Here is a 288358-nt window from a genome sequence, read left to right as displayed (position 1 = left end):
CAGATCTCAGAGTTCAAGATCAGTCTAAACAGAAAGTTCTAAGACAGCCAAGCATAGATAATGAAGGAAATCATCCCCCAAAAAGCTAGTAAAGAAGTGTTTGAAAAGGGGAGCCATGTTCCAGGCCCAGAAAACTGCAGATTTTAGCAGATTGGTCATACAGTTCCGGCTTTAGAGTCAAGAATACAAGGGCTATGAAATCTACCTTTCTGACTAGGGAATACCAGAAAGGGCAGGCATATGGCAGGGATGTGAATGGAGGCACAGTGGAGCTTTTTTGTGAATCTATGAAAGGCCATTGTGTAGAACTGTGAAAGGGAAACCTGGATTTCCTTGGAGACTCCAAGAGGTTAGAGATGCTAGAGATGTGGGATACTTGCCAAGGAAAGCTAACAGGGAATGATACCAGTCCAACAGATAAAAGTTGTTACATCAACAATGCTGAAAGGAGTTGGAGATCTGAAGAAATTCAGAGTTTGGAGTTTGTCCAGGGGGTTTTTGGTCTTGCTTTTGTCCAGTATTTTCTCACTATGCTCCCTTCTATGGGGCAATGGGCTATGTACAGACATCCTGGACTCCAGTCGAGCTGAGGTCTTGAACCCCTGTAGGACCCGGTGGTGGTAATTTTCACCTACATGGGACAGAAGACATTCCCTCATGTCTCTCGGACCCCTGGCTCCTGTCAAAGTTACCACCCTCACAGCCCCCATAAGAGAAGCATGTGACTAGCAGTCATGTTGTCAATGTCCCAAGCTTCTGGCCTTCAGGCTAGACTCCTTCCCATGCTTACCTAGCAACAGCAAGATAACAAGCCCACTATAAGAGGGACTGTTTGGCCCCTCCTTGCTCTCTAAGCTCTCTCTTTCTCTCTAAGCTTTTACCTCTCTTTCTCCAAGCCTTCATCTTTCTTAATCTCTAGCTCCTTTTTTCTCTTCCCCTTCCCCATTCTCCTCCCTTTTCCCCTGCCTTTCTACAATAAAGCTCTAAAACCATAGACTGTCTCTGTTCATCAAAGCCTGGACTGAAGACACTCGCCTGTATGGGAACCACCCAGCGCCCCCCTCCTCTTTCCCCCTGACCACTCTTCCCATGTCTCCGGGACCTAGTGTCACTCTGGGGCCTCTATTCTGTTCTCAGCTCCTCTGCCATATCCAGTGTGGTATGCCAGAGACTGAAAAGCTGGTACCAGGTGTTGCCCCTTGTCTACCCAATGCCGTGTGGGGTCAGTGGCTTCACACAACCAGATGCCCACCCAGGGCCACGTGGAAAGGGTCCGGCAGTCCTCCAGAGTCTGCCTGCCCAGAGCTCCAGAACTCTGGCTGGTCGCGGGCACTCTCCTATACCCATGGCCCCACACCCTTGCACATGGTTTGTAATAGTATGTATATCCTGTGCCATTATATTTGGAAGTATGTGATCTATTTTTGATTTTGATATTATAGTGAATGACAACATAAAGATTGCATAACTGTCAGAAGACACTTTGAACTTTGGACTTCTAAACAGTCTTCAATCTGTGATAGACTATGGAGACTTTGAAGTTCGACTAAATACATTTAGTATTATGTTATGGCTATAAGCCTATGGAGTCTAGGGAGTGGAATGTGGTGGTTTAAATAGATATGGATCCCATAGAATCTTGTGTTTGAATGCTTAGTCCATAGGTACTAGCACTATTAGAAGGTATAGATTTAACTGGAGTAGGTGTGACCTTGTTGAAAGAAGTATGTCACTATCAAGGCATGGCTTGAGGTCTTCTATGCTCAAGCAATGCCCAGTGTGGCACACAGTCTCCTGCTGCCTGCTGATCAATATGTAGAACTCTTAGCTCCTGCAGCATCTTGTCTAGCTGGATGTTGCCATGTTTCCTGCCATGATAAAAATTGATCCAAATTCTGAAGATATAAACCAGCACCGATTAACTGTTTTCCTTTATAAGAGTTGTCCTGGCCGTGGTGTTTCTTCACAACAGTAAAACCCTAACAAAGACAGTTGCATCAACAGGATTTGTAGATATGTCTTTATTTCTGAAGACACCATACAATTTATAGGACTCAATCCTTGGAAGAATCTGGCTAGATATGACTTAGAAACCTCCTCAGTGAGGACTAGACCATATAATACTTGGAGGTTCTATGCAAGCTGACAACAGAGGAAAACAATCAATAGTCCTACCCAATTGTGATACCAACAAACTACAGTAAAGACCAGAATGGCAAGACAGCCCAAGAAGTGAAAGAATGGCACTTACTCATTGGAGGTAACCAACAGCTGTTTAATTTAGCAGATCTCAACTTTACTAATGTTATGAACATTTAATACAGTTCCTCATGCTGTGGGGACCCCATCTAAAAACTAACTTTTTACTATTTGATAATTTTAATGTTTGCTACCTTTATGAATCAAAATGTAAATATTTGATATTTAGGATAGCCTTAGTAGACCCCTGTGAAAGGGTTGTTTGAGCTTGGCAGTGGTGGCACACACCTTTAATCCCAGCACTTGGCAGAGGCAGAGGCAGAGGCAGATGGATTTCTGAGTTCGAGGTCAGCCTCATCTACAGAGTGAATTCCAGGACAGCCAGAGCTATACAGAGAAACCCTGTCTCAAAAAAGAAAAAAGAGAAAAAGAAAAAAAAGAAGGTTGTTTGACCCCAACTGACTTTGGTTGAAAACTGCTAGTCTCATTGAACAATAAGGCATGCTCCATAGGAAGAAAATCTTGCCTGGTGCTTAGGTGAAAACTCTGCTGTTTTGGAAGACTATCCATATGGACAAAAGCTTTTTCCATCCTACTAATCCGAAGTGATGAGATGTTCTTTGTGACCTCTGGGTACTAGACTGAGTACCCACACTGAGCTGGAATATTTCTACTTACTGTCAGTACTTTGTGGTTTGAATAGTTAGTGCAGGACACATCCAGTGTAAAGAAACTGCAACATCAGAACCTTTTGTCTGATTTACCTGGTTGAGAAGTGGGTGTGTTCAGGTAACCCAGTCAAAAGATCAGAATAAGCCCAGATTATGTAGATCACAAGATAAATATAGTCAAAGATACTGGGATGCAGGCATGATCTGCATGAGGGAACTGTGGAATCTAATGAGAGAGACAACCAACAGGTACTCCTGGATCCAAACCATTGTCCCAGACTCCTGGTGACTAGGGAGAGTATGGGCACTGTTGGAATCTGACCTGTTAGAGCTAACAGAGAAGAACAGTTTATTAGATGTATTAATCTCCTAGCTCATAAAATTGGTCAGTGCACTGCACAGTCACATGGGCATTTCCGTTTGAGTCTCAGCACGGAAAGCACAGATGCATAAGTGCCCAGGCCATCAACCAACTGTACTGGTAGACTTATGAGAATTCACATTATTGTCAAGGTCCCGAAGGGAAGGACAGAGGGCCTATGTCTTCCTGATGACTCCTGTCCTCGGGGATTAAGTCCAGTTAATTCTCACCTGCTGGCAAACAGTAACAGACATTGCTGATCTGGACAGCTGTCCTGTCCCAATGTCATATCCTTGTTCATACTTAAGACTATCTTAGACACTGCAACATTCATTCCCCTAGTGTGCTATAACTTGGAAACTGAGACATAGGAAAGATAGTGACCACATCAGGCTCACACAGGGCACATGTGACAGTTGTGAAGCACTAGCTATTGGTCTCTAGACAGGTACTCATTGTCTCCTGAGGCCTCCCCAGGTGTCTGTGAGGCAGGGAGGAGCTGATGGTAATCTTGGTCATCAGCAGCTTGAGGGAACATCTTGTGCAGGAAGTGAAAAAAAGACAATGAGATTTGACTCTAAAACTAAGCCATCCATCTCTGGGGAATTCTGTAGAACTCCAGAACTCCATAACCCATATACTGGACAGGAAATCATGTGTTTTCTGGTGTGCTGCTGCCACTCCTCCCGGAACACAATGGTCAAGGCTTTTTATCTTCACCATCCCCTCAGTATATTTTACATCTACCAGAGGGCTTGCTCTCTCTGCTCAGGGAGTCGCTGAATTCAAACAACTCTAGCATCTGTCTCTCATCTTACCATGTTATACTTTATAAAGAAATAATACTTGCAGAGATTGGCCCCATATCACTAATCAGAGGTCCCACAGGGAGCCATCTTCTCTCTATTATGTGCACAACACTGCTACCCAAGACTAACATCACAGGTGACAATTCTAACCCCAGGAGGTTGAGCACAGTAGCCATAAAGCATGAAACTGAGACTGAGAATACAGCCTTCTTATGAGGGATAAATAGTAAAAACATCTCAAAAGGTGACAGACTGAAGCCATGAGAAGGCAACTGGAATATCAGTTTACTCAATGTCTTGCCCTACACAGGCCCCTATGAGAAAGAAACCTGAGTCCTATCTGATATAACCCATTCAACCTGATCATGGGACCTAAGCCATTGTGGGTAGCACCATCCCTAGGTCGATGGCCCTTGATTGTATAAAGAGCTAGTTAAATACAAGCCAGCTAGGGAGATAGCCAGTGAATGAGCCAGCAAGCAACATGTTTGCTGCCTTGATTTCCTCTAATGCTAAAACATTACTCAGATACAGAAGAGAAATGAACCCTGAACTCTCTCCTAAGTGGCTTTTGCTCATTTTTTTCAATCACAACAAAACAAAGAAGTATACAACAGTGTATAGGGAAAAGCAGAGGACACATCTATTTGAATGAATAGTTTCTGTACTCAAGAACAAATCTATGCAGAACCTTGCAAAAAGAAGAATGGATTTAAACACCAGAGATGGGCCAGAAAGTAAATGTGCATTTACTACTACGTTAGTGTCTTATCCTTTGGGTATAAAGATATATGTCCTAGTACTGGCCTCTGATAAATTTATGTCACTTTTCTACTGGGAGTAAATAAATCCCACCTTGCCAAAGCACAGAGAACGAAGAGCAGACTGGATGCTAAGCTGGGTCTTTGTGTCTCTATAGCTGTCTGTCTTTGGTGCTGACTAACCCAAGGCCAGGACATAGAAGGTATCTACCCTGGAATGAGCTGTTGTTCTCTGAGGGCATGGGGATGTTGCTCAACCCTGTTTCTCAATGTGTTGCTTGAAGGAGAAACATAAAGGAAGTTGAGAGGGATGTGGGGCAGGACTCAGACTGGAAGGGATAGAGCAGTGCCTTGGACACAGAACCCACCACACACAACCTTTTATATTCTGGAAGTGATCCTGCCTGAGAGGACACTCAGCTTACAAGGAGAAAGGACAACAGAGCCTACTGCTGTGTAGCTCTTGTCCTCAGAAGCAAGACGTCACAGTGAAAATAGAGATGAAGGTGTCCTCTGTGCTTCACTGCCAGGGATGTGCCCCAAGTCAGGGGTTTCTGCTCACAAGTAAGGGTGGCCATTCTTGCTGTGGGGGTGGAGAGGAACTCAGATGTATGCTGGAGTCTCCTAAGAAGGACAGAAGCCCAAAATGAGACTCAAGGATGCTGTTTGTTTTCATGACACAAAAGGTACAGTGAGGGACAGAGGCTCAGCAGGCAGAAGCTCTCAGTTGAAAGGAGGTGCTGAAAATAGAAGAAAAACCTCAAATGTTCCATATCCACAGTCAATTACATTGGCTTTCTGAAGACTACTGTTCCCAATCATGACAGGGTTACTCTCCAAATAGACATCAAACAGGGCTGGGACAGTGAGAGGGCTCAGTTTGTGGAGACATGCAAAGTGAATTCAATCTTCAGCTCCCACATGGGAGATGGAAAGATGAAACTTTTGCTGGCTCTTTACCCTCATCACAGATATTGTGGCATGTACAGGCACATGCTGACACTGGAGACATGTACCTCTACACAAATTTCCAACAAACACCTTCACACAGGCACACTAAGACACCTCCCTTCAAAAATAGACATATATACTACATAAGAAAATGTAAAAGTATTTAAATTTCACTTGAGTATAATTACTGTCATTAGCTCCAAACCTGGGAACTATGTAGATAAACCAGGGAGACACACATAGTTCCGTTCTTGCTTCCTTCCTGCTTTCCACTTTCTTTACTTTATCCACTGATGTTTGAGTCTTTTCCAGAAACTGTAGTATCAAAAAAATCCTTGTCCTTAAAAGACCCTGGTTTTAGTAAAACAAAAGTTAGAATATCTGGAAGATGATGTAAGGGTTTGACTTTTGCACAAAAGGAACAGAGAACAAAATTCAGAAAGTAAGGACCCCCCTAGGAGAGAAAGTCAGAGAGGCATCCTCCCACAAAATATGTTAATACTAAGTGGGGAGACAAATGAGCAGAGAATTCCATAGAGTTGAAAACACAGTGTGAGACTCTGACATAACGGAACTCATGTCACTCACCTCCAATAAGAAGGGTTGATACATCCCTCTGCAACACCTAAGCCAGGTGATGATCACACCTGCTCAATACTAATGGTTTCTCTCTCTTTCCCATTTAGCTTTCCTTTTAACCTACTGGCACCTGTCTACCTCTTCCCAAGTCACCATTGAATTAGTGCCACCCCAAGTGGTTGAAGGAGAAGATGTCCTATTCCTTGTCCACAAAATGCCAGAAAATCTTATGTCCTTAGGCTGGTTCAAAGGGAAGACAGTTATAAATTGTGGAATTTTAATTTATGCAACAAACACAAAAGTAACTGTGATGGGGCCCAGGTACAGTTCTAGAGAGTCCTTGTACAGAAATGGGTCCCTGTTGATCCACAATGTCACCCAAAAGGATATAGGATTCTACACCCTATGAACCTTAAATAGCCATGGAGATACTATGTCAACATCCACATTCCTCCACGTGAACCGTAAGTGATTCTTTGTGAATTCTGGATATTGGGTGGTCGTCATCCACTGACATACACAGAAGTGTCCAGCCTGGCCTATGCCTACCTCTACTCTACATTGTATCCCATATTGGTGTTTGAGCATTTACTTCAGGACACAACAGCAATAGATCAGAATCTTTCATTTGACTTGAGCTTGAAGTAAAATGGACACATGCTGGATAACTCAGCCAAAAATATCAATTGCTGTCTAGACTGTTGTGTTCTTAAGAAGAATATGTCCTTGAGAAAGACCTTGAGGGAATCAGAGTTGGGCATGATTGAGGAAAAGTGGGATCCTCACAGTGAGCTGAGAACCAGTAAGACCTATCTCAAGACTACTGTCCCAAACTCAACTTCTAATGGCTCTGAGAAGCATTTTACAAAGGTTGAGTTTTGATTTCCTGTTAGCAGAGAACAGTTGTTTTGAGTAGTCAGTGTCTTCTGCTTTGCCTTTCACAAGGCTTTTGCACTGCCATGAGAGCCACCATTAGGCTAGTACAACTGGGCATCTCTAGTGACTCAGCAGGGAGAGCAGAGCTGAATAGGTATCATCAACTAACTGTCCTGATAGGCTTATGAGACTTGAAGGTAAGTCTGTGTCTCTAAAAAGGGGGACAGAATACACAGGTACTTCTGAGAAGTGTTTGTCCTCAGGGATCCAACTCAGAGAATTCTCTCCTGCAGGCTAATTGAACAAACTTCTGTTTATGGAACAGTTACCCAAACATGAGGTACAGTTTCCTCAGTTCTCACCAGGGGACAGCATAATGACACTCAGTCAACAGTCAAGGTATTTTCCTGAACCAGAAATTTACCTAGTAGCTGAGTTCCGTCCAATTTTCTATCAGCATGGAGTTCTCAGACCTACTGTCTGTTTAATTTATCTGCTACACTGACAAAGAATCAAACTCAAATTGGGTGGGGTGGGTGTGGGGAGGATACAGCATTGTCCTTTGATGTGTTTTCCAATTAAAATATATGATAACCAAGGAGAATCCATTGAACAGAGGTCCAAGACATCTCAGAAAGTTCAGGGAGCTCATGGGCAGATCTACTACACAGTTCAGCAAGTAGAGGGATTGGAGGAATTCTCTTGATATCTTGCACAGGATAAAAAAAAGCTTAACCTTTTTCCAAGAGTCAGGTGATCTCCACCTGAAGAACATCCTAAGCCTTTGTCCTGGGACATAACCCTGACTAGTGACTCCAGTGAGAATAGGTGTGTCCTCTTACCCACACTGATTCAGGTGGTCCTTTTGGAGCCTACGGACATCCCTGTCAATGTCCATCTTTCAAGCACATTGAGAACACAAAACAGACTGAGTGCATAGCTGAGTTGCTGTTACACAGTTGTGCAAAATTTCCCTTTTGGGTGCTAACTGACTAGAGCCAGGACATAGCAGTGATAAACTTCAGGGTCATCTATTATCTCAAGTCACAGGGATGGTCATCAATCTTGGTGCTAACTCTGTGTTCTGGATAACTGAAACAAAAGAAGGGGGAGCGACATATCAGTGTTTTTATAGAGCAATATCCTCAGGCCATATGAGGGTGTTGCTCTATAACACTCTCAGGGATGATCTTGCCTCAGAAGAGGCTCAGCTCAAAGAGTGGAAGCACAAGACAACTGGGGAGTGGTGCTGGAGCAGACATGCCACAGAAGGACAGATCAAGCCACAGAGTCAGGGGGGCACCCTTTTATGCTGTGCAAAGGGTGAACACCTGTCAGGGGCTCATGCCCACAGGTGAGGAAACCACACTTCATAAAGTATGAGAGGAGAAGACTCATCTACTCTCTGGAGTCTCCTAAGAGGCCTGTGGACCTTAGTGGAGTCTCAGGGTGTAGAGGGGAGAGGAAAACATAGAGGTTAGAGGATCAGAAGCAGCAGGAGGGTCTTGATGAATGAGAAGAAGTAAGTTGATGGAAAGATTGTTTTACCCAAAGTTAATCAGCATGAAGACTGATGTGCTCAGCTCTTACATCCCAAATAAAAAACCCAGGTGGTGTTGATTAGTGACATGATTGAATAAATATATGCATTTGCTTCATATTCTGATAAGCTGAGATCAATGAATAGAAGTCTCTGAACTCCACATAAGTAGTATATTCTGCACCCACCTACCCACACTGAACTAGTCCTTATATATTTTCAAAGTAACACACAAATATAATTTGTAAGTAAGTGTAAAAAACTCAAAGCAAGTGGAATGATCCATTACTGTGTCCCCAAACCTAGGATTTTCTTAGGAAAATCCATTGGCATACCAAGTCTTGCAACATGGTTCATTTGTTCATTCTCCACATTTGTCTGAGTTTTTTTCTAAATAGCATTTTTTCATTATTAAAAAAATCATGGTGCACATTATGCCCAGTCCCAGTAGACAGAAAGACAGATCAGTAAAGAAAGTAAAGGTGACATAAGGTGTTGACTGGAACTACAAGACAAACACAACAACAACAAGCAGCAACAACAAGCAGAGAGTCAAGATTCATGGTCTGTAGGGGAAGAAACTAGGAGGCATAACCCAAACAGCAAACAGCATTGAATGGTGAGCCAGGGCCATGTTGATACCTGAAGAGAGCACAACAAACAATGAAAAATAAAAATGCAGGCACACAAAGTTGAATAGGAAGAGAGACACCTAGGGTGAGTAATGTACACACCTGCTCAGGACAGAGTCTCATTATACCAAAATACAAAGGTCCCAATTAATCAAATCTGTCTCTTCACTTCTAGGCTTCCTTTGGAACTGTGGGCACCTTGTTGCCTCTGGTCAACCCAGTATTGAAACATTGCCACCTATTGTTCCTGATGGGAAAGATGTTTTTGTACAGGTTCGCAATCTCCCAGAGAATATTCTAGGCTTTGCATGGTTCAGAGGAATGACCCAGGTCAGGAAACATCTGATTGCCCGATACATAATTGTAGTGGCTATTCCTGGTTGTCAACTTGACAATATTTGGAATGAACTACAATCCGGAATTGGAAGGCTCACCAGTGACCCTTATCTGGAGGCTTGGAGATCCTTATCTGGATCTTGGTTTGAAGATCTTGAGCCATAGTGGCTATGGATTCCAGAAGATTGAATCTCCGAGTTTAAGGAACACACCCTTAATCTGGGCTACGCCTTTCATCTGGGATTAAAGGTGTGGTGGAACACACCTTTAATCTGGGCTCCACCTTCTGCTGGAGACAATATAAGGACATTGGAAGAAGGGAGTCTAGCTCGAGCCCTTGCTCCTTCGCCTGCTTGCTGCGTGAGACTGAGTAACTGCTAGATCCTTGGACTTCCATTCACAGCTGCGACTGAACCATTGTTGGGAATTGGGCTGCCGACTGTAAGTCATCAATAAATTCCTTTACTATTTAGAAATTATCCATAAGTTCTGTGACTCTAGAGAACCCTGACTAATACAGAAGTTGGTACCAGGAGTGGTTCTAGAGTAACAGAAGTACAAGGATGAATCTTTTAAAATTCTGGAATTGGCTTGTTGATCCACCAGCACTTTCAACTATTGAAACCTCTACAGATTCTCTCCCTCCTGGGAGCTCAGAGAATTTTGAAGACCCATGGTTGAAACTATATTCCGAACTTAAAGAAGCTAATGCCCTTGATTTTCTTAATGAATTAGGTGATTCAGTGCACAAAGCTTTCTACAAGATGGGGAAAAAATCGAAAAATGATTTTACTGGCTGGCTGCTCTTAGTATCTGTGGAAAAAATGATGAATGAAAGGAAGGAGTTGTGTGATAAAATCGAAAGGCTCCAGACACAAGTAAACGATCTAAAAGTTGCTAAGTGTGTCCTTGAGGAGAATCTTCTCTCTTGTAGCAATAGAGCTCAAGTTGCAGAAAATCAAACGGAAACTCTCATTGTAAGATTGGCTGAACTACAGCGAAAATTCAAGTCTCAGCCTCAGAGTGTGTCGACAGTTAAAGTAAGGGCTCTAATTGGCAAAGAATGGGATCCTACAACATGGGATGGGGATGTGTGGGAAGACCATGTTGAAGCTGAGAATTTTGAATCCTCAGATTCTCAAGGGTTTGCCCCACCTGAGGAAGTAGTACCCTCAGCCCCACCTCTTGAAATAATGCCTTCCCCACATGAGGAAATTAATTTTGCAGAGTCTGCTCACGGCCCACCAATAGTTTCTTCTAGACCTGTAACCAGACTCAAAGCAAAACAGGCTCCTAGAGGGGAGGTAGAAAGTGTAGTCCATGAGGAAATTCGCTACACTACTAAGGAGCTTAATGAGTTTGCTAATTCATTCAAGCAGAAACCTGGTGAATATGTGTGGGAATGGATTTTAAGGGTGTGGGATAAGGGTGGAAGGAACATAAAACTAGAGCAGGCTGAGTTTATTGACATGGGTCCTCTGAGTAGAGATTCTAGGTTTAATACGGAAGCTCGCATAGTTAAAAAAGGTGTCAAAAGTTTGTTTGAATGGTTGGCTGAGGTGTTTATCAAAAGATGGCCTACTGGAAATGACTTGGAGATGCCTGATATTCCGTGGCTTAGTGTTGATGAAGGGATTTTAAGACTTAGGGAAATTGCAATGCTAGAGTGGATATATTGTGTAAAGCATAATTGTCCACAATGGGAAGGTCCAGAAGATATGCCTTTCACTAGCTCTATAAGACGCAAATTGGTGAGAGGGGCACCAGCACATTTGAAGGGTTTTGTTCTTTCCCTTTTCCTTGTGCCAGATCTTAGCATTGGAGATGCTTCTGCTCAATTAGATGAATTAAATTCACTGGGTTTAGTTGGATTCCGAGGTAACAAGGGCCAGGTGGCAGCATTGAATCGCCCGAGACAAGGTGATTCTAGTTATTATAATGGACAGCGTAGACAAAAGAATGTTTATAATAACATACCCAGTAATAGTCAGCACAGGAGAGGTGAAATTTATAATGGCATGACTCGGTTGGACCTTTGGTACTGGCTAACCAATCATGGTGTTTCCAGGAATGAAATACATAGGAAGCCTACTGCATATTTGTTTGATCTGTATAAGCAGAAAAATTCTCAAACAAATGAAAGAAAGGCTACATTAGATCGTGGTAAACAGCCAAATGAAAGAAAGGCTACATTAGATCGTGGTAAACAGCAATCTCGGCCAGTGAATCAATTTCCAGACTTGAGACAGTTTGCAGATCCAGAACCCCTTGAATGAAGGGGTGGCCAGGTTCCGCTGAGGAAGGATCTTGATAAGACACCCAAAGGTTTTGCTGTTACCCTTTCTCCAATTCTTCCCCAGAGGGACCTACGGCCTTTTACAAGGGTAACTGTACACTGGGGAAAAGGAAATAATCAGACTTTTCGGGGTCTGCTGGATACTGGTTCTGAATTGACACTGATCCCAGGGGATCCCAAGAAACATTGTGGCCCTCCAGTTAAAGTAGGGGCTTATGGAGGGCAGGTGATTAATGGAGTTTTGACTGATGTCCGACTCACAGTAGGTCCAATAGGTCCCCGGACACATCCTGTGGTGATTTCCCCAGTTCCAGAATGTATAATTGGGATAGATATACTCAGAAATTGGCAGAATTCTCATATTGGTTCCCTGAACTGTAGAGTGAGGGCTATTATGGTTGGAAAGGCCAAATGGAAGCCTTTAGAGTTGCCTCTGCCAAAGAAAATAGTGAATCAAAAACAGTATCGTATTCCTGGAGGAATTGCAGAAATTACTGCCACTATCAAGGACTTGAAAGATGCAGGGGTGGTGGTTCCCACCACATCTCCGTTTAACTCTCCTATCTGGCCAGTGCAGAAAACAGATGGATCATGGAGAATGACAGTTGATTATCGAAAACTAAATCAGGTGGTAACTCCAATTGCAGCTGCTGTACCAGATATAGTTTCGTTACTTGAGCAAATTAACACATCTCCTGGCACCTGGTATGCGGCTATTGATCTGGCAAATGCCTTCTTCTCAGTACCTGTCCATAAGGACCACCAGAAGCAATTTGCTTTCAGTTGGCAAGGCCAACAGTATACCTTCACAGTTTTGCCTCAAGGATATATTAACTCTCCTGCCCTGTGTCATAATTTAGTTAGAAGGGATCTTGATCGTTTGGATCTTCCACAAAATATCACATTGGTGCACTATATTGATGACATTATGCTGATTGGATCAAGTGAGCAGGAAGTAGCAACCACTTTGGACTCATTGGTAACACATATGCGTATCAGAGGATGGGAAATAAATCCAACCAAAATTCAAGGACCATCTACCTCAGTGAAATTCTTAGGAGTCCAGTGGTGTGGGGCATGCAGAGATATTCCTTCTAAGGTGAAAGATAAGTTATTGCACCTGGCCCCTCCTACAACCAAGAAAGAAGCACAACGTTTAGTGGGTCTATTTGGATTCTGGAGACAACACATCCCTCACTTGGGTGTGTTACTTAGGCCTATTTACCAAGTGACTCGGAAAGCTGCTAGCTTTGTGTGGGGCCTGGAACAGGAGAAGGCCCTTCAACAGGTCCAGGCTGCTGTGCAGGCTGCTCTACCACTTGGACCATATGACCCAGCAGACCCGATGGTACTTGAGGTGTCTGTGGCTGATAGAGATGCTGTTTGGAGCCTCTGGCAGGCCCCTATAGGTGAATCACAGAAAAGACCTTTGGGATTTTGGAGCAAAGCTCTACCATCATCTGCAGACAACTATTCTCCCTTTGAAAAACAGCTCTTGGCCTGCTATTGGGCCTTAGTGGAAACTGAACGTCTGACAATAGGACACCAAGTCACTATGCGACCTGAACTACCCATCATGAGCTGGGTACTATCAGACCCTGCAAGTCATAAAGTGGGACGTGCACAGCAGCAGTCTATTATCAAATGGAAGTGGTATATACGTGATCGGGCCAGAGCAGGTCCTGAAGGCACAAGCAAGTTACATGAAGAAGTTGCTCAAATGCCTATGGTTTCTACTCCTGTTACAATGCCATCTGCTGCCAAGCATGCACCTATAGCCTCATGGGGTGTTCCCTATGATCAACTGACCGAAGAGGAGAAGACTAGAGCCTGGTTTACTGATGGCTCTGCACGTTATGCAGGCACCACCCAGAAGTGGACAGCTGCAGCATTACAACCCCTTTCTGGGACAACCTTGAAAGACACAGGTGAAGGGAAATCTTCACAGTGGGCAGAACTTCGGGCAGTACACATGGTATTACAGTTTGTTTGCAAGAAGAAATGGCCAGATGTACGATTATACACTGACTCATGGGCTGTAGCCAATGGATTGGCTGGATGGTCAGGGACTTGGAAAGATCACAATTGGAAAATTGGTGAGAAAGACATCTGGGGAAGAAGTATGTGGATAGATCTCTCCAAATGGGCAAAGGATGTGAAGATATTTGTGTCCCATGTAAATGCTCACCAAAAGGTGACTTCAGCTGAGGAGGAGTTCAATAATCAAGTGGATAAGATGACCCGTTCTGTGGACAATCAGCCTCTCTCCCCAGCCATCCCTGTCATTGCTCAATGGGCACATGAACAAAGTGGCCATGGTGGTCGAGATGGAGGTTATGCTTGGGCTCAGCAACATGGGCTTCCACTCACCAAGGCTGACCTGGCTACAGCTGCTGCTGATTGCCAGATCTGCCAACAGCAGAAACCAACACTGAGCCCCAGATATGGCACCATTCCTCGAGGTGACCAGCCAGCAACCTGGTGGCAGGTTGACTACATTGGACCACTTCCTTCGTGGAAAGGACAGCGTTTTGTTCTTACTGGAGTAGATACTTATTCTGGTTATGGATTTGCCTTTCCTGCACGTAATGCCTCTGCTAAAACCACCATTCACGGACTGACAGAATGCCTCATCTATCGTCATGGTATTCCACACAGTATTGCTTCTGACCAAGGAACTCATTTCACAGCCAGAGAAGTACGACAGTGGGCTCACGATCATGGAATTCACTGGTCTTACCACATTCCCCATCATCCTGAAGCAGCTGGGCTGATAGAAAGATGGAATGGCCTTTTGAAGACGCAGTTACAGCGCCAATTAGGTGGTAACAGCTTGGAAGGCTGGGGCAGAGTTCTTCAGAAGGCAGTATATGCTTTGAATCAGCGCTCGATATATGGTACAGTTTCACCCATAGCCAGGATTCATGGGTCCAGGAATCAAGGGGTGGAAAACGGAATAGTTCCACTTACTATCACTCCTAGTGACCCTCTAGGAAAATTTTTGCTTCCTGTCCCCATAACTCTAGGTTCTGCTGGCTTAGAAGTTTTGGCTCCAGAGAGGGGAGTGCTCCTACCAGGAGCTACAACAAACATTTCATTGAACTGGAAGCTCAGACTTCCCCCTGGTCATTTTGGGCTTCTAATGCCCTTAAACCAACAGGCTAAAAAAGGAATAACAGTGTTAGGAGGGGTGATAGATCCAGATTACCATGGGGAAATTGGATTACCTCTTCACAATGGTGGTAAGCAAGATTATGTCTGGAGTGTAGGAGATCCCTTAGGGCGTCTCTTAGTACTACCATGTCCTGTGATTAAAGTCAATGGGAAACTACAACAGCCTAATCCAAGCAGGATGACAAAGGATGCAGACCCATCAGGAATGAAGGTATGGGTCAATCCTCCAGGAAAAGAGCCAAGACCTGCTGAGGTGCTGGCTGAAGGAGAAGGAAATACAGAGTGGGTAGTAGAGGAAGGTAGTTATAAATACCAATTAAGGCCACGTAACCAGTTGCAGAAACGAGGATTATAAAGTAATATGAATGCCCATTGTAAATTTACTAATGCGTTAGCGATTGTACGAGGGATAGTTATATCATGTTAGGCATATTTACAACCTTGTTATTGTTTCATGTGAACATGAGATATTATTTGTGTCAAGTTGACAAGGGGTGGATTGTAGTGGCTATTCCTGGTTGTCAACTTGACAATATTTGGAATGAACTACAATCCGGAATTGGAAGGCTCACCAGTGACCCTTATCTGGAGGCTTGGAGATCCTTATCTGGATCTTGGTTTGAAGATCTTGAGCCATAGTGGCTATGGATTCCAGAAGATTGAATCTCCGAGTTTAAGGAACACACCCTTAATCTGGGCTACGCCTTTCATCTGGGATTAAAGGTGTGGTGGAACACACCTTTAATCTGGGCTCCACCTTCTGCTGGAGACAATATAAGGACATTGGAAGAAGGGAGTCTAGCTCGAGCCCTTGCTCCTTCGCCTGCTTGCTGCGTGAGACTGAGTAACTGCTAGATCCTTGGACTTCCATTCACAGCTGCGACTGAACCATTGTTGGGAATTGGGCTGCCGACTGTAAGTCATCAATAAATTCCTTTACTATTTAGAAATTATCCATAAGTTCTGTGACTCTAGAGAACCCTGACTAATACAATAATAGATGAAAAAATGAAAAGTTTTTCATTTGGGCCTGCATACAGTGGTAGAGAGAGACTGTATACTGATGGATCCCTGCTGATCAAAAATGTCACTCAGAAGGATGCTGGATTGTACACCTTAGCAATTCTGGGTACAGATATGAAGAGTGAAGAAGGACATGTAGAAATCCAGGTGGAGAGTAAGTGATTTCCTATAATGCTTTCCTGTAATCATTCATTATTATGTGGGGCTTAGATTACAGGACTGTCATGCCTACCCTACACCTCCCTCCTCTCTATACCATGTCCCCATGTGAAGGTTTGAGCACTTAGTGCCAGACAAACATGGAGAGACAAATGGCCATAGATCACACTCCATCTTCTGACTCCACCTGCATCAAGAGACACCTTGATGCTAGCTCAGCCTAAGATGTTAGGTTCTGCCCAATCTCCTGGGGCTCTAAACTAGGAAATGCAAACACTGTCATCTTTCAAAGGATGGACTAAAGCAACCCAGGGGAACATATTTACAGTCCTCCATTCTTCTTCTCAAAGCTGATAGGGAACAATGGTTTTTGGTCGGTTGGTTGCTTGGTTGCTTGGTTGCTTGGTTGCTTGGTTTGGTTTGGTTTTTTATTTTGTTTGTTTGGTTGGTTGGTTTTTGGTGTCCATTTCAAATTGAGATATTGATTACCCCCAAATTGAGATTATCATAAATACAATCCAGTAACTGGTGCAGAGACCATGGAAGAGTACTGTTTATCTGCTTGATTATTTTGGCTTGTTCAACCTGCCCTCTTATATCACCTAGGACCCCTACCCCATGGATGGAACTGTTTGTAGTGGTACAGACACTCCCATATCAATCTGCAATTTAAAAAATATACTACCAACTTGCCCATGGTCCAATACATTGGTAGTGTTTTCAACTGAAGCCTTGTCTTTCAAAAGGACTCTACATGTGCCAATTGATATAAACCATTCAAACTAATCCTACAGCCTCTTCCAAGATCTTAGCTTACCCTGAATATCAGATTGCTCCTGGCCCTTACACAACTCCACTCCTGTGGGCTGCCAGGAAGAGCAGCAAGAACACCTAAAAGGTGAAATCAGGAATTAACTAGAAACACAAGAGAAACTAAGAAAATGAAACAAACAAACAGAAAGTGAAAATTCAAGACCTATAGCCATCAGAAGAGGCATCACCTCACACCCTAGCACGTATAAGTCTGTGTAGTGCCTGACTGTGCAGCAAGGAAGAAGCCGTGTACACATCCAAGGCGCACCTCCATGCAGAGGGAACAATTTTAAGGGGCTCTTAGGGAATGTAGGAAATTGTGTTGCTCACCTTGTTTAAGTGGGATAGATACGCCCTCACCTGCCTCTCTAAGCTAAGTTAATGATCCATCTGCTCAGGATGGAGGCAATTAGATTTACACCAAGAACAGTGAGCTACATGTGATGGCTTTTTTCTCCCTTCCAGGTCTTGTTTTTCAGTGCTGCAACTCTCTGACTTCTGCCAAATTCATTGTTGAGTCTGTGCCAAGGTATGCTGTTGAAGGGGGAAGTATTCTCCTTGTTCATTATCTACCAGAAGAGCTGAGATCCTTCTCCTGGTACTACTCAATATATACGGTCCCAGCCTTTAAAATTGTAGACTACCATGTAATAAGGAAAATCACCACCTGGAGTGATGCATACAGAGGAAGAGGAATGTTGTACGCTCCAGGATGTCACTGAGGAAGATGCAAGAATGTACACATTAGAAATTTTAAATACAAATAACAAGGTTAAAAGAGCACACGTGCAGTTTTATGTAAACAGTAAGTGACTCTAAACGACCTCTGGCTTCTGGGTATGAATTATCCTACTTCATATGCTGGACTGTCAGGGTTGGATTATGCCTGTTCTCCCTCCTGCTGCATTGTCTCCATACTGGGGTTTAGGCACTTACAGTAGGACTCATGCTGGGTAGACTAACTGGAGTCAATTAGAATCCCTTACAGGTATCTACCTCCACAGAGAACATGTGTGGGATAACTTAGCATGAGGGCATCAGCCTCAGAGCAGACTCTTGGTGTTCTCACCATGCACATGGCCCCAATAGAGACCTTGGGGGAGTCTGCCAGGCACTGGATGAGGGAGCTTTGGGGTCTTCACAGAGAGCACTAGGAGGCCCCCTGCTCCAAAATTTTGCCTCTGGCTGGACTCTAGGTAACACTGGGGAGCTTTTTTCTCAATGATTGGTTTTGACAAAGAATATGGTTTTACTGACAGTCCAAGTTCCATAGGGTGTGGGACCAATTGTGACTCCTATGACAGTTGCAGTTTTGTAGGTCACCTGTACATTCCTTCTCCTGAGTCTCAGTGGACAGGTGCCAGGACAAAAGCCAACTGTTCTGATGGACTTAAGAGACTTACAGGAATTTCTGGGTCCCCAAGGGAGGGAGATAGGTGACAGTTCTTCAGGTAGCTCATTGTCCTCATGGGTCCAGCATGAAGAATTTTCTTCCTCCATTAAATAGTAATATGTACTGCCAATTTGAGCAGCTCCTTTATCCTAAGATCAGCCCATTGCTCATACCTAATCTTAGCTCCAGGCACAGTATTGATCATTTATCATGTGCTATGTTATATGGAAACTGAGACATAGAAAACACAATGGGTGAATTAGGGGCACACAAGCCATGGGTGCCTGCTAAAAAGCACAAGATACTTCTATGGTCACAGCTCTAACTCTCCCCCTTGGAAACTTTTTAAAGTATTCAGTAAAGTGGGGCTAGTGGAGCTCTCTGACTGATTATTGTCATTTGGTCCCCTTCTGTTTTTTCACAGAGATGGTGACAGACCCCTTCATTCGAATCACCAACAGCACAGTCGATGCACACAGATCTGTGACCTTCTCCTGTGTTTCACCTGACATTGGACTCTCCTTTCGTTGGTTCTTTAATAACCACAATCTGCAGCCTACAGATAGGATAAAGCTGTCTCCATCAAAGTGTGGAGTCAGAATTGATGATGTCAGATTTGAGGATGTTGGAGTGTACCATTGTTTGGTCATGAACCGAGCTGGTATAGGAGTGGCCAGTCTTCCAGTCAGATGGCCTTGATGAATGAGCACCCCCTCCTCTCATCCTACAATAAAATGGCAGCATTTCTTTATTGATGTGATAAAACATGGAAGAAACGTATGTGGTGAAAATGATCAGTTACTACTCAGGTACAGCCTGCATGGTGAGACATGCTTGTGATCCTGGGATACATATGTGTATAAGAATGAGGCAGGATTTAAAGTTAGACTATCTCCAAAGGAAAACAAAGACATCAATATAGTAAACAGAAACACAAAGGCATCAACAGCACAAGCTGCGGATCAAATATATAGCCAATCCTCAGAATCCATGGAAACTAATTTCAGGAGCACCTGAACTTTTGGGTGCTTTGTATCTGCTTTGAAAATCATACAGTGCTTGAATAGAGATAAATGCATCCTTTATATGCTACCTTGACTTCCTGATTGGGCCTCAGTGGGAAAGAATATGCCTAGTCCCACTGGGAATAGATGCCCCAGGGTGGAGTGGTACCCAAAGGGGGAGGCTCCCCTTCTATGAGGAGAAGGGCAGGGGCAATTGAGGGAGAGTTTGTAAGGGTAGCACTGGGAGGAGCAGGGGGCTGTAATTGGGATGTTAAGTGAAATTTTTAAAAGAAAAAAAAGACTCCTACTGATCACAAACAGGCTTGTGTTCAATATGGGCCAATTGTCTCTTTTCCCTTGTCTCTCCTTTATTCTATTTCTTCAGATGGTTTCATTCCTTCTGGCTGAAGGATCTTAGCAAAGGCTTGTCTTACTGGGGTGAATATTTACTCTGGAAGACTATTTACTCAAAAAGATGTCAACACGAAACTATTAGAAATCAACAAAATAATGTGCCCATGAGTTGTGAAATGTTAGTATTTCCTTATTAATCAATACTGGCTTGACTACAGTGAATTTTTGTCATCTGCATCGGCCTGATGTCTGAGTTTTGTAGATCTAAATGGACCCCATAACATAGGACTTTGTCTTAGTCACGGCTACTATTCCTGCACAAACATCATGACCAAGAAACAAGTTGGGGAGGAAAGGGTTTATTCCAATTATATTTCCACATTGCTGTGCATCACCAAAGGATTTCAGGACTGGAACTCAAGCAGGTCAGGAAGCAGGAGCTGATACAGAGGCCATGAAGGGATGTTTCTTATGGGCCTGCTTCCCCTGGATTCCTCAGCTTGTTTTCTTGTAGAACCCAAGACTACCAGCCCAGGGATGGCACTGCCCCCTTGATCACTAACTGAGAAAATGTCTTACAGCTGAATCTCATGGAGGCATTTCCTCAACTGAGTCTTCTTTCTCTGTGATAACTCCAGCTTGTGTCAAGTTGGCACACAAAACCAACCAGTATGGACTTAAAAGCTTTTTAATAAGATACTGAAGCACATTTCTATACATTCATATACAGGAACATATATTGCAAGAAATTTAGTGTCAATTTAAGAGTCATCCAGGAAATGTTGGTTTTAAGACATGAAGAGATCATTAAGCAGGCTAGAGTCTAGAATACAAGCTATGTATGCTTTTAAGGGTAGAGCCAAAGGAGTAGCCTGAACCCCAAAAGTTTATAAATGAAACCCATATATGGAGCTATACATTGTTTGCACTACTAGAGTTTGGTTTTGTCTTGGCCAGATTATGGTTGTGCCCTGGCTCATCCCTATTGGGGGGAAAAAGGTATTTTACTTTTAATATTGTAGAAGCACATAGTTGGGAGACTTTAAACTTTTTTAAGAGGAAATTTCAGAGTTTTTATTAAAGCCTTTAAATAAAAATACTAAATAATTTTAATGGTCCACTTTTACATTTATATTTATGAAGCTATGGAACATTCTAAATTTATATAAGATTGTACTCATCCAGCGGCCATGGATGAACCTGAAAGTGGGCTGGAAATGAAAAAGGAACAGGGTGTGAGAGAAGAGCCAAGACAAAGATTCTGATCCGGGCTCAAAGTTCAATATTGAGCTCTGTATGTATATAGGGAGAGCACACAGACCCATCCTTTATTTCAGCTGCATTATGTTGCTTTGTTTCAGCTGGATTATGTTGCAAAGCAGCTAAAAATTGCAGGTGTGGCAAGGCAGAATACTCCACCTAGGTCAGCAGAAAACCACATAGGTCATTAAGGTCCAACTGTGGTAAACACTTAAGGTCTATTTAGCCTGCTCAAGGCTAGGGGAAGTGCACATAAGATATTCATTATAAAGACTCTATTGCTATGTAACCTTAAAAACTAAATGGAAAGCTAAAAATCATGGCCACAGTTATGGACATAAAACATTAAATACCAGAAACTGTGGTGTTCCTTTTTTTAATTAATAACTTTATTTATTCAATTTACATCCTAATATCAGACCCACTCTACTCCCAGTGCCCCCTGACAACTCTTCCTCCCAACTTCCTGTTCCTTCTGCTCTGAGAAGCAGGAGTCCCATTGACATCTATCGACATCTATCCACCACACATCAGTCATTGCAGGGCTAAGCACATCCTCTCTCACTGAGGACAGGCAAGGTGGACCAGATGAGGTACAGGATCCACAGGCAGGCAATAAATTCAGGGACAGCCCCTGCTCCAGTTGGAGGGAGAATAAGATGACGACCAAGATGTGCATCTACTACACATGTGTGAGAAGCCTATGTCCAATCCATGGTCACTCTTTGGTAGGTGGCTCAGTCCCTGGGACAGTTGACACTGTTGTTCCTCCTCTGAAGTCTCTGTCCACTTTCACTCTCTTAATCCTTCCCCTGACTCTTCCATAAAACTTTCCCTGTGCCATCTAATGTTTGACTATGTGTCTCTGCATCTTTTTCCATTGGTTGCTTGGTGGAGCCTCTCAGAGGACAGTTATGTTAGGATCCTCTCTGCAAACACAACAGAGTATCATTAATAGTTCTTGCCCATGGAATGGGTCTCAATTTGGGGCAGTCACTGGCTGGCCATTCTCTCCATCTCTACTTTATCTTTGTCCCTGCACATCTTGTAGGTAGGGCCATTTTAGCTCCAAGGTATGGAGGGTGGGTTGTTGTCCTGTAGCTTTAGAAAATGGCCACTTTAGGATCATATGCCCCACTGCTAAGGGTCTCAGCTAGAGTCATCCCCATAGCCATCCTGGGGACTCTTCTGTCCTAGGTATCTGGCACTTCCGTGAGGAACCCCCATCCCCCGCTTATGCTACCACCAATTTCTCTCTCTTCCCCTCTGCTCTGCCTACTATTGATCTGCCATCTCATACTCTATTCTCCTCCCCTCTCCCACCCAGTTCACTCCCTCCATCCACCTCCAATATCTATTTAATTTCTCCTGAGAAAGATTCAACCATTCTCCGTTGGAGCCTCCTTCGTATTTGGGTTCTTAGAGTCTCTAGATTGTAGCATGATAATCCAGTACTTTAGAGCTAATATCCATTTTTGAATATATACCATACATGCATTTTGGGGTCTGCATTACCTCACTCGGGATGGTATTTTCTCAATACATCCATTTGCCTGCAAAATTAATGGTGTCCTTGTATTTAATACCTGAGTAGTATTCCATTGTGTAAATGAACCACATTTTCTTTATCTATTCTTCAATTGAAAGACTTCTAAGTTATTTCTAGTTTCTGGCCATTATAAATAAAACTGCTATGAGCATAGTTGAGCAAGTACCTTTATGATATGGTGGAACATCTTTGGGGTATTTACACAAGATTGGTATAGATTGGTCATGAGGTAGAACTATTCCCAGTTGTCTGAAAAAAAAATAAACACCAAATTTATTCACAAAATGGTTGTATACGTTTTCACTGACAGCAGCAATGGAGGAGTTTCTCTTGCTCCACATCTTCACTGGCATGTGGTATCTCTTGATTTTTTTTTAAATCTTAGCCATTCTAGCAAATATAAAATGTAATCAGAGTTGTTTGATTTATGTTTTCCCAATGGCAAAAGACATTGAATATTTTTAAGTGCTTCTTAGAAATCATACTGCATGCTAGAAAAGCCTTTGACAAAAACCGACACCCCTTCATGTTACAAGTCTTGAAGAGATAAAGAATATACTGTGCATACCTAAAGACAAAAAGGCAATATACAACAATACAATAGCCAGTAACAAACTAAATGGAGAGAAACTTCAAGTGATCCCACTAAAACCAGGAGCAAAACAAACCTCTCTACTCTGTCTCCATCTCTTCAGTACAGTGATTGAAGTTTTAGACAGAACAATAAGTCAACTAAAAGAAATAAAGGGTAAACAAACTGGAAAGAATGTAATCAAAGTATCACTATTTGCAGATGATATGATAGTATTCATAAGTTACCCCACAATTTATACCAGGGAACTCCTACAGCTGCTAAACGCCTTCAGTAATATGGCTGGATACAAAACTAACTCAAAGAAATCAGTAGTCCTACTTTATACTAAAAATAAATGGTCTGAGAAATAAGTGACGAGAATAAAACATGCTTTTTAAAAGTATATTTATTTATAATTAGATATTTTCTTTATTTACATTTCAAATGTTATCGCTTTTCCTAGTTTCCCCTATGAAAATCCTCTATCTTCTGGCCCCCTCTTGCTGCTCCCCAGCCCACACACTCCCCCTTCCTGGCCCTGGCATTCCCCTATACTGGGGCATAGAACTTTCACAGGACCAAGAGCCTCTCTTCCCATTGATGGTCGACTAGGCCTTCCTCTGCTACATAAGAACCTAGTGCCATGAGTCCCACCATGTGTTTTTTTTTGATTGGTGGTTTAGTCCCAGGGAGCTCTGGGAGTACTGGTTAGTTCATATTGTTGTTCCTCCTATGTGGCTGCAAACCCCTTTAGCTCCTGGGGTACTTTCTCTAGCTCCTTCTTTGAGGACACTGTGCTCTTTCCAACGGATGGCTGTGCGCATCCACTTCTGTATTTGTCAGGCACTGACAGAGCCTTTAAGGAGACAGCTATATCAGGCTCCTGTAAGCAAGCTCTTGTTGGCATCCACAATAGTGTTGGGTTGTGGTGGTTGTATATGGGACGAATCCCCAGGTGGGGCAGTCTCTAAATGGTCATTCCTTCAGTCTCTGCTCCACACTTTGTCTCTGTAACTCCTTCCATGGATATTTTGTTTCCACTTCTAAGAAGGATGGAAGTATCAACCCTTTGGTATTCCTTATTAAGTTTCATGTGTTTTACAAATTGTATCTTGGGTATTCTGAGCTTCTGGGCTACTATCTACATATCAGTGAGTGCATATCATGTGTGTTCTTTTGTGATTGAGTTACCTCACTTGGGATGTTATCCTGCACATCCATCCATTTGGCTAAGAATTTCATAAATTCATTGTTTTTAATAGCTGAGTAGTACTCCATTGTGTAAATGTACCACATTTTCTGTATCCATTCCTCTGTTGAGGGACATCTGAGTTCTTCCAGCTTAGCTATTATAAATAAGGCTACTATGAACATAATGGAGCATGTGTCCTTATTAAAAGTTGGAACATCAACTGAGTATATGTCCAGGAGTGGTATTGCTGGATCAGATGGTAGTACTATGTCTAAGGTTGTGAGAACCACCAAACTGATTTCCAGAGTGGTTGTATGAGCTTGCAATCCCACCAGCAATGGAGAAATGTTTCTCTTTCTCCACATCCTCTCCAGCATCTGTTATCACCTGACTTTTTCATCTTAGCAATTCTGACTGATGTGAGGTGGAATTACAAGGTTATTTTAATTTGCATTTTCCTGATGATTAAGGATGTTAAACATTTTTTAGGTGCTTCTCAGCCATTCAATATTCCTCAGTTGAGAATTCTTTGTTTAGCTCTGTACCACATTTTTAATGATGTTATTTGGTTTTCTGAAGTATGACTTCTTGAGTTATTTGTATATTTAGATGTTAGTCCCCTATAGGGTTTAGAATTGGTAAAGATCTTTTCCAAATTGGATGGTTGCTGTTTTGTCTTATTGAGAGTGTCCTTTGCCTTACAGAAGCTTTGCAATTTTATTAGGTTACATTTGTCGATTCTTGATCTTACAGCACAAGCCATTGCTGTTCTATTCAGGAATATTTCCCCTGTGCCCATATGTTCTAGGTTTTCCATACTTTCTCATCTATAAGTTTCAGTGTCTCTGGTTTTATGTATACTTCCTTGAACTACTTAGACTTGAGCTTTGTACAAGGAGATAAGAATGGATCAATTCACATTCTTCTACATGATAACCACCAGTTGAGGCTACACCATTTGTTGAAAATACTATCTTTTTCCACTGGATGATTTTACCTTCTGTGTCAAAGATCAAGTGACAATAGGTGTGTGGGTTCATTTCTGGGTCTTCATTTTTTTTCCACTGATCTACCTGTCTGTTACTGTACCAATACCATACACTTTTTATTACAATTGCTCTGTAGGACAGCTTTAGGTCAGAGATGGTGATTCCACCAGAGGTTCTTTTATTGTTGAGAATAGTTTTTGCTATCCTAGGTTTTTTGTTATTCCAGATGAATTTGCAAATTGTTCTTTCTAACTCTGTAAAGAATTGAGTTGGAATTTTGATGGGGATTGCATTGAATCTGTAGATTGCTTTCGGCAGGATAGCCATTTTCACTATATTGATCCTGCCAATCCATGAGCATGGGAGATCTTTCCATCTTCTGAGATCTTCAATATTTTTCTTCAAAGACTTGAAGTTCTTATCATGCAGCTCTATCATTGTGGTGCAATGTGTGTCTTGAGCTTTACTAAAGATTTTTTTTGGTTTTTTTTTTAATGAATGTGGATGTTCTTGCATTTGGAGCATAGTTGTTCAAAATTGAGAGTTCATCTTGGTAGATTTTAACTTGATGAGTATGAAGTGTCTCACTTTGTCTTTTTTGATAACTTTAGGTTGAAAGTCAATTTTATTCTATATTAGAATGGCTACTCCAGCTTATTTCTTCTGACCATTTGCTTGGAAAATTGTTTTCCAGCCTTTTACTCTGAGGTAGTGTCTGTCTTTGTCCCTGAGTTGAATTTTCTGTTTGCAACAAAATGATGGGTCCTGTTTATATAGCCAGTCTGTTAGTCTATGTCTTTTTACTGGGGAATTTAGTCCATTGATATTAAGAGATATTAACAAAAATCATTCTGTAACTGCTGCCTGTAATTTTTGTTGTTAGAGTTGGAATTATGTTTGTGTGCTTGTCTTCTTTTGGGTTTCTTGAAAGACAAACTTTCTTGCTTTTTCTAGGGCATAGTTTCTCTCCTTGTGTTGGAGTTTTCCCTTTATTATCCTCTGAATGGCGGAAGATTTGGAAAGATATTTGTGTACATTTGGTTTTGTCATAGAATACTTTATTTTCTCCATCTATGGTAATTGAGATTTTTGCTGCGTATAGTAGCCTGGGCTGGCATTTGTGTTCTCTTGGGGTCTGTATAACATCTGTCTAGGATCTTCTGGCAGGGAAGGTGCACAGAGGACTGATGATCAGTTCCACCTCCTGGCTGCAGATATAGGCCCATAAGACCCTTTCCCAGAAGCTCTGTTGCTTCTGCACCCTGTGCTTTCCTGAGTGGACTTGCCTTATAGAGACACCAGAGTGAAAATGGTGATCTCATCTGAGTCCCAGGGTCAGAGCACTCCCTGGAGGTAAGCTCTCCTCTGGCATGGAAGGTGCACAGAGGACTCAAAATAACACTCTTTCCATAAGCCAGGAATAATATAAAATATATTGGTATAACTCTAACCAAGCACATGAAATACATGTATGACAAGAATTTCAACCTCTGAAGAAAGAAATTAAAGAATATATAAGAAAATGCTCATGAATAGGTAGGATTGAAAGAGTGAAATTACCCATCTTATCAAAAACAATCTACAGATTCAATGCATTCCTGATCAAAATTCCAACACAATACTTTATAGATCTAGAAAGAAAATTTTAAACTCCATATGGAAAACAAAAAAACCCAGGATAGTCAAAACAATCCTGAACAATAAAAGAACTTATAGAGGAATCACCATCCCTGATCTCAAGTTGTAATACAGAACAACTTGGTAGTGATAAAAACTGAATGGTATTGACATAAATACAGACAGGTAGATCAAAGCAATTGACTTAAAGACCTACAAATAAACCCACATACCCATGGAACACTTGATATAAAAAAAATAGAATAAACAATGCAATGGAAATGGACAGGATTTTCATTTTAGTGTTATTTATTGGATATTTTATTTATTTACATTTCAAATGTTAACCCCTTTTCCTATTTCCCCTCCAGAAATCCCCTATGCCATCCCTCCTTCCCCTACTTCTATGAGAGTGCTCCCCACCAATCCACCCACTCCCACATCCCCACCCTGGCATTTCCCTACTCTGGGGCATAATGCCTTCACTGGACTAAGGGCCTCTCCTGCCATTCATGTAAGACAAAGACATCCTCTGCTCCATATACAAATAAAGCCATGGGTCCCTCCATCTGTTCTCTTTGGTTGGTGGTTTAGTTCCTTAAAGCTATGGGGGGGGGTCTGGTTGGTTGATATTGTTTTTTTTCTTATTGGGTTGAAACCCCTTCATCTCCTTCAGTCCTTCCTCTACCTCTTCCATTGGGGACACTGGATCAGTCCAATAGGTGGCAGCGAACATTCGCATCTGTCTTGGTCAGGCTCTGTTCTGGCAGAGCCCCTCAGGAAACAGATAGATTAGGCTCCTGCCTGCAAGCATGACTTGGCATCAGCAATAGTGTCTGGATTTGGTATATGGGATACATCCCCAGGTGGGACTGTCTCTGGATGGCCTTTCCTTCAGTTTCTTCTCCACGTTTTGTCTCTGTATTACCTTTAGACAGGAGCAATTCTGAGTTAAAAATTTGGAGATGAGTGGGTGGCTCCATTCCCCCATCCAGGGCCTTGATTAACCTCTGGATAAGTTCTCCATCCCGTTTCTTGTGTATTTCAGCTAATCTCATTCCAATTCGGTCCTGGGAGCCTTTTGCTTTGCATCTAGGACAGGCTGGTGGATATCCCCACTTCCTCATCCTCCATAGCTCCACACCTCAATTCAAATTCGTAATCCTCTGAGGAACCCCCAGACTGACTTCCAAAGTGGTTGTACAAGCTTGCAATCCCACCATCAGTGGAGGAGTGTTCCTCTTTTTCCACATCCTCGACAGCATCTGCTGTCACCTGAATTTTTGAACTTAGCCATTCTGAATGATGTGATGTGGAATCTCAATGTTGTTTTAATTTGCATTTCCCTGATGTTTAAGGATGTTGAACATTTTTTCAGGTGCTTCTCAGCCATTTTGTATTCCTCAGTTGAGAATTCTTTGTTTAGCTCTGGACTCCATTTTTAATGGAGTTATTTGAATTTCTGGAGTCCAGCTTCTTGAGCTCTTTGTATATATTGGATATTAGTCCCCTATCAGACTTAGGTTGGTAAAAATCCTTTCCCACTCTGTTGGTGACCTTTCTGTCTTATTGACAGTGTCTTTTGCCTTACAGAAGCTTTGCAGTTTTATGAGGTCCCATTTGTCAATTCTTGGTCTTAAAGCAAAAGCCATTGCTGTTCTGTTTAGGAATTTTTCCCCTGTGCCCATATCCTCAAGGCTTTTCTCTACTTTATCCTCTATTAATTTCAAGTGTCTCTGGCCTTATGTGGAGGTTTCTCAGAAAATTGGACATATTACTACTGGAAGATCCAGCAATACTTCTCCTGGGCATATACCGAGAAGAAGTTCCAACTGATAATAACACATGCTCCACTATGTTCATAGCAGCCTTCTTTATAATAGCCAGAAGCTGGAATGAACCCAGATGTCCCTCAACAGAAGAATGGATACAGAAAATGTGGTACATTTAAAAAATGGAGTACTACTCAGCTATTAAAAACAATGGATTTATGAAATTCTTGGGCAAATGGATGTATCTGGAGAATATCATCCTTACTGAGGTAACCCAATCACAAAAGAACTCACATGATATGCACTCACTGATATGTGGATATTAGCCAGAAACATAGAACACCCAAGATACAATTTGCAAAACACAAGAAAATCAAGAAGAGGGAAGACCAATGGGTAGATACTTCATTCCTCCTTAGAATAGGGAACAAAATACCCATGAAAGGAGTTACAGAGACAACGTTTGTAGGTAAGACAAAAGGATGGACTATACAGAGACCACCCCACCCAGGGATCCATCCCATAATCAGCCACCAGACTCAGACACGATTGCATATACCAGAAAGATTTTGCTGAAGGGACCCTGTCATAGCTGTCTCGTATGAGGCTATGCCAGTGCCTGGCAAATACAGAAGTGGATGCTCACAGTCATCTATAAGATTGAACACAGAACCCCCAATGGAGAAGCTAGAGAAAGCACCCAAGGAGCTGAAGGGGACTGTAATCCTATAGGTGTAACAACAGTATGAACTAACCAGTACCCCCAGAGCTCGTATCTCTAGCTGCATATGTAGCAGAAGATGGCCTAGTTGGCCATCACTGGGAAGAGAGGCTCCTTGGTATTGCAAACTTTATATGCCCCAGTTCAGGGGAGTGCCAGGTCCAAGAAGCAGGAGTGGGTGGGTAGGGGAGCAGGGCAGAGGGAGGATATAGGGAACTTTTGGGATAGCATTTGAAATGTATATTAAGAAAATATCTAATAAAAAGAAAGAGAACAAATTCCTGATCCTCTGCTTATCATCCCCATACCCTCCCATACCTGATCCTGCCCACCTTAAACCTCTCCCCTGCCTATATTCCTTCCAAGTCCCTACGACCCTCTAGCTACTGTGAGAATTTTGTTCCCTTTTCTAAGAACTGGAGCATCCACATTTTGGTCCTTCTTCTTCTTCAGCTTCACATGGTCTGTGAATTTTATCTTGAGTATTCTGAACTGTGGGGTGAATATCCACTTATAAGTGAATGCATACCATGTGCATCCTATTGTAACTTGATTACCTCACTGAAGATGATATTTTCTAGTTCCATCCATTTGCCTAAGGTTTCACGAAGTCATTGCTTTTAACACCTGAGTAGTAATCTACTATGTAAATATACCACATTTTCTGTATCCATTCCTCTATCGAGGGACATCTAGGTTTTCCAGCTTCTGGTTATTATAAATAAGGCTGCTATGAACATAGTGGAGCATGTTTCCTTGTGACATGTTGGAGCATCTTTTGAGTATATTCCCAGGAATGGTATGCCTGGGTCCTCAGGTAGTGCTATAACCAGTTTTCAATGGAACCGCCAGACTTATTTCCACAATGGTTGTACCACCTTGCAATCCCACCAGCAATGGGGGAGTATTGCTCTTTCTCCACATACATCCCAGAGTCTTCTGTCACCTGAGTTTTTGATCTTAGACATTCTGACTGGTATGAGGTGGGATCTCAGGGTTATTTTGATGTGCATTTTCTGGATGACTAAGGGTGTTGAACATTTCTTTAGATGCTTCTCAACCATTCCATATTCCCCAGTTGAGAATTCTTTGTTTAGTTCTATAAACAAAGAGGATGATATTTTCTAGTTCCATCTAGATGTCCCTCAGTAGAGGAATGGATACAGAAATTTTGGTATATTTACATAGTAGATTACTACTCAGGTGTTAAAAACAATGACTTCATGACACCTTAGGCAAATGGATGGAACTAGAAAATATCATCCTCGTTGTTTATAGAACTAAACAAAGGTCCTTGACCCACTTGGACTTGAGCTTTTTACAAGGAGATAAAAATGGATTAATTTGCATTCTTCTACATGCCAACTGCCAGTTGAGCCAGCACCACTTGTTGAAAATGCTTTTTTCCAATGGATGGTTTTAGCTTCTTTTGACAAAGATCAAATGACCATATGTGTAGGGGTTAATTTTTGGTCTTCAATTCTATTCTGTTGATCTCCCTGCCTGTCTCTGTATCAATACCATGTAGTTTTTATCACTATTGCCCTATAATACAGCATGAGGTCAGGGATAGTGATTCCCCCAGAAGTTATTTTATTGTTGAGAATAGTTATCTCTATCTTGGGTTTTATATATATATATTTTTTAATTAGGTATTTTCATCATTTACATTTCCAATGCTATCCCAAAAGTCGCCCATATCCTCCCCCCCAACCCCCTACCCACCCACTCCCACTTTTTGACCCTGGAATTCCCCTGTACTGGGGCATATAAAGTTTGCATATCCAATGGGCCTCTCTTTCCAGTGATGGCCGACTAGGCCATCTTTTGATACATATGCAGCTAGAGTCAAGAACTTAGGGATACTGGTTAGTTCATAATGTTGTTCCACCTATAGGGTTGCAGATCCCTTTAGCTCCTTGGGTACTTTCTCTAGCTCCTACATAGGGGGCCCTGTGATCCATCCAATAGCTGACTGTGAGCATCCATTTATGTGTTTGCTAGGCCCCAGCAAAAACATGTGCATTTGTGAGGTGCAATGTGTGCTTTGAGCTTTACTAAAGTTTCTTTAATGAATGTGGCTGCCCTTGCATTTGGAACAGATATATTCAGAATTGAGAGTTCCTCTTGGAGGATTTTACCTTTGATGAGTATGAAGTGTCCCTCCTTGTCTTTTTTGATAACTTTGGGTTGGAAGTTGATTTTATTCAATATTAGAATGGCTACTCCAGCTTGTTTCTTCAGACCATTTGCTTGGAAAATTGTTTTCCAGCCTTTCACTCTGAGGTAGTGTCTGTCTTTTTCCCTGAGATGGGTTTCCTGTAAGCAGCAGAATGTTGGGTCCTGTTTGTGTAGCCAGTCTGTTAGTCTATGTCTTCTAATTGGGGAATTGAGTCCATTGATATTAAGAGATATTAAGGAAAAGTAATTGTTGCTTCCTTTTATTTTTGTTGTTAGAGTTGGCATTCTGTTCTTGTGGCTGTCTTCTTTTGGTTTCTTGAGGGATTACTTTCTTGCTTTTTCTAGGGCGTGATTTCCATCCTTGTATTGGTTTTTTTCTGTTATTATCCTTTGAAGGGCTGGATTCGTGGAAAGATGATGTGTGTATCTTGGGTTTTTTGTTATTCCTAATGAATTTGCAAATTACTCTTTTTAATTCTGTGAAGAATTGAGTTCGAATTTTGATGTGTATTGCATTGAATCTGTAGATTGCTTTCAGCAAGAGAGCCATTTTTACTATATTAATCCTGCCGAGCAATCATCATGGGAGCTCTTTCCATCTTCTGAGATCTTCTTCAATTTCTTTCTTCAGAGACTTGAAGTTCTTATCATACAGATCTTTTACATGCTTCGTTGTGGTCACACCAAGATACATTATATTTTTTGTGACAATTGTGAAGGGTGTTTTCCCCTAATTTCTTTCCCAGCCTGTTTATCCTTTGAGTAGAGGAAGGCTACTGATTTGTTTGAGTTAATTTTGGATCCAGCCACTTTGGTAAAATTGTATTAGCAGATTTAGTAGTTCTCTGGTGGAATTTTGGGGTCACTTATGCATAGTATCATATCATCTGCAAATAGTGATATTTTGACTCTTCATTTACAATTTGACCTCCATTTGTTGTCTCATAGCTCTAGCTAGGACTTTGAATACTATATTAAATAGGTAGGGAGAGAATTGACAACCTTGTCTAGTCTCTGCTTTTAGTGGGATTGCTTTAAGTTTCTCTCCTTTTTGTTTGATGTTAAATACTAGTTTGTTGTATATTGCTTTTTTATATGTTTAGATTAGGGCCTTGAATTCTTGATGTTTCCAAGACTTTTATCCTAAAGGACAGGTTGAATTTTGTTCAATGCTTTTTCAACCTTTATTTTTGCCATCTACTCCTCTTGGATGTATATGCTTCTTTTTATGCTTCTTTTTATTCTAGAGCTTTTGCTGTGCTCTCAAGCTGCTAGTGCATGCTATTTCCAGTTTCTTTTTGGAGGCACTCAGAGCTATGAGTTTTCCTCTTAGGACTACTTTCATTGTATCCCACAAATTTAGGTATTATGTGCCTTCATTTTCATTAAATTATAAAAAGTCTCTAATTTATTTCTTTATTTCTTCCTTGACCAAGTTATCATTGAGTAGAATGTTGTTCAGCTACCAGATGTATGTGGGTTTTTTGATGTTTTTGTTGTTATTGAAGAACAGCCTTAGTCAGTGGTATTTGATAGAATGCATGGTATTATTTTAATCTTCTTGTGCCTGTTGAGGCCTGTTTTTTGACTGATTATATGGTCAGTTTTGGAGAAGGTACCATGAGGTCACCATAAGGTGCTGAAAAGAAGATAGATTCTTTTGTTTTAGGATGAAATTTTCTGTAGATATCTGTTAAATCCATTTGGTTCATAACTTCTGTTAGTTTCACCGGGTCTCTGTTTAGTTTCTGTTAATATGATCTGTCCATTGATGAGAGTGGGGTGTTGAAGTTTCCCACTATTTTCGTGTGAGGTGCTGTGGGGCATTGGGCTATACACAGATGGCCTGGCTTCCACTTGAGGCTAAATCTTGAAACCTGGGACCCAGTGGTGATAATTCACCTACATGTGATGGAAAGAGTTTTCTCATGTCTCCTGGAACTCTGTCTCCTGTCAAAGTTACTGCCTCCTCAGGCCCCCAAGAGAAACATGGTTTTTAGTCTTGTAGGCAATGTCCTAAGCTTCTGACCTTCAGGCTAAACTCCTCCCCAGTTACCTAGAAACAGTAAGATAAAGCAGCCCACTATAAGAGGGGCTGTTTGGCCCCTCCCCCCTCTCTCTCTCTCTCTCTCTCTCTCTCTCTCTCTCTCTCTCTCTCTCTCTCTCTCTCACACACACACACACACAAACCTTTTCTCTTTCCCCCTGCCTTTCTATAACAAAGCTCTAAAATCATAGACTGTCTCTGTTCATCAAGGACCACTGCTCTTACTCTTGCCTGTGTGGGAGCCTTTCTCCCTAAGCCCTCACTCCCATAACCCCAGGACCCCTGGTTTCAGGGGCTGCCCCTTATGCACCCCCAATCGAGTGGGGTCAGTGGCTTAGATGCCCATGCAGAGCCAAATGGAAAGCATGTGGAAGCCCTCCCATGTCTGCCTGCCTAGAGCATAGGAGAAACTCTGGCTGGAGTTGGGCTATCTACCCTTCCCCCTCCTTCCCCTACCCCTTTTAGTTCCCACAAGGTACAGTGTGTAATTTGAGATTTTGTAATGTTTCTTTTATGAATGTGGGTGCCACCACATTTGGTGCATAGATGATCAGAATTGAGAGTTCATCTTGGTAGATTTTTTCCTTTGACTCATATGAAGTGTCCATCCTTATCTTTTTTGATAATTTTATGTTGAATGTCAATTTTATTCAAAATTAAAATGGCTACTCCAGCTTGGGAAAATTGTGTTCTAGCCCTTTACTATGAGGTAGTTTCTGTCTTTGTCACTGACATGCATTTCCAGTATGAAGCAAAATGCTGGGTCCTGTTTATGTATCCAGTCTTTTAGTCTATGTCTTTTTATTGGGGAATTGGTTCCATTGATGTTAAGAAACATTAAGGAAGAGTGATTGTTGCTTACTGTTATTTTTGTTGTTAAAAGGTGAAATTCTGTTTCTTTGTCTGTCTTCTTTTGTGTTTGTTGAAAGAAGGTTACTTTCTTGCTTTTTTTCTAGGGCATAGTTTCCCTAGTTGTATCAGAGTTTTCCATTTATTATCCTTTTTAGGGTAGGATTTGTGGAAAGATATTTTGTACATTTGGTTTTGTCATGGAATATACTGTTTTCTCCATCTAGAGCAATTGAGAATTTTGCTGGGTGTAGTAGTCTGGACTGCCATTTGTGTTCTCTTAGGGTCTGTATGACATCTGCCCAGGATCTTCTGGCTTTTAGAGTCTCTGATGAGAAGACTGGTGTAATTGATAGGTCTGCCTTTGATTGCTACTTGACCTTTTGCCCCTTACTGCTTTTAATATTCCTTCTTTGTTTAGTGCATTTGGTGTTTTGATTATTATGGGATGGGAGGAATTTCTTTTCTGGTCAAGTCTACTTGGAGTTTTGTAGGCTTCTTGTATGTTCATGGGCATCTCTTTCTTTAGGTTAGGGAAGTTTTCTTCTATAATTTTGTTGAAGACATTTACTGCCTTTAAGTTGGGAATCTTTACTCTGTTCTAAATCTTCTATTCTTACGTTTGGCTTTCTTTTTTTCTTTTTTCTTTCTTTTTTTTTTGTTTTGTTTTGTTTTTGAGAACATATATTTTAGCAAAAAAAAAATAGTTTTTAAGATAGGGTCTCCTGTAGCTAATGCTGGTCTCTATTTTGGTATGTAGTCAAGAATGACCTTGAATTCCTGATCCTCCTGCATCTATATCCCAAGTGATGGACCAGAGGCAAGCATGAGCACATTGGTCAGCAAATGCTGTTATTCCCAACAGCACCTGTTAACACTCAGTTAGAAAGTGGTATTCATCCTATTAGGTCACAGGAATGTAACAAACAAACAAACAAACAAACAAACAATTCATACAATCAGTAACGGTGGTACTCCCAAGACTTAGGAAAGCAAAGGGAAGCCTTGAGGGGTTTGGTGGAGGGAACCCTCTCACATTTTCTTGAGTAAGGGTTGGAGATATCTGTAATGTCAAGACAAACTAACTCCACTCTGCTGAGTGATAAAAGACAGAAAAGGTCATTTGGAAATGGGACCCAAGGGACAAGATTAGCAGAGCCATGATCTATAAGCAGCAGAAGTCTTAGATGGCAGCCATTCCACTGCCTTGGGAGACCTGAACACAGGGCTATGAGATGACCTCACTGTACAGTTCTCGAACGAGGACTTGGTTGACCATAAAGACCATTCAGTACTTTCTAAACATTCTTTAACTACTTCAGAAGACAACAGCAATGCATACACAGTAAGATAGTCATAGAAATGTTCACATTCACGGGGAAACACAACCTTGGATGAAATAAGAATTAAGCTGTCTTTTAAGGAACTGGTTAGAACCTCCTTAAGGAGCATTACAATTCCTATTTTATACCAGCCCCGGGTCAGAATTCCTATGGTGCATCAGTTTTGATGGAAGGTCATAAACCACTCAACAATTGCTGTCTCAGAGTTCCCTGTCTAGTTGCCTATATTTTTAACATATTATCCAAATCATAAAAACAAATAAAACACTGTAACTTCACCCAAGGAATAGAATGGCTACACAGACCCTTCTGGTAGAATGCAAGTTCAAGTTCTCTGCTTCATGGCAAGGTAGGGAACAAGGGATACTTCTGCCCCAGTTCAACACACAGAATAATTTGGTTTGAGATTTTAAGACATAAGGCATTTTTAACATCTCCTGTAAGATGTTAACCAGAGAAACACAGTCGCCATGCCATTGGGGTGTACTCAGATCACCTCTGGGTTTCTTCTCACTGCTTCTGTGTGGCTACTGGAGTGTGACAAAGTTTCCACATTTCTCTTCCAGGTCTTTCTACGTGTTGTGCTTCTTCTGAGTCAGCAAATGGTTTCTCCCAACAGTCCTAAGGTTTACAAATTCAGTAAGTGATTCTGAAACACTTACTGACCATCCTTAGTGCAAGAAGGAACGAGAAGAGGAAACACTATGGACCGACCTCAGAGCACTTGGCTTGTGCCTACTTCAGTCAAAATACTGCTGAGCTGACTGGCACTGGAATCAAGGGAACATGGATGTTGAGAGCTCAGCTACTGTTTAAGAGGCTTTGCCCAGAAACATCATAATGGTTTCAGTTTTTCTCCAAAGACTACATCCACTTCCCACCATCAGTGTCTTGAGAGCCTTGGAATTAAAAAGGAATAGTCACATGACTTCCTGACAGTTAGAATCCATCCAGTTCTGACTAGTCAAATTTGACTTGGGTGTTCAGACTGTTTCTTCCTCTCAGAGTGGGAGATGGAAGGGAATCAACCACCCTGTTTCTGCTGTCAACACTGCACCAGGGCTTTCAGCGCATTTCCCAAGATGTTCTGCTTGCCTCTACTTTCTTCACTATTTATCAGTCATAATGAGCTGACAACTCCTTTCTACACTTCAACTAAGCTGTACAGCAAGGTCTGCAAGGGTAGATCCAATGTTTCTACATTTATTTACAAATATCATTCAAATGGACTCTAATTGAATCTACAGGTTTAAATCCATTGGCTAAAAACATATTACATATTATAAACATGGCAATATTTAATATAGTATCTATTCTGAAATATTTTCATGTTCATGATCACATTTGTTATACCTAAAATTGAATGAATACACTTTAAATAACTATTAGCAATGGCTGCTCACTTTATGGTTGAGGACTGGGGGCTAGGGCTACATTTTATTATCTCAGAAAAATCTTCAAGGTAAAATTAAAGCTTATATTTGATTGTCTCAGCATATCCTTTTTTGTATCTGGATTTAAAATGAAGACTGACACAGGAAATAGCTAGGGCCCCTTCTAATTTACAATATTTTTAAAAATCAGTTTAAGATTCTGAGAGAAAGTGTCTGTTGTGAATTTAAAAAATAAATAAATAAATAAAACAAAACAAACAAAACAAACAAAAACCACCTTTCAAAATAAACTTAATGAAAGAAGTGTTTGAGAAGGTTGGCTGGAGATTCATTGGCCATCAGTCTTCTTAGACTGCAGCTGTCGCTTCCAGGCCTCATTCAAATAAACTAGTCATTTGTAATTGAGGAGGAGGAGGAGAAGGAAGTTCAGCACATATGTGGTGATGTAGATGATGCAAAACTCCTTCAGCACAAAGTACAGAATGTAGGCCAGGTACAAAGATATCACAGACACAATGGAAGAGGTCGTGAGGCCCAGAGCTGCATCTGCACTGGCTGTCATGCCAAGTAATAACTGTAGTATATAAAATATAAGTCCAAAGACACTGTTTGGCTGGTTTAATACACTATCTTTTCCAAAAATGGAACCCCAAAGACGAAATACTCGACCCCATCTGGAGGCTAGGGCGGCGGAGCACTTCACCCAGGGTCCCAGGTCTCAGAGGGCCAGGTAAGCTCCGGTTCCCTCTCCTTCTCTTGCTCCACACGATAGGAGTAGATGGAGAGCAGGATTCTGGTGGTGGTGGCGCACACTGTATACCGGGCCACCCGTTGCCACAACCAAGGCACCTGCACAGACACTGTCAGCAGGACTTGCGCGTGTCAGAGACCATCCCGTGAGAAAGTGAGCCCTTCACAATCTCCCTAACAGGCCAAATGGCCTCGTGCTAAGAGCTGGTTATCACCCCCTTCCTCCTTATTCCCTTCCTGGCACCTGAGGCTGTAAAAGCTGAATTATAGTCCTCTCTTCCCTATCTTTTCCTGAGTTCCCATGACATCCAAGGACATGAGTTACACCTGAGCCCAGCTTGACACCCAAGGCTGTCAAGGAGGATCCATGTTCCGGAGATAAGATGCAAAGTTCCCGCTGCCTGGCGCCTGACTTTGGACTCCATGTCAGCAGATGCCCACTTCTTTGTTCTTTGTATAATTCTCCCTTGACCCCTCCTCTATTCCCCATGATGTATGCTTTAAAAAGAAGGCACCTCAGCATAATAAAGGAGACCTTGATAGGTACAATCTTCTTGGTCTCCTATTTCTCTTTCTTTTCCTCCCATCTCCTTCCAGGTTTGTGGTCCCCCTTGCACCCACAAATAACTAAATCCTGCGGGATGGGATAAGTGGCAACCGACGTGAGGGCGAGGTCCGGATCGTAATCCTATCGGTGGAGGTTCCAGAGAAGTTTGTCACTTCCCCAAGAATTTAGAAGTAGTGAAGGACCCCTTCCACTGCTCACGGAAGAGCGAAAAGTCCTTGGTGAGTTGAGTCATCTCCACTTCAGGTTATGGGAAATAAGCTATCTAAAGAGGTAGTCATCATCAAAGGTTTAAAGATAGCTCTCAGGGAAAGAGGAGTACTAGTTAAAAAGAAAGGCTAGATAGACTTTTTATTTTCATAGTCCAGGTATATCCATGGTTTATTATAGATGAAGCAGAGATACATTATAAAAAATGGTGAAAGGTAGGTAGAGATTTAAATGATAAACTAGCTAATGAGGGTCCCTATGCAGTCCGTACAACCATCTTTTCTTATTGAGGAGTAACTATCAGAAGCAGCCACTGTGCCTCCTCTCCCTTCTCTGGCAGAATTCCCAGAAGAAAGAGATAAAGAATTAGAGTCTGAACATGAGAGAGAGAAAATAAGTTTCAGAAAAGCGGTTATCCCCTGTTTGGGATCTTTTAGCAAAAAAGAGAGAAAATGAAGATAAGCTATTTCAGAGCTCTCTTAGGGACAGAAGGAAAACGGGAGACTTCCTTCTTCCTCTCTGTCTCCTATGGAGATATTCTTAGCTCTGGTTAGGATATCTGAGTCCCTTTGAGACATCAAGTTCTATTCCCTCTGTCTATTGTCTGTTTTAGGTGCACCAAATTGTCCATATGTCTGTCTATTTATGTTTGTTTTTTGTTTTGTTGTTTGAATGATTGTTGTTCTGTGTTTCATGCTGAAAAAAAAATGGTTAAAACTTTATGTGCTGGCTGTCCATCCTTTGATTTAGTTTAACTTGTTTAAAAAGCAATCTCAGTTTGCACAGCAGAAACTGGTAAGTTATGTGACACTGTGACTGGGAGTCAAAGTACAGCTGAAAAATCCCTGCTGGGAGCCAATTGCAAAGGGAGCTCTTAAAGGGACAGGCAGCATTTTGCTTGTAAAAGAAAGCCTAAATTTGGGGACTCGGGGTTAGAGTCATTCTAAACGACATGCAGCATGAATAAACCCAGGAAAACAGGTCTTTAAAGATACTTCAAAATAGGGATAATCTTTGGGCCAGGACTCTGACAGAGTGCTCAGAGTGAGAAAAAGTTTGCATTTAGGTTGAAGCTGAGCTCAGAGGGGAGCAGCCTCAGCAAAGCTTGTGTGGCACTTCTTTTGTTTCACAAACCATGACTAGGGAAATCCCTGGGACTTCAGCTCTCCCTCCCTTTCTTTTAGCTGAAAGAGCCTTGTTACAGACCTAGCCAGATGTTTTTCTAAATAAAGTTTAAATTCAAAGTTTATAAAAGGTCAATCAGGCTGTAGAATTTAGCAAGACATTGCGATTTGACTTGCCTACTTTATATAAAGTTATAGTGTACAGAGTTTGCTTATATGTATAAGTGTCTGTTCCTTGTTCTAAACAGCCCTTCTATGAGAGAAAGTATACGTGAATTGAATCACATGCTTATTCTTTCGTGTTTTCTCCTGCTTCAACAAAGATAATTAAATTGTGTGCTGTAGATGGTGTTTTAAAATTTTGAACAATCAAACTTTAAGTTGTGTATTAATAGTCAATATTATATCTCAGAGCTTGCAATTGCTTAAAATTGTTCACTCCTCAGAGGCTACTAATTCTCTAGCTTACCATTGCTTATGCAACTTATAAAAAAATACTGTTCCTTAAAGAAAACTGTTTTTGGACAGTTAAGAAATTGTCCTGGGTTGCCTGGAAAAGACCCCCAAGATTTGCTTTTGTGTTATAGAGGTTTACATAAAGCTTTAACTGATAAAAATTAGAGATAGCTCCTAAAAAGATACAAACTCAGGATCCTTATAATTATTTGGGTTTTAGACTTACTGATCAAGCTGCTTTTCTCTAGAAGATAGTTATTCGCAGAGAAAACTTAAGGACTTTCTCTTATTTCTGATTAATAAATATATAAATTATACACATGTGACTATAACTTTTTTCTTTTTTTAATTAATATTTTTACTACATATTTTCCTCAATTACATTTCCAATGCAATCCCAAAAGTCCCCCATGCCCTCCCCCACCCCACTTCCCTACCCACTCATTCCCATTTTTTTTTTTTTGGCCCTGGCGTTCCCCTGTACTGGGGCATATACAGTTTGCGTGTCCAGTGGGCCTCTCTTTCCAGTGATGGCCGACTAAGCCATCTTTTGATACATATGCAGCTAGAGTCAAGAGCTCAGGGGTACTGGTTAGTTCATAATGTTGTTCCACCTATAGGGTTGCAGATCCCTTTAGCTCCTTGGGTACTTTCTCTAGCTCCTCCATTGGGAGTCCTGTGATCCATCCAATAGCTGACTGTGAGCATCCACTTCTGTGTTTGCTAGGCCCCGGCATAGTCTCACAAAAGACAGCTACATCTGGGTCCTTTCGATAAAATCTTGCTAGTGTATGCAATGGTGTCAGCGTTTGGAAGCTGATTATGGGGTGGATGCCTGGATATGGCAGTCTCTAGATGGTCCATCCTTTCGTCTCAGCTCCAAACTTTGTCTCTGTAACTCCTTCCATGGGTGTTTTGTTCCCAATTCTAAGGAGGGGCATAGTGTCCACATTTCAGTCTTCATTCTTCTTGAGTTTCATGTGTTTAGCAAATTGTATCTTATGTCTAGGGTGAAGTAGCTGGATATAAAATTAACTCAAACAAGTCAATGGCCTTTCTCTACACAAAGGATAAACAGGCTGAGAAAGAAACTAGGGAAACAACACCCTTCTCAATAGTCACAAATAATATAAAATATCTTGGCGTGACTCTAACTAATGAAGTGAAAGATCTGTATGATAAAAACTTCAAGTCTCTGAAGGAAGAAATTAAAGAAGATCTCAGAAGATGGAAAGATCTCCCATGCTCATGGATTGGCAGGATCAACATTGTAAAAATGGCTATCTTGCCAAAAGCAACCTACAGATTCAATGCAATCCCCATCAAAATTCCAACTCAATTCTTCAACGAATTAGAAAGGGTAATCTGCAAATTCATCTGGAATAACAAAAAACCTAGAATAGCAAAAATTCTTCTCAAGGATAAAAGAACCTCAGGTGGAATCACCATGCCTGACCTAAAGCTTTACTACAGAGCAATTGTGATAAAAACTGCATGGTACTGGTATACTGACAGACAAGTAGACCAATGGAATAGAATTGAAGACCCAGAAATGAACCCACACACCTATGGTCACTTGATCTTCTACAAGGGAGCTAAAGCCATCCAGTGGAAGAAAGACAGCATTTTCAACAAATGGTGCTGGCACAACTGGTTGTTATCATGTAAAAGAATGTGAATCAATCCATACCTTTCTCTTTGTACTAAGGTCAAATCTAAGTGGATCAAGGAACTTCACATAAAACCAGAGACACTGAAACTTATAGAGCAGAAAGTGGGGAAAAGCTTTGAAGATATGGGCACAGGGGAAAAATTACTGAATAGAACAGCAATGGCTTGTGCTGTAAGATCGAGAATTGACAAATGGGACCTCATGAAACACCAAAGCTTCTGCAAGGCAAAAGACACTGTCAATAAGACAAAAAGACCACCAACAGATTGGGAAAGGATCTTTACCTATCCTAAATCAGATAGGGGACTAATATCCAACATATATAAAGAACTCAAGAAGGTGGACTTCAGAAAATCAAATAACCCCATTAAAAAATGAGGCTCAGAACTGAACAAAGAATTCTCACCTGAGGAATACCGAATGGCAGAGAAGCACCTGAAAAAAATGTTCAACATCCTTAATCATCAGGGAAATGCAAATCAAAACAACCCTGAGATTCCACCTCACACCAGTCAGAATGGCTAAGATCAAAAATTCAGGTTACAGCAGATGCTGGCAAGGATGTGGAGAAAGAGGAACACTCCTCCATTGTTGGTGGGATTGAAGGCTTGTACAACCACTCTGGAAATCAGTCTGGCAGTTCCTCAGAAAATTGGACATAGTTGTACCGGAGGATCCAGCAATACCTCTCCTGGGCATATATCCAGAAGATGTCCCAACTGGTAAGAAGGACACATGCTCCACTATGTTCATAGCAGCCTTATTTATAATAGCCAGAAGCTGGAAAGAACCCAGATGCCCCTCAACAGAGCAATGGATACAGAAAATGTGGTACATTTACACAATGGAGTACTACTCAACTATTAAAAAGAATGAATTTATGAAATTCCTAGGCAACTGGATGGACCTGGAGGGCATCATCCTGAGTGAGGTAACACATTCACAAAGGAACTCACACAATATGTACTCACTGATAAGTGAATATTAGCCCAAAACCTAGGATACCCAAGATATAAGATACAATTGACTATAATAACTTTTCAAGCATTCTAGTTACAATCGCTCTTCAAGAGAAACAATTGAAAGTGTAATTAGTCACTGTTCATGTTATATTAAAACCGACTATAACAGTCCAGTATTTAAGTGGTTTTGTCAACAATTTCATAATTATCAAAGACAAGATATTATAAAACTTTTAAAACTTTATCTTCTTAAAAAAATTATACCCCCGTGCACATTATTTAAATCATACTTTTATTTTTAAGAACTTTGAAATTTAGATGTCAAAGAACTTAATAAATGCCTCATAGTACCTTAAAACTAGACATAATTATGTCTAAGAGAGACGAAAAAGATCCACTCGTTGACTCATGGCATGATCCTGAACAGAAGGTTATTATGGGGAAAAGGGGGAGGTGTTTCTGTTTTTTCCACAGAATGCTACAAAATCATGCTAGCTTCCAGAATGATTCGTGTGACAGACTGATCTGTGAGTTCATGAGTGCCCTGGCAGTGATGACAAGAAAGCTGTGTTGAGAGCACAGAGAAAGAGAAATCAGAGAGAGCAGCCACTTGCAAACAAGATAAAGAAACTTCCTATCTTCGCCATGAGCTACAGCAAGGAGAGCCAACCTGGTGTCAATTTGAGGACAACTATAAATGAGGACTCATGAGGCAGAGAGACTGCTACAGTGTATTTAACAAGATTTCATCAGAGACACTGTTTTTTGGCCATTCAGGCCAACTCCCCTATAGCTGTAAAAGCTTTTGTACCTTACCTATATGCTCTATTGTTAGATAATTTTAAGAGTTAAGATCACCAATCTTGACAAGTCTTTTCATATTCATTGTAATTGTTGTCAATTAACTAATTGTGTAGATCCTAATTTAGATAAAGAATCTACTGTTATGATTTTGTTAAAGAGACCTGCTTGTATTTTGCTGCCTGTTAGAATTAGGAAATGATCCTTAATTTAAAAAATCCAGGAATGCAAACTTAGAGAAGGTCAAATGAGCAATTTTAAGATTTACTGCTTTAGTCCCGATTTTAACTTCAATATCTACCACTGCTTTAGATCAACAGCTGTATACTGGTCATTTTGTTAATGATATGCATAAGAATATTAGCAACTTATTGTAGATAAAAAATTGGAGGCAAAGGTTAATGTCTTAGAAGTAATGGTCTCAACAATAAGACAGGATATAACAAATATTAAGGCTACAAAGACAGAAATTTCAGGTATTATAAAAATGTTGTTTTTATTCTGACAAGACTGGCTTAGTTCAAGATAGCATAGACAAAGTTAGAGCTAGTTTAGAAGAGAGAAAACATAACAGAGTGAAACAAGAATATTGGTATAAAAATTGTTTTTCTACTTCTCCTTGGGTCACCACCTTACTTCCCAGCCTTTAGAGGCCTTTCATGGCTATTTTACTGCTTTTGTCTTTTGGCCCCTGAGCCTTTAGAAAATTAACCAGTTTTGTTAAGTCACAGATTGAAGCTGCTTTAAGTAAGCCGGTTACAGTCCACTACCATCAGCTGGATATCCAGTATTCAGACGAAGAAGATCCTCCTCCAACCGAGGCAGAAACAATGACTCGTCTCCAATTTTCTACCCTTGCTGCTAATGCAGAGTCCCCTTGGTTCCTCAGGCTTTGGAGACAATGGGGACGAAAAAGGGTGACCTCCAGCTTCTAGTATAGCCACAAATTGTGGTGTTACAATTGGCATAAGTCTTATAGAGGCCTTACTGAGTCTGAGGTTGACCATTCTCCTACGGGAGCTGCACAGAACTCAGAACTGTGCATGCTGGTTTGTGATAAATGTGAATCCGGTATGGGCCCAGCATGGGTGTAAACTAAGTATTGCAGGGGAAGGTCCATATAGACCATTTCTGAGTTCCCTGAGAGACAAACTCAGTTTAGATGGAGGTTGGTATCTAGTTTCAGCTACAAGTAAAGAATTTTTCTAAGGCTCTGCCTCCCCTCCCCAAAAGATACCAAGAACCACAAGTGTGGGTCTATGACAGCACCCACGGGAGGAATCGGGTCAATGTCCCCCCAAGCCATGGTAATGCCTGCTCATCCAAAGATGAGAAGATTATTTGATCACCTCAGTTAAGTGTTGTAGCCTCCCCTCCCCCAACCTTAGGGTTCCACTGTATACACCTGGATGGAGCTTGCTGGCTCAATCGTTCTGCCACGCCCACTGCTGGAACCTGCCGCCTTGCTGTTCGGAGCCATACACGCGGTCACCCTGCTATTGGTCCCCGGGACTATTTGGCGGGAATCGCTCCCCCCCCCCTCTCCTTCATAACTGCGTGCTGATATAGTAAAATTGAGCCTTGATCAGAATGCCTGTCTTAGCTGCATTTCTTTCTCTCATCGCCTAGCCCCTCTTCTATTCCAGGTTTCCAAAATGCCTTTCCAGGCTAGAACCCAGGCTGTGATCTGCTGGCCGGATACAACAAAGTGTGTCCTTATTAAATTTAATTCAGAAGGGGGAGATGTCAGAGACCATCCCGTGAGAAAGTGAGCCCTCCACAATCTCCCTAACAGGCCAAATGGCCTCGTGCTAAGAGCTGGTTATCACTCCATTCCTCCTTATTCCCTTCCTGGCACCTGAGGCTGTAAAAGCTGAATTATAGTCCCCTCTTCCCTATCTCTTCCTGAGTTCCCATGACATCCAAGGACAAGAGTTACGCCTGAGACCAGCTTGACACCCAAGGCTGTCAAGGAGGATCGATGTTCCGGAGATAAGATGCAAAGTTCCCGCTGCCTGGCGCCTGACTTCGGCCCCCATGTCAGCAGATGCCCACTTCTTTGTTCTTTGTATAATTCTCCCTCAACCCCTCCCCTATTCCCTGTGATGTATGCTTTAAAAAGAAGGCACCTCAGCATAATAAACGAGACCTTGATAGGTACCATCTTCTTGGTCTCCTATTTCTCTTTCTTTTCCTCCCATCTCCTTCAAGGTTTGCGGTCCCCCTCGCACCCAAGAATAACTGAATCCCACAGGACGGGATAGGCAAGGCCATCTTCCCCCCTCTGCCACCAGGACCTCCTCTCTTTGTCTCCACCTCAGATGCCCGCTCCAGCCACAACCACTACCACATTTGGCTTTCTTATGTCCTGGATTTCCTGGATGTTTTAGGTTAGAAGCTTTTTGCATTTTGCATTTTCTTTGACTGCTGTGTCAATGTTCTCTATGGTATCTTCTGCACCTAGGATTCTCTTTTCTATTTCTTCTATTGTGTTTGTGATGCTTGCATCTATAACTCTTGATCTCTTTCCTATGTTTTCTATCTCCAGAGTTGTCTCGATTTGTGATTTCTTTATTCTTTATATTTCCATTTTTACATTCTGGATGGTTTTGTTCAATTCCTTCACCTGTTTGGTTGTATTTTCCTGTAATTCTTTAAGGGGCTTTTATGTTTCTCTTTAAAGGCTTCTACCTGTTTAACTGTGTTCTCTTATATTTCTTTAAGGGAGTTATATGTGTCCTTCTTAAAGTCCTCTGTCATCCTCATGAGATGTGATTTTTAAATCACAGTCTTGCTTTTCTGGTGTTCTTAAAGAGGAAACAGAAAAATCCCTTAAATAATTACAGGGAAACACAACCAAACGGGTAATGGAACTGAACAAAACCATCCAAGATGTAAAAATAAAGGTAGAAACAATAAAGAAAACCCAAAGGGAGATAACACTGAAGATAGAAATTCTAGGAAAGAAATCGGGAGTCACAGATGCAAGCATCACCAACAGAATACAAGAGATGGAAGAGAGAATCTCAGATGCAGAAGATTCCAAACAGAACATGGACACAAGAATCAAAGAAAACGCAAAATCAAAAAGATCCAGCTAAGATGAAAGGATGGACCATCCACAGACTGCACCACCTGGAGGTCCATCCCATAATCAGCTACCAAATGCAGACACTATTGCATATGCCAGCAAGATTTTGCTAAAAGGACCCTGATATAGCTGTCTTCTGGGAGACTTTACCAGTGCCTGGCAAATACAGAAGTGGATGCTCACAGTCATCTATAGGATAGAACACAGGGCCTCCCAAGTAGGAACTAGAGAAAATACCCAAGAGCTGAAGGGGTCTGCAACCCTATAGGTGGAACAACAATATGAACTAATCAGTAACCCCAGAACTCATGTCTCTAGCTGCATATGTAGCAGAAGATGGCCTAGCTGGCCATCATTGGGAAGAGAGACTCCTTGGTCTAGTAAACTTTATATGCCCCAAAACAGCTGAAAACCAGGGCCAAGAACTGGGAGGGAGTGGGTAGGGGAGCAGGGCAGGGGGGAGGGTATAGAGGATCTTTGGGATAGCATTGAAATGTAAATGAAGAAAATATCTAATAAAAAATAAAATAAAATAAAATAAAATAAAATAAAAGATACTAACACAAAATATCCAGGAAATCCAGGACACAATGGGAAAACCAAGCCTACAAATAATAGGAGTAGATGAAAATAAGAATTTTAAACTTAAAGGGAAAGTAAACATCTTCAACAAAATTATAGAAGAAAAACTTCCCTAACCTAAAGAAAGAGATGCCCATGAACATACAAGAAGCCTACAGAACTCCAAATAGACAGTAACAGAAAAGAAATTCTTCCTGACACATAATAATCAGAACAACAAATGCACTGAATAAAGATAGAATATTAGAAGCAATAAGGTTAAAAGGTCAAGTAACATGTAAAAGCAGGCCTATTAGAATTACACCAGACTTCTCACCAGAGACTATGAAAGCCAGAAGATCCTGAACACATGTTATGCAGACCCTAGGAGAACACAAATTCCAGCCCAGGCTGATATACCCAGCAAAACTCTCAATTACCATAGATGAAGAAACCAAGGTATTCCATGGCAAAGCCAAATTCACACAATATCTTTCCAGGAATTCAGACCTTCAAAGGATAATAAAGGGAAAACTCCACACAAGGACAGAAATTACACCCTAGAAAAAGCAAGAAAGTAATCCTTCAACAAACCTAAAAGAAGACAGGCACAAGAATAGAACCCCAACTCTAACAACGAAATAATGGAAGCAATAATTACTTTTCCTTAGTATCTTTCAATATCAGTAGACTTAAATACCCAATAAAAAAACATAGACTAACAGACTGGCTACACAAACAGGACCCAACATTTTGCTACATACCAGAAACCCAGCTCAGGGACAAAGACAGACACTACCTCAAAGTGAAAGGCTGGAAATCAATTTCCAGTGTAAATGGTATGAAAAACAAGCTGGAGTAGCCATTCTAATATTGAAGAAAATTGACTTCCAAAGTTTTCAAAAAAGACAAGGAGGGGCACTTCATAATCATCAAAGGTAAAATTTTCCAAGATGAACTCTCAATTCTGAATATCTATGCTCCAAATGCAAGGGCAGCCACATTCATTAAGGAAACTTTAGTGAAGCTCAAAGAACACTTTGCACCTCACACAATAATAGTGGGAGACTTCAACACCCCATTCTCATCATTGGACAGATCATGGAAACAGAAACCAAACAGAGACACAGTGAAACTAACAGAAGTTATTAAAGAAATGGATTTAACAGATATCTACAGAACATTTTATCCTAAAACAAAAGGATATACCTTCTTCTTAGCACCTCATGGTACCTTCTCCAAAACTGACCATACAATTGGTCAAAAAACAGGCCTCAAAAGATACAAAAATATTGAAATTATCCGATGCATCCTATCAGATCAACATGGACTAAGGTTGATCTTAAATAACACAAATAATAGAAAGCCAACATTCACATGAAAGTTGAATAACACTCTACTCAGTGATACCTAGGTCAAAGAAGAAACAAAGAAATTAAAGACTTTTAGAGATTAATGAAAATGAAGCCACAACATACCCAAACTTATGGGACACAATGAAAGCATCCTGAGAATAAAACTCATATTTTTGAGTGCTCCCAAAAAGAACCTAGACAGAGCATAGACTAGCAGCTTGACAGCACACCTAAAAGGAAGAAAATTCACCCAAGGGGAGTAGATGACAGTAAACAGTCAAACTCGGGGCTGAAATCAAACAAGTGAAAACAAAAAGAACTATTCAAAGAATCAACCACACTGGGAGCTGGTTCATTGAGAATACCAACAAGATAGATGAACCCTTAGCCAAACTAACTTGAGGGCACAGGAACAGTATTCTATTTAATAATATCAGAAATGAAAAGGAAGACAGAGCAACATAACATGAAGAAATCCAAAACATCATCAGATCCTACTACAAAAGGCTATACTCAACAAAACTAGAAAACCTGGATGAAATGGACAATTTTCTAGACAGATACCAGGTACCAAAATTAAATCAGGATCAAATTAATGGTCTAAACAGTCCCATTTCCCCTAAAGGAATAGAAGCAGTCATTAATAGTCTCCCAACTAAAAAGAGCCCAGGACCAGATGGGTTTAGTGCAGAGTTCTATCAGACCTTCAAAGGAGACCTAATTCCAACTCTTCTCAAACTATTCCACAAAAGAGAAACATAATGTACTCTACGCAATTCATTCTATGAAGCCACAATTACTCTGATATGTAAACCACACGAAGATCCAACAAAGAAAGAGAACTTCAGACCAACTTATGAATATCAATGCAAAAATATTCAATAAAATCATTGCAAACTGAATCCAAGAAAACATCAAAATGATCATCCATCATAATCAAGTAGGCTTCATCCCAGGGATGCAGGGATGGTTTAATATACTGAAATCCAGCAACATAATCCACTATGTAAACAAACTCAAAGACAAAAACCACATGATCATATCGTTAGATGCTTAGATAGCATTTGACAAACATCCAATACCCCTTGATGATAAAAGTCTGGAAAAGTTCAGGAATTCAAGGCCCATACCGAAACATAATAAAAGCAATATACAACAAACCAGTAGCCAACATCAAAGTAAATGGAGAAAAGCTGGAAGCAATCCCACTAAAATCAGGGTCTAGACAAGGCTGCCCACTTTCTCCTTATCTATTCAATATAGTACTTGAAGGCCTAGCCAGAGCAATTCGACAACAAAAGGAAATCAAGTTGATACAAATTGGAAAGGAAGAGGTTAAAAAACCACTATTTGCAGATGATATGATAGTATACATAAGTGACCCTAAAAATTCCACCAGAGGACTCCTAAACCTGACAAACAGTTTCATTGCAGTAGCTGGATATAAAAGTAACTCAAACAAATGAGTGGCCTTTCTCTAAACAAAGGTTAAACAGGGTGAGAAAGAAATTAGGGAAACAACATCCTTTACAATAGTTACAAATAATATAAAATACCTTGATGTGACTCTAACTAAGGAAGTGAAAGATCTGTATGATAGAACTTCAAGTCTCTGAAGAAAGAAATCAAAGATCTCAGAAGATGGAAAGATCTCCCATGCTCATGGATTGGCAGGATCAAATGGCTATCTTGCTGAAAGCAATCTACAGATTCAATGCAATGCCCATCAATATTCCAACTCAATTCTTCCCTGAGTTAGAAAGGGAAATTTGCAAATTCATCTGGATCTGCAACCCTATAGGTAGAACAACATTATAAACTAAATATATATATATATATATATATATGGAGAGAGAGAGAGAGAGAGAGAGAGAGAGAGAGAGAGAGAGAGAGAGAGAGAGAACTTCAAGCCTCTGAAGAAAGATATTGAAGATCTCAGAAGATGGAAAGATCTCCCATGCTCATGGATTGGCAGGATCAATATAGTGAAAATGGCTATCCTGCCAAAAGCAATCTACAGATTCAATGCAATCCACATCAAAATTTCAACTCAATTCATCACAGAGTTAGAAAGAAAAATTTGCAAATTCATCTGGAATAACAAAATACCTAGGACAGCAAAAACTATTCTCAACAATAAAAGAACCTCTGGGGCAATCACCATGCCTGAACTCAAGCTTTACTACAGAGCAATTGTGATAAAAACTGCATGTTACAAGAACAGCAAGAAACAGGTAGATCTATGGAATAGAATTGAAGATCCAGAAAAGAACCCATACATGTATGGGCACTTGATCTTTGACAAGAGAGTCAAAACCATCCAGTGGAAAAAAAGACAGCATTGTGTTGGCACAACTGGCAGTTACCATGTAGAAGAATGTGAATTGATCCATTCTTATCTCCTTGCACAAAGCTCAAGTCTAAGTGGATCAAACATCTACACATAAAACCAGAGACACTGAAATTTATAGAGGAGAAAGTGAGGAAAAGCCTCGAAGATATGGGCACAGGGAAAAATTCCTGAACATAACAGCAACGGCTTATGCTGTAAGATCAAAAATAGATATATGGGACCTATAAAATCTCAAAGCTTCTGTAAGGCAAAAGACACTGTCAATAAGATAAAAAGGCCACCAAAAGAGTAGGAAAGGATTTTTACCAATCCTAATTCTGATAGAGGACTAATATCAAATATATAAAAAGAACTCAAGAAGCTGCACTCCAGAAATTCAAATAACCCCAACAAAAATGGGGTACAGGGCTAAACAAAGAATTGTCAACTGAGCAATATCAAATGGGTGAGAAGTACGTAAATAAATGTTCAACATCCTTAATCATCAGGGAAATGCAAATCAAAACAACCCTGAGATTCCACCTCACACTAGTCAGAATGGCTAACATCAAAAATTTAGGTGACAACAAATACTGGCAAGCATGTGGAGAAAGAGGGACATTCCTCCATTGTTGGTGGGATTGCAAGCTGGTACAACCACTCTGTAAATCAGTCTGGTGGTTCCTCAGAAAACTGGACATAGTACTATCAGAAGATCCAGAAACAGCTCTCCTTGGCATATACCCAGAAGATGTTCCAACTAGTAATAAGGACACATGCTCCACTATGTTCATAGCAGCCCTATTTGTAATAGCCAGAAGCTGGAAAGAATCCAGATGTCCCTCAACAGAAGAATGGATACAGAAAATGTGGTACATTTACACAATGGAGTACTACTCAGCTATTAAAAGCAATGGATTTATGAAATTCATGGACAAATGGGTGTATCTGGAGAATATCATTCTTAGTGAGGTAACCCAATCACAAAAGAACTCATTAGATATGGACTCACTGATAAGTGGATATTAGCCCAGAAACATAGAACACCCAAGATACAATTTGCAAAACACAAGAAAATCAAGAAGAGGGAAGACCAATGGGAGGATTCTTCATTCCTCCTTAGAATAGGGAACAAAATACAAACAAAAGGAGTTACAGAGACAAATTTGGAGCTAAGATAAAAGGATGGACTATCCAGAGACTACCCCACCCGGGGATACATCCCATAGTCAACCACCAAACCCAGACACTATTGTATATGCCAGAAAGATTTTGATGAAGAGACCCTGTTATAGCTGTCTTGTATGAGGCTATGCCAGTGCCTGGCAAATACATAAATGGATGCTCACAGTCATCAATAAGATGGAAAACAGGGTCCCCAATGGAGAAACTAGAGAAAGCATCCAAGGAGCTGAAAGGGTCTGCAACCCTATAGGTGGAACAACAATATGAACTAACCAGTACCCCCAGAGCTCGTATCTCTAGCTGCATATGTAGTAGAAGATGGCCTAGTTGGCCACCACTGGGAAGAGAGGCTCCTTGGTATTGCAAACTTTATATGCCCCAGTACAGGGTAATGCCAGGGCCAAGAAGCTGGAGTGGGTGGGTAGGGGAGCAAGGAGGAGGGAGGGTATAGGGAACTTTCAGGATAGCATTTGAAATGTATATAAAAAATATCTAGTAGAAAGAAAGAAAGAAAGAGAGAGAGAGAGAGAGAGAGAGAGAGAGAGAGAGAGAGAGAGAGAGAAGGAAGGAAGGAAGGAAGGAAGGAAGGAAGGAAGGAAGGAAGGAAGGAAGGAAGGAAGGAAGGAAGAAAAAATGGGGGAAAAAGAAATACACTTTACAATGATTCTCAATTTAACTTGAGTCAGATGCATAATAAGCTTACAGGAATATGGTTATATAATAATTTAAGTATTGATTATTAATGTTTACTTGATAAAATATTAACAATTCAAAGTTCAAATATAGATAAATTACCCTTCTCCATTGCTGCACAAAACCTGGCAAAGTCTTTGGTCATTGTTTTTCTGTCTCTAACAGGACTTCTAAACTGGGGTACAAAAGAATGTCTCTTTAAAATGTTGCTAGCTATACTGGAAAGCATAATAGACTTGAGACTGATTTGCTACTTGGTGTCTACTTTAAAGACTGACTTGCATACCCTGAAATTAAAAATATAAGAGGACAAACTTCAAGGAACCATGGAACTGGACTGGTCTAGCTGTCTTGAGAGGCATGCATCATTTGCTTTTCAGATTAGAGTCCACATCTCCTGGGACACTATATACCATTCAGTTCCTGAGAAACCGAGGCATTCCCTCAGGCAGTGAAGCATCCAGGCCACCTTGTGTTTCTCTATATTATCTTAGAAGTCAGCAAAGCATATAGTTTGACAGGGGAATTGGTCTTAGATATTAATCTTGTATACCCTGTATAGACTGTAGGTGTCAGTCTGTCCTGTCAACTACAATTGTATCAATCCTGGCAATCAACATTATGCTCTGTTTCAGATAAGGCTATTAAAAGTCTAATGGCTCTCAATAAAATTGGTAGAGTCTCATTCTTAATGTGGCCCCTCCAAACAGAACCTGATTAAATCCTTGGCCATCCATAACAGGTAACCTTGACCCAGTAAGTAGGCAGGGGCACTTACAGTATATGGGACAGGCAGGTTTGAACCAGAACCATTGCTTTGTCCTGACCTCTAATACCTTGTCATACATAGATCAGGACTATGCAGAGATGTTTCCTGAAATGCAAGTTACTAGTTTCTTTCTGCTGTTTTCGTCCTACTTTTATAAAATATTGGTTGCATGTATAACCACAAGGAATCCTGATGCCCACAAAACTCAGAAGAATATATTAGACCCCCTGGAACTAGAATAAAAGGCCCTGTGTTAGATGTAGAAGCTACTGAGGGGGTGGGGATAAAGCAAAGCCCTGTCCTTGACCTTCCAGGATGAATGACAGCAGAAAATGAGAGAACACATAATTTCCTGTCTAATATGAGAGCTGGGAAACCTAGAATTTCGCAAAATTCTACAGAGGTAGGTTGCTTAGTTCTAGAGTTAAATCTATTTGTTTGCCCTTACTGGACCAGACATATATTCAAGTTGCTGATAACCAAGATTAACTTCCCAGAAAATCATCTCCTCTATACTCCCCAGACACCTGAGGAGGCATCCAGGGTAGAAACACTGGATACTTGACTGCAGACAGATAACTTGCACTTAACAACAGCCTATGTGTGTGAGCCTGATGAGGCCACTCTGTTTTCTGTCTCAGTTTCCTGATAATATTACACATAGAGAATAAATTGTTGTAGTATCTGTAAGGCAGCCTTAAATATAAACAAGGACCTGATGCTGGGTCAGGACAGCTGTCCAGATCATCATCATCTGTTATTATTTGCCTATAGGACAGAATTTACTGGTCTTAATCCCCGAGGACACGGAATCATCCAGAAGACCTATGTCATCTATTACTTTTCATGGGGACCCTGACATTTTTTTATGAAGTCTCTTAAGTCTATCAGAACAGTTGGATGATGGCCTGAGTAGAGCTGCACTTTCCATGCTGAGAGTCAACGCACCATCTGGTTCCATGAGCTAGGATATTCAGACAGCCAATAAATCATTCTGCTCTGTTATATCTAACATGTCAGATTTCAACCCTGCCCACATTCTCCCAGGTTTCCTGAGTCAGGAGTCTGGAACAATGATCTGGAGCCAATGCATCCTTGTGGCTCCCACTCTAACAAGATAACATAGTTCCCTCAGCCAGACATAGTTTCCCTGAGTCCTGCTCTGAGAAAGATCTGTATGACAAGAACTTCAAGTCTCTGAAGAAAGAAATGGAAGATCTCAGAAGACAAAAAGATCTCCCCTGCTCATGGATGTGCAGAACTAATGTACTTAAAATGGCCATCTTGCTGAAAATAATCCACAAGATTCAGTGCAATCCCCATCAAAATTCCACTATTGTATTGGTACACTGACAGGCATGCAGCTCAATAGAACAGAAGCAAAGACCCAGAAATGAACCCACCCAATTATGGTCACTTGATCTTTGACAAAGAAGCTAAAACCATCCAATGGAAAAAAGGCAGCATTTTCAACAAATGGTGCTAGCTCAAGTGCAGGTTAGCATGTAGAATAGTGCAAATCAATCCATTCTTATCTCCTTGTACAAAACTCTAGTCGAAGTGGATCAAATACCTCCACATAAAACCAGATACACTGAAACTTATAGAGGAGAAAGTGGGGTAGAGCCTCAAACATATGGGCACAGGGGAAAAAATTCCTGAACAGAACACCAATGGCTTGTGCTGTCAGATCAAGAATAGATAAATGGGACCTCATAAAATTCAAAGCTTCTCTCAGGAAAAGGACACTGTTAATAAGACATAAAGGCAACCAACAGATTGGGAAAAAATCGTTACCAATCCTACATCTGATAGAGAGCTAATATCCAATATATACAACGTTCTCAAGAAGTTAGACTCAACAGAACCAGATAACCATATTAAAGATGGGGTACAGAGCTAAACAAAGAATTCTCAACTGAGGAATACCAAATGGATGAGAAGCACCTAAAGAAATGTTCAACATCCATAATCATCAGGGAAATAAATGCAAATCAAAATAACCTGCGATTCTGCCTCACACCAGTCAGAATGGCTAAGATCAAAATTCAGGTGACAGCAGATGCTGGCAAGGATGTGGAGAAAGAGGAACACTCCTCCATTGTTGATGGGATTGCAAGCTTGTACAACCACTCTGGAAATCAGTCTGGCGGTTCCTCAGAAAATTGGACATAATACTACCGGAGGATCCCGCAATACCTCTCCTGGGCATATATCCAGAAGATGTCCCAACCGGTAAGAAGGACACATGCTCCACTATGTTCATAGCAGCCTTATTTATAATAAGATGGAAAGAACCCAGATTCCCCTCAACAGAGGAATGGAAACAGAAAATGTGGTACATTTACACAATGGAGTACTACTCAGCTATTAAAAACGATGGATTTATGAAATTCTTAGGCAAATATCTGGAGGATATCATCCTGAGTGAAGTGATCGAGTCACAAAAGAACACACATTGTATGCGCTCACTGATAAGTGGATATTAGCCCCAAAACTCAGAATACCCAAGATACAATTCTCAGACCACATGAAGCTCAAGAAGAAGGAAGACCAAAGTGTGGGTGCTTCGGTCCTTCTAGAAGGGGTAATCAAATACCCATGGGAAGAGATAGAGACACATTGTGGAGCAGATAGTTAAAGGCCATCCAGAGACTAGTGATCTCTCTCATATACAGTTACAAAACTGCAGCCTACCCCAGCCTGAAGCAGGCTGGTACAGACCATGCCACCACTGGGGTGGGGCCACCTGCAGTGCAGCTTTCAGACTTGGCTGGCTTCTTCTGACTGGCTTCTTTTGAAGTGACAACTGCCCTGAGATTCTCCCACCTGCCAAGAGGCTGAACCTGTTTTCCTGAGAGATTCCTGAATATGGGGCCAGCCTGGTGACCAAGTGCTAATGAAATGGCTCCAGGCACCAAGTGTGGAGCTGGCAGACTAGTGCTAACAACTTGGTAACAGTACATCAAGAAGCCTGGCATGGCAGCAGATGGGCTTCCCCCCTTTATAAGTGGAGACTGCTAATAAACATTGAGCCTTGAACAGGGAATCATTTTGGCTCCTTTATCTTCCTCGCCATCTAAGTCTCTTTCAGCCCCAGCCTGCCTCCCAGGTGTCCCCGGTCCTTGTAAGCCATGGGCCAGCATACAACAGATTGGCGCCACGAACCAGGGACCTTAGGGACGGTGGGAAAACACTGAGGGAATCGCTGTCTTGTGTGGAGCTCTACGAGAAAGACAGAATCAGAGGATCATATTGGTCATGGTGAGCAACAGGTATTTATGCTAGCGCTGGCTTTAAACTTCATTTTTTAAAAGTGTTGCTGGAGCTGCAGTAGGATACCGGCTAAGTTTGGAATAGTGCTAACCCAGCACTGGGTCTACTTAGGTTTAGCAGCGAAATATAAGACTAGAAAATTCCAGACAGGTGGTTGTCCGCAGCTTCCAAGGTCTGCTTTAGGCGAGAGGAGTAGGGTTTCAAGAACAATTGTTAGAAAATTTTTTAGATAAGATAGATTCTTGTTGCCCATGGTTCAGGAAAGAAAGAACTTTAAATAACAGAACCTGGGAGAGAGGTGGAGAAGCTTTGAAATACACCTAGGCAGATAATTTCACCTTTTGCCTCTGGGCACTCGTAAAAGATGCTAATTGAAAAGGAGATCTCGCAGGGGTCAGGCAGAGCTTGAAGAATCTCAGGAAGAGCGCCTGAGAGAGGATTTTCTCAGAAAAGGGCCCTCTCAACCCTAAATTAGAAAGATATAGAGACTCTGATGATAAGCTAACTTCAGATAAGGAAGATCTCTCAGAAAGAGGAGCCGCCAAATATTTTGATGAGGATTGGCCTCCTCCCAAGTCTCCTGCTCCATCTATGGCCTCACTATAGGAGATGCTACTCAAATGGACACGCAACTAAGTAAATTAGAGTTTGAAATTAAATTGCAGAAATTGACTACTGAGCTTCGGGAGCTAAAAAGGATGTCAGATACAGAGAAGAGCAACGCTTCTGAAATGTACCAAGTGCCACTAGAAAGAGCTGTGAGTCAGGCTCAGGGGATGGGACAGGATACGTCTGATGTGCTAGCCTTTTCTGTAGTTGAGATAATGGACCAGCAAAATAATAGAATCAGACAATACCAGACTTTGGATTTCAAGGTGATAGAGTTAAAAACAGCTGTTGCTCCCTTAATACAAGCATTATTGGATACTTTCATGGAGTCGAACTTAACCCCCTAAGATTGGAAGACTCTATGTAAGGCCACTCTATCAGGAGGAGATTTCTTACTCTGGGAATCTGAATGGTGAGAAACCAGTAAGAAAACTGCTGCTTTAAATGCTCAGACAGGTAATCCTGACTGGGATGCTAACATGCTTTTAGGAGAAGGTCAATATGAATGCAATGCTAATCAGGTTGGTTTTTCAGGTGGAGTGTACTTGCAGGTGGCCATGGCTGCCAGCCTCGCTTGGAAACAGTTGCCAGCTCAAGGGAATCCTGATGGAAGTTTAGCCAGCATTTGGCAGGGACCTGATGAGCTTTATCAGAACTTTGTGGATATGTTATTTATAGCGGCTAGTAGGATTCTTGGAAATTCTGACACGAGAAGTCCTTTCATTTTTCAATTGGCTCATGAGAATGCTAGGGCAATGTGTCGCGCCGTTATCCAACCACACAAAGGACAGATGGATCTAGTCGGGTGTGTCCATCTTTGTGCAGAGATTGGGCATTCAGGCAATCAGGATTTGGCTTTCGCCGCCACTTTGCAAGGAACCACCATACAAGCAATGCTTTCACAGAAACGCAGGAATAATGCATGTTTTAAGTGTGGAAGTTTTAAAAGTGATTGTCCTAAGAATAAAGGTGCCGAGAGTAGGCAAGCCGGCCGTGTTCCAGGAGTTTGTCCTCGGTGCTGGAAGGGCAACCATTGGGCCAGAGTGTGTGACGACCTTATGGGTGATCCGTTGCCGGGAAACGAGAGGAGGGGCCAGACCCAGGCCCCGAAATACCCACGGCAAACAGTTTATGGGGTCATGAAACAGTTGCCCAGCCAAAGAAATCTGTTTCTGAACTTGTCAGGAGAACCCCAGGAAATGCAGAATTGGACCTCTGTTCCACTACCCACACAGTATTAAGCCCAGAAATGGGAATTCAAACTCTGTCTACGGGAGTTTTTGGACCTCTACCTGCAGAAACTTGTAGATTTCTTTTAGGACAAAGTGGTTCTATTGTAAAAGGTCTGCAGATTTATCCAGGTGCTATAGATAATAACTATGAGGGAGAAATTAAAATCATGGCTGCTTCCCCTCGTGGCGTTACAATTGTACCCGCCCACCAGAGAATTGCTCAACTTGTTTTAACTCTTTTACATCCGCTACCGTCCAGATTTGTTAAGAATGAGAGAGGACAGGGTGGCTCTGACTCCTCTGGTGTGCATTGGGTTCGATATATTACTAATCAGAGACCTAACCGTAAATTGACATTTGATGGAAAAAGCTTTGAAGGATTCATAGATACTAGAGCTGATTTAACAATTATTAGAGGACAAGATTGGCCTTCAGCTTGGCCTTTGACTGATATGCTTACTCACCTTCAAGGAATTGGTTATGCCAATAGCCCAAAACAAAGATCCAATTTGCTAACCTTGGAAAGATGAGGAAGGCAATTCAGGACAAATTCGTCCATATGTTATGTCAAATTTGCCTGTTACCGTATGGGGAAGAGATCTCTTGTCACAGATGGGCGTTATAATGTGCAGTACTAATGAGGTGGCGACCAAGCAGATGCTCAAGAATTTTTGCCTGGACATGGGCTGGGAAAGAAAGGATGAGGTATTAAGACTTTTGAAGGTCCTAAACCTCACTCTAATGCAAGAGGTTTGGGGTATTTTCAGTAATGGCCACTATCTAGCCTGCATCCCATGGGAATAAAATTCAATGGCTTAATGATATTCCAGTGTGGGTTGATCAGTGGTCTTTACCTAAAGAGAAAATAGAAGCCGCCTCTTCGCTAGTGCAGGAGCAATTAGAGGTAGGACATTTAGTAGAATGTCAGTCTCCTTGGAATACTCCTATTTTTGTTATTAAGAAAAGATCTGGCAAATGGAGATTGTTACAAGATCTAAGAAAGGTTAACGCGACCATGAAATCTATGGGTCTGACTGGATGCATGTAGACAAGCACAAGACAACCTAAGTGTTCGTAGACTTTGTTCTCTGTTGTAATACCAAAGTAAACTGAGCAGTCAGTCTCTGGTCCTGTGTAATTACATAGCTGCACCATGGTGGAACAAAGTTATGCACAGGTAACATTGAGATTGACTGGGGCACATTGTTTTGCCTTCACTTCGTTCCACGTTCTATACTCATAGGATTCTGAGTCAGTCCTTATGACACTGAGTAAGCAGTCTGTTGCTCTCAGACAGTCTCAGACTGTCACCTTCTGAGTGGCTCTGGATATTTATCCCCTATGTAGTAAGCTATATCCTGAGTCTTGGGTTCATTTGTCAATGCTACCAAGTCCCAAGGATTCACTGGACTGGAGTTGCTTGTAGTTGTGTGTACCAGTGCTATGTAGGCAACAGAGAGATGATTGCCCTTTGTGTTCCTCCTACACTTGCTTACTCTTTCTAGTAATGTTTGCCTCTCACCTCCATGCCAACCAGAATCCAAAGAAAATGTATAAGGAGATGAATCACAGGCATGATCTAAGAGATGGACACCATAAAGCCAAACCAGTCTCACATGGCATGTTTTTGGTGGAAGGGTTATACAGAGACTTTCTCTGGGTGAGGTTGGAGGGAAAAGAAAGCAGGGAGATGAGGCACTAGTTTTTCCTAAGGGGATATAGCACATTGCATAGGGAGAATATTCAACTCATAGGAAGAATGAAAATGTTTCACACCTTCTCAGCTACTGATGAAGTATACTGTTGCAAAGTCCCTGGGTCAGGTGGTGGAGATGCCTGGTTACTAACACTCCTCCCTTTTTTTTTTATTATAAAAGATGAGGAACCATTTTGGTCTGCACATTCACCTGGGGCAAAATGGCAAGCTTGCCCCTCTCCCACAACTCACAGCCAGTCTGTCTCGCAGGAGATCAGCTGTAACCAGGGATACTGGTGGAACCCCTGCCCCAATACACACAGCAAGGATCCTCAAAGAGCCCAGCAGATGTAGGATCTATCCTGCTCTGCTTGAGCCCCATAGTTCTTCCAATCTGTACCTCCAACTCCAACTGGGGCAGATCCTCCCCCGGGAAGCCAAAGCCTGCCTGTCTCCCAAGAGGTTAGCCCTAACTAGGGACACAGGAGGCTGCTCTAACCAGAGAAACAGGAGACCCACACTAACCAGAGACAAGACTGCCTGACTCCCAGGAAGTCTGCTCTAAACCAGGTCACAGAGACTTACCTGCCTCCAAGGAGGCAGGCTCCAATCAGAGACACTCAGGCTAGTTAGCACCAGAGAGAACCAGATCAACATCTGGTTGCAAGAACAAGTGCAAGTGCAAGAACATAAGCAACAGAACACAATGTAATTGGGAACCCAGTTCTCTCACCACAGCAAGCCCTGGACACCCTAACATATCTGAAAAGAAAGATTCTGACCTAAAATACCATCTCATGAAGATGATAAAAGCTTTAAGGAGGACATAAAAAACTCCCTTAAGGAAATACATGAAAACACAATCAAACAGGTGAAGGAATTGAACAAAAATGGTCCAAGACCTAAAAATGGAAATAGAAACAATAAAGAAAACCCAAATGAAGGCAAACTTGCAGTGAAAAACCTAGGAAAGAAATCAGAAGCTACAGATGAAAGCATCACCAATAGAATACAAGAGATAGAAGAGAGAATCTCAGGTGTAGAAGGTAACATAGAAAATATTAACATGTTAAAGAAAATGCAAAGTGCATATATGGGCACAGGGAGAAAATTCCTGAACAGAGCACTAATTGCATGTGATGTAAGATAAAGAATTGAGAAAGAGCACCTCATAAAATTGGAAAGCTTCTGTAAGGCAAAGGACACTGTAGATAAGACACGAAGGCAACCAACAGATTGGGAAATGATCTTTACCAGTCGTAATTCCCATAGAGGGCTAATACCCAATGTACACAAAGAACTTAGGAAGTTAGAAACAGAGAACTAAATAACCCTATTAAAATTGGGATAGAAAGCTAAAGAAAGAATTCTCAAATGAGGAATACCAAATGGCTGAGAAGGAACTAAAAAAATGTTCAATATCCTTAGTCATCAGGGAAATGGAAATAAAAACAACCCTGAGATTCCACCTCACATCAATCAGAATGGCTAAGGTCAAAGACTCAGGTGACAGCAGAAGATGCCAAGGTTGTGGAGAAAGAGAACACTCCTTCATTGTTGGTGGGATTGCAAGCTGGTACAACCACTCTGGAAATCATTTTGGTGGTTCCTCAGACAACTGGACTTAGTACTACTGGAGGATCCAGCAATACCACTCCTGGGCATATACCCAGAAGATGTTTCAACATGTAATGAGGACACATGTTCTGCTACGTTCATAACAGCCTTATTTATAAGAGCCAGAAGCTGGAAAGAACCCAGATGTCCCTCAACAGAAGAGTTGATACAGAAAATGTGGTACATTTACACAATGGAGTACTACTCAGCTATTAAAAACAATGAATTTATGAAATTCCTAGGCAAATGGATGGATCTGGAGGATATCATCCTGAGTGAAGTAACCCAATCACAATAGAACAAACATGATATGCACTCACTGATAAGTGGATATTAGCCTAAAGTATCTTCTAAATCATTAATGTTTATATTATTCTTTTAAATTGTTTTTGCAGATAATAGTCTTCTCCCTTGGGTCTAGGGTGTGTTTTCTTTGGTTTTAACCTAAACAACACATTGCATTTACTTACACATCCATGAAATTTCATTTCTCCTTCTACCTTTCTCTCAGTTCTAGATAATTGACCACATATCACTAGGATTGCACTATAACATATGCTGATACCCACCATTTTAATATAATTTGATATTTCAAAACAGAAAAAATATAAAATAATCAACAACTAATGCTAGAAAAAATTCACAATTTGAAAGCAATTAACTTTTCACATATATCAAAAAATAGTCAAAATGCTAACTGGAAGGGAAAGTCTTCTCTAGATAATTTTTTGTTTTGATATCTTGGCCTTTAAATTTATTTAAAACTTTTTGGTGCTTTGAAATTATCTCCCATGCAATGAGGCCACAAACTCTGTGGCTTCCTGCATTTTGACAATGTTACCCACTTTACTTCTTTCAAATCCTTCAAACTGTACCTCTTAAACAGGTCCCAACAGAGCACAACCTGATGTAATAGGTCATGTGCTGCTTTGCAAACAATAAGTCTAGAGTCTGCTTGACACAGCAATTTCCATACAATAATTCTGCCACTTGAAACAATGACCTCGGTTGTGTTCTTCCCAGCTGTTGTATCCATACTTATTATGCCTAGCCATAAATCATTTATCTACTAAACAAACCTTTTAGCAATAACTTTGAAATGGAGAGAGGATGGTTAAACACACACCTTACCCTGCATCTCTACTCAGACAATCACTACTCATTATAGAGGCAGAAAAACTAGTAAGTTTATGCTAAGAAGCCTCACTGTTCTTAAAATTCTCTACTGTACATCTAGGGAAAGCTGGCACAAAAGTTAAATTTAATACTTTTGTTTACTAGAATTAAAACATTGTTCTAAAAATAACCTTAACTTCTCATAAGTTTCACTTGTCATTATAAATTCTAACTTGTTTTATTATCTCAAAGGTAAAGTCCTCCAAGAGGAACTCTCAATTCTCAATATCTATGCTCCAAATGCAGGGGCAGTCACATTCATTAAAGAAACTTTAGTAAAGCTCAAAGCACAAATTGCACCTCACACAATAATAGTGGGAGACTTCAACATCCCAATCTCATCATTTGACAAATCCTGGAAACAGAAACTAAACAGAGACACATTGAAACTAATAGAAGTTATGAAAGAAATGGACTTAACAGATATCTACAGAACATTTTATCCTAAAACAAAAGGATATACATTCTTTTCAGCGCCTCATGGTACTTTCTCCAAAATTTACCATATAATTTGTCACAAAACAGGCCTCAAAAGATACAAAAATATTGAAATTATCCCATACATCCATTCAGATCACCATGGACTAAGGCTGATCTTCAATAGCAACATAAATAATAGAAAGCCAACATTCATGTGGAAGCTGAATAACACTCTACTCAATGATACATTGGTCAGGGAAAAAATTAAGAAAGAGATTAAATATGTTTAAGAGTTTAATGAAAATGAAGCCACAACATACCCAAACTTATGGGACACAATGAAAGCAGTCCTAAGAGGAAAACTCATAGCAGTGAGGGCTGCCAAAAAGAAACTAGACAGAGCATACACGAGCAGCTTGATAGCACACCTAAAAGCTCTAGACTAAAAAGAAGCAAATTCACCCAAGAGGAGTAGATGGCAGGAAATAATCAAACTCAGGGCTGAAATCAACCAATTGGAAACAAAAAGAACTATTCAAAGAATCAACCAAACCATGAGCTGGTTCTTTAAGAAAACCCACAAGAAGATAAACCCTTAGCCAGACTAACAAGATGGCACAGGGACAGGATCCTAATTAAGAAAATCAGAAGTGAAAAGGGAAACAAAACAATAGAACCTGAGGAAATCCAAAATATCATCAATCCTACTACAAAAGGCTTTACTCAACCTTATTGTGAAACCTGGATGAAATGGACAACTTCATAAACAGATATCAGGTACCAAAGTTAAATCAGGATCAGATCAATAATCTAAAAAGTCCCATATCCCGTAAAGAAATAGAAGCATTCATTAATAGTCCCCCAACCAAAAAAAAAAAAAAAAAAAGGCCAGGACTATATGGGTTTAGTGCAGAGTTCTATCAAACCTACTAAGAAGACCTAATTTTAATTCTCCTCAAATTATTTCACAAAATAAAAACAGAAAGTACTCTACACAATTCTTTCTACAAAGCCACAATTACTCTAAACCACATAAAAAAAAAACAACAAAGAAAGAGAACTGAGAAAGCATTTGACGAAATCCAACAGCCCTACATGATAAAAGTCTTGGAAAGATCAGGGATTCAAGGCCCATACCTAACCATAATAAAAGCAATATACAGCAAACCAGTAACCAACATCAAACTGAATGGAGAGAAACTTGAAGCAATCCCACTAAAATAAGGGACTAGACAAACTGCCCACTTTCTCCCTGCCTATTCAATATAGCAATTGAATTCCTAGCCAGAGCAAATAGACAACAAAAGATCAAGGGGATACCTATGGGAAAGGAAGAAGTAAAATACCACTATTTGCATATGATATGATAGTATATAGAAGTGACCCTAAAAATTCCACCAGAGAACTCCTAAACCTGATAAACAGCTTCAGTGCAGTTGGTGGATATAAAATTAAGTCAAACAAATCAATGGTCTTTCTCTATACAAAGGATAAATGGACTGAGAAAGATATTAGGAAACAACACCCTTCACAATAGTCACAAATAATATTAAATACCTTGGCTTGACTCTAACTAAGGAAGTGAAAGATCTGCATGATAAGAACTTCAAGTCTCTGAATAAAGAAATCAAAGAAGACCTTAAAAGATGGAAAGACATCCCATGCTCATGGATTGGAAGGATTAATATAGTCAAAATTGCTATTCTGACAAAAGCAATCTACAGAATCAATGCAATCCCCATCTAAATTCCAACTCAATTCTTTACAGAGTTAGAAAGGGAAATTTGCAAATTCATCTAGAATAACAAAAAATCCAGGATATCAAAAACTTTTTTCAACAATAAAAGAACCTCTGTGGGAATCACCTTCCCTGACTTCAAACTGTACTACAGAGCAATTGTAATAAGCAATTGTATGATACTGGTACAGCAACAGACAGGTAGATCAATGGAATAGAACTGAAGACCCAGTAATGAATCCCCACACCTATGGTCACTTGATCTTTGACAAGGGAGCTAGAACAATCCAGTGGAAAAAAGACAGCATTTTCAACAAATGGTGCTAGCAAACTTGGCGGTTACCATGTAGAAGAATGTGCATCGATCCATTCTCATCTACTTGTAAAAAGTTCAAGTCCTTGTGGATCAAGGACCTCCAATAAAACCTGAGACACTGAAACTTATAGAGGAGAAAGTGGGGAAGAGCCTGTAATGTATGGGCACAGGGAAAAAATTCCTGAACAGAACACCAATTACATGTGATGTGAGATAAAGAATTGAGAAAGAGGACTTCATAAAATTGCAAAGTTTCTGTAAGGCAAAGGACACTGTAGATAAGACACTAAGGCAACCAAGAGATTGGGAAATGATCTTTACCAGTCCTAAATCCCAGAGAGTGCTAATATCCAGTGTATACAAAGAACTTAAGAAGTTTGAAACAGAGAACAAAATAACCCTATTTAAAAATGGGGTACAGAGCTAAAGAAAGAATTATCAACTGAGGAATACCAAATGGCCTAGAAGCACCTATAAAAATGTTCAACATCCTTAGTCATCAGGGAAATGCAAATCAAAAAACCCTGAGATTCTACCTCACACCAGTCAGAATGTTTAAGATCAAAGACTCAGGTGACAGCAGAAGATGACAAGGATGTGGAGAAAGAGAACACTCCTTCATTGTTGGTGGGATTGCAAGCTTGTACCACCACTCTGGAAATCATTTTGGTGGTTCCTCAGACAAGTGGACATAGGACTACTGGAGTATCCAGCAATACCACTTCTTGGCATGTACCCAGAAGATACTTTAACATGTAATAAGGACACATGTTCCACTATGTTCACAGCAGCCTTATTTATAATAGCCAGAAGCTCTAAAGAACCCAGATGCCCCTTAACAGAAGAATGGATACAGAAAATGTGATACATTTATGCAATGGAATACTACTCAACTATTAAAAACAATGAATTTATGAAATTCTTAGGCTAATGGATATATCTGGAAGATATCATCCTGAGTGAAATAATCCTATCACAAAAGAACACACATGATATGCACCCACTGATAAATGGATATTATCCTAATGTATCTTCTAAAACATTAATGTTTTATTATTCTTTCAGATTATTTTTGCAGATAATATTTTAATCTTCTCTCTTGGATCTAGGGTGTGTTTTCTTTGGCTTTAACCTTATCAACACATTGCATTTATTTACATATCCATAAATTTTCTCCTTCTACCTTTCTCTCAGTTCTAGATAATTGACCACTAGAATTGCACCATAATATATCCTGAGGCCTACAATTTTAATATAATTTAATATTTCAAAACAGAAAAAGTATAAAATAATCAACAACTAATGCTAGAAAAAATTCACAATTTGAAAGCAAGTAACTTTTCACACATATCTGAAAATGGTTAAAATATTAACTGGAAGAAAATTCTTCTCCAGATAATTTTTTGTTTTGATGTCTTGGTCTTTAAATTTATTTAAAACTTTTGGTGCTTTGAAATATGTTCCCTTGCAATGAGACCACAGACTCTCGTGGCTTCCTGCATTTTGACTATGTTACCCACTTTACTTCTTTCAAATCCTTCAAACTCTGCCTGTTAAACAGGTACCAGCAGAGCACAACCTGATGTAATAGGTCATGTGCTGCGATCCAAATAGATCTAGAGTATGCTTGACACAGCTATTTCCATACAATAATTCTGCCACTTGAAGCAATGACCTCAGTTGTGTTCTTCCCAGCTGTTGTATCCACGCTTATCATGCCTGGCCGTAAGTCATTTATCTACTAAACAAACTTTTTAGCAATAACTTTGAAATGGATAGAGGATGGTAAAACACACACGTTACTTTCCCTGGGTCTCAACTCAGACAATCACTACTCATTATAAAGGCAGGAAAACTCATAATTTTATGCTAAGAAGCCTCATTGTTCTTAAAGTTCTCTACTGTACATCTAGGGAAAGCTGGCACAAAAGTTAAATTAAATACTTTCGTTTACTAGAATTAAAACGTTGTTCTAAAATTAACCTTTACTTCTCATAAGTTTCATTTGTCATTATTAATTCTAACTTGTTTTATAATCCTGTGTTTGATACCTAACTATAAAGTTAGTCCTTTGAATATGACATTGTTTAAAAAAAAGTATGTATAGAGGTACCTAGCTAAATTATCATCTGTCTACTTTTAATGAGATTTGGGGGGCCTTATGAGATGGGTGGTTTATGGTAGAGAAGTCTTTACACTGAGGAATTACTCCAATGCCACTATTCACTCTAAAGGATTCAACCTTCATTCCTTAGAACACGTACACAAATGGCATGTCTCTGAGATTGTGTTTGTTAGCATTATGTTCACATCATGTTTCATAATAGTAAAAATATTTACATATTGTCAATGTTCTCTTGAGATATATAAGAAATCACAGAGAATTGGATATTTGAAAGTATAGAAAAGATTATATGAATGTTTTTAAATGACCATTCATTCCATCACAATGGCATTATTTTCTTGGTAGAATACTGAAATACTGGCAACCAGGATCATTACATAGTTTGTTTCTTGTGGACACTCTCATCCATGTGGATGGGCTAATTTTAGCATTGAAAAATTAATGAAATAAAGGCTCTTGCCTATAAGATATGTATTTTGCATTTTATTCTATACACCTGATTATAAAAAGGAACCTGGGATAAATCCAGCCTTAGTTTTGTGTGTGTGTGAATTCAAAAGCTTCATCTGTAGTGAGCAATGCTTACATAGAGATCTGTAAAAAGGATGCTACACTAGCATATGGTCAAATGGTCCCAAAGATAAGCTACTTGGCAAGAATCTATGTTTAGCAAATGATAAGTCGTGATATACAAAACTACTACTGGATTTTTAAATAATTTATTCGATTAGAGGCAAACACATATATAACCTCCCACAGACCAGCTCAGGAGATCTGGTTCTTTTTATTTATTTGTTTGTTTGTTTGCTTGTTTGTTTATTCATTTATTCATTTATTCAAAGTGTGTGAGTACACTGTCACTCTCTTCAGACACACCAAAAGAGGGCATCAGATCCCATTACAGATGGTTGTGAGGCACCATATGATTGCTGGGAACTGAACTCAGGACCTCTGGAAGAGAAGTCAGTACTTTTAACCACTGAGCCATCTCTACAGCTCTGGGACTCTGGTTCTCCCTTGAAGGTAGCTGAGGAAAAGAGTGTCTGAGGGGATAAGACTTGGTCTTCTGAGAGACTAAGTTTGCTTTCTATATTAGCTCTTTACTTGTCTTGGCTCTAAATTACTCTGAGGCCAGAAGCTGCTTGCTTTCCCCATGTTAATTTCAGTTACTCTAAAGCCAGAAGCTGCAGCCTCTGGGCAAAGTAACACCTGCTGCTTAACAATGGGAGTGGAAGTATAAGGAACAGTGGATTAAGTACAGAGGTACTTTGTGTTTTTCTCCACAGGTCCTCCATGCCAGACACTAAGGCTAAGAGCTCATTTATCCTCTTGTCAGTTAGAGAAAAGTAGCCCTCAGGAATGCTTTTTTTTTTAAGATTCTAATTTTTGTTTCTAAGAATAAAGTAAAAGGGGGAAACATGTCATACTATATGCCCTGATTATAATCTTTCTTAATTTCTGTGTTACTCTATTCTCTCAACTTCTAAATTATACCACATTGATGCTCTTCTTCTTCATCGTCCTAATTTTGCTCTCTCCTTCTGCTACCTAGTGTCATCTTTCCTAGTTTTTGTACCTTTTTTAGGAGAATAGATCACATGGTTTTCCAAGCTTTCTTTTTTTTAACAAATGCTTACTAAAATTTCAAATAAAATTCAAACCATAAATTGAATAAGAGACTTACAATAAAGATATTTGAATGTGTTTCCTTTAACACAAATTATCTAGCTAGACATTCACTACCTGTCACTAGCTCCAGAGTTTTGAGAATCAAAAACTGTAATTTTTGGGTCTAAATTACCATTGAAGTTTTATATAGATAAGCTCAGTCAATAGCTTATGTTCTCTTCTTGCATCTATAATAAGTGATTCAGTTCCCTCCTATGACCTTTGATTACTTATATTACAGGTCGAAGGAATGTATTCTAAATAGTAAACTCCTGCTTTCTATCTCAGAAGCAATTAATTAATGACACATGAAGACGAAAAATGTTTTAATTATAGTATTCCTAACACAGAGGGGCTTAATTGCAATACTACTATAAAAGACTTAACAATTATTGGTAAATTTTAGCAATTCCTATAGAATCATCATTAGGAGTTAAAAAGTCAATTTCTTTGTATAGCATCACAATAATACAACAGATTTTTACTGATCTGCAGAAATCTGCCCAAAAGGGTAGGTTAGTACTCAAAGATTATAATATTATTTTTATAAAGACAGTAAAGGCATATCAATAACAGGAATTAGTCCTGTAAATGTCCTTTGGGCCTTTGTTGCAAGGGCTCTTTGTCCCAGTCAACAGTCCATGGAGAAGCCATCCCAGAAACCATCCTTTGCTAGATGGCTTCTTGGTACCCAACAATACTTCGGTAGAAATGTCAGAGAATAGATCTCCAAGAAATTCAAATTGCTAAATTCAGAATATGTTTGCTCATGTAGAAGATCAAATTTTTCATATTATGTCAAGTGAAACTTTAGATGAGAAATCTCTGACTAAGTCAAGTGCACTGGTATTTATTTGTATAGCTAATACTATGATATGGAGTCAAGAAAAAAAATAGGGTAACATAGGATATATACCAAGTTCTTGGGCAGCCTAAGCTGCCTTTACAAGGTATAACACAAAACAAAACTAGAAAAATAAAAAGAAATTTACAAAAAATTGGCAATATTTAACATTCAAAAAATGTCTCTTTCCTCTGTTTAGAATTTTCAAAGGCTTAGTCTATTATCTCATCTACTGTCTCTCTCCTCTAAATCTATTTACCTACAGATCTGAATACCTAGCTATCATCTGTAATCTACCTATCATCTCCTCTTGAGTATGTTTGTCTATTCCTTCATAATACATGACAATGGCAGAGGAAAGACAGAGGACATTGAGATGGCTGCATTTTATAAACCACAACTTGAAAATATAAAATAGGCACTATCAAAATATTTTATGGCTTCCTTATTGACATATTGTAATTGACTGGTAATTTTCACCTAACAGTATTTTAAAAAGTACTGATGGGATATCTCTGAACATTCCTGATCTTGGAGTGGAACATTGATTGTATCAAGACTCACATGAATGTATAACAGTATCACAATACTTTGTACTGTTGGTTTCAGAATGTTCTATTGTTTTCCTATAAAAATAAAGTCTTGCACATTCAAATCAACTGTATTGGGTGTATTGTGAAAGATTAAAGATGAAGACTAGCCTTTACCATTACTCTGTCTACCACAAGGTAAAACTAAGAAATGTTCCTTATTCCCTGTATAAGTAATATCAACTCCACAAACCCAACCTTTTTACTGCTGAGAAATTCACATCATAAATGGAGGAGAAGGAATGATTTAGTTAATATAGGAAGAACTGCTTTGTAGATGAAAAAATTGTTATAAGATTGAAAACTTAATTTTATTTACTTGTTTGGAGAAAGCCATAGCCCTAAATACTCATTATCTCAAATTGTCTTGAAATCCAGGAAGAGGAGAAACTCAGAAGGTAAAAAGTTCCCCACCCCCAAATTGTATACAATTCTTGGATAATGAATTAGATCTTGAAAGATGACAATGGCCACCAAAGTTAAATCATGGCTAGCAAATTCTTAGATAGTTAGGCACTGGAAGAAATGTAAGAGCACAAATATAAAGTATGTGTGTTCAGCCTTAAAATATCACCTGGAGCTCAATGTTGGTCAGATACCCATTTGTGTGAAAACTGTTCATATGGCACTAACACATGATTTTCTTCTGAAAAGTTGTGTGAAATTTTAAAAAGTATTAACATGAAATTTTAAGTAACTATCTGAAGGAGTAGGAGTGGATGTAAGTTGTGTTTTCCAGTGGCAAGTTTCAATGTTCTTTCAAACCACATTTATTATTGGTAGGCCCACCAATAACACTGAGGAGACTCCATTAAGTTCAGTCTTCTCAGAGTAAAACTAAACTGTGAAAGGCTTTACTCTCAACTCACATAATAATTCTTCCTTAAGGCTAATCTTTGAAGGTAACTGTAATTTTTAATTTCCTACATAATATCCTAAAGGATCATAAGGGACATTTTCACTAAACGTTTGCTCATGGGGCTGGGATAAATCAGCCTAAGAACAGAAACATGCATTGCAGTCCACATTTTTCTAATATATCATTCTAAACCAGGTAGAGCAAAAATAATTTTTCTTCAACATAACAACTTATAAACATATAATTTGCATTAGATTTCACAACGTCAGAGAAGATCCCATAACAATAAACCTTGAACAACCATGTTTCTTTTTCTGTGCTTACCCTTTCTTTCTGCTGTGAATGAGTGAGAAGACTGGGATGAGGTTATAGAACATGGTCACAAAAATCTTTCTCCTAATGCTTTTTAGAGTGGGCTATGCTACAAAGCTAACTTTTTTCTTCTTCTTCTTTAGAGAGTCGTCCTTCCTTACGACTCAGGAATAAATTTGGCGTGGTGAGTCTGAATACTTTAAACTTGATACATTAAAACTTCACAGGTCAAAGTTGTCTACTTTCATATTCCTACTTCTTTAATACATATAGCACTGCTAATTTAAATTCTGAATATGATTATTTTAGGCTTAATGAAGTTCTCACTACTGACCATGTTTATTTTAATTTTCTCATTATTATCCTAAGTGCTAAATAAAAATTGAAGACATTTTTTAGAATTCTTAAGAAAATATTTTCAATCTGTGCACTTAAATGTGTTTCACAATGCAATCTCAAAAGTATATCATTCCAAATGTTAAATGTTTATTTCAAAGAAAAATGGAAAGAAAGAACATGTTCTAATACTACACCTAAGAGGACATGAAAACAATAAGTATAAGACCTTTCAAAACATGGTACAATTAATATATTATCATCAAATAATTACAAAGTGGCCATTTGATAAGCTCAATTTTCTATCTATGCAAACTAAGAAAGAGAGATACAGAGTTAGTGTGACACAAACAGCAAAGGACATCTGCTCAAGTGTTTCAACTTCTCAATAAGAAAGTAGAGTAAAATGAATGTCTAGATGTATGTGTTTTAATGAAAATGTTTATCATAATTTTTATTTTCTGAACAAATCCAAGAGTAGTTTAAGTCCAACAATGTCTCTCACTATTGTCAACAGACTGAACCACCACCAGATGAAATTATTATTGTGCCACCACCAATTTATGTAATTGTAAGTTTACCTCTGTATTCAGTAAATAATATGGTATGGATTATAAATTTTAATATTTAAGAAATGAGTATATATTAGGTGATAAATTCTCTCTCTACTCTCTCTCTCTCTCTCTCCCTCTCACTCTCTCTTTCTCTTTCTTTCTCTCTCTCTCTCTCTCTCTCTCTCTCTCTCTCTCTCTCTCTCTCTCTCTCTCTCTCCCCTCTCTGTGTGTTTGTCTGTCTGTCTGTCTCACCATACTCTGTGTATAATTCTATGTATAGTCTATTACAGATGGCTTATTGGAAAATGAGTGTTTTTAAAGTGTATGATAGAAACATTTATAGACAGTTTCTCATCTTGGGCTGTCTGTCTTTTTGGATTATATGAAGGAAAAGAGGAATCTTTATAAATCATATACTGAGTATTATTCTAGGAATGAGGGAAAGATCCATAAATGATACATGTGAAATCTTGGAGAAAATTATGCAAACACTTAAATGATAGAACATGTAGACAACTCTATGCTCATGATTCAAGGTGATGGCTAAAGCTCATTTTATGGAATAATTCTAACAAGGCAGGAAAAAAACAATATACTGAAAGAATATCCAGCACATGATATTTTATCTAGGTACTATATTGTACAATGTAGAGAAAAATAAGAAGAATGAGAGGATTTATGCTGCACTCTGTAGTGGAGTATCTCCAGTTTTCTCCTGGAATAAGCTCCAATCAAAGCTTCTGTTATGATTCAACTAAGAGAAGACTTGGTTGGGAAATTACCCTGTCAAGTGATCCATTTATTTAGTTGGTAATCGCAAGTCAATATGTCCATAATTTTAATCACCAACAACAGAGACTAGATGAAATCAAACCATGGTGGGAAAAACTTTGATATTTATTGGAAATCACAAGAGTTCAGGGATAGACTTCATTGAGAATATGTAGGCAGACCATGTTCAAACAAATAAAGCATATATGGTATGTGTATGTAGTTTGTGTGTGTGTGTGTGTGTGTGTGTGTGTATACAAGAAAATAGATGGAGAAATATGCTTTAAGATTCCCTTAGGTTCACATATATCTGGCTTAATATACATAAAATATATTCCTATAATTGGTAGATAAAGTAAAAATAGTCTTGAAGAATTACTGAAACTATTCAAATGATTATCTTCCAAACAAGAGCTCATGCACTGGGAAAACTGCAAAATAATGTTGTATGTCACATGGTACATTTTTGTACATGCATAGTATAAATGCTGCCAGTGTTCATTGAAATGTTACATGTGATATAATCCACATCTCATGTATTTGTCTGTTTTAATCCATGAGTGTGGGGCTGTGGGTGTGGGAGAAAGAGGGGAGTAGGAAGGAAACTGTGGCCCGCCACGGTTCCCGGGCTCTGGGCGAGCTGACACGGGAGAACTGCTCACGCTTTCCATGAAGCCCCAGGTGGGCATCTGGCTGTGTTAAGCCACTGACCCCACACAGTGGGTGGTGGACAAGGGGCAGCTCCAGGTACCAAGTTCTCAGCCTCTGGCATCCCATGCTGGATACAGCAGAGGAGCTAAGAACAGAATAGAGAACTCCTTGCAGCACTTGGCCCCAGGGATGAAGAGAGGAGAGACAAGGAGGAGAGGCAGCACTGGATGGTTCCCACAGGGGCGAAAGTCCTTGGTCTGGTCCATGGCTGGAGCACAGGATGGCCTTCTGGAGGGAGGTTAGACAAGGCTCCTTAGGAGAAAGCCTATCCCATCATTCAAGCATGGTGGGCCTTGATGATCAGAGACAGTCTGTGGTTTTAGAGCATTATTGTAGAGAGGCAGGTGGAAAGAGAGAAGGTAGAGAGAGGGAGAAGCCACTCATGGCCATGTGGAGAGAAGGGGGAAGAAAGACAGAGAAGGAAGGCTAGAGAGTAAGAAAGGTAAAAGCTTAAAGAGAGAAAGAGGTGGGGCCAAGCAGCTCCTCTTATAGTGGGTTGGGCTATCTTGCTGTTGCTAGGTAACTGTGAGGCAGAGCATATCAGGCTATAGTCAGGTAACTGTGGGGGTGGAATTAGTGAGAATTCCAGAATCTTGGGATATTGTTGGCCTGACTGATAGCCACAAACCTCCCCTATGGAGGCTCTTGGGGAAGTAACTTCAACAGGAGCCAGGGGTCCAGGAGACATGATCTAATGCCTTCCATCCCAAGTATGTGGAAATTACTACCCACCGGGTCCCACTGGGGTTCAAGACATAAGCTCGACTGGAGACCAGACTGTGCATACCCCATTGCCCCACACATGAGTAACATTTTGTGGCTAAAAACTAGAATAAAAATACAGATGTCTTACTACTCTATAAACAGGAAAATGTCCCTAATAAATCATGAGTATGTCAAAATAAGAAACAAAAATGTATAGGTTTTAATGATTCCCTTTTTCTTTACTTGCAGATAAAATCTCCATTCTCCTATTGATCATTTGTAACTTTTAGGACAGCCACAGCTAAGGAACCATACCATTATGATACTCCTGTGGGCTGCCTACATTCTACAAGCACAGCTCTCTGATACCCCACCACCACCACCACTAACTGAATTTTGACCTGTTCTTCAATGCACATCCCCAACATGCTTATAAAAGTGATGGCAACTATCATTTCATTCATTTATAAATTTTGTTTCTCATTATCAGAAATAATATTATGATAAACTGTATTTTATCAACATAGACCATATTATTATATATCAAAAACACCTAAAGAAAAATAAATACCAAAATATCTGTGGCAAATATCATGTTCATATAAAATCCTCATAGAACTGAAGAAAAGAAACACATAGCCAGCAAAGCAGGCAGAAAATTAGGCTTTTACATGTAGATGAAGTCTCCCAGGCAATGGACATTTGAAATTACCACAATTTGACCCAATAACTTCTTAATGCAGAAGAATCTTTTGTGGTTTAATGAACATCTAACACAAAAATTTCAATTACCCAAAGAGTTTATGAAACCACTATAATTATATGTAGGTTTATTTTCACAAAGAACCTTCAGGTGTTCTGGGATTAGCATTACACCAGGATAAATATATAAATATATCCCAAAGAAGTATTCTTGTGGCGAGATTTTTTACCATAGCTCTCCATTTTTTGTTTGTTTACTTGTGTTTTGTTTTGTTTTTCATTTTTAATAGATATTATCATTATTTACATTTCAAATGTTATCCCGTTTCCTGCTTTCACTTCGAAAAAACGCCCTATCATATCACCTTTCACCCTACTTCTATGAGGGTATCCCCCACCCACCCACACACACACAATTCCCCATCCTAGCATTCCCCTACGCTGGGGTATCAAGCCTTCACAGGACCAAGGGCCTCTTATACAACTGATGTCCAACAAGGCCATTCTCTGCTACATATGCGGCTGGAGCCATGGGTCCCTCCATGTGTACTCTTTGGTTGGTGGTTTAGACCCTGGAAACTCTGGGGGTACTGGTGAGTTCATATTGTAGTTCCTCCTATGGTACTGCAACCCCCTTCAGCTCCTTCAGTCCTTTCTCCAGCTCCTCCACTGGGGACCCCATGATCAGTCTGATGGTTGGCTGTGAATATCCACCTCTATATTTCTCAGCCTCTGGAAGAGCCTCTCACGAAGCAGCTATATCAGGCTCCTGTCAGCAAGCACTTGGTGGCATCGAAAATAGTGTCTGGGTTTGGTAACTGTATGTGGGATGAATCCCCAGTTGGGACAGTCTCTGAATGGCCTTTCCTTCAGTCTCTGCTCCACACTTTGTCTCTGTATCTCCCATGGGTATTTTCTTCCCTTCTAAGAAGAAATGAAAGTATCTTGGGTCTTCCTTCTTCTTGAGATTCACATGCTATATAAGTTATATCTTGGGTATACCAAGCTTTTTGGCTAGTATCCACCTAGCAATGAGTGCATACTATGTGTATTCTTTTGTGATTGAGTTACCTCACTCATGATGATATTTTCTACTTCCATCCATTTGCCTAAGAATTTCATGAAGTCATTGTTTTTAATAGCTGAGTAGTACTCCAATGTGTAAATGTACCACATTTTTCATATCCATCCCTCTGTTGAAAGACATGTGGGTTCTTTAGAGCTTCTGGCTATTATAAATAAGGCTGTTATGAATATAGTGGAGCATGTGTCCTTTTTATATGTTGAAGCATCTTCTGGGTATATGCCCAGGAGAGGAATTTCTGGATCTTCAGGTGGAATGTCAGGGTTGATTTGATTTGCATATCCCTGATGGTTAAGGATGTTAAACATTTCTTTAGGTGCTTCTCAGCCATTCTGTATTCCTCAGATGAGAATTCTTTGTTTGGCTCTGTACCCCATTTTTTAAACATTTTTTAATGGATATTTTCCTCATTTACATTTCTAATGCTATCCCAAAAGTCCCCCATACCCTCCCCCCACCCTACACACCCACACACACTTCTTTGCCCTGGTGTTCCCCTGTACTTTGGCGTCTTAGGTTTGCAAGACCAATGGGCCTCTCTTTCTAATGATGGCCAACTAGGCCATCTTCTGATACATTTGCAGCTAGAGACACGAGCTCTGGGGGGTACTGGTTAGTTCATATTGTTGTTCCACCTATAACATTGCAGATTCCTTTTGCTCCTTGGGTACTTTCTCTAGCTCCTCCATTGGGGGCCCTGTGATCCATCCAATAGCTGACTGTGAGCATCCACTTCTGTGTTTGCTAGGCCCCAGCGTAGACTCACAAGAGACAGCTATATCTGGGTCCTTTCAGCAAAATCTTGCCAGTGTATGCAATGGTGTCAGTGTTTGGAGGCTGATTATGGGATGGATCCCCGGTCTCTACCCCATTTTTAATATGGTTATTTGGTTCTATGGACTCTAACTTCTTGTGTTTTATATATATATATATATATATAGAATATTAGCCCTCTACTGGATGTAGGGTTGGTAAACCAATTTGTTTGTTGTTGTTTTGTCCTGTTGATAGTGTCCTTTGCCTTACAGAAGCTTTGCAACTTTATGAGGTCCCATTTGTCAATTCTTGATCTTAGAACATAAGCTATTAGTGTTGTTTTCAGGAAATTTTCCTATAACCATATCTTTGAGACTTTTCCCCACTTTTTTTTCTATTAGTTTCAGCGTATTTGATGTTATGTGGAGGTCCTTGATCCACTTGGACTTGAGCTTTGTACAAGGAGATAAGACTGGATTTATTTTCATTCTTCCACATGGTAACCCCCAGTTAAACAGAAAGAACCTAGCAGGGAAACCCCCACTCGAGTCCTGAGTCAGTGAGCACTCAAGGAGTCACGAGATTGTCTTGATGCAAACACACGAGGCAGTTTAATGAAAGGAGCTCCTTGCCGACAAGTATCTCACACAGGAGACAGGGGAGTCGACCCTAAGGCTAAAAAGTTAGAAGGTTATATAGGAAAGGAGTGGGGGGATAGGGGAAATTGGCACAGTTACACATAAGTGGGGAGTTTAAACATCAGCAAGCAGTATGTGACAGTAACTCTAAAGGGAAGGTGTTTATCTTGGTGGGCAGGGCATCTGGTTAAGCTCAAACCATATCAGCAGGTGGCCCATTACTCATCTGAGCTTGTCTGGAGATTGTCCTTGTGTGCCTTTCTTATCTCAAAGGCTAGTTGATTCCTGGGATTACTTTATAGCCTTTGGGTCGGCCTGACTTTCTTATCTTTATGGCTTTAAGTCTGTAAACCTTCTGACTAGGACCTCGAAGCCTTGAATTTAGTTTTCTTTCTTTCATTCCCCTCTTCTTCTTCTAAATAATTCTAATCTTAGAATTTTAAAGGTCTATATCCTCATGTGGGGGGTAGGAATCATATTCCTCTTCTATCTTTATTATAGGTTGATATTGATGTTGGAGCACCATAAGCTGCACTACATTTACCCTACTCTTAACAAAAGCAATCCCTTATTTATTAAGCAGGGGCCAAAGATCAAAACCAAACATATAGTAAGAATTGGTCCGGCTAAAGTGGAAAGTAAAGTGGTCATCCACGGAGATTTAGATTATCACGACTCGAACCATCCCTGTTGAGCTTCTCAATCTTGCTTTCTCCTTTCCAGTCTTTCCCTTAATTTCTGCATAGAATCTCTGAATACTCCCGCATGGTCCTTGTAAAAGCAGCATTCTTCTTTTAAGACTGCACATAGTCCACCTTCCCTTAAAAATGATAAATCTAAACCTCTTCTGTTTTGTAATACTACTTCTGACAGGGAGGTCAAGGATTTCTCTAATGCATCAACAGATTTTTCTAGCATGCTTAAATCTTCATTTATAGTTTCTCCTAAGGACTGAATTCCTTGTCTACCCTCAATCAAGGCTGCTGCACTCATTCCTACTCCTGCTGTAAGACCGACCCCCATTAACATAGCTAGGGTAATGGAGACTAGATCTCTTTTCAACCTCTTACTAATATGTTCATCTTCCAGGCAGGAGGCAGGATAATAATACATGTGAGGTAGAAGCTGAACCATGGCACAGAAATTATGAGAGGGGTCAAAGTCAATAGTTGATACACATGGGGTGAGCCTTGTGTTACAGGCCCACCAACTGACTGAATATGGCACAAGGTAATAGTTGGTATTTGTCCTGGATACAGAATGAATTCGACCACATAGGTGTTAGTGGGAAGGAGGAGGTGTCCCTATACAGAGACCAGGGCTCCTCCCTGACACTTCAGTCAGGGTTAATTTCTTTCCTGTTCCCCATGAGCAGGAGGCATGACTACTGGCTTTATTAAAATCTCCATTAAAAGCAACCCCTTCGTAGTAGGGAGGGCCTGAGGATAGGCATATCCAGCAGTTAGCAGTTGTGTCCAGATCCGAGCTGTTAAGGGCATAAAAGGCTCCTCTAATCAGATTGAACAGTCTCTGTCTCATCGAGGGATCTGAGGAGATCATGGTTGGGGAATCTGGGGGGGGCGACCTAGGGGATGGGGGGTCCTCAATTATCGGAGCCAAGGGGTTGGGTTTGGCAGGGAGGCCCTGTTCTGGAAGGACCTTGTTAGGTCCTTTGGGCACTGGGGATGGACTCTCCACAGTTAATTTGATTTTGAAAATCAACCCAGGGTCTTTCCCTGCGGCATCCAATCGCAGATCCCAATTATTTCCCCTAAGCCAGCTCTGACGATATTGTTTCCCTTTGACAGCGAATTTTATAAGTATGTGGTTGCAATATTTACCTTTAGAGGGTCCATTGGGGCTGTTGCTGTGGGCACACCCATTCTCAGGTTATTTAGACCCATCTCTCTCACCTTGGTTTGGCTTGTCAAAGCTGCTGCCCCTTTTCACCATAATCAGGTCCCAGATAGAGGTAGGATTCCAGTAAGCCACTCCTGTGGTTTCATAACCCCATAAAGCACAATAAAAATCTGATACCCCTCATTTATGCCAAGGTTTTCGGCTCTGGCCTTGGCCAGGGCAAACATAAAACTCTGCGGAACAGAGGATGGACCGATAGAACTGCCCCAAGCACCCAAACGTGCTCACTATCCTATTCAGGATACCCAGTTTTTCAGGTGGTGGGTTATAGAGATCGTTATGATCAGGGAGATCCCAGGTAAGTGATCTTGCTGACAGCTTACAAATATCAGGCATGAGGTCAGGCCTCCAAGTCGACGGGGCTGAGGGGTGGGGGTTGCGTATACTGCGGTGACTGACCAAACAATGTTCCCCTCTTCATTAAGCACTTCCCAAGTTTTCTGAGTTGGTGTATGAGGATTGGGCTCTCGGTTCTGAGCTGCGATATAGGCGCAACTTAAAAGGATTATTAGTCTTTTTCAGGGTCCACTCATCTCGATTAGTCTCAGGGGGAGCCTTCTTAACGTGTGAAGCATGGACCCAAGTGGGGATTCCTTCTACCTTAATAGAGGTAGGTATAGTCAATAGCACCACTGTTGCTCAAGGTTCCCTGCTCAATGCCTTCTCACCAGGACAGTGTCTCCCACAGCAAACTGATGTGGCACCTGCAAGTCGCCAGTGACATAGGTCTTTTTCAACTGCTCCCAGATCTCTTTCCTGACGGTTTTGAGGGTCTTCAGCCAGACTACAAGGCAAGATGAGGGAATGGAGGAAACATAAGGACAAGTTCTATTTTCTACAGTCACAAAGATGGGCGTGGGCACCCCGACAATTAGTTCGAAAGGTGTTAGACCTGAGGCTCCGGGGGTGTTCTAGACCCGGAATAGGGCATAAGGGAGAAGGGCTATTCAATCATTCCTGCTGGTCTCTAAGGTCAATTTAGTCACGGTCTCTTTTAAAATTCTATTCATTCTTTCTACCTGTCCTGAACTCTAGGGTCTGTAAGCACAATGTAACTTCCAATTCAACCCCAGCTGTCTGGCCAATCCCTGGCTTACCTGGGAGACGAAGGCAGGCCTATTGTCTGACCCAAGTAACTTTGGTACCCTGAAACGAGGAAAGATATCTTCAAGTATCTTCTTGGCCACCACATTACCGTTTCCCTCTTGTTGGGGAATGCTTCAGTCCACCGTGAAAAGGTATCTACAAAAACTAGAAGGTACTTATTTCCATAATGGGTTGGCTTGACCTCAGTAAAGTGAAACTCCCATAAGACCCAGACCAATATCCTCATAAGCGTCTTCCACCGTGGTACTTGTTGGGTCTGGCATTGGTGAGAGCACATGCTCGACAGTTCTTCACTAGGTCTTCTAATGCCTTTTGTAGTCTAGGGATATGGTAAGGGGATCTATTGACTAGTTCTGTCATCTTTTTGAGTCCCAGGTGAGTGAGGCGGTGTATACTAGCCAAATAGTCCAGCCCCTCTTCTTCTGTGAGGGTCCTTTTTTCTGTGTTCTCCTCAACCAGCTGTGGTGTGGTCTTCATTACCAAAGTCATTGATTCCTGTGCTGCCCTTTTAGCCACCTGGTCTGCCATCCAATTTCCTTTTTCTATTGGTCTGGCTCCCTTTTGATGTCCTGAGCAATGGATGATCACCACCTTATCGGGCAAGTGAACAGCTTCTAACAAGCTAAGAATTTCCTCTTTATTTTTGATGTCTTTCCCAGTGGATGTCAACAGTCCACACTGTCTGCAGATGCCCTGTGAACATGGGCTGTTGCAAAGGCATATCGGCTGTCAGTATAAATGTTAATAGCCTTTCCCTCTGCTAGCCTTAAAGCCTGAGTGAGGGCAACAAGGTCAGCTCTTAGGGCAGATGTTCCTTCAGGCAGGCTGCTGGCCCAGATAACCGACTTCCCATCCACTACCACTGCCCCACCTTTGCATTTACCATCTACCATGAAGCTGCTTCCATCGGTGAACCAGGTCACCACCCCAGGCCATGGTCAGTCAGTTAAGTGTGGCTGAGTCCCAGTTTCTTCTGCCAGGATCTCTTCACATTGGTGTACCAGGGTTTCATTAGCTTCAGGCAGTAAGGTTGTGGGGTTGAGAATGGAGGGTGGAGCAAAGGTTACCCGTTCAGTCACCAACAGGCTCTGGTAGTGAGTCATACAGGTGTTGGTCATCCAGAGGTCTGGTGGCTTTTGAATAATACCCTCGAGGACATGTGGGGCCACCACTGTCACATTTTGGCCCATAGTCAGTTTATCAGCATCCTTCACCAACACAGCTGTGGCTGCTATTGCCTGCAAACAGGAGGGCCATCTCCTAGCCACAGAGTCCAGTTTCTTTGACAGATAGGCTACAGGACACTTCTAGCATCCTAGGGTTAGAGTGAGGACCCCTCTGGCTACTCCGTTTCTCTCATCAATGTAGAGGGTGAAAGGCTTGTTTAAATAAGGCAGCACTAAGTCAGGGGCCTGTAACAGTGCCTTTTTGAAAGTCTCAAAAGCCAATTGATGTTCCTTAGTTCAACTGAACTCTCCCTTCTCTTTTGTTAGGGGGTATAATGGGGCTGCCAAAGTAGTAAACACTGGGATCCAGAGTCTACAGAATCCCATAGTCCCCAGGAATTCTCTTACCTGGAGAGGGGTGGTTGGGATCAGGATCTGTGTCACTGGCCTCTTCCTAGCTTCGGTGAGCCATCTCTGTCCATTCTTAAGGGTATATCCAGGTAAGTCACCTCAGTCCATCATAACTGTGCCTTTTTAGCCAAAGCCCGGTACCCCAACACACCTAACTTGGCCAGGATTCTCTGAGTCCCAAGTTCACACTCCTCGTGTGTTTCTGCAGCCACAGGAAGGTCATCTACATATTGCAAAAGAATCACCTGGGGGATTGTTGGCCCAGAAAGAGGCAAGATCATGAGGTAGAGCTTCATCAAACAAGGTGGGGGAATTCTCAAATCCCTGCAGCAGTCTTGTCCATGTGAGCTATCTGGTCCTTCCATTCTCTGGGTCTCGCCATTCAAAAGCAAACAAGGGCTGGCTGTTAGGGTATGGTCTCAGGCAAAAGAAAGCATCTTTGAGATCTAAGACCATATACCAGGTTCGTTCGGGTAACAGCGTGCTGAGTAGGTTGTAAAGGATTGGGCACTGTGGGATGGATATCCTGAACTCTTTTGTTTACCTCTCTGTACAGGATGGTAGTAACCATCCCTGGTTTCTTTACTGGGAGTAGGGGGGTATTCCAAGGAGACTTCAGGGCACTACAATCCCTTGCTTGAGCAGTCTGGTGATATGGAGGCATATAACCTCCTGAGCTTCCTTGCTCATGGGATACTGTCAGATCCCAAAGGGAATGGCCCCAGACTTAAGCTCAATCACCACCTGGGGGGAGCTTGTCTTGCCAATCCCATTCCCCCCCCCCATTTCTGCCCAGGCTTGAGGAAATCGAGTGAGCCAGTCTTGTATTCCCTCAGGGGGTTCCATTTTACTCTAGTAAATCTGATACTCTTCCCCTAGTTGTAAAGACAACACTAGGGTCTGGGATGTCTCAGCCCCCAAGGAAAATTCTGGTCCAGAGGGGGCAAAAGTTATTCGTGCCTTTAATTTAGTTAGTAAGTCTCTTCCCAGAAAGGGCATAGGGTACTCTGGAATAACCAAGAATGAGTGAGTTACTTGGCTTTTTCCTAGTTCCACTGTCTGGGAAGTGGTCTAAGTGTATGACTTCTGCCCCTTGGCCCCAATCACTAGCATCTTTTTGTTTTTTATCTTACCTAGAGTTGTTTTAAAGCACTGAATATTCTGCACCTGTATCAACCAAAAAATTTATAGGGGTCTCCTCCACTTTTAATGTTACCCTAGGCTCGGGGAGGGGGGGCGAACCCTGTCTCCCCTAGTCTTCATTATCTCCAAGGGACAGTACTTTCGCTTCCTGTTTCTTTTGGGGGCATTTGCGAACCCAGTGACCTTTGTCTTTGCAGCACACACATTGATCTTTTTCCAGGGACAGTCTATCTCTTCTGGATCTGCTTGGCCCCTGCCATTTCTCGTCTACCAGGTCCCCTGACTGCCTATTCCTACCTCTTCTATCTCTACCTACCACTGTGGCCAGTATTCGAGTCAGAGTTTGCTCCTGTTTCCTGTCTCTCCTATCCTCTTCTTCTCTTCTCTCTTTCTTTTCTCTTTCCTGTTTCTCATCCTCTGTCTCTCTCTTATGATACCCTTTCTCACCCTCTTTAACCACTTCTCTTATAGTATAGTCCTATAATCCTTCAATCCGCTGCATTTCTTTCTGATATTGGGGCTGATTGCCCAATAAAGGCCATAATCATGGACGCTCACTGCTCTTCAGACATAGGGTCAAAAGGGGTGTACCTTCTGTAAGCCTCCATGAGTCTTTCCAGAAAGACTGAGGGGGGGGGGGATCCGTTATCCCCTGCATAACCTCTCTTAACTTAGCCAAATGTGTGGGCCTTTGTGTGGCCCCTCTGAGGCCCGCCACTAGAGCCCACTGGTAATTGGACAGCCGTTCCCTACCTCGTGCCTTGTTATAATCCCATTGAGGACGGGTCAAGGGGAATCCTACATTTATTTTGGCTGGGGTCTGGGCAGGTTGTGCAGCAACATCCCAGACATTCTTCTGAGCATCTTGGAGGATTCTCTCTCTCTTCTTGGTGGTGAACAGTGTCTGTAAAAGTTTTTGGCAGTTATCCCAGGTAGGCTGATGAGAGTACATCAAGGAATCTATCAAGCCTGTGAACCCTGCAGGATTTTTCTGAAAAAGGAGGGTGACTAAATTTTCCAGTTATAAAGATCAGAGGAAGAAATAGGCCAATACTATAAAAGCTGTAAATCATTCTGGTCAGCTGGGGGTGGCCCAACCGCCTTAAGGGGGAGCGCCACAGTGGAGTGGGCCAGTCCTTCAGGGGTGGCTCTCCACCGGCTCCTCATTCCCCCCAGAATAGAAGCCGAGAGGCTAGAGTTGAGAATAGGGTTGGGGAGCTCGAGGGTAGGGTGGGGGCAGGGGAGTAGGCCACTCAAGGGGTTCTTCTACTTTAGGGTAGATTTAGGGGTGAGCACTGATGGAGTGCAGCGCTTGCCATCTTCTTTAGGCTGTGGCTTCTGCATCTCATTCACAGCACTCTCTCGGACAGTTAGGATCCTGGAGCCTGAATGAAGGGGTGGGAAGAATGGCTGGACCCACTGAAGAGGGAATCTCACCAAATTCTCCCACACCATGATGTATGGCTCTTGATCTGGGTGTGCTTCCAGTCCTTTCTGGAACACAATGGCCCTCACGGCCCTGATGGTGGGTAAATCAAAAGTCACCCTGGATGGCCAGCCCACTCCAAAACCAGGCCATTCTGAGGAACAGACAGTCTGCCAAGGTTTCTTTTTAATCGTCACTGACCAATTCTGTCCTCTTGCCCTAACTTCCATCCAATGGTCCTCGGTTAAAGATAAAGGGGTCGTCACAGTCTGACCCATGACAAAGAATAGAAATAACAAAAACAAAACAAAAACAACAGACACTAGCACATCTAAACACACACATCTGCTTCTGGACTTAAAGAGCCAGTAGAATGCGACCTCTGAAGGAGCAGGATTCCACATTCACTCTCTCCCGAGTAGAAGGAGCACTCCGTCTCCTTCGTTCTGAAAGATAACAGCCAGGCTCTCCTGACTTTCTTGGGGTGGGATTCCACATCCAGCCCCTTCCACCCTTGGAATGTCTTCCAGGGATGAAGCCTGTGGCCCTAGGACTTCTCCTCACGCAGCCACTAGGTCCTTACAGTCCACAGTGGCAGCTGCCAGAAAACTGAAACCAAACACAAACTCAGCACTGCACTCAGACAACAGACAACATATAAAACTCACACAGATATACCTACAAGGGGTCTTCGGGGTGCTTGGGTGTCACACAAATCTGTGGAACCTACAAATGAAAGAACCTAGCAGGGAAACCCCCACTCAAGTCCTGAGTTGGTGCACACCCAAGGAATAATGAGAGACCATTTTGATGCAAATAACGAGGCAGTTTAATGAACAGAGCTCCAGGCCCACGCGTATCTCATGCAGGAGACAGGGGAGTCGACCCTAAGGCTAAAAAGATAGGGGGTTATATAGGAAAGGAGTGGGGGGATAGGGGAAATTGGTGCAGTTACACATAAGTGGGGTGTTTAAACATCAGCGAGCAGTATGTGAAAGTAACTCTAAAGAGAGGGTGTTTAACTTGGTGGGCAGGGCATCTGGCTAAGCTCAAACCATATCAGCAGGTGACCCATTACTCATCTGATCTTGTCCGGAGATTGTCCTTGTGTGCTTTTCTTATCTCAAAGGCTAGTTGGTTCCTGGTATGACTTTACAGCCTTTGTATCAGCCCAACTCTCTTATCTTTATGGCTTTAAGTCTGTAAACCTTCTGACTAGGGCCTTGAAACCTTGAATTTAGTTTTCTTTCTTTCAGAACCAGCAACAATTGTTGAAAATGCTGTCTTTTTTTCCACTGGATAGTTTTAGCACCTTTGTCAAAGATCAAGTGACCATAGGTGTGTGGGTTCATGTTTAGTCTTCAATTCTATTCCATTGATCTACTTTTCTGTCACTGTACCAATACCATGCAGTTTTTATCACTATTGCTCTGTAGTAAAGCTTGAGTTCAGTAATGGTGATTTCCCCCAGAAATTCTTTTATTGTTGAGAAATTTTTTAATGTCCTTGGTTGGTTTGTTTGTTTGTTTTGACTTGTGACTATTGTGAAAGATGTTGCTTCCCTCATTTCTTTCTCAGCCTGTTTATCCTTTGAGAAGCAGAAGGACACTTATTTGTTTGAATTCATTTTTATCCAGCCACTTTGCTGATGTTATCAGATTTAGGAGTTCTCTAGTTCAATTTTTAGTCACTTAAGTATACAATTACATCACCTGCAAATAGTGATATTTTGAGTTCTTCCTTTCCAATTTGTATCCTTTTGAACTCCTTTTGTGGCTAGGACTTCCAGTACTGTATTGAACAAATAGAGAGAGAGTGGAAAGCCTTGTCTAGTCCCTGATTTTAGTGGGATTGCTTCAGTTTCTCTCCATTTAATTTGATGTTGGCTACTGGTTTACTATATATTGTATTTACTATGTTTAGGTATGGGCCTTGAATTTCTGATCTTTCCAAGACTTTTTCATGATTCTGGGATCCTGGGATCCTAAGATTCTGGGTGTGTCACAGCTCCTGGGAATCAAGCTGTCTCAGGGATCCAGAAAACCTGGTGTGAACAAGCTTGTGAGATCCTTTGATCTTGGATGTGTTAGAGCACCTGGGAGTTGAGCTACCTTTGGGTGTTATGCAATTCTTAGGTGAATACTATATCCTCTCCAGTAGTGATTCACATGACAGGCCTAGAAGCCTTGAAGTGGTCCCAAGGCAAAGAGTTTCATGGAAACTTAGCCTCCTAGAACCCATAGCATGTATGCTCCAAACCTGTCCCTGTGTTTGTCTGGTGTATGGATCTGTGTGCTCTCCCTCAATATTGTTTTATTAAAATTGCCTTTAAGGATTGATTTTGACATATAGCTAAGTTGGATTAACCTCCACCAGTGTTCCAATATCCATGAAGCCAACCCTGAGCTTGGAATTCAGTAAGAATGTTACCTATTCAATAGCATTAAAATTTACCTCTAGTACAGACAGTGAAAATAATCAGGCATTACAATTTACTTGAGTAGAGATAGAAAGCTCAAGGCTAGTCTACATAATAATTACTTAGAACAATAGCTGAGTCACACCCATATGCAACAATTTATAATGGCCTAAGAAAAAGGTGGATTATGGTTTTAGGAGTGACTGTAGTATTATTCATGAAAGGGTTAGTAGAATGGAATTCCCCTGGTGCATGTTTTTCCACTAGGCCCAGAGGAATAGCATTATCAGGTATACACTAAAGGACCCCTGGTGGTGGCTTTAACAATAGACTAACATTGCATCAGAGCATTCACCTGGCTCCTATGTTTAGCTGATCTTAACTAAGGGTTGTTCCTATTCTCAATTGTAAACACAGCCTGGCTCCCCCTAGCTTTTTATGTATACATTTTCTTTGTTTTGTGTTGATGTGCCTTGGTGGGTGTATTCACCTAGCTTTCTTGTTTTTCTTCTGTTATAAAAAGTCTGGTGTTTGCTTGGAAAAATTACATTAGGATACACACTCTCACTGTGTCCCTGTCTGTTTGCCATCTGTGCCAACTCCTTGATCACCTGTAACCAGAACCCTGAGTTTTCCTGCAGATCGAGGACCAAATTGAGGTCCATCTGCAGCAGGCTAGTCGATGGAACTAAAAATTAACATCCTGAGTGAGGTAACCCAACCACAAAAGAACACACATGGTGTGCACTCACTGATAAGTGGACATTGACCCAAAAGTTCAGAAAGACCCAAGATACAATTCACAGACCACACAAAGCTTAAGAAGAAGGAAAACTAAAGTTTTGATACATGGGGATCAAAATACCCATGGGAGGAGATACAAAGAAAAAGTATAGAGAAAGACAATTTAGAGACTGTCCCACCTGGGTATCCAGTTACCAAACCCAGACACTATTTTTGATGCCAACAAGCACTTTTTGACAGGAACCTGATACATCTGTCTCCTGAGAGGTTCTGCCAGTACCTGACAAATACATAAGTGGATACTCACAGCCATCCATTGGACTGATCACAGGGTCCCAAATGGAGGAGAAAGGACTGAAGGAGCTGAAGGGGGTTGCAGCCCCATAGGAGGAACAACAATATTAACTAACCAGTACCTCCAGAGCTTCCAGGGACTAAACCAGCAACCAAACAATACACATAAAGGGACTCATAGCTCCAGCCACATATGTAGCAGAGGATGGCCTTATTGGACATCAGTGGGAAGAGAGGCCCTTAGTCCTGTGAAGGCTTGATGCCCCATTGTAGGGGAATGCCAGGACAGGTAAGCAGGAGTGGGTGGGTGTCTTAGTCAGGGTTTCTATTCCTGCACAAACATCATGACCAAGAAGCAAGTTTGGGAGGAAAGGATTTATTCAGCTCATAATTCCATGTTGCTGTTTATCACCAAGGAAGTCAGGACAGGAACTCAAACAAGACCGGAAGCAGGAGCTGATGCAGATGGAGGGATGTTCTTACTGGCTTGCTTCCCAGCCTGATCTCTTATAAAAACAAGGTTACCAGCCCACATGTGGTCCCACCCACAAGGGGCCTTTCCTCTTGATCACTAACTGAGAAAATGCCTGATAGTTGTATCTCATGGAGGCATTTCCTCAACTGAAGCTCCTTTCTCTGTGATAACTCCAGCTGTGTCAAGTTGACACAAAACTAGCCAGTACACTGACCATACATGGCTATAAATCCTATGAGCCATAATAATAACCAGCAAGGCATGATAACCCCAAGGATCCAGGAGTGACACTCAAACCTTTTATTTTTATTAATTAAATTTTTTACACTTCATATTTTATCCCCCATCCACCCTCCAAATGTTCCACATCCCATACCTTCTCCCCACACCCCTGTCTCCACATGGATGTCCCCACCTGCCACCCCACCAGACCACTAAATTGTTTGGGGCCTCCAGTCTCTCGAAGGTTAGGTGCATCATCTCTGAATGAACACAGACCCAGAAGTCCTCTACAGTGTGTGTGTTGGGGCCTCATATCAGCTGGTGTATGCTGCCTGTTTGGTGGTCCAGATTAATTGAGATTGCTGGTCTTCCTACAGGATCTCCTTTCTCATCAGCTTCTTTCTGTCTTCCCTAATTCAACAACAGGCCTCAGCTGCTTCTCTCCATTGGTTTGATGCAAATGTCAGCATCTGACTCTTTCAGCTGCTTGTTGGGTCTTTGGAAGGGCAGTCATGCTAGGTCCCTTTTTCAGACCTTGGGCCCTCCCCTTGAATTGGATCCCACTTTGGGCCTGTCACTAGACCTTCTTTTCCTCAGGATCCTCTCCATTTCCATCCCTGTAATTCTTTCAGACAGGAACAATTATGGATCAGAATTGTGACTGTAAGAAGGCAACCCTATCCCTCATTTGACATCCTATCTTCCTGCTGGAGGTGAGCTTTATAAGTTCCCCCTCCCTACATCAGGCACTTCATCTAAGGTACCTCCCTTTGATTTCTGAGAGTCTCTCACCTCCCAAGTCGCTGGTGCATTCTAGAGGGTCCACCTCAACCTTCCATTACCAAGGTTACCTGTTTCCATTCTTTCTGTTGGCCCTCAGGCCTTCAGTAATTTTTCCTCACAAAATACCAGACCAAGTTCCCCTCCCCCTTTCACTGCCCTCTCCAATCCTCTTTCCCTCACAGATCCCTCCCTCCCTCCCCACTTGTAATAGCTTTCTTCTCTCTCCCAAGTGGGACTGAGGTGTCCTCATTGGGGTCACTTCAGCTTGTTAACAATTATGACTTCTGTGGACTGTATCTTGGGTATTTTGTACAGTTTTGTTTTTTGTTAATTTTATTTTGTTTGTTTGTTTTTGCCTAATAGCCAATTATTAGTGAGTACATACTATGCATGTCCTTTTGTGTCTGAGTTACCTGACTCAGGATGATATTTTCTTGTTTTTTTCAACCAATCTTTTATTAAGTATTTACTTCAATTACATTTCAAATGCTATCCCAAAGGTCTCCTATCCCTCCCCTGCCCCGCTGCCCCACCCACACGCTACTCTACACACCCACTCATACTTCTTGGGCCTAGTGTTCCCCCTGTACTGGGGCATATAAAGGGCATATGACTCCAAGGGCAAGGCACCCTGGTGCTGGAGTGGACCGGAAGAGACTTGTGTTAGTAAGATTCTTACGTTTGCCTTTCACCATCTTGTAATTCTCTGGCGTTAGTTGTTATAGTTGTCTCTGGCTGGAGCTTGTTCTTCATGTGATTCTGTTAGCCTCTGTCAGCAGTTCTGGGACTCCAGCTCTCTCCTGAGTCTCAGAGTACTCTCTGCAGGCAAACTCTCCTCTTGCAGGGGAGATGCAAAGAGTTCTGGCATTCAGACCTGACTGCTGGCTGAAGGTGAAGGCCTGAAACAGGGCCTGTCCCAGAAGATGTGTTGCCTCTGCAGTCCCCACTCTCACCTGCGCAGACTGGTCTCTGAGGGACCTGGGAAACAATATGGCTCCCTCACCTGCTCTGGCAGACACAGCCCTCCCATCAGACACCTCTCCTCTGGCAGGGAAGGTGCCAAGATGTCTGGATCTGGAAATGGGGTCTGTCCCAGAAGCTGTGTCACTTCTGCAGTCCACACTCTCACCTGCACAGACTGGTCTCTGAGGACCTGGGACACATGATGGCTCCCTCACCTGCTCCAGTGCTGCAAATTCATTGTTTTTAATAGTTGAGTAGTACTCCATTTTGTTCCAACTGATAATAAGGACACATGCTCCACTATGTTCATAGCAGCCTTATTTATAATAGCCAGATGCTGGAAAGAACCCAGATGTTCCTCAACAGAGGAATTGGCAAGATTTAGCATTCAAAAAAAAATAATGTCTTTTTCCTCTGTTTTGAATTTTCCAAGGCTCAGTCTAATATATAATCTACTGTCTGTCTTGCCTATATCTATCATTTTACCTATCATCTATCTATCTATCTATCTATCTATCCACCTATCTATCTATCTATCTATCTATCTATCTATCCACCTATCTATCATCTATAATCTACCTACATATTATCTCCTCTTGAGAGAGAGATAGAGAGAGAAGAGAGATTTTTCATAATGTATGACAATGGCAGAGGAAAGGCAAAGAGGACATTGAGATGGCTGTGTTTTATAAAGGACAACATGAAAATATAACATAGACTATCAAAATATTTTATTGCTTCTTCATTGACATGTAATTGACTGGTAATTTTCACCTAATAGTTTTAAAAGGTACTGATAGTATAGCTCTGAACATTCCTGATCTTGGAGCAGAACACTGTATCAAAAATCACATGAATGTATAACAGCATTAAAATACTTTGTACTGTTGGTTTCAGGATGTTCTATTTGAGTGCTGATTTTCCTATAAAAATAAAATCAACTCAATTGGGTGTATTGTGAAAGACTAATGATGAAGATTAGCCTTTACCATTACTCTATCTGCCACAAGGTAAAACTAAGTAATGTTCCTTAATCCCTGAATAAATATTATCAAATCCACAAACCCAAATTTTTTACTGCCTAGAAATTCACATCATATGTGGAAGAGTAGGAATGACTTAGTGACTATAAAAAGGAAGAACTTCTTTATAGATAAAAGAAAAGTTATAAGATTGGAGACCTGACATTATTTATATATTTGGAGAAAGCTGTAACCATAAATACTCATTATCTCAAATTGTCTTGAAATCCAGGAAGAGGAGAAACTCAGATTGTAAAACTCCACAAAGATAACTGCATACAATTCCTTCATTAATGTATTAGAGCTTGAAAGATGACAATGGTCACCAAAGTTAAATCATGGCTAGCAAATTACTTAGATAGTTAGACACTTGAAGACTTGTAGGAGCACAAATATAAAGTATGTGTGTTCACCTTAAAATATCACCTGGAGCTCAAGGTTTGTCAGATACCCATTTGTGTGAAAACTGTTCATATGGCACTAACACATGATTTTCTTCTGAAATGTTGTATGAAATTTTAAGAAGCATTAAGATGCAATTTTAAGTAACTATCTGAAGGAGTAGGAGTGGATGTAAGTTGTGTTTTTCAGTGGCGAGTTTCAATGTCCCTTCAAACCACATTTATTATTAGTAGGCCCACCAATAACACTGAGGAGACTCCATTAACTTCAGTCTTCTCAAAGTAAAACTAAAATGTGAAAGGATTTATCAACCTACACAAAAATTCTTCCTTAAGGCTAATCTTTGAAGGTAACTGTAATTTATAATTTTGAATTTCCTACATAATATCCTCAAGGGACATTTTCACTAAATTTTGCTCATGGGACTGGGATGAATCAGCCTAAGAACAGAAACATGCATTCTAGTCCACATTTTTCTAATATATCATTCTAAACCAGGTAGCAGCAAAAATAATTTTTCTTCACCACAACAACTTATAAACATAAAATTTGCATTTGATTTCACAATGTCAGAGAAGACCCCATAACAATAAACCTTGAACAACCATGTTTCATTTTCTGTGCTTACCCTTTCTTTCTGATATGAATGAGTGAGAAGACTGGGATGAGGTTCTAGAACATGGTCGCAAAAAACATTCTCCTAATGCTTTTAGAGTGGGCTATGCTACAGAACTAACTTTTTCTTCTTCTTCTTCTTCTTCTTCTTCTTCTTCTTCTTCTTCTTCTTCTTCTTCTTCTTCTTCTTCTTCTTCTTCTACTTCTTCTTCTTCTTCTTCTGAGAGTCGTCCTTCCTTAATACTCAGGAATAAATTTGGCGTGGTGAGTCTGAATACTTTAAACTTGATACATTAAAGCTTCACAGCTCAAAGTTGTCTACTTTCATATTCATACTGCTTTAATGCATATAGCACTGCGAATCTAAAGTCTGAATACTATAATTTTAGGCTTAATGAAGTTCTCACCATGTTTATTTTAATTTTCTCATTATTATCCTAAGAGCTAAATAAAAATTGAAGACATTTTTTAGAATTCTTAAGGAAATATTTTCAATGTGTGCAATTAAATGCGTTTCACAATGCAATCTCAAAAGTATATCATTCCAAATGTTAAATATTTATTTCAAAGAAAGATGAGGAGAGAGAACATGTTCTAATACTACACCTAAGAGGACATGATAAACAGTAAGTATAAGACCTTTCAAAACATAGTACAATTAGTATATTATCATCAAATATTTTCAAAGTGACTATTTGATTAGCTCAATTTTCAATCTACGCAGACTAGGAAAAATATATACAGAGTTAATGTGACACAAACAGCAAAGGACATCTGCTCAAGTGTTTCAACTTCTTAATAAGAAAGTAGAGTAAAATGAATGTCTAGATATATGTGTTTTAATGAAAATGTTCATCCCAATTTCTATGTTCTAAACAAAACCAAGAATTATTTAAGTCCAACAATGTTTTTCACTGTTTCAACAAAATTGAACCAGCATCAGATGATGTTGATATTCTGCCAGCATTATTTTTTTGTAATTGTGAGTTCACCTTTTTACTCAGTAAATAAAATGGTATGGCTTATAAATTTTTTTAATTAAGTAAGGAGTGAACATTAAAAGATAAATTATTCTCTCTCTTTCTCTCTCTCTCTTTCCTCTCTGTGTGTTTGTCTGTCTGTCTCACCATACTCTGTGTGTAATTCTGTGTATAGTCTATTACAGGTGGCTTATTGGGAAATTAGTGTTTTTAAAGTGTGTGATAGAAACATTTATAGACAGTTTCTCATCTTGGGCTGTCTTTTTGTATTATATTGGGGAAAAAAGAAATCTTTATAATTCATATATTGAGTATTATTCTAGGATTGAGGGGAAGATCCATAAATGATACATGTGAAATCTTTGAGAAAATATGCAAACACTGAAATAATAGAACATCAAATAGATGTATATACGAGGAAATGTAGAAAACCCTATGCTCAGGTTTCAAGGTGATGGCTAAAGCTCACTCATAGAAGAAGTCTCCCCAGGCAGGAAAAAAAATGATATACTGAAAGAATATCCAACACATGAAGATATTTTACCTAGGTACTATATTTTACAATGTAGAGAAAAATAAGAACTAGGAGAAGGTTTGTGGTGCACTCTGTAGTACAGTATGTCCAGCTTTGCTTCTGGAATAAGCTCTAATCAAAGCTTCTGTTATGATTCAACTAAGAGAAGACTTGATTGGGAAATTACCCTGTCAAGTGATCCATATATTTAGTTTGTATTCTCAAGTCCGTGTGTCAATAATTTTAATGGCCAACAACAAGGGCTAGATGAAATCAAACCATGGTACTCCATTGTGTAAATGTACCACATATTCTGTATCTATTCCTCTGTTGAAGGACATCTGGGATGTTTAGAGCTTCTGAATATTATAAATAAGGCTGCTATGAACATAATGGAGCATGTGTCCTTGTTATACATTGAAGAATCTTCTGGGTATATGCCCAGGAGTGGTATAGCTGGGTCCTCAGGTAATACTATGTCCAATTTTCTGAGGAACTGCCAGATTGATTTCCAGAGTGATTGTAACAGGATGGATTCCCACCAACAATGGAAGAGTGTTACTCTTTCTTCACATAATCAACAGCATCTGCTGTCAACTGAATTTTGGATCTTAGCCATTCTGACTGATGTGAAGTTGAATGTCAGAGCTGTTTTGATTTGCATTTCCTTGATGAATAATGATGTTGAACATTTCTTTAAGTGCTTTTCAGCCATTCAGTATTCCTCAGATGAGAATTCTTTGATTAGCTTTGTACTCCATTTTGAACATGGTTATTTGGTTCTCTGGGGTCTAACTTCTTGAGTTTTTTTATATATTGGTCGTTATCCCTCTATCTGTTGTAGGATTGGTAAAGGTCTTTTCCCAATCTGTTGGTTGCTGTTTTGTCCTATTGACAGTGTCCTTTGCCTTACAGAAGCTTTGCAATTTTATGAGGTCCCATTTGTCAAGTCTTGATCTTAGAGCATAAGCTATTAGTGTTCTGTTCAGGAAAATTTCCCCTGTGACCATATGCTCCAGTCTCTTCCCCACTTTCTTTTCTATTAGTTTCAGTGTATCTGGTTTTATGTGGAGGTCCTTGATCTACTTGGACTTGAGCTTTGTACAAGGAGAAAAGAAAGGATTGACTTGCATTCTTCTACATGTTAATCCCCAGTTCAACCAGCACCGATTGTTGAAAATGTTCTCTTTTTTCCACTGGATAATTTCAGCACCTTAGTCAAAGATCAAATGACCATAGCTATGTGGGTTCATTTTAGGATCTTCAATTCTATTCCATTGATATACCTTTCTGTCACTATACTAATACCATGCAGTTTTTAATCAAAATTGCTCTGTAGTACACTTTGACTTCAGTAATGGTGATTCCCCCGGAAATTCTTTTATTGTTAAGAATAGTTTTTGATATCCTGGATTTTTTTGTTATTCTGATGAATTTGCAAATTGCCTTTTCTAACTCAGTGAAGAATTGAGTTGGAATTTCTAAGGGGATTGCATTGATTCTGTAGATTGCTTTTAGCAAGATAGTCATTTTTACAATGTTGATCCTGCCAATCCATGAGCGTGGGATGTCTTTCCATCTTCTAAGATCTTTTTTCGATTTCTTTCTTCAGAGACTTGAAGTTCTTATCATACAGATCCTTCACATTCTTAGTTAGAGTGACACCAAAGTATTTTATATTAATTGTGACTCTTGTAAAGATGTTGTTTCCCTAATTTCTTTCTCAGCCTGTTTATTCTTTGTGTAGAGAAAGGCCACTGATTTGTTTGAGTTAGTTTTATATCCAGCTATTGCACTGAAGCTGTTTATCAGGTTTAGGAGATATCTGGTAGAAATTTTAGAGGCACTTAAATATACAATCACATCATCTGATATTTTGACTTCTTCCTTTCCAATTCGCATTGTTTGACCTCCTTTTGTTGTCTAATTGTTCTGGCTATGACTTTGAGTACTGTATTGAACAAGTAGAGAAAGTGTGGACAGCCTTGTTTAGTCCCTGATTTAATGGGATTGCTTCAAGTTTCTCTCCATTTAGTTTGATGTTGGCTACTGATTTGCTGTATATTGCTTTTATTGTGTTTAGGTATGGGCCTTGAATTCCTGATCTTTCCAAGACTTTTTTCATGATTCTGGGATCCTGTAATCCTGAGATTCTGGGTGTGTCAGAGCTCCTGGGCATAAAGCTGTCTCAGGGATCCAGGAATACTGGTGTGACCAAGATCCTGAGATCCTTTGATCCTGGTTTGTTAGAGCACCTTGGAGTTGAGCTTCCTTTGGGTGTGTGAAATTCTTAGACAAAAGGATAGATCTAGAAAATAGCATCCTGAGTGAGGTAACCCAATCGCAAAAGAACACACATGGTGTGCACTCACTGATAAGTGGACATTAACCCAAAATTTCAGGAAGAACCAAGATACAATTCCCAGACCACATGAAGCTTAAGACAAAGGAAAACCAAAGTTTGGATACTTTAGTCCTTCTTAGTAGGGGGAAAAATACCCATGGAAGAAGATACAAAGACAAAGTGTGAAGCAAGGACTGTAGGAAAGGCCATTTAGAGGCTGCCCCACATGGGGATCCAGTTACCAAACCCAGACACTATTTTTTATGCCAACAAGCACTTGCTGGCAGGAAACTGATATATCTGTCTCCTGAGATGTTCTGCCAGTGCCTGAAAAATGCAGAAATGGATACTTACATCCATCAGTTGTACTGAACACAGGGTCCCCAATGGAGGAACTAGAGAAAGGACAGAAGGAGCTGAAGGGGTTTTGCAGCCCCATAGAAGGAACAACAATATGAACAAACCAGTAACCCCAGAGCTTCCAGACACTAAACCACCAAACAAAGAGTACACATGGAGTGGCCCATAGATCCAGCCACATATGTAGCAGAGGATGGTCTTGTTGTACATCAGTGGTATGAGAGATGCTTGTTCCTGTGAAGGCTTGATTCCCACAGTGTAGGAGAATGCCAGGACATGGAAGTGGAAGTAGGTGGGTTAGTGAGCAGGGGAAGGGGGAGGGGATAGAGGAGTTTTCAGAGGGGAAATGAAGAAAGGGGATAACACTTGAAATACAAATAAAGAAAGTATCTACTGAAGCATTTTATCAAAGGGGGAAAAAAGAAAACACATAATCAGAAAAGCCGCAGGCTGAAGACATATGATAGAACTTGACATTTCTTATCAAAATATGGAAGCCAGAGCAATTGAAATAAGTGCCATAACTGAGCTTCTCAAAAGTAGAACTTTGTTGCTCTTCAAAAATGAAAAACACTGAGAAAAACAATGTTCCATTTGAGAAAGAAAAAGAATGTCTCTAAGTTTAATGATGATATTCATTGAGGGTTGAATCCATGCAAGGATTCCTAACAAAATCCTACTCAACTCACTTAAGTGGCATGCATGTATCATGAGAGATTCATGACATGACATATGATCATTAATTATTTTTACAACAATAGAAATATGTTCTTTCCCTTAATCAACATCACTTGTCTAGTTTAGATGTTCAAATAAACAAACACAGCAGAGGACCCCAAGGTCCCCAGAGGCCTCTCCAAGCCACAGGTCCCCTAGCAAACCCAGGGCCTTGGAATCTCGGGTGAGTGGAACACAACATCAGTTCAGAAGAATAACAGAGGATCTACTGCCAGTAGAAACTGGGACAAAGGAACCCTGCCTGACCAGAGGCTGAAATTCATTGCGGATGGGGCAGGCCCTGAGCCCTGTTTAATGAAAACCCGGTGGAGGATCCAAGGTCCCCAGAGAACTCTACATGCCCCAGGGTCCCTAGCATACCCAGGACCTTGGGATCACTTGAGAGCACATGGGCAGCAGAAGAACAGAGCTTCTTGGACAGGGTCTCTTTAGGCCTTCATCCTCAGTCAGGAGGCAGAGGTGAGACCCAGACCCCAGGGCACCTTCCTCTCGAGAGGAGAGTCAGCCTCCAGGGAGGGCTCTGACCCAGGAATCAGGGCATGGATCAGAGTTCCAAATTTCTGGGCACCTGCCCTGCAAGACAAGAGCTTGCCTGCAGAGAGTACTCTGACCACCGGGACTCAGGCGAGAGTTGGACTCCTAGAAATGCTGACAGAGGCTAACAGAATCACAGGAGGGAAAAGCTCCAGCCAGAAAAGGGGAGAATATCTAATACCAGAGATTACGAGATGGCAAAAGGCAAACATGAGAATATTACTAACAGACACCAAGATCAATGGGCATCATCAAAACCCAGTACACTCACCACAGTGAGTCCTGGATACCCCAATACACCTGAAAAGCAAGACTTGGATTTAAAATCAAATATCATGATGGTGGTAGAGGATTTTAGGAAAAGTATTAATAACTCACTTAAAGAAATACAGGAGAACACTGCTAAACATGGGGAAGCCCATAAAGAAATACAGGAAACGCTGCTAAACAAGTAGAAGTACTTAAGGAGGAAACACAAAAATCCGTTAAAGAATTAGGAAAACACAACCAAACAGGTAATGGCATTGAACAAAACCATCCAAGATTTAAAAATGGAAGTAGAAAAAAAAAAGAAAACCTAAAGGGAGACAACTCTGGAGATAGAAACCCTAGGAAAGAAATCAGGAACCATAGAAGCGAGCATCAGCAACAGAATACAAGAGATGGAATAGAAAATATCAGGTGCAGAAGATTCCATAGGGAAAATGGACACAACAAACAAAGAAAATGCAAAATGCAACAAGATCCTAAGTCAAAACATCCAGAAAATCGAGGATACAATGAGAAGACCAAACATATGGATAATAGGAGTAGATGAGAATGAAAATTTTCAACTTAAAGGACCAGTAAATATCTTCATCAAAATTATAGAAGAAAATTTCCATAACCTAAAAAAAGAGATGCCAATGAAAATACAAGAAGCCTAAAGAACTCCAAATAGACTGGACCAGAAAAGAAATACCTTCAGACACAGAGTAATCAGAACAAAAAATGCACTAAACAAAGACAGAATATAAAATGCAATAAGGGAAAAATGTCAAGTAACATGTAAAGGCAGACCTATTAGAATTACAACAGACTTCTCACCAGAGACTATGAAAGCCAGAAGATCCTGGAGAGATGTTATACAGACCCAAGAGAACACAAATGCCAGCCCAGGCTACAATACCCAGCAAAACTCCCAATTACCAGAGATGGAAAAACCAAGGTATGCCATGATAAAAACAAATTCACTCAATACCTTTCCACAAATCTAGCCCTTCAAAGGTTAATAAAGGGAAAACTCCAACACAAGGACAGATATTACACCCTAGGAAAAGCAAGATAGTAATCCTTCAATGAACCTAAAAGAAGACAGCCACAAGAACAGAATGCTAACTCTAACAACAAAAAATACAGGAAGCAATAATTACTTTTCCTCAATATCTCTTAATATTAATGAACTCAATAACCCAATACGAAGACAAAGACTAACAGACTGGCTAAGAAAACAGAACCCAACATTTTGCTGCATACAAGAAACCCAACTCAGGGACAAAGACCCAATACTACCTCAGAGTGAAAGGCTGGAAAACAATTTTCCAAGCAAATGGTCCCAAGAAAGAAGCTGGAGTAGCCATTCTAATATCTAATAAAACTGACTTCCAACACAAAGTTATCAAAAAAGACAAGGAGGGGCACTTCATACTCATCAAAGGTAAAATCTGCCAAGATGAACTCTCTTTTTTAATATCTATGCTCCAAATGCAAGGGCAGCCACATTCATTAAAAAAACTTTAGTAAGCTCAAACCAGAAATTGCACCTCACACAATAATACTGGGAGACTTCAACATCCCACTCTCACCATTTGACAAATCCTGGAAACAGAAACTAAACAGAGACACATTGAAACTAATAGAAGTTATGAAACAAATGGACTTAACAGATATCTACAGAACTTTTATTATCCTAAAACAAAGGATATACCTTCTTTTCAGTGCCTCATGGCACTTTCTCCAAAATTAGACATATAATTGGTCCCAAAACAAGCCTCAAAAGATACAAAAATATTGAAATTATCCCATACATCCTATCAGATCACCACGGACTAAGGCTGATCTTCAATAACAACATAAATAATAGAAAGCCAACATTCATGTGGAAGCTGAATAAGACTCTACTCAATGATACATTGGTCAGGGAAAAAATAAAGAGATTAAAGATGTTTAAGAGTTTAATGAAAATGAAGCCACTACATACCCAGACACAATTATGGGACACAATGAAAGCAGTCCTAAGAGGAAAACTCATAGCAATGAGGGCTGCCAAAAAGAAGCTAGACAGAGCATACACTAGCAGCTTGATAGCACACCTAAAAGCTCTAGAACAAAAGGAAGCAAATTCACCCAAGAGGAGTAGATGGCAGGAAATAATCAAACTCAGAGCTGAAGTCAACCAAGTGGAAACAAACAGAACTATTCAAAGAATCAAACAAACCAGGAGCTAGTTCTTTGAGAAAACCAACAGTATAGATAAACCCTTATCCAGGCTAACTAGATGGCATAGGGACAGCATCCTGATTAACAAAATCAGAAAAGAAAAGGGAAACAAAACAACAGAACCTGAAGAAATCCAAAACATCATCAATCCTACTACAAAGGGCTCTACTCAACAATATTGGAAAACCTGGATGAAATAGACAACTTCCTAGACAGATACCAGGTACCAAAGTTAAATCAGGATCAGATCAATGATCTAAAAAGTCCCATATCCCCTCTAGAAATAGAAGCATTCATTAATAGTCTCAAAAAAAAAAAAAAAAAAAAAAGCCCAGGACCAGATTGGTTTAGCGCAGAGTTCTATCAGACCTACAAAGAAGACCTAATTCCAATTCTCCTCAAACTATTCCACAAAATAAAAACAGAAAGTACTCCACACAATGCATTATAAGAAGCCACAATTACTCTAAACCACATAAAAAACAACAAAGAAAGAGAACTGAGAAAGCATTTGACAAAATCCAACAGCTCTACATGATAAAAGTCTTGGGAAGTTCAGGGATTCAAGGTCCATACCTAACCATAATAAAAGCAATATACAGCAAACCAGTAGCCAACATCAAAATGAGTGGAGAGAAACTTGAAGCAATCCCACTAAAATAAGGGACTAGACAAACTGCCCACTTTCTCCCTACCTATTCAACATAGCACCTGAAGTCCTAGCCAGAGCAAATAGACAACAAAAGAAGATCAAGGGGATACCTATGGGAAAAGAAGAAGTAAAATACTAATATTTGCATATGATATCATAGTATATAAAAGTGACCCTAAAAAATTCCACCAGAGAACTCCTAAACCTGATAAACAGCTTCAGTGCAGTAGGTGGATACAAAATTAACTCAAACAAATCAATGGTCTTTCTCTACACAAAGGATAAATGGACTGAGAAAGATATTAGGAAACAACACCCTTCACAATACTCACAAATAATACAAAATACATTGGTGTGACTCTAACTAAGGAAGTGAAAGATCTGTATGATACGAACTTCAAGGTTCTAAGGAAAGAAATCGAATAAGATCTTAGAAGATGGAAAGACATCCCATGCTCATGGATTGGCAGGATTAATATAGTCAAAATGGCTATTCTGCCAAAAGCAATCTACAGAATCAATGAAATCCCCATCGAAATTCCAAATCAATTCTTTACAGAGTTAGAAAGGGAAATTTGCAAATTCATCTAGAATAACAAAAAATCCAGGATATCAAAAACGTTTTTCAACAATAAAAGAACCTCTGTGGGATACACCTTCCCTGACCTCAAACTGTACTACAGAGCAATTGTAATAAAAATTGTATGATAATGGTACAGTTACAGACAGGAAGATCAATGGAAAAGAACTGAAACCCAGTAATGAATCCCCACACCTATGGTCACTTGATCTTTGACAAGGGAGAAAGAGTGATCCAGTGGAAAAAAGACAGCATTTTCAACAAATGGTGCTCACAAAACTGGCAGTTACCATGTAGAAGAATGTGCATCAATCCATTCTTATCTCCTTGTACAAAGTTCAAGTCCTTGTGGAACAAGGACCTCCAATAAAACCTGAGACACTGAAACTGATAGAGAAGAAAGTGGGGAACAGCCTGGAATATATGGGCACGGGAGAAAAATTCATGAACAGAACACTAATTACATGTGATGTAAGATAAAGAATTGAGAAAGAGGACCTCATAAAATTGCAAAGTTTCTGAAAGGCAAATGACATTGTAGATAAGACACTAAGGCAACCAACAGATTGGGAAATGATATTTACCAGTCCTAAATCCCAGAGACTGCTAATATCCAATGTATACAAAGAACTTAAGAAGTTTGAAACACAGAACCAAATAACCCTATTAAAAAATGGTATACAGAGCTAAAGAAAGAATTATCAACTGAGGAATACCAAATGGCCTAGAAGTGCCTATAAAAATGTTCAACATCCTTAGTCATCAGGAAAATGCAAATCAAAACAACCCTGAGATTCTGCCTCACACCAGTCAGAATGTCTAAGATCAAAGACTCAGGTGACAGCAGAAGATGTCAAGGATGTGGAGAAAGAGAACACTCCTTCATTGTTGGTGGGATTGCAAGCTGGTACAAGCACTGTGGAAATCATTTTTGTGGTTCCTCAGACAAGTGGACATAGTACTACTGGAGTATCCAGCAATACCACTTCTGGGCATATACCCAGAAGATACTTTAACATGTAATAAGGACACATGTTCCACTATGTTCACAGCAGCCCTATTTATATAGCTGTAAAGAAACCAGATATCCCTTAACAGAAGAATGGATACAGAAAATGTGATACATTTATGCAATGGAATACTACTCAACTATTAAAAACTGAATTTATGAAATTCTTAGGCTAATGGATCTATCTGGAGGGCATCATCCTTAGTGAAGTAATCCTATCACAAAAGAACACACATGATCTGCACTCACTGATAAGTGGCTATTATCCTAATGTATCTTCTAAATCATTAATGTTTTATCATTCTTTTAGATTATTTTTGCAGATAATATTCTACTCTTCACTCTTGGGTCTAGGGTGTGATTTCTTTGGCTTTAACCTTTATCAACACATTGCATTTATTTACATATCCATAAATTTCATTTCTCCTTCCACCTTTCTCTCAGTTCTATATAATTGACCACATATCACTAGGATTGCACCATAATGTATCCTGAGACCCACCATTTTAATATAATTTAATATTTCAAAACAAAAATATAAAATAATCAACAACTAATGCTAGAAAAATTCACAATTTGAAAGCAAGTAACTTTTCACACATATCTGAAAATGGTTAAAATATTAACTGGAAGAAAAAGTCTTCTCTAGACAATTTTTTTGTTTTGATGTCTTGGTCTTTAAATTTATTTAAGACTTTTTGGTGCTTTGAAATATACTCCCTTGCAATGAGACCACAGAATCTGTGGCTTCCTACATTTTGACAATGTAACCGACTTTACTTCTTTCAAATACTTCAAACTGTGCCTGTTAAACAGGTACCAGCAGAGCACAGCCTGATGTAATAGGTCATGTGCTGCGTTCCAAACAATAGATCTAGAGTATGCTTGACACAGCTATTTGAAGCAATGACCTCGGTTGTTTTCTTTCCAGCTGTTGTATCCATGCTTATCATGCCTAGTCGTAAGTCAATTATCTACTAAACAACCCTTTCAGGAATAACTTTGAAAAGGATAGAGGATGGTAAAACATACACCTTACCCTGGGTCTCAACTCAGACAATCACTACTCATTATAAAGGCAGGAAAACTCATAATTTTATGCTAAGAAGTGTGGGGAGCCGCCCTCACATTCGCCGTTGCAAGATGGCGCTGACATCCTGTGTTCTAAGTGGTAAACAAATAATCTGCGCATGTGCCAAGGGTAGTTTTCCACCCCATGTGCTCTGCCTTCCCCGTGACGACAACTCGGCCGATGGGCTGCAGCCAATCAGGGAGTAATACGTCCTAGGCGGAGAATAATTCTCCTTAAAAAGGGACGGGGTTTCGCCATTTGCTCTCTTGCACTCTTGCTCTGGCTCTTGCTTCTTGCTCCTGAAGATGTAAGCAATAAAGCTCTTGCGCTCTTGCGCTCTTGCCCTCTCTCTTGCTCTCTTGCACTTTGGCTCCTAAAGATGTAAGCAATAGAGCTCTTGCTCTCTTGCTCTCTGGCTCCTGAAGATGTAAGCAATAAAGTTTTGCCGCAGAAGATTCTGGTTTGTTGTGTTCTTCCTGGCCGGTCGCGTGAATGCTTGTAAGAAAGAAGCCTCATTGTTCTTATCGTTCTCTACTGTACATCTAGGGAAAGCTGGCACAAAAGTTAAATTTAATGCTTTTGTTTACTACAATTAAAACATTGTTCTAAAAATAACCTTTACTTCTCATGAGTTTCTTTTGTTATTATTAATTCTAACTTGTTTTATTATCCTGTGTTTGATACCTAACTATAAAGTTAGTCCTTTGAATATGACATCATTTAAAGAAAAGTATGTGTAGAGCAACCTAGCTAAATTATTATCTGTCTACTTTTAATGAGATTTGGGGGGCCTTATGAGATGGATGGTTTATGGTAGAGAAGTCCTTACACTGAGGAATTACTCCAATGCCACTATTCGCTCTAAAGGATTCAAACTTCATTTCTTAGAACACATACACAAATGGCAAGTCTCTGAGTTTGTGTTTGTTAGCCTTGTGTTCACATCATGTTTCATAATAGTAAAAATATTTACATATTGTCAATGTTCTCTTGAGATGTATAAGAAATCATAAAGAATTGGGTATTTGAAATCATAGAAACGATTATATGAATGTTTTTAAATGTCCATTCATTCCATCACAATGGCATTATTTTTGTGGTAGAATACTGGAATACTGGCAACCAGGATCATTACATAGTTTGCTTCTTTCACCATGTGAATGGGCAAGTTTTAGCATTGAAAAATTAATGGAATAAAGGATCTTGCCTATAAGATATGCATTTTGCATTTTATTCTAGACACTTGATTGTAAAAAAGGATCCAGGGATAAATCCATCCTTAATTGTGTGTGTGTGAATTCAAAAGCTTCATCTGCAGTGAGAAACACTTACATAGAGATCTGTAAAAAGGATGCTACATTAGCATATGGTCAAATGGTCCCAAAGATAAGCTACTTGGTTAGAATCTATGTTTAGCATTTTATAAGTCATGAGGTACAAAACTACTACTGAGTTTTTAAACAATTTATTCAATTAGAGGCAAACACATACATTAAATTAACCTTTCACAGACCAGCTCAGGAGCTCTGGTTCTAATTATTTATTTGTTTATTTGCTTGCTTGCTTGTTTGTTTATTCCTTTATTCATTTGTTCAATGTTAGTGAGTCCACTGTCACTCTCTTCAGACACACCAAAAGAGGGCATCAGATCCCATTACAGATGGTTGTGAGCCACCATGTGATTGCTGGGAACTGAACTCAGGACCTCTGGAAGAGAAGGCAGTGCTTTTAATTTCTACAGCTCTGGGACTCTGGTTCTCCCTTGAAGGTGGCTGAGGGGAAAGTGTGTCTGAGGGGATAAAACATGGTCTTCTGAGAGACTAAGGTTGCTTTCTATATTAGCCCTTTACTTGTCTTGACTCTAAATTACTCTGAGGCCAGAAGCTGCAGGCCTCTAGGCAAAGTAACACCTGCTGCTTAACAATGGGAGTGGAAGTATAAGGGGCAGTGGATTAAGGACAGAGGTACTTTGTGATTTTCTCCACAGGTCCTCCATGCCAGACACTAAGGCTGAGAGCTCATTTAACCCCTTGTCAGTTAGAGAAAAGTAGCCCTCAGGAATGCTTTTATTTTTTTTAAGATTCTAATCTTTGTTTCTAAGAATAAAGTTAAATTAAGGGAAACATGTCATACTATATGATCTGATTATAATTTTTCTTAGCTTCTGTGTTACTCTATTCTCTCAACTTCTAAATTACACCACACTGATGCTCCTCTTCATCCTCCTAATTTTGCTCTCTCCTTCTGCTACCTGCTGTCATCTTTCCAAGTTTTTTGTACCTTTTTTAGGAGAATAGATCACGTGTTTTCCAAGCTTTCTTTTTTTAACATTGTTCAAGTCCACCAGAAGTTCGAACATAAATTCAAACTATAAATTGGACAAGAAGCTTACAACAGAGATATTTGCATGCGTTTCCATTAAGACAAATTATCTACCTAGACATTCATTACCTGCTACTAACTCCAAACTTTTATTGAGAGTCTAAAACTATAATTTTTTGACTAAGTAATCACTGAAGTTCTGTATAGATAAGCCAACGCAATAGTTTATCTTCTGTCCGTGCACCTACAAAAAGTGATCCAGTTCCCTTTTAAGTTTTTATGTTGTTTTACAGGTCTAAGAAATGTATTCTAAGTTGTAAATGCTTACTTTCTACCTCAGAAGCAATTAACTCATGACACATGAAGACTGACAAGGTTTTAATAATAGTATTCATATCACAGAGGGCCTTAACTGCAGTCCTATTATAAAGGGTTTAATAATTATTTGTATAATTTTAGGAATTCCTATAGAATCATCATTAGGAATTAAGAAATCATCTATTTGTTTGTATAGCATCACTATAGGACAATTTATCTTCATTGATCTGCAGAAAATCTGCCCAATCAGGTGGGCTAAAGCCCAGAGATTATATTATTTTTATAAGGACAGTAAAGATATGACAATAAAAGGAATCAGTCCTGTAAATGTTGTCCTTTGGGCCTTTACACAATCAAACACAATCAGACACAAACAAACATGTGAAGAAATTGAACAAAAAATGGTCCAAGACCTAAAAATGGAAATAGAAACAATAAAGAAAACCCAAATGAAGACAACCCTGGGGAAAAAAAATCAGAAGCTACAGACGAAAGCATCACCAATAGAATACAAGAGATAGAAGAGGAAATCTCAGGTGTACAAGGTACCATAGAAGATATTAACATGTCAAAGAAAATGCAAAGTGCAATAAGGTCCTAAAGCAAAACAACCAGGAGATCCAGGACACAATGAGAAGACCAAGCCTGAGGAAAATAGGTATAGAAGAGAGCAAAGATTCACAAGTTAAAAGGCCAGTAAATATACTCAACAAAATTACAGAAGAAAACTTCCCTAACATAAAGAAAGAGATGCCCATGAATGTACAAGAAGCCTCCAGAATACCAAATAGATTAGACCTGAAAAGAAAATCCTCTCATTACATAATAATCAAAACACTAAATGCCCAGAACAATGAAATAATATGAAAAGTGGTAAGGAAAAACAGCCAAGTAATGTATAAAGACAGACCAATCATAATTACAGCAGACTTCTTAACCTAGACTCTAAAAGGCAGAAGATCCTGGGAAGATGTTATATAGACCCTAAGAGAACAGAAATGCCAGGCCAGGATACTATACCCAGCAAAACTCTCAATCAGACATGGAAGCAAGTGGAACTTTGTGACCTGGATTAGAGCAGACCTCCTGGGAGGCAGGCAGGGCTATCTCTGGGGGGGGGGGAGGTGAATCCTGTGTCCCTGGTTATAGCAGGCCTCCTTTGTCTTTAGTTAAAGCAGTCCTTCTGTGTCTCTGGTTAAGGAAGACCTCTTGATAGAGAGGCAAACTGTGGGATGTGGGAAAGGGGTAGGTTCATCAATCTGCCCCAGGTGGAGGTGGAGGTCCAGACCAGAAGCTTTTAAAGTATGATTATATCTCTCCACAATTGCTTGCCCTATAGAATTGTGTGGTATACCTGTAATATGTTTATATCATAATATGTAAAAGATCGCTTTACCTTGTTAGAGACATATGCTGGAGCATTGTCAGTCTTCATTTGTATGTGTATTCCCATAATGGCCATGATGTCTAATGAATGTGTAATTATAGAATCAGCCTTTACAGAAGCTAAGGCAGTTGCCCATTAAAATCCTAAATAAGTGTCTATATTATGGTATATAAAATTTAGTTTAGAAAATTCTGTAGGTTGGAACATATACTTTTGCCAAATTTCATTTCTTTGGGTACTCTTAGGGTTAATTCTTGCAGGTAAAAGTGTTTGCTCATATGAAGAACAAATAGGACATCTCTTTATAATCTCCTTGACTTGTTTCCTTGCCTTGTTTTCAAGGGATGGAAAGCTCTTTCTTTAAAACTTTGCTGTTAACATGGTGGGGATTTTTTTTATGAAATTCAGAATCTTCTAGTATAGTTACTATCAATAGCTGATCAATTTCATCATTACCTTATATCAGAGGGCCTGGCAGACCTATATGGGAACTAAAGCATACAATAGATGATTCCTATATCTGATCATTTGTAGTTAAATAAACAGTGAAGTAAATTCTGAATCATCCTGAATAAGTTCAGAAGTATCTGTGTAAGGACCTTGATATAGCTGTCTCTTGTGAGGCTATGCCGGGACATGGCAAACACAGAAATGGATGCTCACAGTCAGCTATTGGATGTAACTCAGGGCCCCCAATGGAGAAGCTAGAGAAAGTACCCAAGGAGCTAAAGGGGTCTGCAACCCTATAGGTAGAACAACAATATGAACTAACCAGTACCCCCGGAGCTCGTGTCTCTAGCAGCATATGTATCAGAAGATGGCCTAGTTGGCCATCATTGGGAAGAGAGGCCCCTTGGTCTTGCAAACTTTATATGCCTCAGTACAGGAGAATGCCAGGGCCAAGAAGTTGGAGTGGGTGGGTAGGAGAGTGGGGGGAGAGGGTCTGGGGGACTGTTGGGATAGCATTTGAAATGTAAATGAAGAAAATACCTAATTAAAAAAATAAATTTAAAAAAAAAGAAGTTCCTGTGTGCTGAACAACTTATTATGCACATTGAAAATCAGTTAACTATATTAAGAGATTCTTGAAAATCGAATAACACCATAAGGATTGTATGTAATTCTGATTTATAAGGACTCTCGATGATCTTACTAATATCTTCTAATTTATACCCTGCATTGCCTTTGCAGCAGTGGCAAATGTAGAGACTCCAGAATTGGAGTTCCTTTATTCTACAAGGAAAAATCCAATTAGTATTTTTATAAACTTAATTTGCTTGATTTGGGGTATTTGCTAATTTCTAACCCCCCAAGATTTAGTGCAACCTCTTTGCCAACATTCACCTTGTGTCAATAATGAGGCAATCTCAGTTAAAATGTACCATAATCTCAGCTAGATCCTTTGCAGCTGATGATGAAGTCTCATTTTTTCCCTTTAGTATCAATACAGAAACCTTTTTATATAGGTTTTTAATTTTTACTGTATGCCAAAAAAATATCCATTCTAAGCTACAATCTTTTCTCTGCATAAAAATTTCTGTGGGAGAATGAGTAGAAGGCTATTGCCAACTAAAATGCAGGTCATCTTTGGGTCAACATGTTGTAGATGTGTATCCTGTACTTTCTCTTCTATCAGAGCCAACTGCTTTTCAGCCTCAGCAGATAATTTTCTTAGGCTACTTAATTCTTGTGTAAGGTTTGAAATAAATTACTTCGCTCTTGAAGATTAAACCAATTGTAGGCTGCAGTGAGCTAATATCTCCCAGTAATTTTAGAAATCATTAAGAGTAGGTTTCTCCTTGTTCCTAACTTTTGTGGTCTAACCTTTTGCAGACTTGTTTTATATCCTAGATTACTAATTAAATATTCTCTTTGTATTTTTCAGGGGCAAATTGTATTCTCAAACAAGGCAAAGTTTTCTTTATTTCATCAAACATTCTTTCCAAGCTATTTGTATCAGAATCAGCCAATCAGATATCATCCATGTAATTTTAAATTATGAATTGAGGAAAATGTTCACAAATTATCTCTAACGACTGTTGTACAAAATATTGGCAAAATGTAGGGCTCTTTAACCTTCCCTGTGGTAGGACTTTCCAATTATATCTATTTAATGGGAAACTTTTATTAAAAGTAAGTACTGAGAAATCAAACCTTTCCTTATTACATTCATGTAAAAGAACTGTGAAAAATCAGTGTTTTAGATAAATAAATATGATAGGCCATTATTTAGGTAACAAGAAACGCAATGGGATTTCATGCTGTAAAGAACGCATTGGATGAATGATTTTATTAATTGCTCTGAGATTTGTCAACATCCTCTAGGTTCCAGATTTTTTTTTCAAGGACAAATACAGAATTCCAAGGGCTGGTGGGTTCTTCTATACATTGAGCATGCAGTGCCTATAATTTTTCTTTTGCCATTGTTCAAACCAAATAGGTTGGTCAGTCAACTGTCTTGGTGGTAAGATGTTGGTGTTTTATCAGAAGTGGCTCTCAATAAAAAATTGAAGTGAAACCCTCTGCTGTAACTTCATTTTTCTTTTACCTTTTTCTTTTATTTATTCACTTTACATCCCATCACGGTTCCCCTCCTGGTTACCCCATGCCACAATCCTTGCCCCATCCACCATCCCTTTGTCCTCTGAGAGGGTGGGAGCACCCTGGGTATTCCACAAACACGCTGGCACTTCAAAACTCTGCAAGGCTAGGTGTTTCCTCTCCCACTGAGGCTGAACAAGGCAGCCCAAATAAGAGAACTGCTTTTGAAAAAAAAAAAAAAAGAGAACTGCTTTTGGGATAGCTCCCATTCCAGATTTTCAGGACCCACATGAAGGCCAACCTGAACATCTGCTACATATGTGCGGGGAGACCTAGATCCAGCCCGTGTATGTTCTTTGGTTGGTGTTTCAGACTCTGAGAGCCACAAGGTTCCAAGTTATTTGACTCTGTTGGTCTTCCTATGGAGTTCCTATCCCCTTCTGGGCCTATCTTAGTGGGCTTCTTCTAGGTGGAGCCTTTCCGAAGAAAACATGCTGCTGTCTGCAATCACAACAGAATACCATTAATAGTGTTATATATTTGTGCTTGCCCATGAGATGGGTCTCAAGTTGGGCTGGTTATTGGATGGCCACTCCCTCAGACTCTGCTCCATCTCCCGTGCCTGCATTCCTTATAGACAGGATAAATTTTGGGTCAAAATGTTTGTGGGTAGGTTGGTGTCTCTCTTGCTCCACTGGGGTTCCAGCCTGGATACAGAAGGTATTCTCTTCAGGTTCCAAATCCCCAATGTAGTGAGTCACAGCTAAGGTCAGCCCCATTGATTCTTCCATGCCTCCCTTGTCCCACAATGCTGTCTTGTCCTGGAGATGCCCACTACCTCCTCACTGCTGTCAGTTGCAGATTTTCACTCCTTTTCATGACCATCTAGCCATCTCTCCTTTCATTCCCCACACCTGATCCTGAATCTCCCATTAGTTTCCCCATCTCCCATCCCTCCTAGTTCTCTCCCTCCATTTGCCTCTTATGACTATTCTGCCTTGTAAATGAGATTCCAGCTTCTTCACTTGGGCCTTCCTTTTTGTTTAGCTTCTTTGGATGTGTGGAGTGTACTATTTTAAGTTCCTCTCTTAAGGTCTGTGTCCATATTTTGTAACTCTCTAGTGCTTGTATCTCTGTCATCCTAGCATTTTATTCAACCTGAATTATGTTTTTGTGACCTATCTCCTAAGACCATGTCTCATTTTCTTTCTTTCTCTCTCTCTCTCTCTCTCTCTTTTTTTTTTTGGTGTGGTTAATTTTGGAATTCTGATATTTTAGTATCTACTTTATTTTCATTTATTAAGTTTAGTAAGTTTACTTCTAAGCCCTATCACAAAATTTCAGTTCTCTCTCTGTTGGTCGATCTGATCTATAAAATGTTGAACCTTTTGTTATAACACCTCCTCTAATCCATGATTCCAATTTTCCTCTCTCTCTCTCTCTCTCTCTCTCTCTCTCTCTCTCTCTCTCTCTCTCTCTCTCTCTCTGTGTGTGTGTGTGTGTGTGTGTGTGTGTGTGTGTGTGTGTATGTGTGTGTGTGTGTTGTTCAGTCTGATATAATATATAAAGCTCTGCCCCTTTTGTTCTAATACCTTCTCTATGCCCTCTTTCCAAACTTCACTTTTCTCTATCTGCTGCTTTTTGTGACCTATAAAATTCTATACCTTTCTTCTATTTCCTCTAAGCCTTGATGCCAAGTTTTAATTTTCTCTTTCTGATGTTCATTCTGTTCTCTAAGCTCTTGTATCATCTGCCTTAAATGTTTGATCCATAATTCTATTTTTCTCATATTGTAGATTTGATATTTAGCATCTACCTTATTTTGATGTATTAATTTTAAAAGAATCAGTTCTAAACATTGTCTTCAAATTTCATGCCCTTCTTTTTCCTGTCTTTTAGACATCTGAGCAGTATCCATTGAAAGATTTTCGAATTCCCGGCCAATGCACCAAATGAAAGACCCTCGAGGGGAGACCCTCACTCAGACACTCAAGTCCCGGGACAGCCGCGTACCCAAGAAGACACTGAGACCATACATAAAATGTAGAAGGCAAGATTTAATAAAGCAGCGACATGAAAGCACACAGACCAGAGCTCTGGGGTCGAAATAAAGCAGCAACATGAAAGCACAGAGACCAGAGCTCTGGGGTCGAAATTCATACACCTTTGCACAGGGTAGAGGAGTCTCGACGGTCAGCAAAAATTTTTTACAGGCTTATATAGTAAAACTCAAAGGGGGAGAACTGGGCAGGGAAAGTACAAGTTTACATCACTAGGGAGTTCTGCCAAAGGAATATACGTAACTAAGGAGTCATGTCCTATCAAGGAACCTACGTAACTAAGGAGTACCTGGTTCATTTTGAGGTTGTTCCAGGAGGCCTTTATCTCAAAAATGTTCTTGGAACAGTTTTTAGTTGGGAGGGTTCGAACTTTAGGGTGAGGAGTTTTGGGGTGAAAAGTTTAGGAGTGTTCTGGGAACAATCTCTAGATGGGAGGGGGTGGGCTCCGAGGTAAAAAATTCATGTTTTCACAAGAGGCCAGTAATTTTCTATTCTTCATTCCCCACTTCTTCTTGTAAGTAATTCTAATCTTAGAATTTCAGAAGTCTATATCTCTATGTGGAGAATACTGCATTTACTCTATCTTTAACATGGGAACAGAAACAGAATAAGGCAGATTAGTAAACAGAACTAGGCAGGGACCCTTTTAGTGAGGCTTGAGGGTCTCAGCATGACGCAGGTGTACGTAGATCAGATCTCTGGCTGGAACTGGTGAGTTGTCCTTGGGGTACCCGGCTCGTTTGCTGTAGCCAGTTGTGACCAGACTTCTTTCTGCACCACCTGCAAGCCTTTTAACTTAACATATAGATCATTATTATAACAACATAGGTTTAAACACATCATTTAAGACAGTGATGGGCACTGGAGCCCCATAAAGGATCTCAAAAAGAGTAAAACTGAATCAAGAGGGAGTATTCTCAGTTTTCAATAGGGCAAGGGGAAGGGGCACCAAGTAAGTCTGTGCCAGTCTCTAGGATTAATTTTGTCAAGGTCTGTTTAGAGTTTTATTCATTATTTCTATCTGTCCTGAGTTCTGAGGTCTGTACACATAATACAATTTTTATTTGACCTCTAAATACTTGGCCACACCCTGGCTTACCTGGGCAACAAAGGCAGGACCATTATCTGACACTATTGCTTTTGGCACTCCGAACCTTGGAAAATTTTCTTTAAGAATCTTCTTGATGACTATCTGATCAGTCTCGTTTTTTTTACAAGGAAAAGCTTTTATCCATCTTGAGAACGTTCACAAAAACCAGAAGGTATTCATACACATATTTTTTCAGTAAAGTCTATTTTTCAGTAGATGTCAGGTCTGTCTTCTCATGAGAGGACTAGTTTTCTTTCTTCAGTTTTTACTATTTTATACAGGGTTTCTTTTACCAGTCTTAATTTGTCTATAACTTGATAGTCTTCAGACTGTCAGGATCATTGCTCTTTAGGATGCCTGGGCGGTTAGATTTGCCATCTGATTTCTTTTAGCCACAGCATCTTAGGTCTTTTTCTGCAGATGTCAACAGCTCTCTTTGTCTGTATATATAGAGCTTGTATTAAAGCCACAAGTTTAGCTTTCTGGGCTGAAGTCCCTTTAGGGAGGCTGCTGGCCTAGATCACTTGCTTTCTGTCTACCACTGCACTGCTGTCCCCGCCTTCCGCTTACCCTCAACCTCCAGGCTACTGCCATCCGTGTACCAGCTCGAACTCTCAGGCCAAGGCTGATCTGATCCTTCAGATCATTTCGAGTATGAGTTCCTTCTGCCAGAATGTCAGCACAATGATGAGTAGGTGAAGTCTCAGGCAGTAGTGAGATCGAGGATAGCAGGGGGAGCGAAGGTCACTCGTTCAGTCAACAAAAAGCTCTGACAATGTGTCCATCGGTCAGGGGAACAGTTGGATAATGCTTTTAAGAGCGTTAGTCAGCCATCGGTCATGGGGGCTGAACCACACTTTCTAGGACATGTGTCAAGTTTTGTCTCAGAGTCAATTTATCTGCGTCCTTGACCAGAAGCCACTATGTGCAGACAAGCAGGCCATCTTACAGCCACCAGGTCTAATTTCTTACAAGTATGCCACAGGTCTTTTCCAGGGTCCCAATCTCTGAGTAAGAACTTCTTTGGCAATACCTTTGTTCTCAGTCACATCTAGAAGTCCCATAGCTGGGGATAACATCAGGGCAGTCTCAATAGCATCCAAGGCCATCTAAGATTGTTCTTTATTTTTCTATACGAAGGGCTGTTTATCTCTTTAATTAAGCAAAACCTGGAATCCACAATCTGCAAAAGCCCGCAGTGCCCAGGAACTTTTTAGCTTGTTTTGCACTGGTCGGTGGAGGAATATGAAACACAGTCTCTTTTTTAGCTGCTTCAACAGGTAGGCCACCGGACTCTTTTAAGGACTCAGCTTCTGTGTTAGCACCCCTTTTGTTATCTCTTAAACACATTGATCTTCAGCCAAAAGCTTTCTTTTGTTGCCAGGTACTATCTAAGTTTTCTAGTTTTCCTGACTTTTGTGGCCAACATTTTATTTTTCTTATCTTTCTGTCTCACAGCACAGCTCTGATTCTGACTCTGGTCTCTGTCTTTGTCTTAACTTCCTGTTACCTTGGTCAGATTGTTGGGACACTTTTTAGTCCCACAGAGACGAGACCCCCATCAGAGCCTGGCAGTTAGACTCACAGGTGCTCCTTACCTTGGACAGAAGCCCCAAGTGGGCGGATGCCTCCCTCACTGGAACTTGGAACAGACTCACTGCCAGCAACTCAGGGTGGTGCCACCTTCTGAGAAGAGGGAACTTTAGAGCAGAGACGGGAGTGCAGCTCTCACAGCTGGCTGCAACCGGCACTTATCTTAAAGTGAAAGCAGTTTTTCTGTTAACAAGAGACGGGATGGGAGGGACAGGGGAATGAGAAGCTGCCTGGGAACCTGCAGCGTTCTTGGCCGGCTACTCGCACAGCCTCCTCTTCTTTTTGCTTCAGCAGCCACAACATTCAGGCCACTGACTTCTCAGGGACCACCCCTCTTTTGCTCCGGATTTTTAAGCTCATTTTTCTCTAGGCTCCAGGTCCATGGGCGGGACCACTGTGACCCGCTGGCTGCTCTCTGGAGTTGGAGTGGGAGGCAGGGCAGCTGAGGATCTGAAAGGAAGTGGTCAGCATAGGGATCTGACAGGATTTTTAGGCTTATTTCAGAAGTCATAACTTAAAAACAGTCGTCAGTCATCAGTCCAAGTCCGAACACAAAGAGACACAAAAGACACACACAGAAACCGTTTTTCAGGCAACCACTATAGAATCACAGTACCACAGAAATGACAAACACAAGCAAGACCAATACAGGGCATCTTACATGCGATTTCCAGAGAAGCTTACTGTCACTATGACCAACCCAAATGGACCTGTCTCCATGGGAAGGCCCCAGAACCTGAGACCGGCCTAAAACCAAACCAAGATAATCAGTCAACTCCTTGGGACCAAGACCAGACCTGAAACCAGACAAACCAAAAACAAAACAGAATCAGAAGGTGGTCCAATGGAGGACACACAAGTGAACAAGACACACAGACACACAGACATACAGACAGGGAGGGATCTCACTTTACCTCTGACGTACAGTGTCTGTGTCTCATGACAAAAACCACAAACAAAAACAAGATAGCAACAGAGAAAAAGAAGACACCAGTATCTCTAAGCACACTCGTCCACGCCTGGACTTGTACAACCAGCCAAGCCAAACGCTATTTCCTGACGGGGTCGGATTCCACATCGACTCCCTTTCTCCTGAAAAACAATTTGCCTGACGGCGGCGATTAGTGACAAGTCAAAAGCACCCTTAGGTGGCCAGCCTACTCCAAACGTTGGCCACTCGGAGGCGCAAAAGGTCTGCCACTGACCCTTTCTGACCTCCACCGACTGGTTGTGGGCTCTGACCCGCACCTCCTTCCAATGCTCCAGAGTCAGAGAAAGGGGAGTGGACACAGATTGTCCCATTTCTAGAAAAACAGTAGTCACAACAAGAGCGGACACGAGACTAAGACAAAAAAGAAACCAGAAGAATCAGATGGCCTCTCTAAGGCCGGCCGATTGAGACCCTCTGCACGAGGTGGGACTCGAACCCACGATCCCGTGACCAGACGCGAGGTGGGACTCGAACCCACGGTCTCGCAACAAGGTGCGAGGTGGGACTCAAACCCACGATCTCGCAACAAAACGCGAGGTGGGACTCGAACCCACGATCTCGCAACTGGGCACGAGGTGGGACTCTAACCCACGATCTCGCAACCCCAAATGGTCTCTTGGCCTTCAAAGGGGTCCACCAGGCGTCCCTGATCCTCCCCTGTTCCTCCTGGGACGTCTCCCAGGGTGAACGGACGGTGGACACCTGGACACGTCTATCCTTATCCACCCCGCACTCCCTCTCGGAGCGCGGTCTCACTGAGCGTCCGCAAAACTGAAACTGCGATCGCACCAGACTTAGAAACAGAACACAGACATCAGAACACAGACATCAGACCAAAACAGAACAAAGAATCTTACCTCTAAGTAGGTCTAGGACCTCTGGGTGGTCGCGCTGTTTCCCGGCCAACGCACCAAATGAAAGATTTTCGAATTCCCGGCCAATGCACCAAATGAAAGATTTTCGAATTCCCGGCCAATGCACCAAATGAAAGACCCTCGAGGGGAGACCCTCACTCAGACACTCAAGTCCCGGGACAGCCGCGTACCCAAGAAGACACTGAGACCATACATAAAATGTAGAAGGCAAGATTTAATAAAGCAGCGACATGAAAGCACACAGACCAGAGCTCTGGGGTCGAAATAAAGCAGCAACATGAAAGCACAGAGACCAGAGCTCTGGGGTCGAAATTCATACACCTTTGCACAGGGTAGAGGAGTCTCGACGGTCAGCAAAAATTTTTTACAGGCTTATATAGTAAAATTCAAAGGGGGAGAACTGGGCAGGGAAAGTACAAGTTTACATCACTAGGGAGTTCTGCCAAAGGAATATACGTAACTAAGGAGTCATGTCCTATCAAGGAACCTACGTAACTAAGGAGTACCTGGTTCATTTTGAGGTTGTTCCAGGAGGCCTTTATCTCAAAAATGTTCTTGGAACAGTTTTTAGTTGGGAGGGTTCGAACTTTAGGGTGAGGAGTTTTGGGGTGAAAAGTTTAGGAGTGTTCTGGGAACAATCTCTAGATGGGAGGGGGTGGGCTCCGAGGTAAAAAATTCATGTTTTCACAAGAGGCCAGTAATTTTCTATTCTTCACCATACCCTGATTTATAATCTTCTGCATTTTCTTCTTTAATGTTTCTACTTTCAGCATTTTGTTTTTTCCTGTCTCTCAGACATCTGAAAAGTTTCCATATTTAGATTTGTAATTTTCTGTATCCTCCCATCTACTGATTCATCACTGTTTTCATTCAGCCTTATAAAAAAATGTAATCCATTTTCTAAGGCTTGTGAATTCTTTCCTAGTGCGCTGTTTTTTGAAAAGATATCACAAGCTAAAATGCTTATTAGGATAGAAGAGAAACTTAACAATGCAATAATTATAATTAGCAAGATGTCAATTTCCTCTATATTTTTTAAACCACTCAAAATAGTAATGCATAAAATTCAAAAGGTCTTTTTGGTGTTTGACCATCATTATGTGTCTATTTCTTTCCAAAATTATGAATTTTAAATGCCTGTTATTTGATGTGGAGTTTCCTATACCTTTGTCTTCCTCAAGTGTTAGAAGCAGGACTCTGCAGTGGTTTCTGATTCTTTAATTGTTAGGGAGGTCTGATTGTTAAAAATAAAATAAAATATCCCGTCCCTCGGGATTCAGTTATTCGTGGGTGCGAGGGGGACCGCAAACCTGGAAGGAAATGGGAATAAAAGAAAGAGAGTCGGAGGACCAAGTAGATTGAACCTATCAAGGTCTCGTTTATTAGGCTGAGGTGCCTTCTTTTTAAAGCATACATCGCGGGAATATGGGAGGGGTCGAGGGAGAATTATACAAAGAACAAAGAAGTGGGCATCTGCTGACATGGGGGCCGAAGTCAGGCGCCAGGCAGCGGGCACTCTGGATCTTATCTCTGGAACATCGATCCTCCTTGACAGCCTTGGGGGTCAGGCTGTGCTCAGGCGTAACTCATGTCCTTGGATGGCATGGGAACTCAGGAAGAGATAGGGAAGAGGGGACTATAATTCAGCTTTTACAGCCTCAGGTGCCAAGAAAGGAATAGGGAGGAAGGGGGGTGATAACCAGCTCTTAGTACAAGGCCATTTGGCCTGCTAGGGAGATTGTGAAGGGCTCACTTTCTCACGGGATGGTCTCTGACAATAAAATAAAATAAAATAAAATAAAATAAAATAAAATAAAATAAAATAAAATAAAATAAACGAGGCCTCTGTGTTTCTGAGATGATGCTTTCTTCTGACCCCAATGTGTGACTTGTTATGGATTTTCCTCTATTGAAAAGATGGTGTTAGCCCAATTCCATACCTCCAGCACAGCCAGTAGCATGTGTTCCCATTCCAAGTGACCTGTGGTGTGGAGTGGGATAGTGGTGTCTTGCTGTCTCTTGTCTTGCTTATCTGTGGATGCAGGGAAGCAAGTGAGAGATGGAAGGAGTGCAGAAAAGTGAACTCAGGCAGAGTCTGTCTCACTGAGCCTGTGAGAAAGCACTGGAAAGCCAACTGCCGTTTTTCACCTGTCGATCCTCAGCTGTGGAGGCTGTATTTTAAGCAGTCCAGGCTGCAGGGCAGTTAGTATATCTGCCAAGGGTAAAAAGCCCTCACTGTCTTGCAGCACTGGTACTATGGTCTGTCCCAGCCAGAGCATTGGTGCTTCTACCACTTGCTGCAGTTTGCTTGGGGTTCCTGCAGTGGGAAGAGAGCCTCTCAGTTAGTCTCTATAATATCTCTGACTTCTTAGAACCACATACTGTTCAAGAGTTCAAACAGCATTTGATTTCTAACCTGCTGCAGCCTTAGAGCACAGGCTTAGTCTAGCCTACATGTCCCTTTTCAGTGAGTGCTGTGCCTCCACTCAGAAATTTGTCTCAGGATAGCTTGGTTCTAAGCCCCACTCATGTTTGGGCACCAAATATGAAATGAATTGATAATTCTAGCTAGTCTGTGTAAAAAACATACAATCCAGGTATTTTATTTACAAGTTGAGAGCCTAGATTGGGCAGGTTTAGAGTTATTCTAACTTTACTCCCAGCTGTATCTATATCCTAGTCATATGTCATTTTTATTTGCTGTCTTTCCTGGCCACATGCTCACAGTACATCTCCTTTTGTGGCAGCCTCCTTCTCCTTCATGTCTTTTATTCTTCTCTTCTCTCTACTTGCAACTCCCTAGCTAGATCCTCAAATACCACCTTTCTCCTTCTACTGCCCATTTACAGGCTCTACCCTTTTATTGACCAGTTAAATTGGGGAGCAAAGTTGACATAGCACCACATGGTGTATGTGAGGATCTGCTAATGGGAGGCAACCAGACCTAGAGGCTTAGTGTTTAACATTAGAATACAAGCAGCATCAGACCAACTAAACACATCCATGCATTCACCCTTGAGTCATAAATTGTAACTCACTGAAAATCCAAGTTGCAAATAAATGTTGCTGTTTGTATTATGAATGCTAATTATGTCCCCAAAAAACTGTTTGCACAAGAGGATCTGCACATAACTTCTGGGAATCTGCCCCTAGTTGGTTCTGATTGGTGAATAAAGATGCCAGTAAAGAGCTGGGCAGTGGTGGCACATGCCTTTAATCCCAGCACTTGAGAGGCAGAGGAGAGCAGATTTCTGAGTTCGAGACCAGCCTGGTCTACAGAGTGAGTTCCAGGACAGAAAAACCCTGTCTTGAAAAAACTAAGAAAAAAAAGATGCCCATAACCAATAGCTGGGGAGGACAGACAGAGGCAGGATTTCAGGATTCCTGGGCTTGGGACCTGGAGGAAGAGAACAGACAAATTCACTATGCTTTAGGAGAGTGGGGAGAGAGGAGAGACACAGAGACTGCCATGGGGTAGAGAATCAAGAAAACGTGGCGCAGACAGCTGATTAATTGGAGTTAAGAGCCTCCAAAATGGAATGTAAATTTGTAAGTAGTAACTCAGAATTATCAGCAGGAAGTAGATTCTAGCAACATGGAAGCTAGGCCCAACTATTGTGATACTTAAGACATATTAAAATATAAAGGCTGTTTCTATGTCTTTCGTTTGGGAAAATAAACCACTAAGGCAGATAGCAACCCTGCACCAATCATAATTAATAATTAGTACTACAGCCTCAGGATCAGCGGGAGACATCTTGGTTCCAGACATCCGACCACCTTCCCAGCCACAGGACAGGCGTCCGCCCGGCCAGGGAGGCTTTGGCCTCAGGAACAACGTGAGCCATCTTGGTTCCAGGACTCCGCCGAAAAGTAGTCTGCACAGGTGAGAGTGTGCACACAGAAGCTGACAGCTTCTGGAACAGGCGGGAGCCACAGTGCTTCTGGGGCAGTGCCCTTTTCGGGCTCCAGACACCCGACCACCTTCCCGCCCAGAGGACAGGTGTCCACCCGGCCCAGGAGGCCTTTGCCTCAGGATCGGTGGGAGCCATCTTGGTTCCAGGACTCCGCCAAAAAGTAGTCTGCACAGGTGAGAGTGTGCACACAGAAGCTAACAGATTCTGTGACAGGACAAAGCAACACAGCTTCTGGGAAAGATCCTGTTGTGGCCCTTCATCTTCGGCCAGAAGGGAGGTCTGAACGCCAGATGTCTGTGCACCTTCCCTGTAAGAGGAGAGCTTGTCTGCAGAGAGTGCTCTGACCACTGAAACTCAAAGGAGAGAGCTAGTCTCCCAGGTCTGCTGATAGAGGGTAACAGAATCACCAGAGAAACGATCTCTAAACAGAGACAACTAAATCAACTAACTCCAGAGATTACCAGATGGCAAAAGGTAAACGTAAGAATATTACTAACAGAAACCAAGACCACTCACCATCATCAGAAACCAGCACTCCCACTTTGCCCAGTCCAGGGCACCCAAACACTCATTCTATGAATCCACAATTACTCTGATACTTAAACCACAAAAAGACCCAACAGAGATAGAGAACTTCAGACCAATTTCCCTTATGAATATCAATGCAAAAATCCTCAATAAGTTCTCACTAACCGAATCCAAGAACACATCAAAACAATCGTCCATCCTGACCAAGTAGGTTTCATCCCAGGTATGCAGTGATGGTTCAATATCTGAAAATCCATCAACATAATCCAGTATATAAACAAACTCAAAAACAAAAACCACATGATCATCTCATTAGATGCAGAGAAAGCATTGGACTAAATCCAATACCCATTCATGATAAAACTCTTGGAAAGATCAGGAATTCAAGGCCCATACCTAACCATGACAAAAGCAATCTAAAGCAAACCAGTTGCCAACATCAAAGTAAATGGTGAGAAGCTGGAAGCAATCCCACTAAAATCAGGGACTAGGCATGGCTGTCCACTCTCTCCCTACCTATTCAACATTGAACTTGAAGTCCTAGCCAGAGCAATTAGACAACAAAAGGAGATCAAGGGGATACAAATTGGAAAGGAAGAAGTCAAAATGTCACTTTTTGCAGATGATATGATAGTATATATAAGTGACCCAAATCAGATAGGGGACTAATAGCCAATATATATAAAGAACTCAAGAAGGTAGATTCCAGAAAATCAAATAACCCCATTAAAAATGGGGCTCAGAACTGAACAAAGAATTCTCACCTGAGGAATACCAAATGGCTGAGAAGCACCTGAAAAAATGTTCAACATCCTTAATCATCAGGGAAATGCAAATCAAAACAACCCTAAGATTCTACCTCACACCAGTCAGAATGGCTAAGATCAAAAATTCAGGTGAAAGAATATGCTGGCGAGGATGTGGAGAAAGCAGAACACTCCTCCAATGTTGGTGGGATTGCAAGCTTGTACAACCACTCTGGAAATTAGTCTGGCAGTTCCTCAGAAAATTGGACATAGTACTACCGGAGGATCCCGCAATACCTCTCCTGGGCATATATCCAGAAGAGGTCCCAACCAGTAAGAAGGATACATGCTCCACTATGTTCATAGCAGCCTTATTTATAATAGCCAGAAGCTGGAAAGAACCCAGATGCCCCTCAACAGAGGAATGGATACAGAAAATGTGGTACATTTACACAATGGAGTACTACTCAGCTATTAAAAAGAATGAATTTATGAAATTCCTAGGCAAATGGGTGGACCTGGAGGGCATCATCCTGAGTGAGCTAACACAATCACAAAGGAACTCACATAATATGTACTCACTGATAAATGACTATTAGCCCAGAAACTTAGGATATGCAAGATATAAGATACGATTTGCTAAACTCATGAAACTCAAGAAGAACGAAGACCAAAGTGTGGACACTTTGCCCCTTCTTAGAATTGGGAACAAAACACCCATGGAAGGAGTTATAGAGACAAAGTTTGGAGCTGTGACGAAAGGATGGACCATCTAGAGACTGCCATATCTGGGGATCCATCCCATAATCAGCTTCCAAACGCTGACACCATTGCACACACTAGAAAGATTTTGCTGAAAGGACCTAGATAGAGCTCTCTCTTGTGAGACTAAGCTGGAGCCTAGCAAACACAGAAATGGATGCTCACAGTCAGCTATTGGATGGATCACAGGGACCCCAATGGAGGATCTAGAGCAAGTACCCAAGGAACTAAATGGATCTGCAACCCTATAGGTGGAACAACAATATGAACTAACCAGTACCCCTGAGCTCTTGACTCTAGCTGCATATGTATCAAAAGATGGCCTAGTAGGCCATTACTGGAAAGAGAGGCCCATTGGACACGCAAACTTTATATGCCCCATATATGTACAGGAGAACACCAGGGCCAAAAAGTGGGAGTGGGTGGGTAGGGGATTAGAGTAGAGGGTATGGGGAAATTTCGGATAGCATTGGAAATGTAAATGAGGAAAATACCTAATAAAAATATTTTTTAAAAAAATTAGTGCTACAAATAAATCTTTTTATCTCTAAGTTAGCTTAGTCATGCTATCTTGTCAAATCAATAGAAAAGTAACTAGAAATTCAATGACTGTGAAACTGTTGAACTCTTATAGATCCTCACCCTAACTGTGGTGTCTTTAGCCCCACATTAGCCAACATTTCACATCTTTGTGTCACATATAAAATACTTGTGATTGTGAGATCAAACCTTTGAAACTGAGTTATTTAGCAGATCAATAGGTTCTAACAACCGAGATTCTAAGATTGTCCATCATACGACATTTGAGGCCTATATTCCATCCATTTTATATTCCATTTCCACTAGCGTATTTGATAAGTAACCTGATTTAGGTGACCTTTCTTCCATTTTTATAAAAACTGCATTGAATTGCTATCTCATTGTAAGGATTTGGGGTAACATTGGGTCTGTTTACACAGGACATGGTCACTTGTAGTTTAGTTCTAGAAGAAACCATCTGTTTAGTGATATCTCTTTCATACACTGACACCTCTGGGAATGATTCATTGTGGAATAACCCATATCCACACTGGAGTATGTCTTATGTTTTCTGAGAACCTCTCCCCTTCTTAATGTTCTTGATTAATAGTATTATCAAAGTCTCTTAATAAACACTGGCTTATCCTAAATTTATTTTCCAAGGCAAAGTTACAGGTCCAGTTTTAACTGAATCAAAAACACCAATTAATTATAGAACTCTGGAGGCTTTTGCAGCAGTGTGGAGCTGTGCATCTCTCTGTGCTGCAACTGACACTAATAATAGATTTAGTCAAGTGCATACAATTTAAAAACATGAACCACGTTGGCAACAATGCAGCTTTCTTATCAAAATTACATGAAATACTCCAAAATGAAGGTATAATCTATGCCATCATATAAAAACACACTTTATTTAAAATAAAATAAAAAAACAAAAAACAAAACATATGGTGTCTACTTTAAGACCACATTAAAAATTGTCAAAAGAAAAAGATAACAGAAAACTCTGAAAATGCTTAATTCATTTGAATATATTAGAAACAGGAGCTCAGAATTGACGTAATAAAGTTCAATTCACCATATTCTCATGTCTCTCACCATTAAATTCTTAATGTAATAATAAAACTATCTTTTTCAGCAGAAAATAAAAAATTCAATGAAAAGTTTTTATTTAACATAGTAGTGTGTTGGGGTATATGTGCCTGATATTTGTGAGGGTAGGGGTGTATCTTGCTGAATCTTATAAGAAGAGTCCAGAGAATAACTTCTGTTAGCAGCTACAACAGTGCTGAGTCTTTAGGGACAAATCTGTGGTAATACTCATAGGGGTTCCTTCCATTGGTAATGACTGGCTAGAGGACTGTTTCTGACAGGGCAAGCATCCTAAGAAGCAGTAGACTGTGAAGCTGTTGGTGCGGGGCTTGGAAGAAGGGGTTAGCACCATTCTGTTGATTCTTTACTTCTTATCAAAGAGTGTCTTAAGCAGCTCTCCCTCCCTGTCTCCCTCTCTCCCTCTCCCCCCATCCCTCTCCCGTACCTCTCTCTCCTTCTCCCCCCATCCCTCTCCCCCAACCCTCTCCCCCATCGCTCTCCCTCATCCCTCTCTCACTCTCTGCCACTGAGCTCCCTGTCTGCATGAGGAGGGTCCTGAGAAAGGCAGGAATAGGAGCAGCACTGATTCAATAATGACTGGGAGTCAGCAGTGGATGCAAGCTGTCAGCTCCGGTACTCTGTCTGTTCCCTGAGGATTCTCATCATTTTTCCTTTTTCTTCTTTCTCACCAGAGAGCCTGAACCCAGTCTTTTATTTTTTAAAGTTACATCATCAAGGCTTTGATCATTGTTAATAATTTTTTTAAATTTCTTAAATTTACACAAACAATGCATGCTTTCATAGAGCAGAAACTAAATACAGAGCAAAAGCACTTTTCCTTATAGTTTTGACAGCCTGTTCTTCATGGGTAGCTGGAAACAGGTCTTGCAGTTTCCTGGTAGAGCAGATGGCAGTCTTTAATAACTATTTTCATGTAAGAACAGAAAGGTGACAGACTACTAAGGTAAAAATTATTTCTTACAAAGTATTAAAATTTATGCAAGTAAAGAGTCTAGCCCTCTCTAATATCTCTTTAGGAATTATTATCTTCAATTCCTCAACTACCTAGGAGAATGAAGTACTAACTTTCTATATGCTTATGCATCATCCTTTAATTCTCTAATCTTTCTTTCCTCATCCTAGCAATTCCATGGCCTCATGTACTCTCCTTCTAATACCATTTGTTTCTAGACCATATTCAAGCCTTCCTTTTATAAAATAAACACATTTATCATTTGCTTGTATTTTATAGATTTTCCTAGACACATCTTTTCTCCTTGAGACCACTTTAATTCTCTATCCTTGATGTCCCCAAGTTCACCCCAACTAATTAAAGCAGCAGTCATTGGACTGGAGGGTACATGTATCTCCTCATAATTCCAAATTCAAGGCCAAGTCTGGCAATGAACTATTTCTACAAAGGACCATGTACACTTTTATGGCCTTTGTGGTTATGTTGTCTAGATCCTTTCCCATAGCCCTAAAAGCTGTTCCTTGTCCTCCACAGACTCATGACCACTGCCATTCCTCGTTCCTGAGAACTGCATCTGTTTCATTTATTATGGTATGATTAGTTCTGAGTAATGGGGGAGTTATATTCCCCCCCCCCAAAAAAGATTGAAAGTAAATTAGAGGAGACAGCAGATCAGTTTCAGGCCAACAATCAGCACAGATGGGGATCTTGGGGATCAATGTCCTGGTGATGGTCCAGGGGCAAGAACTCTGTCATACCTGTCATACCTCCCCTTATACGGCCATGCCAAACCAGGTTCTTCTCTCTCTCTCTCTCTCTCTCTCTCTCTCTCTCTCTCTCTCTCTCTCTCTCTCTCTCACTCTCTCTCTCTCTGTGTGTGTGTGTGTGTGTGTGTGTGTGTGTGTGTGTATGTATGTGTGTGTGTGTGTGTGTGTGTCCATCCTTTCATGTATAATTTTAGTACACTAAAAACATAAGCTGGAGGCATAAAACAAGTCCTAAGGCATGTTGAGTGTTAAGGGTTGAAAGCACCTTAAATTGTTGCTCCATCATATATGAGGGCATTTTTTTCTGCCATGTTAATCTTCTTGAACAATGGCCCTAATTGAGTAGTCTGAGAAATGAGTATTTAAACTGAACATGTGCAGGAATAACTCCTGCCCAGATTTCTTTCCCCATATTAGTATGTCTAGGCGTCCATAATAAATTATTAACCATTTCTTAAGAAGATCTGAGACAGGCTGACTCCACGACAGGCTTCAAATTATCAGTCCAGGAAACTAGGCCTAAGAACTAGGCAAGTCCAGGTAAATCAGTTACTAGGAAAAGCAAAAAACAAACAAAAAACAGGCTTCAGGCAGATAGACAGAAACTGCCAAGCCATTAGAAGCTGACCAGCCACCTGGCATGAAGCAAGGGCAATGGGTCAGCAACAGTTTCCAGACCTCCCCAACAACAGTTTCCAGCTTCCAGCCCTTGGTTATGATTCTGGAATGGCCCTAGACATGGAACAAGATAAAAGTCACCTACCCTGGAACTCCCCTAATGTGCTTTAAATCAGATCTGCGAGCTCACTTGGTTGTCTCCATCTTAGAATAAGAGACCTCCACATGCTGGACTTCTGCAGAATAAAACACACTTTATTTTTGCATACTATGTGAGTCTAGGATATCGTTCTTCTGTGAACAATGGACCCTTACAGAGCAACACATGGGAAATCCTTACAATCCTTGCATTTACTAATATATCTTCTAAATCACTAATATGTTTATATTATTCTTTTAAATTGGTTTTGCAAATAATGCTCTTCTCTACTCTCCTGGGATTGGGTATATTTTCTTTGGCTTTAACCTTATCAAGTGTGAACACATTGCATTTAATTAATCTTAGAAGAATTGAATTTCTCTTCCCACCTTTCTCTCAGTTCAAGATATTAACCTCAGATCCCAGGATTGCACCAGAATATTTCCAGAGACACATCATTTTAATGATGAAATATAATTTAATATTTCAAAACAGAAAAATGTAAATTAATCAAGAATTGATGCTAGAGAAAATTCTCAATTTGAAAGCAAATAACTTTCAAAGCAGAAAACAGTCACAATGTTAACTAGAAGAAAAAGTCTTCTCTAGATAATTTTTTGTTTTGATATCTTGGTCTTGAAATTTATTTAAAACTTTTTGGTGATTTGAAATAAACTCTCTTGCAATGAGTTCACAGACTCTGTGGCTTCCTGCATTTTGATGATCTGTTACCCACTTTACTTCTTCCCTCAAACCATGCCTGTTAAACAGGTTCCAGCAGAGCACAGCCTGATGTAATAGGTCATGTGCTGCTTTGCAAACAATAGGTCTAGAGTCTTCTTGACACAGTATTTCCATACAATAGTTCTGCCACTTGAAGAAATGACCTCCAGTGTGTTCTTCCCAGCTGTTGTATCCAAGCTTATCCTGTCTAGCCGTAAGTCATTTATATACTAAACAAACATTTTAGCAATAACTTTGAAATGGATAGAGGATGGCAAAACACATACCTCACCTTGGGTCTCAACTCAGACAATCACGACTCATTATAAAGGCAGAAAAACTCGTAATTTTATGCTAAGAAAACTCACTGTTCCTAAAGTTCTCTACTGTAATCTAGGGAAAGCTAGCACAAAAGTTAAATTTAATACTTTTGTTTACTAGAATTAAAACATTGTTCTAAAAATAACCTTAACTTGTAATTATTCATTGTAACTTGTTTTATTGTCCTGTGTTTTACATCTTACTATAAAATTAATCCTTTGAATATGACATTATTTAAAGAAAAGTATGTGTAGCACTACCTAGCTAAATTATTATCTGTCTACTTTTAATGAGATTTGGGGGCCTTACGGTATCGATGCTTTTTGGTAGACAAGTCCTTACACTGAAAATTTACTCCAATGCCACTATTCACTCGAAAGGATTCAACCTTCATTTCTTAGAACACATACACAAATGGCATGTCTCTGCGTTTGTGTTTGTTAGCATTATATTCACATCATGTTTCATAACAGTAAAATTATTTACATATTATCAATATTCTCTTGAGATGTATAAGAAATAACAGAGAATTGGGTATTTGAAAGCATGGAAAGATTATGTGAATATTTTAAATGACTATTCATTCCATCACAATGGCATTATTTCAGTGGTAGTATACGAAATACGGGCAACCATGATCAATACATAGTTTGTTTCTTTCACCATGTGGAGGAGCTACTTTTAGCATTGAAAAATTAATGAAATAAAGGCTCTTGTCTATAATATATATTTTTTGCATTTTATTCTTGATAAGTGATTATAAAAAGGAACCTGGGAAAAACCCAGCCTTAGTTTTGTGTGTGTGTGTGTGAATCAAAAGCTTCATCTGAAGTGAGCAACACTTACATAGAGATCTGTAAAAAGGATGCTACACCAGCATATGGTCAAATGGTCCCAAAGATAAGCTACTTAGCTAGAACCTATGTCTAGCAAATGATAAGTCATGAGATACAATACTACCACTGGGTTTTTAAATAATTTATTCGATTAGAGGCAAACACATATATTAACCTTCCACAGACCAGCTCAGGAGCTCTGGTTCCTTTTATTTATTTATTTGCTCATTTATTTGTTTGTTTCTTTATTTATTTGCTCATTTATTTGTTTGTTTATTTATTCATTTATTCAATGTGTGTGAGTCCACTGTCACTCTCCTCAGACACACCTAAAGTGGGCATCAGATCCCATTACAGATGGTTGTGAGCCACCATTTGATTGCTGGGAACTGAACTCAGGACCTCTGGAAGAGAAGGCAGTGCTTTTAATCTCTACAGCTCTGGGACTCTGGTTCTCCCTTGAAGGTAGCTGAGGGAAAGAGTGTCTGAGGGGATAAGACTTGGTCTTCTGAGAGACTAAGGTTACTTTCTATATTAGCTCTTTATTTGTCTTGACTCTAAATTACTCTGAGGCCAGAAGCTGCTTGCTTTCCCCATGTTAATTTCAGTTAGTCTAAAGCCAGAAGCTGCAGCCTCTGGGCAAAGTTACACCTGCTGCTTAACAATGGGAGTGGAAGTATAAGGGGCAAGGCATTAAGTACAGAGATACTTTGTGTTTTTCTCCACAGGCCCTCCATGCCAGACACTAAGGCTAAGAGCTCATTTAACCCCTTGTCAGTTAGAGAAAGTAGCCCTCAGGAATGCTTTTTTTTTTTTAAGATTCTAATCTTTGTTTCTAAGAATAAAGTAAAAGGGGGAAACATGTCATACTATATGCTCTGATTATAATCTTTCTTAATATTTGTGTTACTCTATTCTCTCAACTTCTAAATTACACCACACTGATGCTCTTCTTCTTCATTGTCCTAATTTTACTCTCTCCTTCTGCTACCTAGTGTCATCTATCCTAGTTTTTTGAACCTTTTTTAGGAGAATAGATAACATGGTTTTCAAGCTTTCTTTCTTTTTTTTTTAACAAATGCTTACTAAAATTTCAAATATAAATTCAAACCATGAATTGAATAAGAGACTTACAATAGAGATATTTGAATGTGTTTCCATTAAGACAAATTATCTAGCCAGACATTCACTACCTGTCACTAGCTCCAGAGTTTTGAGAACCAAAAACTGTAATTTTTGGGTCTGAATTACCATTGAAGTTTTATATAGATAAGCTCAGTCAATAGCTTATACTCTCTACTTGCATCCATAATAAGTGATTCAGTTCCCTCCTATGACCTTTGATTACTTATATTACAGGTCGAAGGAATGTATTCTAAGTAGTAAACTCCTGCTTTCTATCTCAGAAGCAATTAATTAATGACACATGAAGACTAGAGATGTTTTAATTATAGTAGTCCTATCACAGAGAGGCTTAATTGCAGTACTACTATAAAAGACAATAATTATTAATAAATTTTAGCAATTCCTATAGAATCATCATTAGGAATTAAAAAGTCATCTATTTCTTTTAATAACATCACTATAAGACAACAGATTTTCACTGATCTACAGAAATCTGCCCAATAGGGTGGGTTAGTGCTCAAGATTATAACATTATTTTTATAAGGACAGTTAAGGCATATCAATAACAGGAATTAGTCCTGTAAATGTCCTTTGGGCCTTTGGTGCAAGGGCTCTTTGTCCCAGTCAACAGTCCATGGAGAAGCCATCCCAGAAACCATCCTTTGCTAGATGGCTTCTTGGTACCCAACAATACTTTGGTAGAAATGTCAGAGAATAGATCTCCAAGATATTCAAATTGCTAAATTCAGAATATGTTTGCTCATGTAGAAGATCAAATTTTTCATATTATGTCAAGTGAAACTTTAGATGAGAAATCTCTGACTAAGTCAAGTGCACTGGTATTTATTTGTATAGCTAATACTATGATATGGAATCAAGAAAAAAAATAGGGTAACATAGGATATATACCAAGTTCTTGGGCAGCCTAAGCTGCCTTTACAAGGCATAACACAAAACAAAACTAGAAAAATAAAAAGAAATTTACAAAAAATTGGCAAGATTTAACATTCAAAAAAAATGTCTCTTTCCTCTCTTTAGAATTTTCAAAGGCTCAGTCTGTTATCTAATCTACTGTCTCTCTCCTCTAAATCTATTTATCTACAGATCTGAATACCTATATATCATTTGTAATCTACCTATCATCTCCTCTTGAGTATGTTTGTCTATTCCTTCATAATACATGACGATGGCAGAAGAAAGACAAAGAGGACATTGAGATGGCTGCGTTTTATAAACCACAACTTGAAAATATAAAATTGGCACTATCAAAATATTTTATGGCTTCCTTATTGACATATTGTAATTGACTGGTAATTTTCACCTAACAGTTTTTTTTAAAAGTACTGATGGGATATCTCTGAACATTCCTGATCTTGGAGAGGAACATTGATTGTATCAAGACTCACATGAATGTATAAGAGTATCACAATACTTTGTACTGTTGGTTTCAGAATCTTCTATTGTTTTCCTATAAAAATAAAGTCTTGCACATTCCAATCATCTGTATTGGGTGTATTGTGAAAGATTAATGATGAAGACTAGCCTTTACCATTACTCTGTCTATCACAAGGTAAAACTAAGAAATGATCCTTATTCCCTGTATAAGTAATATCAACTCCACAAATCCAACCTTTTTACTGCTGAGAAATTCACATCATAAATGGAAGAGAAGGAATGATTTAGTGAATATAGAAAGAACTGCTTTGTAGATGAAAGAACTGTTATAAGATTGAAGACTTAATTTTATTTACTTGTTTGGAGAAAGCTGTAGCCCTAAATACTCATTTTCTCAAATTGTCTTGAAATCCAGGAAGAAGAGAAACTCAAAAGGTAAAAAGTTCCCCCCAAAATTGTATACAATTCCTTGGATAATGAATTAGATCTTGAAAGATGACAATGGCCACCAAAGTTAAATCATGCCTAGCAAATTCTTAGATAGTTAGGCACTGGAAGTCTTGTAAGAGCACAAATATAAAGTATGTGTGTTCAGCCTTAAAATATCACCTGGAGCTCAAGGTTGGTCAGATACCCATTTGTGTGAAAACTGTTCATATGGCACTAACACATGATTTTCTTCTGAAATGTTGTATGAAATTTTAAGTAACTATCTGAAGGAGTAGGAGTGGATGTAAGTTGTGTTTTTCAGTAGCAAGTTTCAATGTTCTTTCAAACCACATTTATTATTGGTAGGCACAACAATAATACTGAGGAGACTACATTAAGTTCAGTCTTCTCAGAGTAAAACTAAACTGTGAAAGGATTTACTCTCAAATCACATAATAATTCTTCCTTAAGGCTAATCTTTGAAGGTAATTGTAATTTTGAATTTCCTACATAATATCTTCAAGGGACATTTTCACTAAACTTTTGCTCATGGGGCTGGGATGAATCAGCCTAAGAACAGAAACATGCATTCCAGTCCACATTTTTCTAATATATCATTCTAAACCAGGTAGCAGCAAAAATAACCTTTCTTCAACTTAACAACTTATAAACATAACAATTGCACTTGATTTTACAATGTCAGAGAAGATCCCATAACAATAAACCTTGAACAACCATGTTTCATTTTCTGTGCTTACCCTTTCTTTCTGCTGTGAATGAGTGAGAAGACTGGGATGAGGTCACAAAAATCTCCTAATGCTTTTAGAGTGGGCTATGCTACAAAACTAACTTTTTCTTCTTCTTCTTCTTCTTCTTCTTCTTCTTCTTCTTCTTCTTCTTCTTCTTCTTCTTCTTCTTCTTCTTCTTCTTCTTCTTCTTCTTCTTCTTCTTCTGAGAGTCGTCCTTCCTTAATACTCAGGAATAAATTTGGCGTGGTGAGTCTGAATACTTTAAACTTGATACATTAAAGCTTCACAGCTCAAAGTTGTCTACTTTCATATTCATACTGCTTTAATGCATATAGCACTGCGAATCTAAAGTCTGAATACAATAATTTTAGGCTTAATGAAGTACTCACTACTGGCCATGTTATGCCTTAATTGTCTCATTATTATCCAAACTACAAAATAAAAATTGAAGACAATTTTTTAGAATTCTTAAGGAAATATTTTCAATCTGTGCAATTAAATGTGTTTCACAATGCAATCTCAAAAGTATATCATTCCAAATGTTAAATATTTATTTCAATGAAAAATGGAGAGAAAGAACATGTTCTAATACTACACCTAAGAGAACATGATAAGCAGTAAGTATAAGACCTTTCAAAACATGGTACAATTAATATATTATCATCAAATATTTACAAAGTGACTATTTGATTAGCTCAATTTTCAATCTATGCAGACTAGGAAAAAAATATACAGAGTTAGTGTGACACAAACAGCAAAGGACATCTGCTCAAGTGTTTCAACTTCTCAATAAGAAAGTAGAGTAAAATGAATGTCTTGAAGTATGTGTTTTAATGAAAATGTTTATCACAATTTTTATTTTCTAAACAAATCCAAAAGTTGTTAAAGTCCAACAATGTCTCTCACTATTGTCAACAGACTGAACCACCACCAGATGAAATTATTATTGTGCCACCACCATTTTATGTAATTGTAAGTTTACCTCTGTCCTCAGTAAATAAAATGGTATGGTTTATAAATTTTTATATTTAAGAAATGAGTATTATTAAATGAAATTCTCTCTCTCTCTCTCTCTCTCTCTCTCTCTCTCTCTCTCTCTCTCTCTCTCTCTCTCTCCCTCCTCCCTGTGTGTCTGTCTCACCATACTCTGTGTGTAATTCTGTGTATAGTCTATTACAGATGGTTTATTTGGAAATGAGTGTTTTTAAAGTGTGTGATAGAAACATTTATAGACAGTTTCTCATCTTGGGCTGTCTTTTTGGATTATATGAAGGAAAAGGGGAATCTTTATGAATCATATACTGAGTATTATTCTAGGAATGAGGGAAAGATCCATAAATGATACATGTGAAACCTTTGAGAAAATATGCAAACACTGAAATAATAGAACATCAAATAGAAGTATATACGAGGAAATGTAGAAAACCCTATGCTCAGGTTTCAAGGTGATGGCTAAAGCTCACTCATGGAAGAAGTCACCCCAGGCAGGAAAAAAATGATATACTGAAAGAATATCCAACACATGAAGATATTTTACCTAGGTACTATATTTTACAATGTAGAGAAAAATAAGAAGAAGGAGAAGGTTTGTGATGCACTCTGTAGTACAGTGTCTCCAGTTTTGCTTCTGGAATAAGCTCTAATCGAAGCTTCTGTTATGATTCAACTAAGACTTGGTTGGGAAATTACCCTGTCAAGTGATCCATTTATTTAGTTGGTAATCTCAAGTCCATGTTTCAATAATTTTAATGGCCAACAACAAGGGCTACATGAAATCAAACCATGGTAGGATAAACTTTGATATTTATTCAAAATCACAAGAGATCAGGGATAGACTGAATTGAGAATATGTAAGCAGAACATGTTTTTTTAAAAATTATGTATGGTGTTTGTGTGTGTGTGTGTGTGTGTGTGTGTATGTGTGTGTATACAGGAATGCAGATGGAGACATATGCTTTAATATACCCTTAGGTTCACATATATACGGCTTAATATACATAAAATATATTCTTATATAATTGGTAGATAAAGTAAAAATAGTCTTGAAGAATTACTGAAACTATTCAAATTATTTTTATCTTCCAAACAAGACCTCATGCACTGGGAAAACTGCAAAATAATGTTGTATGTCACATGGTACATTTTTGTAAATGCATAGTATAAATGCTGCTAGTGTTCATTGAACATTTACCTGTGATATAATCCACATCTCATATATTTGTCTGTTTTAATCCATGAGTAACATTTTGTGGCTAAAATCTAAAATAAAAATACAGGTGCATTACTAATATATAAAAAGAAAAATGTCCCTAACAAATCATGAATATGTTGAAACAAAAATGTATAGGTTTTGATGATTCCATTTTTCTTTATTTGCAGCTAAAATCTGCATTCTGCTATTGATCATTTGTAACTTTTTGGACATCCACAGCTAAGGAACCATACCATTATGATACTCCTGTGAGCTGCCTACGTTCTACAAGCACAGCTCTATAATAACAACCACCACTAAGTGAATTTTAACCTATTCTTCAATGCACTCCCCACCATGCTTATAAAAGTGATGGCAACTATCATTTCATCCATTTGTAAATTTTGTTTCTCATTATCAGAAATAATATTTCAATGGATAAATTGTATGTTATCGACATAGAACATATTATAATATATCAAAAAAAACTAAAGAAAAATAAATAGCAAAATATTTGTGGCAAATTTCAGGTTCATATAAAATTCTCATAAAACTAAAGAAAAGAAATGCATAGCCAGCAGAGCAGGCATAGAATTTGGCTTTTACATGTAGATGAAGTCTTCCAGATAATGGGCATTTGAAATTACTACAATTTGATCCAATAATTTCTTAATGAAGAAGACTCTCAATGAACATGAAACAAAATTTTCACTTACCCAAAGAGTTTACAAAAATACTGTAATTATATTTAGCTTCATTTTCACAAAGACCCTTCATGTGTATAAAGGGTATAAATATATAAACATATTCCAAAGAAGTATTCTTGTGATGAGTGTTTTACTATAACTCTCCGTTTTTTATTTGTTTGTTTGGGATCTTTTTTTTTTAATGGATACTTTCTTTATTTACATTTCAAATGTTATTCCATTTCCTGCTTTTCCCTCTGAAAACCCCCTAGTATATCCCTCTCCCCTGCTTCTGGGACGGTATGCCCTACACACCCACTCCAGATTCCCCATTATGGCATTCCCCTACACTGAGGTATCAAGCCTACACAGGACCAAGGGCCTCTCATACAATTGAAGTCCAGCAAGGCCATCCTCTGTGACATATGCAGCTGGAGCCATGGGTCACTCCATGTGTACTCTTTGGTTGGTGGTTTAGTCCCTGGAAGTTCTGGGGTACTGGTTAGTTCATATTGTTATTCCTCCTATGGTACTGCAACCCCCATCAGCTCCTTTAGTCCTTTCTCCAGCTCCACCACTGGCAACCCCATGATCAGTCCAATGGTTGGCTGTAATATCCACCTCTATATTTCTCAGGCTCTCGAAGAGCCTCTCAAGAAGCAGCTATATCAGGCTCCTGTCAGCAAGAACTTGTTGGCATCAAAAACAGTATCTGGGTTTGATAACTGTATGTGGGATGGATCCCCAGGTGGGGCAGTCTCTAAATGATCTTTCCTTCTGACTCTGCTCCACAGTTTGTCTCTGTATCTCTTCTCCTGGGTATTTTGTTCCCCCTTCTAAGAAGGAATGCAGCATCCAAAACTTGGTCTTCCTTCTTCTTGAACTTCACATGCAATGTCGATTGTATGTTGGGTATTCTGAGCTTTGTGGCTAATATTTACTTATCAGTGAGTGCATATCATGTGTGTTCTTTTGTGATTGGGTTACTTCACTCGGGATGATATTTTCTATTTCCATCCATTTGCCTAAGAATTTCATGAAGTCATCATTTTTAATAGCTGAGTAGTACGCCATTGTGTAAATGTACCACATTTTCTGAATCTATTCCTCTGTTGAAGGACATCTGGGTTCTTTAGAGCTTTGGGTTATTATGAATAAGGCTGCTATGAACATAATGGAGCATGTGTCCTTGTTATACATTGAAGCATCTTTTGGGTATATGCCCAGGAGGGTATAGCTGGGTCCTCAGGTAATACTATGTCCAATTTTCTAAGGTACGGACAAACTGATTTCCAGAGTGATTGTAACAGGATGGATTCCAACCGACAATGCAAGAGTGTTCCTCTTTCTTCACATAATCAACAGCATTTGCTGTCACCTGAATTTTGGATCTTAGCCATTCTGACTGATGTGAAGTTGAATGACAGAGATGTTTTGATTTGCATTTCCTTGATGAATAATGATGTTGAACATTTCTTTAAGTGCTTTTAAGCCATTCAGTATTCCTCAGATGAGAACTCTTTGATTGACTCTGTACTCCATTTTTAACATGGTTATTTGGTTCTCTGGGGTCTAACTTCTTGAGATTTTTTTTTTTATATATTGGTTATTATCCCTCTATCTGTTGTAGGATTGGTAAAGGTCTTTTCCCAATCTGTTGGTTGCTGTTTTGTCCTATTGACAGTGTCCTTTGCCTTACAGAAGCTTTGCAATTTTATGAGGTCCCATTTGTCAAGTCTTGATCTTAGAGCATAAGCTATTAGTGTTCTGTTCAGGAAATTTTCCCCTGTGACCATGTGCTCCAGTCTCTTCCCCACTTTCTTTTCTATTAGTTTCAGTGTATCTGGTTTTATGTGGAGGGCCTTGATCCACTTGGACTTGAGCTTTGTACAAGGAGAAAAAGAAGGATTGACTTGCATTCTTCTACAAGTTAACCCCCAGTTCAACCAGCACCAATTGTTGAAAATGTTGTCTTTTTTCCACTGGATAATTTCAGCACCTTAGTCAAAGATCAAGTGACCATAGCTATGTGGGTTCATTTCAATATCTTCAATTCTATTCCACTGATCTACCTTTCTGTCACTATACTAATACCATGCAGTTTTTAATCACATTGCTCTGTAGTACACCTTGACTTCAGTAATGGTGATTCCCCCGGAAATTCTTTTATTGTTAAGAATAGTTTTTGATATGCTAGATTTTTTGTTATTCTGATGAATTTGCAAATTGCCTTTTTTTAACTCAGTGAAGAATTGAGTTGGAATTTCGATGGGAATTGCATTGATTCTGTAGATTGCTTTTGGCAGGATAGCCATTTTCACTATATTAATCCTGCCAATCCATGAGCATGGGATGTCTTTCCATCTTCTAAGATCTTTTTTAATTTCTTTCTTCAGAGACTTGAAGTTCTTTTTTTTAATTAATTTTTTATTAGGTATTTTCCTCATTTACATTTCCAATGCTATTCAAAAAGTCCCCAATACACCCCCCCCCACTCCCCTACCTACCCACTCCCACTTTTTGGCCCTAGCATTCCCCTGTACTGGGGCATATAAAGTTTGCAAGTCCAATGGGCCTTCTTTCCAGTGATGGCCGACTGGGCCATCTTTTGATATGCAGCTAGAGTCAAGAGCTCTGGAGCACTGGTTAGTTCATAATGTTGTTCCACCTATAGGGTTGCAGATCACTTTAGCTCCTTGGGTACTTTCTCTTGCTCCTCCATTGGGGGCCCTGTGATCCACCCAATAGCTGACTGTGAGCATCCACTTATGTGTTTGCTAGGCCCCGGCATAGTCTCACAAGAGAGAGCTATATCTGGGTTCTTTCAGAAAAATCATGCTAGTATATGCAATGGTGTCAGCATTTGGAATCTGATTATGGGATGGATCCCTGGATATGGCAGTCTTTAGATGGTCCACCTTTCGTCACAGCTCCAAAGACCAAAATCTCTGTAACTCTTTCCATGAGTGTTCTGTTCCCAATTCTAAAAAAGGGTACAGTGTCCACACTTTGATCTTCATTCTTCTTGAGTTTCATGCGTTTAACAAATTGTATCTTATATCTTGTGTATCCTAAGATTCTGGGCTAATATTCACTTATTAGTGAGTACATATTGTGTGAGTTCCTTTGTGATTGTGTTACCTCACTCAGGATGATGCCCTCCAGGTCCATCCATTTGCCTAGGAATTTCATAAATTCATTCCTTTTAATAGCTGAGTAGTACTCCATTGTGTAAATGTACCACATTTTCTGTATCCTTTCCTCTGTTGAGGGGCATCTGGGTTCTTTCCAGCTTCTGGCTATTATAAATAAAGCTGCTATGAACATAGTGGAGCATGTGTCCTACTTACCGGTTGGAACATCTTCTGGATATATGCCCAGGAGAAGTATTGCTGGATCCTGTGGTAGTATTATGTCCAAAATTCTGGGATCCACCAAACTGATTTCCAGAGTGGTTGTACAAGTTTGCAATCCCACCAACAATGCAGGAGTGTTCCTCTTTCTCGACATCCTCGCCAGCATCTGCTGTCACCTGAATTTTTGATGTTAGCAATTCTGACTGGTGTGAGGTGGAATCTCAGGGTTGTTTTGATTTGCATTTCCCTGATGATTAAGGATGTTGAACATTTTTTCAGGTGCTTCTCTGCCATTCGGTATTCCTCGGGTGAGAATTCTTTGTTCAGTTCTGAGCCCCATTTTTTAATGGGGTTATTTGATTTTCTGGGGTCCACTTTCTTGAGTTCTTTATATATATTGGATATTAGTCCCCTATCTGATTTAGGATAGGTAAAGATCCTTTCCTAATCTGTTGTTGATCTTTTTGTCTTATTGACGGTGTCTTTTGCCTTGCAGAAGCTTTGCAACTTTATGAGGTCCCATTTATCGATTCTCAATCTTACAGCACAAGCCATTGCTGTTCTATTCAGGAATTTTTCCCCTGTAAACATATCTTCGAGGCTTTTCCCTGCTTTCTTCTCTGTAAGTTTCAGTGTGTCTGGTTTTATGTGGAGTTCCTTAATCCACTTAGATTTGACCTTAGTACAAGGAGATAGGAATGGATCAATTCACATTCTTCTACATGATAACCGCCAGTTGTGCCAGCACCATTTGTTGAAAATGCTGTCTTTTTTCCACTGGATGGTTTTAGCTCCCTTGTCAAATATCAAGTGACCATAGGTGTGTGGGTTTATATCAGGGTCTTCAATTCTGTTCCATTGGTCAACTTGTCTGTCGTTATACCAGTACCATGCAGTTTTTATCACAATTGCTCTGTAGTACAGCTTTAGGTCAGGCATGGTGATTCCACCAGAGGTTCTTTTATCCTTGAGAAGAGTTTTTTCTATCCTGGGTTTTTTGTTATTCCAGATGAATTTGCAGATTGCCTTTTCTAATTCCTTGAAGACTTGAGTTGGATTTTTGATGGTAATTACACTGAATCTGTAGATTGCTTTTAGCAAGATAGTCATTTTTACAATGTTGATCCTGCCAATCCATGAGCGTGGGATGTCTTTCCATCTTCTAAGATCTTTTTTCGATTTCTTTCTTCAGAGACTTGAAGTTCTTATCATACAGATCCTTCACATTCTTAGTTAGAGTGACACCAAAGTATTTTATATTAATTGTGACTCTTGTAAAGATGTTGTTTCCCTAATTTCTTTCTCAGCCTGTTTATTCTTTGTGTAGAGAAAGGCCACTGATTTGTTTGAGTTAGTTTTATATCCAGCTATTGCACTGAAGCTGTTTATCAGGTTTAGGAGATATCTGGTAGAAATTTTAGAGGCACTTAAATATACAATCACATCATCTGATATTTTGACTTCTTCCTTTCCAATTCGCATTGTTTGACCTCCTTTTGTTGTCTAATTGTTCTGGCTATGACTTTGAGTACTGTATTGAACAAGTAGAGAAAGTGTGGACAGCCTTGTTTAGTCCCTGATTTAATGGGATAGCTTCAAGTTTCTCTCCATTTAGTTTGATGTTGGCTACTGATTTGCTGTATATTGCTTTTATTGTGTTTAGGTATGGGCCTTGAATTCCTGATCTTTCCAAGACTTTTTTCATGATTCTGGGATCCTGTAATCCTGAGATTCTGGGTGTGTCAGAGCTCCTGGGCATAAAGCTGTCTCAGGGATCCAGGAATACTGGTGTGACCAAGATCCTGAGATCCTTTGATCCTGGTTTGTTAGAGCACCTTGGAGTTGAGCTTCCTTTGGGTGTGTGAAATTCTTAGACAAAAGGATAGATCTAGAAAATAGCATCCTGAGTGAGGTAACCAAATCACAAAAGAACACACATGGTGTGCACTCACTGATAAGTGGACCATAACCCAAATTTTCAGGAAGAACCAAGATACAATTCCCAGACCACATGAAGCTTAAAATGAAGAAAAACCAAAAGTTGGATACTTTAGTCCTTCTTAGCAGGGGGAAAAAATACCCATGGAAGAAGATACAAAGACAAAGTGTGAAGAAAGGACTGTAGGAAAGGACATTTAGAGGCTGCCCCACATGGGGATCCAGTTACCAAACCCAGACACTATTTTTGATGCCAACAAACACTTGCTGGCAGGAAACTGATATATCTGTCCCCTGAGATGTTCTTCCAGTGCCTGAAAAATGCAGAAATGGATGCTTACATCCATCAATTGTAATGAACACAGGGTCCCCAATGGAGGAACTAGAGAAAACACTGAAGGAGCTGAAGGAATTTTGCAGCCCCATAGAAGGAACAACAATATGAACAAACCAGTACACCCAGAGCTTCCAGACACTAAACCACCAACCAAACAGTACACATGGAGGGACCCATAGATTCAGCCACATATGTAACAGAGTATGACCTTGTTGGACATCAGTGGTATGAGAGATGCTTGTTCCTGAGAAGGCTTAATTCCCACAGTGTAGGAGAATGCCAGGACAGGGAAGTGGGAGTGGGTGGGTTAGTGAGCAGGGGAAGGGGGAGGGGATAGAGGAGATTTCAGAGGGTAAATGAAGAAAGGGGATAACATTTGAAATATAAGTAAAGAAAGTATCTACTAAAGCATTTTATCAAAGGGGGAAAAAAGAAAAGATATAATCAGAAAAGACACAGGCTGAAGACATATGTTTCAATTTGACATTTCTTATCAAAATATGGAAGCCAGAGAAATTGAAATAAGTGCAAAAACTGAGCTTCTCAAAAGTAGAACTTTGTTGCTCTTCAAAAATGAAAAACACTGAGAAAAGCAATGTTCCATTTGAGAAAGAAAAAGAGTGTCTCTAATTTTAATGATGATATTCATTGAGGGATGAATCCATGCAAGGATTCCTAACAAAATCCTACTCAACTCACTTAAGTGGCATACATGTATCATGAGAGATTCATGACATGACATATGATCATTAATTATTTTTACAACAATAGAAATATGTTCTTTCCCTTAATCAACATCACTTGTCTAGTTTAGATGTTCAAATAAACAAACACAGCAGAGGACCCCAAGGTCCCCAGAGGCCTCTCCAAGCCACAGGCCCCTAGCACACCCAGGTGCTTGGAATCTTCAGTGAGTAGAACACAACATCAGTTCCAAAGAATAACAGAGTATCTACTGCCAGTAGGAACCGGGACAAAGGAACACTGCCTGACCAGAGGCTGACATGTTCTGCTACGTTCATAACAGCCTTATTTATAAGAGCCAGAAGCTGGAAAGAACCCAGATGTCCCTCAACAGAAGAGTTGATACAGAAAATGTGGTACATTTACACAATGGAGTACTACTCAGCTATTAAAAACAATGAATTTATGAAATTCCTAGGCAAATGGATAGATCTGGAGGATATCATCCTGAGTGAAGTAACCCAATCACAATAGAACAAACATGATATGCACTCACTGATAAGTGGATATTAGCCTAAAGTATCTTCTAAATCATTAATGTTTATATTATTCTTTTAAATTGTTTTTGCAGATAATAGTCTTCTCCCTTGGGTCTAGGGTGTGTTTTCTTTGGTTTTAACCTAAACAACACATTGCATTTACTTACACATCCATGAAATTTCATTTCTCCTTCTACCTTTCTCTCAGTTCTAGATAATTGACCACATATCACTAGGATTGCACTATAACATATGCTGATACCCACCATTTTAATATAATTTGATATTTCAAAACAGAAAAAATATAAAATAATCAACAACTAATGCTAGAAAAAATTCACAATTTGAAAGCAATTAACTTTTCACATATATCAAAAAATAGTCAAAATGCTAACTGGAAGGGAAAGTCTTCTCTAGATAATTTTTTGTTTTGATATCTTGGCCTTTAAATTTATTTAAAACTTTTTGGTGCTTTGAAATTATCTCCCATGCAATGAGGCCACAAACTCTGTGGCTTCCTGCATTTTGACAATGTTACCCACTTTACTTCTTTCAAATCCTTCAAACTGTACCTCTTAAACAGGTCCCAACAGAGCACAACCTGATGTAATAGGTCATGTGCTGCTTTGCAAACAATAAGTCTAGAGTCTGCTTGACACAGCAATTTCCATACAATAATTCTGCCACTTGAAACAATGACCTCGGTTGTGTTCTTCCCAGCTGTTGTATCCATACTTATTATGCCTAGCCATAAATCATTTATCTACTAAACAAACCTTTTAGCAATAACTTTGAAATGGAGAGAGGATGGTTAAACACACACCTTACCCTGCATCTCTACTCAGACAATCACTACTCATTATAGAGGCAGAAAAACTAGTAAGTTTATGCTAAGAAGCCTCACTGTTCTTAAAATTCTCTACTGTACATCTAGGGAAAGCTGGCACAAAAGTTAAATTTAATACTTTTGTTTACTAGAATTAAAACATTGTTCTAAAAATAACCTTAACTTCTCATAAGTTTCACTTGTCATTATAAATTCTAACTTGTTTTATTATCTCAAAGGTAAAGTCCTCCAAGAGGAACTCTCAATTCTCAATATCTATGCTCCAAATGCAGGGGCAGTCACATTCATTAAAGAAACTTTAGTAAAGCTCAAAGCACAAATTGCACCTCACACAATAATAGTGGGAGACTTCAACATCCCAATCTCATCATTTGACAAATCCTGGAAACAGAAACTAAACAGAGACACATTGAAACTAATAGAAGTTATGAAAGAAATGGACTTAACAGATATCTACAGAACATTTTATCCTAAAACAAAAGGATATACATTCTTTTCAGCGCCTCATGGTACTTTCTCCAAAATTTACCATATAATTTGTCACAAAACAGGCCTCAAAAGATACAAAAATATTGAAATTATCCCATACATCCATTCAGATCACCATGGACTAAGGCTGATCTTCAATAGCAACATAAATAATAGAAAGCCAACATTCATGTGGAAGCTGAATAACACTCTACTCAATGATACATTGGTCAGGGAAAAAATTAAGAAAGAGATTAAATATGTTTAAGAGTTTAATGAAAATGAAGCCACAACATACCCAAACTTATGGGACACAATGAAAGCAGTCCTAAGAGGAAAACTCATAGCAGTGAGGGCTGCCAAAAAGAAACTAGACAGAGCATACACGAGCAGCTTGATAGCACACCTAAAAGCTCTAGACTAAAAAGAAGCAAATTCACCCAAGAGGAGTAGATGGCAGGAAATAATCAAACTCAGGGCTGAAATCAACCAATTGGAAACAAAAAGAACTATTCAAAGAATCAACCAAACCATGAGCTGGTTCTTTAAGAAAACCCACAAGAAGATAAACCCTTAGCCAGACTAACAAGATGGCACAGGGACAGGATCCTAATTAAGAAAATCAGAAGTGAAAAGGGAAACAAAACAATAGAACCTGAGGAAATCCAAAATATCATCAATCCTACTACAAAAGGCTTTACTCAACCTTATTGTGAAACCTGGATGAAATGGACAACTTCATAAACAGATATCAGGTACCAAAGTTAAATCAGGATCAGATCAATAATCTAAAAAGTCCCATATCCCGTAAAGAAATAGAAGCATTCATTAATAGTCCCCCAACCAAAAAAAAAAAAAAAAAAAAAAAAAGGCCAGGACTATATGGGTTTAGTGCAGAGTTCTATCAAACCTACTAAGAAGACCTAATTTTAATTCTCCTCAAATTATTTCACAAAATAAAAACAGAAAGTACTCTACACAATTCTTTCTACAAAGCCACAATTACTCTAAACCACATTAAAAAAAAACAACAAAGAAAGAGAACCGAGAAAGCATTTGACGAAATCCAACAGCCCTACATGATAAAAGTCTTGGAAAGATCAGGGATTCAAGGCCCATACCTAACCATAATAAAAGCAATATACAGCAAACCAGTAACCAACATCAAACTGAATGGAGAGAAACTTGAAGCAATCCCACTAAAATAAGGGACTAGACAAACTGCCCACTTTCTCCCTGCCTATTCAATATAGCAATTGAATTCCTAGCCAGAGCAAATAGACAACAAAAGATCAAGGGGATACCTATGGGAAAGGAAGAAGTAAAATACCACTATTTGCATATGATATGATAGTATATAGAAGTGACCTTAAAAATTCCACCAGAGAACTCCTAAACCTGATAAACAGCTTCAGTGCAGTTGGTGGATATAAAATTAAGTCAAACAAATCAATGGTCTTTCTCTATACAAAGGATAAATGGACTGAGAAAGATATTAGGAAACAACACCCTTCACAATAGTCACAAATAATATTAAATACCTTGGCTTGACTCTAACTAAGGAAGTGAAAGATCTGCATGATAAGAACTTCAAGTCTCTGAAGAAAGAAATCAAAGAAGACCTTAAAAGATGGAAAGACATCCCATGCTCATGGATTGGAAGGATTAATATAGTCAAAATTGCTATTCTGACAAAAGCAATCTACAGAATCAATGCAATCCCCATCTAAATTCCAACTCAATTCTTTACAGAGTTAGAAAGGGAAATTTGCAAATTCATCTAGAATAACAAAAAATCCAGGATATCAAAAACTTTTTTCAACAATAAAAGAACCTCTGTGGGAATCACCTTCCCTGACTTCAAACTGTACTACAGAGCAATTGTAATAAGCAATTGTATGATACTGGTACAGCAACAGACAGGTAGATCAATGGAATAGAACTGAAGACCCAGTAATGAATCCCCACACCTATGGTCACTTGATCTTTGACAAGGGAGCTAGAACAATCCAGTGGAAAAAAGACAGCATTTTCAACAAATGGTGCTAGCAAACCTGGCGGTTACCATGTAGAAGAATGTGCATCGATCCATTCTCATCTACTTGTAAAAAGTTCAAGTCCTTGTGGATCAAGGACCTCCAATAAAACCTGAGACACTGAAACTTATAGAGGAGAAAGTGGGGAAGAGCCTGTAATGTATGGGCACAGGGAAAAAATTCCTGAACAGAACACCAATTACATGTGATGTGAGATAAAGAATTGAGAAAGAGGACTTCATAAAATTGCAAAGTTTCTGTAAGGCAAAGGACACTGTAGATAAGACACTAAGGCAACCAAGAGATTGGGAAATGATCTTTACCAGTCCTAAATCCCAGAGAGTGCTAATATCCAGTGTATACAAAGAACTTAAGAAGTTTGAAACAGAGAACAAAATAACCCTATTTAAAAATGGGGTACAGAGCTAAAGAAAGAATTATCAACTGAGGAATACCAAATGGCCTAGAAGCACCTATAAAAATGTTCAACATCCTTAGTCATCAGGGAAATGCAAATCAAAAAACCCTGAGATTCTACCTCACACCAGTCAGAATGTTTAAGATCAAAGACTCAGGTGACAGCAGAAGATGACAAGGATGTGGAGAAAGAGAACACTCCTTCATTGTTGGTGGGATTGCAAGCTTGTACCACCACTCTGGAAATCATTTTGGTGGTTCCTCAGACAAGTGGACATAGGACTACTGGAGTATCCAGCAATACCACTTCTTGGCATGTACCCAGAAGATACTTTAACATGTAATAAGGACACATGTTCCACTATGTTCACAGCAGCCTTATTTATAATAGCCAGAAGCTCTAAAGAACCCAGATGCCCCTTAACAGAAGAATGGATACAGAAAATGTGATACATTTATGCAATGGAATACTACTCAACTATTAAAAACAATGAATTTATGAAATTCTTAGGCTAATGGATATATCTGGAAGATATCATCCTGAGTGAAATAATCCTATCACAAAAGAACACACATGATATGCACCCACTGATAAATGGATATTATCCTAATGTATCTTCTAAAACATTAATGTTTTATTATTCTTTCAGATTATTTTTGCAGATAATATTTTAATCTTCTCTCTTGGATCTAGGGTGTGTTTTCTTTGGCTTTAACCTTATCAACACATTGCATTTATTTACATATCCATAAATTTTCTCCTTCTACCTTTCTCTCAGTTCTAGATAATTGACCACTAGAATTGCACCATAATATATCCTGAGGCCTACAATTTTAATATAATTTAATATTTCAAAACAGAAAAAGTATAAAATAATCAACAACTAATGCTAGAAAAAATTCACAATTTGAAAGCAAGTAACTTTTCACACATATCTGAAAATGGTTAAAATATTAACTGGAAGAAAATTCTTCTCCAGATAATTTTTTGTTTTGATGTCTTGGTCTTTAAATTTATTTAAAACTTTTGGTGCTTTGAAATATGTTCCCTTGCAATGAGACCACAGACTCTCGTGGCTTCCTGCATTTTGACTATGTTACCCACTTTACTTCTTTCAAATCCTTCAAACTCTGCCTGTTAAACAGGTACCAGCAGAGCACAACCTGATGTAATAGGTCATGTGCTGCGATCCAAATAGATCTAGAGTATGCTTGACACAGCTATTTCCATACAATAATTCTGCCACTTGAAGCAATGACCTCAGTTGTGTTCTTCCCAGCTGTTGTATCCACGCTTATCATGCCTGGCCGTAAGTCATTTATCTACTAAACAAACTTTTTAGCAATAACTTTGAAATGGATAGAGGATGGTAAAACACACACGTTACTTTCCCTGGGTCTCAACTCAGACAATCACTACTCATTATAAAGGCAGGAAAACTCATAATTTTATGCTAAGAAGCCTCATTGTTCTTAAAGTTCTCTACTGTACATCTAGGGAAAGCTGGCACAAAAGTTAAATTAAATACTTTCGTTTACTAGAATTAAAACGTTGTTCTAAAATTAACCTTTACTTCTCATAAGTTTCATTTGTCATTATTAATTCTAACTTGTTTTATAATCCTGTGTTTGATACCTAACTATAAAGTTAGTCCTTTGAATATGACATTGTTTAAAAAAAAGTATGTATAGAGGTACCTAGCTAAATTATCATCTGTCTACTTTTAATGAGATTTGGGGGGCCTTATGAGATGGGTGGTTTATGGTAGAGAAGTCTTTACACTGAGGAATTACTCCAATGCCACTATTCACTCTAAAGGATTCAACCTTCATTCCTTAGAACACGTACACAAATGGCATGTCTCTGAGATTGTGTTTGTTAGCATTATGTTCACATCATGTTTCATAATAGTAAAAATATTTACATATTGTCAATGTTCTCTTGAGATATATAAGAAATCACAGAGAATTGGATATTTGAAAGTATAGAAAAGATTATATGAATGTTTTTAAATGACCATTCATTCCATCACAATGGCATTATTTTCTTGGTAGAATACTGAAATACTGGCAACCAGGATCATTACATAGTTTGTTTCTTGTGGACACTCTCATCCATGTGGATGGGCTAATTTTAGCATTGAAAAATTAATGAAATAAAGGCTCTTGCCTATAAGATATATATTTTGCATTTTATTCTATACACCGGATTATAAAAAGGAACCTGGGATAAATCCAGCCTTAGTTTTGTGTGTGTGTGAATTCAAAAGCTTCATCTGTAGTGAGCAATGCTTACATAGAGATCTGTAAAAAGGATGCTACACTAGCATATGGTCAAATGGTCCCAAAGATAAGCTACTTGGCAAGAATCTCTGTTTAGCAAATGATAAGTCGTGATATACAAAACTACTACTGGATTTTTAAATAATTTATTCGATTAGAGGCAAACACATATATAACCTCCCACAGACCAGCTCAGGAGATCTGGTTCTTTTTATTTATTTGTTTGTTTGTTTGCTTGTTTGTTTATTCATTTATTCATTTATTCAAAGTGTGTGAGTACACTGTCACTCTCTTCAGACACACCAAAAGAGGGCATCAGATCCCATTACAGATGGTTGTGAGGCACCATATGATTGCTGGGAACTGAACTCAGGACCTCTGGAAGAGAAGTCAGTACTTTTAACCACTGAGCCATCTCTACAGCTCTGGGACTCTGGTTCTCCCTTGAAGGTAGCTGAGGAAAAGAGTGTCTGAGGGGATAAGACTTGGTCTTCTGAGAGACTAAGTTTGCTTTCTATATTAGCTCTTTACTTGTCTTGGCTCTAAATTACTCTGAGGCCAGAAGCTGCTTGCTTTCCCCATGTTAATTTCAGTTACTCTAAAGCCAGAAGCTGCAGCCTCTGGGCAAAGTAACACCTGCTGCTTAACAATGGGAGTGGAAGTATAAGGAGCAGTGGATTAAGTACAGAGGTACTTTGTGTTTTTCTCCACAGGTCCTCCATGCCAGACACTAAGGCTAAGAGCTCATTTATCCTCTTGTCAGTTAGAGAAAAGTAGCCCTCAGGAATGCTTTTTTTTTAAGATTCTAATTTTTGTTTCTAAGAATAAAGTAAAAGGGGGAAACATGTCATACTATATGCCCTGATTATAATCTTTCTTAATTTCTGTGTTACTCTATTCTCTCAACTTCTAAATTATACCACATTGATGCTCTTCTTCTTCATCGTCCTAATTTTGCTCTCTCCTTCTGCTACCTAGTGTCATCTTTCCTAGTTTTTGTACCTTTTTTAGGAGAATAGATCACATGGTTTTCCAAGCTTTCTTTTTTTTTAACAAATGCTTACTAAAATTTCAAATAAAATTCAAACCATAAATTGAATAAGAGACTTACAATAAAGATATTTGAATGTGTTTCCTTTAACACAAATTATCTAGCTAGACATTCACTACCTGTCACTAGCTCCAGAGTTTTGAGAATCAAAAACTGTAATTTTTGGGTCTAAATTACCATTGAAGTTTTATATAGATAAGCTCAGTCAATAGCTTATGTTCTCTTCTTGCATCTATAATAAGTGATTCAGTTCCCTCCTATGACCTTTGATTACTTATATTACAGGTCGAAGGAATGTATTCTAAATAGTAAACTCCTGCTTTCTATCTCAGAAGCAATTAATTAATGACACATGAAGACGAAAAATGTTTTAATTATAGTATTCCTAACACAGAGGGGCTTAATTGCAATACTACTATAAAAGACTTAACAATTATTGGTAAATTTTAGCAATTCCTATAGAATCATCATTAGGAGTTAAAAAGTCAATTTCTTTGTATAGCATCACAATAATACAACAGATTTTTACTGATCTGCAGAAATCTGCCCAAAAGGGTAGGTTAGTACTCAAAGATTATAATATTATTTTTATAAAGACAGTAAAGGCATATCAATAACAGGAATTAGTCCTGTAAATGTCCTTTGGGCCTTTGTTGCAAGGGCTCTTTGTCCCAGTCAACAGTCCATGGAGAAGCCATCCCAGAAACCATCCTTTGCTAGATGGCTTCTTGGTACCCAACAATACTTCGGTAGAAATGTCAGAGAATAGATCTCCAAGAAATTCAAATTGCTAAATTCAGAATATGTTTGCTCATGTAGAAGATCAAATTTTTCATATTATGTCAAGTGAAACTTTAGATGAGAAATCTCTGACTAAGTCAAGTGCACTGGTATTTATTTGTATAGCTAATACTATGATATGGAGTCAAGAAAAAAAATAGGGTAACATAGGATATATACCAAGTTCTTGGGCAGCCTAAGCTGCCTTTACAAGGTATAACACAAAACAAAACTAGAAAAATAAAAAGAAATTTACAAAAAATTGGCAATATTTAACATTCAAAAAATGTCTCTTTCCTCTGTTTAGAATTTTCAAAGGCTTAGTCTATTATCTCATCTACTGTCTCTCTCCTCTAAATCTATTTACCTACAGATCTGAATACCTAGCTATCATCTGTAATCTACCTATCATCTCCTCTTGAGTATGTTTGTCTATTCCTTCATAATACATGACAATGGCAGAGGAAAGACAGAGGACATTGAGATGGCTGCATTTTATAAACCACAACTTGAAAATATAAAATAGGCACTATCAAAATATTTTATGGCTTCCTTATTGACATATTGTAATTGACTGGTAATTTTCACCTAACAGTATTTTAAAAAGTACTGATGGGATATCTCTGAACATTCCTGATCTTGGAGTGGAACATTGATTGTATCAAGACTCACATGAATGTATAACAGTATCACAATACTTTGTACTGTTGGTTTCAGAATGTTCTATTGTTTTCCTATAAAAATAAAGTCTTGCACATTCAAATCAACTGTATTGGGTGTATTGTGAAAGATTAAGGATGAAGACTAGCCTTTACCATTACTCTGTCTACCACAAGGTAAAACTAAGAAATGTTCCTTATTCCCTGTATAAGTAATATCAACTCCACAAACCCAACCTTTTTACTGCTGAGAAATTCACATCATAAATGGAGGAGAAGGAATGATTTAGTTAATATAGGAAGAACTGCTTTGTAGATGAAAAAATTGTTATAAGATTGAAAACTTAATTTTATTTACTTGTTTGGAGAAAGCCATAGCCCTAAATACTCATTATCTCAAATTGTCTTGAAATCCAGGAAGAGGAGAAACTCAGAAGGTAAAAAGTTCCCCACCCCCAAATTGTATACAATTCTTGGATAATGAATTAGATCTTGAAAGATGACAATGGCCACCAAAGTTAAATCATGGCTAGCAAATTCTTAGATAGTTAGGCACTGGAAGAAATGTAAGAGCACAAATATAAAGTATGTGTGTTCAGCCTTAAAATATCACCTGGAGCTCAATGTTGGTCAGATACCCATTTGTGTGAAAACTGTTCATATGGCACTAACACATGATTTTCTTCTGAAAAGTTGTGTGAAATTTTAAAAAGTATTAACATGAAATTTTCAGTAACTATCTGAAGGAGTAGGAGTGGATGTAAGTTGTGTTTTCCAGTGGCAAGTTTCAATGTTCTTTCAAACCACATTTATTATTGGTAGGCCCACCAATAACACTGAGGAGACTCCATTAAGTTCAGTCTTCTCAGAGTAAAACTAAACTGTGAAAGGCTTTACTCTCAACTCACATAATAATTCTTCCTTAAGGCTAATCTTTGAAGGTAACTGTAATTTTTAATTTCCTACATAATATCCTAAAGGATCATAAGGGACATTTTCACTAAACGTTTGCTCATGGGGCTGGGATAAATCAGCCTAAGAACAGAAACATGCATTGCAGTCCACATTTTTCTAATATATCATTCTAAACCAGGTAGAGCAAAAATAATTTTTCTTCAACATAACAACTTATAAACATATAATTTGCATTAGATTTCACAACGTCAGAGAAGATCCCATAACAATAAACCTTGAACAACCATGTTTCTTTTTCTGTGCTTACCCTTTCTTTCTGCTGTGAATGAGTGAGAAGACTGGGATGAGGTTATAGAACATGGTCACAAAAATCTTTCTCCTAATGCTTTTTAGAGTGGGCTATGCTACAAAGCTAACTTTTTTCTTCTTCTTCTTTAGAGAGTCGTCCTTCCTTACGACTCAGGAATAAATTTGGCGTGGTGAGTCTGAATACTTTAAACTTGATACATTAAAACTTCACAGGTCAAAGTTGTCTACTTTCATATTCCTACTTCTTTAATACATATAGCACTGCTAATTTAAATTCTGAATATGATTATTTTAGGCTTAATGAAGTTCTCACTACTGACCATGTTTATTTTAATTTTCTCATTATTATCCTAAGTGCTAAATAAAAATTGAAGACATTTTTTAGAATTCTTAAGAAAATATTTTCAATCTGTGCACTTAAATGTGTTTCACAATGCAATCTCAAAAGTATATCATTCCAAATGTTAAATGTTTATTTCAAAGAAAAATGGAAAGAAAGAACATGTTCTAATACTACACCTAAGAGGACATGAAAACAATAAGTATAAGACCTTTCAAAACATGGTACAATTAATATATTATCATCAAATAATTACAAAGTGGCCATTTGATAAGCTCAATTTTCTATCTATGCAAACTAAGAAAGAGAGATACAGAGTTAGTGTGACACAAACAGCAAAGGACATCTGCTCAAGTGTTTCAACTTCTCAATAAGAAAGTAGAGTAAAATGAATGTCTAGATGTATGTGTTTTAATGAAAATGTTTATCATAATTTTTATTTTCTGAACAAATCCAAGAGTAGTTTAAGTCCAACAATGTCTCTCACTATTGTCAACAGACTGAACCACCACCAGATGAAATTATTATTGTGCCACCACCAATTTATGTAATTGTAAGTTTACCTCTGTATTCAGTAAATAATATGGTATGGATTATAAATTTTAATATTTAAGAAATGAGTATATATTAGGTGATAAATTCTCTCTCTACTCTCTCTCTCTCTCTCTCTCCCTCTCACTCTCTCTTTCTCTTTCTCTCTCTCTCTCTCTCTCTCTCTCTCTCTCTCTCTCTCTCTCTCTCTCTCTCTCCCCTCTCTGTGTGTTTGTCTGTCTGTCTGTCTCACCATACTCTGTGTATAATTCTATGTATAGTCTATTACAGATGGCTTATTGGAAAATGAGTGTTTTTAAAGTGTATGATAGAAACATTTATAGACAGTTTCTCATCTTGGGCTGTCTGTCTTTTTGGATTATATGAAGGAAAAGAGGAATCTTTATAAATCATATACTGAGTATTATTCTAGGAATGAGGGAAAGATCCATAAATGATACATGTGAAATCTTGGAGAAAATTATGCAAACACTTAAATGATAGAACATGTAGACAACTCTATGCTCAGGATTCAAGGTGATGGCTAAAGCTCATTTTATGGAATAATTCTAACAAGGCAGGAAAAAAACAATATACTGAAAGAATATCCAGCACATGATATTTTATCTAGGTACTATATTGTACAATGTAGAGAAAAATAAGAAGAATGAGAGGATTTATGCTGCACTCTGTAGTGGAGTATCTCCAGTTTTCTCCTGGAATAAGCTCCAATCAAAGCTTCTGTTATGATTCAACTAAGAGAAGACTTGGTTGGGAAATTACCCTGTCAAGTGATCCATTTATTTAGTTGGTAATCACAAGTCAATATGTCCATAATTTTAATCACCAACAACAGAGACTAGATGAAATCAAACCATGGTGGGAAAAACTTTGATATTTATTGGAAATCACAAGAGTTCAGGGATAGACTTCATTGAGAATATGTAGGCAGACCATGTTCAAACAAATAAAGCATATATGGTATGTGTATGTAGTTTGTGTGTGTGTGTGTGTGTGTGTGTGTGTATACAAGAAAATAGATGGAGAAATATGCTTTAAGATTCCCTTAGGTTCACATATATCTGGCTTAATATACATAAAATATATTCCTATAATTGGTAGATAAAGTAAAAATAGTCTTGAAGAATTACTGAAACTATTCAAATGATTATCTTCCAAACAAGAGCTCATGCACTGGGAAAACTGCAAAATAATGTTGTATGTCACATGGTACATTTTTGTACATGCATAGTATAAATGCTGCCAGTGTTCATTGAAATGTTACATGTGATATAATCCACATCTCATGTATTTGTCTGTTTTAATCCATGAGTGTGGGGCTGTGGGTGTGGGAGAAAGAGGGGAGTAGGAAGGAAACTGTGGCCCGCCACGGTTCCCGGGCTCTGGGCGAGCTGACACGGGAGAACTGCTCACGCTTTCCATGAAGCCCCAGGTGGGCATCTGGCTGTGTTAAGCCACTGACCCCACACAGTGGGTGGTGGACAAGGGGCAGCTCCAGGTACCAAGTTCTCAGCCTCTGGCATCCCATGCTGGATACAGCAGAGGAGCTAAGAACAGAATAGAGAACTCCTTGCAGCACTTGGCCCCAGGGATGAAGAGAGGAGAGACAAGGAGGAGAGGCAGCACTGGATGGTTCCCACAGGGGCGAAAGTCCTTGGTCTGGTCCATGGCTGGAGCACAGGATGGCCTTCTGGAGGGAGGTTAGACAAGGCTCCTTAGGAGAAAGCCTATCCCATCATTCAAGCATGGTGGGCCTTGATGATCAGAGACAGTCTGTGGTTTTAGAGCATTATTGTAGAGAGGCAGGTGGAAAGAGAGAAGGTAGAGAGAGGGAGAAGCCACTCATGGCCATGTGGAGAGAAGGGGGAAGAAAGACAGAGAAGGAAGGCTAGAGAGTAAGAAAGGTAAAAGCTTAAAGAGAGAAAGAGGTGGGGCCAAGCAGCTCCTCTTATAGTGGGTTGGGCTATCTTGCTGTTGCTAGGTAACTGTGAGGCAGAGCATATCAGGCTATAGTCAGGTAACTGTGGGGGTGGAATTAGTGAGAATTCCAGAATCTTGGGATATTGTTGGCCTGACTGATAGCCACAAACCTCCCCTATGGAGGCTCTTGGGGAAGTAACTTCAACAGGAGCCAGGGGTCCAGGAGACATGATCTAATGCCTTCCATCCCAAGTATGTGGAAATTACTACCCACCGGGTCCCACTGGGGTTCAAGACATAAGCTCGACTGGAGACCAGACTGTGCATACCCCATTGCCCCACACATGAGTAACATTTTGTGGCTAAAAACTAGAATAAAAATACAGATGTCTTACTACTCTATAAACAGGAAAATGTCCCTAATAAATCATGAGTATGTCAAAATAAGAAACAAAAATGTATAGGTTTTAATGATTCCCTTTTTCTTTACTTGCAGATAAAATCTCCATTCTCCTATTGATCATTTGTAACTTTTAGGACAGCCACAGCTAAGGAACCATACCATTATGATACTCCTGTGGGCTGCCTACATTCTACAAGCACAGCTCTCTGATACCCCACCACCACCACCACTAACTGAATTTTGACCTGTTCTTCAATGCACATCCCCAACATGCTTATAAAAGTGATGGCAACTATCATTTCATTCATTTATAAATTTTGTTTCTCATTATCAGAAATAATATTATGATAAACTGTATTTTATCAACATAGACCATATTATTATATATCAAAAACACCTAAAGAAAAATAAATACCAAAATATCTGTGGCAAATTTCATGTTCATATAAAATCCTCATAGAACTGAAGAAAAGAAACACATAGCCAGCAAAGCAGGCAGAAAATTAGGCTTTTACATGTAGATGAAGTCTCCCAGGCAATGGACATTTGAAATTACCACAATTTGACCCAATAACTTCTTAATGCAGAAGAATCTTTTGTGGTTTAATGAACATCTAACACAAAAATTTCAATTACCCAAAGAGTTTATGAAACCACTATAATTATATGTAGGTTTATTTTCACAAAGAACCTTCAGGTGTTCTGGGATTAGCATTACACCAGGATAAATATATAAATATATCCCAAAGAAGTATTCTTGTGGCGAGATTTTTTACCATAGCTCTCCATTTTTTGTTTGTTTACTTGTGTTTTGTTTTGTTTTTCATTTTTAATAGATATTTTCATTATTTACATTTCAAATGTTATCCCGTTTCCTGCTTTCACTTCGAAAAAACGCCCTATCATATCACCTTTTACCCTACTTCTATGAGGGTATCCCCCACCCACCCACACACACACAATTCCCCATCCTAGCATTCCCCTACGCTGGGGTATCAAGCCTTCACAGGACCAAGGGCCTCTTATACAACTGATGTCCAACAAGGCCATTCTCTGCTACATATGTGGCTGGAGCCATGGGTCCCTCCATGTGTACTCTTTGGTTGGTGGTTTAGACCCTGGAAACTCTGGGGGTACTGGTGAGTTCATATTGTAGTTCCTCCTATGGTACTGCAACCCCCTTCAGCTCCTTCAGTCCTTTCTCCAGCTCCTCCACTGGGGACCCCATGATCAGTCTGATGGTTGGCTGTGAATATCCACCTCTATATTTCTCAGCCTCTGGAAGAGCCTCTCACGAAGCAGCTATATCAGGCTCCTGTCAGCAAGCACTTGGTGGCATCGAAAATAGTGTCTGGGTTTGGTAACTGTATGTGGGATGAATCCCCAGTTGGGACAGTCTCTGAATGGCCTTTCCTTCAGTCTCTGCTCCACACTTTGTCTCTGTATCTCCCATGGGTATTTTCTTCCCTTCTAAGAAGAAATGAAAGTATCTTGGGTCTTCCTTCTTCTTGAGATTCACATGCTATATAAGTTATATCTTGGGTATACCAAGCTTTTTGGCTAGTATCCACCTAGCAATGAGTGCATACTATGTGTATTCTTTTGTGATTGAGTTACCTCACTCATGATGATATTTTCTACTTCCATCCATTTGCCTAAGAATTTCATGAAGTCATTGTTTTTAATAGCTGAGTAGTACTCCAATGTGTAAATGTACCACATTTTTCATATCCATCCCTCTGTTGAAAGACATGTGGGTTCTTTAGAGCTTCTGGCTATTATAAATAAGGCTGTTATGAATATAGTGGAGCATGTGTCCTTTTTATATGTTGAAGCATCTTCTGGGTATATGCCCAGGAGAGGAATTTCTGGATCTTCAGGTGGAATGTCAGGGTTGATTTGATTTGCATATTCCTGATGATTAAGGATGTTAAACATTTCTTTAGGTGCTTCTCAGCCATTCTGTATTCCTCAGATGAGAATTCTTTGTTTGGCTCTGTACCCCATTTTTTAAACATTTTTTAATGGATATTTTCCTCATTTACATTTCTAATGCTATCCCAAAAGTCCCCCATACCCTCCCCCCACCCTACACACCCACACACACTTCTTTGCCCTGGTGTTCCCCTGTACTTTGGCATCTTAGGTTTGCAAGACCAATGGGCCTCTCTTTCTAATGATGGCCAACTAGGCCATCTTCTGATACATTTGCAGCTAGAGACACGAGCTCTGGGGGGTACTGGTTAGTTCATATTGTTGTTCCACCTATAACATTGCAGATTCCTTTTGCTCCTTGGGTACTTTCTCTAGCTCCTCCATTGGGGGCCCTGTGATCCATCCAATAGCTGACTGTGAGCATCCACTTCTGTGTTTGCTAGGCCCCAGCGTAGACTCACAAGAGACAGCTATATCTGGGTCCTTTCAGCAAAATCTTGCCAGTGTATGCAATGGTGTCAGTGTTTGGAGGCTGATTATGGGATGGATCCCCGGTCTCTACCCCATTTTTAATATGGTTATTTGGTTCTATGGACTCTAACTTCTTGTGTTTTATATATATATATATATATATATATATATATATATTGAATATTAGCCCTTTACTGGATGTAGGGTTGGTAAACCAATTTGTTTGTTGTTGTTTTGTCCTGTTGATAGTGTCCTTTGCCTTACAGAAGCTTTGCAACTTTATGAGGTCCCATTTGTCAATTCTTGATCTTAGAACATAAGCTATTAGTGTTGTTTTCAGGAAATTTTCCTATAACCATATCTTTGAGACTTTTCCCCACTTTTTTTTCTATTAGTTTCAGCGTATTTGATGTTATGTGGAGGTCCTTGATCCACTTGGACTTGAGCTTTGTACAAGGAGATAAGACTGGATTTATTTTCATTCTTCCACATGGTAACCCCCAGTTAAACAGAAAGAACCTAGCAGGGAAACCCCCACTCGAGTCCTGAGTCAGTGAGCACTCAAGGAGTCACGAGATTGTCTTGATGCAAACACACGAGGCAGTTTAATGAAAGGAGCTCCTTGCCGACAAGTATCTCACACAGGAGACAGGGGAGTCGACCCTAAGGCTAAAAAGTTAGAAGGTTATATAGGAAAGGAGTGGGGGGATAGGGGAAATTGGCACAGTTACACATAAGTGGGGAGTTTAAACATCAGCAAGCAGTATGTGACAGTAACTCTAAAGGGAAGGTGTTTATCTTGGTGGGCAGGGCATCTGGTTAAGCTCAAACCATATCAGCAGGTGGCCCATTACTCATCTGAGCTTGTCTGGAGATTGTCCTTGTGTGCCTTTCTTATCTCAAAGGCTAGTTGATTCCTGGGATTACTTTATAGCCTTTGGGTCGGCCTGACTTTCTTATCTTTATGGCTTTAAGTCTGTAAACCTTCTGACTAGGACCTCGAAGCCTTGAATTTAGTTTTCTTTCTTTCATTCCCCTCTTCTTCTTCTAAATAATTCTAATCTTAGAATTTTAAAGGTCTATATCCTCATGTGGGGGGTAGGAATCATATTCCTCTTCTATCTTTATTATAGGTTGATATTGATGTTGGAGCACCATAAGCTGCACTACATTTACCCTACTCTTAACAAAAGCAATCCCTTATTTATTAAGCAGGGGCCAAAGATCAAAACCAAACATATAGTAAGAATTGGTCCGGCTAAAGTGGAAAGTAAAGTGGTCATCCACGGAGATTTAGATTATCACGACTCGAACCATCCCTGTTGAGCTTCTCAATCTTGCTTTCTCCTTTCCAGTCTTTCCCTTAATTTCTGCATAGAATCTCTGAATACTCCCGCATGGTCCTTGTAAAAGCAGCATTCTTCTTTTAAGACTGCACATAGTCCACCTTCCCTTAAAAATGATAAATCTAAACCTCTTCTGTTTTGTAATACTACTTCTGACAGGGAGGTCAAGGATTTCTCTAATGCATCAACAGATTTTTCTAGCATGCTTAAATCTTCATTTATAGTTTCTCCTAAGGACTGAATTCCTTGTCTACCCTCAATCAAGGCTGCTGCACTCATTCCTACTCCTGCTGTAAGACCGACCCCCATTAACATAGCTAGGGTAATGGAGACTAGATCTCTTTTCAACCTCTTACTAATATGTTCATCTTCCAGGCAGGAGGCAGGATAATAATACATGTGAGGTAGAAGCTGAACCATGGCACAGAAATTATGAGAGGGGTCAAAGTCAATAGTTGATACACATGGGGTGAGCCTTGTGTTACAGGCCCACCAACTGACTGGATATGGCACAAGGTAATAGTTGGTATTTGTCCTGGATACAGAATGAATTCGACCACATAGGTGTTAGTGGGAAGGAGGAGGTGTCCCTATACAGAGACCAGGGCTCCTCCCTGACACTTCAGTCAGGGTTAATTTCTTTCCTGTTCCCCATGAGCAGGAGGCATGACTACTGGCTTTATTAAAATCTCCATTAAAAGCAACCCCTTCGTAGTAGGGAGGGCCTGAGGATAGGCATATCCAGCAGTTAGCAGTTGTGTCCAGATCCGAGCTGTTAAGGGCATAAAAGGCTCCTCTAATCAGATTGAACAGTCTCTGTCTCATCGAGGGATCTGAGGAGATCATGGTTGGGGAATCTGGGGGGGGGGCGACTTAGGGGATGGGGGGTCCTCAATTATCGGAGCCAAGGGGTTGGGTTTGGCAGGGAGGCCCTGTTCTGGAAGGACCTTGTTAGGTCCTTTGGGCACTGGGGATGGACTCTCCACAGTTAATTTGATTTTGAAAATCAACCCAGGGTCTTTCCCTGCGGCATCCAATCGCAGATCCCAATTATTTCCCCTAAGCCAGCTCTGACGATATTGTTTCCCTTTGACAGCGAATTTTATAAGTATGTGGTTGCAATATTTACCTTTAGAGGGTCCATTGGGGCTGTTGCTGTGGGCACACCCATTCTCAGGTTATTTAGACCCATCTCTCTCACCTTGGTTTGGCTTGTCAAAGCTGCTGCCCCTTTTCACCATAATCAGGTCCCAGATAGAGGTAGGATTCCAGTAAGCCACTCCTGTGGTTTCATAACCCCATAAAGCACAATAAAAATCTGATACCCCTCATTTATGCCAAGGTTTTCGGCTCTGGCCTTGGCCAGGGCAAACATAAAACTCTGCGGAACAGAGGATGGACCGATAGAACTGCCCCAAGCACCCAAACGTGCTCACTATCCTATTCAGGATACCCAGTTTTTCAGGTGGTGGGTTATAGAGATCGTTATGGTCAGGGAGATCCCAGGTAAGTGATCTTGCTGACAGCTTACAAATATCAGGCATGAGGTCAGGCCACCAAGTCGACGGGGCTGAGGGGTGGGGGTTGCGTATACTGCGGTGACTGACCAAACAATGTTCCCCTCTTCATTAAGCACTTCCCAAGTTTTCTGAGTTGGTGTATGAGGATTGGGCTCTCGGTTCTGAGCTGCGATATAGGCGCAACTTAAAAGGATTATTAGTCTTTTTCAGGGTCCACTCATCTCGATTAGTCTCAGGGGGAGCCTTCTTAACGTGTGAAGCATGGACCCAAGTGGGGATTCCTTCTACCTTAATAGAGGTAGGTATAGTCAATAGCACCAGGTAGGGTCCCTTCCACTGTTGCTCAAGGTTCCCTGCTCAATGCCTTCTCACCAGGACAGTGTCTCCCACAGCAAACTGATGTGGCACCTGCAAGTCGCCAGTGACATAGGTCTTTTTCAACTGCTCCCAGATCTCTTTCCTGACGGTTTTGAGGGTCTTCAGCCAGACTACAAGGCAAGATGAGGGAATGGAGGAAACATAAGGACAAGTTCTATTTTCTACAGTCACAAAGATGGGCGTGGGCACCCCGACAATTAGTTCGAAAGGTGTTAGACCTGAGGCTCCGGGGGTGTTCTAGACCCGGAATAGGGCATAAGGGAGAAGGGCTATTCAATCATTCCTGCTGGTCTCTAAGGTCAATTTAGTCACGGTCTCTTTTAAAATTCTATTCATTCTTTCTACCTGTCCTGAACTCTAGGGTCTGTAAGCACAATGTAACTTCCAATTCAACCCCAGCTGTCTGGCCAATCCCTGGCTTACCTGGGAGACGAAGGCAGGCCTATTGTCTGACCCAAGTAACTTTGGTACCCTGAAACGAGGAAAGATATCTTCAAGTATCTTTTTGGCCACCACATTACCGTTTCCCTCTTGTTGGGGAATGCTTCAGTCCACCGTGAAAAGGTATCTACAAAAACTAGAAGGTACTTATTTCCATAATGGGTTGGCTTGACCTCAGTAAAGTGAAACTCCCATAAGACCCAGACCAATATCCTCATAAGCGTCTTCCACCGTGGTACTTGTTGGGTCTGGCATTGGTGAGAGCACATGCTCGACAGTTCTTCACTAGGTCTTCTAATGCCTTTTGTAGTCTAGGGATATGGTAAGGGGATCTATTGACTAGTTCTGTCATCTTTTTGAGTCCCAGGTGAGTGAGGCGGTGTATACTAGCCAAATAGTCCAGCCCCTCTTCTTCTGTGAGGGTCCTTTTTTCTGTGTTCTCCTCAACCAGCTGTGGTGTGGTCTTCATTACCAAAGTCATTGATTCCTGTGCTGCCCTTTTAGCCACCTGGTCTGCCATCCAATTTCCTTTTTCTATTGGTCTGGCTCCCTTTTGATGTCCTGAGCAATGGATGATCACCACCTTATCGGGCAAGTGAACAGCTTCTAACAAGCTAAGAATTTCCTCTTTATTTTTGATGTCTTTCCCAGTGGATGTCAACAGTCCACACTGTCTGCAGATGCCCTGTGAACATGGGCTGTTGCAAAGGCATATCGGCTGTCAGTATAAATGTTAATAGCCTTTCCCTCTGCTAGCCTTAAAGCCTGAGTGAGGGCAACAAGGTCAGCTCTTAGGGCAGATGTTCCTTCAGGCAGGCTGCTGGCCCAGATAACCGACTTCCCATCCACTACCACTGCCCCACCTTTGCATTTACCATCTACCATGAAGCTGCTTCCATCGGTGAACCAGGTCACCACCCCAGGCCATGGTCAGTCAGTTAAGTGTGGCTGAGTCCCAGTTTCTTCTGCCAGGATCTCTTCACATTGGTGTACCAGGGTTTCATTAGCTTCAGGCAGTAAGGTTGTGGGGTTGAGAATGGAGGGTGGAGCAAAGGTTACCCGTTCAGTCACCAACAGGCTCTGGTAGTGAGTCATACAGGTGTTGGTCATCCAGAGGTCTGGTGGCTTTTGAATAATACCCTCGAGGACATGTGGGGCCACCACTGTCACATTTTGGCCCATAGTCAGTTTATCAGCATCCTTCACCAACACAGCTGTGGCTGCTATTGCCTGCAAACAGGAGGGCCATCTCCTAGCCACAGAGTCCAGTTTCTTTGACAGATAGGCTACAGGACACTTCTAGCATCCTAGGGTTAGAGTGAGGACCCCTCTGGCTACTCCGTTTCTCTCATCAATGTAGAGGGTGAAAGGCTTGTTTAAATAAGGCAGCACTAAGTCAGGGGCCTGTAACAGTGCCTTTTTGAAAGTCTCAAAAGCCAATTGATGTTCCTTAGTTCAACTGAACTCTCCCTTCTCTTTTGTTAGGGGGTATAATGGGGCTGCCAAAGTAGTAAACACTGGGATCCAGAGTCTACAGAATCCCATAGTCCCCAGGAATTCTCTTACCTGGAGAGGGGTGGTTGGGATCAGGATCTGTGTCACTGGCCTCTTCCTAGCTTCGGTGAGCCATCTCTGTCCATTCTTAAGGGTATATCCAGGTAAGTCACCTCAGTCCATCATAACTGTGCCTTTTTAGCCAAAGCCCGGTACCCCAACACACCTAACTTGGCCAGGATTCTCTGAGTCCCAAGTTCACACTCCTCGTGTGTTTCTGCAGCCACAGGAAGGTCATCTACATATTGCAAAAGAATCACCTGGGGGATTGTTGGCCCAGAAAGAGGCAAGATCATGAGGTAGAGCTTCATCAAACAAGGTGGGGGAATTCTCAAATCCCTGCAGCAGTCTTGTCCATGTGAGCTATCTGGTCCTTCCATTCTCTGGGTCTCGCCATTCAAAAGCAAACAAGGGCTGGCTGTTAGGGTATGGTCTCAGGCAAAAGAAAGCATCTTTGAGATCTAAGACCATATACCAGGTTCGTTCGGGTAGCAGCGTGCTGAGTAGGTTGTAAAGGATTGGGCACTGTGGGATGGATATCCTGAACTCTTTTGTTTACCTCTCTGTACAGGATGGTAGTAACCATCCCTGGTTTCTTTACTGGGAGTAGGGGGGTATTCCAAGGAGACTTCAGGGCACTACAATCCCTTGCTTGAGCAGTCTGGTGATATGGAGGCATATAACCTCCTGAGCTTCCTTGCTCATGGGATACTGTCAGATCCCAAAGGGAATGGCCCCAGACTTAAGCTCAATCACCACCTGGGGGGAGCTTGTCTTGCCAATCCCATTCCCCCCCCCCCATTTCTGCCCAGGCTTGAGGAAATCGAGTGAGCCAGTCTTGTATTCCCTCAGGGGGTTCCATTTTACTCTAGTAAATCTGATACTCTTCCCCTAGTTGTAAAGACAACACTAGGGTCTGGGATGTCTCAGCCCCCAAGGAAAATTCTGGTCCAGAGGGGGCAAAAGTTATTCGTGCCTTTAATTTAGTTAGTAAGTCTCTTCCCAGAAAGGGCATAGGGTACTCTGGAATAACCAAGAATGAGTGAGTTACTTGGCTTTTTCCTAGTTCCACTGTCTGGGAAGTGGTCCAAGTGTATGACTTCTGCCCCTTGGCCCCAATCACTAGCATCTTTTTGTTTTTTATCTTACCTAGAGTTGTTTTAAAGCACTGAATATTCTGCACCTGTATCAACCAAAAAATTTATAGGGGTCTCCTCCACTTTTAATGTTACCCTAGGCTCGGGGAGGGGGGGCGAACCCTGTCTCCCCTAGTCTTCATTATCTCCAAGGGACAGTACTTTCGCTTCCTGTTTCTTTTGGGGGCATTTGCGAACCCAGTGACCTTTGTCTTTGCAGCACACACATTGATCTTTTTCCAGGGACAGTCTATCTCTTCTGGATCTGCTTGGCCCCTGCCATTTCTCGTCTCCCAGGTCCCCTGACTGCCTATTCCTACCTCTTCTATCTCTACCTACCACTGTGGCCAGTATTCGAGTCAGAGTTTGCTCCTGTTTCCTGTCTCTCCTATCCTCTTCTTCTCTTCTCTCTTTCTTTTCTCTTTCCTGTTTCTCATCCTCTGTCTCTCTCTTATGATACCCTTTCTCACCCTCTTTAACCACTTCTCTTATAGTATAGTCCTATAATCCTTCAATCCGCTGCATTTCTTTCTGATATTGGGGCTGATTGCCCAATAAAGGCCATAATCATGGACGCTCACTGCTCTTCAGACATAGGGTCAAAAGGGGTGTACCTTCTGTAAGCCTCCATGAGTCTTTCCAGAAAGACTGAGGGGGGGGGGATCCGTTATCCCCTGCATAACCTCTCTTAACTTAGCCAAATGTGTGGGCCTTTGTGTGGCCCCTCTGAGGCCCACCACTAGAGCCCACTGGTAATTGGACAGCCATTCCCTACCTCGTGCCTTGTTATAATCCCATTGAGGACGGGTCAAGGGGAATCCTACATTTATTTTGGCTGGGGTCTGGGCAGGTTGTGCAGCAACATCCCAGACATTCTTCTGAGCATCTTGGAGGATTCTCTCTCTCTTCTTGGTGGTGAACAGTGTCTGTAAAAGTTTTTGGCAGTTATCCCAGGTAGGCTGATGAGAGTACATCAAGGAATCTATCAAGCCTGTGAACCCTGCAGGATTTTTCTGAAAAAGGAGGGTGACTAAATTTTCCAGTTATAAAGATCAGAGGAAGAAATAGGCCAATACTATAAAAGCTGTAAATCATTCTGGTCAGCTGGGGGTGGCCCAACCGCCTTAAGGGGGAGCGCCACAGTGGAGTGGGCCAGTCCTTCAGGGGTGGCTCTCCACCGGCTCCTCGTTCCCCCCAGAATAGAAGCCGAGAGGCTAGAGTTGAGAATAGGGTTGGGGAGCTCGAGGGTAGGGTGGGGGCAGGGGAGTAGGCCACTCAAGGGGTTCTTCTACTTTAGGGTAGATTTAGGGGTGAGCACTGATGGAGTGCAGCGCTTGCCATCTTCTTTAGGCTGTGGCTTCTGCATCTCATTCACAGCACTCTCTCGGACAGTTAGGATCCTGGAGCCTGAACGAAGGGGTGGGAAGAATGGCTGGACCCACTGAAGAGGGAATCTCACCAAATTCTCCCACACCATGATGTATGGCTCTTGATCTGGGTGTGCTTCCAGTCCTTTCTGGAACACAATGGCCCTCACGGCCCTGATGGTGGGTAAATCAAAACTCACCCTGGATGGCCAGCCCACTCCAAAACCAGGCCATTCTGAGGAACAGACAGTCTGCCAAGGTTTCTTTTTAATCGTCACTGACCAATTCTGTCCTCTTGCCCTAACTTCCATCCAATGGTCCTCGGTTAAAGATAAAGGGGTCGTCACAGTCTGACCCATGACAAAGAATAGAAATAACAAAAACAAAACAAAAACAACAGACACTAGCACATCTAAACACACACATCTGCTTCTGGACTTAAAGAGCCAGTAGAATGCGACCTCTGAAGGAGCAGGATTCCACATTCACTCTCTCCCGAGTAGAAGGAGCACTCCGTCTCCTTCGTTCTGAAAGATAACAGCCAGGCTCTCCTGACTTTCTTGGGGTGGGATTCCACATCCAGCCCCTTCCACCCTTGGAATGTCTTCCAGGGATGAAGCCTGTGGCCCTAGGACTTCTCCTCACGCAGCCACTAGGTCCTTACAGTCCACAGTGGCAGCTGCCAGAAAACTGAAACCAAACACAAACTCAGCACTGCACTCAGACAACAGACAACATATAAAACTCACACAGATATACCTACAAGGGGTCTTCGGGGTTCTTGGGTGTCACACAAATCTGTGGAACCTACAAATGAAAGAACCTAGCAGGGAAACCCCCACTCAAGTCCTGAGTTGGTGCACACCCAAGGAATAATGAGAGACCATTTTGATGCAAATAACGAGGCAGTTTAATGAACAGAGCTCCAGGCCCATGCGTATCTCATGCAGGAGACAGGGGAGTCGACCCTAAGGCTAAAAAGATAGGGGGTTATATAGGAAAGGAGTGGGGGGATAGGGGAAATTGGTGCAGTTACACATAAGTGGGGTGTTTAAACATCAGCGAGCAGTATGTGAAAGTAACTCTAAAGAGAGGGTGTTTAACTTGGTGGGCAGGGCATCTGGCTAAGCTCAAACCATATCAGCAGGTGACCCATTACTCATCTGATCTTGTCCGGAGATTGTCCTTGTGTGCTTTTCTTATCTCAAAGGCTAGTTGGTTCCTGGTATGACTTTACAGCCTTTGTATCAGCCCAACTCTCTTATCTTTATGGCTTTAAGTCTGTAAACCTTCTGACTAGGGCCTTGAAACCTTGAATTTAGTTTTCTTTCTTTCAGAACCAGCAACAATTGTTGAAAATGCTGTCTTTTTTTCCACTGGATAGTTTTAGCACCTTTGTCAAAGATCAAGTGACCATAGGTGTGTGGGTTCATGTTTAGTCTTCAATTCTATTCCATTGATCTACTTTTCTGTCACTGTACCAATACCATGCAGTTTTTATCACTATTGCTCTGTAGTAAAGCTTGAGTTCAGTAATGGTGATTTCCCCCAGAAATTCTTTTATTGTTGAGAAATTTTTTAATGTCCTTGGTTGGTTTGTTTGTTTGTTTTGACTTGTGACTATTGTGAAAGATGTTGCTTCCCTCATTTCTTTCTCAGCCTGTTTATCCTTTGAGAAGCAGAAGGACACTTATTTGTTTGAATTCATTTTTATCCAGCCACTTTGCTGATGTTATCAGATTTAGGAGTTCTCTAGTTCAATTTTTAGTCACTTAAGTATACAATTACATCACCTGCAAATAGTGATATTTTGAGTTCTTCCTTTCCAATTTGTATCCTTTTGAACTCCTTTTGTGGCTAGGACTTCCAGTACTGTATTGAACAAATAGAGAGAGAGTGGAAAGCCTTGTCTAGTCCCTGATTTTAGTGGGATTGCTTCAGTTTCTCTCCATTTAATTTGATGTTGGCTACTGGTTTGCTATATATTGTATTTACTATGTTTAGGTATGGGCCTTGAATTTCTGATCTTTCCAAGACTTTTTCATGATTCTGGGATCCTGGGATCCTAAGATTCTGGGTGTGTCACAGCTCCTGGGAATCAAGCTGTCTCAGGGATCCAGAAAACCTGGTGTGAACAAGCTTGTGAGATCCTTTGATCTTGGATGTGTTAGAGCACCTGGGAGTTGAGCTACCTTTGGGTGTTATGCAATTCTTAGGTGAATACTATATCCTCTCCAGTAGTGATTCACATGACAGGCCTAGAAGCCTTGAAGTGGTCCCAAGGCAAAGAGTTTCATGGAAACTTAGCCTCCTAGAACCCATAGCATGTATGCTCCAAACCTGTCCCTGTGTTTGTCTGGTGTATGGATCTGTGTGCTCTCCCTCAATATTGTTTTATTAAAATTGCCTTTAAGGATTGATTTTGACATATAGCTAAGTTGGATTAACCTCCACCAGTGTTCCAATATCCATGAAGCCAACCCTGAGCTTGGAATTCAGTAAGAATGTTACCTATTCAATAGCATTAAAATTTACCTCTAGTACAGACAGTGAAAATAATCAGGCATTACAATTTACTTGAGTAGAGATAGAAAGCTCAAGGCTAGTCTACATAATAATTACTTAGAACAATAGCTGAGTCACACCCATATGCAACAATTTATAATGGCCTAAGAAAAAGGTGGATTATGGTTTTAGGAGTGACTGTAGTATTATTCATGAAAGGGTTAGTAGAATGGAATTCCCCTGGTGCATGTTTTTCCACTAGGCCCAGAGGAATAGCATTATCAGGTATACACTAAAGGACCCCTGGTGGTGGCTTTAACAATAGACTAACATTGCATCAGAGCATTCACCTGGCTCCTATGTTTAGCTGATCTTAACTAAGGGTTGTTCCTATTCTCAATTGTAAACACAGCCTGGCTCCCCCTAGCTTTTTATGTATACATTTTCTTTGTTTTGTGTTGATGTGCCTTGGTGGGTGTATTCACCTAGCTTTCTTGTTTTTCTTCTGTTATAAAAAGTCTGGTGTTTGCTTGGAAAAATTACATTAGGATAAACACTCTCACTGTGTCCCTGTCTGTTTGCCATCTGTGCCAACTCCTTGATCACCTGTAACCAGAACCCTGAGTTTTCCTGCAGATCGAGGACCAAATTGAGGTCCATCTGCAGCAGGCTAGTCGATGGAACTAAAAATTAACATCCTGAGTGAGGTAACCCAACCACAAAAGAACACACATGGTGTGCACTCACTGATAAGTGGACATTGACCCAAAAGTTCAGAAAGACCCAAGATACAATTCACAGACCACACAAAGCTTAAGAAGAAGGAAAACTAAAGTTTTGATACATGGGGATCAAAATACCCATGGGAGGAGATACAAAGAAAAAGTATAGAGAAAGACAATTTAGAGACTGTCCCACCTGGGTATCCAGTTACCAAACCCAGACACTATTTTTGATGCCAACAAGCACTTTTTGACAGGAACCTGATACATCTGTCTCCTGAGAGGTTCTGCCAGTACCTGACAAATACATAAGTGGATACTCACAGCCATCCATTGGACTGATCACAGGGTCCCAAATGGAGGAGAAAGGACTGAAGGAGCTGAAGGGGGTTGCAGCCCCATAGGAGGAACAACAATATTAACTAACCAGTACCTCCAGAGCTTCCAGGGACTAAACCAGCAACCAAACAATACACATAAAGGGACTCATAGCTCCAGCCACATATGTAGCAGAGGATGGCCTTATTGGACATCAGTGGGAAGAGAGGCCCTTAGTCCTGTGAAGGCTTGATGCCCCATTGTAGGGGAATGCCAGGACAGGTAAGCAGGAGTGGGTGGGTGTCTTAGTCAGGGTTTCTATTCCTGCACAAACATCATGACCAAGAAGCAAGTTTGGGAGGAAAGGATTTATTCAGCTCATAATTCCATGTTGCTGTTTATCTCCAAGGAAGTCAGGACAGGAACTCAAACAAGACCGGGAGCAGGAGCTGATGCAGATGGAGGGATGTTCTTACTGGCTTGCTTCCCAGCCTGATCTCTTATAAAAACAAGGTTACCAGCCCACATGTGGTCCCACCCACAAGGGGCCTTTCCTCTTGATCACTAACTGAGAAAATGCCTGATAGTTGTATCTCATGGAGGCATTTCCTCAACTGAAGCTCCTTTCTCTGTGATAACTCCAGCTGTGTCAAGTTGACACAAAACTAGCCAGTACACTGACCATACATGGCTATAAATCCTATGAGCCATAATAATAACCAGCAAGGCATGATAACCCCAAGGATCCAGGAGTGACACTCAAACCTTTTATTTTTATTAATTAAATTTTTTACACTTCATATTTTATCCCCCATCCACCCTCCAAATGTTCCACATCCCATACCTTCTCCCCACAACCCTGTCTCCACATGGATGTCCCCACCCGCCACCCCACCAGACAACTAAATTGTTTGGGGCCTCCAGTCTCTCGAAGGTTAGGTGCATCATCTCTGAATGAACACAGACCCAGAAGTCCTCTACAGTGTGTGTGTTGAGGCCTCATATCAGCTGGTGTATGCTGCCTGTTTGGTGGTCCAGATTAATTGAGATTGCTGGTCTTCCTACAGGATCTCCTTTCTCATCAGCTTCTTTCTGTCTTCCCTAATTCAACAACAGGCCTCAGCTGCTTCTCTCCATTGGTTTGATGCAAATGTCAGCATCTGACTCTTTCAGCTGCTTGTTGGGTCTTTGGAAGGGCAGTCATGCTAGGTCCCTTTTTCAGACCTTGGGCCCTCCCCTTGAATTGGATCCCACTTTGGGCCTGTCACTAGACCTTTTTTTCCTCAGGATCCTCTCCATTTCCATCCCTGTAATTCTTTCAGACAGGAACAATTATGGATCAGAATTGTGACTGTAAGAAGGCAACCCTATCCCTCATTTGACATCCTATCTTCCTGCTGGAGGTGAGCTTTATAAGTTCCCCCTCCCTACATCAGGCACTTCATCTAAGGTACCTCCCTTTGATTTCTGAGAGTCTCTCACCTCCCAAGTCGCTGGTGCATTCTAGAGGGTCCACCTCAACCTTCCATTACCAAGGTTACCTGTTTCCATTCTTTCTGTTGGCCCTCAGGCCTTCAGTAATTTTTCCTCACAAAATACCAGACCAAGTTCCCCTCCCCCTTTCACTGCCCTCTCCAATCCTCTTTCCCTCACAGATCCCTCCCTCCCTCCCCACTTGTAATAGCTTTCTTCTCTCTCCCAAGTGGGACTGAGGTGTCCTCATTGGGGTCACTTCAGCTTGTTAACAATTATGACTTCTGTGGACTGTATCTTGGGTATTTTGTACAGTTTTGTTTTTTGTTAATTTTATTTTGTTTGTTTGTTTTTGCCTAATAGCCAATTATTAGTGAGTACATACTATGCATGTCCTTTTGTGTCTGAGTTACCTGACTCAGGATGATATTTTCTTGTTTTTTTCAACCAATCTTTTATTAAGTATTTACTTCAATTACATTTCAAATGCTACCCCAAAGGTCTCCTATCCCTCCCCTGCCCCGCTGCCCCACCCACACGCTACTCTACACACCCACTCATACTTCTTGGGCCTAGTGTTCCCCCTGTACTGGGGCATATAAAGGGCATATGACTCCAAGGGCAAGGCACCCTGGTGCTGGAGTGGACCGGAAGAGACTTGTGTTAGTAAGATTCTTACGTTTGCCTTTCACCATCTTGTAATTCTCTGGCGTTAGTTGTTATAGTTGTCTCTGACTGGAGCTTGTTCTTCATGTGATTCTCTTAGCCTCTGTCAGCAGTTCTGGGACTCCAGCTCTCTCCTGAGTCTCAGAGTACTCTCTGCAGGCAAACTCTCCTCTTGCAGGGGAGATGCAAAGAGTTCTGGCATTCAGACCTGACTGCTGGCTGAAGGTGAAGGCCTGAAACAGGGCCTGTCCCAGAAGATGTGTTGCCTCTGCAGTCCCCACTCTCACCTGCGCAGACTGGTCTCTGAGGGACCTGGGAAACAATATGGCTCCCTCACCTGCTCTGGCAGACACAGCCCTCCCATCAGACACCTCTCCTCTGGCAGAGAAGGTGCCAAGATGTCTGGATCTGGAAATGGGGTCTGTCCCAGAAGCTGTGTCACTTCTGCAGTCCACACTCTCACCTGCACAGACTGGTCTCTGAGGACCTGGGACACATGATGGCTCCCTCACCTGCTCCAGTGCTCCAAATTCATTGTTTTTAATAGTTGAGTAGTACTCCATTTTGTTCCAACTGATAATAAGGACACATGCTCCACTATGTTCATAGCAGCCTTATTTATAATAGCCAGATGCTGGAAAGAACCCAGATGTTCCTCAACAGAGGAATTGGCAAGATTTAGCATTCAAAAAAAAAATAATGTCTTTTTCCTCTGTTTTGAATTTTCCAAGGCTCAGTCTAATATATAATCTACTGTCTGTCTTGCCTATATCTATCATTTTACCTATCATCTATCTATCTATCTATCTATCCACCTATCTATCTATCTATCTATCCACCTATCTATCATCTATAATCTACCTACATATTATCTCCTCTTGAGAGAGAGATAGAGAGAGAAGAGAGATTTTTCATAATGTATGACAATGGCAGAGGAAAGGCAAAGAGGACATTGAGATGGCTGTGTTTTATAAAGGACAACATGAAAATATAACATAGACTATCAAAATATTTTATTGCTTCTTCATTGACATGTAATTGACTGGTAATTTTCACCTAATAGTTTTAAAAGGTACTGATAGTATAGCTCTGAACATTCCTGATCTTGGAGCAGAACACTGTATCAAAAATCACATGAATGTATAACAGCATTAAAATACTTTGTACTGTTGGTTTCAGGATGTTCTATTTGAGTGCTGATTTTCCTATAAAAATAAAATCAACTCAATTGGGTGTATTGTGAAAGACTAATGATGAAGATTAGCCTTTACCATTACTCTATCTGCCACAAGGTAAAACTAAGTAATGTTCCTTAATCCCTGAATAAATATTATCAAATCCACAAACCCAAATTTTTTACTGCCTAGAAATTCACATCATATGTGGAAGAGTAGGAATGACTTAGTGACTATAAAAAGGAAGAACTTCTTTATAGATAAAAGAAAAGTTATAAGATTGGAGACCTGACATTATTTATATATTTGGAGAAAGCTGTAACCATAAATACTCATTATCTCAAATTGTCTTGAAATCCAGGAAGAGGAGAAACTCAGATTGTAAAACTCCACAAAGATAACTGCATACAATTCCTTCATTAATGTATTAGAGCTTGAAAGATGACAATGGTCACCAAAGTTAAATCATGGCTAGCAAATTACTTAGATAGTTAGACACTTGAAGACTTGTAGGAGCACAAATATAAAGTATGTGTGTTCACCTTAAAATATCACCTGGAGCTCAAGGTTTGTTAGATACCCATTTGTGTGAAAACTGTTCATATGGCACTAACACATGATTTTCTTCTGAAATGTTGTATGAAATTTTAAGAAGCATTAAGATGCAATTTTAAGTAACTATCTGAAGGAGTAGGAGTGGATGTGAGTTGTGTTTTTCAGTGGCGAGTTTCAATGTCCCTTCAAACCACATTTATTATTAGTAGGCCCACCAATAACACTGAGGAGACTCCATTAACTTCAGTCTTCTCAAAGTAAAACTAATATGTGAAAGGATTTATCAACCTACACAAAAATTCTTCCTTAAGGCTAATCTTTGAAGGTAACTGTAATTTATAATTTTGAATTTCCTACATAATATCCTCAAGGGACATTTTCACTAAATTTTGCTCATGGGACTGGGATGAATCAGCCTAAGTACAGAAACATGCATTCTAGTCCACATTTTTCTAATATATCATTCTAAACTAAGTAGCAGCAAAAATAATTTTTCTTCACCACAACAACTTATAAACATAAAATTTGCATTTGATTTCACAATGTCAGAGAAGACCCCATAACAATAAACCTTGAACAACCATGTTTCATTTTCTGTGCTTACCCTTTCTTTCTGCTATGAATGAGTGAGAAGACTGGGATGAGGTTCTAGAACATGGTCGCAAAAAACATTCTCCTAATGCTTTTAGAGCGGGCTATGCTACAGAACGAACTTCTTCTTCTTCTTCTTCTTCTACTTCTTCTTCTTCTTCTTCTGAGAGTCGTCCTTCCTTAATACTCAGGAATAAATTTGGCGTGGTGAGTCTGAATACTTTAAACTTGATACATTAAAGCTTCACAGCTCAAAGTTGTCTACTTTCATATTCATACTGCTTTAATGCATATAGCACTGCGAATCTAAAGTCTGAATACTATAATTTTAGGCTTAATGAAGTTCTCACCATGTTTATTTTAATTTTCTCATTATTATCCTAAGAGCTAAATAAAAATTGAAGACATTTTTTAGAATTCTTAAGGAAATATTTTCAATGTGTGCAATTAAATGCGTTTCACAATGCAATCTCAAAAGTATATCATTCCAAATGTTAAATATTTATTTCAAAGAAAGATGAGGAGAGAGAACATGTTCTAATACTACACCTAAGAGGACATGATAAACAGTAAGTATAAGACCTTTCAAAACATAGTACAATTAGTATATTATCATCAAATATTTTCAAAGTGACTATTTGATTAGCTCAATTTTCAATCTACGCAGACTAGGAAAAATATATACAGAGTTAATGTGACACAAACAGCAAAGGACATCTGCTCAAGTGTTTCAACTTCTTAATAAGAAAGTAGAGTAAAATGAATGTCTAGATATATGTGTTTTAATGAAAATGTTCATCCCAATTTCTATGTTCTAAACAAAACCAAGAATTATTTAAGTCCAACAATGTTTTTCACTGTTTCAACAAAATTGAACCAGCATCAGATGATGTTGATATTCTGCCAGCATTATTTTTTTGTAATTGTGAGTTCACCTTTTTACTCAGTAAATAAAATGGTATGGCTTATAAATTTTTTTAATTAAGTAAGGAGTGAACATTAAAAGATAAATTATTCTCTCTCTTTCTCTCTCTCTCCTCTCTGTGTGTTTGTCTGTCTGTCTCACCATACTCTGTGTGTAATTCTGTGTATAGTCTATTACAGGTGGCTTATTGGGAAATTAGTGTTTTTAAAGTGTGTGATAGAAACATTTATAGACAGTTTCTCATCTTGGGCTGTCTTTTTGTATTATATTGGGGAAAAAAGAAATCTTTATAATTCATATATTGAGTATTATTCTAGGATTGAGGGGAAGATCCATAAATGATACATGTGAAATCTTTGAGAAAATATGCAAACACTGAAATAATAGAACATCAAATAGATGTATATACGAGGAAATGTAGAAAACCCTATGCTCAGGTTTCAAGGTGATGGCTAAAGCTCACTCATAGAAGAAGTCTCCCCAGGCAGGAAAAAAAATGATATACTGAAAGAATATCCAACACATGAAGATATTTTACCTAGGTACTATATTTTACAATGTAGAGAAAAATAAGAACTAGGAGAAGGTTTGTGGTGCACTCTGTAGTACAGTGTGTCCAGCTTTGCTTCTGGAATAAGCTCTAATCAAAGCTTCTGTTATGATTCAACTAAGAGAAGACTTGATTGGGAAATTACCCTGTCAAGTGATCCATATATTTAGTTTGTATTCTCAAGTCCGTGTGTCAATAATTTTAATGGCCAACAACAAGGGCTAGATGAAATCAAACCATGGTACTCCATTGTGTAAATGTACCACATATTCTGTATCTATTCCTCTGTTGAAGGACATCTGGGATGTTTAGAGCTTCTGAATATTATAAATAAGGCTGCTATGAACATAATGGAGCATGTGTCCTTGTTATACATTGAAGAATCTTCTGGGTATATGCCCAGGAGTGGTATAGCTGGGTCCTCAGGTAATACTATGTCCAATTTTCTGAGGAACTGCCAGATTGATTTCCAGAGTGATTGTAACAGGATGGATTCCCACCAACAATGGAAGAGTGTTACTCTTTCTTCACATAATCAACAGCATCTGCTGTCAACTGAATTTTGGATCTTAGCCATTCTGACTGATGTGAAGTTGAATGTCAGAGCTGTTTTGATTTGCATTTCCTTGATGAATAATGATGTTGAACATTTCTTTAAGTGCTTTTCAGCCATTCAGTATTCCTCAGATGAGAATTCTTTGATTAGCTTTGTACTCCATTTTGAACATGGTTATTTGGTTCTCTGGGGTCTAACTTCTTGAGTTTTTTTATATATTGGTCGTTACCCCTCTATCTGTTGTAGGATTGGTAAAGGTCTTTTCCCAATCTGTTGGTTGCTGTTTTGTCCTATTGACAGTGTCCTTTGCCTTACAGAAGCTTTGCAATTTTATGAGGTCCCATTTGTCAAGTCTTGATCTTAGAGCATAAGCTATTAGTGTTCTGTTCAGGAAAATTTCCCCTGTGACCATATGCTCCAGTCTCTTCCCCACTTTCTTTTCTATTAGTTTCAGTGTATCTGGTTTTATGTGGAGGTCCTTGATCTACTTGGACTTGAGCTTTGTACAAGGAGAAAAGAAAGGATTGACTTGCATTCTTCTACATGTTAATCCCCAGTTCAACCAGCACCGATTGTTGAAAATGTTCTCTTTTTTCCACTGGATAATTTCAGCACCTTAGTCAAAGATCAAATGACCATAGCTATGTGGGTTCATTTTAGGATCTTCAATTCTATTCCATTGATATACCTTTCTGTCACTATACTAATACCATGCAGTTTTTAATCACCATTGCTCTGTAGTACACCTTGACTTCAGTAATGTTGATTCCCCCGGAAATTCTTTTATTGTTAAGAATAGTTTTTGATATCCTGGATTTTTTTGTTATTCTGATGAATTTGCAAATTGCCTTTTCTAACTCAGTGAAGAATTGAGTTGGAATTTCTAAGGGGATTGCATTGATTCTGTAGATTGCTTTTGGCAGGATAGCCATTTTCACTATATTAATCCTGCCAATCCATGAACATGGGATGTCTTTCCATCTTCTAAGATCTTTTTTAATTTCTTTCTTCAGAGACTTGAAGTTCTTATCATACAGGTCCTTCACATTCTTACTTAGAGTGACACCAAAATATTTTATATTATTTGTGACTATTGTGAAAGGTGTTGTTTCCCTAATTTCTTTCTCGGCCTGTTTATTCTTTGTGTAGAGAAAGGCCCCTGATTTGTTTGAGTTAGTTTTATATCCAGCTACTGCACTGAAGCTGTTTATCAGGTTTAAGAGATCTCTGGAAGAATTTTTAGAGGCACTTAAATATACAATCACATCATCTGATATTTTGGCTTCTTCCTTTCCAATTTGCATTGCTTTGACCTCCCTTTGTTGTCTAATTGCTCTGGCTATGACTTTGAGTACTGTATTGAACAAGTAGAGAAAGTGTGGACAGCCTTGTCTAGTCCCTGATTTTAGTGGGATTGCTTCAAGTTTCTCTCCATTTAGTTTGATGTTGGCTACTGATTTGCTGTATATTGCTTTTATTGTGTTTAGGTATGGGCCTTGAATTCCTGATCATTCCAAGATTTTTTCATGATTCTGGGATCCTGTAATCCTGAGATTCTGGGTGTGTCAGAGCTCCTGGGCATAAAGCTGTCTCAGGGATCCAGGAATACTGGTGTGACCAAGCTCCTGAGATCCTTTGATCCTGGGTCTGTTAGAGCACCTTGGAGTTGTGCTTCCTTTGGGTGTGTGAAATTCTTAAACAAAAGGATAGAACTAGAAAATAACATCCTGAGTGAGGTAACCCAATCACAAAAGAACACACATGGTGTGCACTCACTGATAAGTGGACATTAACCCAAAATTTCAGGAAGAACCAAGATACAATTCCCAGACCACATGAAGCTTAAGACAAAGGAAAACCAAAGTTTGGATACTTTAGTCCTTCTTAGTAGGGGGAAAAATACCCATGGAAGAAGATACAAAGACAAAGTGTGAAGCAAGGACTGTAGGAAAGGCCATTTAGAGGCTGCCCCACATGGGGATCCAGTTACCAAACCCAGACACTATTTTTTATGCCAACAAGCACTTGCTGGCAGGAAACTGATATATCTGTCTCCTGAGATGTTCTGCCAGTGCCTGAAAAATGCAGAAATGGATACTTACATCCATCAGTTGTACTGAACACAGGGTCCCCAATGGAGGAACTAGAGAAAGGACAGAAGGAGCTGAAGGGGTTTTGCAGCCCCATAGAAGGAACAACAATATGAACAAACCAGTAACCCCAGAGCTTCCAGACACTAAACCACCAAACAAAGAGTACACATGGAGTGGCCCATAGATCCAGCCACATATGTAGCAGAGGATGGTCTTGTTGTACATCAGTGGTATGAGAGATGCTTGTTCCAGTGAAGGCTTGATTCCCACAGTGTAGGAGAATGCCAGGACATGGAAGTGGAAGTAGGTGGGTTAGTGAGCAGGGGAAGGGGGAGGGGATAGAGGAGTTTTCAGAGGGGAAATGAAGAAAGGGGATAACACTTGAAATACAAATAAAGAAAGTATCTACTGAAGCATTTTATCAAAGGGGGAAAAAAGAAAACACATAATCAGAAAAGCCGCAGGCTGAAGACATATGATAGAACTTGACATTTCTTATCAAAATATGGAAGCCAGAGCAATTGAAATAAGTGCCATAACTGAGCTTCTCAAAAGTAGAACTTTGTTGCTCTTCAAAAATGAAAAACACTGAGAAAAACAATGTTCCATTTGAGAAAGAAAAAGAATGTCTCTAAGTTTAATGATGATATTCATTGAGGGTTGAATCCATGCAAGGATTCCTAACAAAATCCTACTCAACTCACTTAAGTGGCATGCATGTATCATGAGAGATTCATGACATGACATATGATCATTAATTATTTTTACAACAATAGAAATATGTTATTTCCCTTACTCAACATCACTTGTCTAGTTTAGATGTTCAAATAAACAAACACAGCAGAGGACCCCAAGGTCCCCAGAGGCCTCTCCAAGCCACAGGTCCCCTAGCAAACCCAGGGCCTTGGAATCTCGGGTGAGTGGAACACAACATCAGTTCAGAAGAATAACAGAGGATCTACTGCCAGTAGAAACTGGGACAAAGGAACCCTGCCTGACCAGAGGCTGAAATTCATTGTGGATGGGGCAGGCCCTGAGCCCTGTTTAATGAAAACCCGGTGGAGGATCCAAGGTCCCCAGAGAACTCTACATGCCCCAGGCTCCATAGCATACCCAGGACCTTGGGATCACTTGAGAGCACATGGGCAGCAGAAGAACAGAGCTTCTTGGACAGGGTCCCTTTAGGCCTTCATCCTCAGTCAGGAGGCAGAGGTGAGACCCAGACCCCAGGGCACCTTCCTCTCGAGAGGAGAGTCAGCCTCCAGGGAGGGCTCTGACCCAGGAATCAGGGCATGGATCAGAGTTCCAAATTTCTGGGCACCTGCCCTGCAAGACAAGAGCTTGCCTGCAGAGAGTACTCTGACCACCGGGACTCAGGCGAGAGTTGGACTCCTAGAAATGCTGACAGAGGCTAACAGAATCACAGGAGGGAAAAGCTCCAGCCAGAAAAGGGGAGAATATCTAATACCAGAAATTACGAGATGACAAAAGGCAAACATGAGAATATTACTAACAGACACCAAGATCAATGGGCATCATCAAAACCCAGTACACTCACCACAGTTAGTCCTGGATACCCCAATACACCTGAAAAGCAAGACTTGGATTTAAAATCAAATATCATGATGGTGGTAGAGGATTTTAGGAAAAGTATTAATAACTCACTTAAAGAAATACAGGAGAACACTGCTAAACATGGGGAAGCCCATAAAGAAATACAGGAAACGCTGCTAAACAAGTAGAAGTACTTAAGGAGGAAACACAAAAATCCGTTAAAGAATTAGGAAAACACGACCAAACAAGTAATGGCATTGAACAAAACCATCCAAGATTTAAAAATGGAAGTAGAAAAAAAAAAAGAAAACCCAAAGGGAGACAACTCTGGAGATAGAAACCCTAGGAAAGAAATCAGGAACCATAGAAGCGAGCATCAGCAACAGAATACAAGAGATGGAATAGAAAATATCAGGTGCAGAAGATTCCATAGGGAAAATGGACACAACAAACAAAGAAAATGCAAAATGCAACAAGATCCTAAGTCAAAACATCCAGAAAATCGAGGATACAATGAGAAGACCAAACATATGGATAATAGGAGTAGATGAGAATGAAAATTTTCAACTTAAAGGACCAGTAAATATCTTCATCAAAATTATAGAAGAAAATTTCCATAACCTAAAGAAAGAGATGCCAATGAAAATACAAGAAGCCTAAAGAACTCCAAATAGACTGGACCAGAAAAGAAATACCTTCAGACACAGAGTAATCAGAACAAAAAATGCACTAAACAAAGACAGAATATAAAATGCAATAAGGGAAAAATGTCAAGTAACATGTAAAGGCAGACCTATTAGAATTACAACAGACTTCTCACCAGAGACTATGAAAGCCAGAAGATCCTGGAGAGATGTTATACAGACCCAAGAGAACACAAATGCCAGCCCAGGCTACAATACCCAGCAAAACTCCCAATTACCAGAGATGGAAAAACCAAGGTATGCCATGATAAAAACAAATTCACTCAATACCTTTCCACAAATCTAGCCCTTCAAAGGTTAATAAAGGGAAAACTCCAACACAAGGACAGATATTACACCCTAGGAAAAGCAAGATAGTAATCCTTCAATGAACCTAAAAGAAGACAGCCACAAGAACAGAATGCTAACTCTAACAACAAAAAATACAGGAAGCAATAATTACTTTTCCTCAATATCTCTTAATATTAATGAACTCAATAACCCAATAAGAAGACAAAGACTAACAGACTGGCTAAGAAAACAGAACCCAACATTTTGCTGCATACAAGAAACCCAACTCAGAGACAAAGACCCAATACTACCTCAGAGTGAAAGGCTGGAAAACAATTTTCCAAGCAAATGGTCCCAAGAAAGAAGCTGGAGTAGCCATTCTAATATCTAATAAAACTGACTTCCAACACAAAGTTATCAAAAAAGACAAGGAGGGGCACTTCATACTCATCAAAGGTAAAATCTGCCAAGATGAACTCTCTTTTTTAATATCTATGCTCCAAATGCAAGGGCAGCCACATTCATTAAAAAAACTTTAGTAAGCTCAAACCAGAAATTGCACCTCACACAATAATACTGGGAGACTTCAACATCCCACTCTCACCATTTGACAAATCCTGGAAACAGAAACTAAACAGAGACACATTGAAACTAATAGAAGTTATGAAACAAATGGACTTAACAGATATCTACAGAACTTTTATTATCCTAAAACAAAGGATATACCTTCTTTTCAGTGCCTCATGGCACTTTCTCCAAAATTAGACATATAATTGGTCCCAAAACAAGCCTCAAAAGATACAAAAATATTGAAATTATCCCATACATCCTATCAGATCACCACGGACTAAGGCTGATCTTCAATAACAACATAAATAATAGAAAGCCAACATTCATGTGGAAGCTGAATAAGACTCTACTCAATGATACATTGGTCAGGGAAAAAATAAAGAGATTAAAGATGTTTAAGAGTTTAATGAAAATGAAGCCACTACATACCCAGACACAATTATGGGACACAATGAAAGCAGTCCTAAGAGGAAAACTCATAGCAATGAGGGCTGCCAAAAAGAAGCTAGACAGAGCATACACTAGCAGCTTGATAGCACACCTAAAAGCTCTAGAACAAAAGGAAGCAAATTCACCCAAGAGGAGTAGATGGCAGGAAATAATCAAACTCAGAGCTGAAGTCAACCAAGTGGAAACAAACAGAACTATTCAAAGAATCAAACAAACCAGGAGCTAGTTCTTTGAGAAAACCAACAGTATAGATAAACCCTTATCCAGGCTAACTAGATGGCATAGGGACAGCATCCTGATTAACAAAATCAGAAAAGAAAAGGGAAACAAAACAACAGAACCTGAAGAAATCCAAAACATCATCAATCCTACTACAAAGGGCTCTACTCAACAATATTGGAAAACCTGGATGAAATAGACAACTTCCTAGACAGATACCAGGTACCAAAGTTAAATCAGGATCAGATCAATGATCTAAAAAGTCCCATATCCCCTCTAGAAATAGAAGCATTCATTAATAGTCTCAAAAAAAAAAAAAAAAAAAAAGCCCAGGACCAGATTGGTTTAGCGCAGAGTTCTATCAGACCTACAAAGAAGACCTAATTCCAATTCTCCTCAAACTATTCCACAAAATAAAAACAGAAAGTACTCCACACAATGCATTATAAGAAGCCACAATTACTCTAAACCACATAAAAAACAACAAAGAAAGAGAACTGAGAAAGCATTTGACAAAATCCAACAGCTCTACATGATAAAAGTCTTGGGAAGTTCAGGGATTCAAGGTCCATACCTAACCATAATAAAAGCAATATACAGCAAACCAGTAGCCAACATCAAAATGAGTGGAGAGAAACTTGAAGCAATCCCACTAAAATAAGGGACTAGACAAACTGCCCACTTTCTCCCTACCTATTCAACATAGCACCTGAAGTCCTAGCCAGAGCAAATAGACAACAAAAGAAGATCAAGGGGATACCTATGGGAAAAGAAGAAGTAAAATACTAATATTTGCATATGATATCATAGTATATAAAAGTGACCCTAAAAAATTCCACCAGAGAACTCCTAAACCTGATAAACAGCTTCAGTGCAGTAGGTGGATACAAAATTAACTCAAACAAATCAATGGTCTTTCTCTACACAAAGGATAAATGGACTGAGAAAGATATTAGGAAACAACACCCTTCACAATACTCACAAATAATACAAAATACATTGGTGTGACTCTAACTAAGGAAGTGAAAGATCTGTATGATACGAACTTCAAGGTTCTAAGGAAAGAAATCGAATAAGATCTTAGAAGATGGAAAGACATCCCATGCTCATGGATTGGCAGGATTAATATAGTCAAAATGGCTATTCTGCCAAAAGCAATCTACAGAATCAATGAAATCCCCATCGAAATTCCAAATCAATTCTTTACAGAGTTAGAAAGGGAAATTTGCAAATTCATCTAGAATAACAAAAAATCCAGGATATCAAAAACGTTTTTCAACAATAAAAGAACCTCTGTGGGATACACCTTCCCTGACCTCAAACTGTACTACAGAGCAATTGTAATAAAAATTGTATGATAATGGTACAGTTACAGACAGGAAGATCAATGGAAAAGAACTGAAACCCAGTAATGAATCCCCACACCTATGGTCACTTGATCTTTGACAAGGGAGAAAGAGTGATCCAGTGGAAAAAAGACAGCATTTTCAACAAATGGTGCTCACAAAACTGGCAGTTACCATGTAGAAGAATGTGCATCAATCCATTCTTATCTCCTTGTACAAAGTTCAAGTCCTTGTGGAACAAGGACCTCCAATAAAACCTGAGACACTGAAACTGATAGAGAAGAAAGTGGGGAACAGCCTGGAATATATGGGCACAGGAGAAAAATTCATGAACAGAACACTAATTACATGTGATGTAAGATAAAGAATTGAGAAAGAGGACCTCATAAAATTGCAAAGTTTCTGAAAGGCAAATGACATTGTAGATAAGACACTAAGGCAACCAACAGATTGGGAAATGATATTTACCAGTCCTAAATCCCAGAGACTGCTAATATCCAATGTATACAAAGAACTTAAGAAGTTTGAAACACAGAACCAAATAACCCTATTAAAAAATGGTATACAGAGCTAAAGAAAGAATTATCAACTGAGGAATACCAAATGGCCTAGAAGTGCCTATAAAAATGTTCAACATCCTTAGTCATCAGGAAAATGCAAATCAAAACAACCCTGAGATTCTGCCTCACACCAGTCAGAATGTCTAAGATCAAAGACTCAGGTGACAGCAGAAGATGTCAAGGATGTGGAGAAAGAGAACACTCCTTCATTGTTGGTGGGATTGCAAGCTGGTACAAGCACTGTGGAAATCATTTTTGTGGTTCCTCAGACAAGTGGACATAGTACTACTGGAGTATCCAGCAATACCACTTCTGGGCATATACCCAGAAGATACTTTAACATGTAATAAGGACACATGTTCCACTATGTTCACAGCAGCCCTATTTATATAGCTGTAAAGAAACCAGATATCCCTTAACAGAAGAATGGATACAGAAAATGTGATACATTTATGCAATGGAATACTACTCAACTATTAAAAACTGAATTTATGAAATTCTTAGGCTAATGGATCTATCTGGAGGGCATCATCCTTAGTGAAGTAATCCTATCACAAAAGAACACACATGATCTGCACTCACTGATAAGTGGCTATTATCCTAATGTATCTTCTAAATCATTAATGTTTTATCATTCTTTTAGATTATTTTTGCAGATAATATTCTACTCTTCACTCTTGGGTCTAGGGTGTGATTTCTTTGGCTTTAACCTTTATCAACACATTGCATTTATTTACATATCCATAAATTTCATTTCTCCTTCCACCTTTCTCTCAGTTCTATATAATTGACCACATATCACTAGGATTGCACCATAATGTATCCTGAGACCCACCATTTTAATATAATTTAATATTTCAAAACAAAAATATAAAATAATCAACAACTAATGCTAGAAAAATTCACAATTTGAAAGCAAGTAACTTTTCACACATATCTGAAAATGGTTAAAATATTAACTGGAAGAAAAAGTCTTCTCTAGACAATTTTTTTGTTTTGATGTCTTGGTCTTTAAATTTATTTAAGACTTTTTGGTGCTTTGAAATATACTCCCTTGCAATGAGACCACAGAATCTGTGGCTTCCTACATTTTGACAATGTAACCGACTTTACTTCTTTCAAATACTTCAAACTGTGCCTGTTAAACAGGTACCAGCAGAGCACAGCCTGATGTAATAGGTCATGTGCTGCGTTCCAAACAATAGATCTAGAGTATGCTTGACACAGCTATTTGAAGCAATGACCTCGGTTGTTTTCTTTCCAGCTGTTGTATCCATGCTTATCATGCCTAGTCGTAAGTCAATTATCTACTAAACAACCCTTTCAGGAATAACTTTGAAAAGGATAGAGGATGGTAAAACATACACCTTACCCTGGGTCTCAACTCAGACAATCACTACTCATTATAAAGGCAGGAAAACTCATAATTTTATGCTAAGAAGTGTGGGGAGCCGCCCTCACATTCGCCGTTGCAAGATGGCGCTGACATCCTGTGTTCTAAGTGGTAAACAAATAATCTGCGCATGTGCCAAGGGTAGTTTTCCACCCCATGTGCTCTGCCTTCCCCGTGACGACAACTCGGCCGATGGGCTGCAGCCAATCAGGGAGTAATACGTCCTAGGCGGAGAATAATTCTCCTTAAAAAGGGACGGGGTTTCGCCATTTGCTCTCTTGCACTCTTGCTCTGGCTCTTGCTTCTTGCTCCTGAAGATGTAAGCAATAAAGCTCTTGCGCTCTTGCGCTCTTGCCCTCTCTCTTGCTCTCTTGCACTTTGGCTCCTAAAGATGTAAGCAATAGAGCTCTTGCTCTCTTGCTCTCTGGCTCCTGAAGATGTAAGCAATAAAGTTTTGCCGCAGAAGATTCTGGTTTGTTGTGTTCTTCCTGGCCGGTCGCGTGAATGCGTGTAAGAAAGAAGCCTCATTGTTCTTAACGTTCTCTACTGTACATCTAGGGAAAGCTGGCACAAAAGTTAAATTTAATGCTTTTGTTTACTACAATTAAAACATTGTTCTAAAAATAACCTTTACTTCTCATGAGTTTCTTTTGTTATTATTAATTCTAACTTGTTTTATTATCCTGTGTTTGATACCTAACTATAAAGTTAGTCCTTTGAATATGACATCATTTAAAGAAAAGTATGTGTAGAGCAACCTAGCTAAATTATTATCTGTCTACTTTTAATGAGATTTGGGGGGCCTTATGAGATGGATGGTTTATGGTAGAGAAGTCCTTACACTGAGGAATTACTCCAATGCCACTATTCGCTCTAAAGGATTCAAACTTCATTTCTTAGAACACATACACAAATGGCAAGTCTCTGAGTTTGTGTTTGTTAGCCTTGTGTTCACATCATGTTTCATAATAGTAAAAATATTTACATATTGTCAATGTTCTCTTGAGATGTATAAGAAATCATAAAGAATTGGGTATTTGAAATCATAGAAACGATTATATGAATGTTTTTAAATGTCCATTCATTCCATCACAATGGCATTATTTTTGTGGTAGAATACTGGAATACTGGCAACCAGGATCATTACATAGTTTGCTTCTTTCACCATGTGAATGGGCAAGTTTTAGCATTGAAAAATTAATGGAATAAAGGATCTTGCCTATAAGATATGCATTTTGCATTTTATTCTAGACACTTGATTGTAAAAAAGGATCCAGGGATAAATCCATCCTTAATTGTGTGTGTGTGAATTCAAAAGCTTCATCTGCAGTGAGAAACACTTACATAGAGATCTGTAAAAAGGATGCTACATTAGCATATGGTCAAATGGTCCCAAAGATAAGCTACTTGGTTAGAATCTATGTTTAGCATTTTATAAGTCATGAGGTACAAAACTACTACTGAGTTTTTAAACAATTTATTCAATTAGAGGCAAACACATACATTAAATTAACCTTTCACAGACCAGCTCAGGAGCTCTGGTTCTAATTATTTATTTGTTTATTTGCTTGCTTGCTTGTTTGTTTATTCCTTTATTCATTTGTTCAATGTTAGTGAGTCCACTGTCACTCTCTTCAGACACACCAAAAGAGGGCATCAGATCCCATTACAGATGGTTGTGAGCCACCATGTGATTGCTGGGAACTGAACTCAGGACCTCTGGAAGAGAAGGCAGTGCTTTTAATTTCTACAGCTCTGGGACTCTGGTTCTCCCTTGAAGGTGGCTGAGGGGAAAGTGTGTCTGAGGGGATAAAACATGGTCTTCTGAGAGACTAAGGTTGCTTTCTATATTAGCCCTTTACTTGTCTTGACTCTAAATTACTCTGAGGCCAGAAGCTGCAGGCCTCTAGGCAAAGTAACACCTGCTGCTTAACAATGGGAGTGGAAGTATAAGGGGCAGTGGATTAAGGACAGAGGTACTTTGTGATTTTCTCCACAGGTCCTCCATGCCAGACACTAAGGCTGAGAGCTCATTTAACCCCTTGTCAGTTAGAGAAAAGTAGCCCTCAGGAATGCTTTTATTTTTTTTAAGATTCTAATCTTTGTTTCTAAGAATAAAGTTAAAATAAGGGAAACATGTCATACTATATGATCTGATTATAATTTTTCTTAGCTTCTGTGTTACTCTATTCTCTCAACTTCTAAATTACACCACACTGATGCTCCTCTTCATCCTCCTAATTTTGCTCTCTCCTTCTGCTACCTGCTGTCATCTTTCCAAGTTTTTTGTACCTTTTTTAGGAGAATAGATCACGTGTTTTCCAAGCTTTCTTTTTTTAACATTGTTCAAGTCCACCAGAAGTTCGAACATAAATTCAAACTATAAATTGGACAAGAAGCTTACAACAGAGATATTTGCATGCGTTTCCATTAAGACAAATTATCTACCTAGACATTCATTACCTGCTACTAACTCCAAACTTTTATTGAGAGTCTAAAACTATAATTTTTTGACTAAGTAATCACTGAAGTTCTGTATAGATAAGCCAACGCAATAGTTTATCTTCTGTCCGTGCACCTACAAAAAGTGATCCAGTTCCCTTTTAAGTTTTTATGTTGTTTTACAGGTCTAAGAAATGTATTCTAAGTTGTAAATGCTTACTTTCTACCTCAGAAGCAATTAACTCATGACACCTGAAGACTGACAAGGTTTTAATAATATTATTCATATCACAGAGGGCCTTAACTGCAGTCCTATTATAAAGGGTTTAATAATTATTTGTATAATTTTAGGAATTCCTATAGAATCATCATTAGGAATTAAGAAATCATCTATTTGTTTGTATAGCATCACTATAGGACAATTTATCTTCATTGATCTGCAGAAAATCTGCCCAATCAGGTGGGCTAAAGCCCAGAGATTATATTATTTTTATAAGGACGGTAAAGATATGACAATAAAAGGAATCAGTCCTGTAAATGTTGTCCTTTGGGCCTTTACACAATCAAACACAATCAGACACAAACAAACAGGTGAAGAAATTGAACAAAAAATGGTCCAAGACCTAAAAATGGAAATAGAAACAATAAAGAAAACCCAAATGAAGACAACCCTGGGGAAAAAAAAATCAGAAGCTACAGACGAAAGCATCACCAATAGAATACAAGAGATAGAAGAGGAAATCTCAGGTGTACAAGGTACCATAGAAGATATTAACATGTCAAAGAAAATGCAAAGTGCAATAAGGTCCTAAAGCAAAACAACCAGGAGATCCAGGACACAATGAGAAGACCAAGCCTGAGGAAAATAGGTATAGAAGAGAGCAAAGATTCACAAGTTAAAAGGCCAGTAAATATACTCAACAAAATTACAGAAGAAAACTTCCCTAACATAAAGAAAGAGATGCCCATGAATGTACAAGAAGCCTCCAGAATACCAAATAGATTAGACCTGAAAAGAAAATCCTCTCATTACATAATAATCAAAACACTAAATGCCCAGAACAATGAAATAATATGAAAAGTGGTAAGGAAAAACAGCCAAATAATGTATAAAGACAGACCAATCATAATTACAGCAGACTTCTTAACCTAGACTCTAAAAGGCAGAAGATCCTGGGAAGATGTCATATAGACCCTAAGAGAACAGAAATGCCAGGCCAGGATACTATACCCAGCAAAACTCTCAATCAGACATGGAAGCAAGTGGAACTTTGTGACCTGGATTAGAGCAGACCTCCTGGGAGGCAGGCAGGGCTATCTCTGGGGGGGGGGGGGGGAGGTGAATCCTGTGTCCCTGGTTATAGCAGGCCTCCTTTGTCTTTAGTTAAAGCAGTCCTTCTGTGTCTCTGGTTAAGGAAGACCTCTTGATAGAGAGGCAAACTGTGGGATGTGGGAAAGGGGTAGGTTCATCAATCTGCCCCAGGTGGAGGTGGAGGTCCAGACCAGAAGCTTTTAAAGTATGATTATATCTCTCCACAATTGCTTGCCCTATAGAATTGTGTGGTATACCTGTAATATGTTTATATCATAATATGTAAAAGATCGCTTTACCTTGTTAGAGACATATGCTGGAGCATTGTCAGTCTTCATTTGTATGTGTATTCCCATAATGGCCATGATGTCTAATGAATGTGTAATTATAGAATCAGCCTTTACAGAAGCTAAGGCAGTTGCCCATTAAAATCCTAAATAAGTGTCTATATTATGGTATATAAAATTTAGTTTAGAAAATTCTGTAGGTTGGAACATATACTTTTGCCAAATTTCATTTCTTTGGGTACTCTTAGGGTTAATTCTTGCAGGTAAAAGTGTTTGCTCATATGAAGAACAAATAGGACATCTCTTTATAATCTCCTTGACTTGTTTCCTTGCCTTGTTTTCAAGGGATGGAAAGCTCTTTCTTTAAAACTTTGCTGTTAACATGGTGGGGATTTTTTTTATGAAATTCAGAATCTTCTAGTATAGTTACTATCAATAGCTGATCAATTTCATCATTACCTTATATCAGAGGGCCTGGCAGACCTATATGGGAACTAAAGCATACAATAGATGATTCCTATATCTGATCATTTGTAGTTAAATAAACAGTGAAGTAAATTCTGAATCATCCTGAATAAGTTCAGAAGTATCTGTGTAAGGACCTTGATATAGCTGTCTCTTGTGAGGCTATGCCGGGACATGGCAAACACAGAAATGGATGCTCACAGTCAGCTATTGGATGTAACTCAGGGCCCCCAATGGAGAAGCTAGAGAAAGTACCCAAGGAGCTAAAGGGGTCTGCAACCCTATAGGTAGAACAACAATATGAACTAACCAGTACCCCCGGAGCTCGTGTCTCTAGCAGCATATGTATCAGAAGATGGCCTAGTTGGCCATCATTGGGAAGAGAGGCCCCTTGGTCTTGCAAACTTTATATGCCTCAGTACAGGAGAATGCCAGGGCCAAGAAGTTGGAGTGGGTGGGTAGGAGAGTGGGGGGAGAGGGTCTGGGGGACTGTTGGGATAGCATTTGAAATGTAAATGAAGAAAATACCTAATTAAAAAAATAAATTTAAAAAAAAAGAAGTTCCTGTGTGCTGAACAACTTATTATGCACATTGAAAATCAGTTAACTATATTAAGAGATTCTTGAAAATCGAATAACACCATAAGGATTGTATGTAATTCTGATTTATAAGGACTCTCGATGATCTTACTAATATCTTCTAATTTATACCCTGCATTGCCTTTGCAGCAGTGGCAAATGTAGAGACTCCAGAATTGGAGTTCCTTTATTCTACAAGGAAAAATCCAATTAGTATTTTTATAAACTTAATTTGCTTGATTTGGGGTATTTGCTAATTTCTAACCCCCCAAGATTTAGTGCAACCTCTTTGCCAACATTCACCTTGTGTCAATAATGAGGCAATCTCAGTTAAAATGTACCATAATCTCAGCTAGATCCTTTGCAGCTGATGATGAAGTCTCATTTTTTCCCTTTAGTATCAATACAGAAACCTTTTTATATAGGTTTTTAATTTTTACTGTATGCCAAAAAAATATCCATTCTAAGCTACAATCTTTTCTCTGCATAAAAATTTCTGTGGGAGAATGAGTAGAAGGCTATTGCCAACTAAAATGCAGGTCATCTTTGGGTCAACATGTTGTAGATGTGTATCCTGTACTTTCTCTTCTATCAGAGCCAACTGCTTTTCAGCCTCAGCAGATAATTTTCTTAGGCTACTTAATTCTTGTGTAAGGTTTGAAATAAATTACTTCGCTCTTGAAGATTAAACCAATTGTAGGCTGCAGTGAGCTAATATCTCCCAGTAATTTTAGAAATCATTAAGAGTAGGTTTCTCCTTATTCCTAACTTTTGTGGTCTAACCTTTTGCAGACTTGTTTTATATCCTAGATTACTAATTAAATATTCTCTTTGTATTTTTCAGGGGCAAATTGTATTCTCAAACAAGGCAAAGTTTTCTTTATTTCATCAAACATTCTTTCCAAGCTATTTGTATCAGAATCAGCCAATCAGATATCATCCATGTAATTTTAAATTATGAATTGAGGAAAATGTTCACAAATTATCTCTAACGACTGTTGTACAAAATATTGGCAAAATGTAGGGCTCTTTAACCTTCCCTGTGGTAGGACTTTCCAATTATATCTATTTAATGGGAAACTTTTATTAAAAGTAAGTACTGAGAAATCAAACCTTTCCTTATTACATTCATGTAAAAGAACTGTGAAAAATCAGTGTTTTAGATAAATAAATATGATAGGCCATTATTTAGGTAACAAGAAACGCAATGGGATTTCATGCTGTAAAGAACGCATTGGATGAATGATTTTATTAATTGCTCTGAGATTTGTCAACATCCTCTAGGTTCCAGATTTTTTTTTCAAGGACAAATACAGAATTCCAAGGGCTGGTGGGTTCTTCTATACATTGAGCATGCAGTGCCTATAATTTTTCTTTTGCCATTGTTCAAACCAAATAGGTTGGTCAGTCAACTGTCTTGGTGGTAAGATGTTGGTGTTTTATCAGAAGTGGCTCTCGATAAAAAATTGAAGTGAAACCCTCTGCTGTAACTTCATTTTTCTTTTACCTTTTTCTTTTATTTATTCACTTTACATCCCATCACGGTTCCCCTCCTGGTTACCCCATGCCACAATCCTTGCCCCATCCACCATCCCTTTGTCCTCTGAGAGGGTGGGAGCACCCTGGGTATTCCACAAACACGCTGGCACTTCAAAACTCTGCAAGGCTAGGTGTTTCCTCTCCCACTGAGGCTGAACAAGGCAGCCCAAATAAGAGAACTGCTTTTGAAAAAAAAAAAAAAAAGAGAACTGCTTTTGGGATAGCTCCCATTCCAGATTTTCAGGACCCACATGAAGGCCAACCTGAACATCTGCTACATATGTGCGGGGAGACCTAGATCCAGCCCGTGTATGTTCTTTGGTTGGTGTTTCAGACTCTGAGAGCCACAAGGTTCCAAGTTATTTGACTCTGTTGGTCTTCCTATGGAGTTCCTATCCCCTTCTGGGCCTGCATTCCTTCCTCCTATTCTTCCATAAGAGTCCACATGCTCCATCCACTGCTTGGCTTTTGGTGAATATATATATATATATATATATATATATATATATATATATATATATATATACACATACATATACATATATATATATATATATATATATATATATATATATATATATATATATATATATATATATATCTTAGTGGGCTTCTTCTAGGTGGAACCTTTCCGAAGAAAACATGCTGCTGTCTGCAATCACAACAGAATACCACTAATAGTGTTATATATTTGTGCTTGCCCATGAGATGGGTCTCAAGTTGGGCTGGTTATTGGATGGCCACTCCCTCAGACTCTGCTCCATCTCCCGTGCCTGCATTCCTTATAGACAGGATAAATTTTGGGTCAAAATGTTTGTGGGTAGGTTGGTGTCTCTCTTGCTCCACTGGGGTTCCAGCCTGGATACAGAAGGTATTCTCTTCAGGTTCCAAATCCCCAATGTAGTGAGTCACAGCTAAGGTCAGCCCCATTGATTCTTCCATGCCTCCCTTGTCCCACAATGCTGTCTTGTCCTGGAGATGCCCACTACCTCCTCACTGCTGTCAGTTGCAGATTTTCACTCCTTTTCATGACCATCTAGCCATCTCTCCTTTCATTCCCCACACCTGATCCTGAATCTCCCATTAGTTTCCCCATCTCCCATCCCTCCTAGTTCTCTCCCTCCATTTGCCTCCTTATGACTATTCTGCCTTGTAAATGAGATTCCAGCTTCTTCACTTGGGCCTTCCTTTTTGTTTAGCTTCTTTGGATGTGTGGAGTGTACTATTTTAAGTTCCTCTCTTAAGGTCTGTGTCCATATTTTGTAACTCTCTAGTGCTTGTATCTCTGTCATCCTAGCATTTTATTCAACCTGAATTATGTTTTTGTGACCTATCTCCTAAGACCATGTCTCATTTTCTTTCTTTCTCTCTCTCTCTCTCTCTTTTTTTTTTTTTTTTGGTGTGGTTAATTTTGGAATTCTGATATTTTAGTATCTACTTTATTTTCATTTATTAAGTTTAGTAAGTTTACTTCTAAGCCCTATCACAAAATTTCAGTTCTCTCTCTGTTGGTCGATCTGATCTATAAAATGTTGAACCTTTTGTTATAACACCTCCTCTAATCCATGATTCCAATTTTCCTCTCTCTCTCTCTCTCTCTCTCTCTCTCTCTCTCTCTCTCTCTCTCTCTCTGTGTGTGTGTGTGTGTGTGTGTGTGTGTGTGTGTATGTGTGTGTGTGTGTTGTTCAGTCTGATATAATATATAAAGCTCTGCCCCTTTTGTTCTAATACCTTCTCTATGCCCTCTTTCCAAACTTCACTTTTCTCTATCTGCTGCTTTTTGTGACCTATAAAATTCTATACCTTCCTTCTATTTCCTCTAAGCCTTGATGCCAAGTTTTAATTTTCTCTTTCTGATGTTCATTCTGTTCTCTAAGCTCTTGTATCATCTGCCTTAAATGTTTGATCCATAATTCTATTTTTCTCATATTGTAGATTTGATATTTAGCATCTACCTTATTTTGATGTATTAATTTTAAAAGAATCAGTTCTAAACATTGTCTTCAAATTTCATGCCCTTCTTTTTCCTGTCTTTTAGACATCTGAGCAGTATCCATACCCTGATTTATAATCTTCTGCATTTTCTTCTTTAATGTTTCTACTTTCAGCATTTTGTTTTTTCCTGTCTCTCAGACATCTCAAAAGTTTCCACATTTAGATTTGTAATTTTCTGTATCCTCCCATCTACTGATTCATCACTGTTTTCATTCAGCCTTATAAAAAATGTAATCCATTTTCTAAGGCTTGTGAATTCTTTCCTAGTGCGCTGTTTTTTGAAAAGATATCACAAGCTAAAATGCTTATTAGGATAGAAGAGAAACTTAACAATGCAATAATTATAATTAGCAAGATGTCAATTTCCTCTATATTTTTTAAACCACTCAAAATAGTAATGCATAAAATTCAAAAGGTCTTTTTGGTGTTTGACCATCATTATGTGTCTATTTCTTTCCAAAATTATGAATTTTAAATGCCTGTTATTTGATGTGGAGTTTCCTATACCTTTGTCTTCCTCAAGTGTTAGAAGCAGGACTCTGCAGTGGTTTCTGATTCTTTAATTGTTAGGGAGGTCTGATTGTTAAAAATAAAATAAAATATCCCGTCCCTCGGGATTCAGTTATTCGTGGGTGCGAGGGGGACCGCAAACCTGGAAGGAAATGGGAATAAAAGAAAGAGAGTCGGAGGACCAAGTAGATTGAACCTATCAAGGTCTCGTTTATTAGGCTGAGGTGCCTTCTTTTTAAAGCATACATCGCGGGAATATGGGAGGGGTCGAGGGAGAATTATACAAAGAACAAAGAAGTGGGCATCTGCTGACATGGGGGCCGAAGTCAGGCGCCAGGCAGCGGGCACTCTGGATCTTATCTCTGGAACATCGATCCTCCTTGACAGCCTTGGGGGTCAGGCTGTGCTCAGGCGTAACTCATGTCCTTGGATGGCATGGGAACTCAGGAAGAGATAGGGAAGAGGGGACTATAATTCAGCTTTTACAGCCTCAGGTGCCAAGAAAGGAATAGGGAGGAAGGGGGGTGATAACCAGCTCTTAGTACAAGGCCATTTGGCCTGCTAGGGAGATTGTGAAGGGCTCACTTTCTCACGGGATGGTCTCTGACAATAAAATAAAATAAAATAAAATAAAATAAAATAAAATAAAATAAAATAAAATAAAATAAAATAAAATAAACGAGGCCTCTGTGTTTCTGAGATGATGCTTTCTTCTGACCCCAATGTGTGACTTGTTATGGATTTTCCTCTATTGAAAAGATGGTGTTAGCCCAATTCCATACCTCCAGCACAGCCAGTAGCATGTGTTCCCATTCCAAGTGACCTGTGGTGTGGAGTGGGATAGTGGTGTCTTGCTGTCTCTTGTCTTGCTTATCTGTGGATGCAGGGAAGCAAGTGAGAGATGGAAGGAGTGCAGAAAAGTGAACTCAGGCAGAGTCTGTCTCACTGAGCCTGTGAGAAAGCACTGGAAAGCCAACTGCCGTTTTTCACCTGTCGATCCTCAGCTGTGGAGGCTGTATTTTAAGCAGTCCAGGCTGCAGGGCAGTTAGTATATCTGCCAAGGGTAAAAAGCCCTCACTGTCTTGCAGCACTGGTACTATGGTCTGTCCCAGCCAGAGCATTGGTGCTTCTACCACTTGCTGCAGTTTGCTTGGGGTTCCTGCAGTGGGAAGAGAGCCTCTCAGTTAGTCTCTATAATATCTCTGACTTCTTAGAACCACATACTGTTCAAGAGTTCAAACAGCATTTGATTTCTAACCTGCTGCAGCCTTAGAGCACAGGCTTAGTCTAGCCTACATGTCCCTTTTCAGTGAGTGCTGTGCCTCCACTCAGAAATTTGTCTCAGGATAGCTTGGTTCTAAGCCCCACTCATGTTTGGGCACCAAATATGAAATGAATTGATAATTCTAGCTAGTCTGTGTAAAAAACATACAATCCAGGTATTTTATTTACAAGTTGAGAGCCTAGATTGGGCAGGTTTAGAGTTATTCTAACTTTACTCCCAGCTGTATCTATATCCTAGTCATATGTCATTTTTATTTGCTGTCTTTCCTGGCCACATGCTCAAAGTACATCTCCTTTTGTGGCAGCCTCCTTCTCCTTCATGTCTTTTATTCTTCTCTTCTCTCTACTTGCAACTCCCTAGCTAGATCCTCAAATACCACCTTTCTCCTTCTACTGCCCATTTACAGGCTCTACCCTTTTATTGACCAGTTAAATTGGGGAGCAAAGTTGACATAGCACCACATGGTGTATGTGAGGATCTGCTAATGGGAGGCAACCAGACCTAGAGGCTTAGTGTTTAACATTAGAATACAAGCAGCATCAGACCAACTAAACACATCCATGCATTCACCCTTGAGTCATAAATTGTAACTCACTGAAAATCCAAGTTGCAAATAAATGTTGCTGTTTGTATTATGAATGCTAATTATGTCCCCAAAAAACTGTTTGCACAAGAGGATCTGCACATAACTTCTGGGAATCTGCCCCTAGTTGGTTCTGATTGGTGAATAAAGATGCCAGTAAAGAGCTGGGCAGTGGTGGCACATGCCTTTAATCCCAGCACTTGAGAGGCAGAGGAGGGCAGATTTCTGAGTTCGAGACCAGCCTGGTCTACAGAGTGAGTTCCAGGACAGAAAAACCCTGTCTTGAAAAAACTAAGAAAAAAAAGATGCCCATAACCAATATCTGGGGAGGACAGACAGAGGCAGGATTTCAGGATTCTTGGGCTTGGGACCTGGAGGAAGAGAACAGACAAATTCACTATGCTTTAGGAGAGTGGGGAGAGAGGACAGACACAGAGACTGCCATGGGGTAGAGAATCAAGAAAACGTGGCGCAGACAGCTGATTAATTGGAGTTAAGAGCCTCCAAAATGGAATGTAAATTTGTAAGTAGTAACTCAGAATTATCAGCAGGAAGTAGATTCTAGCAACATGGAAGCTAGGCCCAACTATTGTGATACTTAAGACATATTAAAATATAAAGGCTGTTTCTATGTCTTTCGTTTGGGAAAATAAACCACTAAGGCAGATAGCAACCCTGCACCAATCATAATTAATAATTAGTACTACAGCCTCAGGATCAGCGGGAGACATCTTGGTTCCAGACATCCGACCACCTTCCCAGCCACAGGACAGGCATCCGCCCGGCCAGGGAGGCTTTGGCCTCAGGAACAACGTGAGCCATCTTGGTTCCAGGACTCCGCTGAAAAGTAGTCTGCACAGGTGAGAGTGTGCACACAGAAGCTGACAGCTTCTGGAACAGGCGGGAGCCACAGTGCTTCTGGGGCAGTGCCCTTTTCGGGCTCCAGACACCCGACCACCTTCCCGCCCAGAGGACAGGTGTCCACCCGGCCCAGGAGGCCTTTGCCTCAGGATCGGTGGGAGCCATCTTGGTTCCAGGACTCCGCCAAAAAGTAGTCTGCACAGGTGAGAGTGTGCACACAGAAGCTAACAGATTCTGTGACAGGACAAAGCAACACAGCTTCTGGGAAAGATCCTGTTGTGACCCTTCATCTTCGGCCAGAAGGGAGGTCTGAACGCCAGATGTCTGTGCACCTTCCCTGTAAGAGGAGAGCTTGTCTGCAGAGAGTGCTCTGACCACTGAAACTCAAAGGAGAGAGCTAGTCTCCCAGGTCTGCTGATAGAGGGTAACAGAATCACCAGAGAAACGATCTCTAAACAGAGACAACTAAATCAACTAACTCCAGAGATTACCAGATGGCAAAAGGTAAACGTAAGAATATTACTAACAGAAACCAAGACCACTCACCATCATCAGAAACCAGCACTCCCACTTTGCCCAGTCCAGGGCACCCAAACACTCATTCTATGAATCCACAATTACTCTGATACTTAAACCACAAAAAGACCCAACAGAGATAGAGAACTTCAGACCAATTTCCCTTATGAATATCAATGCAAAAATCCTCAATAAGTTCTCACTAACCGAATCCAAGAACACATCAAAACAATCGTCCATCCTGACCAAGTAGGTTTCATCCCAGGTATGCAGGGATGGTTCAATATCTGAAAATCCATCAACATAATCCAGTATATAAACAAACTCAAAAACAAAAACCACATGATCATCTCATTAGATGCAGAGAAAGCATTGGACTAAATCCAATACCCATTCATGATAAAACTCTTGGAAAGATCAGGAATTCAAGGCCCATACCTAACCATGACAAAAGCAATCTAAAGCAAACCAGTTGCCAACATCAAAGTAAATGGTGAGAAGCTGGAAGCAATCCCACTAAAATCAGGGACTAGGCATGGCTGTCCACTCTCTCCCTACCTATTCAACATTGAACTTGAAGTCCTAGCCAAAGCAATTAGACAACAAAAGGAGATCAAGGGGATACAAATTGGAAAGGAAGAAGTCAAAATGTCACTTTTTGCAGATGATATGATAGTATATATAAGTGACCCAAATCAGATAGGGGACTAATAGCCAATATATATAAAGAACTCAAGAAGGTAGATTCCAGAAAATCAAATAACCCCATTAAAAATGGGGCTCAGAACTGAACAAAGAATTCTCACCTGAGGAATACCGAATGGCAGAGAAGCACCTGAAAAAATGTTCAACATCCTTAATCATCAGGGAAATGCAAATCAAAACAACCCTAAGATTCTACCTCACACCAGTCAGAATGGCTAAGATCAAAAATTCAGGTGAAAGAATATGCTGGCGAGGATGTGGAGAAAGCAGAACACTCCTCCAATGTTGGTGGGATTGCAAGCTTGTACAACCACTCTGGAAATTAGTCTGGCAGTTCCTCAGAAAATTGGACATAGTACTACCGGAGGATCCCGCAATACCTCTCCTGGGCATATATCCAGAAGAGGTCCCAACCAGTAAGAAGGATACATGCTCCACTATGTTCATAGCAGCCTTATTTATAATAGCCAGAAGCTGGAAAGAACCCAGATGCCCCTCAACAGAGGAATGGATACAGAAAATGTGGTACATTTACACAATGGAGTACTACTCAGCTATTAAAAAGAATGAATTTATGAAATTCCTAGGCAAATGGATGGACCTGGAGGGCATCATCCTGAGTGAGCTAACACAATCACAAAGGAACTCACATAATATGTACTCACTGATAAATGACTATTAGCCCAGAAACTTAGGATATGCAAGATATAAGATACGATTTGCTAAACTCATGAAACTCAAGAAGAACGAAGACCAAAGTGTGGACACTTTGCCCCTTCTTAGAATTGGGAACAAAACACCCATGGAAGGAGTTATAGAGACAAAGTTTGGAGCTGTGACGAAAGGATGGACCATCTAGAGACTGCCATATCTGGGGATCCATCCCATAATCAGCTTCCAAACGCTGACACCATTGCACACACTAGAAAGATTTTGCTGAAAGGACCTAGATAGAGCTCTCTCTTGTGAGACTAAGCTGGAGCCTAGCAAACACAGAAATGGATGCTCACAGTCAGCTATTGGATGGATCACAGGGACCCCAATGGAGGATCTAGAGCAAGTACCCAAGGAACTAAATGGATCTGCAACCCTATAGGTGGAACAACAATATGAACTAACCAGTACCCCTGAGCTCTTGACTCTAGCTGCATATGTATCAAAAGATGGCCTAGTAGGCCATTACTGGAAAGAGAGGCCCATTGGACACGCAAACTTTATATGCCCCATACATGTACAGGAGAACACCAGGGCCAAAAAGTGGGAGTGGGTGGGTAGGGGATTAGAGTAGAGGGTATGGGGAAATTTCGGATAGCATTGGAAATGTAAATGAGGAAAATACCTAATAAAAATATTTTTTAAAAAAATTAGTGCTACAAATAAATCTTTTTATCTCTAAGTTAGCTTAGTCATGCTATCTTGTCAAATCAATAGAAAAGTAACTAGAAATTCAATGACTGTGAAACTGTTGAACTCTTATAGATCCTCACCCTAACTGTGGTGTCTTTAGCCCCACATTAGCCAACATTTCACATCTTTGTGTCACATATAAAATACTTGTGATTGTGAGATCAAACCTTTGAAACTGAGTTATTTAGCAGATCAATAGGTTCTAACAACCGAGATTCTAAGATTGTCCATCATACGACATTTGAGGCCTATATTCCATCCATTTTATATTCCATTTCCACTAGCGTATTTGATAAGTAACCTGATTTACGTGACCTTTCTTCCATTTTTATAAAAACTGCATTGAATTGCTATCTCATTGTAAGGATTTGGGGTAACATTGGGTCTGTTTACACAGGACATGGTCACTTGTAGTTTAGTTCTAGAAGAAACCATCTGTTTAGTGATATCTCTTTCATACACTGACACCTCTGGGAATGATTCATTGTGGAATAACCCATATCCACACTGGAGTATGTCTTATGTTTTCTGAGAACCTCTCCCCTTCTTAATGTTCTTGATTAATAGTATTATCAAAGTCTCTTAATAAACACTGGCTTATCCTAAATTTATTTTCCAAGGCAAAGTTACAGGTCCAGTTTTAACTGAATCAAAAACACCAATTAATTATAGAACTCTGGAGGCTTTTGCAGCAGTGTGGAGCTGTGCATCTCTCTGTGCTGCAACTGACACTAATAATAGATTTAGTCAAGTGCATACAATTTAAAAACATGAACCACGTTGGCAACAATGCAGCTTTCTTATCAAAATTACATGAAATACTCCAAAATGAAGGTATAATCTATGCCATCATATAAAAACACACTTTATTTAAAATAAAATAAAAAAACAAAAAACAAAACATATGGTGTCTACTTTAAGACCACATTAAAAATTGTCAAAAGAAAAAGATAACAGAAAACTCTGAAAATGCTTAATTCATTTGAATATATTAGAAACAGGAGCTCAGAATTGACGTAATAGAGTTCAATTCACCATATTCTCATGTCTCTCACCATTAAATTCTTAATGTAAAAATAAAACTATCTTTTTCAGCAGAAAATAAAAAATTCAATGAAAAGTTTTTATTTAACATAGTAGTGTGTTGGGGTATATGTGCCTGATATTTGTGAGGGTAGGGGTGTATCTTGCTGAATCTTATAAGAAGAGTCCAGAGAATAACTTCTGTTAGCAGCTACAACAGTGCTGAGTCTTTAGGGACAAATCTGTGGTAATACTCATAGGGGTTCCTTCCATTGGTAATGACTGGCTAGAGGACTGTTTCTGACAGGGCAAGCATCCTAAGAAGCAGTAGACTGTGAAGCTGTTGGTGCGGGGCTTGGAAGAAGGGGTTAGCACCATTCTGTTGATTCTTTACTTCTTATCAAAGAGTGTCTTAAGCAGCTCTCCCTCCCTGTCTCCCTCTCTCCTTCTCCCCCCATCCCTCTCCCCCAACCCTCTCCCCCATCGCTCTCCCTCATCCCTCTCTCACTCTCTGCCACTGAGCTCCCTGTCTGCATGAGGAGGGTCCTGAGAAAGGCAGGAATAGGAGCAGCACTGATTCAATAATGACTGGGAGTCAGCAGTGGATGCAAGCTGTCAGCTCCGGTACTCTGTCTGTTCCCTGAGGATTCTCATCATTTTTCCTTTTTCTTCTTTCTCACCAGAGAGCCTGAACCCAGTCTTTTATTTTTTAAAGTTACATCATCAAGGCTTTGATCATTGTTAATAATTTTTTAAATTTCTTAAATTTACACAAACAATGCATGCTTTCATAGAGCAGAAACTAAATACAGAGCAAAAGCTCTTTTTCTTATAGTTTTGACAGCCTGTTCTTCATGGGTAGCTGGAAACAGGTCTTGCAGTTTCCTGGTAGAGCAGATGGCAGTCTTTAATAACTATTTTCATGTAAGAATAGAAAGGTGACAGACTACTAAGGTAAAAATTATTTCTTACAAAGTATTAAAATTTATGCAAGTAAAGAGTCTAGCCCTCTCTAATATCTCTTTAGGAATTATTATCTTCAATTCCTCAACTACCTAGGAGAAAGAAGTATTAACTTTCTATATGCTTATGCATCATCCTTTAATTCTCTAATCTTTCTTTCCTCATCCTAGCAATTCCATGGCCTCATGTACTCTCCTTCTAATACCATTTGTTTCTAGATCATATTCAAGCCTTCCTTTTATAAAATAAACACATTTATCATTTGCTTGTATTTTATACATTTTCCTAGACACACCTTTTCTCCTTGAGACCACTTTAATTCTCTATCCTTGATGTGCCCAAGTTCACCCCAACTAATTAAAGCAGCAGTCATTGGACTGGAGGGTACATGTATCTCCTCATAATTCCAAATTCAAGGCCAAGTCTGGCAATGAACTATTTCTACAAAGGACCATGTATACTTTTATGGCCTTTGTGGTTATGTTGTCTAGATCCTTTCCCATAGCCCTAAAAGCTGTTCCTTGTCCTCCACAGACTCATGACCACTGCCATTCCTCGTTCCTGAGAACTGCATCTGTTTCATTTATTATGGTATGATTAGTTCTGAGTAATGGGGGAGTTATATTCCCCCCCCCAAAAAAGATTGAAAGTAAATTAGAGGAGACAGCAGATCAGTTTCAGGCCAACAATCAGCACAGATGGGGATCTTGGGGATCAATGTCCTGGTGATGGTCCAGGGGCAAGAACTCTGTCATACCTGTCATACCTCCCCTTATACGGCCATGCCAAACCAGGTTCTCTCTCTCTCTCTCTCTCTCTCTCTCTCTCTCTCTCTCTCTCTCTCTCTCTCTCTCTCTCTCTGTGTGTGTGTGTGTGTGTGTGTGTGTGTGTGTGTGTGTGTGTGTGTATGTATGTGTGTGTGTGTGTGTGTGTGTGTCCATCCTTTCATGTATAATTTTAGTACACTAAAAACATAAGCTGGAGGCATAAAACAAGTCCTAAGGCATGTTGAGTGTTAAGGGTTGAAAGCACCTTAAATTGTTGCTCCATCATATATGAGGGCATTTTTTTTCTCCCATGTTAATCTTCTCGAACAATGGCCCTAATTGAGTAGTCTGAGAAATGAGTATTTAAACTGAACATGTGCAGGAATAACTCCTGCCCAGATTTCTTTCCCCATATTAGTATGTCTAGGCGTCCATAATAAATTATTAACCATTTCTTAAGAAGATCTGAGACAGGCTGACTCCACGACAGGCTTCAAATTATCAGTCCAGGAAACTAGGCCTAAGAACTAGGCAAGTCCAGGTAAATCAGTTACTAGGAAAAACAAAAAACAAACAAAAAACAGGCTTCAGGCAGATAGACAGAAACTGCCAAGCCATTAGAAGCTGACCAGCCACCTGGCATGAAGCAAGGGCAATGGGTCAGCAACAGTTTCCAGACCTCCCCAACAACAGTTTCCAGCTTCCAGCCCATGGTTATGATTCTGGAATGTCCCTAGACATGGAACAAGATAAAAGTCACCTACCCTGGAACTCCCCTAATGTGCTTTAAATCAGATCTGCGAGCTCACTTGGTTGTCTCCATCTTAGAATAAGAGACCTCCACATGCTGGACTTCTGCAGAATAAAACACACTTTATTTTTGCATACTATGTGAGTCTAGGATATCGTTCTTCTGTGAACAATGGACCCTTACAGAGCAACACATGGGAAATCTTTACAATCCTTGCATTTACTAATATATCTTCTAAATCACTAATATGTTTATATTATTCTTTTAGATTGGTTTTGCAAATAATGCTCTTCTCTACTCTCCTGGGATTGGGTATATTTTCTTTGGCTTTAACCTTATCAAGTGTGAACACATTGCATTTAATTAATCTTAGAAGAATTGAATTTCTCTTCCCACCTTTCTCTCAGTTCAAGATATTAACCTCAGATCCCAGGATTGCACCAGAATATTTCCAGAGACACATCATTTTAATGATGAAATATAATTTAATATTTCAAAACAGAAAAATGTAAATTAAAGAGAATTGATGCTAGAGAAAATTCTCAATTTGAAAGCAAATAACTTTCAAAGCAGAAAACAGTCACAATGTTAACTAGAAGAAAAAGTCTTCTCTAGATAATTTTTTGTTTTGATATCTTGGTCTTGAAATTTATTTAAAACTTTTTGGTGATTTGAAATAAACTCTCTTGCAATGAGTTCACAGACTCTGTGGCTTCCTGCATTTTGATGATCTGTTACCCACTTTACTTCTTCCCTCAAACCATGCCTGTTAAACAGGTTCCAGCAGAGCACAGCCTGATGTAATAGGTCATGTGCTGCTTTGCAAACAATAGGTCTAGAGTCTTCTTGACACAGTATTTCCATACAATAGTTCTGCCACTTGAAGAAATGACCTCCAGTGTGTTCTTCCCAGCTGTTGTATCCAAGCTTATCCTGTCTAGCCGTAAGTCATTTATATACTAAACAAACATTTTAGCAATAACTTTGAAATGGATAGAGGATGGCAAAACACATACCTCACATTGGGTCTCAACTCAGACAATCATGACTCATTATAAAGGCAGAAAAACTCGTAATTTTATGCTAAGAAACCTCACTGTTCCTAAAGTTCTCTACTGTAATCTAGGGAAAGCTAGCACAAAAGTTAAATTTAATACTTTTGTTTACTAGAATTAAAACATTGTTCTAAAAATAACCTTAACTTGTAATTATTCATTGTAACTTGTTTTATTGTCCTGTGTTTTACATCTTACTATAAAATTAATCCTTTGAATATGACATTATTTAAAGAAAAGTATGTGTAGCACTACCTAGCTAAATTATTATCTGTCTACTTTTAATGAGATTTGGGGGCCTTACGGTATCGATGCTTTTTGGTAGACAAGTCCTTACACTGAAAATTTACTCCAATGCCACTATTCACTCGAAAGGATTCAACCTTCATTTCTTAGAACACATACACAAATGGCATGTCTCTGCGTTTGTGTTTGTTAGGATTATATTCACATCATGTTTCATAATAGAAAAATTATTTACATATTATCAATATTCTCTTGAGATGTATAAGAAATAACAGAGAATTGGGTATTTGAAAGCATGGAAAGATTATGTGAATATTTTAAATGACTATTCATTCCATCACAATGGCATTATTTCAGTGGTAGTATACGAAATACGGGCAACCATGATCAATACATAGTTTGTTTCTTTCACCATGTGGAGGAGCTACTTTTAGCATTGAAAAATTAATGAAATAAAGGCTCTTGTCTATAATATATATTTTTTGCATTTTATTCTTGATAAGTGATTATAAAAAGGAACCTGGGATAAACCCAGCCTTAGTTTTGTGTGTGTGTGTGTGAATTCAAAAGCTTCACCTGAAGTGAGCAACACTTACATAGAGATCTGTAAAAAGGATGCTACACCAGCATATGGTCAAATGGTCCCAAAGATAAGCGACTTAGCTAGAACCTATGTCTAGCAAATGATAAGTCATGAGATACAATACTACCACTGGGTTTTTAAATAATTTATTCGATTAGAGGCAAACACATATATTAACCTTCCACAGACCAGCTCAGGAGCTCTGGTTCCTTTTATTTATTTATTTGCTCATTTATTTGTTTGTTTCTTTATTTATTTGCTCATTTATTTGTTTGTTTATTTATTCATTTATTCAATGTGTGTGAGTCCACTGTCACTCTCCTCAGACAAACCTAAAGTGGGCATCAGATCCCATTACAGATGGTTGTGAGCCACCATTTGATTGCTGGGAACTGAACTCAGGACCTCTGGAAGAGAAGGCAGTGCTTTTAATCTCTACAGCTCTGGGACTCTGGTTCTCCCTTGAAGGTAGCTGAGGGAAAGAGTGTCTGAGGGGATAAGACTTGGTCTTCTGAGAGACTAAGGTTACTTTCTATATTAGCTCTTTATTTGTCTTGACTCTAAATTACTCTGAGGCCAGAAGCTGCTTGCTTTCCCCATGTTAATTTCAGTTAGTCTAAAGCCAGAAGCTGCAGCCTGTGGGCAAATTAACACCTGCTGCTTAACAATGGGAGTGGAAGTATAAGGGGCAAGGCATTAAGTACAGAGATACTTTGTGTTTTTCTCCACAGGTCCTCCATGCCAGACACTAAGGCTAAGAGCTCATTTAACCCCTTGTCAGTTAGAGAAAGTAGCCCTCAGGAATGCTTTTTTTTTTTTTTAAGATTCTAATCTTTGTTTCTAAGAATAAAGTAAAAGGGGGAAACATGTCATACTATATGCTCTGATTATAATCTTTCTTAATATTTGTGTTACTCTATTCTCTCAACTTCTAAATTACACCACACTGATGCTCTTCTTCTTCATTGTCCTAATTTTGCTCTCTCCTTCTGCTACCTAGTGTCATCTATCCTAGTTTTTTGAACCTTTTTTAGGAGAATAGATAATATGGTTTTCAAGCTTTCTTTCTTTTTTTTTTAACAAATGCTTACTAAAATTTCAAATATAAATTCAAACCATGAATTGAATAAGAGACTTACAATAGAGATATTTGAATGTGTTTCCATTAAGACAAATTATCTAGCCAGACATTCACTACCTGTCACTAGCTCCAGAGTTTTGAGAACCAAAAACTGTAATTTTTGGGTCTGAATTACCATTGAAGTTTTATATAGATAAGCTCAGTCAATAGCTTATACTCTCTACTTGCATCCATAATAAGTGATTCAGTTCCCTCCTATGACCTTTGATTACTTATATTACAGGTCGAAGGAATGTATTCTAAGTAGTAAACTCCTGCTTTCTATCTCAGAAGCAATTAATTAATGACACATGAAGACTAGAGATGTTTTAATTATAGTAGTCCTATCACAGAGAGGCTTAATTGCAGTACTACTATAAAAGACAATAATTATTAGTAAATTTTAGCAATTCCTATAGAATCATCATTAGGAATTAAAAAGTCATCTATTTCTTTTAATAACATCACTATAAGACAACAGATTTTCACTGATCTACAGAAATCTGCCCAATAGGGTGGGTTAGTGCTCAAAGATTATAACATTATTTTTATAAGGACAGTTAAGGCATATCAATAACAGGAATTAGTCCTGTAAATGTCCTTTGGGCCTTTGTTGCAAGGGCTCTTTGTCCCAGTCAACAGTCCATGGAGAAGCCATCCCAGAAACCATCCTTTGCTAGATGGCTTCTTGGTACCCAACAATACTTTGGTAGAAATGTCAGAGAATAGATCTCCAAGAAATTCAAATTGCTAAATTCAGAATATGTTTGCTCATGTAGAAGATCAAATTTTTCATATTATGTCAAGTGAAACTTTAGATGAGAAATCTCTGACTAAGTCAAGTGCACTGGTATTTATTTGTATAGCTAATACTATGATATGGAGTCAAGAAAAAAAATAGGGTAACATAGGATATATACCAAGTTCTTGGGCAGCCTAAGCTGCCTTTACAAGGCATAACACAAAACAAAACTAGAAAAATAAAAAGAAATTTACAAAAAATTGGCAAGATTTAACATTCAAAAAAAATGTCTCTTTCCTCTGTTTAGAATTTTCAAAGGCTCAGTCTGTTATCTAATCTACTATCTCTCTCCTCTAAATCTATTTATCTACAGATCTGAATACCTATATATCATTTGTAATCTACCTATCATCTCCTCTTGAGTATGTTTGTCTATTCCTTCATAATACATGACGATGGCAGAAGAAAGACAAAGAGGACATTGAGATGGCTGCGTTTTATAAACCACAACTTGAAAATATAAAATAGGCACTATCAAAATATTTTATGGCTTCCTTATTGACATATTGTAATTGACTGGTAATTTTCACCTAACAGTTTTTTAAAAAGTACTGATGGGATATCTCTGAACATTCCTGATCTTGGAGAGGAACATTGATTGTATCAAGACTCACATGAATGTATAAGAATATCACAATACTTTGTACTGTTGGTTTCAGAATCTTCTATTGTTTTCCTATAAAAATAAAGTCTTGCACATTCCAATCATCTGTATTGGGTGTATTGTGAAAGATTAATGATGAAGACTAGCCTTTACCATTACTCTGTCTATCACAAGGTAAAACTAAGAAATGATCCTTATTCCCTGTATAAGTAATATCAACTCCACAAATCCAACCTTTTTACTGCTGAGAAATTCACATCATAAATGGAAGAGAAGGAATGATTTAGTGAATATAGAAAGAACTGCTTTGTAGATGAAAGAACTGTTATAAGATTGAAGACTTAATTTTATTTACTTGTTTGGAGAAAGCTGTAGCCCTAAATACTCATTTTCTCAAATTGTCTTGAAATCCAGGAAGAAGAGAAACTCAAAAGGTATAAAGTTTCCCCCCAAAATTGTATACAATTCCTTGGATAATGAATTAGATCTTGAAAGATGACAATGGCCACCAAAGTTAAATCATGCCTAGCAAATTCTTAGATAGTTAGGCACTGGAAGTCTTGTAAGAGCACAAATATAAAGTATGTGTGTTCAGCCTTAAAATATCACCTGGAGCTCAAGGTTGGTCAGATACCCATTTGTGTGAAAACTGTTCATATGGCACTAACACATGATTTTCTTCTGAAAAGTTGTGTGAAATTTTAAGAAGCATTAAGATGAAATTTTAAGTAACTATCTGAAGGAGTAGGAGTGGATGTAAGTTGTGTTTTTCAGTAGCAAGTTTCAATGTCCCTTCAAACTACATTTATTATTGGTAGGCACAACAATAATACTGAGGAGACTACATTAAGTTCAGTCTTCTCAGAGTAAAACTAAACTGTGAAAGGATTTACTCTCAAATCACATAATAATTCTTCCTTAAGGCTAATCTTTGAAGGTAATTGTAATTTTGAATTTCCTACATAATATCTTCAAGGGACATTTTCACTAAACTTTTGCTCATGGGGCTGGGTTAATCAGCCTAAGAACAGAAACATGCATTCCAGTCCACATTTTTCTAATATATCATTCTAAACCAGGTAGCAGCAAAAATAACCTTTCTTCAACTTAACAACTTATAAACATAACAATTGCACTTGATTTTACAATGTCAGAGAAGATCCCTTAACAATAAACCTTGAACAACCATGTTTCATTTTCTGTGCTTACCCTTTCTTTCTGCAGTGAATGAGTGAGAAGACTGGGATGAGGTCACAAAAATCTCCTAATGCTTTTAGAGTGGGCTATGCTACAAAACTAACTTTTTCTTCTTCTTCTTCTTCTTCTTCTTCTTCTTCTTCTTCTTCTTCTTCTTCTTCTTCTTCTTCTTCTTCTTCTTCTTCTTCTTCTTCTTCAGACAGTCGTCCTTCCTTAATACTCAGGAATAAATTTGGCGTGGTGAGTCTGAATACTTTAAACTTGATACATTAAAGCTTCACAGCTCAAAGTTGTCTACTTTCATATTCATACTGCTTTAATGCATATAGCACTGCGAATCTAAAGTCTGAATACAATAATTTTAGGCTTAATGAAGTACTCACTACTGGCCATGTTATGCCTTAATTGTCTCATTATTATCCAAACTACAAAATAAAAATTGAAGACAATTTTTTAGAATTCTTAAGGAAATATTTTCAATCTGTGCAATTAAATGTGTTTCACAATGCAATCTCAAAAGTATATCATTCCAAATGTTAAATATTTATTTCAAAGAAAAATGGAGAAAAAGAACATGTTCTAATACTACACCTAAGAGAACATGATAAGCAGTAAGTATAAGACCTTTCAAAACATGGTACAATTAATATATTATCATCAAATATTTACAAAGTGACTATTTGATTAGCTCAATTTTCAATCTATGCAGACTAGGAAAAAAATATACAGAGTTAGTGTGACACAAACAGCAAAGGACATCTGCTCAAGTGTTTCAACTTCTCAATAAGAAAGTAGAGTAAAATGAATGTCTTGATGTATGTGTTTTAATGAAAATGTTTATCACAATTTTTATTTTCTAAACAAATCCAAAAGTTGTTAAAGTCCAACAATGTCTCTCACTATTGTCAACAGACTGAACCACCACCAGATGAAATTATTATTGTGCCACCACCATTTTATGTAATTGTAAGTTTACCTCTGTCCTCAGTAAATAAAATGGTATGGTTTATAAATTTTTATATTTAAGAAATGAGTATTATTAAATGAAATTCTCTCTCTCTCTCTCTCTCTCTCTCTCTCTCTCTCTCTCTCTCTCTCTCTCTCTCTCTCTCTCTCTCTCTCCTCCCTGTGTGTCTGTCTCACCATACTCTGTGTGTAATTCTGTGTATAGTCTATTACAGATGGTTTATTTGGAAATGAGTGTTTTTAAAGTGTGTGATAGAAACATTTATAGACAGTTTCTCATCTTGGGCTGTCTTTTTGGATTATATGAAGGAAAAGGGGAATCTTTATGAATCATATACTGAGTATTATTCTAGGAATGAGGGAAAGATCCATAAATGATACATGTGAAATCTTTGAGAAAATATGCAAACACTGAAATAATAGAACATCAAATAGAAGTATATACGAGGAAATGTAGAAAACCCTATGCTCAGGTTTCAAGGTGATGGCTAAAGCTCACTCATGGAAGAAGTCTCCCCAGGCAGGAAAAAAATGATATACTGAAAGAATATCCAACACATGAAGATATTTTACCTAGGTACTATATTTTACAATGTAGAGAAAAATAAGAAGAAGGAGAAGGTTTGTAATGCACTCTGTAGTACAGTGTCTCCAGTTTTGCTTCTGGAATAAGCTCTAATCGAAGCTTCTGTTATGATTCAACTAAGACTTGGTTGGGAAATTACCCTGTCAAGTGATCCATTTATTTAGTTGGTAATCTCAAGTCCATGTTTCAATAATTTTAATGGCCAACAACAAGGGCTACATGAAATCAAACCATGGTAGGATAAACTTTGATATTTATTCAAAATCACAAGAGATCAGGGATAGACTGAATTGAGAATATGTAAGCAGAACATGTTTTTTTAAAAATTATGTATGGTGTTTGTGTGTGTGTGTGTGTGTGTGTGTGTATGTGTGTGTATACAGGAATGCAGATGGAGACATATGCTTTAATATACCCTTAGGTTCACATATATACGGCTTAATATACATAAAATATATTCTTATATAATTGGTAGATAAAGTAAAAATAGTCTTGAAGAATTACTGAAACTATTCAAATTATTTTTATCTTCCAAACAAGACCTCATGCACTGGGAAAACTGCAAAATAATGTTGTATGTCACATGGTACATTTTTGTAAATGCATAGTATAAATGCTGCTAGTGTTCATTGAACTTTTACCTGTGATATAATCCACATCTCATATATTTGTCTGTTTTAATCCATGAGTAACATTTTGTGGCTAAAATCTAAAATAAAAATACAGGTGCATTACTAATATATAAAAAGAAAAATGTCCCTAACAAATCATGAATATGTTGAAACAAAAATGTATAGGTTTTGATGATTCCATTTTTCTTTATTTGCAGCTAAAATCTGCATTCTGCTATTGATCATTTGTAACTTTTTGGACATCCACAGCTAAGGAACCATACCATTATGATACTCCTGTGAGCTGCCTACGTTCTACAAGCACAGCTCTATAATAACAACCACCACTAAGTGAATTTTAACCTATTCTTCAATGCACTCCCCACCATGCTTATAAAAGTGATGGCAACTATCATTTCATCCATTTGTAAATTTTGTTTCTCATTATCAGAAATAATATTTCAATGGATAAATTGTATGTTATCAACATAGAACATATTATAATATATCAAAAAAAAAAACTAAAGAAAAATAAATAGCAAAATATTTGTGGCAAATTTCGGGTTCATATAAAATTCTCATAAAACTAAAGAAAAGAAATGCATAGCCAGCAGAGCAGGCATAGAATTTGGCTTTTACATGTAGATGAAGTCTTCCAGGTAATGGGCATTTGAAATTACTACAATTTGATCCAATAATTTCTTAATGAAGAAGACTCTCAATGAACATGAAACAAAATTTTCACTTACCCAAAGAGTTTACAAAAATACTGTAATTATATTTAGCTTCATTTTCACAAAGACCCTTCATGTGTATAAAGGGTATAAATATATAAACATATTCCAAAGAAGTATTCTTGTGATGAGTGTTTTACTATAACTCTCCGTTTTTTATTTGTTTGTTTGGGATCTTTTTTTTTTAATGGATACTTTCTTTATTTACATTTCAAATGTTATTCCATTTCCTGCTTTTCCCTCTGAAAACCCCCTAGTATATCCCTCTCCCCTGCTTCTGGGACGGTATGCCCTACACACCCACTCCAGATTCCCCATTATGGCATTCCCCTACACTGAGGTATCAAGCCTACACAGGACCAAGGGCCTCTCATACAATTGAAGTCCAGCAAGGCCATCCTCTGTGACATATGCAGCTGGAGCCATGGGTCACTCCATGTGTACTCTTTGGTTGGTGGTTTAGTCCCTGGAAGTTCTGGGGTACTGGTTAGTTCATATTGTTATTCCTCCTATGGTACTGCAACCCCCATCAGCTCCTTCAGTCCTTTCTCCAGCTCCTCCACTGGCAACCCCATGATCAGTCCAATGGTTGGCTGTAATATCCACCTCTATATTTCTCAGGCTCTCGAAGAGCCTCTCAAGAAGCAGCTATATCAGGCTCCTGTCAGCAAGAACTTGTTGGCATCAAAAACAGTATCTGGGTTTGATAACTGTATGTGGGATGGATCCCCAGGTGGGGCAGTCTCTAAATGATCTTTCCTTCTGACTCTGCTCCACAGTTTGTCTCTGTATCTCTTCTCCTGGGTATTTTGTTCCCCCTTCTAAGAAGGAATGCAGCATCCAAAACTTGGTCTTCCTTCTTCTTGAACTTCACATGCAATGTCGATTGTATGTTGGGTATTCTGAGCTTTGTGGCTAATATTTACTTATCAGTGAGTGCATATCATGTGTGTTCTTTTGTGATTGGGTTACTTCACTCGGGATGATATTTTCTATTTCCATCCATTTGCCTAAGAATTTCATGAAGTCATCATTTTTAATAGCTGAGTAGTACGCCATTGTGTAAATGTACCACATTTTCTGAATCTATTCCTCTGTTGAAGGACATCTGGGTTCTTTAGAGCTTTGGGTTATTATGAATAAGGCTGCTATGAACATAATGGAGCATGTGTCCTTGTTATACATTGAAGCATCTTTTGGGTATATGCCCAGGAGGGTATAGCTGGGTCCTCAGGTAATACTATGTCCAATTTTCTAAGGTACGGACAAACTGATTTCCAGAGTGATTGTAACAGGATGGATTCCAACCGACAATGCAAGAGTGTTCCTCTTTCTTCACATAATCAACAGCATTTGCTGTCACCTGAATTTTGGATCTTAGCCATTCTGACTGATGTGAAGTTGAATGACAGAGATGTTTTGATTTGCATTTCCTTGATGAATAATGATGTTGAACATTTCTTTAAGTGCTTTTAAGCCATACAGTATTCCTCAGATGAGAACTCTTTGATTGACTCTGTACTCCATTTTTAACATGGTTATTTGGTTCTCTGGGGTCTAACTTCTTGAGATTTTTTTTTTATATATTGGTTATTATCCCTCTATCTGTTGTAGGATTGGTAAAGGTCTTTTCCCAATCTGTTGGTTGCTGTTTTGTCCTATTGACAGTGTCCTTTGCCTTACAGAAGCTTTGCAATTTTATGAGGTCCCATTTGTCAAGTCTTGATCTTAGAGCATAAGCTATTAGTGTTCTGTTCAGGAAATTTTCCCCTGTGACCATGTGCTCCAGTCTCTTCCCCACTTTCTTTTCTATTAGTTTCAGTGTATCTGGTTTTATGTGGAGGGCCTTGATCCACTTGGACTTGAGCTTTGTACAAGGAGAAAAAGAAGGATTGACTTGCATTCTTCTACAAGTTAACCCCCAGTTCAACCAGCACCAATTGTTGAAAATGTTGTCTTTTTTCCACTGGATAATTTCAGCACCTTAGTCAAAAATCAAGTGACCATAGCTATGTGGGTTCATTTCAATATCTTCAATTCTATTCCACTGATCTACCTTTCTGTCACTATACTAATACCATGCAGTTTTTAATCACATTGCTCTGTAGTACACCTTGACTTCAGTAATGGTGATTCCCCCGGAAATTCTTTTATTGTTAAGAATAGTTTTTGATATCCTGGATTTTTTTGTTATTCTGATGAATTTGCAAATTGCCTTTTCTAACTCAGTGAAGAATTGAGTTGGAATTTCTAAGGGGATTGCATTGATTCTGTAGATTGCTTTTGGCAGGATAGCCATTTTCACTATATTAATCCTGCCAATCCATGAGCATGGGATGTCTTTCCATCTTCTAAGATCTTTTTTAATTTCTTTCTTCAGAGACTTGAAGTTCTTTTTTTTTAATTAATTTTTTATTAGGTATTTTCCTCATTTACATTTCCAATGCTATTCAAAAAGTCCCCAATACACCCCCCCCACTCCCCTACCTACCCACTCCCACTTTTTGGCCCTAGCATTCCCCTGTACTGGGGCATATAAAGTTTGCAAGTCCAATGGGCCTTCTTTCCAGTGATGGCCGACTGGGCCATCTTTTGATATGCAGCTAGAGTCAAGAGCTCTGGAGCACTGGTTAGTTCATAATGTTGTTCCACCTATAGGGTTGCAGATCACTTTAGCTCCTTGGGTACTTTCTCTTGCTCCTCCATTGGGGGCCCTGTGATCCACCCAATAGCTGACTGTGAGCATCCACTTATGTGTTTGCTAGGCCCCGGCATAGTCTCACAAGAGAGAGCTATATCTGGGTTCTTTCAGAAAAATCATGCTAGTATATGCAATGGTGTCAGCATTTGGAATCTGATTATGGGATGGATCCCTGGATATGGCAGTCTTTAGATGGTCCACCTTTTGTCACAGCTCCAAAGACCAAAATCTCTGTAACTCTTTCCATGAGTGTTCTGTTCCCAATTCTAAAAAAGGGTACAGTGTCCACACTTTGATCTTCATTCTTCTTGAGTTTCATGCGTTTAACAAATTGTATCTTATATCTTGTGTATCCTAAGATTCTGGGCTAATATTCACTTATTAGTGAGTACATATTGTGTGAGTTCCTTTGTGATTGTGTTACCTCACTCAGGATGATGCCCTCCAGGTCCATCCATTTGCCTAGGAATTTCATAAATTCATTCCTTTTAATAGCTGAGTAGTACTCCATTGTGTAAATGTACCACATTTTCTGTATCCTTTCCTCTGTTGAGGGGCATCTGGGTTCTTTCCAGCTTCTGGCTATTATAAATAAAGCTGCTATGAACATAGTGGAGCATGTGTCCTACTTACCGGTTGGAACATCTTCTGGATATATGCCCAGGAGAAGTATTGCTGGATCCTGTGTTAGTATTATGTCCAAAATTCTGGGGATCCACCAAACTGATTTCCAGAGTGGTTGTACAAGTTTGCAATCCCACCAACAATGCAGGAGTGTTCCTCTTTCTCGACATCCTCGCCAGCATCTGCTGTCACCTGAATTTTTGATGTTAGCAATTCTGACTGGTGTGAGGTGGAATCTCAGGGTTGTTTTGATTTGCATTTCCCTGATGATTAAGGATGTTGAACATTTTTTCAGGTGCTTCTCTGCCATTCGGTATTCCTCGGGTGAGAATTCTTTGTTCAGTTCTGAGCCCCATTTTTTAATGGGGTTATTTGATTTTCTGGGGTCCACTTTCTTGAGTTCTTTATATATATTGGATATTAGTCCCCTATCTGATTTAGGATAGGTAAAGATCCTTTCCTAATCTGTTGTTGATCTTTTTGTCTTATTGACGGTGTCTTTTGCCTTGCAGAAGCTTTGCAACTTTATGAGGTCCCATTTATCGATTCTCAATCTTACAGCACAAGCCATTGCTGTTCTATTCAGGAATTTTTCCCCTGTACCCATATCTTCGAGGCTTTTCCCTACTTTCTTCTCTGTAAGTTTCAGTGTGTCTGGTTTTATGTGGAGTTCCTTAATCCACTTAGATTTGACCTTAGTACAAGGAGATAGGAATGGATCAATTCACATTCTTCTACATGATAACCGCCAGTTGTGCCAGCACCATTTGTTGAAAATGCTGTCTTTTTTCCACTGGATGGTTTTAGCTCCCTTGTCAAATATCAAGTGACCATAGGTGTGTGGGTTTATATCAGGGTCTTCAATTCTGTTCCATTGGTCAACTTGTCTGTCGTTATACCAGTACCATGCAGTTTTTATCACAATTGCTCTGTAGTACAGCTTTAGGTCAGGCATGGTGATTCCACCAGAGGTTCTTTTATCCTTGAGAAGAGTTTTTTCTATCCTGGGTTTTTTGTTATTCCAGATGAATTTGCAGATTGCCTTTTCTAATTCCTTGAAGACTTGAGTTGGATTTTTGATGGTAATTACACTGAATCTGTAGATTGCTTTTAGCAAGATAGTCATTTTTACAATGTTGATCCTGCCAATCCATGAGCGTGGGATGTCTTTCCATCTTCTAAGATCTTTTTTCGATTTCTTTCTTCAGAGACTTGAAGTTCTTATCATACAGATCCTTCACATTCTTAGTTAGAGTGACACCAAAGTATTTTATATTAATTGTGACTCTTGTAAAAATGTTGTTTCCCTAATTTCTTTCTCAGCCTGTTTATTCTTTGTGTAGAGAAAGGCCACTGATTTGTTTGAGTTAGTTTTATATCCAGCTATTGCACTGAAGCTGTTTATCAGGTTTAGGAGATCTCTGGTAGAAATTTTAGAGGCACTTAAATATACAATCACATCATCTGATATTTTGACTTCTTCCTTTCCAATTCGCATTGTTTCACCTCCTTTTGTTGTCTAATTGTTCTGGCTATGACTTTGAGTACTGTGTTGAACAAGAAGAGAAAGTGTGGACAGCCTTGTTTAGTCCCTGATTTAATGGGATTGCTTCAAGTTTCTCTCCATTTAATTTGATGTTGGCTACTGATTTGCTGTATATTGCTTTTATTGTGTTTAGGTATGGGCCTTGAATTCCTGATCTTTCCAAGACTTTTTTCATGATTCTGGGATCCTGTAATCCTGAGATTCTGGGTGTGTCAGAGCTCCTGGGCATAAAGCTGTCTCAGGGATCCAGGAATACTGGTGTGACCAAGATCCTGAGATCCTTTGATCCTGGTTTGTTAGAGCACCTTGGAGTTGAGCTTCCTTTGGGTGTGTGAAATTCTTAGACAAAAGGATAGATCTAGAAAATAACATCCTGAGTGAGGTAACCCAATCACAAAAGAACACACATGGTGTGCACTCACTGATAAGTGGACCATAACCCAAATTTTCAGGAAGAACCAAGATACAATTCCCAGACCACATGAAGCTTAAAATGAAGAAAAACCAAAAGTTGGATACTTTAGTCCTTCTTAGCAGGGGGAAAAAATACCCATGGAAGAAGATACAAAGACAAAGTGTGAAGAAAGGACTGTAGGAAAGGACATTTAGAGGCTGCCCCACATGGGGATCCAGTTACCAAACCCAGACACTATTTTTGATGCCAACAAACACTTGCTGGCAGGAAACTGATATATCTGTCCCCTGAGATGTTCTTCCAGTGCCTGAAAAATGCAGAAATGGATGCTTACATCCATCAATTGTAATGAACACAGGGTCCCCAATGGAGGAACTAGAGAAAACACTGAAGGAGCTGAAGGAATTTTGCAGCCCCATAGAAGGAACAACAATATGAACAAACCAGTACACCCAGAGCTTCCAGACACTAAACCACCAACCAAACAGTACACATGGAGGGACCCATAGATTCGGCCACATATGTAACAGAGTATGACCTTGTTGGACATCAGTGGTATGAGAGATGCTTGTTCCTGAGAAGGCTTAATTCCCACAGTGTAGGAGAATGCCAGGACAGGGAAGTGGGAGTGGGTGGGTTAGTGAGCAGGGGAAGGGGGAGGGGATACAGGAGATTTCAGAGGGTAAATGAAGAAAGGGGATAACATTTGAAATATAAGTAAAGAAAGTATCTACTAAAGCATTTTATCAAAGGGGGAAAAAAGAAAACACATAATCAGAAAAGACACAGGCTGAAGACATATGTTTCAATTTGACATTTCTTATCAAAATATGGAAGCCAGAGAAATTGAAATAAGTGCAAAAACTGAGCTTCTCAAAAGTAGAACTTTGTTGCTCTTCAAAAATGAAAAACACTGAGAAAAGCAATGTTCCATTTGAGAAAGAAAAAGAGTGTCTCTAATTTTAAAGATGATATTCATTGAGGGATGAATCCATGCAAGGATTCCTAACAAAATCCTACTCAACTCACTTAAGTGGCATGCATGTATCATGAGAGATTCATGACATGACATATGATCATTAATTATTTTTACAACAATAGAAATATGTTCTTTCCCTTAATCAACATCACTTGTCTAGTTTAGATGTTCAAATAAACAAACACAGCAGAGGACCCCAAGGTCCCCAGAGGCCTCTCCAAGCCACAGGTCCCCTAACACACCCAGGTGCTTGGAATCTTCAGTGAGTAGAACACAACATCAGTTCCAAAGAATAACAGAGTATCTACTGCCAGTAGGAACTGGGACAAAGGAACACTGCCTGACCAGAGGCTGACATTTATTGCAGATGGGGCAGGCCCTGAGCCCTCTTTAACGAAAACCCGGTGGAGGATCCAAGGTCCCCAGAGGACTCTACATGCCCCAGGCTCCATAGCATACCCAGGATCTTGGGATCACTTGAGAGCACATGGGCAGCAGAAGAACAGAGCTTCTTGGACAGGGTCCCTTTAGGCCTTCATCCTCAGCCAGGAGGCAGAGGTGAGACTCAGACCCCAGGGTAACTTCCTCTCCAGAGGAATGTCAGCCTCCAGGGAGGGCTCTGACCCAGGAATCAGGACATGGGTCAGATTCCAAATTTCTGGACACATGCCCTGCAAGAGAAGAGCTTGCCTGCAGAGAGTGCTCAGACCACTGGGATTCAGGTGAGAGTTGGACTCCTAGAAATGCTGACAGAGGCTAACAGAATCACAGGAGGGAAAAGCTCCAGCCAGAGAAAGGGAGAATATCTAACACAAGAGATTACCACATGGCAAAAGGCAAACATGAGAATAGTACTAACAGACAACAAGATCAATGGGCATCATCAAAACCCAGTACACTCACCACAGTGAGTTCTGGATACCCCAACACACCCGAAAAGCAAGACTCGGATTTAAAATCAAATATCATGATGGTGGTAGAGGACTATAGGAAGAGTATAATACCTCACATAAAGAAATACAGGAGAACACTGCTAAACATATGGAAGCCTATAAAGAAATATAGGAAAATGCTGCTAAACAAGTAGAAGTACTTAAGGAGGAAACACATAAATCCGTTAAAAAATTATAGGAAAACATAACCAAACAGGTAATGCAATTAAACAAAACCATCCAAAATTTAAAAATGTAAGTAGAAAAAATAAAGAAAACCCAAAGGGAGACAACTCTGGAGATAGAAACCCTAGGAAAGAAATCAGGAACCATAGAATCGAGCATCAGCAACAGAATACAAGAGTTGGAATAGAAAATATTAGGTGCAGAAGATTCCATAGAGAACATGGACACAACAATCAAAGAAAATGCAAAATGCAACAAGATCCTAAGTCAAAACATCCAGAAAATCGAGGATACAATGAGAAAACCAAACCTATGGATAATAGGAGTAGATGAGAATGAAAATTTTCAACTTAAAGGACCAGTAAATATCTTCATCAAAATTATAGAAGAAAATTTCCATAACCTAAAGAAAGAGATGCCGATAAATATACAAGAAGTCTAAAGAACTCCAAATAGACTGGACCAGAAAAGAAATTCCAACCGACACATAATAATCAGAACAACAAATGCACTAAACAAAAACAGAATATAAAATGCAGTAAGGGAAAAATGTCAAGTAACATGTAAAGGCAGACCTATTAGAATTACACCAGACTTCTCACCAGAGAATATGAAAGCCAGAAGATCCTGGAGAGATGTTATACAGACCCAAGAAAACACAAATGCCAGTCCAGGCTACTATACCCAGCAAAACTCTCAATTACCTTAGATGGAGAAACCAAGGTATACCATGATAAAAACAAATTCACTCAATACCTTTCCACAAATCTAGCCCTTCAAAGGTTAATAAAGGGAAAACTCCAACACAAGGACAGATATTACACCCTAGGAAAAGCAACATTAGTAATCCTTCAATGAACCTAAAAGAAGACAACCACAAGAACAGAACCCCAACTCTAACAACAAAAAATACAGGAAGCAATAAATACTTTTCCTCAATATCTCTTAATATCAATGTACTCAATAACCCAATAAGAAGACAAAGACTAACAGACAGGCTATGTAATCACGACCCAATATTTTGCTGCATACAAGAAACCCAACTCAGGGACAAAGACAGATACTACCTCAGAGTGAAGGCTGGAAAACAATTTTCAAAGCAAATGGTCCCAAGAAACAAGGTGGAGTAGCCATTCTAATATCTAATAAAATTGACTTCCAACACAAAGTTATTAAAAAAGACAAGGAGGGGCACTTCATACTCATCAAAGGTAAAATCTGCCAAGATGAACTCTCTTTCTGAATATCTGTGCTCCAAATGCAAGGGCAGTCACATTCATTAAAGAAACTTTAGTAAGTTCAAACCACAAATTGCACCTCACACAATAATAGTGGGAGACTTCAACATCCCACTCTCACCATTTGACAAATCCTGGAAACAGAAACTAAACAGAGACACATTGAAACTAATAGAAGTTATGAAACAAATGGACTTAACAGATATCTACAGAACATTTATTATCCTAAAACAAAGGATATACCTTCTTTTCAGCGCCTCATGGTACTTTCTCCAAAACTGGACATATAATTGGTAACAAAACAAGCCTCAAAAGGTACAAAAATATTGAAATTATCCCATACATCCTATCAGATTACCACAGACTAAAGCTGATTTTCAATAACAACATAAATAATAGAAAGCCAACATTCATGTGGAAGCTGAATAACACTCTACTCAATGATACATTGGTCAGGGAAAAAATAAAGAAATAGATTAAAGATGTTTAAGAGTTTAATGAAAATGAAGCCACAACATACCCAAACTTATGGGACACAATGAAAGCAGTCCAGGAGGAAAACTCATAGCAATGAGGACTGCCAAATAGAAGCTAGACAGAGCATACACTAGCAGCTTGATAGCACACCTAAAAGCTCTAGAACAAAAGGAAGCAAATTCACCCAAGAGGAGTAGATTGCAGGAAATAATCAAACTCAGAGCTGAAATCCACCAAATGGAAACAAACAAAACTATTCAAAGAATCAAACAAACCAGGAGCTAGTTCTTTGAGAAAACCAACAGGATAGATAAACCCTTATCCAGACTAACTAGATGGCATAGGGACAGCATCCTAATTAACAAAATCATAAATGAAAAGGGAAACAAATCAACAGAACCTGGGGAAATCCAAAACATCATCAATCCTACTCTAAAAGGCTATACTCAACAATATTGGAAAACCTGGATGAAATAGACAACTTCCTAGACAGATACCAGTACCAAAGTTAAATCAGGATCAGATCAATGATCTAAAAAGTCCTATAAACCCTCTAGAAAAAGAAGCATTCATTAATAATCTCCCCCCCCCCAAAAAAAAAAAGCCCAGGACCAGATTGGTTTAGTGTAGAGTTCTATCAGACCTACAAAGAAGACCTAATTCCAATTCTCCTCAAACTATTCCACAAAATAAAAACAGAAAGTACTCTACACAATTCATTCTATGAATCCACAATTACTCTAAATCACATAAAAAAACAACAAAGAAAGAGAACTGAGAAATCATTTGACAAAATCCAACAGCCCTACATGATAAAAGTCTTGGGAAGTTCAGGGATTCAAGGTACATACCTAACCATAATAAAAGCAATATACAGCAAACCAGTAGCCAACATCAAACTGAATGGATAGAAACTTGAAGCAATCCCACTAAAATCAGGGACTACACAAACTGCCCACTTTCTCCCTACCTATTCAACATAGCACCTGAAGTCCTAGCCAGAGCAAATAGACAACAAAAGAAGATCAAGGGGATACCTATGGGAAAGGAAGAAGTAAAACACCACTATTTGCATATGATATGATAGTATATAAAAGTGACCCTAAAAATTCCACCAGAGAACTCCTAAACCTGATAAACAGCTTCAGTGCAGTAGGTGGATACAAAATTAACTCAAACAAATCAATGGTCTTTCTCTACACAAAGGATAAATGGACTGAGAAAGATATTAGGGAACAACACTCTTCACAATAGTCACAAATAATATAAAATACCTTGGTGTAACTCTAACTGAGGAAGTGAAAGATCTGTACGATAACAACTTCAAGGCTCTGAAGAAAGAAATCGAAAAAGATCTTAGAAGATGAAAAGACATCCCATGCTCATGGATTGGCAGGATTAATATAGTCAAAATGGCTATTATGCCAAAAGCAATCTATAGAATCAATGCAATCTTCATTAAAATTTCAACTCAATTCTTTACATAGTTAGAAAAGGCAATTTTCAAATTCATCTAGAATAACAAAAAATCCGGGATATCAAAAAATTTTTCAACAATAAAAGAACCTCTGTGGGAATCACCTTCCCTGACCTCACATTGTACTACAGAGCAATTGTAATAAAAACTGTATAATACTGGTACAGTTACAGATAGGAAGGTCAATGGAATAGAACTGAAAGCCAGTAATGAATCCCCATACCTATGGTCACTTGATCTTTGACAAGGGAGAAAGAACCATCCAGTGGAAAAAAGACAGCATTTTCAACAAATCGTGCTTGTAAAACTGGCAGTTACCATGTAGAAGAATGTGCATCGATCCATTCTTATCTCCTTGTACAGAGTTCAAGTCCTTGTGGATCAAGGACCTCCAATAAAACCTGAGACAATGAAACTTATAGAGAAGAAAGTGGGGAAGAGCCTGTAATATATGGGCACAGGAGAAAAATTCCTGAACAAAACACTAATTACATGTGATGTAAGATAAAGAATTGAGAAAGAGGACCTCATGAAATTGCAAAGTTTCTGTAAGGCAAAGGACACAGTAGATAAGACACTAAGGCAACCAACAGATTGGGAAATGATGTTTACCAGTCCTAAATCCCAGAGAGTGCTAATATCGAGTGTATACAAAGAACTTAAGAAGTTTGAAACAAAGAACCATAAAACCCTATTATAAAATGGGGTACATAGCTAAAGAAAGAATTATCAACTGAGGAATACCAAATGGCCTAGAAGCACCTATAAAAATGTTCAACATCCTTAGTCATCAGGGAAATGCAAATCAAAACAATCCTGAGATTTTTCCTCAGACCAGTCAGAATGTCTAAGATCAAAGACTCAGGTGACAGCAGAAGACTGCAAGGATGTGGAGAAAGAGAACACTCCTTCATTGTTGGTGGGATTGAAAGCTCGTAACACCACTCCGGAAATCATTTTGGTGGTTCCTCAGACAAGTGGACATAGGACTACTGGAGTATCCAGCAATACCACTTCTGGGCATGTACCCAGAAGATACTTTAACATGTAATAAGGACACATGTTCCACTATGTTCACAGCAGCCTTATTTATAATAGCCAGAAGCTCTAAAGAACACAGATGTCCCTTAACAGAAGAATGGATACAGAAAATGTGATACATTTATGCAATGGAATACTACTCAACTATTAAAAACAATGAATTTATGAAATTCTTAGGCTAATGGATATATCTGGAAGATATCATCCTGAGTGAAATAATCCTATCACAAAAGAACACACATGATATGCATTCACTGATAAGTGGATAATAGCCTAATATATCTTCTAAATCATTAATATTTTATTATTCTTTCAGATTATTTTTGCAGAAAATATTCTACTCCTCTCTTGGGTCTAGGGTGTGTTTTCTTTGGCTTTAACCTTATCAACACATTGTATTTATTTACATATCCATAAATTTTATTTCTCCTTCCACCTTTCTCTCAGTTCTAGATAATTGACCACATATCACTAGAATTGCACCATAATATATCCTGAGACCCACCATTTAAATATAATTTAATATTTCAAAACAGAAAAAGTATAAAATAATCAACAACTAATACTAGAAAAAATTCACAATTTGCAAGCAAGTAACTTTTCACACATATCTGAAAATGGTTAAAATATTAACTGGAAGAAAATTCTTCTCCAGATAATTTTTTGTTTTGATGTCTTGGTCTTTAAATTTATTTAAAACTTTTAGTGCTTTGAAATATGTTCCCTTGCAATGAGACCAGAGACTCTCGTGGCTTCCTGCATTTTGACTATGTTACCCACTTTACTTCTTTCAAATCCTTCAAACTGTGCCTGTTAAACAGGTACCAGCAAAGCATAGCCTGATATAATAGGTCATGTGCTGTGATCCAAACAATAGATCTAGAGTATGCTTGACACAGCTATTTCCATACAATAATTCTGCCACTTGAAGCAATGACCTCGGTTGTGTTCTTCCCAGCTGTTGTATCCACGCTTGTCATGCCTAGCCGTAAACCATTTATCTACTAAACAAACCTTTTAGCAATAACTTTGAAATGGATAGAGGATGGTAAAACACACACCTTACTTACCCTGGGTCTCGACTCAGACAATCACTACTCATTATAAAGGCAGGAAAACTCATAATTTTATGCTAAGAAGCCTCATTGTTCTTAAAGTTCTCTACTGTACATCTAGGGAAAGCTGGCACAAAAGTTAAATTTAATACTTTTGTTTACTAGAATTAAAACATTGTTCTAAAACTAACTTTTACTTCTCATAAGATTCATTTGTCATTATTAATTCTAACTTGTTTTATAATCCTGTGTTTGATATCTAACTATAAAGTTAGTCCTTTGAATATGACATTGTTTAAAGAAAAGTATGTATAGAGCTACCTAGCTAAATTATTACCTGTCTACTTTTAATGAGATTTGGGGGGCCTTATGAGATGGATGGTTTATGGTAGAGAAGTCCTTACAATGAGGAATTACTCCAATGCCACTATTCGCTCTAAAGGATTCAACCTTCATTTCTTAGAACACATACACAAATGGCATGTCTCTGAGTTTGTGTTTGCTAGCATTATGTTCAAATCATGTTTCATAATAGTAAAAATATTTGCATATTGTCAATGTTCTCTTGAGATATATAAGAAATCACAGAGAATTGGATATTTGAAAGCATAGAAAAGATTATATGAATGTTTTTAAATGACCATTCATTCCATCACAGTGGCATTATTTCCATGGTAGAATACTGGAATACTGGCAACCAGGATCATTACATAGTTTGTTTCTTATGGACACTCTCATCCATGTGGATGGGCTAATTTTAGCATTGAAAAATTAATGAAATAAAGGCTCTTGCCTATAAGATATATATTTTGAATTTTATTCTAGAATACTGATTATAAAAAGGAACCTGGGATAAATCCAGCCTTAATTTTGTGTGTGTGTGAATTCAAAAGCTTCATCTGTAGTGACCAACGCTTACATAGAGATCTGTAAAAAGGATGCTACACTAGCATATGGTATTATGGTCCCAGAGATAAGCTACTTAGCTAGAATCTATGTTTAGCAAATGATAAGTTATGATATACAAAACTACTACTGGGTTTTTAAATAATTTATTCGATTAGAGGCAAACACATATATAACCTCCCACAGACCAGCTCAGGAGCTCTGGTTCTAATTGTTTGTTTGTTTGTTTGCTTGCTTGCTTGCTTGCTTGCTTGTTTATTCATTTATTCAAAGTGTGTGAGTACACTGTCACTCTCTTCAGACACACCAAAAGAGGGCATCAGATCCCATTACAGATGGTTGTGAGGCACCATGTGATTGCTGGGAATTGAACTCAGGACCTCTGGGAGAGAAGGCAGTGCTTTTAATCTACAGCTCTGGGACTCTGGTTCTCCCTTGAAGGTAGCTGAGGGAAAGAGTGTCTGAGGGGATAAGACTTGGTCTTCTGAGAGACTAAGGTTGCTTTCTATATTAGCTCTTTTCTTCCCTTGACTCTAAATTACTCTGAGGACAGAAGCTGCTTGTTTTCCCCATGTTAATTTCAGTTACTCTAAAGCCAGAAGCTGCAGCCTCTGGGCAAATTAACACCTGCTGCTTAACAATGGGAGTGGAAGTATAAGGGCCAGTGGATTAAGTACAGAGGTACTTTGTGTTTTTCTCCACAGGTCCTCCATGCCAGACACTAAGGCTGAGAGTTCATTTAACCCCTTGTCAGTTAGAGAAAAGTAGCCCTCAGGAATGCTTTTTCTTTTAAGATTCTAATCTTTGTTTCTAAGAATACAGTAAAATGGGAAAACATGTCATACTATATGCCCTGATTATAATCTTTCTTAATTTCTGTGTTACTCTATTCTCTCAACTTCTAAATTATACCACACTGATGCTCTTCTTCTTCATAGTCCTAATTTTGCTCTCTCCTTCTGCTACCTAGTATCATCTTTCCTAGTTTTTGTACCTTTTTTAGGAGAATAGATAACATTGTTTTCCAAGCTTTCTTTTGTTCTTTTTTAACAAATGCTTACTAAAATTTCAAATATAAATTCAAACCATAAATTGAATAAGAGAATTACAATAAAGATATTTAAATGTATTTCCATTAAGACAAATTATCTATCCATACATTCACTACCTGTCACTAGCTCCAGAGTTTTGAGAATCAAAAACTGTAATTTTTGGGTCTAAATTACCATTGAAGTTTTATATAGCTTTATAAGCTCAGTCAATAGATTATATTCTCTCCTTGCATCTATAATAAGTGAGTCAGTTCCCTCTTATGACCTTTGATTACTTATATTACAGGTCGAAGAAATGTATTCTAAATAGTAAACTCCTGCTTTCTATCTCAGAAGAAATTAATTAATGACACATCAAGACTGGAGATGTTTTAATTATAGTATTCCTATCACAAAGGGGCTTAATTGCAGTACTACTATAAAAGACTTAACAATTATTAGTAAATTTTAGCAATTCCTGTAGAATCATCATTAGGAGTTAAAAAGTCATCTATTTCTTTGTATAGCATCACTATAAAACAACAGATTTTCACTGATCTGCAGAAATCAAACCAATAGGGTAGGTTAGTGCTCAAAGATTATAATATTATTTTTATAAGGACAGTAAAGGCATATCAATAACAGGAATTAGCCCTGTAAATGTCCTTTGGACCTTTCTTGAAAGGGCTCTTTGTCCCAGTTCATGGAGAAGCCATCCCAGAAACCATCCTTTGATAGATGGCTTCTTGGTACCCAACAATACTTTGGTAGAAATGTCAGAGAATAGATCTCTAAGAAATTCAAATTGATGAATTCAGAATAAGTTTGCTCATGTAGAAGATCAAATTTTTCGTATTATGTAAAGTGAAACTTTACATGAGAAATCTCTGACTAAGTAAAGTGCACTGGTATTTATTTGTATAGCTAATAGTATGATATGGTGTCAAGAAAAAAAAATAGGGTAACATAGGATATATACCAAGTTCTTGGGCAGCCTAAGCTGCCTTTACAAGGCATAACACAAAACAAAACTAGAAAAATAAAAAGAAATTTACAAAAAATTGGCAAGATTTAACATTCAAAAAAAATGTCTCTTTCCTCTGTTTAGAATTTTCAAAGGCTCAGTCTATGATCTCGTCTACTGTCTCTCTCCTCTAAATCTATTTATCTACAGATCTGAATACCTAGCTATCATCTGTAATCGCCCTCTCATCTCCTCTTGACTATGTTTGTCTATTCCTTCATAATATATAACACTGGCAGAGAAAAGACAAAGAGGACATTGAGATGGCTGCATTTTATAAACCACAATTTGAAAATATAAAATGGGCACTATCAAAATATTTTATGGCTTCCTTATTGACATATTATAATTGACTGGTAATTTTCACCTAACAGTTTTTTTTAAATTACTGATGGGATATCTCTGAACATTCCTGATCTTGGAGTGGAACATTGATTGTATCAAGACTCACATGAATGTATAACAGTATCACAATACTTTGTACTGTTGGTTTCAGAATGTTCTATTGTTTTCCTATAAAAATAAATTCTTGCACATTCAAATCAACTGTATTGGGTATATTGTGAAAGATTAATGATGAAGACTAGCCTTTACCATTACTCTGTCTACCACAAGGTAAAACTAAGAAATGTTCCTTATTCCCTGTATAAATAATATCAACTCCACAAACCCAACCTTTTTACTGCTGAGAAATTCACATCATAAATGGTGGGAAAGGAATGATTTAGTGAATATAGAAAGAACTGCTTTGTAGATGAAAGAATTATTATAAGATTGAAGACTTAATTTTATTTACTTGTTTGGAGAAAGCTATAGCCCTAAATACTCATTATCTCAAATTGTCTTGAAATCCAGGAAGAGGAGAAACTCAGAAGGTAAAAAGTCCCCCCCCCCCAAATTGTATACAATTCCGTGAATAATCAATTAGATCTTGAAAGATGACAATGGCCACCAAAGTTAAATCATGGCTAGCAAATTCTTAGATAGTTAGACACTAGAAGACTGGTAAGAGCAAAATTTAAAGTATGTGTATTCAGCCTTAAAATATCACCTGGAGCTCAAGGTTGGTCAGATACCCATTTGTGTGAAAACTGTTCATATGGCACTAACACATGATTTTCTTCTGAAATGTTGTATGAAATTTTAAGTAACTATCTGAAGGAGTAGGAGTGGATGTAAGTTGTGTTTTTCAGTAGCAAGTTTCAATGTCCTTTCAAACCACATGTATTATTGGTAGGCCCACCAATAACACAGAGGAGACTCCATTAAGTTCTGTCTTCTCAGAGTAAAACTAAACTGTGAAAGGCTTTACTCTCAACTCACATAATAATTCTTCCTTAAGGCTAATCTTTGAAGGTAACTGTAATTTTTAATTTCCTACATAATATCCTAAAGGATCATAAGGGACATTTTCACTAAACGTTTGCTCATGGGGCTGGGTTAATCAGCCTAAGAACAGAAACATGCATTGCAGTCCACATTTTTCTAATATATCATTCTAAACCAGGTAGAGCAAAAATAATTTTTCTTCAACACAACAACTTATAAACATAAAATTTGCATTTGATTTCACAATGTCAGAGAAGACCCCATAACAATAAACCTTGAACAACCATGTTTCATTTTCTGTGCTTACCCTTTCTTTCTGCTGTGAATGAGTGAGAAGACTGGGATGAGGTTATAGAACATGGTCGCAAAAAACATTCTCCTAATGCTTTTAGAGCGGGCTATGCTACAGAACTAACTTTTTCTTCTTCTTCTTCTTCTTCTTCTTCTTCTTCTTCTTCTTCTTCTTCTTCTTCTTCTTCTTCTTCTTCTTCTTCTTCTTCTTCTTCTTCTTCTTTTTCTTCTTCTTCTTCTTCTTCTTCTTCTTCTTCTACTTCTTCTTCTTCTTCTTTAGAGAGTCGTCCTTCCTTAATACTCAGGAATAAATTTGGCGTGGTGAGTCTGAATACTTTAAACTTGATACATTAAAGCTTCACAGGTCAAAGTTGTCTACTTTCATATTCCTACTTCTTTAATACATATAGCACTGCTAATTTAAATTCTGAATATGATTATTTTAGACTTAATGAAGTACTCACTACTGGCCATGTTATGCCTTAATTGTCTCATTATTATCCAAACTACAAAATAAAAATTGAAGACAATTTTTTAGAATTCTTAAGGAAATATTTTCAATCTGTGCAATTAAATGTGTTTCACAATGCAATCTCAAAAGTATATCATTCCAAATGTTAAATATTTATTTCAAAGAAAAATGGACAGAAAGAACATATTCTAATACTACACCTAAGATGACATGATAAACAGTAAGTATAAGACCTTTCAAAACATAGTACAATTAATATATTATCATCAAATAATTACAAAGTGGCCATTTGATTAGCTCAATTTTCAATCTATGCAGTCTAAGAAAGAGATATACAGAGTTAGTGTGACACAAACAGCAAAGGACATCTGCTCAAGTGTTTCAAATTCTCAATAAGAAAATAGAGTAAAATGAATGATTAAGTACAGCAATGTCTCTCACTATTGTCAACAGACTGAACCACCACCAGATGAAATTATTATTCTGCCAGCACCTGTTTTTGTAATTGTAAGTTTACCTCTGTACTCAGTAAATAAAATGGTATGGTTTATAAATTTTTATATTTAAGAAATGAGTATATATTAAGTAATAAATTCTCTCTCTCTCTATTTATCTATCTGTATCTCTCTCTCTTTCCTCTCTGTGTGTTTGTTTGTCTGTCTGTCTGTTTGTCTCACCATACTCTGTGTTTAATTCTGTGTATAGTCTATTACAGATGGCTTATTGGGAAATGAGTGTTTTTAAAGTGTGTGATAGAAACATTTATAGACAGTTTCTCATCTTGGGCTGTCTTTTTGGATTATATGAAGGAAAAGAGGAATCTTTATAAATCATATACTGAGTATTATTCTAGGAATGAAGAAAAGATCCATAAATGATACATGTGAAATCTTGGAGAAAATTATGAAACACTTAATGATAGAACATCACATAGATGTATACATAAAGCAATGTAGAAAACTCTATGCTCAGTTTCAAGGTGATGACTAAAGCTCACTTTATGGAATAACTCTCACCAGGCAGGAAAAACCAATATACTGAAAGAATATCCAGCACATGATATTTTATCTAGGTACTATATTGTACAATGTACAGAAAAATAAGAAGAATGAGAGGATTTATGCTGTACTCTATAGTACAGTGTCTCCAGTTTTCTCCTGGAATAAGCTCCAATCAAAGCTTCTGTTATGATTCAACTAAGAGAAGACTTGGTTGGGAAATTACCCTGTCAAGTGATCCATTTATTTAGTTGGTAATCACAAGTCAGTGTGTCAATAAATTTAATGGTCAACAACAGGGACTAGATGAAATCAAACCATGGTGGAAAAAACTTTGATATTTATTGGAAATCACAAGAGGTCAGGGATAGACTTCATTGAAAATATGTAGGCAGACCATGTTCAAACAAATAAAGCATATATGGTATGTGTATGCAGTTTGTGTGTGTGTATGTGTGTGTGTGTGTGTGTGTGTGTGTGTGTGTATACAAGAACATAGATGGAGAAATATGCTTTAAGATTCCCTTAGGTTCACATATATCTGGCTTAATATACATAAAATATATTCTTATAATTGGTAGATAAAGTAAAATTAGCCTTGAAGAATTACTGAAACTATTCAAATGATTATCTTCAAAACAAGAGCTCATGCACTGGGGAAACTGCAAAATAATGTTGTACATCACGTGGTACATTTTTGTACATGCATAGTATAAATGCTACAAGTGTTCATTGAAATTTTACATGTGATATAATCCACATCTCATGTATTTGTCTGTTTTAATCCATGAGTGTGGGGCTGTGGATGTGGGAGAAAGAGGGAAGTAGGAAGGAAACTGTGGCCCGTACGCCAGGATTCCCGGGCTCTGGGCGAGCTGACACGGGAGGACTGCTCACGCTTTCCATGCAGCCCCAGGTGGGCATCTGGCTGTGGTAAGCCACTGACCCCACACAGTGGGTGGTGGACAAGAGGCAGCCTCAGGAACCAACTTCTCAGCCTCTGGCATCCCATGCTGGATACAGCTGAGGAGCTGAGAACAGAATAGGGACCTCCAGGCAGCACTTGGCCCCAGGGATGAAGAGAGGAGAGGCCAGGGGGAGAGGCAGCACTGGATGGTTCCCACAGGGGCAAAAGTCCTTGGTCAGGTCCATGGCTGGAGCACAGAATTGCCTTCTAGAGGGAGGTTAGACAAGGCTCCTTAGGAGAAAGCCTATCACATCATTCAAGCATGGCGGGCCTTGATGATGAGAGACAGTCTGTGGTTTTAGAGCATTATTGTAGAGAGGCAGGGGAAAGAGAGAAGGTAGAGAGAGGGAGAGGCCAGCCACGGCCATGTGGAGAGAGGGGGAAGAAAGAGAGAGAAGGAGGGCTAGAGAGTAAGAAAGGTAAAAGCTTAAAGAGAGAAAGAGGTGGGGCCAAGCAGCTCCTCTTATAGTGGGTTGGGCTATCTTGCTGTTGCTAGGTAACTGTGAGGCAGAGCATATCAGGATATAGTCAGGTAACTGTGGGGGTGGAATCTAGTCAGAATTCCAGAATCTTGGGACATTGTTGGCCTGACTGATAGCCACAGACCTCCCCTGTGGAGGCTGTTGGGGAAGTAACTTCAACAGGAGCCAGGGGTCCAGGACACATGATCTAATGCCTTCCATCCCATGTATGTGGAAATTACTACCCACCGGGTCCCACTGGGGTTCAAGACATAAGCTCGACTGGAGACCAGGCTGTCTGTGCATAGCCCATTGCCCCACAAGCGAGTAACATTTTGTGGCTAAAAACTAGAATAAAAATACAGATGTCTTACTACTCTATAAACAGGAAAATGTCCCTAATAAATCATGAGTATGTCAAATAAGAAACAAAAATGTATAGGTTTTAATGATTCCCTTTTTCTTTACTTGCAGATAAAATCTCCATTCTCCTATTGATCATTTGTAACTTTTAGGACAACCACAGGTAAGGAACCATACCATTATGATACTCCTGTGGGCTGCCTACGTTCTACAAGCACAGCTCTCTGATACCCCACCACCACCACCACCACTAACTGAATTTTGACCTGTTCTTCAATGCACATCCCCAACATGATTATAAAAGTGATGGCAACTATCATTTCATCCATTTATAAATTTTGTTTCTCATTATCAGAAATAATATTATGATAAACTGTATTTTATCAGCATAAACCATATGATTATATATCAAAAACACCTAAAGAAAAATAAATACCAAAATATCTGTGGCAAATTTCATGTTTATATAAAATCCTCCTAAAACTGAAGAAAAGAAACACATAGCCAGCAAAGCAGGCAGAAAATTAGGCTTTTACATGTAGATGAAGTCTCCCAGGCAATGGACATTTGAAATTACCACAATTTGTCCCAATAACTTCTTAATGCAGAAGACTCTTTTGTGGTTTAATGAACATCTAACATAAAAATTTCAATTACCCAAAGAGTTTATGAAACCACTATAATTATATTTAGGTTTATTTTCACAAAGAACCTTCAGGTGTCTCTGGGACTAGCATTACAACAGGATAAATATATAAAAATATCCCAAAGAACTATTCTTGTGGCAAGATTTTTTACTATGGCTCTCCATTTTTTGTTTGTTTACTTGTGTTTTGTTTTGTTTTTCATTTTTAATAGATATTTTCATTATTTACATTTCAACGGTTATCCCGTTTCCTGCTTTCACTTCCAAAAACCACCTATCATATCATCTCTCGCCCTACTTCTATGAGGGTATCCCCCACCCACCCACCCAGTCACAATTCCCCATCCTGGCATTGCCTTACACTGGGGTATCAAGCCTTCACAGGACCAAGGGCCTCTTATACCACTGATGTCCAACAAGGCCATCCTCTGCTACATATGCGGCTGGAGCCATGGGTCCCTCCATGTGTACTCTTTGGTTGGTGGTTTAGTCCCTGGAAACTCTGGGGGTACTGGTGAGTTCATATTGTAGTTCCTCCTATGGTACTGCAACCCCCTTCAGCTCCTTTAGTCCTTTCTCCAGCTCCTCCACTGGGGACCCCCATGATCAGTCCGATGGTTGGCTGTGAATATCCACATCTATATTTCTCAGCCTCTGGAACAGCCTCTCACGAAGCAGCTATATTAGGCTCCTGTCAGCAAGCACTTGGTGGCATCGAAAATAGTGTCTGGGTTTGGTAACTGTATGTGGGATGAATCCCCAGTTGGGACAGTCTCTGAATGGCCTTTCCTTCAGTCTCTACTCCACCTTTGTCTCTGTATCTCCTCCCATGGCTAATTTCTTCCCTTCTAAGAAGAAATGGAAGTATCTTTGGTCTTCTTTCTTCTTGAGATTCACATGCTATATAAGTTGTATCTTGGGTATACCAAGCTTTGTGGTTATATCCACCTATCAATGAGTGCATACTATGTGTATTCTTTTGTGATTGAGTTACCTCACTCATGATGATATTTTCTACTTCCATCCATTTGCCTAAGAATTTCCTGAAGTCATTGTTTTTAATAGCTGAGTAGTACTCCATTGTGTAAATGTACCTCATTTTCCATATCCATTCCTCTGATGAAAGACATGTGGCTTCTTTAGAGCTTCTGGCTATTATAAATAAGGCTGCTATGAATATAGTGGAGCATGTGTCCTTGTGATATGTTGAAGCATCTTCTGGGTATATGCCGAGGAGAGGAATTGCTGGATCTTCCAATACTACTATGCCTAATCTGAGGAACTGCCAGACTGATTTCCAGAATGGTTGTACCAGCTTTCAATCCCACCAACAATCTTTCTCCACATCCCTGCCAGCGTCTGCTGTCACCTGAGTTTTTGATCTTAGCCATTCTGACTGGTGTGAGGTGGAATGTCATGGTTGTTGTGATTTGCATTTCCCTGATGATTAAGGATGCTAAACATTTCTTTAGGTGCTTCTCAGCCATTCGGTATTCCTCAGATGAGAATTATTTGTTTGACTCTGTACCCCATTTTTTAAACGTTTTTATTGGGTATTGTCCTCATTTACATTTCTAATGCTATCCCAAAAGTCCCCCATACCCTTCCCCCCCCACTCCCCTACCCTCCCACTCCCACTTTTTGGCCCTGGCATTCCCTTGCACTGGGGCATATAAAGTTTGCAAGTCCAATGGGCCTCTCTTTCCACTTTTGGCTGACTATGCCATCTTTTGATACATATACAGCTAGAGTTAAGAGCTCCGGAGTACTGGTTAGTTCATAAGGTTGTTCCTCCTATAGGGTTGCAGATCCCTTTAGCTCCTTCGGTATTTTCTCTAGCTCCTAAATTGGGGCCCTGTAATCCATCTAATAGCTGACTGTGAGCATCCACTTTTGTGTTTACTAGGCCCCGGCGTAGCCTCACAAGAGACAGCTATATATGGGTCATTTTAGAAAAATCTTGCCAGTGCATGCAATGGTGTCAGCGATTGGAGGCTGATTATGAGATGGATCCCGGTTGTACCCCATTTTTAATATGGTTATTTGGTTCTCTGGACTCTAACTTCTTGTGTTTATATATATATATTGAATATTAGCACTCTATTGGATGTAGGGTTGTTAAACCAATTTGTTTGTTATTGTTTTGTCCTGTTGATAGTGTCCTTTGCCTTACAGAAGCTTTGCAACTTTATGAAGTCCCATTTGTCAATTCTTGATCTTAGAGCATAAGCTATTAGTGTTGTGTTCAGGAAATTTTTCTGTAACCATATCTTCGAGGCTTTTCCCCACTTCCTTTTCTATTAGTTTCAGTGTATTTGATTTTATTTGGAGGTCCTTGATCCACTTGGACTTGAGCTTTGTACAAGGAGATAAGACTGGATTGATTTTCATTCTTCCACATGGTAACCCCCAGTTGAACTAAAAGAACCTAGCAGTGGAAACCCCCACTCGAGTCCTGAGTCGGCACGCACCCAAGGAATCACCAGAGACTGTCTTGATGCAAACACACGAGGCAGTTTAATGAACAGAGCTCCGGGCCGACACGTATCTCACACAGGAGGCAGGGGAGTCGACCCTAAGGCTCAAAAGTTAGGGGGTTATATAGGAAAGGAGTGGGGGGATAGGGGAAATTGGCCCAGTAACACATAAGTGGGCGGTTTAAACATCAGCAAGCAGTATGTGACAGTAACTCTAAAGGGAGGGTGTTTATCTTGGTGGGCAGGGAATCTGGCTAAGCTCAAACCATATTAGCAGGTGGCCCATTACTCATCTGAGCTTGTCCGGAGATTGTCCTTGTGTGCCTTTCATATTTCAAAGGCTAGTTGGTTCCTGGGATGACTTTACAGCCTTTTTGTGGGCCCAATTCTCTTATCTGTATGGCTTTAAGTCTGTAAACCTTCTGATTAGGGCCTCGAAGCCTTGAATTTAGTTTTCTTTCTTTCTTTCCGCTCTTCTTCTACTAAATAATTCTAATCTTAGAATTTTAAAAATCTATATCCTCATGTGGGGGGTAGGAATCATATTCCTCTTCTATCTTTACTATATGTTGATATTGATGTTGGAGCACCATAAGCTGCAATGCATTCACTCTACTCTTAACAAAAGCAATTCCCTTATTTATTAAGCAGGGGCCAAAGATCAAAACCAAACATATAGTAAGAATTGGTCTGGCTAAAGTGGTAAGTAAAGTGGTCATCCACAGAGATTTAGAGTACCACGACTCGAACCATCCCTGTTCAGCTTCTCAATCTCGCTTTCTCCTTTCCAGTCTGTCCCTTAATTTCTGCATAGAATCTCTGACTACTCCCGCATGGTCCACGTAAATGCAGCATTCTTCTTTTAAGGCTGCACATAGTCCACCTTCCCTTAAAAACAATAAATCTAAACCTCTTCTGTTTTGTAATACTACTTCTGAGAGGGAAGTCAAGGATTTCCCTAATGCATCAACAGATTTTTCTAGCTTGCTTAAATCTTCATTTATAGCTTCTCTTAAGGACTGAATTCCTTGTCTACCCTCAATCAAGGCTGCTATGCCCATTCCTACTCCTGCTGTAAGACCGAACCCATTAACGTAGCTAGGGTAATGGAGACTAGATCTCTTTTCAACATCTTACTGATATGTTCATCTTCCAGGCAGGGCAGGATAATAATACATGTGAGGTAGAAGTTGAACCATGACACAGAAATCACGAGAGGGGTCAAAGACACAAGTTGATACACATTGGATGAGCCTTGTGTTACAGGCCCACCAACTGAATGGATATGGCACAAGGTGATTGTTGGTATTTGTCCTGGATACATAGGTGCTGGTGGGAAGGAGGATGTGTCCCTATACAGAGACCACGGCTCCTCCCTGACACTTCAGTCAGTGTTAATTTCTTTCCTGTCCCCCATGAGCAGGAGGCATGACTTCTGGTTTTATTAAAATCTCCATTAAAAGCAACCCCTTCGTAGTAGGGAGGGCCTGAGGATAGGCATAACCAGCAGTTAGTAGTGGTGTCCGGATCCGAGCTGTTAAGGGCATAAAAGGCTCCTCTAATCAGATTGAACAGTCTCTGTCTCATCGAGGGATCTGGGGGGAATGTGGTCAGAGAATCTGGGGTGGTGGCGACCTTGTTGAAAGGGGTCCTCAATTATCAGAGCCGGGGGTTTGGGTTTGGCAGGGAGGCCCTGTTCTGGAAGGACCTTGTTAGGTCCTATGGGCACTGGGAATGGACTCTCCACAGTTAATTTGATTTTGAAAATCAACGCAGGGTCTTTCCCTGCGTCATCCAATCGCAGATCCCAAATATTCCCCGAAGCCAGCTCTAACGATCTTGTTTCCCTTTGACAATGAATTTTATAAGTATGTGGTTGCAATATTTACCTTTAGAGGGTCCATTGGGAATGTTGCTGTGGGCACACCTGTTCTCAGGGTATTTAGACCCATCTCTCTCACCTTGGTTTGGCTTGTGAAAGCTGCTGCCCCTTTTCACCATAAGTAGGTCCCAGGTAGAGGTAGGATTCCAGTAAGGCACTCCTGTAGTTTCACAACCCCATGCAGCACAATTAAAATCTGATACTCCACACTTATGCCAAGGCTTTCGGCTCTGGCCTTGGCCAGGGCAAACATAAAACTCTGCGGACCAGAGGATGGCCTGATAGAACTGCCCCGAGCACCCAAATGTGCTCGCTATCCTATTCGGGAAACACAGTTTCTTAGGTGGGGGGTTATAGAGATCATTATGGTCAGGGAGGTCCCAGGTAAGTGATCCCGCTGACAGCTTACAAATATCAGGCACGAGGTAAGGCCACCAAGTCCACAGGGTTGGGGGGGGTGGTCGCATATACTGAGGTGACTGACCAAACAATGTTCCCCTCTTCACTAATCACTTCCCAAGTTTTCTGAGTTGGTATATGAGGATTGAGGTCTCGGTTCTGAGCTGCAACATAGGTGCAACTTAAGAGGATTATTAGTCTTTTCCAGGGTCCACTCATCTCGACTAGTCTCAGGGGGGAGCCTTCTTAATGTGTGAAGCATGGAACCAAGTGGGGATTCCTTCTACCTTAATGGCAGTGGGTGTAGTCAATAGCACCAGGTAGGGTCCCTTCCACCATTGCTCAAGGTTCCCTGCTCGATGCCTTCTCACCAGGACAGTGTCTCCCACTTCAAACTGATGTGGCACCTGCAAGTCGCCAGTGACATAGGCCTCTTTCAACTGCTCCCAGTTTTCTTTCCTTACGGTTTTGAGGGTCTTCTGCCAGGCTAGAAGGCAAGATGAGAGAATGGAGGAAACATTGGGACAAGTTCTATTTTCTACAGTCACATAGATGGGCAGGGACACCCCAAACATTAGTTCGAAAGGTGTTAGACCTGAGGCTCCAGGGGTGTACCGGACCCGGAATAGGGCATAAGGGAGAAGGGTTGTCCAATCATTCCCTCTGGTCTCTAAGGTCAATTTAGTCAGGGTCTCTTTTAAGTTCTATTCATTCTTTCTACCTGTCCTGAACTCTAGGGTCTGTAAGCACAATGTAACTTCCAATTCAACCCCAGCTATCTGGCCAATCCCTAGCTTACCTGGGAGACAAAGGCAAGCCTGTTGTCTGACCCAAGTACCTTTGGTACCCTGAAACGAGGAAAAATTTCTTCAAGTATCTTCTTGGCCACCACATTAGCCATTTCCCTCTTGTTGGGGAATGCTTCAGTCCACCCTGAAAAGGTATCTACAAAAACTAGAAGGTACTTATTTCCATAACGGATTGGCTTGACCTCAGTAAAGTCAAACTCCCAGGAAGTCCCAGGCCTATCTCCTCGTAAGCATCTTCTACCATGGTACTTGTTGGGCCCGGCATTGGTGAGGGCACATGCTCGACAGTTCTTCACTAGGTCTTCTACTGCCTTTTGTAATCTATGGATATGGTAAGGGAATCTATTGACTAGTTCTGTCATCTTTTTGAGTCCCAGGTGAGTGAGGCAGTGTATATTAGTCAAACAGTCCAGCCCCTCTTCTTCTGTGAGGGTCCTTTTTTCTGTGTTCTCCTCAACCAGCTGTGGTGTGGTCTTAATTACCAAAGTCGTTGATCCCTGTGCTGCCTTTTTAGCCACCTGGTCTGCCATCCAATTTCCTTTTTCTATTAGTCTGGCTCCCTTTTGATGTCCTGAGCAATGGATGATCGCCACCTTACGGGGCAAGTGAACAGCTTCTAACAAGCTAAGAATTTCCTCTTTATTTTTGATGTCTTTCCCAGTGGCTGTCAACAGTCCACACTGTCTGTAGATTGCCCTGTGAACATGGGCCATTGCAAAGGCATATCGGCTGTCAGTATAAATGTTAATAGCCTTTCCCTCTGCTAGCCTTAAATCTGAGTGAGGGCAACAAGCTCCACTCCTAGGGTTCATGTTCCTTCAGCAGGCCGCCGGCCCAAATAATCAACTTCCCATCGACTACTGCTGCCCGACAGTTCCACTTACCTTCTACCATGAAGCTGCATCCATAGATGAACCAGGTCACTGCCCCAGGCCATGGTCAGTCAGTTAAGTCTGGCCGAGTCCCAGTTTCTTCTGCCAGTATCTCTTCACATTGGTGTACCATGGTTTCGTTAGCTTCAGGCAGTAAGGTGGTGGGGTTGAGAATGGCTGGTGGAGAAAAGGTTACCCGTTCAGTCAACAACAGGCTCTGGTAGTGAGTCATACAGGCATTGGTCATCCAGTGGTCTGGTGGCTGTCGAATAATACTCTCGAGGACATGTGGGGCCACCACTGTCACATTTTGGCCCATAGTCAGTTTATCACCATCCTTCACCAACACAGCTGTGGCTGCTATTGCCTGCAAACAGGAGAGCCATCCGCTAGCCATGGGGTCCAGTTTCTTTGACAGATAGGCTACCAGATGCTTCCAGCGTCCTAGGGTTTGATTGAGGACCCCTCTGGCTTCTCCGTTTCTCTCATCAATGTAGAGGGTGAAAGGCTTGTTTAAATAAGGAAGCACTAAGGCAGGAGCCTGTAGCAGTGCCTTTTTGAAAGTCTCAAAAGCCAATTGATGTTCCTTAGTTCAAATGAACTCTCCCTTCTCTTTTATTAGGTGGTATAATGGGGCTGCCAAAGTAGCGAACCCTGGGATCCAGAGTCCACAGAATCCCACAGTCCCCAGGAATTCTCTTACCTGGTGAGTTGTGGTTGGGGTAAGTATCTGTGTCACTGTCCTCTTCCTAGCTCCGGGTGAGCCATGGTTGTCCATTCTTCAGGGTGTATCCCAGGTAAGTCACCTCAGTCTGGCATAACTGTGCCTTTTTAGCCGAAGCCCAGTACCCCAACTCACCTAACTCAGCCAGGATTCTCTGAGTCCCAAGTTCACACTCCTTGTGTGTTTCTGCAGCCACCAGAAGGTCATCTACATATTGCAAAAGAGTACCTGGGGGATTGTTGGCCCAGAAAGAGGCAAGATCACGATGTAGAGCTTCATCAAACAAGGTGGGGGAATTCTTGAATCTCTGCAGCAGTCTCGTCCATGTGAACTACCTGGTCCTTCCATTCTCTGGGTCTCACTATTCAAAAGCAAACAAGGGCTGGCTGTTAGGGTGTAGTCTCAAGCAAAAGAAAGCGACTTTGATATCTAAGACCAGTTTGATGTTGGCTACTGGTTTGCTGTATATTGTATTTACTATGTTTAGGTATGGGCATTGAATTCCTGATCTTTCCAAGATTTTTTCATGATTCTGGAATCCTGGGATCCTAAGATTCTGGGTGTGTCAGAGCTCCTGGGAATCAAGCTGTCTCGGAGATCCAGAAATCCTGGTTTGAGCAAGCTTGTGAGATCCTTTGATCTTGGGTGTGTTGAGAATGGCAGGTGGGAGTTGAGCTACCTTTCGGTGTTGTGAAATTCTTAGGTGAATACTACATCCACTCCAGTAGTGACTCACATGACAGGCCTAGAAGGCTGGAAGCAGTCCCAAGGCAAAGAGTTTCATGGAAACTTAGCCTCCTAGAACCCATAGCATGTATGCTCCAAACCTGTCCCTGTGTTAGTCTGCTGTATGGATCTGTGTGCTCTCCCTCAATATTGTTTTATTATAAGTGCCTTTAAGGATTGATTTTGACACATAGGTAAGTTGGATTAGCCTCCACCAGTGTTCCAATATCCATGAAGCCAACCCTGAGGTTGGAATTCATTAAGAATGTTACCTATTCAATAGCATTAAAATTTACCTCTAGTACAGACAGTGAAAATAATCAGGCATTACAATTTACTTGAGTAGAGATGGAAAGCTCAAGGCTAGTCTACATAATAATTATTTAGAACAATAGCTGAGTCACACCCATATGCAACAATTTACCATGGCCTAAAAAAAAGGTGGGTTATGGTTTTAGGAGAAACTGTAGTATTATTCATGAAAGGGTTAGTAGAATGGAATTCCCCTGCTGCAAGTTTTTCACTAGGCCCAGAGGAATAGCATTATCAGGTATTTACTAAAGGACCCCTGGTGGTGGCTTTAACAATAGACTAACATTGCATCTGAGCATTCACCTGGCTCCTATGTTTAGCTGATCTTAACTAAGAGTTGTTCCTATTCTCATTGTAAATACTGCCTGGCTCCCCCTAGCTTTTTATGTATACATTTTCTTTGTTTTGTGTTGATGTGCCTTGGTGGCTGTATTCACCTAGCTTTCTTGTTTTTCTTCTGTAATAAAAAGGCTGGTGCTTGCTTGGAAAAATTACATTAGGATACACACTCTCACTGTGTCCCTGTCTGTCATCCGTGCCAACTCCTTGATCACCTGTAACCAGAACCCTGAGTTTTCATGCAGATCGAGGACCCAATTGAGGTCCATCTGCAGCAGGCTAGTCGATGGAACTAGAAATTAACATCATGAGTGAGGTAACCCAATCACAAAAGAACACACATGGTGTGCACTCACTGATAAGTGGACATTGACCCAAAAGTTCAGAAAGACCCAAGATACAATTCATATGCCACACAAAGCTTAAGAAGATGGAAAACTAAAGTGTGGATACTTCAGTCCTTCATTGACGAGGGATCAAAATACCCATGGGAGGAGATACAAAGAAAAAGTGTAGAGAAAGACCATTTGGAGACTGTCCCACCTGGGGATCCAGTTACCAAACCCAGACACTATTTTTTATGCCAACAAGCACTTGCTGACAGGAACCTGATCTATCTGTTTCCTGAGAGGTTCTGCTAGTACCTGACAAATACATAAGTGGATACTCACAGCCATCCATTGGACTGATCACAGGGTCCCAAATGGAGGAGAAAGGACTGAAGGAGCTGAAGGGGGTTGCAGCCCCATCCATAGGAGGAACAACAATATTAACTAACCAGTACCTCCAGAGCTTCCAGGGACTAAACCAGCAACCAAACAATACACATAAAGGGACTCATAGCTCCAGCCACATATGTAGCAGAGGATGGCCTTATTGGACATCAGTGGGAAGACAGGCCCTTAGTCCTGTGAAGGCTTGATGTTCCATTGTAGGGGAATGCCAGGACAGGGAAGCAGGAGTGGGTGGGTGTCTGAGTCAGGGTTTCTATTCCTGCACAAACATCATGACCAAGAAGCAAGTTGGGGAGGAAAGGGTTTATTCAGCTTATAATTCCATGCTGTTATTTATCTCCAAGGAAGTCAGGACTGGAACTCAAACATGACAGGAAGGAGGAGCTGATGCAGATGGAGGGATGTTATTTACTGGCTTGCTTCCCAGCCTGATCTCTTATAGAACCAAGATTACCAGCCCAGAGATGGTCTCACCCACAAGGGGCCTTTCCTCTTGATCACTAATTGAGAAAATGCCTTACAGTTGTATCTCATGGAGGCATTTCCTCAACTGTAGCTCCTTGCTCTGTGATAACTCCAGCTGTGTCAAGTTGACACAAAATTAGCCAGTACACTGACCATACATGGCTATAAATCCTATGAGCCATAATAACCAGCAAGGCATGATAACCCCAAGGATCCAGTAGTGACACTCAAACCTTTTATTTTTATTAATTAAAATTTTTCCACTTCATATTTTATCCCCCATCCACCCTCCAACTGTTCCACATCCCATACCTCCTCCCCACACCCCTATCTCCACATGGATGTCCCCACCTCCCACCCCACCTGACCACTAAATTCCCTGGGGCCTCCAGTATCTTGAGGGTTAGATGCATCATCTCTGAATGAACACAGACCCAGAAGTCCTCTACTGTGTGTGTGTTGGGGCCTCATATCAGCTGGTTTATGCTGCCTGTTTGGTGGTCCAGATTAATTGAGACTGCTGGTCTTCCTACAGGATCTCCTTTATCATCAGCTTCTTTCAGTCTTCCCTAATTCAACAACAGGCCTCAACTGCTTCTGTCCATTGGTTTGGTTCAAATATCTGCATCTGACTCTTTCAGCTGCTTGTTGGGTCTTTGGAAGGTCAGTCATGCTAGGTCCCTTTTTCAGACCTTGGGCCCTCCCCTTGAATTGGATCCCACTTTGGGCCTGTCACTAGACCTTCTTTTCCTCAGGATCCTCTCCATTTCCATCCCTGTAATTCTTTCAGACAGGAACAATTATGGGTCAGAATTGTGACTATAAGATGGCAACCCTATACCTCATTTGATGTCCTATCTTCCTGCTGGAGGTGAGCTTTATAAGTTCCCCCTCCCTACATCAGGCACTTCATCTAAGGTACCTCCCTTTGAGTTCTGAGAGTCTCTCATCTCCCAAGTCTCTGGTGCATTCTAGAGGGTCCGCCTCAACCTTCCATTACCAAGGTTACCTGTTTCCATTCTTTCTGCTTGCCCTCAGGCCTTCAGTAATTTTTCCTCACAAAATACCAGATCAAGTTCCCCTTCCCCTTTCACTGCCCTCCCCAATCCTCTTTCCCTCACAGATCCCTCCCTCCCTACTTGTAATAGCTTTCTTCTCACTCCCAAGTGGGAATGAGGTGTCCTCATTGGGGGCACTTCAGCTTGTTAACCATTATGAGTTCTGTGGACTGTATCTTGTGTATTCTGTACAGTTTTGTTCTTTGTTCATTTTATTTTGTTTGTTTTTGGCTAATATCCAATTATTAGTGAGTACATACTATGCATGTCCTTTTGTGTCTGAGTTACCTCACTTCAGGATGATATCTTCTTTTTTTTTTCAACCAATTTTTTATTAGGTATTTACTTCATTTACATATCAAATGCTATCCTGAAAGTCCCCTACACCTCCCCCGCCCCACTGCCCCACCCACCCACTACCCTACACAACCACTCCCACTTCTTGGGCCTAGTGTTCCCCCTGTACTGGGGCATATAAAGTTTGCAAGACCAAGGGGCCTCTCTTCCCAATGATGGCCAACTACACCATCTTCTGCTAAAAATGCAGCTAGAGACACTAGTTCTGGGGGTACTGGTCAGTTCATATTGTTGTTCCACCTATAGGGTTGCAGACCCATTCAGTTCCTTGGGTACTTTCTATAGCAACTCCAAGGGGGCCCTGTGTTCCATCCAATAGCTGACTGTGAGCATCCACTTCTGTGTTTGCCAGGCACTGGCTTAGCCTCACAAGCGACAGCTATATGAGGGTACCTTGAGCAAAATCGTGCTGGCATATGCAATAGTGTCTGCATTTGGTGGCTGATTATGGGATAGACCCCCAGATGGGGCAATGTCTGGATAGTCCAAACTTTTGTCTCAGTGAGAATTTGGTTTTATCATAGAATACTTTGGTTTCTCCATCTATGGTAATTGAAAGTGTTACTGTGCATAGTAGCCTGGCCTGGCATTTGTGTTCTCTTAGGGTCTGTACAACACCAGTCCAGGATCTTCTGGCTTTCATAGTCTCTGGTGAGAAGTCTGGAGTAATTCTAATAGGTCTGCCTTTATATGTTACTTGACTTTTTTCCCTTACTGCTTTTTTTCCTTTTCCATTTTTATTAGGTATTTAGCTCATTTACATTTCCAATGCTATACCAAAAGTCCCCCAAACCCACCCACCCCCACTCCCCTACCCACCCACTCCCCCTTTTTGGCCCTGGCGTTCCTCTGTACTGGGGCATATAAAGTTTGAGTGTCCAATGGGCCTCTCTTTCCAGTGATGGCCGACTAGGCCATCTTTTGATACATATGCAGCTAGAGTCAAGAGCTCCGGGGTACTGGTTAGTTCATAATGTTGTTCCACCTATAGGGTTGCAGATCCCTTTAGCTCCTTGGGTACTTTCTCTAGCTCTTCCATTGGGAGCCCTGTGATCCATCCATTAGCAGACTGTGAGCATCCACTTCTGTGTTTGCTAGGCCCCGGCATAGTCTCACAAGAGACAGCTACATCTGGCTCCTTTCGATAAAATCTTGCTAGTGTATGCAATGGTGCCAGCGTTTGGATGCTGATTATGGGGTGGATCCCTGGATATGGCAGTCTCTACATGGTCCATCCTTTCATCTCAGCTCCAAACTTTGTCTCTGTAACTCCTTCCAAGGGTGTTTTGTTTCAACTATTAAGGAGGGGCATAGTGTCCACACTTCAGTCTCCATTTTTCTTGAGTTTCATGTGTTTAGGAAATTGTATCTTATATCTTGGGTATCCTAGGTTTTGGGCTAATATCCACTTATCAGTGAGTACATATTGTGTGAGTTCCTTTGTGAATGTGTTACCTCACTCAGGATGATACCCTCCAGGTCCATCCATTTCCTAGGAATTTCATAAATTCATTCTTTTTAATAGCTGAGTAGTACTCCATTGTGTAGATGTACCACATTTTCTGTGTCCATTCCTCTGTTGAGGGGCATCTGGGTTCTTTCCAGCTTCTGGCTATTATAAATAAGGCTGCTATGAACATAGTGGAGCATGTGTCCTTCTTACCAGTTGGGGCATCATCTGGATATATGCCCAGGAGAAGTATTGCTGGATCCTCCAGTAGTACTATGTCCAATTTTCTGAGGAACCGCCAGACTGATTTCCAGAGTGGTTGTACAAGCCTGCAATCCCACCAACAATATAGGAGTGTTCTTCTTTCTCCACATCCACGCCAGCATCTGCTGTCACGTGAATTTTTGATCTTAGCCATTCAAACTGGTGTAAGGTGGAATCTCAGGGTTGTTTTGATTTGCATTTCCCTGATGATTGAGGACGTTGAACATTTTTTCAGGTGCTTCTCTGCCATTCGGTATTCCTCAGGTGAGAATTCTTTGTTCAGTTCTGAGCCCCATTTTTTAATGGGGTTATTTGATTTTCTGAAGTCCACCTTCTTGAGTTTTTTATATATGTTGGATATTAGTCCCCTATCTGATTTAGGATAGGTAAAGATCCTTTCCCAATCTGTTGGTGGTCTTTTTGTCTTATTGACGGTGTCTTTTGCCTTGCAGAAACTTTGGAGTTTCATGAGGTCCCATTTGTCAATTCTCAATCTTACAGCACAAGCCATTGCTGTTCTATTCAGGAATTTTTCCCCTGTGCCCATATCTTCGAGGCTTTTCCCCAATTTCTCCTCTATAAGTTTCAGTGTCTCTGGTTTTATGTGAAGTTCCTTGATCCACTTAGATTTGACCTTAGTACAAGGAGATAAGTATGGATCGATTCGAATTCTTCTACATGATAACAACCAGTTATGCCAGCACCAGTTGTTGAAAATGCTGTCTTTCTTTTACTGGATGGTTTTAGCTCCCTTGTCGAAGATCAAGTGACCATAGGTGTGTAGGTTCATCTCTGGGTCTTCAATTCTATTCCATTGGTCTACTTGTCTGTCTCTATACCAGTACCATGCACTTTTTATCACAATTGCTCTGTAGTAAAGCTTTAGGTCAGGCATGGTGATTCCACCAGAGGTTCTTTTATCCTTGAAAAGAGTTTTTGCTATCCTAGGTTTATTGTTATTCCAAATGAATTTGCAAATTGCCCCTTATAATTCGTTGAAGAATTGAGTTGGAATTTTGATGGGGATTGCATTGAATCTGTAGATTGCTTTTGGCAAGATAGCCATTTTTACAATGTTGATCCTGCCAATCCATGAGCATGGGAGATCTTTCCATCTTCTGAGATCTTCTTTAATTTCTTTCTTGAGAGACTTGAAGTTTTTATCATACAGATCTTTACTTCCTTAGATAGAGACACGCCGAGATATTTTATATTATTTGTGACTATTGAGAAGGGTGTTGTTTCCCTAATTTCTTTCTCAGCCTGTTTATTCTTTGTGTAGAGAAAGGCCATTGACTTGTTTGAGTTAATTTTATATCCAGTTACTTCACCGAAGCTGTTTATCAGGTTTAGGAGTTCTCTGGTGGAATTTTTAGGGTCACTCATATATACTATCATATCATCTCCAAAAAGTGATATTTTGACTTCCTCTTTTCCAATTTGTATCCCCTTGATCTCCTTTTGTTGTCGAATGCTCTGGCTAATACTTCAAGTACTATGTTGAAAAGGTAGGGAGAAAGTGGGCAGCCTTGTCTAGTCCCTGATTTTAGTGGGATTGCTTCCAGCTTCTCTCCATTTACTGCTTTTAATATTCTGTCTTTATTTAGTGCATTTGTTGTTCTGATTATTATGTGTCGGGAGAAATTTTTGTGGTCCACTCTATTTGGATTTCTGTAGGCTTCTTGTATTTTCATGTGCATCTCTTTCTTTAGGTTTGGGAAGTTTTCTTCTATAATTTTGTTGAAAATATTGGATGGCCCTTTAAGTTGAAAATCTTCATTCTCATGTACTCCTATTATCCATAGGTTTGGTCTTTTCATTGTATCATAGATTTCCTGGGTGTTTTGAGATAGGATCTTTTTGCATTTTGCATTTTCTTTGGTTGTTGTGCCCATGTTCTCTATGGAATCTTCTGCACCTGAGATTCTCTTTTCCATCTCTTGTATTCTGTTGCTGATGCTCGCATCTATGGTTCCTGTTTTTTTTCCTAGGGTTTCTATGTCCAGTGTTGTCTCACTTTGGGTTTTCTTTATTGTTCCTACATCCCTTTTTAGGTCTTGGATGGTTTTGGTCAATTCTATCACCTATTTGGTTGTGTTTTCCAGTATTTCTTTCAGGACTTCTACCTGTTTAGCAGTGTTCTCCTGTATTTCTTTAAGGGATTTATTAATGTCTGTCTTTAAGTCCTCTACCAGCATGATAAGATATGATTTTGAAACGGAGTTGTGATTTTCAGGTGTGTTGGGGTATCCAGGACGAGCTGAGGTGGGAGTGCTAGATTCTAATGGAGGTGAGAGGTCTTGGTTTCTGTGAGTAAAATTCTTTTTTTTTAAATTTTTTACAACATTATATTATTGTGTTGTAAATATTGATAACTAGTCATTGTAATTAGAACCTAAAATAGATAATGAGCTCAAATCCTGATATAAACAGTCATCTAATCACTTGAGTATGTTGGTTTTTTCATTACATATTTTCCTCAGTTACATTTCCAATGCTATCCCAAAAGTTCCCCATACCCTCCCCCCCCACACTCCCCTACACACCCACTCCCACTTTTTGGCCCTGGCGTTCCCCTGTACTGGGGCATTTAAAGTTTGCGTGTCCAATGGGCCTCTCTTTCCAGTGATGGCCTACTAGGCCATCTTTTGATACATATGCAGCTAGAGTCAAGAGCTCTGGGGTACTGGTTAGTTCATAATGTTGTTGCACCTACAGGGTTGCAGATCTCTTTAGCTCCTTGAATATTTTCTCTAGCTCCTCCATTGGGTGCCCTGTAATCCATCCAATAGCTGACTGTGAGCATCCACTTCTGTGTTTGCTAGGCCCCGGCATAGTCTCACCAGAGACAGCTATATCAGGATCCTTTCAGCAAAGACTTGCTAGTGTATGCAATGGTGTCATCGTTTGGAGGCTAATTATGTGATAGATCCCTGGATATGGCAGTCTCCAGATGGTCCATCATTTTGTCTCAGCTCCAAACTTTGACTCTGTAACTCCTTCCATGGGTGATTGTTTCCAATTCTAAGAAGGGGCAAAGTGTCCACACTTTGGTCTTCGTTCTTCTTAAGTTTCATGTGTTTTACAAATTGTCTCTTATATCTTGGGTATACTAAGTTTCTGGGCTAATATCCACTTATCAGAGAGTACATATCATTTGAGTTCTTTTGTGATTGTGTTACCTCACTCAGGATGATGCTCTCCAGATCCAACCATTTGGCTAGGAATTTCATAAATTCATTCTTTTTAATAGATGAGTAGTACTCCATTGTGTAAATGTACCACAATTTCTGTATCCATTCCTCTGTTGAGGGACATCTGGGTTCTTTCCATCTTCTGGCTATTATAAATAAGGCTCCTATGAACATAGTGGACCATGTGTCCTTCTTACCGGTTGGGACATCTTCTGGATATATGCCCAGGAGAGGTATTGCGAGATCATCCGGTAGTACTATGTCCAATTTTCTGAGGAACTGCCAGACTGATTTCCAGAGTGGTTGTACAAGCTTGCAATCCCACCAACAATGAAGGAGTGTTCCTCCTTCTCCACATCCTTGCCAGCATCTGCTGTCACCTCAATTTTTGATCTTAGCCATTCTGACTGGTGTGAGATGGAAACTCAGGGTTGTTTTGATTCCCATTTCTCTGATGATTAAGGATGCTGAACATTTTTTCAGGTGCTTCTCAGCCATTCGAATTCCTCAGTTGAGAATTCTTTGTTTAGCTCTGAGCCCCATTTTTAATGGGGTTATTTGATTTTCTGGAGTCCACCTTCTTGAGTTCTTTATATATAGTGGATATTAATCCCCTATCTGATTTAGGATAGCTAAAGATCCTTTCCCAATCTGTTGGTGGCCTTTTTTTCTTAATGACGGTTTCTTTAGCCTTACAGAACCTTTGTAATTTCATGAGGTCCCATTTGTCAATTCTCAATCTTACAGCACAAGCCATTGCTGTTCTATTCAGGAATTTTTCCCCTGTGCCCATATCTTCGAGGCTTTTCCCCAATTTCTCCTCTATAAGTTTCAGTGTCTCTGGTTTTATGTGGAGTTCCTTGATCCACTTAGATTTGACCTTAGTACAAGGAGATAGGAATGGATCAATTCACATTCTTCTACATGATAACCGCCAGTTGTGCCAGCACCATTTGTTGAAAGTGCTGTCTTTCTTCCACTGGATGGTTTTAGCTCCCTTATAGAAGATCAAGTGACCATAAGTGTCTGGGTTCATTTCTGTATCTTCAATTCTATTCCATTGGTCTACTTGTCTGTCAGTATACCAGTACCATGCAGCTTTTATCACAATTGCTCTGTAGTAAAGCTTTAGGTCAGGCATTGTGATTCCACCAGAGGTTCTTCTATCCTTGAAAAGAGTTTTTGCTATCCTAGGTTTTTTGTTATTCCAGATTAATTTGCAGATTGCTCTTTATAATTTGTTGAAGAATTGAGTTGGAATTTTGATGGGGATTACATTGAATCTGTAGATTGCTTTTGGCAAGATAGCCATTTTTACAATGTTGATCCTGCCAATCCATAAGCATGGGATATCTTTCCATCTTCTGAGATCTTCTTTAATTTCTTTCTTCAGAGACTTGAAGTTCTTATCATACAGATCTTTCACTTCCTTAGTTAGAGTCACACCAAGATATTTTATATTATTTGTGACTATTGAGAAGGTTGTTGTTTCCCTAATTTTTTTCTCAGCCTGTTTATTCTTTGTATACAGAAAGGCCATTGACTTCTTTCAGTTAATTTTATATCCACCTACTTCACTGAAGCTGTTTATCAGGTTTAGGAGTTCTATGGTGGAATTTTTAGGGTCACTTATATATACTATCATATCATCTGCAAAAAGTGATATTTTGACTTCATCTTTTCCAATTTGTATCCCCTTGATCTCCTTTTGTTGTCTAATTGCTCTGGCTAGGACTTCAAGTACTATGTTGAAGAGGTAGTGAGAAAGTGGGCAGCCTTGTCTAGTCCCTGATATTAGTGGGATTGCTTCCATCTTCTCACCATTTACTTTGATGTTGGCTACTGGTTTGCTGTAGATTGCTCTTATCATGTTTAGGCCTTGAATTCCTGATCTTTCCAAGACTTTTATCATGAATGGTGTTGGATCTTGTCAAATGCTTTTTCTGCATCTAACGAGATGATCATGTGGGTTTTGTCTTTAAGTTTGTTTTTATAACGGATAATGTTGATTGATTTCCATATATTAAACCATCCCTGCATCCCTGGAATAAAACCTACTTGGTCAGGATGGATGATTGCTTTAATAGGTCTTGTATTTGTTTAGCGAGAATTTTATTGAGGATTTTTGCATCTATATTCATAAGGGAAATCGGTCTGAAGTTCTCTATCATTGTTGGATCTTTCTGTGGTTTTGGTATCAGAGTAATTGTGGCTTCATAGAATGAGTTGGGTAGAGTTCCTTCTACTTCTATTTTGTGGAATAGTTTGTGCAGAACTGGAATTAGATCTTCTTTGAAGGTCTGGTAGAACTCTGCACTAAACCCATCTGGTCCTGGGCTTTTTTTTGGCTGGGAGACTATTAATGACTGCTTCTGTTTCTTTAGGAGATATGGGACTGTTTAGATCATTAATTTGATCATGATTTAACTTTGGTACCTGGTATCTGTCTAGAAATTTGTCCATTTCGTCCAGGTTCTCCAGTTTTGTTGAGTATAGCCTTTTGTAGAAGAATCTGATGGTGTTTTGGATTTCTTCAGGATCTGTTGTTATGTCTCCCTTTTCATTTCTGATTTTGTTAATTAGGATGCTGTCCCGGTGCACTCTAGTGAGTCTAGCTAAGGGTTTATCTATCTTGTTGATTTTTTCAAAGAACCAACTCCTCTTTGGTTAATTCTTTGAATAGTTCTCCTTTCCACTTGGTTGATTTCGCCCCTGAGTTTGAGTATATCCTACCGTCTACCTCTCTTGGGTGAATTTTCTTCCTTTTTTTTCAAGAGCATTTAGATGTGTTGTCAAGCTGCTAGGGTATGCTCTCTCTAGTTTCTTTTTGAAGGCACTCAGAGCTATGAGTTTCCCTCTTAGAAATGCTTTCATTGTGTCCCATAGGTTTGGGTATGTTGTCGCTTCATTTTCATTAATCTCTGAAAAGTCTTTAATTTCTTTCTTTATTCCTTCCTACACCAAGGTATCATTGAGAAGAGTGTTGTTCAGTTTCCAAGTGAATGTTGGCTTTCCATTATTTATGTTGTTATTGAAGATCAGCCTTGGTCCATGGTGATCTGATAGAATGCAAGGGACAATTTCAATATTTTGTGTCTGTTGAGGCCTGTTTGGTGACCAATTATATGGTCAGTTTTGGAGAAGTTCCAATGAGGTGCTGAGAAGAAGGTATATCATTTTGTTTTAGGATAAAATGTTCTGTAGATATCTGTCAGATCCATTTGTTTCATAACTTCTGTTAGTTTCACTGTGTCCCTGTTCAGTTTCTGTTTCCATGATCTGTCCATTGATGAAAGTGATGTGTTGAAGTCTCCCACTATTATTGTGTGAGGTGCAATGTCTTCTTTGAGCTTTACTAAAGTGTCTTTAATGAATGTGGCTCCCTTGCATTTGGAGCATAGATATTCAGAATTGAGAGTTCCTCTTTGAGGATTTTACCTTTGATGAGTATGAAGTGTCCCTCGTTGTCTTTTTTGATAACTTTGGGTTGGAAGTCAATTATATTCGTTATTAGAATGGCTACTCCAGCTTTTTTTCTTCAAACCATTTGCTTGCAAATTTGTTTTCCAGCCTTTCACTCTGAGGTGGTGTCTGTCTTTTTCCCTGAGATGGGTTTCCTGTAAGCAGCAGAAGGTTGGGTCCTGTTTGTGTAGCCAGTCTGTTAGTCTATGTCTTTTTTATTGGGGAATTGAGTACATTGATATTAAGAGATATTAATGAAAAGTAATTGTTGCTTCCTTTTATTTTTGTTGTTAGAGTTGGCATTCTGTTCTTGTGGCTGTCTTCTTTTTGGTTTGTTGAGGGATTATTTTCTTGCTTTTTCTACAGCGTGATTTCCGTCCCTGTATTGGTTTTTTTCTGTTATTATCCTTTGAAGGGCTGGATTCTTGGAAAGATAATGTGTGAATTTGGTTTTGTCGTGGAATACTTTGGTTTCTCCATCTATGGTAATTGAGAGTTTGGCTGTGTATAGTAGCCTGGGATGTCATTTGTGTTCTCTTAGTGTCTGTATAACATCTGTCCAGGCTCTTCTGGCTTTCTTAGTCTCTGGTGAAAAGTCTGGTGTAATTCTGATAAGCCTGCCTTTATATGTTACTTGACCTTTCTCCCTTACTGCTTTAAATATTCTCTCTATATTTAGTGAATTTGTTGTTCTGATTATTATGTGTTGGGAGGAATTTTTTGTCTGGTCCAGTCTATTTGGAGTTCTGTAGGCTTCTTGTATGTTCATGAGCATGTCATTCTTTAGGTTTGGGAAGTTTTCTTCTATAATTTTGTTGAAGATAATTTCTGGCTCTTTAATTTGAAAATCTTCATTCTCATCAACTCTTATCATCCGTAGGTTTAGTCTTCTCATTGTGTCCTGGATTTCCTGGGTGTTTTGAGTTAGGATCTTTTTGCGTTTTGTATTTTCTTTGATTGTTCTGCCGATGTTCTCTATGGAATCTTCTGCACCTGAGATTCTCTCTTCTATCTCTTGTATTCTGTTGCTGATGCTAGCATGTATGGTTCCAGATTTCTTTCTTAGTGTTTCTATCTCCAGCGTTGCCTCACTTTGGGTTTTCTTTATTGTGTCTACTTCCCTTTTTAGGTCTTGGATGCTTTTATTCAATTCCATCACCTGTTTGGTCATGTTTTCCTACAATTCTTTATGGAATTTTTGTGTTTCCTCTTTAAGGTCTTCTACCTGTTTAGCTGTGTTCTCCTGTATTTCTTTAAGTGAGTTATTAAAGTCCTTCTTGATGTCCTCTACCATCATCATGAGACAGGCTTTTAAATCTAGGTCTAGCTTTTCGGGTGTGTTGGGGTGCCTAGGACTAGGTGGGGTGGGAGTGCTGCATTTTGATGATGGTGAGTGATCTTGATTTCTGTTAGTAGAATTCTTACATTTGCCTTTCGCCATCCTGTAATCTCTGAAGCTAGTTGTTATAGTTGTCTCTGGTTAGAGCTTGTTCCACAGGTGACTCTGTTAGCCTTTATCAGCAGATCTGGGAGACTAGATTTCTCCTTAGTTTCAATGGTTAGAGTATTCTCTGCAGGCAAGCTCTCCTCTTGCAGGGAAGTTGCCCAGATATCTGGTGTTCAAACTTGCCTCCTGGCAGAAGTTGTGTTCCAATTACCAGAGGTCATAGGATCCCGTGGGGGATCCTGTGTGGGTCCTTGCGGGTTTCCGGAGACTCTGAGGGCAAGGCACCCCAGTGCTGGAGTGGATCAGAAGGGACTTGTGCCCCTCATCAGGCCAGGTTATCTGCTTCCCTAGTTAAAACAGTCTCAGGTCCGGCACAATTTGATTGCAGCAGATGCTGTATTCCACTCACCAGAGGTCTTAGGATCCCATGGGTGATCCTGTGTGGGTCCTTGCGGGTGTCCAGAGACTCCAAGGGCCAGGCACTCCAGTGCTGGAGTGGACCGGAAGGGACTTGTGTTAGTAAGATTCTTACGTTTGCCTTTCACCATCTGGTAATCTCTGGCATTAGTTGTTATAGTTGTCTCTGGCTGGAGCTTGTTCCTACTGTGGTTCTGTTAGCTTCTGTCAGCAGTTCTGGGAGTCCAGCTCTCTCCTGAGTCTCAGAGTACACTCTGCAGGCAAACTCTCCTCTTGCAGGGGAGGTGCAAAGAGTTCTGGCATTCAGACCTGACTGCTGGCTGAAGGTTAAAGCCTGAAACAGGGCCTGTCCCAGAAGATGTGTTGCCTCTGCAGTCCCCACTCTCACCTGCGCAGACTGGTCTCTGAGGGACCAGGGAAACAATATGGCTCCCTCACCTGCTCTGGCAGTCACAGCCCTCCCATCAGACACTTCTCCTCTGGCAGGGAAGGTGCCCAGATGTCTGGATCTGGAAATGGGGTCTGTCCCAGAAGCTGTGTCACTTCTGCAGTCCACACTCTCACCTGCGCAGACTGGTCTTGAGGACCCGGGACACATGATGGCTCGCTCACCTGCTCCAGTGCTCCAAATTCATTGTTTTTAATAGTTGAGTAGTACTCCATTTTGTTCCAACTGATAATAAGGACACATGCTCCACTATGTTCATAGCAGCCTTATTTATAATAGCCAGAAGCTGGAAAGAACCCAGATGTTCCTCAACAGAGGAATTGGCAAGATTTAGCATTCAAAAAAATAATGTCTTTTTCCTCTGTTTTGAATTTTCCAAGGCTCAGTCTAATATATAATCTACTGTCTCTCTTGCCTATATCTATCATTCTACCTACCATCTATCTATCTATCTATCTATCTATCTATCTATCTATACACCTATCTATCATCTATAATCTACCTACATATTATCTCCTCTTGAGAGAGAGATAGAGAGAGAAGAGAAATTCTTCATAATGTATGACAATGGCAGAGGAAAGGCAAAGAGGACATTGAGATGGCTGTGTTTTATAAAGGACAACATGAAAATATAACATAGACTATCAAAATATTTTATTGCTTCTTCATTGACATGTAATTGACTGGTAATTTTCACCTAATAGTTTTAAAAGGTACTGATAGTATAACTCTGAACATTCCTGATCTTGGAGTAGAACACTGTATCAAAAATCACATGAATGTATAACAGCATTACAATACTTTGTACTGTTGGTTTCAGAATGTTCTATTTGAGTGCTGATTTTCCTATAAAAATAAAATCAACTCAATTGGGTGTATTGTGAAAGATTAATAATGAAGACTAGCCTTTATCATTACTCTATCTGCCACAAGGTAAAACTAAGAAATGTTCCTTAATCCCTGAATAAATACTATCAAATCCACAAACCCAAATTTTTTACTGCCTAGAAATTCACATCATAAGTGGAGGAGTAGGAATGACTTAGTGACTATAAAAAGAAAGAACTGCTTTATAGATGAAAGAACAGGTATAAGATTGGAGACCTGACATTATTTATATATTTGGAGAAAGCTGTAACCATAAATACTCATTATCTCAAATTGTCTTGAAATCCAGGAAGAGGAGAAACTCAGATTGTAAAAACTCCACAAAGATAACTGCATACAATTCCTTGAGTAATGTATTAGAGCTTGAAAGATGACAATGGTCACCAAAGTTAAATCATGGCTAGCAAATTACTTAGATAGTTAGACACTGGAAGACTTGTAGGAGCACAAATATAAAGTAAGTGTGTTACCTTAAAATATCACCTGGAGCACAAGGTTGGTCAGATACCCATTTGTGTGAAAACTGTTCATATGGCACTAACACATGATTTTCTTTTGAAATTTTGTATGAAATTTTAAGAAGCATTAAGATGCAATTTTAAGTAACTATCTGAAGGAGTAGGAGTGGATGTAAGTTGTGTTTTTCAGTGGCAAGTTTCAATGTCCCTTCAAACTACATTTATTATTGGTAGGCCCACCAATAACATTGAGGAGACTCCATTAACTTCAGTCTTCTCAAAGGAAAACTAAACTGTGAAAGGATTTATCAACCTACACAATAATTCTTCCTTAAGGCTAATCTTTGAAGGTAACTGTAATTTATAATTTTGAATTTCCTACATAATATCCTCAAGGGACATTTTCACTAAACTTACTCGTGGGGCTGGGATAAATCAGCCTAAGAACAGAAACATGCATTCCAGTCCACATTTTTCTAATATATCATTCTAAACCAGGAAACAGGAAAAATAACCTTTGTTCAACACAACAACTTATAAACATAAAATTTGCATTTGATTTCACAACGTCAGAGAAGATCCCATAACAATAAACCTTGAACAACCATGTTTCATTTTCTGTGCTTACCCTTTCTTTCTGCTGTGAATGAGTGAGAAGACTGGGATGAGATTATAGAACATGGACACAAAAATCTTTCTCCTAATGCTTTTAGAGCGGGCTATGCTACAAAGCTAACTTCTTCTTCTTCTTCTTCTTCTTCTTCTTCTTCTTCTTCTTCTTCTTCTTCTTCTTCTTCTTCTTCTTCTTCTTCTTTAGAGAGCCTCCTTCCTTAATACTCAGGAATAAATTTGGCGTGGTGAGTCTGAATATTTTAAACTTGATAAAGTAAAGCTTCACAGCTCAAAGTTGTCTACTTGCATATTGCTACTTCTTTAATACATATAGCACTGCGAATCTAAATTCTGAATATGATAATTTTAGACTTAATGAAGTTCTCACTACTGACCATGTTTATTTTAATTTTCTCATTATTATTCTAACTGCTAAATAAAAATTGAAGACATTTTTTAGAATTCTTAAGGAAATGTCTTCAATCTGTGCAATTAAATGTGTTTCACAATGCAATCTCAAAAGTATATCATTCCAAATGTTAAATATTTATTTCAAAGAAAGATGGAGAGAAAGAACATGTTCTAATTCTACACCTAAGAGGACATGATAAACAGTAAGTATAAGACCTTTCAAAACATAGTACAATTAGTATATTATTATCAAATATTTACAAAGTGGCCATTTGATTAGCTCAATTTTCAATCTATGCAGACTAAGAAAAATATATATAGAGTTAGTGTGACACAAACAGCAAAGGACATCTGCTCAAGTGTTTCAACTTCTCAATAAGAAAGTAGAGTAAAATGAATGTCTAGATATATGTGTTTTAATGAAAATGTTCATCCCAATTTTTATTTTCTAAACAAATCCAAGAATTATTTAAGTCCAACAATGTTTTTCACTATTTTCAACAGATTGAACCAGCATCAGATGATGTTCTGCCAGCATTATTTTTTGTAATTGTGAGTTCACCTTTTTACTCAGTAAATAAAATGGTATGGTTTATTAATTTTTATAATTAAGTGATGAGTGAACATTAAAATATAAATTCTTCTCTCTCTCTCTCTTTCTCTCTCTCTCTCTCTCTCTCTCTCTCTCTCTCTCTCTCTCTCTCTCTCCTCTCTGTGTGTTTGTCTGGCTGACTGTCTCACCATACTCTGTGTGTAATTCTGTGTATATTCTATTACAGATGGCTTATTTGGAAATGAGTGTTTTTAAAGAATGTGAGAGAAATGTTTATAGACGGTTTCTCATCTTGGGCTGTCTCTTTGGATTATATTGGGGAAAAGGGAAATTTTATAAATCATATACTGAGTTTTATTCTAGTAGTGAAGGGAAGATCCATAAATGATACATGTGAAATCTTTGAGAAAATATGCAAACACTGAAATAATAGAACATCAAATAGACGTATATACGAGGAAATGTAGAAAACCCTATGCTCAGGTTTCAAGGTGATGGCTAAAGCTCACTCATGGAAGAAGTCTCCCCAGGCAGGAAAAAAAATGATATACTGAAAGAATATCCAACACATGAAGATATTTTACCTAGGTACTATATTTTACAATGAAGAGAATACTAAGAAGAAGGAGAAGGTTTGTGATTCACTCTGTAGTACAGTATGTCCAGTTTTGCTTCTGGAATAAGCTCTAATCAAAGCTTCTGTTATGATTCAACTAAGAGAAGACTTGGTTGGGGAATTACCCTGTCAAGTGATCCATTTATTTAGTTTGTAATCTCAAGTCCGTGTTTCAATAATTTTAATAGTCAACAACAGGGGCTAGATGAAATCAAACCATGGTAGGAAAAACTTTGATATTTATTCAAAATCACAAGAGGTCAGGGATAGACTGAATTGAAAATATGTAAGCAGACCATGTTTTTTTAAAAAAAGTATGTATGTTGTGTGTGTGTGTGTGTGTGTGTGTGTGTGTGTGTGTGTGTGTGTATACAGGAACGCAGATGGATACATATGCTTTAATATACCCTTAGGTTCACCTATATATGGCTTAATATACATAAAATATATTCTTATATAATTGGTAGATAAAGTAAAAATAGTCTTGAAGAATTACTGAGACTATTCAAATGATATTTATCTTCCAAACAAGAGCTCATGCACTGGGAAAACTGCAAAATAATGTTGTATGTCACAGGGTACATTTTTGTAAATGCATAATATAAATGCTGCTAGTGTTCATTGAACTTTAACCTGTGATATAATCCACATCTCATATATTTGTCTGTTTTAATCCATGAGTAACATTTTGTGGCTAAAATATAAAATAAAAATACAGGTACATTACTAATATATAAAAAGGAAAATGTCCCTAACAAATCATGAATATGTTGAAACAAAAATGTATAGGTTTTAATGATTCCCTTTTTCTTTATTTGCAGCTAAAATCTGCATTCTGCTATTGATCATTTGTAACTTTTTGGACATCCACAGCTAAGTAACCATACCATTATGATACTCCTGTGAGCTGCCTACGTTCTACAACCACAGCTCTCTGATAACTGTAGTCTCCCCTCCCCCAGCCTGAAACCTGCTTGCTCAGGGGTGGAGCTTCCTGTTCATTCGTTCTGCCACGCCCACTGCTGGAACCTGTGGAGCCACACACGTGCACCTTTCTACTGGACCAGAGATTATTCGGTGGGAATCGGGTCTCCTCCCCCTTCCTTCATAACTAGTGTCGCAACAATAAAATTTGAGCCTTGATCAGAGTAACTGTCTTGGCTACATTCCTTTCTCTCGCCACCTAGCCCCTCTTCTCTTCCAGGTTTCCAAAATGCCTTTCCAGGCTAGAACCCAGGTTGTGGTCTGCTGGCCGGAAACAACAATTAGCGAACCAACGCGGGACTGAGAAATGGCAAAGGATTTTTGGAAGAGACGCTGCTGGTTCAGAGCTCCATAAAATAAAGGATAAAGGAAATTCATACCGGAGAAGGTATGGGCTAAGCTGAGACAGCGTTAAACCCGAGCGCTGGTTCACTTAGGTTCAGCAGTGAGGAGCTGGGTAACAGGCGGTAGGCCATGGCTCTCCGAAGCTACATGAGGCGTGAGAAAAGAAAGGGTTTATTAAAAGGAATAGGCGAATTGCCCCAGTTAATAAAAAATACATCATAAGGGAAGAAAATGTCCCAAAAAGCAGAGAGAAATTTCTCTCTGGGCCTTATAGCAGGAGTACTCTGTTCCCTTTTGTGTCTTGTCTAATGTCCGGTGCACCAATCTGTTCTCGTGTTCAATTCATGTATGTTCGTGTCCACTCTGTATGAATGAATGTTCTATGTTTTGTGTTGGATAATAAAGATGGTATAAAAAACTTTATCTACAAAGCCGAGAGCTGCCACGTGTTTCAGCCAGGAATCAGACACATGGCGGGAGGGTCCCTGCTGGAAAAACTGTTCGTTTTAAAAAAATAAGGGCAAGTACACAGCCTCTTAGTTTCAGAGTAAAAAAGCTAATAAATGGTTCATGATTAATGTGTTTGACAATGGTAAAGTGTTTTTTATTCTATAATTGTAGCTACAAAAATTATTATTCTCTGATTGGTCTAAATGTAACTGCTTCATTTGGTTCTTTTTTATTGGTAATGTGCTCTGAGTGTCTTCACATTCAGCTCATAAGTTGTTGGTTAAGATTAATAATTGTTACATTGCTACAGATGGTTAGTGTTAAATTTGATAACTCAAGTTTAGAGTCCTTCCGACACGTGGCATAAAGCAGGCCAAGAGGCTGGGTCTCTAAAGATATTTCTAGTTTAGGTAATAATTAATATAGTTCGTATCCTAAATAGTAAAATTTAGGATAAGATTTAAAGCAATGTCTTTTTATTAAAGCATTAAAGCTTGCTTTAATAGGTATTCATAGGTATTAATTGACATCCAAACTTCGTAATATGATAGTAATGCTTCTAATATTGATTTTAAAGATAATAAATTGTTTTAAACTTGGGTTTTGCTTTCCCAAGGTTATAGGTATTATCCTAACCTTGCACAAAAAACTTAAAAATTATGGTTAAAACTGCTATTGTTCCATTGACTGCAGCTTGCAGTTTGATTTCAAATTTAAGATCTTTAATTCACCTGTATACTGTAATTAAGATAATTACAAGAGTAATCATCTTATGAGAGCGCTCATACTGCTCACTTCATACAAAACTGTGACAAAGTTATCTAATTATGTTTGTCTTTATAAATAAATTAGACAAACAGTTTGGTTATAGTTGCTGCCTGGCAGGAAACTGCGGTACAGACAATTTTTTCACAACACTAAAGTTGTGAAAAACGTTTTAACTGTAAGTCATCTTAAGAAAGAGTATCAAAATTTAGAGGCGTAGACAGTTATATTGTTTCTCTAAAATCGGTCCTTATTACAAGAGGGCCAAGATACTCAGATTAAAAAGTATTTTACCTTTAAGTCAATACAGGGCTCTGGGCAGCCCCAGAGCGGCTTGTGGCCTTTCTTTTGTTTTGCAAACAGTGCCTGAGAAAGTTTTTTCCCTGTGTTCAAGAGAATTTCTTTTTAACAGTGTTACAGATCTATTCAGATGTTTAAAATAATGCTTTAATTCAAAGAGTTTTGCTTCTAGTGAACTGTAATCACTAGAAAATTTTGCCTCTAGGTATGGCTAATATAGCTTTACATTATGTAAAAAAAAATTTTATTGTTTCTGCTTCTATACACGAAGCCAAGAGTTTTAATCTTTCAGTGTATATTGTTTCCTAAGTGAAAAGTATTTTATTAACTAATGCTTCTTGAAGTTTACCTTAAATTCTTGCTCTCACCCAAAAGATTCAGAGACAATATCCTTTTATTACTTAGGGTTTTAGTTTACTACAAAAGATTTTACAAAAAATAAAGAAAGCTTTTATAATTGTTATTAATTGGTAATTAAAAATTGGTTGTGCCCAAAACAATTCTTTGGCCAAAAAAAAACATTATTGTAAAGTCATTTTTCTCATCCTCCCAGCTGATCGTTGGCCCACGTGGGCCCAACTAAGCTTCTGTGGGGCAGAGTCTTAAGACAAAGTTTCCCCTGTTCCAGCACAGATGATCTACTTGTGTGCTGTAGATGGTGTTTTAAAATACTGAACAATCAAACCTTAATTTATATATTAATAGTCAATGCCATATCTCTGAGCTCACAATTGCTTAAATTGTTCATCCCTCAGATACTATTAATTCTCAAATTTACAATTGCTTATGCATATTTCTAGTTAATAAATAAATAAATTATGCACATGTGACTCTTAATAACTTTACAAGCCTTCTAGTTACAACTGCTCCTTAAGAAAATTGATTAAAAGTGCAATTAGTCACTGCCCCTTTACAGCCAAGTATTTAAAATATTTGGTCAACTAGTTATTAATTCAAAAGTTTAGGTATTGTAAAATTTTAAAACTTTAACTTCTTAAAAGACAAAAAAAGAGAAAAATTGTATCCCCGTGCATACTATTTAGTGCATTCCCATGCACACTATTTAAGTCTTACCTTTATTTTCAAAATTTAATATTTTAATGTCAAAAAGTTTAATAAATGCTTTATAGTATCTTAAAGAGATCTACTTATTGGCTTATAGATTAATCCTAAAACAGCTACCTTATTAAAAAAGGGAAAAACAGGTTTTCTCCACAAAACGCTACAGAAACATATTACTAAATTCGTGTGACGAGCTGGTAGGTAAGTTGACTCATGTCCTGATTAAATTGACTAAAAAACTAAATTAAATTAAATTTATGTTTTAAATCCATCCTTACTTGTCATTTTTCCAGTTTAGACTAGCTTCTAGCCTTTTAACTTTATGACAATAGTACATCAGAGACTGTATATTCAGACAGTAAAATTAGTCATTTAATAGAGTCATAATGATTTTTCTCTTTTCTTCAGTGTGACCAGCCATTCTAACTCAATCTTAGACTGGTCTAATATTTATTCCTATATTCTAAATTACCTAACAAAGTTAATTCAGAGCACATCCCCCACTCCCCCTAGATCCCTAACCTCAAAAGGATTGCTGGCTTTACAGCTAGTAAAAAAAGCTATTAAAGAGCAATTGGTCACTTAATACATTGGTAAAATAAAAGGACCCACTGACTAACAAATAAAAGAGTCCAGATCCAGTTCTAATTTGGGGTAGGGGCTCAGTTTGTGTTTTTTCACGAGATAAAGATAGAGCACGGTGGCTGCCAGATAAATTAATTCGTCAGATAAACACAAATTCTGACTCTTCTGGTAAGTATCATTCTAAAGACTAAAATTCCTTTTATACTTAAAATTCAGCTGAGAGTGAAAGCTCCCAAAGCTGTTCTCCAGCTACTCTTGGAGCCAGCTCCCCGACAGGAGGCCAGAGACTAGCCTCAGCTTTACAATTTACATTTAAATAAAGTACCTAGACTTCCCCAAAAGAAGTTCTGCTTTCCTACTTTCTCACTGTCAAGATTTTGTCTTTCAAACAGGTAAATCAACATTCTCGAGCCGGACCAGCGGATGTGCATCCCCGCCCCCCCTAGAGCACACAGGTGACAGCTGTTATCTCCATTCTCAGGACATTCCAGCACGTGGCCTTCAGTCTGATTTAAAATTTAAGTTTACCAAGAGGGCTAAAAAAGTAAATATTTCTATATTAATAAAGATTGGTTTTTATTTTAATAGACAGGCTTAGTCCCTTAACTGACCTCTGGCTTTTCACCCTTGCTGTTACTGCAAGTTGTCCTTAGGCTGTAAAAAAAACAGAGATGAGGAAAAACGACTTCCAGCTCCTATTTTAGCCACAAATCGTGGTGTTACTAATGACATAATTATCACTTAGGCCTTGCTAATCTGAGGTTAATAATTCTCCTTTAGGAGCTACACAGCACTCAAAACTGTGCATACTGGTTTGTGATGGTACAAATTCAGTATGGACATCACTTGGTACAGAGAACACTACAGGAGAAGGTCCAGCTTGACCATTTCTGAGTTTCCTGTAAGATAAACCCGGTTTAAAAGAGGTTGGTATCAAATTTTGGCTAAAAATCAAAAATATTTTTCGGCTCTGCCTCCCCTCCCCAAAAGATACCGAGAGCCACAGGTGTGGGTCTTAACAGTACCCACGAGAGAAATCGGGTCAATGTCCACCCAAGCCAAGGTTAAAGGCCCACTCATCTACGGATGAAAAAATCATCTAATCACCTCAGTTAAGCGTTGCCTTATTTAACTTAATTAATAGGAAAGAGAGAGATTGGAGACCGTACTGTCTTCACTGCCTCCCACCCAAATAAAAAAAGCCAATTGGCCTTGTACTACAGAGCCGGCCGAACCCCTTCTCCCTGTTTCCCACCTATCATCCAAAAATGCGGAGGAATATCAACTTAGTGTTATTCTTATTATAGTGTATTTCACATTTGTTCAGTCAAACTTAGCCAGAGTTCCAACGCCCTACTCAAAATTCAACTAGAAAGTTACCTACCAAGTACTAATTAGCATTATAAAGTCAGAGCCTACAGCTCCAGGCTTTTCAGTTAGTTGTTTACTAAGATGAGAAAGGACAGTCTAGCCAGATACAGTTTACCATAAGGAAAGTTAAGGAATCCCATGAAAGCAAGTTTTTTCTTTAGCCCTAGATTCCAGGCAGAACTATTGAGCATAGATAATTTTTTCCCCTTCAGGCCAGCTTTTTCTTTTTTTAAATTTTGTTAATAAAAGGGAGGAAATGTAGTCTCCCCTCCCCCAGCCTGAAACCTGCTTGCTCAGGGGTGGAGCTTCCTGCTCATTCGTTCTGCCACGCCCACTGCTGGAACCTGTGGAGCCACACACGTGCACCTTTCTACTGGACCAGAGATTATTCGGCGGGAATCGGGTCCCCTCCCCCTTCCTTCATAACTAGTGTCGCAACAATAAAATTTGAGCCTTGATCAGAGTAACTGTCTTGGCTACATTCCTTTCTCTCGCCACCTAGCCCCTCTTCTCTTCCAGGTTTCCAAAATGCCTTTCCAGGCTAGAACCCAGGTTGTGGTCTGCTGGCCGGACACAACAATAACAACCACCACTAAGTGAATTTTAACATATTCTTCAATGTACTCCCCCAACACGCTTATAAAAGTGATGGCAACTATCATTTCATCCATTTGTAAATTTTGTTTCTCGTTATCAGAAATAATATTTCAATGGATAAATTGTATGTTATCAACATAGAACATATTATAATATATCAAAAAATACTAAAGAAAAATAAATACCAAAATATCTGTGGCAAATTTCAGGTTCATATAAAATTCTCATAAAACTGAAGAAAAGAAATGCATAGCCAGCAGAGCAGGCATAGAATTTGGCTTTTACATGTAGATGAAGTCTTCCAGGTAATGGGCATTTGAAATTACTACAATTTGATCCAATAATTTCTTAATGCAGAAGACTCTCAATGAACATGAAACATAAAATTTTCACTTACCCAAAGAGTTTACAAAAGTACTGTAATTATATTTAGCTTTATTTTCACAAAGACCCTTCATGTGTATAAAGGGTATAAATATATAAACATATTCCAAAGAAGTATTCTTGTGACAAGTGTTTTACTATAACTCTCCATTTTTTATTTGTTTGTTTGGGTTCTTTTTTTGAATGGATAGTTTCTTTATTTAAATTTCAAATGTTATTCCATTTCCTGCTTTTCCCTCTGAAAACCCCCTAGTATATCCCTCTCCCCTGCTTCTGAGAGGGTATCCCCCACCCACCCACTCCAGACTCCCCATTATGGCATTCCCTTACACTGAGGTATCAAGCCTTCACAGGACCAAGGGTCTCTCATACAATTGAAGTCCAGCAAGGCCATCCTCTGCGACATAAGCAGCTGGAGCCATGGGTCACTCCATGTGTACTCTTTGGTTGGTGGTTTAGTCCCTGGAAGTTCTGGGGTACTGGTTAGTTCATATTGTTATTCCTCCTATGGTACTACAACCCCCTTCAACTCCTTCAGCCCTTTCTCCAGCTCCTCCACTGGGAACCCCATGATCAGTCCAATGGTTGGCTGTGATATCCACCTCTATATTTCTCAGGCTCTGGAAGAGCCTCTCAAGAAGCAGCTATATCTGGCTCCTGTCAGCAAGCACTTGTTGGCATCAAAAATAGTATCTGGATTTGATAACTGTATGTGGGATGGATCCCCAGGTGGGGCAGTCTCTAAATGACCTTTCCTTCAGTCTCTGCTCCACAGTTTGTCTCTGTATCTCTTCTCCTGGGTATTTTTCCCCCTTCTAAAAAGGAATGAAGCATCCAAAACTTGGTCTTCCTTCTTCTTGAACTTCACATGCAATGTCGATTGTATGTTGGGTATTCTGAGCTTTGTGGCTAATATTTACTTATCAGTGAGTGCATATCATGTGTGTTCTTTTGTGATTGGGTTACTTCACTCAGGATGATATTTTCTATTTCGATCCATTTGTCTAAGAATTTCATGAAGTCATCATTTATAATAGCTGAGTAGTATGCCATTGTGTAAATGTACCACATTTTCTGAATCTATTCCTCTGTTGAAGGACATCTGGGATCTTTAGAGCTTCTGGTTATTATATATAAGGCTGCTATGAACATAGTGGAACCTGTGTCCTTTGAAGCATCTTTTGGGTATATGCCCAGGAGGGTATAGCTGGGTCCTCAGGTAATACTATGTCCAATTTTCTGAGGAACAGCCAGAATGATTTCCAGAGTGATTATAACAGGATGGATTCCCACCAACAATGGAAGAGTGTTCCTCTTTCTTCACATAATCAACAGCATCTGCTGTCACCTGAATTTTGGATCTTAGCCATTCTGACTGGTATGAAGTTGAATGTCAGAGATGTTTTGATTTGCATTTCCTTAATGAATAATGATGTTGAACATTTCTTTAAGTGGTTTTCAGCCATTCAGTATTCCTCAGATGAGAATTCTTTGGCTCTGTACTCCATTTTTAACATGGTTATTTGGTTCTCTGGGGTCTAACTTCTTGAGATTGTTTAATATATTGGTTATTATACTTCTATCTGTTGTAGGATTGGTAAAGGTCTTTTCCCAAACTGTTGGTTGCTGTTTTGTCCTATTGACATTGTCCTTTGCATTACAAAAGCTTTGCAATTTTATCATGTCCCATTTGTCAAGTCTTGATCTTAGAGCATAAGCTATTAGTGTTCTGTTCAGGAAATTTTCCCCTGTGCTCATGTGCTCCAGTCTCTTCCCCACTTTCTTTTCTATTAGTTTCAGTGTATCTGGTTTTATGTGGAGGTCCTTGATCCACTTGGACTTGAGCTTTGTACAAGGAGAAAAGAAAGGATTGATTTGCATTCTTCTACATGTTAACCCCTAGTTCAACCAGCACCAATTGTTGAAAATGTTGTGTTTTTTCCACTGGATAATTTCAGCACCTTAGTCAAAGATCAAGTGACCATAGTTATGTGGGTTCATTTCAGGAACTTCAATTCTATTCCATTAATCTACCTTTTTGTCACTATACTAATACCATGCAGTTTTTAATCACCATTGCTCTGTGGTACAACTTGACTTCAAAAATGGTGATTCCCCCAAAAATTCTTTTATTGTTAAGAATAGTTTTTGATATCCTGGATTTTTTTGTTATTCTGATGAATTTGCAAATTGCCTTTTCTAACTCAGTGAAGAATTAAGTTGGAATTTCGATGGGGATTGCATTGATTCTTTAGATTGTTTTTGGCAGGATAGCCATTTTTACTATATTAATCCTGCCAATCCATGAGCATGGGATGTCTTTCCATCTTCTAAGATCTTTTTCAATTTCTTTCTTCAGAGACGTGAAGTTCTTATCATACAGATCCTTCACGTTCTTAGTTAAAGTGACACCAAAGTATTTTATGTTATTTGTGACTATTGTGAAAGGTGTTGTTTCCCTAATTTCTTTCTCAGCCTGTTTATTCTTTGTGTAGAGAAAGGCCTCTGATTTGTTTGAGTTAGTTTTATATCCAGCTACTGCACTGAAGCTGTTTATCAGGTTTAGGAGTTCTCTGGTGGAATTTTTAGAGGCACTTAAATATACAATCACATCATCTGATATTTTGACTTCTTCCTTTCCAATCTGCATTGCTTTGACCTCCTTTTGTTGTCTAATTACTCTGGCTATGACTTTGAGTACTGTATTGAATAAGTAGAGAAAGTATGGACAGCCTTGTCTAGTCCCTGATTTTAGTGGGATTGCTTCAAGTTTCTCTCCATTTAGTTTGATGTTGGCTAGTGATTTGCTGTATATTGCTTTTATAGTGTTTAGGTATAGGCCTTGAATTCCTGATCTTTCCAAGACTTTTTTCATGATTTTAATATCCTGTAATCCTGAGATTCTGGGTGTGTCAGAGCTCCTGGGCATAAAGCTGTCTCAGGGATCCAGGAATACTGGTGTGACCAAGCTCCTGAGATCCTTTGATCCTGGGTCTGTTAGAGCACCTTGGAGTTGAGCTTGCTTTGGGTGTGTGAAATTCTTAGACAAAAGGATAGAACTAGAAAATAACATCCTGAGTGAGGTAACCCAATCACAAAAGAACACACATGGTGTGCACTCACTGATAAGTGGACATTAACCCAAAATTTCAGGAAGAACCAAGATACAATTCCCAGACCACATGAAGCTTAAAACGAAGGAAAACCAAAGGTTGGATACTTTAGTCCTTCTTAGTGGGGGGAAAAAATACCCATGGAAGAAGATACAAAGACAAAGTGTGAAGCAAGGACTGTAGGAAAGGCCATTTAGAGGCTGCCCCACATGGGGATCCAGTTACCAAGCCCAGACACTATTTTTGATGCCAACAAGCACTTGCTGGCAGGAAACTGATATATCTGTCTCCTGAGATGATCTGCCAGTGCCTATAAAATGCAGAAATGGATACTTACATCCATCAATTGTACTGAACACAGGGTCCCCAATGGAGGAACTAGAGAAAGGACAGAAGGAGCTGAAGGGGTTTTGCAGCCCCATAGAAGGAAAAATAATATGAACAAACCAGTACCCCACAGAGCTTCCAGACACTAAACCACCAACCAAAGAGTACACATGGAGGGACACATAGATCCAGCCACATGTGTAGCAGAGGATGGCCTTGTTGTACATCAGTGGTATGAGAGATGCTTGTTCCAGTGAAGGCTTGAATCCCACAGTGTAGGAGAATGTCAGGACAGGTAAGTGGGAGTGGTGCGTTTGTGAGCAGGGGAGGGGGGAGGGGATAGAGGACTTTTCAAAGGGGAAATGAAGAAAGGGGTTAACATTTGAAATATAAATAAAGAAAGTATCTACTAAAGCATTTTATTAAAGGGGGGAAAAAAGAAAACACATAATCAGAAAAGCCACAGGCTGAAGACATATGTTTCAATTTGACATTTCTTATCAAAATATGGAAGCCAGGGCAATTGAAATAAGTGCCATAACTGAGCTTCTCAGAAATAGAACTTTATTGCTCTTCAAAAATGAAAAACGCTGAGAAAAATAATGTTCCATTTGAGAAAGAAAAAGAATGTCTCTAATTTTAAAGATTATATTCATTGAGGGTTGAATCCATGCAAGGATTCCTAACAAAATCCTACTCAACTCACTTAAGAGGCATACATGTATCATGAGAGATTCATTACATGTCATATGATCACTAATTATTTTTACAACAATAGAAATATGTTCTTTCCCTTAATCAACATCACTTGTCTAGTTTAGATGTTCAAATAAACAAACACAGCAGAGGACCCCAAGGTCCCCAGAGGCCTCTCCAAGCCACAGGTCCCCTAGCACACCCAGGGCCTTGGAATCTTGGGTGAGTGGAACACAACATCAGTTCCAAAGAATAACAGAGGACCTACTGCCAGTAGGAACTGGGACAAAGGAACCCTGCCTGACCAGAGGCTGAAATTCATTGCGGATAGGGCAGGTCCTGAGCCCTCTTTAATGAAAACCCGGTGGAGGATCCAAGGTCCCCAGAGGATTCTACATGCCCCAGGCTCCCTAGCATACCCAGGACCTTGGGATCACTTGAGAGCACATGGGCAGCAGAAGAACAGAGCTTCTTGCACAGGGTCCCTTTAGGCCTTCATCCTCAACCAGGAGGCAGAGGTGAGACCAAGACCCCAGGGTACCTTCCTCTCCAGAGGAGAGTCAACCTCCAGGGAGGGCCCTGACCCAGGAATCAGGACATGGATCAGAGTTCCCAATTTCTGGGCACCTGCCCTGCAAGAGAAGAGCTTGCCTGGAGAGAGTACTCTGACCACTGGAACTCAGGCGAGAGTTGGACTCCTAGAAATGCTGACAGAGGCTAACAGAATTACAGGAGGGAAAATCTCCAGCCAGAGAAAACAAGAATATACAACACCAAAGATTACCAGATGGCAAAAGGCAAACATGAGAATATTACTAACAGACACCAAGATCAATGGGCATCATCAAAACCCAGTACACTCACCACAGTGAGTCCTGGATACCCCAACACACCTGAAAAGCAAGACTCGGATTTAAAATCAAATATCATGATGGTGGTAGAGGATTTTAGGAAGAGTATTAATAACTCATTTAAGAAATACAGAATAACACTGCTAAGTATGTGGAAGCCCCTAAAGAAATACAGAAAAAAGCTGCTAAACAAGTAGAAGAACTTAAGGAATAAACACAAAAATCCGTTAAAGAATTAAAGGAAAGACATCGTCAATAAGACAAAAAGACCACCAACAGATTGGGAAAGGATCTTTACCTATCCCAAATCGGACAGGGGACTAATATCCAATATATATAAAGAACTCAAGAAGGTAGACTCCATAAAATCAAATAATCCCATTAAAAAATGGGGCTCAGAACTAAACAAAGATTTCTCACCCGAGGAATACTGAATGGCAGAGAAGCACCTGAAAAAATGTTCAACATCCTTAATCATCAGGAAAATGCAAATCAAAACAACCCTGAGATTCCACCTCACACCAGTCAGAATGGCTAAGATGAAAAATTCAGGTGACAGCAGATGCTGGCGAGGATGTGGAGAAAGAGGAACACTCCTCCATTGTTGGTGGGAATGCAAGCTTGTACAACCACTCTGGAAATCAGTCTGGCGGTTTCTCAGAAAATTGGACCTAGTACTACCGGAAGATCCAGCAATACCTCTGCTGGGCATATATCAAGAAGATGCCCAACCGGTAAGAATGACACATGCTCAACTATGTTCATAGCAGCCTTATTTATAATAGCCAGCAGCTGGAAAGAATCCAGATGCCCCTCAACAGAGGAGTGGATACAGAAAATGTGGTACATTTACACAATGGAGTACTACTCAGCTATTAAAAAGAATGAATTTATGAAATTCCTAGGCAAATGGATGGACCTGGAGGGCATCATCCTGAATGAAGTAACCCAATCACAAAGGAACTCTCACAATATGTACTCACTGATAAGTGGATATTAGCCCAAAAACTTAGTATACCCAAGATATAAGATATAATTTGCTAAAAACATTAAACTCAAGAGAACGAAGACCAAAGTGTGGACACTTTGCCCCTTGTTAGAATAGGAAACAAAACACCCATGGAAGGAGTTACAGAGACAAAATTTGGAAGTGTGACGAAAGGATGGACCACCTAGTGATTGCCATATCCACAGATCCATCCCATGATCAGCTTCCAAACACTGACACCATTGCATACACTAGCAAGATTTTGCTGAAAGGACGCAGATATAGCTGTCTCTTGTGAGACTTTGCCAGGGCCTAGCAAACACAGAAGTGGATGCTCACAGTCACCTATTGAATGGACTACAGGGCCCCCAATGGAGGAACTAGAGAAAGCACCCAAGGAACTGAAGGGAACTGCAACCCTATAGGTGGAACAACAATATGAACTAAGCAGTACCCTGGAGCTCTTGTCTCTAGCTGCATATGTATCAAAAGATGGCCTAGGGGGCCATCACTGCAAAGAGAGGCCCATTGGACTTGCAAACTTTATATGCCCCAGTACAGGGGAATGCCAGGGCCAAAAAGGGGGAGTGGGTGGGTAGGTGAGTGGGGGTGGGTCGGTATGGGGGACTTTTGGTATAGCATTGGAAATGTAAATGAGCTAAATACCTAATAAAAATGGAAAAAAAAGAAACACACACATTTTTAAACCTTGTAAAAAAAAAAAAGAATTAAAGGAAAACACAACCAAACAGGTAAAGGAATTGAACAAAACCATCCAAGATTTAAAAATGGAAGTAGAAAAAATAAAGAAAACCCAAAGGGAGATAACTCTGGAGATTGAGACCCTAGCAAAGAAATCAGGAACCATAGAAGTGATTATCAGCAACAGAATACAAGAGATGGAATAGAAAATATCAGGTGCAGAAGATTCCATAGAGAACATGGACGCAATAATCAAAGAAAATGCAAAATGCAACAAGATCCTAACTCAAAACATCCAGAAAATCGAGGATACTATGAGAAGACCAAACCTATGGATAATAGGAGTAGATGAGAATGAAAATTTTCAACTTAAAGGGCCAGGAAATATCTTCATCAAAATTAAAGAAGAAATTTTCCATAACCTAAAGAAAGAGATGCCAATGAATATACAAGAAGCCTAAAGAACTCCAAATAGGACACAAGTCCCTTCCGCTCGACTCGAGCCCCGGGCTACCTTGCCAGCAGAGTCTTGCCCAACACCTGCAAGGGCCCACACGGGACCCCCCCACGGGATCCTAAGACCTCTGGTGAGTGGAACACAGCACCTGCTCCAATCCAATCACGCGGAACCTGAGACTGCGGTACATAGGGAAGCAGGCTACCCGGGCCTGATCTGGGGCACAAGCCCCTTCAACTCCACTCGACCCCCGGGCTACCTTGCCAGCAGAGTCTTGCCCAACACCCGCAAGGGCCCACACGGGACTCCCCACGGGATCCTAAGACCTCTGGTGAGTGGAACACAGCGCCTGCCCCAATCCAATCGCGCGGAACCTGAGACTGCTGTACATAGGGAAGCAGGCTACCCGGGCTTGATCTGGGGCACAAACCCCTTCCACTCCACTCGAGCCCCGGGCTACCTTGCCAGCGGAGTCGCCTGACACCCGCAAGGGCCCACACAGGATTCCACAGGAGATCCTAAGACCTCTAGTGAGTGGAACACAACTTCTGCCAGGAGTCTGGTTCGAACACCAGATATCTGGGTACCTGCCCTGCAAGAAGAGAGCTTGCCTGCAGAGAATACTCTGCCCACTGAAACTAAGGAGAGTGCTACCCTCCAGGTCTGCTTATAGAGGCTAACAGAGTCACCTGAAGAACAAGCTCTTAACAGTGACAACTAAAACAGATAGCTTCAGAGATTACCAGATGGCGAAAGGCAAACGTAAGAATCCTACTAACAGAAATCAAGACCACTCACCATCTTCAGAACGCAGCACTCCCACCCACCTAGTCCTGGGCACCCCAACACAACCGAAAATCTAGACCCAGATTTAAAACCATTTCTCATAATGATGATAGAGGACATCAAGAAGGACTTTCATAAGTCACTTAAAGAATTACAGGAGAGCACTGCTAAAGAGTTACAGGCCCTTAAAGAAGAGCAGGAAAACACAGCTAAACAGGTAGAAATCATTAAAGAAAAACAGGAAAACACATCCAAACAGGTGATGGAAATGAACAAAACCATACTAGAACTAAAAGGGGAAGTAGACACAATAAAGAAAACCCAAAGTGAGGCAACGCTGGAGATAGAAACCCTAGGAAAGAGATCTGGAACCATAGATGCGAGCATCAGCAACAGAATACAAGAAATGGAAGAGAGAATCTCAGGTGCAGAAGATTCCATAGAGAACATCGACACAACAGTCAAAGAAAATACAAAATGCAAAAGGATCCTAACTCAAAACATCCAGGTAATCCAGGACACAATGAGAAGACCAAACCTACGGATAATAGGAATTGATGAGAATGAAGATTTTCAACTTAAAGGGCCAGCTAATATCTTCAACAAAATAATAGAACAAAACTTCCCAAACATAAAAAAAGAGATGCCCATGATCATACAAGAAGCCTACAGAACTCCAAATAGACTGGACCAGAAAAGAAATTCCTCCCGACACATAATAATCAGAACAACAAATGCACTAAATAAAGAGAGAATATTAAAAGCAGTAAGGGAGAAAGGTCAAGTAACATATAAAGGAAGGCCTATCAGAATTACACCAGACTTTTCACCAGAGACTATGAAAGCCAGAAGAGCCTGGACAGATGTTATACAGACACTAAGAGAACACAAATGCCAGCCCAGGCTACTATACCCGGCCAAACTCTCAATTACCATAGATGGAGAAACCAAAGTATTCCACGACAAAAACAAATTCACACAATATCTTTCCACGAATCCAGCCCTTCAAAGGATAATAACAGAAAAGAAGCAATACAAGGACGGAAATCACGCCCTAGAACAACCAAGAAAGTAATCATTCAACAAACCAAAAAGAAGACAGCCTCAAGAACAGAATGCCAACTCTAACAACAAAAATAAAAGGAAGCAACAATTACTTTTCCTTAATATCTCTTAATATCAATGGACTCAATTCCCCAATAAAAAGACATAGACTAACAGACTGGCTACACAAACAGGACCCAACATTCTGCTGCTTACAGGAAACCCATCTCAGGGAAAAAGACAGACACTACCTCAGAGTGAAAGGCTGGAAAACAATTTTCCAAGCAAATGGACTGAAGAAACAAGCTGGAGTAGCCATTTTAATATCGGATAAAATCGACTTCCAACCCAAAGTTATCAAAAAAGACAAGGAGGGACACTTCATACTCATCAAAGGTAAAATCCTCCAAGAGGAACTCTCAATTCTGAATATCTACGCACCAAATGCAAGGGCAGCCACATTCATTAGAGACACTTTAGTAAAGCTCAAAGCATACATTGTACCTCACACAATAATAGTGGGAGACTTCAAAACACCACTTTCTTCAAAGGACAGATCATGAAAACAGAAACTAAACAGGGACACAGTCAAACTAACAGAAGTTATGAAACAAATGGACCTGACAGATATCTACAGAACATTTTATCCTAAAACAAAAGGATATACCCTCTTCTCAGCACCTCACGGGACCTTCTCCAAAATTGACCATATAATTGGTCACAAAACAGGCCTCAATAGATACAAAAATATTGAAATTGTCCCATGTATCCTATCAGACCAACATGGCCTAAGACTGATCTTCAATAACAACATAAATAATGGAAAGCCAACATTCACGTGGAAACTGAATAACACTCTTCTAAATGATACCTTGGTCAAGGAAGGAATAAAGAAAGAAATTAAAGACTTTTTAGAGTTTAATGAAAATGAAGCCACAACGTACCCAAACCTATGGGACACAATGAAAGCATTTTTAAGAGGGAAACTCATAGCTCTGAGTGCCTCCAAGAAGAAACGGGAGACAGCACATACTAGCAGCTTGACAACACATCTAAAAGCCCTAGAGAAAAAGGAAGCAAATTCACCCAAGAGGAGTAGAAGGCAGGAAATAATCAAACTCAGGGGTGAAATCAACCAAGTGGAAACAAGAAGAACTATTCAAAGAATTAACCAAACGAGGAGTTGGTTCTTTGAGAAAATCAACAAGATAGATAAACCCTTAGCTAGACTCACTAAAGGGCACAGGGACAAAATCCTAATTAACAAAATCAGAACTGAAAAGGGAGACATAACAACAGATCCTGAAGAAATCCAAAACACCATCAGATCCTTCTACAAAAGGCTATACTCAACAAAACTGGAAAACCTGGACGAAATGGACAAATTTCTGGACAGATACCAGGTACCAAAGTTGAATCAGGATCAAGTTGACCATCTAAACAGTCCCATATCACCTAAAGAAATAGAAGCAGTTATTAATAGTCTCCCAACCAAAAAAAGCCCAGGACCAGATGGGTTTAGTGCAGAGTTCTATCAGACCTTCAAAGAAGATCTAATTCCAGTTCTGCACAAACTATTTCACAAAATAGAAGTAGAAGGTACTCTACCCAACTCATTTTATGAAGCCACTATTACTCTGATACCTAAACCACAAAAAGACCCAACAAAGATAGAGAACTTCAGACCAATTTCTCTTATGAATATCGATGCAAAAATCCTCAATAAAATTCTCGCTAACCGAATCCAAGAACACATTAAAGCAATCATCCATCCTGACCAAGTAGGTTTTATTCCAGGGATGCAGGGATGGTTTAATATACGAAAATCCATCAATGTAATCCATTATATAAACAAACTCAAAGACAAAAACCACATGATCATCTCGTTAGATGCAGAAAAAGCATTTGACAAGATCCAACACCCATTCATGATAAAAGTGTTGGAAAGATCAGGAATTCAAGGCCCATACCTAAACATGACAAAAGCAATCTACAGCAAACCAGTAGCCAATATCAAAGTAAATGGAGAGAAGCTGGAAGCAATCCCACTAAAATCAGGGACTAGACAAGGCTGCCCACTTTCTCCCTACCTTTTCAACAAAGTACTTGAAGTATTAGCCAGAGCAATTCGACAACAAAAGGAGATCAAGAGGATACAAATTGGAAAAGAGGAAGTCAAAATATCACTTTTTGCAGATGATATGATAGTATATATAAGTGACCCTAAAAATTCTACCAGAGAACTCCTAAACCTGATAAACAGCTTCGGTGAAGTAGCTGGATATAAAATAAACTCAAACAAGTCAATGCCCTTTTTCTATACAAAGAATAAACAGGCTGAGAAAGAAATTAGGGAAACAACACCCTTCTCAATAGTCACAAATAATATAAAATATCTTGGCATGACTCTAACTAAGGAAGTGAAAGATCTGTATGATAAAAACTTCAAATCTCTGAAGAAAGAAATTAAGGAAGATCTCAGAAGATGGAAAGATCTCCCATGGTCATGGATTGGCAGGATCAATATTATAAAAATGGCTATCTTGCCAAAAGCAATCTACAGATTCAATGCAATCCCCATCAAAATTCCAACTCAATTCTTCAACGAATTGGAAGGAGCAATTTGCAAATTTGTCTGGAATAACAAAAAACCTAGGATAGCAAAAAGTCTTCTCAAGGATAAAAGAACTTCTGGCGGAATCACCATGCCAGACCTAAAGCTTTACTACAGAGCAATTGTGATAAAAACTGCATGGTACTGGTATATAGACAGACAAGTAGACCAATGGAATAGAATTGAAGACCCAGAAATGAACCCACACACCTATGGTCACTTGATCTTCGACAAGGGAGCTAAAACCATCCAGTGGAAGAAAGACAGCATTTTCAACAATTGGAGCTGGCACAACTGGTTGTTATCGTGTAGAAGAATGCGAATCGATCCATACTTATCTCCTTGTACTAAGGTCAAATCTAAGTGGATCAAGGATTTTCACATAAAACCAGAGACACTGAAACTTATAGAGGAGAAAGTAGGGAAAATCCTTGAAGATATGGGCACAGGGGAAAAATACTGAATAGAACAGCAATGGCTTCTGCTGTAAGATCGAGAATTGACAAATGGGACCTAATGAAACTCCAAAGTTTCTGCAAGGCAAAAGACACCGTAAATAAGACAAAAAGACCACCAACAGATTGGGAAAGGATCTTTACCTATCCTAAATCAGATAGGGGACTAACATCCAACATATATAAAGAACTCAAGAAGGTGGACTTCAGAAAATCAAATAACCCCATTAAAAAATAGGGCTCAGAACTGAACAAAGAATTCTCACCTGAGGAATACCGAATGGCAGAGAAACACTTGAAAAAATGTTCAACATCCTTAATCATCAGGGAAATGCAAATCAAAACAACCCTGAGATTCTACCTCACACCAGTCAGAATGGCTAAGATCAAAAATTCAGGTGACAGCAGATGCTGGCGTGGATGTGGAGAAAGAGGAACACTCCTCCATTGTTGGTGGGAGTGCAGGCTTGTACAACCACTCTGGAAATCAGTCTGGCGGTTCCTCAGAAAATTGGACATAGTACTACCAGAGGATCCAGCAATACCTCTCCCGGGCATATATCCAGAAGATGCCCCAACTGGTAAGAAGGACACATGCTCCACTATGTTCATAGCAGCCTTATTTATAATAGCCAGAAGCTGGAAGGAACCCAGATGCCCCTCAACAGAGGAATGGATACAGAAAATGTGGTACATCTACACAATGGAGTACTACTCAGCTATTAAAAAGAATGAATTTATGAAATTCCTAGCCAAATGGATGGACCTGGAGGGCATCATCCTGAGTGAGGTAACACATTCACAAAGGAACTCACACAATATGTACTCACTGATAAGTGGATATTAGCCCAAAACCTAAGATACCCAAGATATAAGATACAATTTCCTAAACACATGAAACTCAAGAAAAATGAAGACTGAAGTATGAACACTATGCCCCTCCTTAGAAGTGGGAACAAAACACCCTTGGAAGGAGTTACAGAGACAAAGTTTGGAGCTGAGATAAAAGGATGGACCATGTAGACACTAGCATATCCGGGGATCCATCCCATAATCAGCTTCCAAATGCTGACACCATTGCATACACTAGCAATATTATGCTGAAAGGACCCTGATATAGCTGTCTCTTGTCAGAGTATGCCTGGGCCTAGCAAACATAGAAGTGGATACTCACAGTCGGCTATTGGATGGATCACATGGCCCCCAATGAAGGAGCTAGAGAAAGTACCAAAGAAGCTAAAGGGATCTGCAATCCTATAGGTGGAAAAACATTATGAACTAACCAGTACCTCGGAGCTCTTGACTCTAGCTGCATATGCATCAAAAGATGGCCTAGTCGGCCATCACTGGAAAGAGAGGCCCATTGGACACGCAAACTTTATATGCCCCAGTACAGGGGAACGCCAGGGCCATAAAAGGGGAGTGGGTGGGTAGGGGAGAGGGGGTGGGTGGCTTTGGGTGACTTTTGGTATAGCATTGCAAATGTAAATGAGCGAAATACCTAATAAAAAATGGAAAAAAAAAAGAATGAATTTATGAAATTCCTAGGCAAATGGATGGACCTGGAGGGCATCATCCTGAGTGAGGTAACACATTCACAAAGAAACTCACACAATATGTACTCACTGATAAGTGGATATTAGCCCCAAACCTAGGATACCCAAGATATAAGATATAATTTGCTAAACACATGAAACTCAAGAAGAATGAAGACTGAAGTGAGGACACTATGCCCCTCCTTAGATTTGGGAACAAAACACCCATGGAAGGAGTTACAGAGACAAAGTATGGAGCTGAGATGAAAGGATGGACCATGTAGAGACTGCCATATCCAGGGATCCACCCCATAATCAGCATCCAAACGCTGACACCATTGCATACACTAGCAAGATTTTATTGAAAGGACCCAGATGTAGCTGTCTCTTGTGAGACTATGCCGGGGCCTAGCAAACACAGAAGTGGATGCTCACAGTCAGCTAATGGATGGATCATAGGGCTCCCAATGGAGGAGCTAGAGAAAGTACCCAAGGATCTAAAGGGATCTGCAACCCTATAGGTGGAACAACATTATGAACTAACCAGTACCCGGGAGCTCTTGACTCTAGCTGCATATATATCAAAAGATGGCCTAGTCGGCCATCACTGGAAAGAGAGGCCCATTGGACTTGCAAACTTTATATGCCCCAGTACAGGGGAACACCAGGGCCAAAAAGGGGGAGTGGATGGGCAGGTGAGTGGGGGTGGGTGCATATGGGGGACTTTTGGTATAGCATTGGAAATGTAAATGAGCTAAATACCTAATAAAAAATGGAAAGAAAAAAAAAGAACTCCAAATAGACTGGACCAGAAGAAATTCCACCCGACACATAAAAATCAGAACAACAAATGCACTAAACAAAGACAGAATATAAAATGCAGTAAGGGAAAAATGTCAAGTAACATGTAAAGGCAGACCTATTAGAATTACACCAGACTTCTCACCAGAGACTATGAAAGCCAGAAGATCCTGGAGAGATGTTATACAGACCCAAGAGAACACAAATCCCAGCCCAGGCTACTATACCCAGCAAAACTCTCAATTACCATAGATGGAGAAACCAAGGTATACCATGATAAAATCAAATTCACTCAATACCTTTCCACAAATCTAGCCCTTCAAAGGTTAATAAAGGGAAAACTCCAACACAAGGACAGATACTACACCCTAGGAAAGGCAAGATAGTAATTCTTCAATGAACCTAAAAGAAGACAGCCACAAGAACAGAACCCCAACTCTAACAACAAAAAATACAGGAAGCAATAAATACTTTTCCTCAATATCTCTTAATATCAATGTACTCAATAACCCAATAGGAAGACAAAGAGTAACAGACTGGCTATGTAAACACGACCCAACATTTTGCTGCATACAAGAAACCCAACTCAGGGACAAAGACAGATACTACCTCAGAGTGAAAGGCTGGAAAACAATTTTCCAAGCAAATGGTCCCAAGAAACAAGGTGGAGTAGCCATTCTAATATCTAATAAAATTGACTTCCAACACAAAGTTATCAAAAAAGACAAGTAGGGGCACTTAATACTCATCAAAGGTAAAATCTGCCAAGATGAACTCTCTTTCTGAATATCTATGCTCCAAAAGCAAGGGCAGCCACATTCATTAAAGAAACTTTAGTAAGCTCAAACCACAAATTGCACCTCACACAATAATAGTGGGAGACTTCAACATCCCACTCTCACCATTTGACAAATCCTGGAAACAGAAACTAAACAGAGACACATTGAAACTAATAGAAGTTATGAAACAAATGGACTTAACAGATATCTACAGAACATTTATTATCTTAAAACAAAGGATATACCTTCTTTTCAGCACCTCATGGTACTTTCTCCAAAATTAGACATATAATTGCTCACAAAAGAAGCCTCAAAAGATACAAAAATATTGAAATTATCCCATACATCATATCAGATCACCACGGACTAAGGCTGATCTTCAATAACAACGTAAATAATAGAAAGCCAACATTCATGTGGAAGCTGAATAAGACTCTACTTAATGATACATTTGTCAGGGAAAAAATTAAGAAATTAAAGATGTTTAAGAGTTTAATGAAAATGAAGCCACTACATACCAGACAGAATTATGGGACACAATGGAAGCAGTCCTAAGAGGAAATTCATAGCAATGAGGGCTGCCAAAAAGAAGCTAGACAGAGCATACACTAGCAGCTTCATAGCACACCTAAAAGCTCTAGAACAAAAGGAAGCAAATTCTCCCAAGAGGGGTACATGGCAGAAAATAATCAAACTCAGAGCTGAAATTAACCAAGTGGAAACAAAAAGAACTATTCAAAGAATCAAACAAACCAGGAGCTAGTTCTTTGAGAAAACCAACAGGATAGATAAACCCTTAGCAAGACTACCTAGATGGCATAGGGACAGCATCCTAATTAACAAAATCAGAAAAGAAAAGGGAAACAAAACAACAGAACCTGAGGAAATCCAAAACATCATCAATCCTACTACAAAGGACTATACTCAACAATATTGGAAAACCTGGATGAAAGAGACAACTTCCTAGACAGATACCAGGTACCAAAATTAAATCAGGATCAGATCAATGATCTAAAAAGTCCTATAAACCCTCTAGAAATAGAAGCATTCATTAATAGTCCCCCCCCCCCAAAAAAAGCCCAGGACCAGATTGGTTTAGTGCAGAGTTCTATCAGACCTACAAAGAAGACTAATTCCACTTCTCCTCAAACTATTCCACAAAATAAAAACAGAAAGTACTCCACACAATTCATTCTATGAAACCACAATTACTCTAAACCACATAAAAAACCAACAAAGAAAGAGAACTGAGAAAGCATTTGACAAAATCCAACAGCCCTACATGATAAAAGTCTTGGGAAGTTCAGGGATTCAAGGTCCATACCTAACCATAATAAAAGCAATATACAGCAAACCAGTAGCCAACATCAAACTGAATGGAGAGAAACTTGAAGCAATCCCACTAAAATCAGGGACTAGACAAACTGCCCACTTTCTCCCTACCTATTCAATATAGCACCTGAAGTCCTAGCCAGAGCAAATAGACAACAAAAGAAGATCAAGGGGATAGCTATGGAAAAGGAAAAAGTAAAATACCACTATTTGCATATGATATGATAGTATATAAAAGTGACCCTAAAAATTCCACCAGAGAACTCCTAAACCTGATAAACAGCTTCAGTGCAGTAGGTGGATACAAAATTAACTCAAACAAAGCAATGGTCTTTCTCTACACAAAGGATAAATGGACTGAGAAAGATATTAGGAAACAACACCCTTCACAATCGTCACAAATAATATAAAATACCTTGGTGTAACTCTAACTAAGGAAGTGAAAGATCTGTATGATAAGAACTTCAAGTCGCTGAAGAAAGAAATCGAAAAACATCTTAGAAGATGGAAAGACATCCCATGCTCATGGATTGGTAGAATTAATATAGTCAAAATGGCTATTCTGCCAAAAGCAATCTACAGAATCAATGCAATCCCGATCGAAATTCCAACTCAATTCTTTACAGAGTAAGAAAGGTCAATTTGCAAATTCATCTAGAATAACAAAAAATCCAGGATATCAAAAACTATTTTCAACAATAAAAGAACCTCTGTGGGAATCACCTTCCCTGACTTCAAACTGTACTACAGAGCAATTGAAATAAAAACTGGATGATATTGGTACAGTTACAGACAGGAAGATCAATCGAATAGAACTGAAACCCAGTAATGAATCCCCACACCTATGGTCACTTGATCTTTGACAAGGGAGAAAGAACCATCCAGTGGAAAAAAGAGAGCATTTTCAACAAATGGTGCTCTCAAAACTGGCAGTTACCATGTAGAAGAATGTGCATCGTTCCATTCTTATCTCCTTGTACAAAGTTCAAGTCCTTGTGGATCAAGGACCTCCAATAAAACCTGAGACAATGAAACTTATAGAGAAGAAAGTGGGGAACAGCCTGGAATATATGGGCACAGGAGAAAAGTTCCTGATCAGAACACTAATTACATGTGATGTAAAATAAAGAATTGAGAAAGAGGACCTCATAAAATTGCAAAGTTTCTGTTAGGCAAAGGACACAGTAGATAAGACACTAAGGCAACCAACAGATTGGGAAATGATCTTTACCAGTCCTAAATCCCAGAGAGTGCTAATATCCAGTGTATACAAAGAACTTAAGAAGTTTGAAACACAGAACCAAATAACCCTATTAAAAATGGGGTACAGAGCTAAAGAAAGAATTATCAACTGAAGAATACCAAATGGCCTAGAAGCACCTATAAAAATGTTCAACATCCTTAGTCATCAGGGAAATGCAAATCAAAACTACCCTGAGATTCTGCCTCACACCAGTCAGAATGTCTAAGATCAAAGACTCAGGTGACAGCAGAAGATGACAAGGATGTGGAGAAAGAGGAACACTCCTTCATTTTTGGTGGGATTGCAAGCTGGTACAACCACTGTGAAAATCATTTTGGTGGTTTCTCAGACGAGTGGACATAGTACTACTGGAGTATCCAGCAATACCACTTCTGGGCATATACCGAGAAGATACTTTAACATGTAATAAGGACACATGTTCCACTGTGTTCACAGCATCCCTATCTATATACCTGTAAAGAAACCAGATGTCCCTTAACAGAAGAATGGATAAAGAAAATGTGATACATTTATGCAATGGAATACTACTCAACTATTAAAAACAATAAATTTATGTAATTCTTAGGCTAATGGATCTATTTGGAAGATATCATCCTGAGTGAAATAATCCTATCACAAAAGAACACACATGATCTGCATTCACTGATAAGTGGCTATTATCCTAATGTATCTTCTAAATCATTAATGTTTTATTATTCTTTTAGATTATTTTTGCAGATAAAATTCTACTCTTCTCTCTTGGGTCTAGGGTGTGATTTCTTTGGCTTTAACCTTTATCAACACATTGCATTTATTTACATATCCATAAATTTCATTTCTCCTTCCACCTTTCTCTCAGTTCTAGATAATTGACCACATATCATTAGGATTGCACCATAATGTATCCTGAGACCCACCATTTTAATATAATTTAATGTTTCAAAACAGAAAAAATATAAAATAATCAATAACTAATGCTAGAAAAAATTCACAATTTGAAAGCAAGTAACTTTTCACACATATCTGAAAATGGTTAAAATATTAACTGGAAGAAAAAGTCTTCTCTAGACAATTTTTTTGTTTTGATGTCTTGGTCTTTAAATTTATTTAAGACTTTTTGGTGCTTTGAAATATACTTCCTTGCAATGAGACCACAGACTCTGTGGCTTCCTGCATTTTGACAATGTTACCTACTTTACTTCTTTCAAATCCTTCAAACTGTGCCAGTTAAACAGGTACCAGCAGAGCACAGCCTGATGTAATAGGTCATGTGCTGCGTTCCAAATAGATCTAGAGTATGCTTGACACAGCAATTTTCATACAATAATTCTGCCACTTGAAGCAATGACCTCGGTTGTGTTCTTCCCAGCTGTTGTATCCACGCTTATCATGCCTAGCCGTAATGTGGGGAGCCGCCCTCACATTTGCCATTATAAGATGGCGCTGACAGCTGTGTTCTAAGTGGTAAACATAATCTGCACACGTGCAGGGGCAGTTTTCCCGCCATGTGTTCTGCCTTTCCCGTGATGACAACTGAGCCGATGGGCTGCAGCCAATCAGGGAGTAATACGTCCTAGGCAGAGGATAATTCTCCTTAAAAGGGACGGGGTTTTGCCATTCTTTTTCTCTCTCTTGTTCTTGCTTTTTCTCTCTCTTCTCTTGCCATTCTCTCTCTTGCTTTCTTGTTCTTGTTCTTTTTCTCTCTCTTGCTCTCTTGTTCTTGTTCTTTTTCTTGTTCTTTTTCTCTTTTGCACTCTTGCTCTTGCTCTTGCTCTCTTGCTCTCTGACTCCTGAAGATGTAAGCAATAAAGCTTTTGCCGCAGATGATTCCGGTTTGTTGCGTTCTTCCTGGCCGGTCGCGTGAACGCGGGTAAGACCGTAAGTCACTTATCTACTAAACAAACCTTTTAGCAATAACTTTGAAATGGATAGAGGATGATAAAACACACACCTTACTTACCCTGGGTCTCGACTCAGACAATCACTATTCGTTAAAAAGGCAGGGAAACTCATAATTTTATGCTAAGAAGCCTCATTGTTCTTAAAGTTCTCTACTGTACATCTAGGGAAAGCTGACACAAAAGTTAAATTTAATACTTTTGTTTACTAGAATCAAAACATTGTTCTAAAACTAACCTTTACTTCTCATAAGTTTCATTTGTCATTATTAATTCTAACTTGTTTTATAATCCTGTGTTTGATATCTAACTATAAAGTTAGTCCTTTGAATATGACATTGTTTTAAAAAAAAGTATGTATAGAGCTACCTAGCTAAATTATTATCTGTCTACTTTTAATGAGATTTGCGGGGCCTTATGAGATGGATGGTTTATGATAGAGAAGATCTTACACTGAGGAATTACTCCAGTGCCACTATTTACTCTAAAGGAGTCAACCTTCATTTCTTAGAACACGTACACAAATGTCATGTCTCTGAGATTGTGTTTGTTAGCATTATGTTCACATTATGTTTCATGATAGTAAAAATATTTACATATTGTCAATGTTCTCTTGAGATATATAAGAAATCACAGAGAATTGGATATTTGAAATCATAGAAAAGATTATACGAATGTTTTTAAATGACCATTCATTCCATCACAATGGCATTATTTCCATGGTAGAATACTGAAATACTGGTAATGAGGATCATTACATAGTTTGTTTCTTTCACCATGTGAATGGGCTAGATTTAGCATTGAAAAATTAATGAAATAAAGGCTCTTGCCTATAAGATATATATTTTGAATTTTATTCTAGACACCTGATTATAAAAAGGATCCTGGGATAAATCCAGGCTTAGTTTTGTGTGTGTGTGAATTCAAAAGCTTCATCTGAAGTGAGCAACACTTACATAGAGATCTGTAAAAAGGATGCTACACTAGCATATGGTCAGATGGTCCCAAAGATGAGCTACTTAGCTAGAATCTATGTTTAGCATTTTATAACTCATGAGATACAAAACTACTACTGGGTGTTCAAATAATTTTTTCAAATAGAGGCAAACACATATATTAAATTAACCTTCCATAGACCAGCTCAGGAGCTCTGGATTTGTTTGTTTGTTTGTTTGTTTATTTGTTTATTTATTTCCTTGCTTGTTTATTCCTTTATTCATTTGTTCAATGTGTGTGAGTGCACTGTCACTCTCTTCAGACACACAAAAAGAGGGCATCAGATCCCATTGCAGATTGTTGTGAGCCACCATATGGATGTTGGGAATTGAACTCAGGACCTCTGGGAGAGAAGTCAGTACTTTTTACCACTAAGCCATCTCTACAGCTCTGGAACTCTGGTTCTCCCTCGAAGGTAGCTGAGGGAAGGGAGTGTCTGAGGGGATAAGACTTGGTCTTCTGAGAGACTAAGGTTGCTTTCTATAATAGCTCTTTACTTGTCTTGACTCTAAATTACTCTGAGGCCAGAAGCTGCTTGCTTTCCCCATGTTAATTTCAGTTACTCTAAAGCCAGAAGCTGCAGCCTCTGGGCAAATTAACACCTGCTCCTTAAAAATGGGAGTGGAAGTATAAGGAGCAGTGGATTAAGTACAGAGGTACTTTGTGTTTTTCTCCACAGGTCCTCCATGCCAGACACTAAGGCTGAGAGCTCATTTAACTCCTTGTCAGTTAGAGAAAAGTAGCCCTCAGGAATCAAACATGCACTTTTTAAAAAAGATTCTAATCTTTGTTTCTAAGAATAAAGTAAAAAGGGGGAAACATGTCATACTATATGCCCTGTTTATAATCTTTCTTAATTTCTGTGTTACTCTATTCTCTCAACTTCTAAATTATACCACACTGATGCTCTTCTTCTTCATCCTCCTAATTTTGCTCTCTCCTTCTGCTACCTAGTGTCATCTTTCCTAGGTTTTGTACCTTTTTTAGGAGAATAGATCACATGGTTTTCCAAGCTTTCTTTTTTTTAAACAAATGCTTACTAAAATTTCAAATATAAATAAACCATGAATTGAATAAGAGGCTTACAATCGAGATATTTGAATGTGTTTCCATTAAGACAAATTATCTAGCCAGACATTCACTACCTGTCACTAGCTCCAGAGTATTGAGAATCAAAAACTGTAATTTTTGGGTCTAAATTACCATTGAAGTTTTATATAGATAAGCTCAGTCAATAGCTTATATTCTCTCCTTGCATCCATAATAAGTGATTCAGTTCCCTCTTATGACCTTTGATTACTTATATTACAGGTCGAAGGAATGTATTCTAAGTAGTAAACTACTGCTTTCTATCTAGGAAGAAATTAATTAAAGACACATCAAGGCTGGAGATGTTTTAATTATAGTAATCCTATCACAGAGGGGCTTAATTGCAGTTCTACTCTAAAAGACTTAACAATTATTAGTAAAATTTAGCAATTCCTATAGAATCATCGTTAGGAATTAAAAAGTCATCTATTTCTTTGTATGGCATCACTATAAAATAACAGATTTTCACTGATGTGCAGAAATCTGCCCGATAGGGTTGGTTAGTGCTCAAAGATTATAATATTATTTTTATAAGGACAGTAAAGGCATATCAATAACAGGAATTAGCCCTGTAAATGTCCTTTGGGCCTTTGTTACAAGGGCTCTTTGTGCCAGTCAACAGTCCATGGAGAAGCCATCCCAGAAACTATCCTTTGCTAGGTGACTTCTTGGTACCCAACAATACTTTGGTAGAAATGTCAGAGAATAGATCTCCAAGAAATTCAAAAATTCAGAATATGTTTGCTCATGTAGAAGATCAAATTTTTCGTATTATGTAAAGTGAAACTTTAGATGAGAAATCTCTGACTAAGTCAAGTGCACTGGTATTTATTTGTATAGCTAATACTATGATATGGAA

The 288358-nt window shown here is 39.5% G+C and overlaps 3 long non-coding RNA genes, 1 other non-coding gene and 1 pseudogene across 19 annotated transcripts; 3 read left to right on the top strand and 2 right to left on the bottom strand.

The window, feature by feature from the left end:
* The first annotated feature begins 5301 nt into the window (after positions 1–5301).
* Positions 5302–19285, top strand: Gm9519. The gene is made up of 6 exons (XR_391191.1): positions 5302–5365; positions 6439–6795; positions 9555–9745; positions 16161–16362; positions 17646–17985; positions 18998–19285. It is a non-coding gene; the product is annotated as a predicted gene 9519 (transcript).
* Positions 19286–37447: 18162 nt separating this feature from the next.
* Gm5418 (predicted gene 5418) lies at positions 37448–38151 on the bottom strand (annotated as a pseudogene).
* Gm33109 lies at positions 72414–76032 on the top strand. The gene is made up of 3 exons (XR_391190.3): positions 72414–72607; positions 73277–73330; positions 75750–76032. It is a non-coding gene; the product is annotated as a predicted gene, 33109 (long non-coding RNA).
* Positions 76033–129109: 53077 nt separating this feature from the next.
* On the top strand, positions 129110–259968 carry Gm32846. Of its 16 annotated transcripts, none has more exons than XR_881854.1 (8): positions 129110–129228; positions 153495–153535; positions 154205–154258; positions 233042–233093; positions 240638–240721; positions 240932–241026; positions 258286–258333; positions 259772–259968. It is a non-coding gene; the product is annotated as a predicted gene, 32846 (long non-coding RNA). The 16 variants fall into 16 exon arrangements; XR_881852.2 differs by lacking the exons at positions 129110–129228; positions 153495–153535; positions 154205–154258 and adding exons at positions 204727–204856; positions 248681–248753; positions 257929–257984; XR_881858.1 differs by lacking the exons at positions 129110–129228; positions 153495–153535; positions 154205–154258 and adding exons at positions 209746–209760; positions 210433–210486; positions 230595–230648.
* Positions 238540–240996, bottom strand: Gm39557. The gene is made up of 3 exons (XR_881850.3): positions 240719–240996; positions 240028–240192; positions 238540–238821 (listed from the first exon to the last, which is right to left on the bottom strand). It is a non-coding gene; the product is annotated as a predicted gene, 39557 (long non-coding RNA).
* Positions 259969–288358: the final 28390 nt, after the last annotated feature.

This window comes from Mus musculus, chromosome 7 (assembly GCF_000001635.26).
Source record: "Mus musculus strain C57BL/6J chromosome 7, GRCm38.p6 C57BL/6J".
NCBI classification, from domain to species: domain Eukaryota; kingdom Metazoa; phylum Chordata; class Mammalia; order Rodentia; family Muridae; genus Mus; species Mus musculus.
This window is presented reverse-complemented; position numbering and strand designations above follow the sequence as displayed.